Below are 288,358 nucleotides of genomic sequence, written 5' to 3'. Positions count from 1 at the left end.
TCACAATATATATTAACGATTTGGAAGAAGGAACTGAAGGCACTGTTGCTAAGTTTGCAGATGATCCAAAGATATGTAGAGGGACAGGTAGTATTGAGGAAGCAGGGGGGCTGCAGAAGGACTTGGACAGGTTAGGAGAGTGAGCAAAGAAGTGGCAGATGGAAAAGTGTGAGGTTATGCACTTTGGAAGGAGGAATGGGGGCATAGGCTATTTTCTAAATGGGGTCATGCTTAGGAAATCAGAAACACAAAGGGACTTGGGAGTCCTTGTTCAAGTCTCTTAAGGTTAACGTGCAGGTTTAGTCAGCAGTTAGGAAGGCAAATGCAATGTGAGCATTCATGTCAAGAGGGCTAGAATACAAGAGCAGGGATGTACTTCTGAGGCTGTATAAGGCTCTGGTCAGACCCCATTTGGAGTTCTGTGAGCAGTTTTGGGCCCCATATCTAAGGAAGGATGTTCTGGCCCTGGAAAGGGTCCAGAGGAGGTTCACAAGAATGATCCCTGGAATGAAGAGCTTGTTGTATGAGGAATGGTTGAGGACTCTGGATCTGTACTCATTGGAATTTAAAAGGATGAGGGTAGATTTTATTGAAACTTACAGGATACTGCGAGGCCTGAATAGAGTGGACATGGAGAGGATGTTTCCACTAGTAGGAAAAACTAGAACCAGAGGGCACAACCTCAGGCTAAAGGGACGATCCTTTAAAACAGAGATGAGGAGGAATTACTTCAGCCAGAGAATGGTGAATCTGTGGAACTCTGCCACAGAAGGCTGTGGAGGCCAGGGCATTGAGTGTCTTTAAGACAGAGATAGATAGGTTCTTGATTAATAAGGGGATCAGGGGAAAAGGCAGGGGAATGGGGATGAGAAAAATATCAGCCATGATTGAATGGTGGAGCAGACTGGATGGGCCGAGTGGCCTAATTCTGCTCCTATGTCTTATGGTCTTATGCACTTCAAAAGGTAATGTTCCAATACTATCCAGTCACTTGCATTCATTCTAAGCATTGTTATGTGGCATTGAGCTAAGTATTGAATTCAGTCAAATAATATCTCGACCTGTAAGAATGTGTGTGCTGGTTTTGCTTTTCTAGGAACGCCGGAATTTTCTTCGGGATCCTCCTGCTGGTGTACAATTTAATTTTGATTTTGACGCTATAGCACCTGTCGCCATAGTGATGCTTCGGGAAGATGGACTGTTGAGCAAAATGCGTTTTGAACTCGTGCCAAAACTGTAAGTGACCACAAATATCAGTATTTTCTTTCTATTTATGAAGCAACACCTTTCCCAGTGAATATTTGTACAGATGGATCACTTTACGTCGTAAATTATCTTTGTATGAGATTGTATGCTTCAGCCATCAAATTTCAAAGTGACATAAATAAATATTTCTTAATTTAAATAAATAATTTAATGCTGCTTTTTTAAACTTGGAGCCAGGAGTTTACTTTTCCCAGCTGCAAGGATTGTAAATTGTACTCATTTACATCCCGGACATTCTCTCTTCCACCTTCTTCCATCGAGGAAAAAGATACTAAAGTCTGAGGTCACGTACCAACAGATTCAAGAACACCTTCTTCCCTACTGCCATCAGACTTTTGAATGGACCTACCTCATATTAAGCTGACCTTTCTCTTCACCCTATCTGTAACTGCAGCACTATATCCTGTAGCCTGCCCTTTCCTTCTTCCCTATGCACTCTATGAACGGTATGCTTTGTCTGTATAGTGCGCAAGAAACAATACTTTTCACTGTTCCCCAATACATGTGACAATGATAAATCAATTAAATTTTGTAGCCTTGAACATAGCAAATGTTAGCAATACAATTAAACCTTGTTTTAATATAAGCAAAATACCTGTGGATACTGGAATCTGAAACAATAACAGAGGATGCTGGAAAACCTCAACACGTCTGGCAGCATCTAATAGAGAAAGCAGAGTTAACGTTTCGAATCCTTAGACTCTTCGTCAGAACTGGATGGTGGGAGAATGTTGGAGCTGAGAGATTGCAACTAAAAGTAGCAACTTTAAGAACAAAAGACCGATGGCTGGGTGTGTGAATAGGAGGGTGGGGTTTGCGTTGAGGCAATACATGTATGGGATATTTAAAAAGCAGGGTTTAAGATGGAGGAGAAAGGTCACAATCTAAAGTTGCCGAACTCGATCTTGAATCCAATAATACATTGTTTTATACTGTGTTGCATACAAAGTGTCTCCTGATTTACCATGTACCATGGGAATTAGTTCGGATATAAATGTGGAAAAGACTATAAAAGAATGATTTGCATATATGTAGCACCTTTTTATAACTTCAGGACACTTTCCAAAGTGTTTTACAGCCAATTAAGTCTTTGAAGGAAGTGGAGAGGGACTGTAATTCCTGAATTTAGAGCCTGGGTAGCTGCTGCACCTTCAGCTGTCCAGGCATCAGTCTCTGAAATTCCTCCCTAAACCTCTCAGTCTCTTTACCTTTCTCTCTTACATTTAAGATGTTCTGTAAAGCCTACTTTTGTACTAAACGTTTGGTGATCTGTTCAAACATCTTTCAATGTGGCTTGATGTCAAATTCTCTTGATAATGCTCCTATACATTAAGACATTTTATGATGTAAAAGATGCTATATAAATACAATTGGTTGTTGTACATGTAAACATGTGCTTTTATGCTACTGTATATACAAAATCATTGCAGACTGTGACCGACTAATCTATCTTATCAGGGCAACAGGGTGAAGTAATTTGCTAGTTTAAGTAAATAAAATCTGCATCAGCAATTACTTTTATTAAGTATATAGTTTTAGCATAAATAAAAGATTAATGAATCATCAACCTCATCTTACACTATTTAATTTAATCTTTGACCTCTGCCCTTGCTGTCGATTCTATCCCTGCACACCGCCTCCCCCCAGCCAATGTCTCGTGGCCTTCCCCATCCCTAACTCTGTAACCTCATCAACTCTACAATTCCCTTCTCCACCACCCCCCCCCCCCCCAACTCTCTGTTCTTCTGAGTCTGGCCTCTTGTGAAAACTTACCCTCAGTCTCCTTCAGTGTTAGCAGCTGTGCCTTCAGCCTCTCATGCAGCGTGCTGTGATGTTTCCTCCTTAAGCACTTCCCTCTCTTCCTTTTAGACCGTCCTGAAAACGCTTACAACAAAAGAAAATAAGTATTCCAATTCGGGCTGTTACTGAGTTCCGTATTTACTGTCCAAATTTATTAATCTCTATCATATTGTTGAGATTGGCTGTTGACATTTCCACTGAGTTGTAGTAGAAGTAGGGGCAGCGCGCTGGCACAGTTATTAGTACTGCTGCCTCACAGCGCCAGGGACCTAGGTTCAATTCCAGCCTCGGGTGACTGTCTGTGTGGAGTTTGCACGTTCTCTCCGTGTCTGCATGGGTTTCCTCCAGGTGCTCCGGTTTCCTTCTACAGTCCGCAGATGTATGGGTTAGGTTGATTGGCCATGCTAAATTGCTCCTTAGTGTCTTAGTGGAGATTAGCAGGGTAAATACGTGGAGTTACAGGTTAGGGCTTGGGTGGGATTGTTGTCAGTACAGGCTCGATGGGCTGACTGGCCTCTTTCTGCACTGTAGGGATTCTATGATTCTGTTTTTGCACAGTAGCAGATAATCGCACAGCAAACATGACTGCATACATTTACTGATGTCAATGAAGTTAAAAAGTTAATGTTTATTTATTAGTCACAAGTAAGGCTTGCACTAACACTGCAGTGAAGTTACTGTGAAATTCCCCTAGTCGCCACAGTCCGGCACCTGTTCGGGTTAATGCACCGAACCTAATAATGTTTTTGCATTGATTCATGAGTTATCCATTGCAGTGCAGATGATTATATCACATACTGAATGTTTACTAAGTTATACTATGCAAAATGTCATTTGACATGCTTTTGTATCTGCATGTCGATCAAAGTCCAGCCCAGCAACAATAACTACTTGCATTTATATAGCATCTTTAATGCCGTAAAATGTACCATAATGAGTGCAGGTCAGGTCGCATTTTGCAGGCTGTATTACATAATCTTGTGTGGCAGAGATGAATTGAGTCCCTTGCTTTGAAAAGAATAAGAAGTGTAATTGGTAAAAAGGGTGGCAACCATTGAACGATGCAATGTATTAAAATCCATTATGTCATCAATCCTAAACCACTATCTATCACAAGGGAAATGTTTGATAACTGCCGCGCTTCACAGAATTGTAACAGCGCAGGAGGAGGCCATTTGGCCCATTGTTTCTGCATGATCACCCCAAACAAGCATCATGGCTTAGTGCCAATCCCCTGCCTTTCCCCGCACCCCTGCACACTGGTTTTCCCCATACCTGTTCATCCACCAGTGTAAACCAAATCTTCTTGAATTTTGGCAAAAAATTCATATTCCAAATTCCCATAGCCTTGTCCATCATGTTGAAATCCATACGGCAGCAACATTCAGGGTGCTTTGGGTTAGTGATTGCACTGGCCAAATGGACCAGGGTAATTTTATGTTAGCTGTTAACAGTGTTAGCTGTTCTTAGCTGGCACGTGTGCGGGGGGCGATTTTACCATTTCGTTGTTTAAGTGCCGGCGGACTTGAAACTGGGAGAGTTTTAGATCCATCTTTTGGGTGTATTTACAGCCCCCCCAACCCCCATACGCAGTCTGCTTGCAAAATTATGAGCGAGCCTTTGACTCACTCAGAAGCCTATGGACAGGGCTTAACGTGCCTGAAAGCCGGCAGAGGGAGGTAGTGCGCGTGTGCAGGCCTCTAATGCTGCACATGCGCATTAGCAGTAGCAGAGGTCTGACAAATAAGAGAGAGCCTCAAGCAGCACCCCCGCAATTGCGGAGGCCCACGGCCCGAGATGCAACCCCTGCTGACCTCCCCCTCCCCCCGCCGCTCAGACCAATCGCGGACACCGCCCTCCCGCCACCGATAACTGCAGAGTGGCCCTCTCCTTCCCCCACTCCCCAGTGGGTGTCGTCCAGGTACCCAGTGGGCATTGCTCAGGTGCCAGAGTGGCACTGTCAGTCTGGCACTGCCCAAGGGGCACCCCCCCCCCCGCCCTCAGCCTCCCCGGGGGGCCTCAATGGCCTCCGGTTCCATCGGCAAGGCCAAGTCAACTGCTCCCCGTTCATGGGGAGTATGTCTATTCCTCGCCGGCGAGAACCTTTCCCGGCGAGGTCATAAAGGGGGCCGAAGCCAGACGATTGAATGCTGGGCTCGGTAAGCAGATGTTAAACAGCATTTAAATACATTAACCTGCCTCTCGCCCATTTCCAGCGAGAGGCTGACCACGCCGGAAATCCGGCGCTCATAAAATGGTTGCGAAAACCAGTGCCAATCGTGCTAATCACTTTACACCCCCCTTTACCACTGCATCATGGCCAAAACCGGGCACAACGCGATGTTAAAATCGCCCCGGTGGTCTCCATTATTTTTGACCACATTGCTTGGCTAGGAAGAGCGGGGTGGGCGAAGTCAGCCCATGTTGCTATTGATAATGGATCAAGTTTTTGGGTCAGAATAAAGCCTTTCCATTCACATAATACCTATGCTGCAGAAACAGGACATTCGGCCCATCCAGTCCATGTTTATGCTTCACTTGAGCCTCCTCCCATTCCTGGTTGACATATTAAAAAAATCAGAATGTTGTACGTTTTGTGTTACACATTTTTACAGCAGTTGTGGAGCTTGGTATCGTTTTGTGATGTACACTTGAAGCTTCTGAAATTTCAGAAAAGTAATACCCATATCTGTCTGGAAGTGTGTTTTGTACAACCTTTTGTGTCTGTCTTTGCAGCGTAAAAGAAGATCAGTTCTGGAGAAACTATTTCTATCGAGTATCTCTCATTAAACAATCCGCGCAACTCTTGTCACTAGCTGGTCAGCAGGCTGAAAACCCCAAAGAGGAGTTGGAGCATCATCTGAAAAAAAGCATCACAGTTACTGGTAATCATTTTTATTCTGTTCTTCAGTCAGAATAACAAAAGCTGCCACTCTGTATGCTCTGTTTTAACATTGCTTGTGCATTTTCTATCTCCACACTCAGACCAATTGCACTACAGAAAGAAAATTGACAAATTCCAACTTTAAAAATATTTTCTGCTCCCTGAGTGGATACAGTTTTAAAAATATATCTGCTTGCTTTATAATAGATTCAACTCGGTCAAAGACACCCCCAGTCCTGATGAAAAACCAAAATGAATCTGCAGAAGTAAGTTCTATTGCATATTTTAGTGTTTATTTTACATAAATTGAAGGTATGGGGCATTCATTGAAATGTGAAACATAGCAAACCTGTGATTACTGAGTATCATAGAAACCCTACAGTGCAGAAAGAGGCCCATCGAGTCTGCACCGACCACAATCCCACCCAGGCCCTACCCCCATATTCATCCGCTAATCCCTCTAACCGACACATCTCAGGACACTAAGGGCAATTTTAGCATGGCCAATCAACTTAACCCGCACATCTTTGGACTGTCAACGCATCATTTCTAGGACACTGACCTGTAGATTTGCTGTTGAGTTTATGCTGGGTTGGCAAAGCTTCGCTGCAACATTAGTGACAATGTTATAGTCAGCTTCACAGTATTTGCTTTCTTCACTGGTTATATGGATCCCAGCTACAATCAAAATTAGGCCCAGTTATGATGGTCAACTTAGTCCACCTGGGGCCTCACACCAGAATTTCAGTATTTCACCTCTCGTGAGTGCATAGTACCGCCAACTGTAGAAGCGTTACGTTGCATTTTGAGAGGGAGAAATCCAGAGGAAAATATATCGATTAAAGTAAAATTTACTGCAGTGACGCCTTGTTTTGTCTGGATTCCTCAATCCACATTAAATTCGTAAATGAAAATAAAATCGAAACAGGGTGCAAAATTAATGGGAACAAATTGCTGCCGAGGTTACAATATAAATAATCACTAAACTCAAATTCTGTTTTGCATTAGGCAGTGCTGGTAATTTATCCTGACAAGTCTGATAATTGAGAACATTTCCCGTTTCACCGTGCTATGAATACAGAATGGAATCAATTATCTTTGCATTCGCTTGATTAAAAGAATGCTGTTGAAGTGTCTGAGTACCAAAACATTTTTCTATACATACTCCTCCAAAAACTGTTTTCTGCTGCTCAGATCCATGGGATTGTCTTTATATGATTCTACTGCTTTTCATTCAACCAATCAGAGCATCTGTGGCAGTGCAAGCATAGCTCACCTTCGCCCTCAGTCCTTTCACCAGTGAATCTCTTGTCCAATGATCACTTTACACTTGACTTAACCCCCACTCTATTGCCCTTTCCATCCTCCTCTCCATAAAGTCCAACTTGTCCAAAACAGTGTGTATCCTGTGCCACACTTAATCCTGTACACTCATCATCCCCATCCTCATTGGCCTGAAATGCATAAATGGTTAAATCCCTCCCTGACCTCTTGGCCTCTCCACCTGTCTTTCTTGACAATTTCATAACCCATTCCTTCCACCTAGCTTTTGGTCACCCTTCCTAATCTTTCCTTCCCGAGCTTCCCTAGTTTCCCGGAAACATTGGGTGGGATTTTACAGCCTTGCTCGTCCTGAAATCGTAAAATCCCACCTGAGGTCAACGAACCTTTCCATGGTCCACCCCTCGCGCGCTCCAATTCCCGTGGCAAGGCGGCACGGTAAAATTACGGACCTTAACTCTTATTTTTCTGTCCACAGATCGTACCTGGGTGGTACGATGGCAGAGTGGTTAGCACTGCTGCCTCACAGCGCCTGGGACCCGCGTTTGACTCCTGGCTTGGGTGACTGTGCGGAGTCTGCACGTTCTCCCCGTGCCTGCTTGGGTTTCCTCCGGGTGCTCCGATTTCTTCCCACAGTCTGAAAGACATGCTGGTTAGGTGGATTGGCCATGCTAAATTCTCCCTCAGTGTACCCGAACAGACGCCAGAGTGTGGTGACTAGGGGATTTTTAATCGCAGTGTTCATGTAAACCTACTTGTGACACTAATAAATGAAATTTAAACTTAACCGGACTTATTGAATTTAAAAAATAAATTATTTCCCGGGATGTGGGCATTACTGGCCTCGCTAGCGTTTATTGTCCATTTATGATTACCCTTGAGAAGGTGGTGGTGAGCTGCCGCCTTGACCCACTGGAGTCCATGTGATGTAGGTACATCCACATTGCTGTTAGGGAGGGGATTCTAGGACCTAGCAACAGTGAAAGAATGGCACTGTTGTTTCTAGTCAGGATGGTGTGGCTTTACAGCATTTGCTATTTTAATTCATGCTTACTCTGACTATCCAATGAGCCTTAGCTCAATGATGCTATGTATTGATGTCAAGTGAGTTTAGGGTCTGGCATCATTGTGATGGTTCCCAGCCTTCAATGTTCCCTAGTTTTGATTTGATTTGATTTATTATTGTCACATAAATTAGCAAACAGTGAAAAATATTGTTTCTTGTGCGCTATACAAAGCATACCGTTCATAAAGAAGGAAATGAGACAATGAAGAATGTACTGTTACAGTCATAGCTAGGGTGTAGAGAAAGATCAACTTAATGCAAGGTAAGTCCATTCAAAAGTCTGACAGCAGCAGGGAAGAAGCTGTTCTTGAGTCAGTTGGTATGTGAACTCGGACTTTTGTATCATTTTCCTGAAGGAAGAAGGTGGAAGAGAGAATGTCCGGGGTGTGTGGGGTCCTTAATTATGCTGGCTGCTTTGCCGAGGCAGCAGGAAGTGTAGACAGAGTCAATGGATGGGAGGCTGGTTTGTGTGACGGATTGGGCTACATTCATGACCTTTTGTAGTTCCTTGCGGTCTTGGGCAGTTGAAGAAAGACAGTTTTGTATCTGATATTGTTCAGCGTATTGGCAAAACAGGGTAGATGGGCAAGCATTGTTTTTGTATACATTCCAACTATTTATTATAAAAACAAAATGTCTTTCCTTTATAGGTTCATCCTTTAGAAGAGATTTCAACAAGTCCGGTCGCTAATGAGTTTGTGAGCGATGCATATGATACATCAACCCTAAACCAGGAAGACTTCTTGAGGGGCATGAAACAATTAGGCATGAGTGGTGATCAGACAGCATCTGTTAAAGATGGTAGGTGCAACGGAAAAATATCAAGCTAAAACATGTTTTATTTAGTCCTTAGATGGAGCAGAAATGGTTACATATTCAGATAAAACACAAAACTACATTATTTATGGATATGATTGCCCAGGAGATGGACATTGTCTGTTAGAAATAATCAATTATCACACATTCTGTGCAAAACTTCATTTTAAAAACATATCTGTCGGGTAAATCATAGAATCTCTACAGTACAGAAGGCGGCCATTAAGCCCATCAAGCCTGCAACGACAACAATCCCACCTAGGCCCTATCCCCGTAACCCCATGTATGGCACGGTGGCACAGTGGTTAGCACTGCTGCCTCACAGCGCCAGGGATCAATTCCAGCCTCAGGTGACTCTGTATGGCGTTTGCACATTCTTCCCATGTCTGCGTGGGGGTGCTCCGGTTTCCTCCCACAGTCCAAAGATGTGCAGGTTAGGTGGATTGGCCATGCTAAATTGGGGGATTATTGGAGTAAAGATATGGGGTTATGGAGAGAGGGCCGGGATAGGATCGTTGTTGGTGCACACATGATGGGCCGAATGGCTGCCTTCTGCGCTGAAGGGATTCTATTCTAGCTACCCTGCTAATCCCCTGACACCAAGGGGCAATTTTAGCATGGCCAATCAACCTAACCCACACATCTTTCGGACTGTGGGAGGAAACCCACGCAGACACGGGGCGAATGTGTGAACTGCACAGACAGTCACCCAAGGCCAGAATTGAACCCGGGTCTCTGGCGCTGTGGGGCAGCAGTGCTAACTACTTTGCTGCCCATTAGAGACTGCACTATTCTTTAACTGGGTACCATAATTTATGCAAGTTACAAGGCAGCCTCCAAATTGCCCAATGACTGACTGCGGTCATCATCAATTTGCATCTGATTTTTGAAACTCTTTTTGCTTTAATTTTGAGAATACAATTTATTTAAGTGTTTACTTTTGCAGTTTATTGACCAAAATACAATTATATAAGTGAAAATAAAGTGTAGCCCTTTTGTCAAGTGCTGCTATTGGAAGGAAACTATATTTTAAACACTTGTACGTGAAGCAGTTAGGTTCCACTAATGCTACGGGACCACCATAATTATTTCTCTATTTTGGATGAGTGAGTGAACTTGTTATCATATTTTGATTTGATTTATTATTGTCACATGTATTAGCATACAGTGAAAAGTTGCGCATTATACAAAGCATACCGTTCATAAAGAAGGAAATGAGACAATGAAGAATGTAGTGTTACAGTCATAGCTAGGGTGTAGAGAAAGATCAACTTAATGCAATGTAGGTCCATTCAAAAGTCTTAAGGCAGCTGGGAAGAAACTGTCCTTGAGTCGGTTGGTACGTGACCTCAGACTTTTGTATCTTTTTCCTGACAGAAGAAGGTGGAAGAGAGAATGTCCAGAGTGCATGGGGTCCTTAATTATGCTGGCTGCTTTGCTGAGGCAGCAGGAAGTGTAGACAGAGTCAATGGGTGAAAGGCTGGTTTGCGTGATGGATTGGGCTACATTCAGGACCTTTTGTAGTTTCTTGCGGTCTTGGGCAGAGCAGGAGCCATACCAAGCTGTGATACAACCAGAAAGAATACTTTCTATGGTGCATCTGTAAAAGTTGATAGAGTTGTAGCTGACCTGCCAAATTTCCTTAGTCTTTTGCGAAAGTCGAGGCGTTGGTGGGCTTTCTTAACTATAGTGTTGGCATGGGGGGACCAAGACAGGTTGTTGGTGACCTGGACACCTAAAAACCTGAAGCTCTCGACCCTTTCCACTTCATCCCCGTTGAAGTAGACAGGGGCATGTTCTGTTCTACGCTTCCTGAAGTCGATGACAATCTCCTACATTTTGTTGACATTGCACCAATTTAGCAGATTCTCTATCTCATTTCTGTACTCTGTATCCTAGGTACAATACTGTTACAACTTGCAATCTTCTGTAATGAAAAGCACCAATAAATAATTGAACAAGTTGATTAACCTCCCTTAGCCTTCTGACATGCATAGTGTTGCAGGAATTCTGTTTGGTTGCCTTTAGTACGGTTCAAAAGCTTCATTAGATTTTAAAATATATAAGAACACTCAATGGAGGGTTCTCCTGTAATCCTTCTGATCTTAGCATTTATTATAAGGACTCTTGGAACAACATTCCATCGTAATTTTCTGCCGAATAATTGATTTTTCAAATGCAGTCTCAGTATTTTTATGCAACTATTTCCTAAATTCAGACTGGCAATAGAATCTAAGTAATGATAGTTCGTTAGTCAATTATATTGGCCACTGAAAAATCACAGCCCACTTTCATTCAACTGTCACACCTAAATCTTTTCTCTGCTCCACGCTTGTTAGTAATACTGTTCACTATGAAATCATGGCCGTGATTCTCCCATCGCGACCCACAACTTTTCTGTCGGGTCGCGGTGGGAGATGCGCGTCGCTGGCCTTGAACAGGGATTTGCGCATGCGCCAGGAACACATGGAATCTCCCAGAGCCGGCGAACAGTCGCCGGTCAGACCACACTGGAAACCAGCGGGAAGGCAGGTAAGTAATTTAAATCTTTTTTTAATATGTTTTAAATATACTTAGCAGTTCATTATCGGGAACTTTCAGGTCCCGATTGAATCTCCCAACCTGCCAGGAATACTTAATTCCGGCTGGGTTTAGACGAGCTCCCCACGTTCAGGGAACTAGCAGGAGACCCCGCCAGAATGAAGGGGAGAGAATCGGGGGGCCCCCAGGTGGTCGGGCGGGTGGGGGGGGGGGTGGGGGGTGGGGGTGGTGTGATGCCCCCTGGGCATGGGCACCCTGGCAATGTCAGCCTGTGCCCCTGGCACTACCCAAGGGGCACCTTGGTACTGCCCATTGGGCATCGGGCAGTGACAATGGGGCAGGGCCTAGGGGCAATTGGTGGGGGTGGGAGGTCCCGTTGTCACCCTGCAGACAGGATCGGCCTGAGCCTGGGAATTGTTGTGGGGGCCGGGGGGGGGAGCTGGAGGGGCAGCACTGCGGGGGTCCCGGACTGGCCAGTGATCGGGCTGGCCAACAAACGGGGAGTCTGACAGATCGGGGCCACTGCACATGCGCAGAGTTCCGGAACTATCAGACTCCGGCACGAATAAGCCCCATCCCTCTGGATTTTTTATGATATTCACGATTGGGACCTCTGCAGTACACAGAGTGCAGAGATTCAGGTGAGAAGCTGAACTGAGAAAACAGTCAGGATTTAGAACAGTTTTCCCACCAATTCAACACTTTTGGGAGAATCACCCCCCCCCCCATGTTTCTCATATGCAGTGTCGTATGCTACTTTATTAACATTGCTCCTTTACATTTCCTAAGTACTTGTTTTCATTTATCGAGTTGTTTTCTACAAATGTTGCTCCTCTCCTGAAAACATTGATGGCCCTTAATAAAGTTAGGTCTTTCTGCCCCTTTCCTCCTAAAAAAGTTGCTCTGTAGAACACTATCATGTAACATCAACATGCTGTAGCTTGAAAAGCAAGGCTCCACCTACTCTCTGTTCAAATTGAAGAGAATATTAGAGTCTCCTCTAAATCACAATCTGTATCCTTAAGTTAAACAGGAGAGCTTGGCATAAGACTAATATTTTGCACTCCATTATGATATATTGCACTTTAGACCAAGTGGAATGCTCACCACATTTTCCTGTCTATTCCATAAAGTTGTTAGACCATTACAATCCAGACTAATAGTAGTAATTGATGCATGCTATCACACACGAGCAGTGAGGCACAACATGATACAGTTCTAACAATGCAAATATTTGGAAACCAGGAAATAAAATATCTCCACATGGGACTTCAGTATTGTTTTTGTATTTGATAAGCTTCTGGTCTTTTGGATGAAATGTTTTTTGAAAGCTCTTCAGTGGAATATGAGATATTGCACGGAGCCTGGCTGTCAGTGGACTAACCTAAACATTACAGGAAGAAGCCACATCTTCTGAATAATTTTGAGTCCAACTTTAAGACCATGAACTGAGACTAAATACACTACACAAAGGGCCATTGCAAGGCTCAATACTGAGCAACTTGACACTGCATTTTCTAGGCCCTAAGCAATATGCATCTTGAAATTCCTCCCAGAACTCCATGTCTTCCTCAGGTACCATGTCCTAAGAAGGCATTGGCGACCATGGACTTCCACTGGATTGGTCCATGATTGTTCTGGACAAAGTACTGCAGTGGTTTGCAATTGCTTTCTGTAACCTGGCTGACCAGCAAACCCTCCTGATCTAACCAGGCATTTACAGGCTGATAATCAACCTCTTTCACCATGTTATGGACAAGCCTTCTGTGGCCATCAAGCCTCAGCATGGGGCTTGAACCTGGAGCTTCTGATTCAGAGGTGGGAACACTACCACTGCACCACAAGACCTCATCCTCCTGGAACAAGGCCCCTTTTATTTGCTTAATAACCAAGTTGATCCCATTTAGCAAACTGACTCTCGCTTACATTTAAAGGATTTTTAAAATTCATTCATAGAATGTGGGTATTGCTGGCAAGACCAGCATTTATTGCTCAACCCTACTTGTCGTTGAGAGGGTAGAGCTGAGCTGCCATCTTGAATACAGCCCATATTGCCTACTTGAACCCTTGTGCTCAGTTGTAAGGTACGAGTAAGTAAGTAAAACAAGTATTTGTGGGATGAAAAATTAAGATTGGCTACTAATGTGAGGATAGCATAAGAACCAGGAGCAGGAGTAGGCAATTCAGCCCCTCGAGCCCATTCTGCCATTTAACACTATCATGGCTGATCTCACCTCAGCCTCGACTCCGCTTGCCTGCCCGCTCACCATAGCCCTTCAAACCCTTACCAATTAAAGATCTGTCCACCTCTTCCTTAAATTTACTCAAAGTCCTGGCATCCACCACACTGTAGGATAGTGAATTCCACCGACTCACAACCCTTTGGGAGAAGTAATTTCTCATCATCTCTGTTTTACTATATCTCTGTTTTATATTTATAAGTATGTAAAAATATATAGATAAAATATTATAAGCCAGAACAGTAAGTCCCAGTGACTTGCACAATCGTTTTGGAACATCACCACTTGGCTTGACCCTGTCCTTGTCTGTGACACAAGAGGAATTTTGTTTTAAAATAAGAAATTGCAGAATATTGATCTAGAGTAGGAAACCTGACATGAAGTTTTTTTAAATTGATTGTCTCCTAACCCAGAGGTACTAAGCCTGGTTACAGTCATGTTAGCAATTGCACGTAACCTTTATATGTTAATAGTTGTAAATGTTCACTGGTTAATCCTCCTTGCTATCTATCCCAAGCAGATGACATTCCAGAGTGGGAAAAGGAGCTACAAAGAGAACTTCAGGAGTTTGAAATTGTTGATGTGAAGGCAAATGTCAGCGATGCCTGGGAGAAGGAAATTGAGGAGATGCTTCAAGAAGATGATTAAAATAGTGGAAAACATGATCCTGTAATATGAGTTCCACTTTTTGGAGACTGCTTTCTGTTAGACTCGTTATCTCAAAACGTTTCTGAAGAAATACAGAATGTTATGAATAAATCTTTTGTTTCTTTGTGGTGGGATTTAAGCTTTAACTATATCTCAACACAAGCTTTATTATTACTGTATTTTGTACTTTTTGAGCCATGATGAGAAAAACAGATTACTTCCTGTACATTTCTAATGATGAAAAACATTTTAGAAAGGTAAGAAGCCGTAAGTATTGTAGCCAAAGTGTTGAAGGTCATGTATTTCGTTAACATTATTTCATTTCTCTCTCTATAAGCTGTGACATTTTTTAAACATACATGCCTTATTGAATCTTCTCTGTGTGCCTACCCCAGCCAATACATACAGTTGGCCAGAGGTCCAATGGCAAAGCACATTGATATTATAGTGTGTTGTACTGTCCAAGGAAGAATCAGGATTCCCAGCTCTTTGCATGGTGGGTTCTGAAATTCAGGATGTGCCATCAAAGGCTACTGGGGTAAAGTAATGATTGTGAGAGCAAGGAAAATACAATGAACCCTAAAGATAGTACATATTTGGTACAAGTTGGTAGCCTTGCTGTGGGCCATTTAAGTAAGCACGCAGTGAGCAATGCATAAGAAGAGAGCTACTTTGAAGACCCCACCTCCTGTTCAGAACTTCGATCAGTGACCTGGGCAAAGGTGGTTTTGTCTTTTGTTTTCAGGAGGAGCTTTAGAAACTCCTTCAGATGTTGGGTTTGACTTCCAAATAACACTGGAAGATCTCAAATTTGATTTGTGATGTGCTCTGTTTGACTAATTTTAGATGGGATGATCCTAAAAAATGTTGACAGATTAAGTTATTTGTTCCCTGTGGAATTATTCTGTCTATGAATACTAGACTGTAGTAATATTGTGAAACTGAAAGGTGTATAGGGATGAGCAGTTTATTGGATTCAAAGGCCTTCCTTGCATCTTCAAATATATAATATGATGTAAGGGTGATCATAGAAAACCTACAGTGCAGAAGGAGGCCATTTGGCCCATCGAGTCTGCACCGACAAGAATCCCACCCAGGCCCTATCCCTGTAAACCCACGTATCTACCCTGCTAATCCCCCTGACACTAAGGGGCAATTTAGCACGGCCAATCCACCTAACCTGCACATCTTTGGTGTATGGGAGGAAACCAGAGCACCTGGAGGAAACCCACACAGACACGGGGAGAACATGCAAACTGCACACAGTCAGCCACCTGAGGCTGGAATTGAACCCGGGTCCCTGGCGCTGAAAGGCAGCAGTGGTAGCTACTGCGCCACCATGATGTAAAAATATCTACCAGATCTACATTGATTTTCTTTGTTGAACTCTAAATGCCTCATGTATATGTCTATGGCTTTGTCTAGAATTATTTTATCTTGCTTTTTTTACAAACACCATTATATAAATTTCACCCAAAGATTGCTATTAGGAACATATAGAAGTGGAAATATGATTCACCCAAGGCCTTATTTTTATGCTGTTTAAAATCTGGTTCCAGCTGGGTTGGCAAGACTTTGGAATCAGAGCAGCTGCGTACTTTCTGAATCAGGAACTGGATTCTGGAGTGGAAGCGCTGTTAAACATTTTGCAAAAAAAGTGTAAAGTGAAAATAAATGCTGTGCAAATTGGAAATCTTTCAGCAGTTTTTAGATTACCTAAAGTATCTTTGAATCATTGTCACTGACGGGTGGGGGAATGCTCAGTTTGTATATGTGATTTATGAAGTCCCTAACCGACAAGATCTCTGCTCAGACGATTAGTCATTAAACAATAGAGCGACATAATGATGTGGGTTGGAGAGCCATAATCTTGTGAATTTCTGTATCTGATTTAGTAAAGAGTTGCAATGCTTTGCGCAGCACGTTACAAGTTGTTAAAATAGAGGCCCTTGATTTAATTCTGGAGAATTGTGTGGAACTTGATTTCTGACATGGCCTTTTCTGAATATCCTAGCAGCATTTTAACAAAAGCACTGGAAAATTTAAGAGATTAACTCCTGAAAGGTAACTTTCACTATTTGTCACATCTTAAATTTTCTTCTAAATTTATAAAGTAAAAGTTAAAAAGAATACATGAAGAAAATATAAAAATCATGGAGTAAAAATTCTTTCTGTGCTCATCAAATCACAATTTTCACTGGGATTAAAGTGAGTGAAAACTGCGTGGGCCGGAAAACACAGATGTGGAATTTCTGCTCCCATAGGTCATGAGCAGAATGGCCAAGTTCTTTCACAGAAACATGCATTTTCAACAAGCGCATGGTTTAACTTGTGTGGGCAGAGATGTTTTGGATCCCATAAGTATGCCAAAAATGTATGTTTCTGTCAAGTGTTTTGTAATTAACTGTATTTTTCACTCAACAAACACAAATGGCCAAAATTCAGTTTGCAAAATTATCTTCAACAAAAATTTCTCCTTCATTTATGCCCTAAGTATGCAGAAACATGTTTTTTTAAAATGCAGTATTTTTAAATTTGTTAAATGCTGTTTCCAAGAGTTTTTTGGGGTATTATGGAACTTAACAAACACTATGAAATTCTTGCTCAACATTACACAGCAATGATGTCAGTAAGAAGTCTCACAACGCCAGATTAAAGTCCAACAGGTTTTTTGGAATCACGAGCTTTTTGGGTGAGCTCACCTGATGAAGGAGCAGCACTCCAGAAGCTCGTGATTCCAAATAAACCTGTTGGACTTTAACCTGGTGTTGTGAGACATCTTAATGTGCCCACCCCAGTCCAAGGCCGGCATCTCCACATCATAGCAATGATGACTTCATAGATGACTTAATCGGCTGTGAAATGCAATGGGTCATTCTGTGGTCGTGAAAGGTGTCATTGTCTGTAATGATCTGGCAGAAAGAAGGACCTACATTCATATAGCGCCTTTTGTGACCTCAGGAAATCTCGTAGCACTTTATAGCCAAGTGCTTTTGAAGTGGAAGTTGCAATGTACAGATACAGAAAACCTTCTCTATTTTTTAATGTAAATTTCAAAATGACTCAAACATTACTGCAGAAATGTTTTTAAACAAAGTGGGTTAATTGGTGATCCATACATACATGCAATGTCCCATGTTGGGATTAGTTACTTGACCTTATTTTAGACAGCAGTGGGAGTAGTGAAGTACAATTCTTTGCCCACAACTATGGATGTTTTTTAAAAAAACAACCAAGGTTCATGTCTCCAGCTGTTATTGACCCTGCCAGAGAGGGTATGTGTATAAACATTGGATATGGTTAGAATCCGGTTCAGCTGTTCTTCTCAATCCCCTGTAACCAATTAGCTTCCCATCTTTCACTGTTTTGGTACACACCTGCAGAATGTGAAATTCTTCACTTGGGAAATGTATCAGTGGGTAGCCCGTGCCCACGGAACCGTGTCCCCACCAGGAGCAACTAGCTTCAGGAAGGGAAAGGTTGAGAGGGAGCGAGTAAGAATTGAATATTTTTGTCTCTGGTTAAAAGGCTCCATGGCCACAAGTTTTAATGCATTCCTTACGTAGTTGGGAAATCTGCAGGTTTCACAATTTGCTGGGTGCAGCTTCAGACAGCTTGTAAACATAAGGGCATCACGGAAACCATTTAAAGAGCAAATCCTGTGAAGAGACTTTAAAGGATCAAGCTCATGGTCCGAACACAAGCCTCGCTGTGTTTTCTTCAGTACGAATGTAGCATTGTATTTAATATGTTGCACATCTTTCAATTAACTGGTTCTGTGTGTAATCTGAAACTATTTACTGTTACATTCTGTGTATAAGAGATTGTTACACAAATTATATTGCCACTGTGATTTAATTAAACATATATATGCATCAATGTGCCTGGAGTACTGACATTGCCGAATTATGTTTTAATTTAAATTTTGCCAGACATTTTAAGTTTAGAATGCTTCAATGCTGGGTGGATGGAATAAATGGTGGTACAATGGTAATGTCACTGGACTAGTGACGCAGAGGCTCAGTTTAATGCACTGCGGACAGGAATTGAAATCCCACCATGGCAGCTTGTGGAATTCAGTGAATGAATCTGGAATTGAAAGCTAGGATCAGTCATGATGATCATAGGCAACCATCGGTGGCACGGTGGTTAGCACTGCTGTCTCACACCGCCAGGGACCTGGATTCTATTCCCGCCTCGGGTGACGGTGTGGAGTCTGCATATTCTCCCCGTGTCTGAGTGGGTTTCCTCCCACAGTCCAAAGATGTGTGAGTTAGGTGGATTGGCCATGCTAAATTGACCCTAGTGTCAGGTGGAATAGCAGGGTAAATGTGTGGAGTTACGGGAATAGGGCCTGGGTGGGATTGTCGTCAGTGCAGACTTGATGGGCCGAATGGCCTCCTTCTGCACTGTAGGGATTCTATGTTTGTTGTAAAAGCCTTTGTGATTCACTTATGCTATTAGGGATGGAAATCTGTCAAATTTAACTAGTCTGGCCTACATGTGACCTCAGACCCATCGCGTTGTGGTTAACTGACTCTTAACTGCCCCCTAAAACAGCCGAGCAAGTCACTCAGGACAGTTAGGGATGGGCAACAAATATTGGCCTTGCCAACACCACGCACATGCCATCAAAGAATAAAGTGCTGCCTTTTCCTTGGCAAATATATTTGACCAGTTCATCTGCCCAATTTTATATTATGCTTTAAAATTATCTATCTAATTCCTCGCACCTACATATATATCTGTTCTATTCCTCAAGCAAACACTTGCTAAATATTTTTAGATTGCTGAATAATGTAAAACGTAAGGAAAAATGAGTAGTTTATATTGGCAATTGAACCTGCTTCACCATTCGGTAAAAATATGGGGCAGCATGGTGGCACAGTGGTTAGCACTGCTGCCTCAGTACAGCTTGAGTCACTGTGTGTGGAGTTTGCACATTCCGTGTCTGCGTGGGTTTTCTCCGGGTGCTCCAGTTTCCTCCCACACTCCAAAGATGTGCGGGTAAGGGGATTGGCTATGCTAAATTGCCCCTTAGTGTCAGGGGGATTAGCTAGGGTAAATGCATGGGGTTATGGGGATAGGGCCTGAGTGTGATTGTGATCAGTGCAGACTCGATAGGCCGAATGGCCTCCTTCTGCACTGTAGGATTCCATGGCTGAGCTTGGACCTCACTTCACTGCCACTTTCCCACATCCCTTGATTCCCCAAAAATCTATGTATCTCGGTCTTGACTATGCTTGACAATTGAGCTTCAAAGAAGATTCATATTGGAATTGAAACATGAACTCTGTTTCTCTCTCCACGGAAACTGCCAGATCTGCGGAGTTTTTCCAGCACTTTCTGTTTTTATTTCATATCTCCAGCATCCGCAGTATTTTGCTTTTACAAGATAGATCTTTCTTGGTATCCCACTCTGTTGCACATTTGTACACTGTTTACAAAGGGCCTTTGGAAATTAGCTTCTATCTGGGTTACTAGTGGCTAGTTTGTGCCCAGAAGCATTTACGTTATGTCCACTTTTATTTGCTTTGTTTGTTCATTGGAACAAGAGTTTCACAATATGCCTCACTGCACTAACCCCCTCCCCCTGCACACACACAGACATAAAAATAGAATCCTTAAATAAACAAGTTTTTATATACTTTTCAGTTTGAGGTACAAATGTCAATGCAAGAGTTTAATGATTTGCCATCAAATAAACTGGAGTGTATGCCAGTACAATGGCATCATACATTGCTGAACTAAATCTGTTTCTGATATCTTGCTGATAACATCTCATGAATTGTATCAAATCTCACAAATGATTCAAGGAAAACCAACTTTTATCCCATAACCTAAGAAGGTCTGACTTTTGAAAGCCTTGCAGTTCCGCAATATTCTTTGCAGTGACGATTTGTTTTGCCAGTTTGTAATACTACAGCATCCAATAATTTTTTTAAAAAGCCCAATTTTGTGAACATTGGGTCATTCTGTGCATTTATGCTTTCATTTTTCTTAATAGAATCTATCATTTGTTCTTCTTTGTTCAACCAGAAATTGGTGTAACTGAAAACTGTTCAAGATATATTGGAACATAGAAACAGAAAAGATAGGAGCAGGAGGAGGCCATTTAAGAACATAAGAAATAGGAGCAGGAGTAGGCCATCTGGCCCTTCGAGCCTGCCCCGCCATTCAACAAGATCATGGCTGATCTGAAGCGGATCAGTTCCACTTACCCGCCTGCTCCCCATAACCCCTAATTCCCTTATCGATCAGAAAACTATCTACCCGTGATTTAAACATATTCAACGAGGAAGCCTCCACCACTTCAATGGGCAGAGAATTCCAGAGATTCACTACCCTCTGAGAGAAGAAGTTCCCCCTCAACTCTGTTCTGAACCGGTCCCCCCTTATTTTGAGGCTGTGCCCTCTAGTTCTGGTTTCCCTTCTAAGTGGAAAGAATCTCTCCACCTCTACCCTATCCAGCCCCTTCATTATCTTATATGTCTCTATAAGATCACCCCTCATCCTTCTAAACTCCAACGAGTACAGACCCAATCTGTTTAATCTCTCCTCATAAGCTACACCCCTCATCTCCGGTATCAACCTGGTGAACCTTCTCTGCACTCCCTCCAAGGCCAATATATCCTTTCGCAAATAAGGGGATCAAAACTGCACACAGTACTCCAGTTGCGGCCTCACCAGTGCCTTGTACAGTTGCAGCAAGACCTCCCTGCTTTTATATTCTATCCCCCTCGCGATAAAGGCCAACATTCCATTCGCCTTCTTGATCACCTGCTGCACCTGCAGACTGAGTTTTTGCAATTCGTGCACAAGGACCCCCAGGTCCCTCTGCACAGTCGCCGATGTAATTTTTCTCCATTTAAATAATATTCCAATTTACTATTATTTCTTCCAAAGTGGATAACCTCACATTTGCTAACGTTATATTCCATCTGCCAGATCCTCGCCCACTCGCTCAGCCTATCCAAATCTCTCTGCAGACTTTCCGCGTCCTCCACGCAATTCACTTTCCCACTCACCTTTGTGTCATCAGCAAACTTGAATACCCTACATTCAGTCCCCTCCTCCAGATCATCTATGTAAATGGTAAACAATTGAGGCCCCAGCACCGATCCCTGCGGCACGCCACTGGTCACCAACTGCCAACCAGAAAAGCACCCATTTATCCCAACTCTCTGCTTCCTGTTAGATAGCCAATCCCCAATCCATGCCAATACCTTACCCCTAACTGCGTGTACCCCAATCTTCTGCAGCAACCTTTTGTGAGGCACCTTATCGAACGCCTTCTGGAAATCTAAAAACACCACATCCACCGGTTCCCCTCTGTCAACCGCACTAGTGACATCTTCATAAAAGTCCAGTAGATTCGTCAAACACAACTTTCCCTTCATGAATTTGACTCACCTGATGAAGGAACAACGCTCCGAAAGCTCGTGATTCCAAATAAACCTGTTGGACTTTAACCTGGTGTTGTGAGACTTCTTACTGTGTCTACCCTATCTAGTCCTGTTAGAATTTTATAAGTCTCTATGAGATGCCACCTCATTCATCTGAACTCCAGCGAAAACAATCCTAACTGAGGCAATCTCTCCTCATACATCAGTCCCACCATCCCCAGAATCAGCCTGGTAAACCTTTGCTTCACTCCCTCGAGAGCAAGAACATCCTTCCTCAGAAAAGGAACATCAACAATTCATTTATCCAGTGCTTCTAACGAAGTAAAACATCCCAAGGAGCTAACAAAACGCATCTTTTGTTTTCAACAAATGCCCAGGTAATTCTGTTTAAAAAAAAACACCATTACGCTGATTCACTTGTTATTTTGATAGTGATTTTTCTGACCAATTTACTTTATTTAAGTTTTACTTTTAAACTGTTTATCTGGATACTCTGACGGTCTATTTAGTGCAAAGATGTTGTGAAGCTTTTTAATTCTGGTCTTGAAATAACAGCATAGGTAGAGCTGTATGTGACTTATCCATTGCCAATATCAATATCTAAATGTCATTTAAAACCCTTTTCCACCCTGGGTTTGTGCTTTTCTCTTCAGTTGATTGTATGGAGCCACCCCATTTTCATTTTTGACCAGCAGAATCATTCCCTTTGCCCTGCTTCGTCTACATCCGTCAAATCGTCAATCAGCTCCTTCAGTAAGTTTTCATGCCTTGGTGTGTGGCCAATCCAACCTTGGTGATATTCACCAACAACCTTTTCTCCTCCATCCTCCTGTGAACTTCTTCATTGCTTTTACATTCCGTTCTACTGACTTGCTCCATCCTTTCCAAAAAAACCACACATCACAACTTTCTATTCTTCAGAGGTCCACTTTTCTTATGGTCCCCATTTCGGGCCCCACACAACAATGATGATTAATCAGAAATTTCAGCACAAGAAGGTGGCCATTTTGGACTTTGTCCAGTGCAAGGGCAACTCAGGATGGGCAATGAATGTTGTCCTAGCCAACGATGCCCACTTCCTGTAAATGATTTTTTTTAAAAAAGCTTCAGGGCAAAGGCGAATGTCCTAATTCTATTACCCTGTTACTTTTCTTTAAGTAAGAAGTCTCACAACACCAGGTTAAAGTCCAACAGGTTTATTTGGAATCACAAGCCTTTGGGGTGCTGCTCCTTCATCAGGTGAGTGGAGGTAGGTTCACAAACATGACATATATAGACAAAGACACAATTGCAAGAGAATTAGAGTGATCTCACTCTGTGGTTGGGGAATCACTGAGAAATGATCAGGTGCAGCCTGGAAAACTGGTGTCCATTGTGCTCCCAGCCAGAACAGTTCATTTAACACTCGCATGGATTAAATGTGGGATTGTCAAGCTGTTCCTTAATACTACCCGATGGGGCAATTGCCACTGAACCATACAATGCCTCTCCCCCAAGCTTCCCCACTCCCAGCTTTGATCACATGTCGATTAAAACAGATTCCCGCTTTTAAGTCTTTTCAAGGAATCATCTTGGCCAGAATCAGTATGAAAACCCAATCCATTCCATTAAGTTGTCATTTCATGTGGCATGTCAGCTACGACTCTCACCAACCTTTACAGATGCACCATAGAAAGCATTCTTTCTGGTTGCATCACAGCTTGGTATGGCTCCTGCTCTGTCCAAGACCACAAGAAACTACAAAAGGTCATGAATGAAGCCCAATCCATCACACAAACCAGCCTTCCATCCATTGACTCTGTCTACACTTCCTGCTGCCTTGGAAAAGCAGCCAGCATAATTAAGGACCCCATGCATCCTGGACATTCTCTCTTCCACCTTCTTCCATCGGGAAAAAGATACAAAAGTCTGAGGTCATGAACCAACCGACTCAAGAACAACTTCTTCCCTGCTGCCATCAGACTTTTGAATGGACCTACCTCACATTAATTTGATCTTCCTCTACACCCGAGCTATGACTGTAACATTTTCTGCACATTCTTGTTACCTTCTCTATGAACGGTATGCTTTGTATAGCGTGCAAGAAACAATACTTTTCACTGTATACTAATACATGTGACAATAATAAATCAAATCATTTCTTTTCCAGTAAAAAAAAAGGCTCTTTTTCAAGGAACCAATTAAAACCAAAGTGCACTGTAGGAACATACTAACAGTCTCCAGGTGTGTTTGGAGGTATAATGTACTACACTTTGTTCCTGTTTTAATTTAGACTATCAGATTACTGATTAAAAGTACCATTTAACACATGTCAAATGTTTTTCAACAGATCTTTTGAATAAAAAAATCACTGGTAAACAAGCAACCTTTTGTACGATAAATGCCCTCACGTGTTTTATAATTAATTCACACACAATCACATTGTAAGAATATAGATTTGTTATTCTGATACAGAGCAATAACAATTCATTTCAAATGGCTTGCTCACAATTTTATTTTCACTGTTAGAGTTGACTCTTTGGTTATGTATTCCCTGTTCTGATGCTTTGGGTAAAAATAATCTAGTGGCCCTTTAATACTTCTAATAGTGATGTTAAATTTATGCTCCCTTATTGCTAATTTAGTGGTGAGTAAAAATAAGTTCAGACTATTTACCCTGTTAAATCATTTTCTCATCATTTCTAAAGTTTGTATAACATTCTTTCTTATTCCGCCCTGATCAGGTAAAAATGTCCTCGTTTTTCATAACTATCTCCATTCATCCTTTATGGTCTGTATATTTTCTATAGCCCCAATGTCTTTCCTATGTGGCACAGTGGTTAGCACTGTTGCCTCACAGCGCCAGGGACTCGGGTTTGGTTCCCGGCTCGGGGGTCACTGTCTGTGCGGAGTCTGCACATTCTGCCTGTGTCTGCGTGGGTTTCCTCCGGGTGCTCCAGTTTCCTCCCACAGTCTGAAAGACGTGCTGGTTAGGTGGATTGGCCATGCTAAATTCTCCCTCAGTGTACCCGAACAGGCGCAGGAGTGTGGCAACTAGGGGATTTTCACAGCAACTTCATTGCAGTGTTAATTTAAACCTACTTGTGACACTAATAAATAAACTTTAAACAAGTAAAAATGTCCTAGTTTTTCATAGCTATATCCACTCATCCTTCATGGTTTCTATATTTTCTATAGTCCAAATTTTCCTATAATAGTGCTTCAGATATGACCTAACTAATGCTTTGAACAGTCGTGTTTGTGAACCTACCTCTCCACTCAACTGATGAAGGAGCAGCGCTCCGAAAGCTCATGATTCCAAATAAACCTGTTGGACTTTAATCTGGTATTGTGAGACTTCTTGCTAAGAATATCATGTTATTTGAATACAGAGTAAGGATAGAATAGCAGAGTTTGTTTTAAATCGTTCACTCACCGATGCTGTCTTTCCACCTCAATGACACTGATAATGTTAGAGGATGGTACAAGATCAAGGGTTCATGTTTAAGGTTTTTGGCAAGTGATGCTGAAGGAATATAAGGAAGAACTTTTTGCACTGCATTGTAATGACCTGGAACTCCCTGCCCTGAGGTTGTTGGAAGTAGAGACAGTTAATGATTTCAAGTTCAGTTGCGACACTGGCATCTACCCAGCAATGTGGAAAATTACCCAGGTACGTTCTGTCCACAAAACACAAGACAAATTCAACCCAGACAATTACCACCCCATCTGTCTATTCTCATTCATTAGCAAAGTGACAGAAGGGGTCATTGACAGTGCTATCAAGGGGCACTTAGTCAACAATAATCTACTCACTGGCATTCAGTTTGGATTGCCCCGAGGGTCACTCAGGTCCTGACCAAGCATGGACAAAAGAGCTGAACTCAAGAGGTGAGGTGAGATTGCCCTTTACATCAAGGCAGCATTTGACCAAATGGCATCAAGGAGCCCCACGTGAAACTGGAGTCAACGGGAAGCAGAGAAAACACTCCATTGGTTGGAAACTTACCCAGCACAAAGGAAGATATTTGGTGGTTGTTGGATGTCAATCATCTCAGTTCCAGGACATATCTGCAGCAACTCATAGGCCCAAAAATGTTCAGCTACTTCATCAATTACCTTCCTTCCATCATAGATTCAGACATGGGGATGTTCACTGATGATTGCACAATGTTCAGCACCATTCGCAACTCCTCAGATACTGAAGCAGTCCATGCCCAAATGCAGCAAGACCTGGTCAATATCAAGGTTTGGGTTGACAAAGTGGCAAGTAACATTCATGTCACATAAGTGCCAGGCAATGACCATCTCCAGCCAGAGAGAATCTAACCATCACCCCTTGACATTCAATGGCATTAACTCAGCCTTTGACTCCCCAAAGCCTGTCCCCCATCTACAAGGCACAATTCAGGAGTGTGATGGAATAATCTTCCCTTGCCTGGATGAGTGCAGCTTCAAAAAACACTCAAGAAGCTCAACACCATTCAGAACAAAGCAGCCCACTTGACTGGCACCCCAACCATCACCTTCAGCATCCACTCTCTCCAGCACACATGCTCAGTGGCAGCATCCTGACTTGAAACTATATCGTTGCTTCACTGTCGCTGGATCAAAATCCTGGAACTCCCTCCCAAACAGCACTGTGGGTGTACCTTTGTGACGTGGACTGCTGCGGTTCAGGAAAGCAGCTCACCACCACCTTTCCGAGAGGAATTCGGGACAGGTAATAAAAATGCTGGCCGAGCCAGCGGTGCATCAAATAATTTTTAATAATGAAATTAATGCTCTTGAAAGAAACAAACCTGCAGAGTTACAGGGATAGAGGAAGGGATTGGCATTGACTGGGTTCCTCCAGGGAGAGCTCACATAAACTCGATTGATCAAATGGCCTCCTTCAGTGCCATAAATAACTACTACTCTACAAGATTTTGTAATGTAAGGATGGGACATAATGATCATTGAATAAATAAGTTAGTTGGATAATATGGAACTCAAGAGTTGTTAGGTTAAATCATGTAGTCTTCTCAAACAGAGATATTTAATCATCGTAGAGGAATGCAAGAAGAAAAGGTTATGTTGATTGTAGAGCACAACATCAAATGTTTGTACAATAAATCTCTGTCTCAGGAAAAGCAATAATAGGAAATAACAGACAAATTAAGTTATGTTTATTTATTAGTCACAAATAGGCTTACATTAACACTGCAATGAAGCTACTATGAAAATCCCCTAATCGCCACACTCCGGCGCCTGTTCGGGTACACTGAGGGAGAATTCAGCATGGCCAATGCACCCTAACCAGCACATCTTTCAGATTGTGGGAGGAAATGCACACAGACACGGGGAGAATTTGCAGACTCCACACAGACAGTGACCCAAGCTGGGAATCGAACGCAGGGTCCCTGGTGCTGTGAGACAGCAGTGCTAACCACTGTGCCACCATGCAGCCCCTTGACTCCTCCAACTGCACCCTCCTTCTTCTCCCACCCCCCCTACCCTCTCCCACCCCCCCTCCCCTCTCCCATCCCCCTCCCCTCTCCCACCCCCCTCCCCTCTCCCACCCCCCTCCCCTCTCCCACCCCCCGCTCCCCTCCCCTCTCCTCCCATCTGCCCTCCCCCACGCCCCCTCCCCTCCCCCCCTCCCCTCCTCTCCTCTCTCCCACCCCCCTCCCCTCACCCACCCCCTCCCCTCTCCCCCTCCCCTCTCCCACCCCCCTTCCCCACACCTCCCCTCTCCCAGCCCCCCTTCCCCCCCACTCCCCTCCCTCTCCCCCCACTCCCCTCCCTCTCCCACCCCCCCTTCCCCTCCCCCCACTCCCCTCTCCCAACCCCCCTCCCTCCCCTCCCCTCTCCCAACCCCCCCCCTCTCCCAACCCCCTTCCCCTCTCCCACCCCCCCTCCCCTCTCCCACCCCCCTCCCCTCTCCCACCCCCCTCCCCTCCCCTCTCCCACCCCCCTCCCCTCCGCTCTCCCCTCCTCCCCCTCTCCTCCCCCTCTCCTCCCCCCCTCCCCTCCCCCCTGCCCTCCCCCACCCCTCCCACCCCCCCTTCCCCTCTCCCACCCCCCCTCCCCCTCTCCCACCCTCCAACCCCCCCTCCCCTCCCCCTCCCCTGCCCTCACCCCCCCTCCCCCCCGTCCCCCCCTCCTCCCTCCCCTCCCCCCTCCCCTCTCCCCCTCCCCCCTCCCACTCCCCCTCCTCCCCCTCTCCTCCCACCCCACCTCCCCCCGTCCCACCCTCGTCCGCCCTCCCCCGTCCCCCCCGTCCCCCCCTCCCCGTCCCCCCCCTCCCCGTCGCCACGTCCCCCCTCCCTCCCCCTCCCTCCCCCTCCCCGTTCCCCCTCCCCGTTCCCCCTCCCCGTTCCCCTCCCCCCGTCCCCCCTCCCCCCGTCCCCTCTCCCCGTCCCCCCCTCCCCGTCCCCCCCCTCCCCGTCCCCCCCTCCCCGTCCCCCCCCTCCCCGTCCCCCCCCTCCCCGTCCCCCCCTCCCCGTCCCCCTCCCCGTCCCCCCCTCCCCGTCCCCCCCTCCCCGTCCCCCCCTCCCCGTCTCCCCGTCCCCCCCCCTCCCCCCCTCCCCCCCCTCCCCGTCTCCCCCCCCTCCCCGTCTACCCCCCTCCCCCTCCCCGTCCTCCCCCCTTCCCGTCCCCCCCCCTCCCCGTCGTCCCCCCCCCTCCCCGTCGTCCCCCCTCCCCGTCGTCCCCCCCCTCCCCGTCGTCCCCCCCCTCCCCGTCGTCCCCCCCCTCCCCGTCGTCCCCCCCCTCCCCGTCGTCCCCCCCCTCCCCGTCGTCCCCCCCCTCCCCGTCGTCCCCCCCCTCCCAGTCGTCCCCCCCCTCCCCGTCGTCCCCCCCCCTCCCCGTCGTCCCCCCCTCCCCGTCGTCCCCCCCCCTCCCCGTCGCCCCCCCCCCTCCCCGTCGTCCCCCCCCCTCCCCGTCGTCCCCCCCCTCCCCGTCGTCCCCCCCCTCCCCGTCGTTCCCCCCTCCTCCCCGTCCCCCCTCCCCGTCGTCCCCCCCTCCTCCCCGTCGTCCCCCCCTCCTCCCCGTCCCCCCCTCCTCCCCGTCCCCCCCTCCTCCCCGTCCCCCCCTCCTCCCCGTCCCCCCCTCCTCCCCGTCCCCCCCTCCTCCCCGTCCCCCCTCCTCCCCGTCCCCCCTCCCCGTCCCCCCCTTCCCACCCTCGTCCCCCCCTCCCCGCCCTCTCCCCCCCCCGTCCCCCCTCCCCGCCCTCTTCCCCCCCCCGTCCCCCCCATCCCCCCTCCCCCCCATCCCCCCTCCCCCCCATCCCCCTTCCCCCCCATCACCCCCATCCCCCGTCCCCCCCCTCCCTCCCCCGTCCCCCCCTCCCTCCCCCGTCCCCCCCCCTCCCTCCCCCGTCCCCCCCCTCCCTCCCCCGTCCCCCCCTCCCTCCCCCGTCCCCCCCCTCCCTCCCCCGTCCCCCCCCCTCCCTCCCCCGTCCCCCCCCTCCCTCCCCCGTCCCCCCCCCTCCCTCCCCCGTCCCCCCCCCCTCCCTCCCCCGTCCCCCCCCCTCCCTCCCCCGTCCCCCCCCCTCCCTCCCCCGTCCCCCCCCCTCCCTCCCCCGTCCCCCCCCCTCCCTCCCCCGTCCCCCCCCCCCTCCCTCCCCCGTCCCCCCCCCCTCCCTCCCCCGTCCCCCCCCCTCCCTCCCCCGTCCCCCCCCCCTCCCTCCCCCGTCCCCCCCCCCTCCCTCCCCCGTCCCCCCCCCTCCCTCCCCCGTCCCCCCCCCTCCCTCCCCCGTCCCCCCCCCTCCCTCCCCCGTCCCCCCCCTCCCTCCCCCGTCCCCCCCCCTCCCTCCCCCGTCCCCCCCCCTCCCTCCCCCGTCCCCCCCCCTCCCTCCCCCGTCCCCCCCCCTCCCTCCCCCGCCCCCCCCTCCCTCCCCGTCCCCCCCCCTCCCCTCCCCCCCTCCCCCCCCCCCCCCCTCCCTCCCCCGTCCCCCCCCCCTCCCTCCCCCGTCCCCCCCCTCCCGCCCCCGTCCCCCCCCTCTCCCGCCCCCGTCCCCCCCTCTCCCCCCCCTCTCCCGCCCCCGTCCCCCCCTCTCCCGCCCCCGTCCCCCCCTCTCCCGCCCCCGTCCCCCCCTCTCCCTCCCGCCCCCGTCCCCCCCCTCTCCCGCCCCCGTCCCCCCCTCTCCCGCCCCCGTCCCCCCCTCTCCCGCCCCCGTCCCCCCCCTCTCCCGCCCCCGTCCCCCCCCTCTCCCGCCCCCGTCCCCCCCCTCTCCCGCCCCCGTCCCCCCCCTCTCCCGCCCCCGTCCCCCCCTCTCCCGCCCCCGTCCCCCCCCTCTCCCGCCCCCGTCCCCCCCCTCTCCCGCCCCCGTCCCCCCCTCTCCCGCCCCCGTCCCCCCCTCTCCCTCCCCCGTCCCCCCCTCCCCCAGAGAGATTTCTATCTGTGACACTGCACATGTGAAGATCTGAGCAAACTAGAATGAGCTCCAATGTTGTTCTCAGCTTTGTTCTTTGACAAGGTTCCAACATGAATATAAGTTGCCCAATATTGGAGGGGGGGGGGGGGGGGGGGGAGAGCGCCTGGGTGAATCTGCAAAGTCTCAGCAATGAGGATAAGGGGGAAGCTGCCCAATCCAATGGCTGGGATTTTCTGGGAAGCATCACATGATGCCAGTAAAACTTTTGAACCAATGCGAGCAGCAAGATAAGGATATCCACTTCCGTCAATGGGGAGACAGGGTAACTGTGTCTGGAACAACAACTTGACTCAGAGGGTGGAGGGAGAGTGCAGCACACACACTGCTCTGGAACATGCTATGGATGCTATCTGGCAGTACCAGTTTCGGATTATCCTCCTGGGGGACTCCACAGTGGGGAAATCCTCTCTGCTGAAGCGTTTCACTGATGGCTCGTTCAGTGAGGTGCAGGATCCCACAGTGGGAGTGGATTTCTACGCTCGCGTGTTGGAAGTCGAGCCGGGCTGCCGGATCAAACTCCAGCTGTGGGACACCGCTGGCCAGGAGCGCTTCAGGTCAGTTTGTGTCACAGACAGACACAGACATCCCTCCCGTCACCAGTTACGAAACATTCGTGGTCTGTGGGATGATTTCCTGAAACGCTCTGGGACAAGTTAGTGAGTAATGAATGGTTAGTGGCAACTTGAAGCTTTGGAACAACTGTTGACACTTTTCCTTCGCTGCAAGTTAGTCTCCAGTGTTTCTGTTCTGTCTGTACCCAGAGAGTGTGGGGAAACTCCCTGACCCAGGGAATGGTCCAGGCGAATGGGCTCGAAGCATTTAAGGGGACACTGGAGAAACAGTTTAAATTCAGATAATTAGCTCTGCCCCACCTCGACCCCTTTGTTTTCATTCTATTGTATTTAAATTTTTACGGTTCTCTATCTTCTTGTCTGTCTTCATTTTTCTTCTCCCCCCCACCCCCCCCCCTTATCCCCCTTCCCATACCTTTTCTCCCTCTTTTTCTAAATCTTACCTCTGTCCCACCCCGGCAACATCATTTTAGTTTCTCTGCCGTTTGGCCATCCACACCCTTTATTCTCTCTGTGGACAGGGCGGCACGGTAGCACAGTGGTTAGCACTGCTGCTTCACAGCTCCAGGGACCTGGGTTCGATTCCCGGCTTGGGTCACTGTCTGTGTGGAGTTTGCACATTCTCCTCATGTTAGCGTGGGTTTCCTCTGGGTTTCCTCCCACAGTCCAAAGATGTGTGGGTTAGGTTGATTGGCCATGCTAAAATTGCCCCTTCGTGTCCTGAGAGGTGTAGGTTAGAGGGATTAGTGGGTAAATATGTAGGGATATGGGGGTAGGGCCTGGGTGGGATTGTGGTCGGTGCAGACTTGATGGGCCAAATGGCCTCTTTCTGCACTGTAGGGTTTCTGTGATTAGCAGTCTTTTCCCCTGGTTTCTGTGGTTATGACTCATCATTCATTCCCTCACCCTGCAGTATAAATATCTCCCACTTTCTGTGCCTTTTAGCTTTGACAAAGGGTCATCTGGACTCAAAACGCCAGCTGTTTTCTCTCCTTACAGATGCTGCCAGACCTGCTGAGATTTTCCAGCATTTTCTTCTTTGCTTTTAGATTCCAGCATCTGCAGTAATTTGCTTTTAAGCAGTTTAAAGTTTATTTATTAGTCACAAGTAAGCTTACATTAATACTGCAATGAAGTTACTGTGAAAATCCCCTAATTGCCACACTCCGGCGCCTGTTCGGGTACATAAAGGGAGAATTTAGCATGGCTAATACACCTAACCAGCACGTCTTTTGGACTGTGGGGGCGGGCGGGCGGGGGGGGGGGGGGGGGGGGGGGGGAACTGGAGCACCCAGAGGAAACCCACATAGACACGGGGAGAACGTGCAAACTCCGCACAGTGACCCAAGCTGGGAATTGAAAGTGGGTCCCTGGCACTGTAAGGCAGCAGTGCCAACCAGTGCCACTGAGCCACAGATGAGAAAGAAGGGTTTATATTGTTCGAGTTACTTGAGGACAGACAGGAGGAGGCTTGATTGGACTATAACATTAGCATGGACTAGTTGAGTGAATGGCCTGGGTTGTGCTGTAAATCTTAATACAAACTCCTTTCCTCTTTCCTGAAATATTTCTGTAAATTGAATACATGCTTTTAAAAAAACTTTATCAGCATTGGATGAATACAGCATTGCATTAACACAATATCCTGAAAGTAACAATTCTCCATGCTTGTACTGCGTTCAGTGTTGGTGTGTTGAATGTAAGGCGGGGCATTGTAACAGGAGGTAATAGTTGCAGGTTAACACCACACGTGGTTAGAACAGGAAATCGATTCATATGTTTTCAATATTCAGTCATACTTATCGATAACACTCATACCTGCAAAGGTCCATGCATTTGTAAAAGGAGGGATGAATGAATAGCTGCAATAAGCAATGTGTTCTAAAAAAGTTCAAATAATACATTGTCTTATTGATAAATTGTTTAAGATGTTTATTAAATAGTCATGATGTGGACAGAATTCCCACTCACCTGAAGAAGGGTCTTAAGGCTCCGAAAGCTAGTGGCTTTTGCTACCAAATAAACCTGTTGGACTTTAACCTGGTGTTGTTAAACTTCTTATTGTATTAAATACAGGACAGAGACAAACTGAAAATTCAAAATTCTGATTGATTTTATACATTCTCTGGGTGCTCCGGTTTCCTCCCACAGTCCAAAGATGTGTAGGTCAGGTGGATTGACCATAGTAAATTGCCCCTTAGTGTCCCAAGATGTGTAGTTTAGATGGATTAGCCATGGGAAATGCGTGGGATTACGGGGATAGGGTGTGAGAGAGGGCCTGGGTAAAATATTCAGTGCAGTCTCAATGGGCCAAATGGCTTCTTCTGCACTGTAGAGATTCTGGGAATCTTGAGGGATTATATCAAGTATGAAATATAAGTTGATTTTATTATGAATTTCTCCTATAATTGTACATACCTGCGAGGGTTTCCTTTGGGTGCTCCAGTTTCCTCCCACAGTCTGAAAGACGTGCTGGTTAGGTGCATTGGTCATGCTAAATTTTCCCTCAGTGTATCCAAATAGGTGTCAAGAGTGTGGCGACTAGAGGATTTTCACAGTAACTTCATTGCAGTGTTAATGTAAGCCTATTTGTGACACTAATAAATAAACTTTAAGGAACTAGACTGGTGTGTGCTTTGATCGCTAGAATTTTATCCTTTCTGTATTCATGAAGCCATTGTTTATTCTGTTTCCTGGTGTGAATGCCAGAGAGAGAGAGAGTGTGCATTTACCAGAATCGTGGTGCTTAGTGGAAACAAACCATTTTACTATAAGTTTCAAACTAAATAATTGATTTTATAATCTTGGAGAAGAAGGAAACTGGAAAGAGAATTGTGGAAGTTTTTTTAAAATAAATTCTGAAGAACCGAGAAAATATGGATGTAACCAGGCTGCTTAATTTATGTAGCACTGTTCACACCTCCAGCCCTTTCAAGGCACTTCACAGTGAGGCATAGTTACTGCTTTGATGTCGGAGACATCGCAGTCAGTGTATCCCTCAAACTGTAACGAGATAATGGACATGAGGGGAACTTCTTTGCTCTTTGAATAGTGAGGGAAGGCAGGCCTTAGTGTGATCCAAAATACTGGTTAGGTGCATTGACCCGAACAGGCACCGTACTGTGGCGACTAGGGGAATTTCACAGTAACTTCATTGCAGTGTTAATGTAAACCTTACTTGTGACTAATACATTTTTTACTTTACTTTTTACATCATCCCCCAACAGTGCAGCATTCCCCCCAGCACTGCACTGACATGTTAAAGATTCTTGTGGTCAATTCCATGGAGGGAAAGTTTGAATCTAAGTCTGAGTTCAGCCACTGAGCCAAGTCTGACTCCTTAGCCTCGCACTGGAGTAATTAAGTCCAAAACCGGAATGCCTAAAGTCAGACCAGAGGTTGGTCTGCTGGTTGTTTACAGATTTGCATCAGTCGTTTGGCTGCAAATCTCAAATTACTGCCTCGTTTTGAGAAAAGGTGGATCAAATGTCAATTTCTGTTAAGGGTGTGGAATTTTTTATCTGGTTTCCTGTATATGGGCTCACAAAGTGGGACACGCAAAGACTTGCCTTTTATGATGATATGTCTCTGCACGCCCCAAAGTGATTCACAATGAATTGTTGACTGCGCTGGCTTTCTGCAAGAGATTAGCCTACCAAATTAAAGTGTTGAGAAATCTTGTCAGAATCTCTTGCTTGAAATCTACCACTGAATTTGTATAGCACCTTTTTTTAGTGTAATAAAACATCCCAAGGGACTTCAAAGGAGTATCTTAAAAATGAAATATGAACTTGAGTCACCTCCGGAAGTATTCTGTCAGATAAGAGATGGGTTTTAAGGAGTGTCTCAAAGACTGAATTGAGGGCGGGGAGGCGGGATTTCCAGAGTTTAGGGCCCAGGCAGTTGAAGACAGCTGCCAATGGTGGAGTTATCAAAATGAGGGTTACTCCAAGAGGCCAGAATTAGATGAGTTCAGATAAGGGGCGGCACGGTAGCACAGTGGTTAGCACTGCTGCTTCACAGCTCCAGGGTCCCGGGTTCGATTCCCGGCTCGGGTCACTGTCTGTGTGGAGTTTGCACATTCTCCTCGTGTCTGCGTGGGTTTCCTCCGGGTGCTCCGGTTTCCTCCCACAGTCCAAAGATGTGCGGGTTAGGTTGATTGGCCAGGTTAAAAATTGCCCCTTAGAATCCTGGGATGCGTAGGTTAGAGGGATTAGCGGGTAAAATATGTGGGGATAGGGCCTGGGTGGGATTGTGGTCGGTGCAGACTCGATGGGCCGAATGGCCTCCTTCTGCACTGTAGGGTTTCTATGATTCTATGATATCTCGAAGGGTGGTGGGGCTGAAGGAGATGACGAGGGAGGGGGGGGGGGAGAGGAGGAGGGGGGTGGTGGCTGGTGAGGCCATAGAAAAAGTTGAAAACCAGGTTGGGAGTTATAAAACTGACATGTTGTTTGATCAGGAGCCAATGTAAGTCAGAGAACACGGGGCTGATAGGGTAATGGGACTGCGTGTTATTAAGACATGGATAGCAGAATTTTGGATTACCTCAAGAGTGACTCATCACTTCTCCAGCAGAAAACAATTTATGTTCCTCATGATATGTATCAATTTCTTGTATTAATGCAAAATATAAATTATTGCAGCAGATCTCATTTAAGTGCAGTAAGTATCAGTACCTTCCAGCTATAATGATTTATTATTGTCATTTGTATTAGCATACAGTGAAAAGTATTGTTTCTTGCATGTTATGAAACTTAGAAAAGAAACTTAGAAACCCTACAGCTCAGAAAGAGGCCATTTGGTCCATCGAGTCTGCACCGGCCACAATCCCACCCACAATCCCACCCAGGCCCTACCCCCAAATCCCTACATATTTACCCACTAATCCCTCTAACCTACACATCCCAGGACACTAAGGGCAATTTAGCATGGCCAATCAACCTAACCCACACATCTTTGGACTGTGGGAGGAAACCGGAGCACCCGGAGGAAACCCACGCAGACACGAGGAGAATGTGCAAACTCCACACAGATGGTGACCCAAGTTGGGAATTGAACCTGGGTGACTGGTGCTGTGAGGCAGCAGTGCTAACCACTGACATAGGGGAGAAGGAAAGGAGAGAGTGCAGAATATAGTATTACAGTCATAGCTAGGGTGTATGGAAAGATCAACTTAATATAAGATAGGTCCATTTGAAAGTCTGATGGCAGCAGGGAAGAAGCTGTTCTTGAGTCGGTTAGTACCGTAACCTCAGACTTTTGTATCTTTTTCCTGACGGAAGAAGGTGGAAGAGAGAATGTCCGGGGTACATGGGGTCCTTGATTATGCTGGCTGCTTTTCCAAAGTAGTGGGAAGTGTAGACAGAGTCAGTAGATGGGAGGGTGGTTTGCGTGATGGACTGGGCTACGTTCACAATCCTTTTTTAGTTTCTTGCGGTCTTGGTCAGAGCAGGAGCCATACCAAGGCGTGATACATCCGGAAAGGATGCTTTTTATGGTGCATTTGTAAAAATTGAGAGTCGTAGCGGACATGCTGAATTTCCTTAGCTTCCTGAGAAATTCAAGGCGTTGGTGGGCTTTCTCAACTATAGCGTCAGTGTGGAGGGTTCAGGCCAAGTTTGTTGGTGAGTTGGACATCTAGAAACTTGAAGCTCTCGACCATTTCCACTTTATTACCGTTGATGTAGACGGACATGTCCTCCACTACACTTCCTGAAGTCAATGACTAGCTCCTTCGTTTTACTGACATAGATTATTGTCATCACACCCATTTCACCAGATTCTCCATCTCTTTCCTGTACTCTGTCTCATCATTGTTTGGCTTGCCAGTTTCATATTTGGATCTCAATGTTCAAATGTCACTTAGTGGAGTATCTCTTGACCTGCGGAGAGAGCTTTAAACCGACCATCAACTGCCTATTCTCTGGGGTTAGGATGGAGTTTACAGGGAATGGAATAAAATTTAGTCACCGTTATTTCAAAAATGACAGTTATTTTAGCAGGATATGTGCAGATCAGTCATTGTCAAGATCTGAACAGATTCCACGACAGGTGGCACACAAGGTTTTTAGGGCTACCAATGATACTGACTTATTTGTAAAGAGCTTGAAGGTCATTACAACTGGCTGGAGTCCCATAGACTAGTGAGAGCCAATAATAATGACCAGACTTCCAACTCTGACTATCTACCAGTTCCTGAGTGGAATTGGCTGAGCTGCAGAGTTCTGGGTAAGTGGGAGCCGTGATTGTCCCTCACTAAAGAGTGGTCAACCAAGGTCAGATCGCTGTCCGATTCTCTCTCGCACACCATAGCTGTTTGGTCGCATCACCAGCAATATGTGAACGCAGTGTCTATAATACAGAAGAAATTGCGAAGTGTTTTACAGAGGGCCAATCAAAATGGATGCTGAGCCAAGAAAGTGGATATTGGATGGCCAGGGAGGGGGAAGGAAAATATTGATCGGTGATAGGTTTTAAGGAGGTCTTATAAGAGGAAAAGAAGATGGAGAAACACTAGGTTTGGGGAAGAGAATTTAGACTGTGGGAACTCGGTCAGCATTTTCTGAAGAGGAAGAATAAAGGGGGATGGGTTGTTTAGAGGGCGGGGTTCTTTGGTATCACTCTTCCTTCTCATTAGGATCAGAAATAGGTGTCTCTGTTTCTTCCAGATAGATATATATTTCCAAGACATTAAATTAATGTTGAAAGATCCTTGATCCTTTTGCCTCTAATCTCAACACTGGATTGTGTTTTTTTTAAAAAATATATATTTTGTGAAGCTATTGATCCTTTGTTGTCATGTCAGTTATTTTCTGACTTCTCAATACAGTGATTGATATTCACTTACGAGGCCAGAAAGTGAATATTTTTTGGCTATTTGATTGTAGCGACTATTTGAGTCCACGATTGCTTGCTGACACATCTTTAAGAAGGGCTCAAGGGCAGCTAATGTAAATACTGAAATATCGTTTGCCTGAACCAGCGGTTAGACAATTAGAGAGCTCCAAATGCCATCAGGCCTGTCATTAGTTTACTCAGAACATTGCAGGATCTTTTTAAGTGCTGTGTTTTTTAAACAACTCGCTGGCTAAAAGGTCGATCCATTTTAAAAGCTTTCTGTGAAACTCAAACTTTGACTGAAAAGAAGTAACTTTGAAATATCCTGAGAGGGAAACATTCCATTACTGGGTGCAGCAGCCTCACAACTTGTTACTGCTTCCCAGTTCCATGCCTCTCGCTGAACAGCCTTTGAGTTGTTTGGTAGCCAATGTGGAAAAGGTTACTGATAGGTCATTCTATCTTTTTTGGTGCAGACCTTAACTTTGTCTAGTTGGATTATTGAACATTCAAAGATTAAAATCAACTTCCATTGTAATGACTGATGGGTGGCACAGCGGTTAGCACTGCTGTCCCACAGCACCAGGGACCCGGGTTCAATTCCAGCTTCGGGTCATTGATTGTGTGGAGTTTGCACGTTCTCCCCATATCTGCATGGGTTTCTTCCGGGTGCTCCGGTTTTCCCCCACGGTCCAAAGATGTGCAGGTTAGGTTGATTGGCCATGCTAAATTGACCCTAGTGTTAGGCCTTTTAGCAGGGTAACTGTGTGGGGTTATGGGAATAGAGCCTGGGTGGAATTCTGGTCGGTGCAGACACGATGGGCTGAAAGGCCTCCTGTACTGTAGGGATTCTATATAAAGGTCTGATGGATCTGTGATAAACTCTGTGTAATATGACACTGAATCATACAGTCTGAAGGCTGATCTCACCAGAGGTGGTTTGGAGCACATGGTTTAGTGAGTAAACAAAAATAATGATGATCCACTCTTCCCAATCCTCATTATTTAGTGTTATGATGATAAAGACTCTTGGCAAATGTGAATCAAAAACAGAAAATGCTGGAAATTCTCAGCAGGTCTGACGGCATCTGTGGAGCGAGAACAGAGATAACGTTTCAAGTGTGGATGATCCTACATCAGTGTCTCTTCTTAGAATCATAGAATCCCTACAGTGCAGAGGGAGGCCATTCAGCCCATCGAGCCTGCACCGACCACAATCCCACCCAGCCCCTATCCCTGTAACACCAAATATTTACCCTGCTAATCCCCCTGACAATTTAGCATGGCCAATGCACCCAACCAGCTCATCTTTCGGACTGGGGAGGAAACCGGAGTACCCGGAGGAAACCCACGCAGATACTGGGAGAACGGACAAACTCCACACAGATGCTGACCTGAGGCCAGAATTGAACCTGGGTCTCTGGTGCTGTGAGGCAGCAGTGCTAATCACTGTGCCACCGTGCCAGCCTATCCAGACTTGAAACCTTGGCTCTGTTCTCTCTCTCAAATTTGCTGAGATGTTCCAGCATTTTCTGTTTTTGTTTCTGATTCCAGCATCTTCCGCAGTACTTTGCTTTTATATTTGGTAAATGTGAGTTGTTGTCACTCCCTGCTGGATGTTCATGCATGTGCACCGGGGGAAAGAACATGTATATTATCACCGAGTACTTTACAGCCAATGAAAAAGGGGAGTCATTGTTGCAATGTTGGAAAATCGGCAGCCAATATGTGCACAGCAAGCTCCCACAAATAGGAATGTGATAACAAGAGCAGATCATTTTGGTTTAAGTTTAAACCTGGGTCTCTGAATCACGGCACCTCCAGCAGTATCGCACTCCCTCAGTCCTGGAGTGTCAGCAATTGTTTTTGTGCTCCAGTCCAGGAATGAGATTTAATCCCACAATCTTCAGAGTGCTATTAAGTGAGCCACAGTTGATACTTAAGTGACTGCACTGTAGCCAAATTTGGAGATGACACAAAAATAGGTGGAAAGGCAAGGTGCGAGAGGGATACAAACAGATTACAAAGAGAAATTGATAGGTTAAGTAAGTTGGCAAATAAAGTTTATTTATTAGTCACAAGTAAGGCTTACATTAACACCACACCCCGGCGCCTGTTTGGGCCAATATACCTAATCAGAATGTGGGAGGAAACCGGAGCACCCGGAGGAAACCCACGCAGACATGGGGAGAACGTGCAAACTCCACACAGACAGTGACCCAAGCTGGGAATTGAACCCAGGTCCCTGGTGCTGTGAGGCAGCAGTGCTAACCACTGTGCAGCCTGGCAGCAATGGAGTATAATGGGGGAAAATGTGAAGTTGTTTATTTTGGAAGAGAGAACAAAAGAACAGAATATTATTTAAATGGAGAAAAGCTGCAACACAGGGACTTGTGGGGAACTTGTGCACGAAACACAAAGCTAGCACACAGATGCAGCAGGTAATCAGGAAGGCTAATGGAATGTTGGCCCTTATTTCAAGGGGGTTGGAGTATAAGTGTAGGGAAGTCTTGCTGCAGCTGTACAAGGTACAGGTGAGACCACATCTGGAGTAATGTGAGCAGTTTTGGTCCCCTTATTGAAGGAAAGATATTATTTAATTGGAGGCAGTTCAGAGAAGGTTCACTGGGATGATCCCCAGTGTGGAGGGATTGTCTTATGAGGAAAGATTAAACAAGTTGGGTCTCTGCTCAAGGAATTTAGAAGAATGAGAGGTGATCTCATTGAAACATACAGGATTCTTAAGGGGCTTGACAGGGTAAATGCTGAGAGGATGTTTCCCTCATGGGAGAGTTTAGGGCCAGAGGGCATAGCCTCAGAATAAAAGGGCATCAATTTAAGACTGAGATGAGGAGGGATTTCTTCTGAGGGTTGAGAGTCTTACCACAGAGCTGTGGAGGCAGAGTCCTTGTGTATGTTTAAGGCTGAGAGAGATTTTTGATCAGTAAGGGAATCGAGGGTTACGGGGAAAGGGTAGGAAAGTGAATGTGGGAAATGTTGGATCAGCCGTGATCCGAGTGGATGGTGGAGCAGGTTCGAGGGGCTGAATGGCCTTCTCCTGTTATTTCTTATGGTCTTAAGTGGGAATTAAGCTTCCATGGTTGAATAACCTACCAATTGAGTGACCACAGCACATCTTTTTAAAAACTAGATGAATCAAATATTGCATGATGACTGTCTACAAACTACCTAATTACCTTCAGGTGATATAGGACAAGGAGGAAGTGTATGGATTGCATTCAACATTGACTATCCTTCAATAAATCTCTTTCTTTATGGCCTGTCCTGCACTTTTTTACTTTTTCCTCTAATTTTCTTCCCTCAGTTACTGAAGATACTGATTGACTCTGGGACATATTTCTAATGATGCCGGCGTTGGACTGGGGTAAACACAGTAAGAAGTTTAACAACACCAGGTTAAAGTCCAACGGGTTTATTTGGTAGCAAATGCCACTAGCTTTTGGAGCGCTGCCCCTTCGTCAGGTGGAGTGGAGAAATGCTCACAAACAGGGCATACAGAGACACAAACTCAATTTACAGAATGATTGGAATGCAGTCTTTACATATTGTCTGTATCTTTAAGACTTGATTATGTGAATGGAGGGAGCATTAAGCACAGGTTAAAGAGATGTGTATTGTCTCCAGACAGGACAGCCAGTGAGATTCTGCAAGTCCAGACAAGCTGTGGGGGTTACAGATAGTGTGACATGAACCCAAGATCCCGGTTGGGGCCGACCTCATGTGTGCGGAACTTGGCTATCAGTTTCTGCTCAGTGACTCTGCGCTGAGTGCACAGGCATTCAGCCTCTGATCTTCAGGTAAGCGTTCTCCAAGGCAGCCTTCACGACACACGACAGCGCAGAGTCGCTGAGCAGAGACTGATAGCCAAGTTCCCCACACATGAGGTCGGCCCCAACCGGGATCTTGGGTTCATGTCACACTATCTGTAACCCCCACAGCTTGTCTGGACTTGCAGAATCTCACTGGCTGTCCTGTCTGGAGACAATGCACATCTCTTTAACCTGTGCTTAACGCTCTCTCCACTCACATTGTTTGTACCTTTTAAGACTTGATTATCTGTAAAGACTGCATTCCAATCATTCTGTAAATTGAGTTTGTGTCTCTGTATACCCTGTTTGTGAGCATTTCTCCACTCCACCTGACGAAGGGGCAGCGCTCCGAAAGCTAGTGGTATTTGCTACCAAATAAACCTGTTGCACTTTAGCCTGGTGTTAAACTTCTTACATATTTCTAAGGCAACATCAGCATTTGCTGCATCTAAGTGGTCTTTCTATATGAAGCCATCCAGAGAGACAGCAAAGCTTGATCTTGTTCTCTTCGCAAGTGTTCACCTTGAGCGATCCTAACCTAGTGATCAGGGGCTAGAAAAGCTGCCTGAATTTTCCCTTTTCCTAGCCTGGGAATATTGAGGGTAGTTGCTGGACTCTCCCACTGCAGTCGGGGACTTGTTCACGTATTGGGACGGCACAGTGGTTAGCACTGCTGCCTCACAGCGCCAAGGACCCGGGTTAAATTCCAGCCTCAGGTAACTGTCTATGCAGAGTCTGCACGTTCTCCCTGCGTGGGTTTCCTCCGGGTGCTCCAGTTTCCTTCCACAGTCCAAAGATGTGCGGGTTAGGTTGATTGGCCATGCTAAAGTGCCCTTCAGTGTCAGAGGGACTAGCTAGGGTAAAGGTTACAGGGATAAGGCCTGGGTTGGATTGTTGTCAGTGCAGGCTCAGTGGACCGAATGGCCTCCTTCTGCACTGTAGGGATTCTATAATTTTTTTTTTCTAGCCTGTGTTCCCTATCGTGCTCTGCCCAAATTTCAATTTTGCATTGATTCTGGTGGTGGAACCACAGAAAGCAGTCCTGGCTGCAATATAAATAAGGTGGTTCTCATGCCTCTGGCAGCAATGGAAACCCACATAAAATGATGTGAAAGCTTATTTATTAGTCACAAGAAAGGCTTACATTAACACTGCAATGAAGTTACTGTGAAATTCCCCTAGTCACCACACTCTGGCACCTGTTTGGGTCAATGCACCTAACCAGCACGTCTTTCAGACTGTGGGAAGAAACCGGAGCACCCGGAGGAAACCCACACAGGCACGGGGAGAATGTGCAAACTCCACACAGACAGTGACCCAAATCGGGAATTGAACCCGGGGTCCCTGGCGCTGTGAGGCAGCAGTGCTAACCACTGTGCCGCCCAGGGTCAGTATTTATTGATCTGTATAGTTTGGCCTTGAACCAGTTGTGATGCCCCGAGCAATGACCTGAGTTAGTTGAGTTAATTGAGCAGGAATCAGTATTTTAAATTAGTGTCTTTCTGATCTGGATGACGGGATAGCTCAGACAGTGCGCTGCCCATTGGCTGTTGGTGGAGTGGGAGTTATGATGCATTTGATCCTTTTGTTCATAAAATAATTTGTAGTCAGGCATTGTTCAAATTTTAACTTCAGCCGAGCAAACTAAATGAGAGTGCATTTTTTTGTCAGAGGCTCGATGTTTGTGTTGTAGAACTGAGTCATAGTTTGGGAAGGCCCAAAGTTTAATCCCCGGTTGCCGTGAGTCTAGCACATGAACTCGAGGGGGGGAAATTAGCCCGTGTTACACCAGTGATTGTTTTCCAATGACCCTTGTTAAGTGTGGAGTTTGTGCACAGCAAGACTCCATGTGATCAAAGCCAAATCTTGGGTTTTTTTTGTTTACTTTCAGTGATTTTTGTTGAGGGTTGAATATTGGCCAAGGCACCGTCGGGAACTCCCTGCCGCTTCATCAACGTAGGATATTTTCCTTCCACGAAGGGTGGGCAGGGTTTCGACTTATCCAAAAAATTGCATTTCCAAAATTGGGTCACTTCATCAATACTGCGCGGAGGCGACTATCTAGGCTTCGTGCTCAAATCCCCAGAGTGGGACTTGAACCCTTCTGGCTTGAAGGTGAGATTGATGGTGAGCCATGATTCACACCTATTTATTTGTATAATGATTCAGGGTAGAAATCTGAGCTTTCTGTAATTGTCCAGCAGGTTGGTATTCCATCAACTCCTTCATTTTGTTTCCTGGTGTTTGTGGGAATCCTGTAAACCTCACCATCATTCTACTTTGCAGACTGGTGTTACATTAATTTTGAAGATAATTGTCTTGATTATTTATTGAATTGGAAAGATGTTCTATCAGGAAAGGTTCAATGATTTGAGCAGTGTGAAAACTGCTATCATGAGACCAGTGCAACTCACATTTCTTCTTTAGTTGGAAGGTTTTTAATCCTAGCCTTTCTGTTCAGTTGTTCAGTTGGTTCGCTGGTCAATAAGTGACAGGCAAGGTGCAAAGTCTTGGCTCTTAACAGTGTTAGAAATTGGGCTCCAGGTGTTTTACAAAAACAAATGAGTGATGCTGTCAAGGGCTGTTCCAGATATCTTTACCATTTCCAACCAAACAATAGGGCTACCTATAACCAGTAAACAGTTATATCAGGCTGATTGGTTAGGGACACAAAAAAAAGGATTGTCACTTTGACCAGGGCCACATTTCATTGGATTATTTGGGCAAATGGAGGCTTAAAAATGCCTGCAAACTCAGATCTGCTGCTGATTAATGAAAAACATGTATAGTTAAGAATCAGCAGTTTAAAATTATTTATTTATTTATTATTGCCACAAGTATTAATGCTGCAATAAATTTACTGTGAAAATCCCCATGTCACCATACTCTGGCGCCTGTTCGGGGACACCGAGGGAGCATTTAACATGGCCAATGCACCTAACCAGCACATCTTTCAGACTGTAGGAGGAAATCCACAGGGAGAACGTGCAGACTCCGCACAGACAGTGACCCAAGCCAGGAATCGAACCCTGGCACTGTGAGGCAGCAGTGCTAACCACTGTGCTGCTGTTTTGCCATGAGTGGACCAAATTGATCTAATCCTGGGGGGAAAAAAAGCAGACCTTTGCTATTTACTAATCTTTTATTGTTGTGTGATGCAGTGGATGGCGTCCCGGTCCTTGAACCAGAAGCTCTGGGTTTTAATCTCATCCTAGGACTTGATGACTGAGGAAGTTGTGCTCATAACGTGGCCAAACAAGTTGAGTATCTGCCTGTAAATCCTCCTAGCACACGCCAATGGCAGGAGTGAGAGGCATTCCTGGTCAGCTGTGTGATGGAAAGAATGTTGGAACCTCCACCATCAGTCCATAGCCCCAGACTGTAACATGCCTGCAAAAGCACATGTTGCCACAGCAACTTGTACTCCAAGTGAAGTTTGACACACTGTCATACCTCTTTGTGACAGATCTGGCATAATGCAAATTGCTATCAATGTAGCTGCTCAAATTGTCTGCAAAATATTAATGATCTCACTTCACTTTTCTCTGGTCTCATTTTGGGCAGTCATGTCATTTGTATGCCTAACGTCAGATTCCCGAAGCAACTGTTCTACTCGAAACTTGTTCGCACCAGGAAACTCCCAGGAGGACAGAGGAAATGCTTTGAGTTCCCTCAATGCTTCCCTGAAGAGGTCAGACATTGCCACCAATTTATGGGAGACGCTGGCTTGTGACAGAAAAGGATCATGGGGGAAGGCACCGAACATGTCAGGAGTCTTTGTGAATGTGCAGAGGTGAAGTCGAGGAATCAGGCGTTCAAAACTCATCCCACTGACCCTGCAAGTGGCAGAGACTGCAAATCACACATTGGATTTATCAACCATTGGAGAACCCATCTAACTGGAGTGGGAGCAAATTATCCTTGATTGTGAGGAGATCATGTTGAGTCCTGACTCTGCATTCAGGCTGCAACGTTAGCATTGGTACAGAATGAGGCCCCCTTCATACTAACACTTTAGTTCTAGAATGTGAAACCTGTTCTAGTACGTGGTACCTCTTACCGGCATTACAGTTCTAGAATGTAAAGCCTCTTCAAATTGGCGCTACAGTTCTAGAACACAACTTGGGAATTTCTAAACTGCTTTGTTCAACGCTAGACTCTCTCAGCCAAATGCAGATGGTGTCAACCCTGAAGAAGGCAACAGTGTACGTGAAATGTTTCCTACCAGTCCGTACTCGTGGAGTGTTTTTGTTAATGTGAAGCATTAACAAAGCTTAAACCTTGAGATTGTAGAGCTTTTAAATACTGAGCTCACAAAGAGAAAATATGAAGGAACAAGAACAGAGTCAATGTTTTGGGTCATCGGACTTGAAACGTTGGCTCTATTCTCTCTCCACAGATGCTGTCAGACCTGCTGAGATTCAGTTTGTTTCAAATTCTAGCATCCACAGTATTTTGCTTTTACGAAAATGTAAAGGAGTCTTTCTTACTCAAAGGCGTTTAATTAGTATCATGTGAATTTAACATGTTTTCTCCTTTTTAAGAGGCAGAGGATTGAATCAGTAATGTAAATAAAGTTTTATAGTTTAGGAAGTGTTATTCCTAATTCTTGAATACAAGTCTACAATTGAGGAATATTTGCTCTTTGAATTAATCATGATGTGCACTGCACCAAATAATTAAGTGTAGTCTGGCTGGCTGTCTTTGGGGGTTTTAATATATTCCCTGTGATTTACTTGTGCTGGTTCACTCCTCCATAAATGGTAAATTCAAAGGCCAGAATTTTAATATTTTCTGTAGGCCGGATGTTACCTGGATTTTGTTCAAATTTGTCATTTTTAGTTTTATCAGGGGAGGGGTGGGGGGGGGGGGGAGAAATGGCCAGCCAAAGAGTTAAGAGATTTGGACTTCAAACGCGTTAACAAAGGATCACTGAACGAGATTCTTTTGCCTACTATTTAGCATAAGAAGCTCACCCGTTTATTTGAATGGCTCTCTTATTAACACGACACTGCAGGGTTTCGAATCAACAGTTAAAACTGCAATCAGTTTATTAGAGAAATGGTGCAAGGTGTTGGGAGTATTAATCTCCAGCCTCGCGACTCTGAAGTGTCCGCGCTCATCTAATTTTGACCTCTGAATCATCGCTGATTTTAATTCCTCTACCATTGGTGGTCATGCGTTCCTTAGCTAGTCCCTAAGCTCTGGAATTCTCTCACTGAACCCCTCCGCTTCTCTACCACCTCCTCCTCCTCCAAGGTACCCAGTAGAACCGCTGACCAGGTTTTGGCCATCTTGTTCTGATATGGTTCAGTGTCAAATTTTGCTTGATGATATTCTCATAAAACACCTTTGGAAATTTCATTACATGAAGGCAACATACAAATGTAAGGCATTTCCCATAGAATCTTATAAGAATTGCTACAATGCAGAAGGAGGCCATTCGGCACATCCAACCTGCATTGACTGTCTTACCCGTGAAGAAGGGATTATAGAGTCATTGAGTTATAGATTAGAGATTGATTGTGATGACACTGAATTTCTGACTGTTTAAGTGGACACGCTATTGGATCAAACGTTCTGAAAGCAGGGATTAATTGGTCTCTCAGCTTCAGAAATCCTATTACTCAATTTACACATCCAAATTGATTGTTTATTTTAGTTGTTTCAATGGTACAAGTGCGAAACACTTGAAACTTTATTGAATACAGGAGTTGAGATGTCTTGTTGAAATTGGACAAGGCATTGGTAAGGCCACACTTGGAATACTGTGTACAGTTCTGGTCATCCTATTATAGAAAGTGTGCAGAAAATATTTACTAGGATGCTACCGAGACTTGATGGATTGAGTTATAAGGAGAGGCTGAATAGTTTGGGACTTTTTTTCCCTGGAGCGTAGGAGGCTTATGGGTGATCTAATAGAGGTCTATAAAATAATGAGGGGCATAGATTAGGTAAATAGTCAACATCTTTTTCCAAAGGCAGTGGAGTCTAAAACTACAGGGCATAGGTTTAAGGTGAGAGGGGAGAGATACAAAAGTGTCCAGAGGGGCAATTTTTTCACACAGGGTGCTGAGTGTCTGGAATGAGCTGCCAGAGGTGGTAGTAGAGGCGGGTACAATTTTGTCTTTTAAAAAGCGTTTAGACAGTTACATGGGTAAAATGGGTATAGTGATATAGGCCAAATGCGGGCAATTGGGACTAACTTGGTGGTTAAAAACTGGGCAGCGTTGACAAGTTGGGCCGAAGGGCCTGTTTCCATGCTGTAAACCTCTGATTCTTTGACTTGTAAAATGCAAGTATTTGAATTTTTAAAAAAAACACACCCACCCCCAGTGTTCCCTGTAGAAACTGAAGAGTTTCCTGAATAGTCATTATCCCAAAAGTGCTTCTTGCAATTTTTTTATACATTCCAAGACATGAGCCTGATTTCAACCCTCGCCCACTTGTACAAAGTTTCAAATCAAGCGCATGATTTGATTTATTATTGTCACATGTATTAGTATACAGTGAGAAGTATTGTTTCTTGTGCACTGTGCAGACAAAGCATACCGTTCATAGAGAAGGAAAGGAGAGAGTGCAGAATGTAGAGTTATAGTCATAGCTAAGGTGTAGAGAAAAATCAACTTAATATAAGGTAGGTTCATTCAAAAGTCTGATGGCAACAGGGAAGAAGCTGTTCTTGAATTGGTTGGTATGTGACCTCAGACTTTTTTGTATTCTTTTCCTGATGGAAGAAGGTGGAAGAGAGAACATCTGGGGTGTGTGGGGTCCTTGATTATGCTGGCTGCTTTTCTGATGTTATGATCTCATAACTGTTACTATAGTGTACATTTAACAATGATTACAGGTAAATGCAGTGAATTATACCATTCTGTGCAATAGGGTGAGGGATACTTGATGGGAACAATTGCTTGCCTTGGTCAGGGTGTTGGAAAGGGGGGTGTAGTTGAGACGAGGTGAATGAGTTGTTTCAAAGAGAAATGGGTTCTGATATGTTCTTTTAAAAAAAAAAGATCTCAGCAGGAAGAACTGACCTGGCTTTAGGAGTCCAATTTGGGGTGAGTGGCCTGCAGGAGTAGGGTCAGACCACATGCTGTGCCTCCAGCCCCTTGTCCAGCCTGTTATTTTCTGCCTGTGGTTAGGCCAGTTGTTGGAATGTATCACAGAAGCAGGTCTAAAACAACAACGCTATTTCTAACAGGTTCCAATAGTCCTGGGTTTAAAACATCCAGAACTCCTGCTCCTGAGTTCCACCTTGCTGGGAATTGTGTGGCTGTGCATCCAAACACTGGTTAAGGACAAGATTGAGCTTGACTGATACCAACCATTGCCAAAGTCCTGTTGCCACATTGCTGTCTAGACTTTTGCATTTGGGAAAGAATACTAGAGGGGGAATAATAGAATAGAATCTCTACAGGGCAGGCGGAGGCCACTTGGTCCATCGAGTCTGCACTGACCACAATCTCACCCAGGCCCTATCCCATGCATTTACTCTAGCTAGTCCCCCTAACTAAAGGGTAATTTAGCATGGCCAATCCACCTAACCCGCACATCTTTGGAATGTGGGAGGAATCCAGAGCACCCGGAGGAAACCCACACAGACATGGGGAGAACGTGCTAACTCCAAACAGTCAACCAAGGTCAGAATTGAACCTGGGTCCCTGGCGCTGTGAGGCAGCAGTGATAACCACTGTGCCACCGCGCCGCCCTTGGATTTGAACATTGTTTCCATAAAGGAAAGTTCTGTCCTACAACTTTAAACGTGCTCTGACAAAAATTAAACTGCAATAACAACATTTTGGCACATGCACTGTGCAGATTTGTTTGGCCAAAGTTATAAACTGCCGACGTTACATTTAGCACGGAATGCAAGGTGATGCAATTGGCAAAAATAAATTCAGAACAGTGACTGGGAAGCTCTTGAACAATCTGCAACGTTTGTTTATGAACTATGAATGCCAGCATAAACCCCCTTGCTGAAAAGGGTTTTGTGTAAAGAAAAAGCTTAAGGTTTATATTGAATGCCACATTTAAAGATATTACTCATGGAGTAAGGAGCTGGTTTCTGCATTGTCAGTCGCTGTGGATACAATAATTAGTGTCATCTTTTCCAGTGAAACAGGGACACATCCAACCTCACTGGTAGTGCTGACCACACAACAAAACATCACGAGCGCTGTGCTGAGTCTCACATGCACATGATGGAATGGTCAGACATTAGCCCGAGAAATATTCTGAAGGAAGGGTGTTGAAAGTGATTGTAAATAAGATCAGTCTTCTGCCCGATGGGTAAACACGCTGTTTGTGTCACTGAATCCTAGTTATAGTTTAAGTTATAAAGAGAGGTTGGATAGGCTTGGGTTGTTTTCTCTGGAGCAGAGAAGACTGAGGGGCATGGACAGGCTGGATAGGGAGCAGCTGTTCCCTTGGTTGAAGGGTCATTTACAAGGGGACACAAGTTAAAAGTGAGGGGTGGGAGGTTTTGGCGGGGGGGATATTTGAGGAAAACCTTTTATACCCAGAGGGTGGTGGTGATCTGGAATGCACTGCCTGGGAGGCTGGTGGAGACAGGATGCCTTGCATCCTTGAAAAAATATCTGGATGAGTATTTGGCACACCAAAACATTCAAGGCTATGGGCCAAGTGCTAGCAAGTGGGATTAGGTGGGCAGGTCAGGGTTTTTCATGCATCAGTGCAGACTCAATGGGCTGAAGCTCCTCTTCTGTACTATGGTATTCTGTGATTTTGCTGACCTGAAAAATCACAAACGTTCAAAGTGATTCTCTGCTGAGTTGACGCCTCTTAGGGAAGCAGGTGGTGGGGCTAATGTTGGCCTCTGGATCCCAAGGTGGGACAGGTGTTGGGGGCAATGGGGCTGCAATTGAGGGCTGCCACTCCTCATGATACAAGGTGCATGTTTGACTGGCCGGCGATGACTGGATCAGGCCTGACTGTGATACTCTTGGGGCCAAAGTAACTGGCCCCAAGTAACTGTTCGGCCATGCTGCAGCACAGACTGTAGGGGGCAGGAGCAAATGCAATTATATTCGATGACTCCTAAGCCCTCTTGGGAGAGGGGGAGAGAAATGACTCCCTTGGTATTGTGCCTGATTATTAGTGCCACTTAAGGGTGACTGAACACAGGTTGAAAAGTCCAGTTGGCACTGGGTAACATTGCCAAAAAGTGATTCCTGCAACAACTTCACTCCAAGTTTAATGTAATCCTTTATACCAATTGTAAGAATCCTGATTCTTGAGGCTTGGCGGTCAGGTAGTGTGATTTAATGTTTTTTTAAAATAGGCTTACGTTCATGTAGGGCCTTTCATGGCCAGCAAACACCTCTGAGCACTTGACAGTAATGCAGTACTTTTGAAGTGTAATCACTATTGTAATATAGAAAACATAGCAGCCATTTTACACTCCGCAAACACTGACGAGTTGCAGGTTAGGTTGGTTGGCTGTGATAAATTGCCCCTTAGTGTCAGGGGGACTGGCAGGTTAGATACATGGGGTTACGGGGATAGGGCCTGGGTGGGATTAATGTCAATGCTGGCTTGATGGGCTGAATGGCCTCCTTCTGCATTGTAGGCTTCTATGAAACTCCCACAAACAGCAATGTGACGATGACTGGATCAGTTTTTATGATGTATATTGAGGAATAAATATTGGCCAAGATACTGGGGATAACTTCCCTCCTTCAAAATAGTACAAAGAATCCTTTTACGTTCACCTCCGAGGGAAGATGGGACCAAATGTTGACACCTCCAAGAGTGCAGCCCTCCCTCTGTACTGCACTGGAGGTTGTTTTGACCTTGTTTGTGTAACTCCAGGTTCCTTGGAATCCGTCTTTGACCTATGACACCTGTAATGGGGTTTGAAAAGCTCTCAGTAACTGTTATAAGCTGTAGACCCTGTGTTGTCAGACTGAGGTAAGTTTAATATTTGGTGCTGCTGTTTTGCCAAGCGCTCAATTATTGATCTCAACGAGACTTTCCAGGAAGTCACTGAGCAGCCAGGAGGACGAGTCCCAGGAAGCCAGTGTGTTGCCAAGGAAAAGTCAAAGCTCAAACATTTGCTTTGTTGCTCTTGCTGTAGATGATACCTGACCACCTGAGAATTCCAAACCTCTTCAATCACACTCCCTGTAACCTAGCTTCTGAACTTGGCGGCGGTGATGGGGTAAGAAGCAAAACCAGGAAGGGAAAATAATCGTACCGTGACAGCTGAGTTGGCCAACTTCAGTTTTCTAGATGTGGGTAATGAGGAACAATGAAAGTCATTGAGTCCACCAGCTGAATATTGTAGATGAGTCTCCAGTCACTGCTCACAATGAGTTGTTGATTTGTTTCTAAACATTTAGTCAGTTGGTTAGCACTGCCATGGTGGCACAGTGGTTAGCACTGCTGCCTCACAGCGCCAGGGACCCTGGTTCGATTCCCGGCTTGGGTCACTGTGCAGTCTGTATGTTCACCTCGTGTCTGGGTGGGTTGCCTCCGGGTGCTCTGGTTTCCTCCCACAGTCTGATAGACGTACTGGTTAGGTGCATTGACCATGCTAAATTCTCCCTCAGTGTACCCGAACAGGTGCCGGAGTGTGGTGACTAGGGGATTTTCACAGTAACTTCATTGCAGTGTTAATGTAAGCCTACTTGTGACGCTAGTAAATAAACAATGTTGTTGTATTTTTTCAGATCAATTACTCGATCCTACTACAGGAACTCTGTCGGGGGTCTGCTCATGTTCGATGTGACCAACCGGAAGTCATTTGAGAGCATCAGGGAGTGGCTGACGGAGGTTAATAACCATGTCTATCCAAACAAGACAATTTTCGTGCTGGTTGGGCATAAAAGTGACTTAACCGACGACCGTAATGTCTCCCGCGAAGAAGCAGAGAAGTTGGCAGAGGCGCTGGATCTGAATTACGTCGAGACCTCAGCCAAAAACAACAGCAATGTTGACCTGGCCTTTATGAAACTAACAGAATGTATTTACGGTTCGATGAAAGTGGGAGAGATTGCACTGGAGGATGGTTGGGATGGAGTCAAACGAGGATTTAATCCACGAGTATTAGAACGGCCAAAGGAGGAAAAACAGAGTGATTGTAATTGTTAGCCTGGCCTTGGGTGTAAGTCATGAGTCACTATGCTAAAAGGAGGCAAACCACTTGCAACATGTATTTGCATCATGCGATTGTATATCATATTAATTCCCCCACCCAGTTATTTAATGTGGAACTAATGCTACAAGAGTTAGAAAACCAGCAATCATTAACCACAAAACTTGCTCATAATAATGGGTGGAGTCTGGAGGTGCAAATTCCTGGAGCAGGAGTAATTCTCTGAGGGAATTTGCTTGTACACTCATGTAAGTTTTTACACCCAATAGTGCTTGAATGAAATTGGATACCATAGTTTTGGGTCATTGTGGGATCTTCTCATTAACCAGCAACAAGTTTAATGGGAGCAGATAGTTTTCTACTCTGAGATATTTGGGCAGTGAAGAGCAGCTTAACATTGGATTTTTTAAAAAAAATCCAATTTCTTTGGCTCGGCAGCCTAATGGTGGAATATGGGAAGCGGACCCCGTATCCTGGCAGCTCAGGACTGGATGTGTGGGAGCTTTTATTAATTTTGGGGTCCTAGGCCTAGCGTGGACTTACAATACATCAAATAAAGTTTAATAAATAAAAGGGTTTTGTTGCTACCTGGGGCACCAACTTTAAATGTCGCCGGTCTTTGGGTCCATTCAGATTTTGGGACAGCAGATATGGGATTCAGAACCAGTATTTCGATGTCAATCTGTTGTATAGTTGTCACGGGTTTCATGTATGTGAGATTCACACAGCCTCATTATTACTTCTGCCCATTGAGTTTCTGTTATCTGTACATTTCTGGACTTTGGTAACTGATCTCGTAAGCAGTTTTTTGTGACGGCAGAGATTGCACCTCAGTAAATAGAAGGGAAACAATAGCACAATACAACAATTGATTGAATCTGTGCAATGAGGTAATACCTGTTGATTTGAAGTGAATAGAAAAGTATTTTCAAGACCTATCATTCAATAACATTAAAGAGATATTGGCATCTCCTTCATGGTCAAGTGCTTCTGTACAAGGGAAGAGTAAATTCCAGGATTGCCCCTGATGGTTGACTGCTTGCTGAAATGCCCTTGGGGGAGGTGGGCATATTGGGCAAGAAGAGGTGTGCTTTCACTGTGATGCCCTCTATTGTCAAACAGCCTAGAATGAAGAACTTTAAGAATGTCTCCATGGGCAAGTCATAGTGATTTAAGGCACAGAAGGAGGCCATTCAACCCATTGACTTCATGCCGGCTCTCTGCAAATCAATCCAGCCAATCCCTCAATCCAGCCAATCCCACCACCCAGCCCAATCCCTGGGACCCTGCAGTTACTACTGAAGGACTTTCAGCACGCACCTTGCCCATCAGCCGGGGTGGGGAGCAGATTGGCACCTTTCCTTCTTTAACCATTGGAAAATGGTTGGAATATTCCATTCATCCTTTGATTTTTCTGATATGTTTTCTTTCTTGGGTCTTCCATAGATCAAAACTCTGATTAATATTGCTGCAGTAAATTTCTAATTTACTTCTAGTTTTAGCAATACAGCAACTCCTGGAACTGACCATGAAAATTTGAGGTAGACCGAGGATGAAGGTCAAGATAGATAACCATTGGATTTGTCAAAAATGTTTTTTTACAAATAGTTAATGTAACCCATTGTTAAACTTGGCATAGAGTAATTGTATAGTGCACATAATTCACAAATAATTCCTGTAAAGATGAATAAACATGGTAATTGGATGTCTTTATCTATCAATTGTTTTCCGTTTAGCCATGTTTTTTTTAAGGTGCAGGAATATAATTTAAAAGTAACAATCTTTGATGAAAGACATAATGGTATTTTAGTGTCAGATTCTATTCTGCTGTGACCAGTACTGTTCCCTGGAAAAGAGAAGACAGATTTTCTCCCCCCACGTTTTTTGATCTTGTTTTGAAATGAAGAATTACACACAAGAAGTTGATTTGCGTTAACACTGGAGGGACACTGATAGAAAGGTCACTATTAGAACATTCTGCCATGCTGTAACATTTGTACAAAGGTTAAGTCCAGCAGAAATGTACATGTTAAAGCTTCATTAAAGGGAAATTAACAGAATTATGCATTCTGGAATAATAACAAGGAAACTATTAATATCCACACAGATTTGCAGTGCGAGTCAGCTTTCCGAGGTCAATGTCAATTGCCACTCTTGTCTAACTGTGCACAGTGGTTAGCACTGCTGCCTCACAGCACCAGGGATCCAGGTTCGATTCCTGGCTTAGGTCTGTGTGGAGTCTGCACGTTCTCCCCGTGTCTGCGTGGGTTTCCTCCGGGTTTTCCAGTTTCTTCCCACAGTCTGAAAGACATACGGGTTAGGTTCATTGGCCATGCTAAATTCTCCCTCGGTGTACCCGAACAGGCGCCGGCGTGTTGTGACTAGGGCATTTTCACAGTAGCTTCATTGCAGTGTTAATGTAAGCCTACCTGTGACACTAATAAATAAACTTCAACGATTTTAGCATCCGCAGTGTTTTGCCTTTATCCTGATTCTGGGAAGTGTCAATGGCATAAAGTTTATTTATTGGTGTCACAAGTCGGCTTACATTAACACTGCAATGAAGTGAAAACAAAAACAGAACATGCTGGAAAATCTGTGGAGAGAGAGAATAGAGCCAATGCTTCGAGTCTGGGTGACCTTTCGTTAGAGCTCGATCAGCATCCAGAATCCTGTTTTTGAACAACTGACCCATGACTTCCTGCATGATGAAGAAAAACAGGTTGTCAGTAATATTAACAGTGAATTAATTTTCTCCAGTTGCTGTGCTTGAACGTTATGCATTTTTCTTCAGAACCTGATTTCTTCTGGTTGTCAATCTAGTTAGCACAGCACCCATCTGGTTCACTAATGTCCTTTTAGGGAAGGAAATCTGCTGTCATTACCTGGTCTGGTCTACATGTGACTCCCGAGCCACACCAATGTGGTTGACTCTCAACTGCCATTGGGTAGCTAGAAATGGACAAGAAATGCTGCCCATGTCCCATGAATGAATTTTTAAAAATGAATTTTTTAAAAACACTCACAGCAGTGAGGCCAGCATTGGCCATTGGTGGGTTGAGAATACACACTGCATTCTATCCTGATGGACCTGGGATCTCTGCTCCAGGTATCGACTCCAAATGTATTCCCAAACAATGACAGGACAAAATAACAGCCCAGAATTGGTACTGATACACGGTCGCTGCTCCACTGCTGTTCCGTCAATGCCATCATTGTAGAGCATTTCTTTACGACTCAATCCTCAGTGTCAACACAGCACAGCAGATATCTATACACTTTCTTTTTTTCTTGCTTGTAACTATTATCCAACTGTGTTGAGGTCTGATACAAAAGTAAAGCAGTATAGGTGTTAGAAATCTGCAATAAAAACAGATGATGCTGGGAAACCTCAGCCGATCAGGCAGTGTAGAGAGAGAAACAGAGTTAACTTCCGTTTGAGGTTGACCTACTGGTGCTGACACACTGCTGGATAGATTCTGCCACATAAATGTGAATCTCTGCAACGCTTACTGAACTATCACTCTTGTGATCTTAGTTTAAATGCAAACAATTTGTTCATGCTATCCGCGGCTTTCAAATATTGAACACCCATCGAATGATATTACAATGTATATTACAGTATATCGATTCATTAACCAGTAAAATAAGCTATCCCAAAATGTATCTACTCCCAGGACTTGATGGTTTGAGTTATAAGGAGAGGCTGGATAGACTGGGACTTTTTTCTCTGGAGTGTAGGAGGCTGAGGGGTGAACTTATAGAGGTCTATAAAATAATGAGGGGCACAGATCAGCTAGGTAGTCGATATGTTTTCCCAAAGGTAGGGGAGTCTAAAACTAGAGGGCATAGATTTAAGGGGAGAGATACAAAAGGGTCCAGAGGGGCAATTTTTTCACACACAAGGTGGTGAGTGTCTGGGACAAGTTGCCAGAGGTAGTAGTAGAGGCGGGTACAATTTTGTCTTTTAAAAAGCGCTTAGACAGTTACATGGGTAAGATGACTATAGAGGGATATGGGCCAAATGCGGGGGAGGAACCCACGCAGACATGGGGAGAACATGCAAACTGCACACAGACAGTCACCCAAGGTTGGAATTGAACCCGGGTCCCTGGCACAATGAGACAGCAATGCTAACCACTATGCCACCATGCTGCCGACACTAAGATATTGGGACTAGCTTAGGGGTTAAAAAAGGGCTGGCATAGACAAGTTGGGCCGAAGGGCATTTTTCCATTCTGTAAACCTCTATGACTTCCCTTCTATCTGATCTGAGGTTAAATCGTTGAACCAGTAACCAACGTTTCTGTAGCATACTTACGATGGGATGATGTATCGAGACATTTCTCGGCAGAATTTTCAGACAAATCTTGATATTGAGTCACATGAGATATTAGTGTCTAGGATCATAGAATCCCTACAGTGCAGAAGGAGGCCATTCAGCCTACTGAGCCTGTACCGACTCTCCAACAGGGATCTTACCCAGGACCACCCCTTACCCTATCCCTGTAACTCCTCTCTGGGAGGAACCCACGCAGACATGGGGAGAACATGCAAACTCCACATAGACAGTCACCCAAGGTTGGAATTGAACCCGGGTCCCTGGCACAATGAGACAGCAATGCTAACCACTATGCCACCATGCTGCCGATACTAAGATAGCTGAGGAAAAGTTTGGTTAAAGAGAGGTTTTAGCAAGTGTCATCTTCAGGGTAGAAAGCGAGGTGGAGAGAACTCCAAAGCTTAGGACCCAAGTAGTTAAAGACATAGCAACCAAAGGTGGAGCAGTGAAATTCTGGGATGCACAGAAGAACCAAATTGGAGGAGAGTACAGATCTCAGAGGGGGTGATGGCACGGATGAATCTGAAGATAAGGATGAGAATTTAAAAACTGAGGCACCCAAAGTCAGTGTAGGTCAGAGAGCACGGGGGGGGGGGGGGGGGGTAATGAGTGAACTGGACTTGATGCAAGTTAGGATTTTGGCAGAAGAGTTTTGGTTGTGTTCACATTTATGGAGGCTGAAAGATGGGAGTTCAGAGGGGAGAGCATTAAAACTGTGATTGAGTCGTCACCCAATATCCAGATGTGTTCAGTTGGTAGCAGAAATCCTGAGATTACAGTCAGGAATGGAACTCTCTGCCCACCACCCACCCTCACATTGAAATACGTATTCAAAACTTTAACAGGGTTGTCTCTCTGCTGCAGGACGTTCAATCTGGGGCTGAAATGGTCCCTTCAGTTGACATTAAAGATCTGTTCAAGGGAACAGCTGTGGCCTTCTACAGGGAGGGGCACATAGACCAATCTCAGAAATGCAGTTACACCTTAGTGGTGTAAACAAATCTTTCCATGGTTTCTCTGGTTTCTCCCAAGGATCTATCCGTAACCCTCTCCCATTTCTCCTCGGTAAAATCATCTGAAAACAGCGTTAGTTTTGGTCTGAAATTCAACAACCAAGTCTATCATCTTGGAGTCAATGGACCTCATTAGATTGAGCATGCTCAGTAACCATGTTGAACTGTAAATAGAGACAATGCCCCGGGGGGAACACCCCTAACAAAGTGCATTATAACAAAAATGTGCTATTAGAACACAGTTTAAATGGGGGATACCTATACAACATAGGCACACAATGCATCCCATTGAACAGTAGTTCTGATAATTGAGGACCAGAGTTTCAGATGCATTGATTTATATTTTATCTGATAGGTGAGGAAGGGTATATTGAACTTGGAGTGCATGAATATCTGGACTATTGGAGTTAAACTATAAGGAGAGATTAAATAAACCTATGTTCCCAAACCAAGATTTTATTCCCAAGATTCAGGAGGTTGAGGGGTGATTAGATTAACATTTTCGAAACACTTAAGGAAGGGAACAGATAGGGTAGATAGAGAGAAACGATTTCAAAATAAAAGCAAATTATTGCGGATGCTGGAATCGGAAAACCCCCCAGAAAATGCTGGAAAATCTCAGCAGGTCTGACAGCATCTGTGGGGAGAGAAACAGAGCCAACATTTCGAGACAGGATGACCTTTTGTCAGAATTATTTCCACTGGTTGGGGAATCTGGGACCAGGAACAACGAGAGCAGAGAATTTGGCGCTCAGCCAAATTTCCATTCACAGCAGCGGGACTGGAGAATCCCAACACCGGGTGAAGTCAGAGAAGCCGGTCCTTTGTCTCAATGCAAAATGCTCACCCCCTCCACCTTTGTTGCATGATGCACAAAGGGTGTTAGAGAGGAACATCCTTGGATCTAAAGAAATCAGATTGAAAGACTAAAGCAAAAATTGTTGACCTCTGAACACTAATCCAGGTCGCTATTCACCTAAGCACAGGTTTGGTAAGATCCAAGTTAGCTTCTCTTGCTTGTGTGTAGACTGGGAAAAGATACCTGTCAAAGTCTGTTCGAGGAACACAATGTGGAAATGCCGGCGTTGGACTGGGGTAAACACAGTAAGGAGTTTAACAACACCAGGTTAAAGTCCAACAGGTTTATTTGGTAACAAACGCCACTAGCTTTCGGAGCGCTGCTCCTTCGCCAGATGGAGTGGATACCTGCTCTCAAACAGGGCACAGAGACACCCTGAGAGCAGATTTCCACTCCATCTGATGAAGGAGCAGCGCTCCGAAAGCTAGTGGCGTTTGCTACCAAATTAACCTGTTAGACTTTAACCTGGTGTTGTTAGACTCCTTATTGAGGAACACAAGCCAGGTAGAGCAGGCAAGGGTGACATTTTCATTGCCACGTTACTGTGGCAATGGCTCACTTGACGCTGTTTGTTTGCTCTAGCGACACTGGATGGTAGCAGAGGGGAGGGGGTTTATTTAAGTACTGACCGAAGTGGCCATTCTATCCGCAGCTCATCCTGTTTATCTGTTTACGTTGCTATCAGGTTGCTGAACACTGGGTGACAAAAACATCTGGGAAGTTACTTCCAAGCCATTAACCTCCTCAGTATTGCAGGAAGGGAATGCCAGGACAATCGTCATGCAGAAACATAGGAACTGTGGGATTTCAGTCCGAACGTCAACAACTTGCGCTTATTTACAAGAAACAAAAGAATTCTGTGATTGAAGTGTGGTATTTAGAATTTAGAATTGCTACAGTGCAGAAGGAGGCAATTTGGCCCATTGAGTCTGCTCCGACTCTCCGACAGAGTATCTTACCCAGGCCCTTCATGCATTTAGAATCCCTGTCAGCTGCGGCTGGGCTGCTAAGCTGCCTCACCTCTCAGTCACAGGATTCTGGGTCCAGAAACTTGAGCACCAATATCGAGGCTGATGTTCCAGTGCAGAGTGCTGCACTCTCAGAGGTGCCACCTTGAGATGAGATGTTAAACTGCCTGCATACTGGGGTTGATGTAAAGGATTTCCTGAGCACTACACCGATGGGCAGCACAGTGGCACAATGGTTAGCACTGAGAGACCCGGGTTCAATTCCGGCCTTGGGTGGCTGTGTGGAGTTTGCATGTTCTCTTCGTGTCCTCAGGGTGCTCTGGTTTTCTCCCACAATCCAAGGATGTGCAGGTTAGGTGGATTGGTCATGCTAAATTGCCCTTTAGAGTCCCAAGATGTGTAGGTGTGGTGAACCATAGATGGTTACCACTATGGGTACTGAACCATAGATGGTCAGCACTATGGGTACTTGTAGATATGTTACTGTTGTCACTGTTGGGGTTAGGGTTGGGGTGTTCTACCTGTTGATATTGTTCTGTGGTACACTCCGGTTGGCTCCGCCTACCTGGAGGAGTATAAAGGTCACTGCACTGCCTGGTGACCCTTTAGTCTGGGATTGTATTGTTATATAGTGTGCTCCATTCTTGTTACAAATAAAAGCCTTTATTTCCCGCGTACGATCTACCCTCCCGAGTGATTTAATCGCGCATCAATTTTATGAGTAACAAATTTTGGTAAAAAAAAAACCATGGAGCAAATGTTGAAACCCGATCGGCTTACCTTAGATCCACGTGCAACGGGAGCGTCGAACACTTTCGACCATTGGTTGAAGTGTTTTCAAGACTATATCGATGCCTCAACAGCCATTCAAAACGACGCCGATAGACTGCGGGTCCTCCACGCAAGGGTAAGCGACACTGTATACTCATCAATCCGCGATGCCCAAGACTACAAAGGGGCCATCGAACTACTTAAGAAACTGTACAACAAACCGCCAAACGAGATTCATGCTCGACACCTTCTAGCCACTCGACGGCGGCAGCCCGGCGAAACGACGGGACAGTACCTGCGCAAACTTCAGCAGCTAGCCAGAGCCTGCAACTGCAAGCCAGTGTCGACGGCCCAGTATACTAACGACTTGATCCGAGATGCGTTCGTGGCAGGAATCGGCTCATCTTATATTCGCCTGCCGCTGCTAGAGCAAGGTAACCTAGACCTAGCTAAGACGGTGGAATTGGCTGACACGATGGAAACGGCCTCCAGAAGTCCAGAAACTTACCCCACCGATCACGTGGGAACATCGTGGCAAGTACAGCCACCGACTCAACTCTACCCAGCGGCTCCGAAAAACTGCGCGATTGTACTTTCAACCTCGGACCTGACGACGGCGGCAGCTCCAGGAGGCCCGCGGTGCTATTTCTGTGGATTGGCGAAACACCCTCGGCAGCGATGTCCAGCCAGAACGGTATTTTGCTCCGCGTGTGGGAAGAAAGGGCACTATGCCAAAGTATGCAGGGCTAAACCACCCTCGAAGCTTAGCAGCGCGGCGTGTGATTCTCCAGAGCCTGTCTCCTTGTCTCCAGCTTCTTCGAGGTCTTCCACCACGTGCGATTCCCGAGCGCCGCCATTCCTGATGACGAAAACGCAAGACACGTGCGACCTGCAGGGGCCGCCACTTTTAGCGCCACCGACCACGTGCGATCCATGGGCGCAGCCATTTTGGTCGGCACCGACCGCAGACGACCAGCAGGGGTCATCATCATCAACCACCTCAGCTGCCTGCAGTTGCACTCAAGACCCAACGGTGGCGTCAATCATCCTGGACCAGGCCAAGCCTCACAGACTCGACAAGTCCATGATGGGCATAGAGGTAAATGGACGCCTAATTCATTGTTTGTTTGACAGCGGGAGCACGGAGAGTTTCATTCACCCTGACACCGTGAAACGGTGCGGTCTCCGAGTATGGACTGTCAGACAGACAATTTCGATGGCGTCGAGGTCCTGATCTGTTACCGTGCTTGGGAGCTGCGTGGTCAACCTAACGGTGCGGGGCACAGTTTATGAGAACTTCAGGCTCCTCGTGTTACCGCACCTTTGTGCTCCGATACTCCTGGGACTAGACTTTATGGTCCACCTGAGGAGCGTAACCCTGCAGTACGATGGGCCACTCCCTCCACTTTCAGTGGGAGAACAGCAGCCTCCAAATTGCCCAGCACGCTCCACAGTGATAGGGGCTCGTCATTTATGAGTGACGGCTTGAGGCAATACCTGCTCTCAAAGGGGATTGCCTCAAGTAGAACTACGAGTTACAACCCCAGGGGTACGGGCAGGTCGAAAGAGAAAATGCTACAGTCTGGAAGGCTGTCTTACTGGCGTTGAGGTCTAAGGGTCTTCCAGTCTCCCGTTGGCAAGAGGTACTTTCTGATGCGCTCCATTCAATCCGGTCCCTCCTGTGTACGGCAACCAACGCTACCCCACATGAGCGGATGTTTACCTTCCCTAGGAAGTCTTCCTCTGGGACCTCACTGCCGTCTTGGTTGACGTACTCAGGACCTGTCCTCCTGCAGCGGCATATTAGGACCCGCAAGTCCGACCCTTTGGTTGAACAGGTCCATCTCCTCCACGCCAACCCTCAATATGCCTATGTAGCATATCCTGACGGGCGAGAGGACACGGTCTCTATTCGAGATCTGGCGCCTGCAGGGGACTTGGAAACCCCTGTCGCTCCCGCACCCCTGGTTAGGGACCCCTTGCCCTTTATCTCCCCTCCTGACACGGCGCGGGCAGTATCGGGACCACCACTTAATCCTCTTACTCCCATGTACAGCTTGCCTGAGTCCAGGAGATTGTCGCCACCTCGGGGCGTTCCTGAGTCCAGGAGATTGTCGCCACCTCGTGGTCCACCCGTCCATGAGGAACTGGAGGAGTCACTGGACACCGCCTTGGAGAGAGGGTCATCATGGTCACCAGAACCGGCGCTACCGCCAGTGTTGAGGAGGTCGCAGAGACGGTGCGGCCCTCCAATATGATTGAACTTGTGAATATATGGACAGTTCGTACTGTTTTTTTTGCCCCACTGGCCTTTGTTTTTAAAGGAGGGGTGAATGTGGTGAACCATAGATGGTTACCACTATGGGTACTGAACCATAGATGGTTAGCACTATGGGTACTTGTAGATATGTTACTGTTGTCACTGTTGGGGTTAGGGTTGGGGTGTTCTACCTGTTGGTATTGTTCTGTGGTACACTCCGGTTGGCTCCGCCTACCTGTAGGAGTATAAAGGTCACTGCACTGCCTGGTGACCCTTTAGTCTGGGATTGTATTGTTAAGCAGTATGCTCCATTCTTGTTACGAATAAAAGCCTTTATTTCCCGGGTACGATCCAGCCTCCCGAGTGATTTAATCGCGCATCAATAATACAACCCTATCAAAGTGATTTTCCACTTCTTATTTCTCAGTTCTACCCATATAGACTCAGTGGCTGAACCCTCGGATATATCACCTCTCAGTACGGCCGTCATGTTTTCCCTAATCAAAAGTGCAACTCCCCCTCCTCTCTTACCTCTTCTTCTATCTTTCCTACAGCATCTGTACCCTGGAACATTGAGCTGCCAGTCCTATCCCTCCCTTAGCCATGTTTCAGTAATTGCTATAATATCCCAGTCCCATGCACCCATCCATGCCCTGAGTTCATCTGCCTTGCCCGTCAGGCCTCTTGCATTGAAATAAATGCAGTTTAATCTGGACTTCCCTTGCTCCCAGTCTTGCTTTTCCCTGATCTGTCTGGTACTAGGATTACTGACACTGCCTTCACTACTTAATGTGCTCTCTTTCACTTCTGTGCTGTCTTCAACCTCCTCTTCTGTCTCCCTTCTGCTTTGGGTCCCACACCCCTGTGAATAATTGCTTCTGTGAAGTCAGTGAATCAGAGTTCACATGTCCCTCAAATGACAATAGCTGATGACAATCATCAAACTAATTATATCTTCTTAGCGGTCTATTATTAGCTCCTTGGCAAAATTTGGAATGGTAACACAGATTTGACTTTTTAAGAGGTTATCGCCCACATCAAAACCTGTGCTTTAACAAACAATCTCTGCTTGTAGCTCCCAAAATTCACTACACATTCCTTTTGTAGCCAATCACCTTCTCTGTTTTGATGCAAAGTGGTCAGCCCCTTCTGTGCAATGATTGGGGGTTAAGGCTGCGGCTGCTGCAAGTCATTGGCTAATTGCATCAACAGCCAATCTGTTGAACCAATAAAGGGAAGGGACTGACGGGGGAAGGGTATTGATTCAGTGAACATTCTTGGAACTGGTTTTACTGATTTCAGCATTCCTGAACCAGCACAAGCCTGAGTTAACCTGGTGTTGTTAAACTTCTTACTGTGTTAACAGCCATGGGTCAGAGATGGTCAATTCAACCTGGAGTATCAAACCATCAAGTCAGGCGGAGGAGTCTGAGAAATTTCTTTTGGCAATTTCGTGTTATTTTAGTGGGTGATTCGACTGTGGGCAAAACATCCATTGTGCTGCGGTTAACTGAAGGAACATTTCAAGAAGACCTCCACAAAACCATTGGCGTGGATTATTACATTCACATCCTGGAAACCACACCAACAGTAAGGGTGAAACTCCAAGTCTGGGATACAGCAGGGGAAAAAGAACATAGGTTTGTACCGCAGGTGTAATTTTTAAAAATTAGTTTATTTATTAGTTACAAGTAAGGTTTACATTAACACTGCAATGAAGTTACTGTGAAATTCCCCTAGTCGCCACACTCCGGCGCCTGTTCAGGTCACTGCGCCTAACCAGCACGTCTTTCAGACTGTGGGAGGAAACCGGAAACCCCACACAGACACGGGGAGAACGTGCAAACTCCACACAGCCCATGACCCAAGCTAGGAAACGAACCCGGGTCCCTGGCGCTGTGAGGCAGCAGTGCTAACCACTGTGCCACCATGTCGCCCTAAAATTAGCCTTAAATGTTTTTGGGGGTGATACTTGTATCTTCCAATCTTATTCACCTTGTTGTTAAAATGATAAAATCAGGAATTTAAGTCGGTTGAACCAGTTTTATTGCATGCTAATCTAATATCCCTGAATATCTTAACGTAACTTAATTATGTCACTGCAGTTGAAATCTACATGTTAAGCAAAATCTGAATGAAGACTTTTGTTTCCCAAACTGCTAACTTGACATTGATCAATCGAGCAATGCTCGACCTGTTAGAAAACTGACGCTTCATAATGCTGGCCCTGCACCAGACTCCCTTCACTGCTGTTTATATTACAGTAAGAAGTCTCACAACACCAGGTTAAAGTCCAACAGGTTTATTTGGTAGCACAAGCCACAAGCTTTCGGAGCACTGCCCCTTCATTCATAAACAGGACTTTAACCTGTTGGCCTTTAACCTGGTATTGTGAGACTTCTTACTGTGCTTACCCAAGTCCAACGCCGGCATCTCCACATCATAATCATAGAAATCATAGAAACCCTACAGTGCAGAAGGAGGCCATTTGGCCCATCGAGTCTGCACCGACCACAATCCCCCCCACATACCCACCCTACCCCCACATATTTTACCCGCTAATCCCTCCAACCTCCGCATCTCAGGACTCTAAGGGGCAATTTTTTTAAACCTGGCCAATCAACCTAACCCACACATCTTTGGACTGTGGGAGGAAACCGGAGCACCCAGAGGAAACCCACGCAGACACGAGGAGAATGTGCAAACTCCACAAAGACAGTGACCCAAGCCGGGAATCGAACCCAGGTCCCTGGAGCTGTGAAGCAGCAGTGCTAACCACTGTGCTACCGTGCCTTTATATTACACGCATTAGTTCTGCCTGAAGCTTTTCTGAGTGTTTTCCTTCAATCACCCTCTTCCCACGGGTCAACAGAGAAAGTGTCAGATACCTGATGCCACAATTTTAAAATTTGAAATGATACAAGACTCCACAGGATGGATTTTAACCCTCTGTAAGTGGATGGGTTTTAAGTGAGTTAAGGGGCCGGTTTGAAATGGTGGCAAAGCTGCCTCACAACACCAGGGACTCTGGTTCGATTCCCGGCTTGGGTCACTGTCTGTGCGGAGTCTGCACATTCTCCCCATGTCTCCGTGGGTTTCCTCTGGGTGCTCCAGTTTCCAGTGGGTTAGGTGGATTGGCCATGCTAAAATTGCCCTTTCGTATCAGGGGGATTAGCTAGGGTAAATGCATGGGGTTATAGGGATAGGGCCTGGGTGGGATTATGGTCAGTGCAGACTCAATGGGCCGAATGGCCTCCTTCTGCACTGTAGGATTCTATGATTCTCCGATATCGCCCGTGGCTGGGATTGTCCAGTCCCGCTGCTGTGAACAGGGATTTGGCTGAGTGCCACGTGTGAGACTGGAGAATTCCAGCCAAGATCGCGCGCTATGTTTTTTTGTGAAACAGATTTTTCTAAAGCCAAGTCCTCCAAACCTTTGCAATCTGTTCAGCAATTGTTTGGACCGACCTTTTTCCATTGTTGGAGAATCTCGAGTCTTTAACTCAGGGACACTGTTAATCAGCTTTGCATTTCCGGTTCATTTAATTACCACCAAGGGGGAAGAGATAAGGATATCAGTAGATTGTCTGACTAAAGAAACTTACTGGTATCCGTTTGTTGTGTTTGGAACTGGGTGTGGGTCTTCCCTTGGGGGCAGCAATGGGGCGGGGGTGGGTGGCGGTGGTCTGGGTAAGATGAGCATTTTGTTTACTTTGGTCTAAGACGGGACAAAAAGAATTTGAGATTTAACTTGCTCCCATCATTCAGTTGTTTGCAAGATTTTCACTCGGGAGGAACACCCCCTGCTAATCCTGGGATTCCCTGACCTAACTTTCGAAACACGACGTTAATTATCTGAAGAAAAACAGTCTTTTCCATTGTAAGATGTGGTTTTCTTTGTAGCTACAGGAATAACATATTAGTCGGACAAAAACCCAATCACTGACAAACAGACATTTAGCAATCTCAAAGGCTCTTTGGGATTTATTCCTGGAATTTGAAATGGATTTAAGATCTAGGATGAGACCACTTACCCGCTGCATCACTAAGACCGACTCCAGCTCCGTAACATAAATGTAAAATACTGCGGATGTTGGAATCTGAAATAAAAACAGGAAATGTTGGAAAATCTCAGCAGGTCTGACAGCATCTGTGGAAGGAGAATAGAGCCAATGTTTCGAATCTAGATGAGCCTTCCCTGACTCGAAACGTTGGCTCTATTCTCTCTCCACAGATGCTGTCAGACCTGCTGAGATTTTCCGACATTTTCTGTTTTTGTCCCATCTCGGTAACATTGTCTGTCTCCGCTTCTCTGTTACTGAAACTTATCCATGCCTTTGTTACCTATAAACTCCAACTGCGTAGCCTTCCATGTTCTGCCCTCTATAGAAAAACTCTGCGGCCTGTGTTCTTTCCCCATTGCATCCTGTTTACCCATTGCTTTTGTGTTTGCTCACCTACGTTTAAGGGGTTAAATGACACCTCAATTTTATAATTCTCAACCTTTTTGCAAATTCCTCTGTGGCTTCAACCCAGCCTATGACTGTAACTCTGTCCAGCCCCACAACCCTCGAGATCTGCAATTCTGGTCACAGTTTTAAACACTGCACCATTAGCATCTGTGTCTTCAGTTGCCATGACCCCAAGTCAAGACCCCAAGACTCCTCAATGTCAACAAAACAAAGGAGATTGTCATTGACTTCAAGAAGCGTAAACGAGAACCTGCCCCTATCTACATCAATGGGAACGAAGTAGAAAGAGTCGAGAGCTTCACGTTTTTAGGTGTCCAGATCATCAACAACCTGTCCTGGTACCCCCATGCCAACACTATAGTTAAGAAAGCCCACCAACACCTCTACTTTCTCAGAAGATGAAGGAAATTTGGCGTGTCAACTACGACTCTTACCAACTTTTAAAGATGCACCATAGAAGGCATTCTTTCTGGTTGTATCACAGCTTGGTATGGCTCCTGCTCTGCCCAAGACCGCAAGGAACTACAAAATGTTATGAATGTAGCCCAATCCATCACGCAAGCCAGCCTCCCATCCATTGATTCTGTCTATACTTCCTGCTGCCTCGGCAAAGCAGCCAGCATAATTCTCTCTTCCACCTTCTTCCTTCAGGAAAAAGGTACAAAAGTCTGAGGTAATGTACCGACCGACTAAAGAACAGCTCGTTCCCTGCTGCTGTCAGACTTTTGAATGGACTTACCTTGCATTAAGTTGATCTTTCTCTACACCCTAGCTATGACTGTAACACTACATTCTGCACTCTCTCGTTTCCTTCTCTATGAACGGTATGCTTTGTCTGTATAGCGCGCAAGAAACGATACTTTTCACTGTATGTTAATACATGTGACAATAATAAATCAAATCAAATCAAGAATCAAGTATCCTTCCCTAAACCTCTCTACCTCTTTTTGCTCTTTAAGACTCTTCTTCAAGCCTACCGCTTTGACCAAGTTCGTGGCCATCTGCTTTGATATCACTTTGGCCGGAATTCCCCAACAATTCGCACCCCGTTGGTACTTAGCCAAATCTCCATTCACTGCAGCAGGACCAGGGAATCCTGCTGGCGTGAATGGCCAAAGAATTCTGGCCTTTATGTGGCTCAATGTCTAATTTTGTTTAAACATTCTGTGATGCACCTTGGAATCTCTTACTGTATTAAAAGTGCTGTTGCATGTGTTGGGATGGATTATACTTCTGTTCTTTTCTCTGTGACCGGCATCTCCACACTCCGAAAGCTTGTGCTGCCAAATAGACCTGTTGGACTTTAACCTGGTGTTGTGAGACTTCTTGCCTCTCTTTGTGAAGCAGAAGGAAATGGGATGGGTTACGTTTACAATCAAAAACATGAGACTGAATGCATTTAAATGCATATATATATTTAAATTATCCTGTTTTTGCAAATATCTAGTTCATAATTTGTATATTTCAGGAGATAACTTATCGTTTTAGGAATAAAATTTTAACTGTAGAAAATGACTCAAACAAAATAATCCAAAAGTAAATGCAATTCAAACAAGTTTAGAGTCTATTACACTTGGGGCTATATTGATGTAAAAGGTTAACATGTTGAAAGGCAAGTTCATAATGAGCAGATGTGTGTACTAAGCCAAATAATTAATTGGGGTCATGGTATCAGCAGTTATTCATGTGGTCTCCCAGATGGGTGGCATTGTGGCACAGTGGTTAGCACTGCTGCCTCACAGTGCCAGGGACCCGGGTTCGATTCCCAGCTTGGGTCACTGTCTGTGCGGAGTCTGCACGTTCTCCCCGTGTCTGCATGGGTTTCCTCTGGGTGCTCCGGTTTCCTCCCACAGTCCAAAGATGTGCAGGTTAGGTGGATTTGCCGTGTTAAATTGCCCCTTAGTGTCAGGGGGATTAGCTAGGGTAAATGCATGGGGTTATGGGATAGGGCCTGGGTGGGATTGTGGTCGGTGCAGACTTGATGGGCTGAATGGCCTCCTTCTGCACTGTAGGATTCTATGAATTAAGGAAAAGCTTTGGAATTAAAAGATAGTTAGTTTGTTATTCTACCTGGGAATAGACTGTGTGTCTCACATTGCCACGGAGATGGGTAGATCTTCATGAGATTATTTCCATAGAATCCTGCAGTGCAGAAGGCCATTCGGCTCATCGAGTCTACACCAACTCTCCGAAAGAGCATCTTATCCAGGCCCGCCCCTTTGCTCTATCCCTGTACCTTGCATGTTTACCATTGCTAATCCTCCTAACTTACACATCTTTGGACACTAAGGGAAATTTTGCATGACCAATCTACTTAACATATACAACTTTGGACACTAACAGGCAATTTAGCATGGCCAATCCACCTAACCTGCACATCTTTGGACACTAAGGGCAATTTTGCCTGACCAATCCACCTAACCTGCACATCTTTGGACACTGAGGGAAATTTTGCATGGCCAATCTATCTAACCTGCATATCTTTGGCGACAAAACAGAAAATGCTGGAAAATCTCAGCAGGTCTGACAGCATCTGTGGAGAGAGAACAGAGCCAACGTTTCGAAACAAAAGGAATCATCCTCCACAATTTCTCTCAATGCTGCACAGGGAAATTGTGTAGGATGTAATGCTTTTTTTGTTTCTTCTATTTACTAAACCTCAAGGTACGACATTGATGCAGGAGTATTTTTGACACATTCCGTCTCCACTGTGGGTGTGAAATGTAAGTGTGTGAGCTTCTCCAGAAATGCAAGTCCTGCAAAACCAGTGCACTCTTGAGTGTGACTGATAAAGATTTGCTGAAATCCAGACAGTTAGTTTGGAAGTGATTGGAGATTGGCCCAGTAAGAATGGGTGAGTGGAGTTGAAATGTCCTTTCTGTCTGGTGAATATAGTAATCAGTGGAAAAGAAATTCACGTTACCTTAGCAAGTAAAGCCTTTTGACTTTTTAAATTGTTTATCTGCTTCTGTTTTGTTCCTTGCTCTGGGTTTGGAAGTGCTGTCCTATAGCTGAGGCGACAGTTCTATAATATGCTATGCTCCTTAAAAATATTGCTGGCAAGGCCAGCATTTATTGCATATTCGTAACTGCACCTTTAGAAGGTGGTGGTGAAATGTTGCCGTCGATGTGATGTAGGTAATTAGACATCTTGCTGTTTGATACAACTTGAGCAATTTGCGCAGCCTTACCAGAGGGAAGTTCAGTGTCAAACACGTTGCTGTGGCTCTAGGATTGCATAGAGGCCAGATTGGGGCAGATTTCCTTCCTGAAGGACATTAGTAGATCAGTTGGGTTTTGTGTATTCTACTTGAGTCTGTGCTGTTGTAATGAGTAAAAAATGAGTACTTCAAATCTTAAAATACGAGGTTTTCACTTTCTCCAAAATAATGTGGCTTCTTCACATGATGTCAGGGCGGCACAGTGGTTAGAACTGCAGTCTCACAGCGCCAGGGACCTGGATTCGATTCCGGCCTTGGGTCACTGTCTGTGTGGAGTTTGCACGTTCTCCCCGTACCTGTGTGGGTTTTCTCCGGGTACTCCGGTTTCCTCCCACAGTCCAACGATGTGCAGGTTAGGTGGATTGGCCATGCTAAATTGTTCCTCCATGTCCCAGGATGTGTAAGTTGGGGCAATTAGCATAGTAAATATGTGGAGTTACAGGAATAGGGTAAGGGGCTGGGCCTGGGTAAAGATGCTCGGTTAGAGTCGTTGCAGACTTGATGGACTGAATGTCCTCCTTCTGCACTGTGGGGATTCTATGGTAACTAGATGTTTGTCTAAAAGATATTAAAATCCTAAAAAGAAATGGAATAGATGTTCCTGCTTCTGCATGTATTGGATCATTTGTTGGTAGGCTTGGTGGAAGAGAGGAGTATATGTATTTCATTCTATTTGCTGCATGCATGATCTATTAGCTTGTGTGTAGCACCAGGAGTATCTACACTGTACATCTTGGCCACGTGACTGGAAGACTTAATTTTTATGATGGTATTTGTGATTCCCTTTCAGGACTATCACACAGTCCCATCTCCAAACTCTACTTGGTGGATTGCTGGTTTTTGATTTAACAAATCGCCAATCTCTTGACTACCTCAGAAAGTGGCTGGATGAAACTGGTCCTGTTCTTGACCAAGGCGCGTGTATCTTCATTCTTGTTGGCCACAAGAGTGACCTGTCAGTGGAAAGGCAAGTCTCGCAAGAGGAGGCTGAACAGGTTGCCGCAGATTTGGGGCTGAGATACATCGAGACGTCCGCCAAAGATGGCACTAACATACACAAGGTTTTCCTCACCCTGGCTTCGGCGATCGCCGAATCGGTGAAAACTGAGGTCACAGAAGTGAAAGGAGTGATTCACGGTGTAACTGAAATTAACGGCCCTGTTTTATTGAAACAATGACCATTTAACTGATAATGCCAATTGGGTTGGATGTACTCTATGATTGACAAATTGGCTCCAGTGTAAATTGGTTTGAAAGGTACTTCTGTGACGGGGAAATAATATCCTTGGCCTACACAAGGCAACTCATTCTAGCAGCCTGTGACATAAGCACGTGCTAGGGATAGTTTGACATTGTCTCTTTGTAAGCATTGAATAACCGATGAGTAATGACTATGTTCCTATGAACTAATTGTGTCATTGCTGCTTTGGTAGGTATATATTTGGTAGGTATATATTTTTGGTAGGTATATATTTTTCATGTCCGTGTATATAAAAATGTACTTTTCAACAAGGAACCATGGTACCAAGGTATTACTGATACTCTGTTCAGCAAATGTTGGACTAATAATGGGAGAATTGTGATAAGGCAGTTATAGCTGGCTACCATCATGTCTCTCAGTCCCAGCACAGAGAACATACATTTCCAGAAGTTCCAGACTTGCACAGGAAGATGGATGAGGAAAAACTAGTTTTTAAATCTAAAGTTTTTATGCATGTTCAGTTGTAACACTGATAGTCAAGATTCTTTAAAATGTGAAAATTAGCGGAGTTTCCAAGCAGTTACAAACCTCATATTTAAGAATTCTTATTAACTAATAAATGTGAATATTTGTATGAAATCTAAAACAAAAATTTTTAATGGTGATTGTAAACATGAAAACTAGATGGTGTTTAAAGCATTGGGACTGAAATCAAATTGTATTTAATTACTTTAATAACGCCTGCTAAAATTAATTAAAAATAAAATTTTAGGTTAATTATTATGGGTTCAGTTTGAGAATCTGTTCGGATTTCTGAGTGAGTCTCGGGCTGTCTAGTCCAAAGCAATTTGTTGCTGTAATTGGGTAAAGTCACCCCAGATGACAATAGGCTGCTCTCCCCTTAAAGGTAGTGACAGCCCTGAGGGTCATCACACTTCAGGCGAGAGGCAAGATTGAGAAGGCAGGGCCTTCGTCAATAATCTCAGCTGGTACGGGAATTGAACCCAGACTGTTGGCGTCGCTCTGCATCACGAAAACCAGTCGTCCAGCCAACTGAGCCAACCAACCTCCTTTTGTTGTAAGCGACTAAGGGATATTAAGTGAGAGATCTGGATGGAACTCATAAAATTCTATCCTATTGTTGCCCTCTCAAGGAATATTGCAGCACTGAATGAGGCCATTCAACCCATCTTGCCTATGCCACTCTCTGAAAGAGCTACCGAGTCTATCACCCCTCTCCCCGTTGCCCTGCAAAGATTTCCTTTTTAAGTATTTATCCAATTCCCCAGTGAAAGTTACGACTGAATTTGATTTCACTACCTTTCTGAACAGTGTATTCCAGATTAACTTGTTGCATATTAAAAACAAACCCTCTCCTCTTTTTTTTGTCCATTATCATAAATCTGTGTCATTTTTTACTGACCCAAGTAGAAAGTTTCTACTGATTCATTCTATGAAAACCCCCATTGAGTACAGTAAGAATTACGGGGGCAATTCTCCCAAAAGTGCTGAATTGGCGAGAAAACTGGTGTAAATCACGACTGATTTTTCAGTTTAACTTCAGACCAGAATCTCCACGCTCTGTGCGATGCAGAGGTCACAGTCGCGAATCTCATTAAATGCTCGGGAGGTGGGGCCTATTCACACCGGAGTCTGACAGTTCCGGAACTCTGCGCATGTGCAGTGGCTCCGATCTGTCAGAGTCCCGTTTGCTGACCAACTCAAATGCTGGCCAGCCCGGGACCCCCGCAGTGCTGCCCCTCCAGCATCCCCCCCACCCACGGCACAATTGCAGACCCCACAAGTATTCCTGGGCTAGCCCCAACCGCCCCCTCCACCCCCAAACACCGGCAAGCCTGCCCCGTTCGCTGGCCTCCCACCAGCCCCGACCGATCCCACTGCAGAGTGGCAGCGGGGCCCCCTACCCCCACCAATCGCTCCCTAGGCCTCAACCCTAGGCCCTTGCCCCATTGGCCCCACTCCCTTGGCACTGCCCAATGGGCAATGCCAAGGTGCCCCCTGGGCATGGGCACTCTGCCCCTTGGGCAGTGCTGGGGGCACAGGCTGGCATTGCCAGGGTGCTCATGCCCAGGGGCCACCACCCCCTGCCACCTGACACCTGGGGGGGGGCCCGATTTGCTCCCCTTCACTCCAATGGGGCCTCCCACTAGTTCCCCAAGCGTGGGGAGCTACTCTAAACTCCACCAGAATGAAATACTTCTGGCGGGGTGGGAGACGATAATCACATTTAAAATACATCAAAAAGAGATTTAAATTACTTGCCTCTCTTCCCGCCGGTTTCCAGCGCGGTCCCGACTGTGACTGTTCTCCAGCTCTGGGAGACACACATGCGTCAGCAACGTATGTGCAAATCCCGCGAAATGGCCGACACGCGATTCTCCCATCCCGATGAGCCAAACAAACGTGCGTGTTGGGATGGGAGAATCGCCCCCTACATTTGCCAGTGGGAGCTCTGCCACTGAGACCTTGTGGCCAGCAGCTCCTTGGAGATAAGAGTGAATGAATGTCAGCCAATGTGGCACTGGGTCTATCCCTATGCTGCAATTATGGGCCCCATTCCCCTACCCACCCACCATCTCCCACCGCCTCATGTTAGGCAACAGTGAAGCATCCGGATTAAATCAGCTGCTCTTTATCTGAGGGATGCTGAGACTAAGTTTTGAACTCCAATCTGACCCTGTTACATTTCTCCCATCGACATCGTTCTCAAATTCTCGCATACCCAAATCGGTTTCATGCCAACGTGAATTTACAGTGGGATCTTCTGCTGATGCCCGCTATTGTGGGTTGGAAAATTCACGAGGGGGCAGCGGAATTTTCCGGCCTTTCATGCCAGTGGGATTCTCTGGTCCTGCTACGGTGAACGGAGAATTTGGCGTGGGGTGCGAACGGTGGAAAATTCCGACCTTGGTCTCCATCCCTAAGGATATACTTAGCTTCCAAATGGTACATCATTGGTTCACTTGATTGATAAGGGATAAAGTGGCTGTCCTATTCGGAGAGATTGAGTAGAATGAGTCTATTCTTTCTGGTGTGTAGAATAAGAAATTATCCCAATGAAAGCTGTAAGATTCTGAGAGGGTTTGAGTACATAGATGTGCTGAGACTGTTTTCCTTAGCTGGAATTAAGAACTGGGGAACAGTGGAAGGATAAAAAGTAGGCCATTTAGGACTGGGACGAAGAGAATTTTCTTCACTCAGAAGGTTGTAAATGTTCAGTTGTTGAGTACATTCAAGACCTTTGGACAATAGGATTCAAGGGATATGAAGATCTAGAAGGAAAGAGGTTGAAGATTAGCCATGACCCTAGCGAATGGCCTCAGGCCCAAGGGACTGTATGGCCTTGTCCTCCTATTTATGTTCTTATGTAGTTACATACCAGCTTGTGGGTCAAAATGCTTCATGTCCTAAATCTATTTTGAAAATGACTGCTATAGCCAAAGGTTGGATCACATTGTATGGGTCACAAGGAGATAATTGATTCTTTGCATTTGAAAAGTTATAGTATTCTATTCGAGTGGTTTTTGGCTGTACTTGTTCACTATTGTTTCAAGTGGGTTCTACAACCAACATGACAAATTATGCAGATATATTCTCCTTTCTACGACCAGGATGCCTACACCAATAAGCTTTCAAGTGTAAAGGATCACTCAAGAAAGCACATGGGAGAAAATCCAGCCTGGCAATTTGTCTTTCACGATTCTCATATTTAAAGAGCAAAGAAAAGTCCAGCACAGGAATAGGCCCTTCGGCCCTCCAAGCCTGTGCTGATCATGATGCTCTAACTAAACTCAAAAAAACTTCTGCTCCTTCTCAGTCCGTATCCCTCTATTCCCTCCCTATTCATGAACCCATCCAGATGTTTTTTAAATGCTGCTAATGTGCCTGCTTCCACTGCCTCCTCTGGCAGCGCGTTCCAGGCACCCACCGCTCTCTGCATGTAAAACTTCCCCTGCACATTTTCCTTAAACCTTTCCCCCTCTCACTTTGATCCTGCGTCCCCTTGTAATTGACACTTCCACCCTGGGAAAAAACCTCTGACTATCCACCCTGTAGACCGTTATCATGTCTCCCCTCAGCCTCCATCTTTCTAGTGAAAACAATCCTAGTTTATTCAACCTCTCCTCATAGCCAATACCCTCGAGACCAGGCAGCATCCTGGTGAACCTTCTCTGCACTCTCTCCAAAGCTTCCACATCCTTCTGGTAGTGTGGTGACCAGAACTGCATGCAGTACTCCAAATGCGGCCCAACCAAGGTTTTATATAGCTGCAACATGATTTCCCAACTCTTGTACTCAGTGCCCCGGCTGATGAAGGCAAGTATGCCATATGCCTTCTTAATCACCTTGGCCACCTGTGTTGCCACTTTTAGGGAATTGTGGACCTGCACGCCCAGATCCTCTGTCTGCTAATGTTCCTAAGGGTTCTGCCATTTATAGTATAATTTACACTTAAAATTGATCCTCCAAAATGCATCATCTTGCATTTGTCTGGATTAAACTCTGCCACTTCTGTGCCCAAGTCTCCAATCTATCCATATCCTGTTGTATCCTCTGACAATCCCCGGCACTATCAGCAATTCCACCAGTCTTCATGTCATCCACAAACTTACTAATCCGATCACCCACATTTTCCTCCAGATCATTTTTATATACTACAAACACCAGAGGCCCCAGCACTGATCCCTGTGGGACACCATGAGCAACAGATCTCCATTCTGAAAAACACCCTTCTACCGCTACTGTCTGTCTTCTATAACCAAGATGTGGAGATGCCGGCATTGGACTGGGGTGAACACGGTAAGAAGTCTCACAACACCAGGTTAAAGTCCAACAGGTTTATTTGGTAGCAAATACCATAAGCTTTCGGAGCACTGCTCCTTCATCAGATGGAGTGGAAATGTGCTCTCAAACAGTGCAAACAGATATGCTAAACAGGTTAAAGAAGCCATCCCCTATGGACAAGCCCTCCGAATACACAGGATCTGCACAGATGAGGAGGATCGCAACAGACACCTCCAGACGCTGAAAGATGCCCTCATAAGAACAGGATATGGCGCTCGACTCATCGATCAACAGTTCCACCGCCTCCTCTGGCAGCACGTTCCACCGACCTCCTCAGAAGACAAACACGGGACACGGTGGACAGAGTACCCTTCGTCGTCCAGTACTTCCCCGGAGCGGAGAAGCTACGGCATCTCCTCCGGAGCCTTCAACATGTCATTGATGAAGACGAACATCTCGCCAAGGCCATCCCCACACCCCCACTTCTTGCCTTCAAACAACCATGCAACCTCAAACAGACCATTGTCCGCAGCAAACTACCCAGCCTTCAGGAGAACAGTGACCACGACACCACACAACCCTGCCACAGCAACCTCTGCAAGACGTGCCGGATCATCGACACAGATGCCATCATCTCACGTGAGAACACCATCTACCAGGTACACGGTACCTACTCTTGCAACTCGGCCAACGTTGTCTACCTGATACGCTGCAAGAAAGGATGTCCCGAGGCATGGTACATTGGGGAAACCATGCAGACACTACAACAACGGATGAATGAACACCGCTCGACAATCACCAGGCAAGACTGTTCTCTTCCTGTGGGGGAGCACTTCAGCAGTCACGGGCATTCAGCCTTGGATCTTCAGGTAAGCGTTCTCCAAGGCGGCCTTCACGACACACGACAGCGCAGAGTCACTGAGCAGAAACTGAGAGCCAAGTTCTGCACACATGAGGACGGCCTAAACCGGGATGTCACATTATCAGTAACCCCCACAGCTTGCCTCCTGGGCTTGTGGAATCTCACTAGCTGTTCTGTCTGGAGACAATACACATTTCTTTAACCTGTGTTTAATGTTCCCTCCACCCACATTGTCTGTACCTTTAAGACCTGGCTGGCTGTAGGATTCGCATTCTAATCAGTATTCTGCAACTTGATTTTGTGTCTCTGTGCACTGTTTGAGAGCACATTTCCACTCCATCTGACGAAGGGGCAGTGCTCTGAAAGCTTATGGTATTTGCTACCAAATAAACCTGTTGGACTTTAACCTGGTGATGTGAGACTTCTTACCGTGTTCTATGACCAAGCCAGTTCTGTATCCATCTAGCTCGCCCATCCCAAATCCCATGTGATTTCTACTATCTTTCTTCCTGGTTGAGACTAGCAAATGCACACAATGGGGACTGGATTGTCTATCATACAAATGAGAGATGAAATGATGATCTTAATTTTGAATACAAAAGTTTCTTTTTACAGATTCTGTGAAGCTACTTTCATAAGCATGCTGCATAGATTCCTACAGTGCAAAAGGAGACCATTCAGCCCATCAAATCTGCACTGACCACAATCCCACCCAGGCCCTTTCCCCACAACCTCATGAATTTACCCTAGCTAGTCCCCCCCGACACTAAGGGGTAATTTAGTATGACCAATCCACCTAACCTGCACATCATTGGTCCTGTGGGAGGAAACCCACACAGACACCGGGAGAGTGTGCAAACTCCACACAGGCAGTGACCCAAGCTGGGAATAGAACCTGAGTCCTTGGCGCTGTGAGCCAGCGGTGCTAACCACTGTGCCACCGTGCTGCCCTATTGTCTTCTGTACCTTATTCCTGCAGCACAATTTTGTATCAATGTGAAAGGATCACCAGCAATAGTTTAGGATTTACAGAAGTAGATATTTCAGTGCTGGAGCATAATCCCTCATCACAAAACTGGGTGCAAGATGCTTCATTATTTTCTGTTAATTAACATCGTCACGAATGCTGAACTTTAAAAGATGATGATGTTTTAGGTAAGAGCTTGTGGCAGAGTGGGTAATGCCTGCCTCTGAGTTAGAAGCACTGGGTTCAAGTCCTGCTCCAGGACTTGCTGGCCAAGGAAGTATGTTTATAGCTTGGCTAAATATGTTAAATTTGTCACAAAAACAGAAAATGCTGAAAAATCTCATCTCTGACAAGGGTCATCCAGACTCGAGAAGTTGGCTCTATTCTCTCCTCCACAGATGCTGTCAGACCTGCTGAGATTTTCCAGCATTTTCTGTTTTTGTTTCAAATTCCACATCGGCAGTATTTTGCTTTTATCTTGTCGATTGGCTAGACGGTTAGTATGGATCTGATTGGTGTCTCAGCAGGGAGTTCAATCCCCATTCCGGCTGGAGTGGATTCAGGACCTGCCTAGAAATCATAGAAACCCTACAGTACAGAAAGAGGCCATTCGGCCTATCGAGTCTGCACTGACCACAATCCCACCCAGGCCCTACCCCCATATCCCTACATACTTTACCCACTAATCCCTCTAACCTACACATCTCAGGACACTAAGGGACAATTTTAGCATGGCCAATCAACCTAACCTGCACATCTTTGGACTGTGGGAGGAAACCGGAGCACCCGGAGGAAACCCACGCAGACACGAGGAGAATGTGCAAACTCCACACAGACAGTGACCCAAGCCGGGAATAGAACCCAGGTCCCTGGAGCTGTGAAGCACCAGTGCTAACCACTGTGCTACCGTGCCTCCTTGCTCTGTTGTGGCCGAGGTTGTGGCAGAGGTTGTGGCAGTGTGCGGGTCAGACCTGCCTTTGGACAGAGAAGAGTTTGAGGTAAACGGAACATTCTGAAAAGATTCTCCCAGCCCGCTGCGCTGCTTATGCCAATGCCATGTGGCAGACTTCCAGCTGGGCACCACAGCCTCCAGCCGCCGGATTTCCGGCATTGTCAGCTCCGCCCCAGAAATCGGCGTGGAGCTTAATAAATTATGAGGATTTACAGCTGATTAGTTAATGCTGAGTCAAATGTGGTTCTTCAGAACTTGAGTTACAGAAGAATTATTGAAACTCTCCCAGGAACTGGTCTGAACTGTTCTGTGGGAAATGGTAGGGAGATGCATGTTCTGTATGGGGAAAACAGTTTTACAGAGGTAACTAAATGGTTTAATGTGGTTGGGTACAGGAATCTCAAGTTCGGAATTGTTGGGACAAAGGTGACCGGAGAGTGAGGGGGATTTTATCAAAGTAGACCTTGCTAGTAATAAGAAGTTTCCAGCAAAAAGTTTAATGTTAAAAAGTTTGAGTTTTTATTTATTAGTCACAAGGCTTACATTAACACTGCAATGAAGTTACTGTGAAGTTCCCCTAGTTGCCACACTCCGACCCCTGTTCGATGTCAATGCACCCTAACCAGCACGTCTTTCAGACTGAGGGAGGACACCGGAGCACCTGGAGGAAACAGATGCAGACACGGGGAGAACGTGCAGACGCCACACAGATAGTGACCCGAGCTGGGAATCGAACCCGGGTCCCTGGTGCTGAGAGGCAGCAGTGCTAACCACTATGCCACCATGCCGAAAACTCAGGCAGAGTGGAATGATTGCCAAAGGACGCTAGAAGTTTTGACCTGACTTTTACTGAGAGTGACTTTGCGACTGTTCCTTTAACAATAAATAGCTGCAAGGAATGTGGTGCAAAGCAAAAGCGTTTCGTAAAACATTTCAGCTGTGAGGCCTAGTACAAAAATGACCTTTCTCTTTAGTCTGAAGTGTCAGTTGGCAATTAAAGATCTATGTTGATTCTAGTTTGTTACACTGAAAGTCTTGAAGCGAAATCTTGTCCATTGGTTTATTTCTGTTGGTAGTTTGGAGAAATTTAAAGAATGTTATCAGCCTCTACACGGGTCATAGCAAAATTAATAAATGGGAAATTGAGATTGTTTGAGCCTGATCTAACATTCAAAGCTTCAAACACAATTTTCTTGTATCTTGTGTTTAGGAGGATTTATTTTGCTGATGTGTTCATCAATTCCCGTCAATATAGCCGTGTATGGACAATGCTCATTTTCTGGAGATTTGGAATTGTGCTGTGGGAATAAGGTATTGGAATCACACACCATACTATCTACGTCCACTGACAATCTTGGATTGTAAAAAAAAATGGATGAGAAAATCTTGAACTGAAAGTCAATCAATAGGCTAGAAAGTTAGTTTAAGGATTATAAGTTTAGTTGCTGTCATTATGGGAACTGGTCTTTGCAGCACTACAGTAATGAAGATATACATACAGTTCACGGGGAGGAGAAATTTGCAGGGTAAGGGGGGGTTAAAAGGACTGGGAGTATTTGGATAGCTCCAGAAAGAGCCAACACAGACAATGGGCCAACTCGTCACCTCCTGTGCAGTATTGAGTACATAACTGTTGATGCCTAGGCTATGCGATCCTGGAGAAAATACCTTAATGAATGTATCTCTCAATCTCTTTGCACACTGTTTAGGTTAATTTAGCATTGTGAAAAATCCATAAAACTTTACTGTTGTAAAATAATAATTGGTGTACAATAGTAAAACATTACAGGCTCCCTAGGCCTTGGTGAAGGAGTTGCCAATAAAAACACTTCACACCAAGACTAGATTTTAAATCTACAGCTCAAATCATTTCCATTATTTCCAAACACAAGTTTGAATTTCTCTTAGGTTAATAAAGGTGTGTATGTCACGTCAATAGTCGTCCGTCTTGCCCCAATGTCAACTTGTGATGGGGAATGATTTCACAAGTGCAAGTGCCCTCTTATTAGTACACCACACAACTCATTAGCAAGCATTTAATAATGGAGGAAATCAGGCAAGACTGATTGTCACTTAACCTACACAGTTATCTGTGGGTCAGTGACACTGTCCATAGCGCTGCATGATTAACTAGGCCGGGAATTAAGCCTTGTATCATCCAACTCTACGTGGATGGTACAGATAGTCAATACAGAGATATATTTTTAAATTTACAAAGAAAGAAATGGGAGAAGTTCACTATAGTAGATGAACTTAATGTTAAGCAACAAAGGAAAGATTCAGGGGACTACTCTGGCTGCATGCATTTAGAATTCAACTCCAATGGCATAACTACAAATAATGCACACTTGCATTTAAGTTGAGTAATATTTTATTGGCAAAAATGGTCAACATTACCTCTATACAAAGATATGAAAACCAACTACTTAACACTCCATATATCACACTAACCATTAATCAACAAAGAAACGTCACCGTTCCATACACACACCATCCACTTTTGTACAAGTCCTTGCATTTTGTATTCAGGAAGGAGCATCAAGTACCTTTTTGCTACAGTATGTTGGTACCAATACAAAGCTATATCCGTTCATTTTCACAAAAAAAACCAAACACACTGTGTCACCCCTCGCAGGTTCCTCAACAGAAATGGAGGAGAAGCCTGAGAATGTTTTGCAATGTTCAGAACTTTGTCGTAGAAATGATCTGTTCATCAATGCTTTACTTTTTGGTTGTTTTACGTATCAGTGCCATTCTCTGCAAGAAAGAAGCCACAAGGTTATGCAACGATTTGCAATTTCATTTTCAATTCTTATTTGAAAATGTTATAGTCTAAAGCAAGAGTTGACCTGGAAGCACAATCTATACAACGCAAATGGATGAAATAAGAGTGCATGAGTCAAACAAGAAACCAATTACCGTTAAGGTAATCTTCAGTGAAATAAAAAACCTAATTAATGTACTTAAAAGAAAATGCCAATTGTTGAAGTTTATGGAAAAATATAGTTCAAATAAAACACTCGAAGAACACAAAGGATAAGGAAGAACAGCAGCATAATTAATCACTTGAACCAATCATTTAATGAAATGTATTATTTTCCCACCTCAAAAAAGGCAAGTGTCAAACAAACTGCTTTATCAAAGAGAACATGACTTCAATTACAGATGTGTTTTTCTCCGCATCTTAAATCATTTATAAAACAAGAGAAAGTAACAGAATACCAACAAGTTGGTCCATAATAAATACCCACACAGTATTGTCCTGATTCCAAATTCCATTGATAAGTAGCTGGAAACAATGACAATGTGACAAGCACAGCATGAAGTTTTTAACAATCTGTACCTGCGTTCTGCCATTCTCGCATTCTGATCACTTAATGGATGCTCTTAGCACATTTTCAGCCTTCTGTATCCTCATTTACATTCCCTTCTCCAATTCCACACCCCCTTGCCCTCCATACCCCAATAGTGAGAATCTGCTGATTCTCTTTCTCAGCTCTAATGAAGGGTCATCTAGACTCAAAGCGTTGGCTTTAATCTCTCCCCACAGATGCTGTCAGACCTGCTGAGATTTTCCAGCATTTTCTGTTTTTGTTTCAGATTCCAGCACCCACAGTATTTTGCTTTTAACTGCATGAAGTCTCCTTTCTTCTCACACACTATTCATGTTATTCACTTCAGATGAACAAAACTCTTATTAGGATTCAACCCGAGCATTCTGGCCTTGAACCAACTGGGCTACCCAACATTTCAATAAATTGGGCAGGATAAGTCACGTCAAGACCTATAACATGGAATGCAGCCAGATGCCAGCTGAGTTTGAACGATTTGGATAACTTGCCTTTGCATTTTCTGTTCTCCCTCCTTCAGGGATAATGTATACAACTCCCACTTTAAAAATCTATTCACCTTAAATTAGTACTAAAAGTACACTGATTCCCAATCTGACAGGATACTTGAAAATACACAAAAAAGCTTACAGCTTTGCTGCAGCAAATATAACTGCTGGAATTAACCTTGAGCTCAAATTATTTTTTCAGAAACTTTGCCAAAAGTATCTTTGGACAGGTTAAAGGAGCTAGGATTAAATTCTGTTCATGTTCTTTAAAAGATCAAATTGCTTGACTGATGTGTTGATGCCAGAGTAGGGCACAGGGTCTACCAACAAGAAGAGGTCAGCTCTACTCACACAGATGTAAAAGGCCAAAGCAGTGAAGAAATTCATGGTACGCATGACAAAGAAAGAAACCTAATTTTTCATAACTGAAACAAAGTGGCGTGCTGTACCTGCTTAAGAAGTGGCCCAAGTGTCAGAATAGTGCAGGCTAACAGTGGTTAATTGCATAAAAGTAATATTTTCGCATTGTATTAAAACATACTTTTAAATGAGCCATATTGCTCACCTGTTTATGAGCTTCTGTTGTGCAGGCCTTCTTATACGGCCTAATTTCATCTGAACCAAATCCGGGTATCCACATATTCCACTGGCGTTCTTATAAAAGAAAACGCAGACATAGTCAATTCCCAATAATTCAGTGTTTCAGAGAATAAGATACTTTACAATAAGCACACATCAAGTCATAAACCACCATAAAATTCTGAATAAATATAGAGCAATATCTTAAGGACTTAGAATCATAGAATCCCTACAGTGCAGAAAGAGGCCATTCGGCCCATCGTGTCTGCACCGACCACAATCCCACTCAGGCCCTAGCCCCGTAACTCCACACATTTACCCAACTAATCCCTCTAACCTACACATTCTGGGACACTAAAGGGCAATTTAGCATGGCTAATGCAGCTAGCCTGCACATCTTTGGACTGTGGGAGGAAACCGGAGCACCCGGAGGAAACTCACACAGACACGGGGAGAACGTGCAAACTCTACACAGACAGTGACCCAGGCCGGGAATCGAACCCAGGTCTCTGGAGCTGTGAGGCAGCAGTGCTAATCACTGTGCCATCATGCTGCCCAACTTCTTTACATGAGCATTTTTTTTACTATACTTTAAAATATGGATGTGGAGAACAATGTACAATATTAATGAGATGAATTATTACATTTCAGACAGACACCAATGCTTACCAATAAGTAAGGTGTTGCTATTAATGATGATGCTTTGGACAGCAGTAATTGTACATTCTCTTGCAACAAAATTGCTACAGTACTTCCTCAACTGCACTGTTTAAATGTCAACGATTACAGCAAGTCTACACAATGTTAATGCATCATGCCATGTACCGAACCCATTAGTTATTTTGATGGATCACATCTGTGACACCTCAAACCACCATTCTCCACTAGGTGCTGATCTATCTGCCATGTATCTGCCTTTGTTTTCCTCCTCAACCACTAACGGTCAACAGAAGGGGATCAGACGTAAAACACTCATTTTACTAAAAAGAAACTGGATGCCTCAAATCACTTTTTCATTTTTCAATAAACGGTTAAAAAGTGATCAAGATAATATTATAACTTGGTGCATTCTCAAATGCAATGCCTCACTGGTTAAAAAAAAAGCTTTATGCCTCTAAATGTTACTGTCCTTGATTAGGAAACAATGCTGAAAGTTACTATAATATGCAAATATAACCATTGGTGTCCACAACCAGCACAAACTGAAGGTAGATTATCTGGTCCTTCATTCATTGCTGTTTGTGGGATCTTACTGTGTGTAAATTGCATCATGTGTTTCCTGCATTACACAGTGACTACGCTTCAAAAAAAATGCTTAATTGGCTATGAAGTGCTTTCAGCCATCCTGAGGCAATGAGAGGGCACAATGTGAATAAAAGTCTTTATTTTCCTTTATTTGCAAATTCATAATCAGTTGTAATTAAAGTTTACTTTCAGGGCAGCAGAAAAAAAACAGCAAATAAAAAACACCAAAAGTATTACTTCAAAACATACCAAGATGCAGTTGAACATCCTTGACTTCCAGTGTGTTTGACTTGCGATGACGTGCTAGTTGACACGCGGCACTCACTACACTTTCAATAAAATCATCGGCAATCTGCAAAAGCATCTGCGTGTAGGGAGCACAAAAATTGCTTTTGATGCAAATTTTCCATGGGGTAGAAACAGAAGCACATGTTCCTTACCTATAGACATCAGGTTTCATCACAAGCATTATGATTTCAGGCTTTATTTAAGATATTTCTCGTCTCCAAACCAAACATTACTTTAGAGAACTATTGCTCCCATCATCACAGTATGATTTTATATGCACAATATTTCTGTTGTCGCTTTGCCCAGGGGTCAAATACTCTGGTTATGATGACTGGTTAATTCACTTGACATAGAGTTAACCCAGGTGATTGAGCCTGTAAATTACAAATCAGGTATAAAAGTAATGGCTTAACAGTCGGAACATACACATTTATACAGAGCCATTCCCATAGGGAGAACATCCCATTGCATTTCGGAGAAATGTAATGGAACAAGAACTAGCACCAAGCCAAAGGAAGAACTATCAGGACAAGTGATTAAAATGCTTGGCCAAAGAGATAAAATTTTAAGGACACTCTTAAACAAGGAACAGAGATTTGGTGAGGGAATTCCAGAATTAAGACCTAGAAGGAAGGAGGCATGGCCACCATGATGGGGTGAAGGGAGTGAGGGATGAACAAGAATCCAAAATTGGAGGAATGCAGAGTCCTTGAATGGTGTACAAGTATGCAGGTTGTTGATGGGTTTATGGCTGGAATGGGTCAAAGAGAGAGGGAGGAGCTAAGCCTTAGAGAGATAAAATTGAGAATTTTAAAAACTTGAGGTGTTGGTTGATCAGGAATCAAGGTAGGTCAGTAAACACAGGGGCAACATGGTGGCACAGTGGTTAACACTGCTGCCTTACAGTGCCCGAGACCCAGGTTCAATTCCCAGCTTGGGTTACTGTCTGTGTGGAGTGCGCACGTTCTCCCCGTATCTGCATGTGTTATCTCCGGGTGCTCCGGTTTCCTCCCACAATTCAAAGATGTGTAGGTTTGATGAATTGGCCATGTGAAATTCTCCCTCAGTGTACCCGATCAGGCGCCGGAGAGTAGCGACGAGGGGATTTTCACAGTAACTTCATTATATTGTGAATGTAAGCCTTACTTGTGACTAATAAATAAACAAACTAATGGATTAGACAGACTTGGTGCTGGTTAGAATACAGGCAGATCATAGAATCCACATCATAGAATACAGGCAACAGAGCTTTGGATGAGTTCAGTTTTTGGAAAGTGAGAGCTCGAAGGCTGCCAGGAAACCATTGAAATTGTTGTGTCTGGGAGGTAGCAAAAACATGCATAATGCTTTCAGGAGCCAATGAACTTAGTTTTTAAGTTTAAAGTTTATTTATTAGTGTCACAAGTAGGCTTACATTAACATTGTAATGAAGTTACTGTGAAAATCCCCTAGTTGTCACACACCGACACCTGTTTGGGTACACTGAGGGAGAATTTAGCTTGGCCAATGCACCGAATCAGCACTTCTTTTGAACTGTGGGAGGAAACTGGAGCATCCAGAGGAAACTCACACAGACTCTGGGAGAATGTGCAAATTCCACACAGATAGTGACCCAAGCCAGGGATCGAACCTCAGTCACTGGGCGCTGAGAGGCAGCAGTGCTAACCTAACCACTGTGCCACCACGCTGCCCACTTGTAGTTGGGGTGGAGATAGGCAACATTATTCAGGTGAGATTGTGTGGTCTCTGTGATAGAATAAGCAAATTTAACTTAAACAAAAGTTGCATCTCTTCGGATATGCAAAATATAAGAGGACACTCCACCTAATACTTAGTAAAACTAAACCTGGACCTGTATCTGTAACATAAAATCTAGAGATGACATCTTCTCTATTTGCCAGAATCTTAAAAGTATTCATGTCTATTTCAATAAGCTTGGAAGTACTAGTGAACTTGCTTAACAGTTCTCTGGACTGGCTTAGCAGATCTCTTGGCCAGGGTAAACACACTGTAAAATCCATCCCCACCCCCGAGACATTCTGTGGAACATCCTCTAGCTATATAGAGCAAGTTTAATTGAGTTCAAATTTCACTGTTTGTTGTCAAAGAAAAGGTAATGGCTTTACAATGAGGGCATAATGGATTCACAACAGAAGTGCATTCTCACCTCATTCCAATTTATCTCAAACGACCAATTTCAGAACAAAACACCAAACTTGTCTTCATGGAATTTGCAGCACTTCCCAAAAAAAAATTCCATTGCTTTAAATATTAAAACTAGATTCCAGATAGAACTAAACTGGATTTTGTTTGCAGTAAATATATCGAAGGAAAAAGCGTATTTTTTCATGCCTTTTATATATATATATATATGTCAATAATCAGGTGGAAATGGTGCAGTCACCCTCCTCAGGATAAGCAACTGTGTCTCTTTAACCAAATCAGTCTGAAGCATTTCCCATTGAAGCCACCCCATGCCGCTGGGAAAGCCAGAGAATCCCGCTGGCATGAATGGCCGGAGAATTCCAGCCAATATATCCCACTGGACTACTTTGAAGAGCAGAGCAGAGCAGGGAGGTACTCCAGTGTCCGGGCTAATATTTATCCCTCAGTCAACATCACAAAAACGGATTATACAGCAACTAACACATTGCTGTTTGTGGATGCTTTGTGCTCAAGTTAACTGCCAAACGTCCTACATGATAGAATCATAGAATCCTACTGGGCAGGAAGCCGCCATTCGGCCCATAGAGTCTGCACCACCCACAATCCCACCGAGGCCCTATCCCCGTAACCCCATGCATTTACCCTAGCTAGTCTCCCTGACACTAAGGGGCATTTATCATGGCCAATCCACCTAACTCGCACATCTTTGTACTGTGGGAGGAAACCCACGCAGACATGGGGAGAATGTGCAAACTCCACACAGGCAGTGACCCAAGCCGGGAATCGAATCCGGGTCCCTGGCACTGTGAGGCAGCAGTGCTAACCGCTGTGCTAAAAGTGATAACTGTACTGACAGATTATACAGCGACTAACACAGATCCTCCCTCTGTGACTGGATCCTGAACTTCCTAACTCACAGATCACACTCAGTAAGGATAGGCAACAACACCTCCTCCACGATCATCCTCAACACCGGTGCCCCACAAGGCTGTGTTCTCCGCCCCTTACTATACTCCTTATACACCTATGACTGTGCGGCCAAATTCCCCATCAGTTCGATTTTCAAGTTTGCTGACGACACCACCGTAGTGGGTCAGATCTCAAACAATGACGAGACAGAGTACAGGAATGAGATAGAGAATCTGGTGAACTGGCGCGGAAACAATAATCTCTCCCTCAATGTCAACAAAACAAAGGAGATTGTCATCGACTTCAGGAAGCGTAAAGAAGAACATGCCCCTGTCTACATCAACAGGGGTGAAGTGGAAAGGGTCGAGAGCTTCAAGTTTTTAGGTGTCCAGATCACCAACAACCTGTCCTGGAGCCCCATGCCGACACTATAGTTAAGAAATCCCACCAACGCCTCTACTTTCTCAGAAGACTAAGGAAATTTGGCATGAAAGCTACGACTCTCACCAACTTTTACAGATGCACCATAGAAAGCATTCTTTCTGATTGTATCACAGCTTGGTCTGGCTCATGCCCTGCCCAAGACCACAAGGAACTACAAAAGGTTGTGAATGTAGCCCAACCCATCACGCAAACCAGCCTCCCACCCATTGACTCTGTCTACACTTCCCGCTGCTTCGGCAAAGCAGCCAGCATAATTAAGAACCCCACGCACCCCGGACATTCTCTCTTCCACCTTCGGCAAAAAGATACAAAAGTCTGAGGTCATGCACCAACCGACTCAATAGCAGCTTCTTCCCTGCTGCTGTTAGACTTTTGAATGGACCTACCTTGCATTAAGTTGATCGTTCTCTGCACTCTAGCTATGACTGTAACACTACATTCTGCACTGTCTCGTTTCCTTCTCTATGAACGATATGTTTTGTCTGTATAGCGCGCAAGAAACAATACTTTTCACTGTATGTTAATATAGGTGACAATAATATATCAAAATTAACAGTGACTACACTTTAAAATATATTTCATTAGCTGTAAATTGCTTTTAGATGTCCTGTGGTCATGAAAAGTGGTATCTAAATGCAAGTCTTTCTTTCATTTAGAGATACATAATGAATTTTCCCTTGAGGGTTAACACTGTAAAAAAATCATCTCTTGCAGACATGAATTAGGGCTGGGATTTTGTTGATGGCAGGCCTCCTGTAACAGAGCCAAATGATCTCTCTGCATTTGTAAACAAAGACAACAAATGTTGGCACAATTTAATTCTGTAGAGACATCACAGCTGAGCTTGATTCTGTTCTCAGCTGATGTCCACACATGTACTTTACAACTGGGGTCACTGGGCAGAAGAAAGAAGTGATTTTTCCTAAATTAAAGGTACCAAGACCAATTATAGTTCCCCGATTGTTATTCTAGTTAGTCAGATAATGCAGCCCCAGATTGATTTATGGAGGTTAAATTGACACTGATTTTGTCAACTGGCCTCTCAGCAAAACCTTCATAAAACAGAATCACTGCTCACATTATCACTGCATTAGAGTTTCCAAAAATAGGACTGTGTTCCTTGGAATTGAGAAGGTTAAGGGACGACTTGATTGAACTTTTCAAAATATAAAAGAGGAACAGACTGGATAGAGAGAGAAATTATTTCTGAAGCAAAACGCTACAGATGCTGCAAATCTGATGTAAAAACAGAAAATGCTGGAAATACTCAGCAAGTTTGGCAATATCTCTGGAGAGAGAGAGAAAAACAGAGTTAACGTTTCAGGTCCATTGATCTTGCATCAGAAATTATTTCTGATGATTGGGGAATCTAGGACTCGTGACAGGGTATAAAAATTAGAACCAGCCCTTTCAGGAGTGAAAGGCATGGTAGATGTTTCAGACTGGTGAGAATTTAGTTAGCCAAAGATATTAATGGACATGGAGCAAAGGTGGGCATATGGAACTAGGTCACAGATCTGCCATCAATTAACCGAATGAGGGAACAGGCTCGAAAGGGTCAAATGGCCTACTCCTGTTCCTATGTTCTTAAAAGAAACTGCATTTTGTGTCTCGCTCCCTCGATTGGAAAACAAAATCTTAATAATATTCTCATCTTACAATATACATCAATATAATTCCACTATAATACTTGCAGTTAGAATGCATTTGTATATAATACTGGTACTAGTACAGCTCCCTCTAGTGAGGAACAAATTAAGCTTTCAAAAGGTCAACTTTTTCTGACTTAAAGTGAAGATGGACACTGTGCGCTCTGACAAAGGGGTAATCTAGACTCAAAACGTTGGCTCTATTCTTTCCCAGCAGATGCTGTCAGACCTGCTGAGATTTTCCAGCATTTTCTGTTTTTGTTTCAGATTCCAGCATGCGCAGTATTTTGCTTTTAATCGTCATGTTGGGGTAATTTCATGGATGTTGGTTGTGCTCCGATACCTCAGTTGGCTGATCCTCAACACTAACTGTTTGACCATGCCAGACTATACAGCTGAGCGGATCACTGTCTCATCCAGTGTTCATATCATAGAACCATAGAATCCCTACAGTACAGAAGGAGGCCATTTGGCCCATTGAGTCTGCACTGACAACAATCCCACCCAGGCCTTATCCCCAAAACCCCACATATTTACCCTGCTAATCCCTCTAAATACACATCCTGGGACACTAAGGTGCAATTTAGTGTGGCCAATCAACTTAACCTGCACATCTTTGGACTGTGGGAGGAAACTGAAGCATATACTCTGGATAGCCCAGAAATACAGAGGCTAATGTACTGTTCTGGTTGTATTGGTTAAGAATACAGAGTATTAGAACTTGAACCTTCTCGGTCTCTGTGGCTCGGTACCACGAAGTGCATTAAAACAACAAGAACCTTGCTGCGTCCAATAGCTTATATACAGTATACATTTTCTATCTGCCTCCACAATGTACCATTTGATGAAAGGTTTGATCAGATATGACTAAGAATCAAGTAAAATGACTGAAGATAAACGTCAGTTTTTAAAATGATGAAATGAGGAACCTTGATGAAGTCTAAGATTCACAATACAAGGGTATCATTAAGGTTGAAGGAGTAAGAGGGAAGGTTTCTTTAATTTCTCAGGGCGTGGGACTCGCTGACAAAGCCACCATTTATTGTTCATCTCTGATTTCCTTCGACAAGGGTGACACGGTGGCATAGTGGTTAGCACTGCTGCCTCACAGCACCAGGGACCAGGGTTCAAATCCGGCCTCGGGTGACTGTGTGGAGTATGCACATTCTCCCCGTGTCTGGGTGGGTTTCCTCTGGGCACTCGGGTTTCCTCCCACAGTCCAAAGATGTGTGGGTTAGGTTTATTGGCTATGCTAAATTGCCCCTTGGTGTCAGGGAGATTTGCAGGGCAGATACTTGAGGTTACAGGGACAGGGCCTGGGTGGGATTGCTGGCAGTGTAGGCTCAATGGGCCAAATGGCCTCCATCTGCACTCTATTCTATTCTAAAGTGATGGTGAGTCACCTTTTGTACAAATTGAGGGCCCCCCTTTCAGGAGGATAGTTGTTGAGGGTCTGGAATCACATACAGACCAGACAGGGTAACAGCATGATTTCATGAGTAAAGCAGATGGGCTTTTATGACAATCACGATTATGGGTGTTAGTTTTATAGAATTAAATTTAAATTTGCCAGCTGCTGTACATATGAACAGAATATCAGAATTCTGAGCAATAGACTACTTGGCCCTGCTCTACCATTTGACAAGATAATCTGATTGTGGCCCCAACTCTTTCCTATCCACTCCCGATGCCCTTGGACTTCTTTGTCAATCAAAAATCTAACTCAACCTTAAGAACACTTAATGACCCTGTCTAGACTGTTCTCTGAGGAAGAGAATTACACATACTAACAACTCTTGCAGAAAAAAATTCTCGAGAACCCTTATTTTTAAACTGTTCCCCTGAGTTCTGGTCTCTCCCATAAGGGGAAACATCCTCTCAGCAGCCAGTCAATTCCCCTCAGGATCTTGTATGTTTCAGTAAGATCGCTTCTCAATCTTCTAAACTCCACTGGATACAGCGTCAACATTTCCTCATAACCCCCCCGCCATTCCCTCATCATCCCAGTCATCAGTCAAGTGAACCTTCTCTGAAATGCTTCTAATACATTTATATCCTTTCTCAAGTAAGGGGGCCAAAACTGTAGTTCTCCAGATGTGGTCTCACCAATGCTTTATTCAATTGCAGCAAAACTCCCATACTTCTACATTCCATTCCCCTTGCAATAAACGACAACATTGCATTTGCCTTCTTAAGCATAGAATCCTACAGTACAGAAGGAGGCCATTCGGCCCATTGAGTCTGCACCGACCACAATCCCATCCAGGCCCTATCCCCATAACCCCATGCATTTACCCGAGCTAGCCCCCCCCTGAACACTAAAGGGGAATTTAGCATGGTCAATCCATCTAACTTGCACATCTTTGGACTGTGGGAGGAAACCGGAGCAGCCAGAGGAAACCCACGCAGACACGGGGAGAATGTGCAAACTCCACTCAGACAGTGACCCAAGCCGGGATTCAAACCCGGGACCCCAGCACTGTGAGTCAACAGTTCTAACCACTGTGCTGCCCTAGTTACTGTACTTACTATACTGCATATTAACGTTTTATGATTTATGTACCAGGACATTCCAAATTCCTCTGTACCTTCTTTTCTTAATTATGCTTTCTTGAGATGTGGGCATCACTGGCAAGGTCAGCATGTGTTGCTCACCCCTAACTGCCCTTGCTGTGGATCTGGAGTCACATGTAGGCCAGACCAGGTAAGGACAACATATTTCCTTCCCTAAAGGACATTAGCGAACCAGATGGATTTTTGTGATAAAATTATGATAGTTCTCATGGTTACCATTACTGAGACTAGCTTTCAATTCCAGATTTGATTAATTGAATTTAAATTCCACCAGCTATTATGGTGGAATTTGAACCCATGTCCACGGGCATTAGCCTAGGCCTCGGGGTTACTAGCCCAGTGACATTACCACCATGCCACCATCTCCTCCACCGAGTTTTGCAACCTTTCACCATTTAAATAACGTAAAGCTTTTCTATTCTTCTTGCCAAAGTGGATGAGTTCACAATTTCCCATAATTCTCAAATATTTGCCCAGTTACTTAACATATCAAAACACTGTAAACTCAATGTCCTCCTCATAATTTTCTTAACTATCTTTGTACCAGCTGAAACTTTAACAACTATACATCTGGTCCCTTCATCCAAGTCATTTTTATAGATTATAAATAGTTGAGGCCTCAACAAAAATCCTTTGTGCTACTCCATTGGTTACATCCTGTTAACCTGAAAGTGACCCATTTATCCCTACTCTCTGTTTCCTGTTAGCCAACCAATCCTCGATCCATGCTAATATGTTACCTCATACATTGCACCTTATCAAATGCCTTTTGGAAATCCAAATACACCACATCTACAGGTTCTCCTTTAATCGTGTTACTTGTTACTGACTCAAAGAACTCTAATAAATCAGTCAAACATGACTTCCCTTTCGCAAGACCATGCTGATGCCGCCTAATTGTATGAAAATCTCCAACGTGCTCTGCTAAAACCTCCTTAATAATAGATTCTAACATTTCCCCTATGAGAGAGCCCTCCTTTCTTGAATAGAAGAGTCACACATTCATTATTTTCCAATCTGATGGGACCTTTCCAAAATCGAGGCAATTTTGGAAAATTAAAACCAATACAACTACCATCTCCACAGCCACTTCTTTCATTGCACTGGGATGAAGTCCATTAGGTCCTGCTGACCTGTGGTAGAATTTGGATTATTAGTCCAATATTTCTAGTACAGTAACAATCGCTATGCTACTGCACCTGATAAGATAAGGAAGTCAAAAAGTAGTGATTGAGTGAAACCACATTTGAGTTTTAAAGTTTGTAAAGAAGAGATTAAGGGAGGAAGGGGTGCGAAGAGTAATTTGAGTAGGAGATGGTGTGACAGAATAACATTTGTACCTAAAAGAACTGCCAAGTAACAAAATGATTCTAAAGGAGATTTAAAAAATAACTGTTCCCATCTTCCCATAAGTAATGCCGCAGAGTGAAGTAGTACTTTACATTTTTAATGCTATTAATTGGTACATAAAACTTACTTCTTCGACATCTTCATCAAGTTGCTCATTTGGATCAATTTCACGCACCAGGTCCTGTAGCTTCTTCTTGCTTAAAACCTGAACATACAATTAGAATAAAGATGCAGAAAGTTCATGTTACGTCCTTTGAGTTGACAAATGGTAAACTAATATGGGCCTAATTAAGAGACAAATACCTTTGGTTCAGCATATATTACAAATGAGCAAAAGTTAACAAATAAGTAGGAGTCAAGCACACTCTGCATCCAAAAATGTGATTTTTTGGTTTAGTCATTCATGCTATGCAAATGTTGGTGACGAGTCCAACATTTATTGTCCATCCTTATCTGCCCATGAGAAGGTGGTGGCAAGTTGCATTTTGGAACCAATGCAATTCATCCAGTGTATGTATACTCTCAGTGCTGCTAGGGAGGGAGTTCCAGGATTTTGATCCAGAGACAATGAAAGAACGACAATATAGTTCCAAGTCAGGATGGTGAGTGGCTTGACGGGAACCTGCAGATGGTTCTCGTACTTGCTGCCCTTGAACATCTAGGTAGCAGGTCATGGGTTTGGAATGTGCTACAGGAGGAGGCTTGGTGAGTTGCTGCAGTGCATCTTGTAGATGGTACACGCTGCTGCCACTGTGCATCGGTGGAGGGAAGTAAATGTTTAAAGTGGTGGATGGGGTGCTAATCAAGTGGGCTTTGTCCTAGATGGTGTTGAGCTTGAGTGTTTTGGGAGCTGCACTCATCACACTCCTGACTTGAATCTTGTAGACAGTGGACAAGCTTTGGGGAGGCACTAAATGAGTTAATCACAGCAGAATTCCCATCCTCTGACCTGCTTATAGCCACAATATTTACATAGCTGGTGCAGTTAAGTTTCAGGCCAATGGCAACATTGAGGATGTTGGTGGAGGGTTCAGCAATGGTAATGCTATTAGAATATCAAGTCGAGATGGTTGAATTTTCTCTAATTGGAAAATGGCCATGTTGTCCAGCTCTCGCCGCATGCAGGTACAAACTTCTTCATTATTTAACAAGTCCCGAATTGTACAACCATCAGCAAACATCTCCACTTCTGACCTTATAAGAACATAAGAAATAGGAGCAGGAGTAGGCCATCTAGCCCCTCGAGCCTGCCCCGCCATTCAATAAGATCATGGCTGATCTGACGTGGATCAGTACCACTTACCCGCCTGATCCCCATAACCCTTAATTCCCTTACCGATCAGGAATCCATCCATCCGCGCTTTAAACATATTCAGCGAGGTAGCCTCCACCACCTCAGTGGGCAGAGAATTCCAGAGATTCACCACCCTCTGGGAGAAGAAGTTCCTCCTCAACTCTGTCTTAAACCGACCCCCCTTTATTTTGAGGCTGTGTCCTCTAGTTTTAACTTCCTTACTAAGTGGAAAGAATCTCTCCGCCTCCACCCTATCCTTATGATGGAGAAGATCATTGATGAAGCAGCTGAAGATGGTTGGGCCCAGGACACTATCCTGAGGAACACCTGTAGCAAAAAAACTGGCCTCCAATAATCACAGCCATCTTTCTTTATGCTCGGCATGACTCCAACTAACAGTGAGCTTTCGCCAGACTCTTATTGGCATCGTTTTTTTTCGGGTTCTTTGATGCAACACCGAGTCAAATGCGACCTTTGAATGATGTCAAAGGCATTCATTCTCACCTCACCCCAGAATTCAGCTCTTTTGTCCATGTTTGGACCAAAGCTGTACTGAGGTTGCCAGGTGGCCCCCAAACTGAGAGAGCAGATTCACACTGCTTGTTAAGACTGTTGATGGGGTAGTGGCTGGCCCAATTGGATTTGTCCTGGTTTTTGTGGATGGGGCATACCAGGAAAATTTTCCACATTGCCAATTAGATGCCAGTGTTGTAGCTGTACTGGAACAGCTTGACTATGGGTGCGGCAAGTTCTGGAACAGAAGTCTTCAGTACTATTCTCGGAATATTGTCAGAGTCCTTAGCCTCTGCAGTGCTGTATTTTAATATAACGTGGAGTAAATCAAATTGGCTGAAGGCTGACATCTGTGATGATAGGGACCTCAGACGGAGGCTTAGACTGATCATCAACTCAACACTTCTGGCTGAAGATAGTAGCAAATGCTTCAAACTTGTCTTTTGTATGGATATGCTGGGCTCTCCCATCATTGATAGGGAAGTTCTTGGAGCCTGTTCCTCTAGTTAGTAGCTTAATTTTCCACCACCATTCATGGCTGGATGTGACAGGGCTGCAGAGCTTTGATCTGACCTGTTGGTTGTGGATTGCTAAGCTCTATCTGCAGCATACTCCTTCTGTTCTTCAGCATGCTGGTAGTCCAGTTTTACTAGATTAGCATCACAGAGTTGTTGTTACTCAAGCCTGTTTGCAAAAGTGGGTTAAGTTTCCCAAGTTATTTGCCAAATGCAGTGTTGAAAACACATCACTCTCTCTCATAAAACCACAGCCCATCAGCCAGCTGTATCGTCATTAAGAAAGCTACCACTATCCTTTCACCCTTGTATTTGAAGGGGAAGGTAAAATTCTACAAAAGGAGGAAATACTGCAAAGATTGAAAATAAAATAGGCAGCAAAAGGTAAGACAGGTAAATCTTAAAACTACAATACCTGATTGCCTTCTGGACTCATACGTCCCCCTGAGCCTGGTGTTCCAGGTATCTTTACCACAGCAGTGCTATTAGCCATTGTATTTGGAGGTGGTGTGCTGGATGGATCAGGTTTTATTGAGGGAAAATTTGTCAAATTTATTAGAGCTGCAGGTCCAAACTGGTTCATAATCTGTTGGGCTTTGGTCTTTAAATCATTAAGTTTCTCCAAATCCTGTTTCTGCTTGGGACTGTGGGGGCCGGGACCAATCAGCTGTTCAAAACATAAAAAGGTAAACATAATTTTTCAAATGCCATCTTTTATAAACATTTAAGAGTAGCAAATTCCTGATTCTTACTTTAGTTTGTTAAGCATGTTCAGATCGTAAAAAACTGAAGTGCATTACACTATTTTGGCAATCCCCCTCTTCTCAAAATCATGGGGCTGTAAATATAAACCAACATTAATACAAGTGTATAATATTCAGAGGCTTTGCTCTCCAAGAGAGTTGTTTTCAGGGTGAATTTTACAGCAATCCTAAGCTCTGTTTACAAGCCACTCACTATTACAGTCATTCGATTAAAGTAAATCAGCCACTACCCTAAAGACAAAGCATGCAAAAAATGTTAAACATTATATGTACAAAGTTATGAGCAAGCATAAAGTAACACTGTAAAAAGTTTATGAAAAACTGGGAAAGAATGCCAGAGGCATTTCTTTTGGGTTAATTTATAACATATTTCTTCAAACATTCATTAAGATCAGAGATCTGTTTCATTGCCAATATCTCTCTCTGTAATGTAGAGAAGCCAAGAAAACCACCCTTGCATGGTTTTTCACCCTCAGCATTCAACCCCAATTTCAGATAAAGAATTACTGCATAACAGCAAATCACTGCGGAGGCTGGAATCTGAAACCAAAAGAGAAAATGCTGGAAAATCTCAGCAGGTCTGGCAGCATCTGTAAGGAGAGAAAAGAGAGAAAAGCTTTGACAAAGGATCATCTGGACTTGAAACGTCAGCTCTTTTCTCTCCTTACAGATGCTGCCAGACCTGCTGAGATTTTCCAGCATTTTCTCTTTTGGTTAAAGAAGCAGTGCATCTGTGCAATCAGTATGGACACCCATGGAATTGCGTGGAAATTGACTTAAAGATAATAAAATATTTAAATATTGCTGTGACATGAAATGAGGCTGTAAAGTATGTCCACTTAAGAAGATGAGCAAGGATTCCAAGACTGGCATCAGTAACACGATATAACACTTGAGAAATCCAGCAGTTTTTGACCCTATGTTTCATTGCAACAATAGCAATTCCTACAAGGGTCTCATGAAATTTTAGACTACTTGGCATTACAAGGATGACATTTCACGTGAAAAAGTATGTCAAAGACAATATTACTGAAGTTTTATCTGGTTGAGCAAACTTTGAAAATGAACTAATTGAAATCCTGCAGAAAGAATCGGAAATCCAAGCATAGACAGTGTATGAAAAGACGTTTTCCAACATTTATTTCAAATATTACCCTTCGAACAAGGTGAACCATTTTTATTTTACACTCAACCTAGAATATATTTTGATCAGTTAACTTCCCACCCCGTTAAAACAAACTCCTCAGCCCTTGTCTTGGAAAAGTATCTCACAACATCAAGTAGATTCACAACTCTTGGTGTTCACCAGATTATCATTTAGGGAACTAACAATTTTCAACCCATTTTCAATAGATCAGTTTTATTAGTAACCTCACACAACAAATACTACTTGGAGCAGGAAACGCTGACCCAAAGTGTGCTCGATCTCAGCGACGGAAATATATTGAACCCTTTACGTTCAGGCAGGTTTGAAAACTAATCAAATTCTTTCTGGGAGTACTTTTTTTTAAAGCATGGCACGGCCCAATTCAGCACTATAATGGAAATTATCAGCACACACAGACCTTTAGAATTACTTTACTGATTTCTAGACTTTAGTTCCTAACTGTGAAGAACATTAAAACCGTGAAGAGTTCCTTTGGTTACCCTGCTCTGTACCTCACCCTCTAACTCAGGAGGCAGATCACTGGCATCGTGCAGTAGGCACAGGCTTCAGAGTCACATTATACTAATGGTGAAATAATTACATTAAATCACTGTATTGTAAATCATCAAAGTACTGGTAGTCTTTTCACTTTCTGAATAAATAAACCTACTTTGCCCAAATAAAGTGACTCAACACTGATCACAACTTTCTGAAGTATGATTGTATGTATTCCAGCTTTTGTTTCTTGGCACCCAGGAGTGTTTTCACTCGGGTCCCCAAATAGTTTGGTGAGTTTCTTCAGTGTAGCCTGAAGCTACTAATTTCTGCTCGAGTGGGACTAAAAGCATAACAATCAACCTCAGCACCCCTGGGCCCAGGATGAGGAGAGGGGCAAAGGGGAAAAGCAAAAACGTCTATCCAAAACCCCTCTTTGCTATCTCGCAAGTATGCTGTGGATGAATGTATGGTGGGGACAGAACTGGGTCCAGATAGGATAGTGCCAAAAAGACTACCAGTATTCCTCAGCAAAACCTACACAGGAATAGTGTCCACCTGGGCAAGGATATGGAGTGCATGGGTATACACTGATCTGCACTCCAATAAGGAGTCAATAACTTTAGGCGAGGAAAGCAATTGACAAGGAAACCAGAGTGTATTTTCGTGATCACTGCCTGGTGTGCGCAATACAAGGCAGCTTAAAGAAATGTTACAAGCATGCTAGTCAGTATTCAAGGTGCCAATGGGAAAACTACAAAACATTTACTTCAATAATGGCTTGTTTAGTTTTCACATGCAGGAGCAGAAACGTAATTACGGGGTGCACGAGTAAACAGCTGACATCAAATTTCTAGAAAAGCAGTATTTATGCCCCAATTGTGCAACCTGGATTGATTTGGCATAATCAAATTAACATTGTTTAAAATGCTGAAGTAACAATGTCTCATGTTAAACATAGTGATAGTTTGGCACCTTGTAGTATCGGGCGATCCCTAGCTCCAGCTTACTTCACTTGCTTTATCCTGTAAACAGATCCCTCAAGCTCAACATGCTTTAGCTTAGGCATAATATAAATGCATTAAATAAAACACCCCTATCACTCAGCACCTAAATCACGTATTGTGTAAAATACCGAATCATTGACATTTTCTTCCATGTCCAGATTGGAGTGGTTTCTAACTTCCCCCCCCCGCTTCTTCACTTCAATTTATTGCGTTACTGCACTTCATTTATAAACCAAATGATTGCAACTACCTTAACGGAATTCAAGAATTTGTTTCTTTAAGCAACAAACACATTGAGGGGGTCATTTGTTGTACAGGAAGCACAAATCAACGTGGCAAAAAATTCTCATGTTCAAAAATAAAATCACTCGGCCATCCTTAAACACAAGCATTTACTTTTTTTTCCCCAGCAGGTAAAAGCAAATAGGTACTAAACACTTCAATTTTATTGGAAACCGTACAATTTATTGAAATAATGAATGTCTATTGAAACCAGACACTGGGGACAATTAACAATGATTTTACCAAGACCAGATATTGGAACAATGTTCTACGTATTGAGCAGAAACGGTTTGATGCCATCAGCTGGTTAATGATACGGCTACTTCTAATGATGGGCAAACCCCAAAGGCAGAATTGAAACCCTTCAATATGTGCGTTACTGTCAATTTATAGCAACATTAGAGCTGGTATTTCCACATCAGGACTTTAGAGCAGATCAAATCAATCCTCCATTTGGGCGACATGTTGGCACAGTGGTTAGCACTGCTGCCTCACAGCTCCAGGGACCCATATTCAATTCCCTGCTTGGGTCACTGTCTGAGCGGAGTCTGCACGTTCTCCCCGTGTCTGCATGGGTTTCCTCCGGGTGCTCCGGTTTCCTCCACAGTCTGAAAGACATGCTGGTTAGGGTGCATTGGCCATGCTAAATTCTCCCTCAGTGTACCCAAACAGGAGCCAGAGTGTGGTGACTAGGGGATTTTCAGTATAAATGTAAGCCTACTTGTGACACATAATAAAAATTTAAAAAAAATATTTAGGTTATGAATGAGAAAGTTATTTTCCCGAATTGTGCCATTTATTGAAATTTCCTAAAGTCAGACATTGTTGCACTTAAATCTTTTAAATCATTTCTTTATAACTGTTTTAAAACTTTGTTAGACAAGGGCACAGTGGTTAGCACTGCTGCTTCACAGCACCAGGGACCCGGGTTCAATTCCGGCCTCGGGTGGCTGTCTGTGTGGAGTTTGCACATTCTTTCATTCTCTCCATGTTTGCATGGTCTTCCTCCCACACTCCAAAGATGTGCAAGTTTGGTTGATTAGCCACTCTAGATTGCCCTTTGTCAGGGGATTTGCAGGGTAGATAAGTGAGGTTGCAGGGATAGGGCCTGGGTGGGATTGTGGTCGGTGCAGACTCGATGGGCCGAATGGCCTCCTTCTGCACTGTAGGATTCTAATATGTACGTGCAAAGAACTGATCAAGGTTCATCAGAGAAAGGTATATATCATACATCACAAGTTATATGATATATATTAGGGTCCCATTGTGGTAAAAGGAATGACTAATGATGCATGATACTACCGAATTAACTCAAGAAGCAGTTCTGAAATACTGACTTACATATTGCAGAGTAGAAAATCCACTTTGTGTGCAGTTATTTTTTTAAAGGAGTGGTTTATAAGTGTTCCTAGCTGTCATGCTCTTTGATTAACTGAAGCTGTGTGTGTACACAGCAGCAAAAGATGAGCACACTTCTGTATGGCTGAGTTGTTGGCAGAGATTTCTGACATGTTAATTTTGGGAAGCACCTTTGCTTTGAAACATCAGCAAAAAAAAAACTTCCTCTAATTGGGGCCTAGATTCAGAGTCAGCAGCAAACCTTGCACAATACTGGCAAAGTCAAGCAGTTGTCAGCAGCTGTTGTACCGAAAATATAGTTTTGCACAAAGTTTAGGGATACTTTTATTGAACCTAGACTGATATGAATGATCATCTTGTCATTGGGTGTACGCCATACATTTTAGAATTCAGAAATCTTCATGTTTGAGCAAGGATTTCCCCCTCTCCAAAGCATGTTACACCAGCTATACTTTTATATAGCAATGGCATGTATTTTAATGGTTTATTTGCATTATGTCTAATTTTCTTATTGCTTTGAGTTGAAGGGAATCGGTCAGTTATTTAAGGCAGTGATTAGCTGATTACACAGACCCGAGTTTGATTCTCTGACACTGTTGGAAAATTCAATCTGGGTGGCGGGGGAGTGCTAGGGAGGGATAATTTAGTCAGATTCCAAGCACGAAGCATCCATCTGCACTGGAAATATATACATGGGAACTTCAGAAGTACAGGATCTGCTGACACTCACGGTCTAGCCTCAGGTGAATCACTCCTACCATTGTGGAAAAATAGCTTCAGAAGGGGAGAAAAAAATAATTGCAAAAATATACATAAAACGTATTGATTATTTTATAGCTAACCCTGTTACAGCCTCAAAAATTGTGATTTTCTACTGTATTCACATCAAACATTTGCACAAAAGCTATTTAATCCCCAATGTCTAAATCAGAAAGCAAAATCTAATGCAGAATCCCTGTCCATATTCTGTTGCTGCATTCTCTCATGCCACTCAAAGCCAACTCAGGCACTACTTACTGCTATCTGAGAGTCTAGATCTTTAATCACATCAGCTACTGCTGTAGGCCCAGATAATGAAGAGTTCATTGTGACATGCTGCCTGGAAACAAACAGCAAGGATTAGGCCACATTAGGATTAACTGGATTTCTGTACCGTGAACGCTTTTGAAAGAGTGCCTTAATACAACAAACTAAATATCCTAAAAATTACTGCCATAGAGTAACACTAAATGTAGGATTAATTCACCAAACAATAAGCTTGATGACAATTCCTGGACGATAAACTATCGGTTGAGAATGATTCTATGGACGAATTGGCATAGGGATGAGAAAATTAGGGAACTAAACATGTGGCTAAAGGAGTGGTGCGGGAAAGAGGGGTTTCATTTTATGGGGCATTGGCATCAATATTGGACCAGGAGGGATCTCTACCATTGGGGCAGTTTTCACCTGAACCGATCTGGGACCAGTGTTCTAGCGGAAAGGATAAATAGGGTGGTCACAAGGACTTTAAACTAGCCAATTTGTTGGGGGGGTGGGGGGGGGGGGGGGGGGGGGGGGAAGAGGGGAATGTAAGAGTAAAACTACAGGAAGTATAATGGTTAACAGGGAGCAAAGTAGCAAGTTAGCATGTGGGGAGAAGGTTTCAACTACATGGAAAATTATGAAAAAGTTAAAAAGGGCAGACAGAAAGGTAAGGGAGGTGGTGTAACTCTGATATTTAAGGATATCAGGACAGTAGTGAGAGATGATATAGGTTCTATGAAGAAAAAGTTGAATCCATTTGGGTGGAAATTAGAAATAGCAAGGAGAAAAAGTCACTGACAGGCATCTATAGACCGCCAAATAATAATATAACTGTGGGGCGAGCAATAAACAAAGAAATAACTGATGTAAAAATGGTACGGCAATTATCATGGAGCATTTTAATCTACATGTCAATTGGTCAAACTAGGTCGGTCAAGGCAGCCTTGAGGAGGAGTTCATAGACTGTATCTGCGATAGTTTCCTTGAACAGTATGTAATGGAACCTACGAGGGAGCAAGCCATCCTAGATCTGGTCCTGTGTAATGAGACAGGAACAATTAACAATCGCAGTTAGGGATCCTCTCGGAAAGAGCGATCACAGTGTGGTTGCATTTAAAACACAGATGGAGCGTGAGAAGGTAAAATCCAATACCAGTGTCTTGTACTTAAACCAAGGAGACTACAATGAGATGAGGGCTAAGATAGACTGAGAGCAAAAACTTTATGGTGACACAATTGAGGAACAGTGGAGGACTTTCAAAGCAATTTTTCACAGTGCTCAGCAAAAGTATATACCAGTGATAAGGAAGGATTGCAGAAGAAGGGATGATCAGCCATGGATATCTAAGGAAATAAAGGAGGGTATCAAATTGAAAGAAAATGCATACAAAGTGGCATGGATTAGTGGGAAATTAGAGGATTGGGAAACGTTTAAATGGTCAACAGAAAACCCGAAAAAGCTATAAAGAAAAGTAAGATAGATGAGAGTAAATTAGCTCAGAATATAAAAACATAGCAAAAGTTACCACAAATATATAAAACGAAACAGAGAGGCTAAGGTAAACATTGGTCCTTTAGGAGGACGAGAAGGGGGATTTAATAACGGGAAATGACCGAGGCATTGAACAAGATATTTTGTGTCGGTCTTCACAGTGGAAGACACAAATAACATGCCAAAAATTGATGACAAAAAGGCTATGGCAGGTGAGGACCTAGAAATGGTCATTATCATTATAGTGCTGAGCAAGCTAATGGGGTTAAAGGTAGACAAGTCTCCTGGCCCTGATGGAATGCATCCCAGGGCACTAAAAGAGACGGCAGGGGAAATAGCAAATGCACTCGTGATAATTTACCAAAATTCGCTGGACTCTGGGGTGGTTCCCGCAGATTGGAAAACAGAAAATGGAAAACAACAAATATGAGACCACTGTTTAAAAAAAAAGGGGGGGTAAACAAAAGGTGGGTAACTATAGGCCAGTTAGCTTATCTTCTGCAGTGGAGAAATAGCGAGGCATCAGGATAGAAACTGTCCCATGGGAAGACGCAGCATGGGTTCATAAAAGGCAGGTCATGTTTAACTAATTTACTGGAATTCTTTAACGACATTACAAGTGCGGTGGACAACTAGGAACTGGTGGATGTGGTATATCTGGGTTTCCAGAAGGCATTCGACAAGGTGCCGCCCAAAAGGCTGCTGCATAAGATAAAGGTGCACGGTGTTACGGCTAATATATTAGCATGGATAGTGGATTGGTTAACTAACAGAAAGCAAAGAGTGGGGGTAAATAAGTGTTTTTTTCTGGTTAGCGCTCATTGACTAGTGGTGTGCCTCAGGGATCAGTGTTGGGACTGCAATTGTTTCCAATTTACATAGATGATTTGGAGTTGGGGACCAAGTGTAGTATGTCAAAGTTCACAGATGACATTAAGATGAGTGGTAGAGCAAAGTGTGCAGAGGACGCAGAAAGTCTGCAAAGGGATATAGATATTTGAGCGGGCAAGGGTCTGGCAAATGGAATACAATGTTGGTAAATGTGAGGTCGTCCATTCTGGCAGGAACAACATCAAAATGGACTATTATTTAAATGTTAAAATATTGCAGCATGCTGTTGTGCAGAGGGACCTGGGTGTCCTTGTGCATGAATCACAAAAAGTTGGTTTTGCAGGTGCAGCAGGAAACTAAGACAACAAATGGAATTTTGTCCTTCATTGCTAGAGAGATGGAGTTTAAAAACAGCGAGGTTATGTTGCAGCTATACAAGGTGCTGGTGAGGCCACACCTGGAGTACTGTGTACAGTTTTGGTCTCCTTACTTGAGAAAGGATATACTGGCACTGGAGGGGGTGCAGAGGAGATTCACTAGGTTGATTTTAGAGTTGAGAGAGTTGGCTTATAAGGAGAGACTGAGTAGACTGGAACTATACTCATTGGAATTCAGAAGAATGAGGGGGGGATCTTATAGAAACACTGTAAGAGGGAATTTAGTATAACTTGGGATTAAAAAACTAACAGATCAGGGTAGATTAGATCAGTGATCGAAAAATACTGTTTGCATAGAGGCACCGATAACCACTGCTAGAGAATTTAGACATGTATTTTTGAAAACATATTCTGTATTAAAAGCATATACCTTGGTTAATAACCCAATGCTCGTAAGGCATGATGGGACATAGTTAAGTAAAAACAACCACATTCCTTGGAACAATGCAGCTACTGAGCAAAGGGAAGAGCAACTCATATCAAATGCCAGACAGTTCTAATGAGTGGATATACATTGAACCAAGGACACATCAGGGGTCTCAGATAGTCCTAATGAATGGGATACACATTGCACCAGATAAGGAGGTCTGGAAAGTATCAGGAGACGGTGAGAAAGACTGTCAAGGCCCACAAACTGATCACATAGTCCCATGCGGTCAGAGGGTAAATATTATTAGCCAAGGTAAATAATCTATACTAATAATGATTGGCTCGTACCCAGCTGGGGTGAGCAAGGCGTGGGCAAATGGCTTTAGAAAATTGTATAATTGTAGTACTGAGAGTGAGTAGATTTGGAACTGCCCCAAATCTCTCTCCCTCGGACACTGACCAAGCTTGGAAAATAAAGAAATGCCTTTTACCAGAGTACTTGACTCCATGGGTCTATGTGTTAGCGGAGCTGTAATTAAGAAGGGAAATCCCTCACATGAAAGACAGCTTAATCCAGTCTCTGAAAACACTCCTACACATATAACATTTTGAAGGGAATAGATAAGATAGAAGCAGGGAGGTTGTTCCCACTGGCAGGTGAAACTAGAACTATGGGGCATAGTCTCAAAATAAGGGGGAGCAGATTTAGGACTGAGTTGAGGAGGAACTTCTTCATCCAAAGGGTTGTGAATCTGTGGGATTCCCTGCCCAGTGAAGCAGTTGAGGCTAGTTTGTTGAATGTTTTTAAGGCAAAGATGGATAAATTTTTGAACAGTAAAGGAATTAAGCGTTATGGTGAGCGGGCGAGTTAGTGGAGCTGAGTCCATGAAAAGATCAACTATGACCTTATTGAATGGCGGAGCAGGCTTGAGGGGCCAGATGGCCTACTCCTAGCTCTTATGAAGATGGAGTCAATTTTCTTCTAAAAAAGGATTAAAATATCTTTGGAGAGATAACCAAGCCCTATTTCTGGTTTCTTTTTCCTCTCCTATGTTGTATAGAGGCTAAACTAGTGTTTGGCCACAATAAAAATATTTTTCAAATGAAAAACCGTGGCAGGTGTTGAATTTATTAAATGGAAGTCCTATTGTTTGGGTTAATAATTCCCTTTAAAGCTGGCAGGTGAAAAGCAGAAAAGCTTAAAAATCTAAGTCTTAGGTTCAATTCTAGCCCATGTTGACTTGGCCAATGTTAGTTGGGGTAGATGCATTCTAATTGACCTCAGCATCCACAGGATTCGGGATTGATGGCAAATTAACTGGGGCTTCCCTTTCCATCTGATCACCATCGCATGACTGGAGGAGAATGAGTGAAGACAGCGTCAGGCTCACCTGTGTAACATTCAAGGTCAAATAGCTTGCTGATACCTATGTGAAGAACTTGCTGCCTTGGTGAGGCAACCGAAGACCATTGCTGCCCAAGGTACCAAACCCCAGCAAGATTCTTTCCTCTACAGGAGTACGGAGAGAGGGAAAAGTGGATTTCTGAGAAAATACAAACACAAGAACTAAAATAAGCGAGCAGGCTTTCAGGGCAGAATGGTTAACTTCTGCTCCTATTTCCTACCTTCTGTTTTGGACCTTCAAAAGTATTTTTTATTCAAAGAATGCGGGCTTCCCTAATTGCCCTCGAGAAGGTGGGGTGAGTCACCTTCTTGAACCGCTGCAGTCTGTGTATGCCCCACAGTGCTGTTAGGGAGGGAGTTCCAGGATTTTGACCCAGAGACAATGAAGAAATGGTGATATATTTTCAAGTCGGGGTGGTGAGTGATTTGGAGGGGAACCTTCAGTTGGTAGTGTTCCCATGTATCTGCTGCCCTTGTCCTTCTAGATGGTAGTGGTTCTGGGTTTGGAAGGTGCTGTGTAAGGAGCCTCGGTGAGTTCCTGCAGTGTAACTTGTAGGTGGTACAAACAGCTGCCATTATGCAGTAGTGGCTGAGAGAGTGAATGCTTGTGGATGTGGTGCCAATCAGGCAGGCTGTTTTGCCCTGGATGGTGTCAAGCTTCTCAAGTGTTGTTGGAGCTGCACCCTTCCAGGCAATGGGAGAGTATTCCATCACACTCCTGACTTGTGTCATTTAGATGGTGGACAGGCTTTGGGAGGTCAGGAGGTGAGTTACTCACAGCAGGATTCTTAGCATTTGACCTGCTCTTGTAGCCACAGTATTTATATGGCTGGTCCAGTTTAGCTTCTGGTCAATGGTAACCCACAGGATGTTGATAGCAGGGGATTTAATGATGGTAATGCCACTGAATGTCAAGGGTGATGGCTAGATTCTCTTGTTGGAGATGGTCATTGCCTGACACTTTCAAATTTTATTTACCACCTGGCAGCCCTGGATATTGTGCGAGGTATGACGTCAACCAGTGGAAAGTTTTCCCATCGCCTCCAGTTTTACTCGGGTTCTTTGATGCCTCAGTCAAATTTTGCCTTGATTTCAAGGGCAGTCACTCTCGCCTCATCTCTCGAGTTCAGCTTTTTTGTCCATGCTTGAACCAAGGTTGCACAGATATCAGAAGCTGAGTGGTCAGTGCGGAGCCCAAACTGAGAGTCAGTGAGCAGATTATTGCTGAGTAAGTGCCGCTTGATAGCACCGTTGGTGACCCCTTCCATCACTTTCATGATGGTCGAGTGGTTTGGGAATTGGCTGGGATGGAAGTGTCCTGCTTTTTGTGAACAGGACATACCTGGGCAATTTTCCACATTAATAGGTTGATGCCAGTGTTGTCACTGTATTCGAACCCCACCTGGCTTTGGACGCAGCAAGTTCTGGAGCACAAGTCTTCAGTACCAATGCCTGAATACTGTCAGGACCCATAGCCTTTGCAGTCTCCAGTGCCTTCAGCTGTTTCTTGATATTATGTGGAGTGAATCGAATTGGCTGAAGACGGGCATACGTGATGCTGGGGACCTCAGGTGGAGGCCAAGATGGATCAATCACTCAGCACTTCTGGCTGAAGATTATATGGAGGGCATCCTCAATTGGAAAACAGGGCTCACAAGATGGAGCCAGAACCCCAACTGATACTGTAAATAAACCTGTCCATGGCAGTAAGAAGTCTCACAACACCAGGTTAAAGTCCAATAGGTTTATTTGGTAGCAAAAGTCACTAGCTTTCGGAGCGCTCACTGCTCCTTCGTCAGGTGAGTGCACTCACCTGACGAAGGAGCAGCGAGCGCTCCGAAAGCTAGTGGCTTTTGCTATCAAATAAACCTGTTGGACTTTAACCTGGTGTTGTGAGACTTCTTACTGTGCTTATCCCAGTCCAACGCCGGCATCTCCACATCAGGTTTATTTGGGGCAGGCAGGTGGTGAGGCTGAGGTCAAGTATGTTTTTCCTTCTTGTTGGTTCCATCACCTGCTGCAAACCCAGTCGAGCAGCTATGTCCTGTAGGACTTGCCCAACTTGGTCAGTAGGAGTGACAGATATTGGAGGCCCCCCCCGCCCCAGAGAACATTCTGTGCCTTTGCCGCCATCAGCACTACCTCCAAGCGGAGTTACACACGGAGGTGTACTGATTCATCAGCTGATCCGGGGCAGTACTTGGTAATCAGCAGAAGATTTCCTTGCCCATATTTGACCTGATGCAATGAGAAACTTCACTGTGACGGGGCTGAATTTGCTGTTGTCATTTCTGGTGCTTAGATCACTGCTGATAGGTCTGCCGATTTCATTCTATTTAAACGTTTTAGCGGTTTGATACAACCGCTTGCTCGGCCATTTAAGAGTCAACCACATTGGTGTGTGTCTGGAGTCGCATGTAAGCCAGACCAAGGGCGGCAGATTTCCTTCACTAAAGGACATTAGTGAACCAGATAGGTTTTTACAATAATTGACAATGTTTTATGGTCATCAGTAGACTTTGTTTCTAGTTTTTTATTGAATCCAAATTCCATCACCCTTCGTGGTGGGATTCGAACCCCGGCTCCCCAGAGCATTACCCCGGGTAAGAGTAATTTGGTTTCTGTTTCTACTAAACATTTGCCAGTTCTTAAGCAAAGCTCAAACATTTAAAAGAAAGACTTGTACTTATATAGTGTCTTTCATGACTGCAGAATATCCCAAAGCACATCATGACCAATGTCATACTTTAAGTACCAGGGCAGCATTGCTGCCTCACAGAACCAGGGACCCAGGTTCAATTTCGGCCCGGAGTGACTATCTGTGTGGAATTTGTACGTTCTCCCCATGTCTGCGTGGGTTTCCACCAGGTGGGATATGGGGATAAGGCGGAGGGATTCTATGGTTCTAAGTGTAGTCACTCTTGTGATGTAGAAAACACAGCAGTCAATTTGTGCACAGCAAGACCCCACAAACAGCAATGTGTTAACAACCAGATAATTTGGTTTTGATATGTATATTGGCCAGGATATCTCCTGTGCTCTTCTGAGAAACAGTGCCAAGGGATTTCTCAGAAAATAGACATGACCTTGGTTAACGCCTCATCCACGAGGCACCTCCAACGATGCCGCATTAAAATGTCAATCCAAGTTTGAGAGCTTGAATCTCTGGAGTGGGATGTGAACTCAATCCGGTGACTCAGATAGGTGCGATAGCCACTGAGCCATATCTTTACAAAATGGGAATGTCACACAAGTCACACCAACTCCCACCAGTCCAAGGTTCAACGAAAGGGAGTGTTATGGATGTTTAGTAATGATTCAGGCCGTGTAAACATATTGAGGTCACAACTCAGTATTTCACTTTGTAATATAGAACTTGAATATTGCTAAAGTTGGCACTCATCTGGATAAATACAAGAATGCCAAATTTCAAACAATCACAATAATTTCTAGTACAGGAGAAAAAGGCGCTGATTGGTTCGCCAAGTTGTTGCCATGGAGAAAGCAATGGGGAACTATCAGTTTCCCAAGCTCCCAGATAATTTTAAAAAAGGCACAAGGCTTGAATGTATTCATTTTGTTTGCAGAGAATCAGTCCCTGTGTGTATGTATATTGCTTCTAGTAAGTGTGAATGAGCCATGCTACAAGCTCAACTCATTATCTTAAATTGGTTCTTAATGGAGCCTTCAGAACACTCAGGATTCTTCAGTAAGTGTTGTCCATTCACAGAATCACATTAAATAGATGTTTTGTTTTCTGTTTGGGACATAAACCGTGGAAAGTGGGTCAAGTATCAGTTAATTATACACGCGAGTATACTGTGGGTGTGGGTCTCAAACAGGATATTAGTTTTATAACAAGCTGGTGCAGAAGAAACATCACTGTTAAGCAGAGTTCAGTGGAATTTGCACGTCTGTTGGCTAAAAGAACTTGAAGCTCTTACTAACTGAAGGACTCCTAGCAGTGGGTTGGATGTCCAGGGATAGCCAAGCTCAGAGGGAGGAGAGGAGATAAAAGTAGTGAGCGGGAAAGAGAGTGCACGCGAGAGGGCAGGAGTGGGCAAGTGGGGCGGGGCAGCGAGCAGGGGTGTGAGCTAGCAGGCAGCCAGGAACAAGCAGGGAAGGTGCAGAAATGAGAAAGAGAGAGAGAATGAAAGAGAGAGAGAGAGAGAGAGAAAGAAATAGAAAAATGCAAGACACCAGAGTTAAAGAACATTAGAACCACAAGAGTTCTCACATGATGCGGCTACATGTAAAATGTTAGCAATGTCTGCATTGAATTTCTAGAACAGTGGGACAGTTGAAGAAGCTTTGAAGGGATAATCTTGCTAAATATATGCAGAAGGCACAAATCGCAGTCTTGAACAATCTCTGAAATAGTACAGACTACGTTTTTGATAGTTATCTGACTTAAGCTATTGGGGATATAAGCCAAATGGGTGTAAAGGAAATTTGAGTTAAGAAGTTCTGCTTAAGATACAATTAGCTTTCTTCATTGTGCTTGTATTATTGTAAATGTAACTAACTATTTAAGATAGTGTGTGTTTATTAGTATTCATGTTCTTTGATTATGGTCCAGTATAATTATTTTGTTTTAAATCATGATCCCTGTGACTTCTAAAACAACCTATCAAGATCATAAAGGACGAATATGATGAACAAACGAAAGACATGCAGTTATTTAGCATCCGTCAAGACTGCCAGACGAGTCAAAGTGCTTTACAGCAAATTAAGTACCCTTTTTAGAAGAAGTGTAGTCACTGTCTTCGAAAGGTATGAAAGGAAAGAAGAGATAATTACAAAATTAGTCCCTCCCTACTTGACAAAATTTCCCAAGGTCACAGGAAACATATTTTGCAGAAACTTTCACTTTTACACATCCAAATCTCAAAATCTTATCACAAAGACTGTCACAGATTGAAGAAATGTTTTGATCAAAAAATGCTCAACATAAAGAACATCTCAAAATATGCAACACAAATTTGAAGGCAATTATATAAAACCGCAATTCATATTATTTGTCAATGTTTTCCCAATAGCCATAACTTAAACTCCCTCCCTCCCATCTCGCTCCCTCCACCCGGCCGCCTGTCTCCCTCTCACACTCTTAGTTCTGACGCAAGGTCATTCAGACTCAAAATATTGGCTCTATTCTCTCTCCACAGATGCTGTCAAACCTGCTGAGATTTTCCGACATTTTCTCTTTCAGATTCCAACATCCACAGTATTTTGCTTTTATCTTTCTATTTGTCTTTCAGCTTCTCTCCCCATCTCCCTCTCGTTCTATTTCCCTCCCCTCTGTCTCTCGCCTGTCCCCCACTCTCGTGATTTCCCTCCCTCCCCTGTCCTTCTATTTCCCTCCCTCCCTCTGGTCCCTCTATTTCCCACCCTCTCCCCTGTCCCTCTATTTCCCTCCTCCCTCTCCCGTCCCTCTACTTCCCTCCCTCCCTCTCCTCTGTCCCTCTATTTCCCTCCCCCTCCCCACTATTTATCTCCCTCCCTCTCCCCGTCCGTCTATTTCCCTCCCTCTATTCCCCCCCCTCCCTCGTCCCTCTATTCCCCCCCCCTCCCCGTCCCTCTATTCCCCCCCCCTCCCCGTCCCTCTATTCCCCCCCCTCCCCGTCCCTCTATTCCCCCCTCCCCCGTCCCTCTATTCCCCCCTCCCCGTCCCTCTATTCCCCCCCTCCCCGTCCCTCTATTCCCCCCTCCCCGTCCCTCTATTCCCCCCCTCCCCCATCCCTCTATTCCCCCCCTCCCCCGTCCCTCTATTCCTCCCCTCCCCGTCCCTCTATTCCTCCCCTCCCCGTCCCTCTATTTATCTCCCTCCCTCCCTCTCCCCGTCCGTCTATTTCCCTCCCTCCATTCCCCCCTCCCCCTCCGTCTATTTCCCTCCCTCCCTCTATTCCCCCCTCCCCCTCTATTCCCCCCTCTCCCCGTCTCTCTATTTCGCCCCCCTCTCCCCCGTCCCTCTATTCCCCTCCCCGTCCCTCTATTTCCCTCCCCGTCCCTCTATTTCCCTCCCTCTCCCCTGTCCCTCTATTTCCCCCCTCCCTCTCCCGTCCCCTTTTTTCCCTCCCTCTCCCTCTATTTCCCTCCCTCTCCCCGTCCGTCTATTTCCCTCCCTCCATTCCCCCCCACTCTCCCGTCCCTCTATTCCCCCCCACTCTCCCGTCCCTCTATTCCCCCCCACTCTCCCGTCCCTCTATTCCCCCCTCCCCTGTCCCTTTATTCCCCCCCTCCCCTGTCCCTTTATTCCCCCTCTCCCCTGTCCCTCTATTTCCCTCCCTCTCCCCGTCCGTCTATTTCCCTCCCTCTATTCCCCCCCACTCTCCCGTCCCTCTATTCCCCCCCACTCTCCCGTCCCTCTATTCCCCCCCACTCTCCCGTCCCTCTATTCCCCCCCACTCTCCCGTCCCTCTATTCCCCCCCACGCCCCTGTCCCTCTATTTACCTCCCTCCCCTGTCCCTCTATTTCCCTCCCTCTATTTCCCTCCCCCTCCCATTCCTCTATTTCCCTCCCTACCTCCGTCCCTCTATTTATCTCCCTCCCTCTCCCCATCCGTCTATTTCCCTCCCTCTATTCCCCCCTCCCTCTATTTATCTCCCTCTCCCCGTCCGTCTATTTCCCTCCCACCCTCTATTCCCCCCTCTCCCCTGTCCCTCTATTTCCCTCCCTCCCCCGTCCCTCTATTTCCCTCCCTCCCCCCCGTCCCTCTATTTCCTATTTCCCTCCCTCCCCCCCCGTCCCTCTGTTTCCCTGCCTCCCCCCCCCCGTCCCTCTGTTTCCCTGCCTCCCCCCCCGTCCCTCTATTTCCCTCCCCCCCCCCCGTCCCTGTATTTCCCTCCCTCCCCGTCCCTGTATTTCCCTCCCGCCCGTCCCTCTAATTCCCTCCCCCCCCCGTCCCTCTATTTCCCTCCCCCCCCGTCCCTGTATTTCCCTCCGCCCCCCCCGTCCCTGCATTTCCCTCCCTCCCCGTCCCTGTATTTCCCTCCCTCCCCGTCCCTGTATTTCCCTCCCCCCCCCCGTACCTCTATTTCCCTCCTCCCCCCGTCCCTCTATTTCCCTCCCTCCCCCCGTCCCTCTATTTCCCTCCCTCCCTCCGTCCCTCTATTTCCCTCCCTCCCCCCCCGTCCCTCTATTTCCCTCCCTCCCCCCCCGTCCCTCTATTTCCCTCCCCCCCCGTCCCTGTATTTCCCTCCGCCCCCCCGTCCCTGTATTTCCCTCCCTCCCCGTCCCTGTATTTCCCTCCCTCCCCGTCCCTGTATTTCCCTCCCTCCCCGTCCCTGTATTTCCCTCCCCCCCCCGTCCCTCTATTTCCCTCCCTCCCCCGTCCCTCTATTTCCCTCCCTCCCCCCGTCCCTCTATTTCCCTCCCTCCCCCCGTCCCTCTATTTCCCTCCCTCCCTCTATTTCCCTCCCTCCCCCCCGTCCCTCTATTTCCCTCCTCCCCCCCCGTCCCTCTATTTCCCTCCTCCCCCCCCGTCCCTCTATTTCCCTCCCTCCCCCGTCCCTCTATTTCCCTCCCTCCCCCCGTCCCTCTATTTCCCTCCCTCCCCCGTCCCTCTATTTCCCTCCCTCCCCCCGTCCCTCTATTTCCCTCCCTCCCCCCGTCCCTCTATTTCCCTCCCTCCCCCCGTCCCTCTATTTCCCTCCTCCCCCCCGTCCCTCTATTTCCCTCCTCCCCCCCCCCGTCCCTCTATTTCCCTCCCCCCGTCCCTCTATTTCCCTCCCCCCCCGTCCCTCTATTTCCCTCCCCCCCCGTCCCTCTATTTCCCTCCCCCCCCGTCCCTCTATTTCCCCCCCCCCGTCCCTCTATTTCCCCCTCCCCCCTCCTCTGCCCCTCTATTTCCCCCTCCCCCCTCCCCTGCCCCTCTATTTCCCCCTCCCCCCTCCCCTGCCCCTCTATTTCCCCCTCCCCCCTCCCCTGCCCCTCTATTTCCCCCTCCCCTGCCTCTCTATTTCCCCCTCCCCCCTCCCCCGCCCCTCTATTTCCCCCTCCCCCGCCCCTCTATTTCCCCCTCCCCCGCCCCTCTATTTCCCCCTCCCCCGCCCCTCTATTTCCCCCTCCCCCGCCCCTCTATTTCCCCCTCCCCCGCCCCTCTATTTCCCCCTCCCCCGCCCCTATTTCCCCCTCCCCCGCCCCTCTATTTCCCCCTCCCCCGCCCCTCTATTTCCCCCTCCCCCGCCCCTCTATTTCCCCCTCCCCCGCCCCTCTATTTCCCCCTCCCCCGCCCCTCTATTTCCCCCTCCCCCGCCCCTCTATTTCCCCCTCCCCCGCCCCTCTATTTCCCCCTCCCCCGCCCCTCTATTTCCCCCTCCCCCGCCCCTCTATTTCCCCCTCCCCCGCCCCTCTATTTCCCCCTCCCCCGCCCCTCTATTTCCCCTCCCCCGCCCCTCTATTTCCCCCTCCCCCGCCCCTCTATTTCCCCCTCCCCCGCCCCTCTATTTCCCCCTCCCCGCCCCTCTATTTCCCCTCCCCCGCCCCTCTATTTCCCCCTCCCCCGCCCCTCTATTTCCCCCTCCCCGCCCCTCTATTTCCCCCTCCCCCGCCCCTCTATTTCCCCCTCCCCCGCCCCTCTATTTCCCCCTCCCCCGCCCCTCTATTTCCCCCTCCCCCGCCCCTCTATTTCCCCCTCCCCCGCCCCTCTATTTCCCCCTCCCCCGCCCCTCTATTTCCCCCTCCCCCGCCCCTCTATTTCCCCCTCCCCGCCCCTCTATTTCCCCCTCCCCCGCCCCTCTATTTCCCCTCCCCCGCCCCTCTATTTCCCCCCCCGCCCCTCTATTTCCCCCTCCCCCGCCCCTCTATTTCCCCCTCCCCCGCCCCTCTATTTCCCCCTCCCCCGCCCCTCTATTTCCCCCTCCCCCGCCCCTCTATTTCCCCCCTCCTCTGCCCCTCTATTTCCCCCTCCCCCCTCCTCTGCCCCTCTATTTCCCCCTCCCCCCTCCTCTGCCCTCTATTTCCCCCTCCCCCCTCCTCTGCCCCTCTATTTCCCCCTCCCCCCTCCTCTGCCCCTCTATTTCCCCCTCCCCCCTCCTCTGCCCCTCTATTTCCCCCTCCCCCCTCCTCTGCCCCTCTATTTCCCCCTCCCCCCTCCTCTGCCCCTCTATTTCCCCCTCCCCCCTCCTCTGCCCCTCTATTTCCCCCTCCCCCCTTCTCTGCCCCTCTATTTCCCCCTCCCCCCTCCTCTGCCCCTCTATTTCCCCCTCCCCCTCCTCTGCCCCTCTATTTCCCCCTCCCCCCTCCTCTGCCCCTCTATTTCCCCCTCCCCCCTCCTCTGCCCCTCTATTTCCCCCTCCCCCCTCCTCTGCCCCTCTATTTCCCCTCCCCCCTCCTCTGCCCCTCTATTTCCCCCTCCCCCCTCCTCTGCCCCTCTATTTCCTTCCCTCCCCCTCCTCTGCCCCTCTATTTCTGTCTCTCTCTCTATTTCCCCCCCTCTCTCTCTCTCCAGTTTCCCCTCCCCTGTCTCTCTGTATTTCGCCCTCTCCCCGGTGACAGGAAGCTGTGAACATTCCGGGTTGAAAAGCCGGCGGGGCCCTGATCCGCGGGATCTGTGTGTGTGTCTCTCACTCACCCAGCCAGCCGCCAGCGGAGCCTCAGCAGCCGCGGCCCATGCTCACGATGCGGAGCTGCTCCCGGATCAGAGCCGCCGCTCGGGGCCTGCCATCCTGACCCGGAAACACAGGCCTGACCCCTGACCCCTCACCCCGCCCGGTCGCAGCGCGGGGGGCGGGGGGACGTGGGGCGGCAGCGCTGATTTTAATAAACAATCCGCCGCGGGGTTTAGTGACTCCCTCCCGGAGGCGGCGGCGGCCACCGGAGCGGTTTTTATTTCGTGTTTTTGTTCTGTGGGAAACGCGCATGCGCGGTGCAACCCGGAGCTGGCGCGCAGGCGGTTGGCGGTTGCTAGGGGCCCGTTGCTGCGGTGGTTACTAGGGGCGGTTGCTGCGGTGGTTGCTGAGGGCAGACCCCAGGGTCAGATGGACTGGTGACTCTGTTCCTCTCCACAGAAGCTGCTGAGTGTTTTCAGAATGTTCTGTTTTAATTTCAGATTTCCAACATCTGCAGCATTTTGATTTGATTTATTATTGTCACATGTATTAACATACAGTGAAAAGTATTGTTTCTTGCGCGCTATACAGACAGAGCATACTGCTCATAGAGAAGGAAAGGAGAGAGTGCAGAATGTGGTGTTACAGTCACAGCTAGGGTGGAGAGAAAGATCAACCTAATACAAGATAAGTCCATTCAAAAGTCTGGCAGCAGCAGGGAAGAAGCTGTTCTTGAGTCGGTTGGTACGTGACCTCAGACTTTTGTATCTTTTTTCCGACAGAAGAAGGGGGAAGAGAGAATGTCCAGGCTGTGTGGGGTCCTTGATTATGCTGGCTGCTTTGCCGAGGCAGCGGGAAGTGTAGACAGAGTCAATGGATGGGAGGCTGGTTTGCGCGATGGATTGGGCTACATTCACGACCTTTTGTAGTTTCTTGCGGTCTTGGGCAGAGCAGGAGCCATACCAAGCTGTGATAGAACCAGAAAAAATGCTTTCTAAGGTGCATCTGTAAAAGTTGGTGAGAGTCGTAGCTGACATGCCAAATTTCCTTAGTCTTCTGAGAAAGTAGAGGCGTTGGTGGGCTTTCTTAATTATAGCGTCAGCATGGGGGGACCAGGACAGGTTGATCTGGACACCTAGAAATTTGAAGCTCTCGACCAGTTCCTCTTCGTCCCTTTTGATGTAGACAGGGGCATGTCCTCCACTATGCTTCCTGAAATCAAGACTATCTCCTTCATTTTGTTTTCGCTGAGGCTGAGAGGACACTTGGCCACGGTCACGTCATGAGGGGTCGCGGCAGAGTCGATAGAAGCTGATCCCCTTCCCACACGGCAGGAGGGCCGAGAACTGGAGGACGCAGACTTAAAGTCATTGACCAAGGCCCCAGATGGAAAAGCCTCTTCACGCAGCGACTGGTTAGGATCTGGAATCCACTGCCTGAGGGTGTGATCGAGGCAGGTTCAATCCTGACTTTCAAAAAGAATCTGATAAGTTCCTGACGGGAAAACACATTGCCTGGCTATGGAGAGAGGGTAACAGATTGGAAGCAACTAAGATGGTCTTGCAGAGAGCCAGCACAAATTTGGTGGACTGAATGGCCTCTTGTTGTGCTTTAATCATTCTGTGATTCTCTGGTGGATCAACCACTTTTGGTGAAGGGATTCAGCTGTTGGCTTCGACTTCAGGCAATGAGCTTTTGATATTTGAATGTGTTTATTTATATATGTATATACATGCATACACACACATGTATTGTCACACTCAATCTCTGTGTAATGACTTTCAGCAGCTGTTCCTCAGACCTTCCTTATCACCATCTGAAAAATGGTTGACGGTGGCATAGTGGGAACATTACTGGATTAATAATTCAGAGGCCCAGGCTCCTGGTATGGATACGGGTTCAAATCCCACCAAGGCAACTGGTGGAGCTCTGACGAAGGATCGTCCAGACTCAAAATGCTAGCTCCATTCTCTCCACAGATTTTCCAGCATTTTTTGTTTTTGTTATGGTGGTGGGGTGGGTGGTAATCTGGGTGGTGGTGAGGAGAAGGGTGGGGGAGGTGTAACTTGTAAGTTTTAAAGCTAAAGTAAAGTTTATTTAAGCCTTACATTAACACTGCAGTGAAGTTACTGTGAAATTCCCCTAGTCGCCACACTCCAGCACCTGTTCAGGTCAATGCACCTAACCAGCACGTCTTTCAGACTGTGGGAGGAAACCGGAGGAAACCCACATAGACCCAAGCAAACTCCACAGACAGTGACCCAAGCCAGGAATTGAACCCAGGTCCCTGACGCTGTGAGGCAGCAGTGCTAACCATTGTGCCTCCCATAGTGTTAAAATATTAAATACTGTATACTATAATGAGCAGTCTAATTTTCCATTGTGCCTAAGACAGACACCATTCTGATGTCATGCTGTGTTCATGTACCAGATGCTTGAGAATCTTGGGCATTGTCAAAATAAACGTAAGAAACTAAAAACAGGAGGGTGCAAAACATGGTGTTGATTCATTGTCACCTGTTTTGTTACTCTTGCAAAGCCTGGGAATTAAATCCCTATTTGTCACATTTGACAATGTCTTGTCACTAAGAGACTGTTTAAAGAATGGTTTTACAAATCTTTACCCCATCTTAGGTGTACCCTAACTTGCACCCTCCTGTTTAAAATCTAGCAGTATGGTAGGAGAGGATTTCCAATCATTCATTGTAACTTTAACAAAAAAAAATTGAACTATCAGAGAAACAGCATAAAAAAGGGATTTTACAATTAAATACCTTTATAGAAACCTGATAAAGAATTTCACCACTATGCAGCAAAATGCATTCTTCACACTCTCAATAGACCAGACAAAGCTTTCGGAGTTTTAAATCAGCCTTTATTCGCACTATAGCGAGGAAGTCTGCTTTACACCAGGTGGCTGAGTGATATATGGCATGCACACTTATATCTTTGCTTATCTTTAAGTGATTTGCATATGCCAATCACAGGTGTACATTTGTTCTGAATTCATTGACATCCAATTACAACAAATAGTTCTGATTACTTCATTTATGTCAGGTGAACACATTTAACCAGTTATAACCATTATATGTGTGTCTGATTATAATGATTAATTACTAAGGGGGTGTGCTTGCATGGTCCCACTATCCAACCATCCACATGTTTATAGCTTGTGGTTATCAGAGTTCCCGCCCTCTGTCCCTTGGTCAGCTTGTTTGTGCTGCCCATCTGCAAGTATGGGTAATGCACAGAAACATCTTCACAGCAGCTTCCCACTGAATTGTGCTGTATTTAATTCATAGCGGCACGGTAGCACAGTGGTTAGCACTGCTGCTTCACAGCTCCAGGGTCCCGGGTTCGATTCCCGGCTCGGGTCACTGTCTGTGTGGAGTTTGCACATTCTCCTCATGTCTGCGTGGGTTTCCTCCGGGTGCTCCGGTTTCCTCCCACAGTCCAAAGATGTGTGGGTTAGGTTGATTGGCCAGGTTTAAAAAAATGCCCCTTAGAGTCTTGGGATGCGTAGGTTAGAGGAATTAGTGGGTAAAATATGTGGGGGTAGGGCCTGGGTGGGATTGTGGTCGGTGTAGACTCGATGGGCCGAATGGCCTCCTTCTGCACTGTCGGGTTTCTATGATTCTATGATTAAGTGCTTCTAGAAGTGATTTATCTCAGGATATTGCTGTCACACTCTTTTTATGCTGTTGGAGTTTCTTGTTTATTAATCACATTTTTCCATTTAAGGCTGTAAACTTACAGTTTACAACACAACTTGTATGACAGCTTCAGGGGCAAGGGGAAACAATCCAGTTCTTGAGTTCAGGCCACTCTGAATTTTTGTACCATGGATCATTCTTTGAAAGATTCAGATCGACAATTCAATCTACAGTTTTCCGAATTGCTGGCACATGCCTGATTGACAGATCCTGGGATTAGTATCATTAGCATACAAGGGGCAGATGACATTAATAGTATATTAATTAGTATCATTAGCATACAAGGGGCAGATGACATTAATAGTATATTCGGATTGGTGTCAGAGAAGTCAGAAGGTACAGGGTAAATGGTAGGACTCTGAAGAGTGCAGTTGAACAGAGGGACCTGGGAATACAGGTACAGAATTCCCCAAAAGTGACGTCACAGGTGGATAGGGTCGTAAAGAGTGCCTTTGGTACACTGGCCTTTATAAATCGGAGTATCGAGTATAAAAGTTGGAGTGTTATGGTAAGGTTATATAAGGCATTGGTGAGGCCGAATTTGGAGTATTGTGTACAGTTTTGGTCATCTAGTTACAGGAAGGATGTAAATAAGGTTGAAAGAGTGCAGAGAAGGTTCACAAAGATGTTGCCGGGACTTGAGAAGCTGAGTTACAGAGAGAGGTTGAATAGGTTGGGACTTTATTCCCTGGAACGTAGAAGATTGAGGGGAGATTTGATAGAGGTGTATAAGATTTTGATGGGTATAGATAGAGTGAATGCAAGCAGGCTTTTTCCGCTGAGGCTAGGGGAGAAAAAAACCAGAGGGCATGGGTTAAGGGTGAAAGGTGAAAAGTTTAAAGGGAATATTAGGAGGGGCTTCTTCACGCAGAGAGTGGTGGGAGTGTGGAATGAGCTGCCGGATAAAGTGGTAAATGCGGGGTCACTTTTAACATTTAAGAAAAACTTGGACGGGTTCATGGATGAGAGGGGTGTGGAGGGATATGGTCCAAGTGCAGGTCAGTGGGACTAGGCAAAAAATGGTTCGGCACAGACAAGAAGGGCCAAAAGGCCTGTTTCTGAGCTGTAATTTTCTATGGTTCTAAGGTAAAGTTGAATTAGCTACAGAGTCGAATTGTTTTGTTAATGTAGTGATTTCTGTGCAGCCACTTTCCTAACATCAGTTGATTGCTCTGCGATTAATTATCCTTAGAGACTCAGCGTTGGCCCACCAATTTCACCATTGCTCCAGTCACTCTGCCTACTGTGTGCTGGTGTAATGAAAGAGAAACAAAACCTAAATTCAGAGAGCACCTTTCATGATTTCCGAAATTACTTTACAGAAAATTAAGTACTTTTGAGTTGTAACCATGTGTATAACGGCAACACAGCAGATAGCACTACTACCTCACAGTGCCAGGGACCCGGGTTCGATTCCCAGCTTGGCTCACGGTCTGTGCAGAGTCTGCACCTTCTCCCCGTGTCTACGTGGGTGCTCCGGTTTCCTCCCTCAGTCCACAGGAGCGCTGGTTAGGTGCAATGACCATGCTAAATTGTCCCTCGGTGTACCTGAACAGGCGCAGGAATGTGACGACTAGGGGATTTTCACAGTAACTTCATTGCAGTGTTGATGTAAGCTTATTTGTGATACTAATAAATAAAATGTGATCAAATGGTGGAGCAGGTTTAAGGGCTGAATGGCCTACTCCTGCTCCGCATACGTATGTATGTCACTCTGGGATGGAAGAGATGAGCTGGGTTTGATGGCCTTTGTCATCCACAATTCTCTTGCAAAGAAATGGTAAAATCATGGCTGGAGCTCTGTCTATTTTATCGCTAATGGAAGTTTACTGTGAGCAGGATTTGTGGGGTGAAATTGCCACAGAAGCTGCGTAATGATGGGCTCATAGTTTATCAGTAATCTGTTTTACACTACGTCTGATTCTCTAGAGTTCAATCTTGTCCTTTTCTCTCCTTATCTATTATCCCACTCTATCTTAGTGCTTTCATGGTTTGTTTTTATAAATTGAAGTATCATGATAAAGTTGTGTTGCATAGTAAATATTGAAAATAATTGGTGAGAAGCTGCAATCAGCAGAGTCTTCAGACTTGCTAATCAAGAAAACACATAATGTTGTGATCCATTTCATAGAAATCATAGAAACCCTACAGTGCAGAAGGAGGCCATTCGGCCCATCGAGTCTGCACCGACCACAATCCCACCCAGGCCCTACCCGCTAATCCCTTTTATTTTACCCGCTAATTTACCCGCTAATCCCTCTAACCTACGCATCCCAGGACTCTAAGGGGCAATTTTTAACCTGGCCAATCAACCTAACCCGCACATCTTTGGACTGTGGGAGGAAACCGGAGCACCCGGAAGAAACCCACGCAGACACGAGGAGAATGTGCAAACTCCACACAGACAGTGACCCGAGCCGGGAATCGAACCCGGGACCCTGGAGCTGTGAAGCAGCAGTGCTAACCACTGTGCTACCGTGCCGCCCTCTCCACACAGACAGTGACCCGAGCCGGGAATCGAACCCGGGACCCTGGAGCTGTGAAGCAGCAGTGCTAACCACTGTGCTACCGTGCCGCCCTAGTCTTTGTCTTTGTCCTCTGGCCGCTTAAAAGTCACATTGTACAGAGACACATGAGGGCTCCAATGGTCGTGAGCTTCAGGTTTTTAGGTGTCCAGATCACCAACAACCTGTCCTGGTCCCTCCATGCCAACACTATAGTTAAGAAAGCCCACCAACACCTCTACTTTCACAGAAGACTAAGGAAATTTGGCATGTCAGCTGTGACTCTCACCAACTTTTACAGATGCACCATAGAAAGCATTCTTTCTGGTTGTATCACAGCTTGGTATGACTCTTGCTCTGCCCGAGACCGCAAGGAACTACAAAAGATTATGAATGTGGCCCAATCCATCATGCAAACCAGCTTCCCATCCATTGACTCTGTCTACACTTCCCACTGCCTCAGAAAAGCAGCCAGCATAATTAAGGACCCCATGCATGCTGACGTTCTCTGTTCCACCTTCACCCGTCGGGAAAAAGATACAAAAATCTGAGGTCACGTACCAACCGACTCAAGAACAGCTTCTTCCTTGCTGCCATCAGACTTTTGAATGGACCTACCTTGCATTAAGTTGATCTTTCTCTACACCCGAGCTATGACCGTAACACTACATTCTGCATACACTCGTTTCCTTCTTTATGAGCATGCTTTGTATAGCGCGCAAGAAACAATACTTTTCACTATATACTAATACGTGTGACAATAATCAAATCAAATAAAATCAAACGAATGCCTTTCACTGACAGTGAAGATCTATGTTGTTCAATCATTCCACTTTGTTGTGCAGCAGTCAGTTGATATTTCCACCCTGTGAGATTACTAATGAATAGAACTCAATTACACCCCATCTATGAAATAATTATATTAAATAATGTTACGCACCCAGGTGGGAAAAAGTCTTCTTCTACTTTCACAGAATGGAAAAGATCTTGTGCAGCTTATCTGAGTTGCAAGTGTTGAATCTTATTAATATATTAATAACCCTTGCTGCATATATATTGGACGATACTTGTCATCAGATGCCAACAATGGGCATTAGCATTTCACTATGATTTTTCTGTGATTGGTGAAATTTGAAAGGGGGGAAATATCATGTATGATTGAGGGGGTGGGTTATAATTTGATTTGATTTATTATTGTCACATGTATTAACATACAGTGAATAGTATTGTTTCTTGTGTGCTATACAGACAAAGCATACCGTTTATAGAGAAGGAAACGAGAGAGTGCAGAATGTAGTGTTGCAGTCACAGCTAGGGTGTAGAGAAAAATCAACTTAATGCAAAGTAAGTCCATTCAAAAGTCTGACAGCAGCAGGAAAGAAGCTGTTCTTGAGTCGGTTGGTTTGTGACCTCAGACTCTTGTGTCTTTTTCCCGAAGGAAGAAGGTGGAAGAGAGAATGTCCGGGGTGCATGGGGTCCTTAATTATGCTATGTAGGGTGGTTGTGATGGGGGTGTGGAAGAAAGGGGCCTGGAAAGAGGAAAAACACCAGGGATCATGATTCTCTCCCAGGCCCTGATGTTAGGGGAGGTCAGAGACCTCTTGGGGATATCAGGTAGATGGCACCTGAACACGGAGGCTTCTCAGTCAGGCAACCGGCTCCAGGAGTTAGGTGAAGACACTCACCTCTTGAATCCACGAAGTTCACACCTCAGTGAAGCCAAGGGACAGCTTTCAATGACTGGAATGTCTACAAGGCCTGCAGTCTGATTATAATAAGTTCCAACTTGCCCCCATGGAGTGAACTGGCTGACGTCAGATAAAGCCAGAATTGGATGCTTGGAGGTGGGTTTGTCCAGGAAACAGATTTTTCAGATTTTAAACCCACACTCCACCTCCGCCCCCCCACATCCCAACCTGATTCAAACTGTCAATTTTTTAGGTTAGGATTCAATTCTTTAGGAGGGGTTTTAAAGGTTTATTCAAAGTCTAGAGTGCATGCAATGACTTGAGATTGAAAAGACAGATCAGAATCTGTAAGACTTACGTAGCTGTCAAAGGCTGCTTTGGGGAGATGGTGACACAGTGGTAATGTTACTGCACCAGTCATCTAGAGGCTCAGGCTAATATTCTGGGGACAAGGGTTCAAATCCCACCAACGCAGCTGGTGGAATTTAAATTCAGTTAACGATCTGGAATTGAAAATCTATAGGGGGAGATTTTACGGCCTCCCTCGTCCCGTAACAGTAAAATCCCACCCGAGGTCAACGAACCTTTCCGTGGTCCCACAGCTCACCTGCTCCCATTCCTGTTGCAGGTGGGGCGGTAAAATTCTGGTCATTGTCTCAGTAAATGGTGATCTTGAAACCAATGTCATTAAAACTATCTGGTTAACCAAGGGAAGGACATCTGCTGTCCTTACCTGGTCTGACCTACATGTGACTGCAGACCCACAGCAATGTTTTTTAAAGTTTAATAGTTTAATAGTTTATTTATTAGTATCACAATTAGGGTTATGTTCACACTGCAATGAAGTTACTGTGAAAATCCCCTAGTCGCCACACTCCGGCGCCTGTTCGGGTACACTGAGGGAGAATTTAGCATGGCCAATGCACCTAACCCGCACATCTTTCGGATATCTTCAAATTCTTTTACTCTCGTTCTATGCTTCTCAAGCTTCATTCTAACCCTTTTAAACTCTTTAACAATGCTTTAATTACACCCCAGCTATGACTGTAATGCTACATTCTGCACTCCTTTCCTTCCCTATGAATGGTATGCTTTGTAAAGCACGCAAGAAACAATACTTTTCACTGTCTGCTAATACATGTGACAATAATAAATCAAATCAAATATTTATTGGCTAATTAATGAGCGGGCATCGCAAGCAAGCCAAAGCTGTCCTTATCCAACAATTACTTCCCACCAGGACTGACTAGGTAATAGATAACGGTTAAGAAAATAGACAGTGTCGAATCTTTCCCTCCAAACTCAAGAAGTGGCGAGACTAATTTTAGTGCTTTTACTGCCACTAAAGCAGACATCGCTAACTTAGCACTGACTGGGAACTGAGGCTGAGACCAAGGCATGCTGCATATATCCAGTTAAATTTAGGAGCACTATAGCCCACAAAGGTCTTCTGAAAAACCTTGTTAACCTGTTGGATATTGTGATAGCTGTGGGTCATATCCAGTGTGTAATTGTTGTGGTTATATTTACCATACCCTGCAGGCTGTAAATTCATCAGTAAATGTGAATTGTAAAGTAGGAACATTTATAGATAGTAAAACTTCAACTGGTGTCCTTGGGCTGCCTGCTCTTCTGATGACACGATACAAATGTTAAGTTGTTACGTCGTGTTAAGCTACTGAAGCCAATAAAATTCTAATTTGTAAACAGAAAATAATAAAGTATTCCTGAGATATTGTTATGGACAAATGGCTAAATGCAAAACTTGCTTCTTTAGCTGAGAGGAAAAATGGAACAACTGCTAGAAAGCAGAGGTATCAGCAATTCATTTTCTTTGCTTATCCTGCTTCTCTCTGTTCCCAGAATGTTGTTTTCAGTCTGGAGGAGAGAGTGATCTTGCCCAGAGCAGCATATGCTTCTGTTTTATTTGTTGAGAACAGGTTTTCTCTGTGGGACAGGAATCATACTGCCAGATTCTGTCTGCACCCTGGGAGCTCAAGATTCTGCTGTAGAGAAAGATGCTTAGATTTAACTCGTGCTTTTATATAAAATAGAATGATGATCAAATGTTATTAAGGCGTGACTGTGAAATATTCTTTGCATACATTTCTGAGCTGTACTATTTATTTGATGCCTAACAGCTTGCATTTTATAGGTTGCAAGTTATTTCTATGGATGGTAATTAATGGTCATCACATTAATATAGTCCACTTAATTACCCAGTACTTTCCAATATCGTTACTGCATAATCCACACTCCAGGTTTTTTCGTTGAATAATACCTGGACTTTCAAATGTGCATACATACATTTTCAGTCACTTCTGTTTGATAACCTTAGCAAGTTAATTATATGCACCAAGAACAATATAGGACGTGGACTCTAAAAGGTACACTGTTATTGATAATCCATGCATCTTCTGCCCTTGCCCTTCCAGGTGGCAGAAGTCACAGGTTTGAAAGGTGATGTTGAAGGAGCCTTGGCAAGTTGCTGCAGTGCATCTTGTCCACACTGTATGCTGGTGGTGGAGGGAGTGAATATATAAGGTGACCGAGGACCACCACTGTGGTGCCAAATGGAATGGGCAGTGAATGCAGCATTGCCAATGCGGCTGATATCCTGAGGAAATTAAAAAAGGACTTGCGTTTATGTAGTGCCTTTCACTACGATCAAATATTTCAAAGTGCTTTAGAACCAATTACATAATTCTGAAGTATAGTCAGTATTATAGTGTAAGAAATGTGGTAGCAAATTTGCACATAGCAAGCTCCTCCAAATAGCAATGTGATAATGATCAGATAATCTGTTTCTGTAATATTGATTGAAGGAAAAACATTGGCCAGTACACCGGGAAGAACTCTCATGGTCTTGAATATCGCTGAAGAGAGAGACATGTTGCTGAAGCTTTTCGTCTTGCACTCATCAGGACAAAAGCAAGAATGCCAAATTTCAAACAATCACAACAATTTATAGGACAGGAGAGAAGGGTGTTTGTTAGCTGGGCAAGTCAACTCTGATTTGTTTGAGGTGTTGCCATCGAGAAAGCAAAGGGAATTATAGGTACCCCAAGTGTCCGGGCAATTCAAAGAAATGCAAGGTTTGAACCTTTAGTTTGTGCAGGGTTCTTTTGTATGAATGTATGTCACTTCCAGCAGACATAAATGAGGCATGTTATGAGATTGATGTTCGTGATCTTAGAATGGAATCCCTACAGTACAGAAGGAGGCCATTCGGCTCATCGAGTCTGTACCGGCCACAATCCCACCCAGGCCCTATTCCCGTAACCCCACACATTTACCATGCCATTCCCCCTGACATTAAGGGGCAATTTAGCATGGCCAATCAACCTAACCCGCATATCTTTGGACTGTGGGAGGAAACCGGCGTATCCGGTGGAAACTCATGCAGAGACGGGGAGAAAGTACAAACTCCACACAGTGACCCAAGGCTGAAATCGAACATGGGTCCCTGGCGCTGTGAGGCAGCAGTGCTAACCACTGTGCCACCGTGCCGCCCCGTGCTATTGTCACCTTGGGCCAGTTTCAGGATAATTCCACGGATTATTTCTATTAACGGAATTCCCGGTGCAGAGGCTTGGAAACTCCAAACAACTGCTTTATGTGTATTAAACTATTTCACATATACTTGTGTGTAATATAGTGCAGCTAGCAGCTTATTTAAGATGCAATATGAGCTGATATATTTGAGGTACCTTTCATGGAATAATTCCTGCCATGGGTTTCATCGGGTATACAAATTTATACAGGCAGATTAAAGAAAAAGGAAGACATGTTTAAATAGCATCTTTCACAATCTCTGGATATTCCAAAGTGTTCTACAGCCAATGATGTACCTTTTGAAGTGATGTCACTATTGTAGTGTAGCAAACGTGGCAGCCAATTTGTGCACAGCAAGCTCCCACAAACATCAATGTGATATTGATCAGATAATTATTCTTCAAGAGATGTTGCGTGTGATCTTACTTGTCGTTTACGCCTCGGTCCCACTGCAGGGAAGTTAGAAAATTTGGTGGCCAGCCAAACCTCTTGTTCACAGCAGCGGAATTGGAAAATCCCGCCGGCATGAATGATGATAACATTCTGGGCGGCATAACAGCAGTGGTTAGCACTGCTGCCTCAAAGTGCCAGGGACCCGGGTTCAAATCCAGCCTTGGGTCACTATCTGTGTGGAGTTTGCATGTTCTCCCCGTGTCTGCATGGGTTTCCTCCGGGTGCCCTGGTTTCCTCCCACAGTCCAAAGATGTGCGGGTTAGGTTGATTGGCCACGTTAAATTGACCCTTAGTGTCAGGGGGACCAGCAGGGCTACTCTAAGGTTACTCATGCTGAGTAACTTTACAAAACTGTTAAGTTGTGAAATTAATTCGTAGTTTGGGAAAGATCAATTTCAGAGAATAGCCTGCAGATGTGCCGTGATTCGGAATTGCAAATCCCATCATTTTGAATGCAGTAAGAGTCAATACAGAAACTTTGTCACATTTTATTAATACAAATCTGATTAAATCAGCATTTTCTGTAGTAAAAAATATTCTGTAACAAAATGAACAATGAATGCATGCTTCCATCCAATTCTATTTTATGAAGTGCTTTTATCTATTCAGTACTTAAAAAAATACATTAAATAACTTGACTATCAAAATATTGCCTGTTGGAAACAGCATCACGGATCTAAGTTTTCACTTGGTCTTTGTAGTCCTCTTGCCCTGGAACCGCTATCAGTGACTCCCCCCCCTCCCCATTCCTATCATTTGAACCAGTTGACATAAATAGTACTGTACTGTCAACTTCCTTTTTTAATTAAGGAATTTAGTGCTTTTAAAACTTGCACAAGTGCTTACTCTTCACAATTCATATGATACGCCAGCAATACAAAGTCACTCGGCAGGGAGGAGCTTTCTTTGGTGTAATTTGCTTTCCGTTGTACCTTTCTGGTTACTGCTTTTGACTGCACTCTTGTTTCTTGGCAACTTCTGCAAACGTTCAGTACGTGACACAAACCTGTCCACAGTTTGGTGAGGTGAATCATACCGAGGCAGCACATCTGGCGTGACTGCGGCTTTTAAAGTGCTTCTTGCATCGCCGGAACGACTTTTACGATACAGACATTTTTCTTTGAGGATTGTTCTGTCTCTGTACTTTGCTCAACAAAAGGAGTAGCATACTCCGGTTCTGGGTTAGACAACGGTTCAGCATATTCATGGTCCTTCCCTGAAAATGGGACGTCATAGTGACTCACAACCAGTGGTATAGTGTAGCCATCGTCCAGTGGGGGTTTGAAAGTTGATGGGGCTTTTTGGGCTGTTATCCCCACTTGAATAATGTCAGGCTCTGCATACTCTAATGGAAGAAAAGTAGAAAAACAGCTTCAGGTTAAACAAACAAATACAGTGTTTGGTACATTAAGCTGCAACAATGAGCCGGTTAAGCCATTTTGAAAAGGGACGGTGAAATTGTGTCTCTGTGCTGTTAAAGCAATAATTCAAAACCAATAAAAGAGATTTGGGGTGGTGGTGGTGGGGGGGGGGGGACATCTTACCATAAAAATTCCAAGTGCCGAACGTGTGTGAAAACGGGAGGGAATTGCGTCCATTATTTGGATGAGCTCCCAGACGCAATTGTACAGCATGAGAAAAAAATGAGCCCAAGTGTGATTCTCACCAGCAGGGGGAGTGGGTGGAGCCGGGAAGCCAGCTGCTGAACTCTAGGGGTGCCATTGTGCAGGCGCCCCGATCTTCCAATGCACTGTGTACAAGATCTTCCAATGCACTGTGTACAAGTGTGTATACAGTGCACTGGGAGATCTGTCACTCCCTGCGCCCCCCCACCCCCTGAACATCGCCCCCCACCATGTTTGAGCAGTGTGACGAGCAAGTAAGATCACCTCCATTGTGTTATTTTTTGTTTAGTCAGAAAGGCTCTGTGCTTGTTGCATCTCTATCACCTCCTCCAACCCTACAATTTTCCGAGATCCCTGTGCTCCTCCAATTCTGGCCTCTTCTGCATTCTCGATTTTAAATTTCTTCCCCACAGGCCAGCTGTGCCATCAGCTATCAACCAACCAACAATTTTTCTTTGAGGAATGTCCTGTCTCTGTACTTTGCTCAATAAAAGGAGTAGCATACTCTGGCTCTGGGTTAGACAATGGTTCGGCATATTCATGGTCCTTCCCTGAAAATGGGACGTCATAGAGACTCACAGCAAGTGATATAGTGCAGCCATTGTCCATTGGGGGTTTGAAAGTTGATGAGGCACTGGGAATCCCTCTCTAAACCTCTCTACCTCTTCTTCCTCCTTTGATCTGTTCCTTAAAACCTGCCGTTTTGGACCAAACCTTTGGTCATCTGTCCTAATATTGCCAAATGTTGTTTGATAACACTCCTATGAAGCGTCTTGGGACATTTTGCAACATTTAATGTGCTATATAAATGCAAGTTGTTGTTGTTATTGTGTTTTTGAGACAAACAAATGTCACTTGCTGATTGGCTCTGAGGGACCAACTCACTCATGAATGAATGTTAACTCCCAAATACAAATAAGCTTCAACTTTAACTTTGGTTAAATAAGCTTTGGTACTTTAACCACACTCCGCCACCTTGTTTACATAGGAAAGTGAAAGAAAGGCAGCAAATAGTAGGAAAATTGTCACAACTCTATGTAAAGGACTAATAGTAGAGTTCTAAAAGATAATTGCCTGGATCTTCTGGTCTCCAAATGGTGATATCGCAGATCAAGTTTATTTGGAGGTTCAGGTTCATGTATACATCTATATAAAATGTAGCACCACGAGTGGGTAAGGCCAGAAAAACACTAGTGGGATACTTGATTTCTTGGAAAAATGTATTAAGTATAAAGGTTGACATGTAATGGTGAGTCTTAAGAAGGCCACAGCTGGAATAAGGTTCTTTAAAGTTTATTTATTAGTGGCACAAATAGGCTTATTTTTTGGGTGAGCTCCCAGACGCAATTGTACAGCACTTAGAAAAAACAAATGAGCCCAAGTGTGATTCTTGCCAGCAGGGAGAGTGGGTGGAGCCGGGAAGCCGGCTGCTGAGCTCTAAGGGTGCCATTGTGCAGGTGCCCCGCTCTCCCAGTGCACTGTGTACAAGTGTGTATACAGAGCACTAGGAGATCTGTCACTCCCTGCACATCCCCAACCCCTCGACCCCGAACACCCCCCCCCCCCCCCCCCGCACCTCCCATGATCGAGCAGAGTGACAAGTCTTTGTGACGAACAGTATGATGAACATTTGGCACAAGTAGACACTGCAATGAGGTTACTGTGAAAATCCCCTAGTTGCCACACTATGGTGCCTGTTCGGGTTACACTGAGGGAGAATTTACCATGGCCAATGCACCTAACCAACACATCTTTCGGGCTTCACATTATAGATAGGAAGGATGTTGCAGCAATAGAGAGGGCACGTGCCAGATTCACCATGCTGCTGCTTGTTCTGAAGAAATATAAATGAAAACAATTCTGCTAAAGCTGTGTTGCTGTTAGGATTAAGGGGCAATTTGACTGAAGTGTTTATAATTATGAAGACTTGAGACAGATTAGAATGAAATAGACAATTTTCAGTGATTAATTAACACAGATGGAAGGTTAATTTTGCATTCAAGACAGAGCAGCAGAAACATAAAGAATGACATTTGCATTTATATAGCACCTTTCGCAATCTCAGGACATGAAGAACTGAAAAGCAATGAAATATTTCTGAAGCTATAATTTAAGAAACACAGCAGCCAGTTTGCAGTCAGCAACGTTCCACAACTGCAATGTTCAAATGACCAGATGATTAATTTTAGCAATGTTGGGTGAGGGATAAATGTTGACCAGGACACTGGGTGAGCTCCCCTGCTCCTAGAAATAGCATCATGGGATCCTTTATGTCCACCTGAGAGAGCAGGCAGGCCACTCAAAAGACATTTAGTACAGTCATCGACTTCAGGAAGCGTAGTGGAAGACATGCCCCTGTCTACATCAACAGTGGTGAAGTGGAAATGGTCGAGAACTTCAAATTTCCAGGTGTTCAAATCACCAACAACCTGTCCTGGTCCCACCACACTGACGCTATAGCTAAGAAAGCCCACCAACGTCTCTACTTTCTCAGGAAGCTAAGGAAAGTTTGCATGTCCGCTACGATTCCCACCAATATTTACAGATGCATCTTTTCCAGATGTATCACAGCTTGGTATGGCTCCTGCTCTGATCAAGACCACAAGAAACTATAAAGGGTTGTGAACGTAACCCTGTCCATTACGCAAACCAGCCACCCTCCTATCCACTGAGTCCATTTACACTTCCTGCTGCATTGAAAAAGCAGCCAGCATAATCAAGGACCCCACGCACCCCGGACATTCTGTCTTCCACCTTCTTCCGTCGGGAAAAAGGTACAAAAGTCTGAGGTCATGTACCAACCGACTCAAGAACAGACTTTTGAATGGATCGACCAAATATTAAGCTGATCTTTCTCCACACCCTAGCTATGACTGGAACACTATATTCTGCACCCTCTCCTTTCCTTCCCCTCATGTACTCTATGAACGGTATGTTTTGGCTGTATAGCGCACAAGAAACAATACTTTTCGCTGTATCCCAGTACATGTGGCAATAATAAATCAAATCAAATCAAACCCTGCACTGCAGTGTTATTCTGCACTGCACTGGAGAAGCATTTGAGTGGGACTTGAACTTACAACCTTCTGATAAAAGCAAATGACTGCGGATGCTGGAATCTGAAACCAAAAGAGAAAATGCTGGAAAATCTCAGCAGGTCTGGCAGCATCTGTGGGGAGTGAAAAGAGCTGACGTTTCGAGTCCAGACGACCCTTTGTCAAAACAATCTTCTGACTCTGGGCGACAGGACACCAATGAGCCACGACTGGTAGTGAGGGTCTGATGTGCACTACTAGAGTTTGTGGGTACAGCACAAATCTTGTCAACATTTAGAAGTACACTAGATCATTAAAGGGCAGACACATGGGGATTAGGATACCTGCTCGCATGGATTTTAGGCTGAATGGCTCATTTTTGTGGTGTATCCTCTATGTCATTCTATAAAGATACACAAGCTATATGTCTACAGGGCTCAATTATTACATTACAGATTGGAAGGCACTTATAAGGTTCTTTAAAGACCATTAGGCCAGACGGGAACAGTATGAAGCAAATGTACATTTATGTTTTGGCAGGCGATTGTAAATTTCCAGCTCCATTATGCATTAACTGCCTTGATTTCTGTGTTTTTAATATATCGTTTTGACACTTTAAAAATGTTTTATTTGAAACATGACGTACATTTGCCAAACTATTATATAGATATAATGTCATTAGACCAGTCTATGAAATAGTGTAGAAGCTGGAAAACAGAATACTATTTTCATAGAACAAAGCCATTAATCTAAATTGTTAGTCTACCAAAATCTGAACTTTATTAGATTCCATTTCCGATTTATTTCTCTTGGAACATATGTTCCCCTGCCCTGCTTTTGTTTACATTTAGGCTGCTTGTGTTTTTTGTAGATCCCTCCCCACTTTTTTACTAGCTTTTGAAAGCCTTTGCCTCCTCCCTATTTACCCTTTCCGTGAGGACACAGGTCCCATCCTGCTTCTGGAGAAGCCCAACCCATTGGTACAGTTCTTTCCTGTCCCGGAACCTGTGCAAGCGTCCATTGAAAAGGAATCCATCCTTCTGACGTCTGTCCCTTTAGCAACCTCTTAATTCTCCTGAGCTGGCTGCCCCCTCTGTCAATTTGCATGTGACTCAGGCAATAAACAATCCACAGATTATTACCCACTGGAGAGGGTTCAGAGAAGATTACAAGGATAGGAGTAGAAATGCGTGGGCATACACATCAAGAAAGGAGTGGCAGGTCTGACTCTTTTCTCTTGCAAAGAGAGGACTGAGGGGTGATTATAAAAGGTTTAGATGAGTTGGATACAGAGAGAATGTTTTCTCTTGTGGGAAGAGCATAACTAGAGGCCATCGACATAATATAATCACCAAGAAATCCAACATGGAATTGAGGAGAAATTCCTTTACCCAAAGAGTGGTGGGAACGTAGCACTCATTATTACAAGGGCTGGTTGGAGATAATAGTATAGATGTACATAAGAGGAAGCTGGATAAATACATGGAGGAGAAGGGAATAGGGAGTCACAGTGGTGGATTAAATTAGGAAAGATGGGAGGAGGCTTAAATGGAGCATAACCACCAGCATGGACTGGATGGGCCGAATGGCCTGTTTCTGTTCTGTAAATCCTATGTAATTGTCTGATGGCTTTTGGCCCATCATCATACTCCTGCCTTTAGTTTCTCCTACTCCTGCTTCCAGTTTTGATGTTTCTATTTGAATTCAATGATCAGCCATGACTATAATGAATGGCGGAGCAGGCACTAAGGGTCGAATGGCCTACTCCCGCTTCTAGTGTCTATGCAAGTGTTGGCCCTGAAGAAGCTATCCATTCTTCTGCCGTTTCCCCATTGCCTGCCAATTCTCCCCTTTCAAGCATCTATCCAATTCCCTTTTTGAAAGCAATTGTGGAATCTGCTTTTACCATCCCCTTAAAGGCAGTGCATTCAAGATCAATACTCGCTTTGTAATACCTCTTCATTTCCCCTTTGGTTCTTTTATCAGCTAGTTGGGATTGTTAACGAGTATGCTGAATTTGATCAGAGTTCTTTGGGTATTTGCTCATATTTCAAACTGTGTTGCAATTTGTGTTATTGACAGTGCCCCTGAAGTTTAAGCAAACCTTTAATAAATGTAAAACATCAAGAAATATCTTAAGGTCAATTAAAATGTACGCAAATCCCTGTACTTGCTTCGTTGAAATACCAGATGGCGCTGTGTCTTTATTTTGAAGGAAAAACATTCTTAACTGCATTAAATACCCATAAAAAGATTTGAAATTCCATTGTCTAGTTATTACAGAATAAGGTGAACATAATTAAAATTAAGCCCTACGTCATTTAGATTCAGAAATTCAAAGCAAAGTGGTCAAATTTGTAAACTATATCAAGCGACATCAATCGGGCGGCACGGTGACATAGTGGTTAGCACTGCTGCCTCACAGCTCCAGGGACCCGGGTTCGATTCCCGACTTGTCTGTGTGGAGTTTGCACGTTCTCCCCGTTTCTGCGTGGGTTTCCTCCGGGTGCTCCGGTTTCCTCCCACAGTCCAAAAAATGTGCTGGTTAGGTGAATTGGCCATGCTAAATTCTCCCTCAGTGTACCCGAACAGGCGCCAGAGTGTGGCGACTAGGGGATTTTCACGGTAACTTCATTACAGTGTTAATGTAAGCCTACTTGTGACTAATAAATAAACTTAACTTAAAACCTTAACTAAAAAGGACAGTGAAATTACAGAATTTGCTGGATGACTTGTGAAAGTTGGGCTGACCTAATATTCCCATATCCCACGGACAATCCTGTATCCCTTGAAGAGTCTTCAGATCAGGAATCTCCTCCCTGAATTGGTCTGCCAAAACCTTTGTCAAACTCAAAATATTCCAGGCCACACCTGGAATATTTTGTGCAGTTTTGGTCTCCTTTTCTGAGGAAGGATGTTCTTGCTCTCGAGGGAGTGCAGCGAAGGTTTACCAGGCTGATTCCGGGGATGGCATGACTGATGTATGAGGAGAGATTGACTAGGTTAGGGTTGTTTAGGCTGGAGTTCAGACAAATGAAGAGGGATCTCATAGAAACATATAAAATTCTAACAGGACTAGGCAGGGTAGATGCAAGGAGGATGTTCCCGATGGTGGGGGACTCCAGAACCAGGGGTCACAGCCTGAGGATTCAGGGTAGACCATTTAGGACAGAGGTGAGGAGACATTTCTTCAGCCAAAGAGTGGTGAGCCTGTGGAATTCATTAGCACAGGAACTCGTTGACGCCAAAACATTGAATGTATTCAAGAGGCGGTTGGATATGGCACTTGGGGCAAATAGGATTAGAGGCTATGGGGAAAAAGCAGGATTAGGCTATTGAGTTGGATGTTTAGCCATGATCGTAATGAATAGCGGAGCAGGCTCGAAGGGTCAAATGGCCTCCTCCTGCTCCTATCTTCTATGTTTCTATGTGTAGCATTAATTTGTCTGACTTGGTTACTGCTGGTGGTGTAAGTGGGAGGCGTGAAGTAGGGTTCATCCTATTTGGGAGGCAGCTGTTTCCATCAAGAGTGAGTGGCAGGAGGGCAGGTTCTTAAAGATGAGCGGGAAAGTCAATCAGAGGAGAAACTGAAGACAAAGTGAGCTGGTGGGTGAGTGGGTTCACTGTGTCTCAGAGATCAGAATGTTGCAAAGATTGGATCAAATTGTGCCTTTTCATAAAAAGATGAAGAAATTTCTGAAACCCGAGAGAGGGCGTTTCACACCTTCAACAGGAAATTTGACTCAGTTTGGAATAGATTTAAAATGAAGAAATTAGATGTTACTGTAGTCAGGGGCACATTTAAATGGTGCGCCTCTGTTGCAGTTGTCAAATCCATGCACTGATATGGAGAAACAAATTTTCTGAACAGGCCTTCTAGACAGTGGGTACAAAAAACTAATGACCTCGAACAATGGTGGATGAATGTGCTTCAAAACTGAGGTAACATCCATGGCAATATGCGTTGTTATTGTGTATCTCTGCAACTGTTAAAATATAAGGTTGCCTCCCTCAGCTGCATAACCAACATTTTTCGTCCTGGTTACTTTGCTGTGCTCCCACTCTGTTGCGTCCCCATAATTGGTTTACAAAATTACCCTGTTATACATGGACAGAAAAGCAGATGAAATTTAATGTGGACAAGTGTAAAATACTGCAATTACAAAGTAAAAAACTGAGGAGTGCGCTTGCTCCATGAATAGTACTGAAAGAGCACAGGGGTAATCTGAGAGCCGGGTAGATTTGACACTTCGGCCCAGAGCCTCTCTCTGTCGTGGCAAAAATAGAAGAAACGCCTGAATATCCTAAGTCTTGTTCTCAAACACGGCACTCCCCATTCTCTTGGGGGCAAGGCGTGTTTTGCGCATGTGCAGTTTACAGCAGTAGCGACACCTCCACTGAAGTGGGATTTCGGCAGGTCAGGTGTGTGAAACTCAATGACTGGAATTTTACTATCCCACCTGCCCCGGGAATCGGAGCGGGCAAGGGCTGGAGCATGGAAAGGTCTGTTGACCTCGCGTGGGATTTTACGGTTTCGGGACGAGTGAGGCCATAAAATCCCGCCCAATGTGTGCAGATTAGACCAGGTAAAAGCAGCATGGGTTTGTTCGAGTCACCAGGACATCCCTTAGGAGAGAAAAGCAAATTACTGCGGATGCTGGAATCTGAAACAAAAACAGAAAATGTTGGAAAATCTCTTCAGGTCTGACGCCATCTGTGAAGAGAGAACAGAGCCAACGTTTTAAGTCTGGTTGACCCTTCGTCAACCAGACTTCGTTTTAGAGAGGTAAAGTTTCCCTTTGGATCTGGTCCTAGGACACTATTGGTGGAGGTCAGGTATCTTTTGGGGTAGGTCATGTGCCCTTTGGAATTGTTAAAAGTAGACATAAATGTGCATAAACACATTATTATCAAGCTCATTGGAACTGTCAACAGAACTATCAAAGGGACCTGTTAAACTTGTCAGAAGCACCTTGTCAAAGGGACCTGTCAAGTTGTCAATTAAAAAGTCCTGCACTTCAAAAAAATCTGGTTTGTTTAAAAAAAATATGGCTTGCTTTTTCACTCTATCTGATGATGTAAGACTGAGGGTTATTATTACTGTATTAGTGCTGCATGACTGATTTCACAACCATCCATTATCACAGTAGGGTGCCTGTCATTCCAGTTTGATTGACAGTAACAACTGGTTACAGACTCTTTGATATGCAACTATGAGTTCCAATGCTTGTTGTAATAAGGCAGCATTTCCCAAACATCTGTGTGAACCTGTTGTAAACTGCGTGGTCATAATGTCATGCCGGCATGGTATCAATGTACATCGGGTGTCAATATCTGGCAAGGGTGTGGGTTAATAATATCTAAATACATTCAAATCAATGCAAAGCAGGTTCATGCCCATTATAGGTGTGAACCTGAGTATGTCACTGGAAAGGGACAGATCTTAACCCCCCCCACATGTGTCATCCGCACAGACAACTGGCTCAAGATCGCCCCCGTTGCTTTTTTATTCTTCTAACCAAAATGAATAACTCCACACTTCCCTACATTATACTTCATCTGCCATCTTGTTGCCCATTCACCTCGCCGGTCTATATCTCTTTACATCCTCTTTGTGTCCTTCCCACAGCTTACCTTTCCACCTAGTTTGCTATCATTAGCAAACGTAGGTACAGTGATAGGGAGGGGGAACGAATGGTGCATGCTGGCTGTGCACCATGTGTGGATGGGCACAGGTTTGATGAACTCATTAATCCTACCCTTGATGCTATTGAGGAATCTTTGGTTGGAAAGTGCATGTACAGACTAAAGTTCAACTCTGATGGGTTATCCTGTAGGATCAAATAGAGAGCTGACAGTCGTGCAAGGGTGGCCACTTGAGTGAAACGTTAGCAGGTCACAGTTGCATGTTTGACTGCAATCTGTTATTAATCCCTGTGTTCAGGGGAGAAAAGCAGGGCAAAAATTACAATGAAGGAAAAATGTGACATTGACTGATGGTAAAAATATCCAGTACCTGACAAGTTGTTCTCAGTGAAGTTCCTGCTCAATCCCTCCTCGCTGGTATAAGTAATAATCTCTGACTCAGTGGGCTGTAGTTGACCCCTCTGACAGTTCTGCATTTTCGCTGATTTGTCACAGACTGAAAATAAAGAGGGACATGGAAAATAAACAGCTTTTCTCGCTGGTCACCTTCAAGCAATCCAGACAAATGAATGACTCTTCAGAATTACTGAATGAGTTATGACAGTGATAAGAATCTGAAAGGCACTATTTGAAACTCAATGGAAGGTCAAGGAACTGCACCTCATCTTACAACTTTCCGTGTTGAAGGTTCAGCAACTTCAGATCGCAACCACTGTTCCCATGTTTTCAGGTAAGGCTTTCTGGTAATGATTCTGTGATTCCATTTACGCCTCCTCTAGACCCATTATATGTTTTTTGCCCCAGTACCATCTTCTTTTTGCCAGTCACTATCACTCGTTTAGTCATTTAACCTCTCTTACCTATCACCCTTTCACAGACATAGAATCATAGAAATCCTACAGTGCCACCTGGCCTATCGAGTCCGCCCAGGCCCCTTCCGTGCAACCCCACATATTTACCCCGCTAATCCCTCTAAACTATGCATCCCAGGGCAATTTCGCCTGGCCAATGCACCCAACCCGCACATCTTTGGACAATGAGAGGAAACCGGAGCACCTGGTGGAAACCCATGCAGATTCGGGGAGAATGTGCAAACTCCACACAGACTGGGAATCGAACCCACGTCCTTGGAGCTGTGAGGCAGCAATGCTAACCAGTGTGCCACCGTGCCGCCCTGGGCACTGGCGACCGTTTCCTTTCATTCTTTCTTCACCCATCTCTCCCAATACTTGTGCTCACAATAGGGACTGCACGGTGGCACAGTGGTTAGCACTGCTGTCTCACAGCGCCAGGGACCTGGGTTCGATTCCCGGCTTGGGTCACTGTGCAGAGTTTGCACATTGTCTGCGTGGGTTTCCTCTGGGTGCTCCAGTTTCCTCCCACAGTCTAAAGATGTGCAGGTTACGTTGATTGGCCAAGATAAATTGACTCTAGTATGTCAGGGGATTAGAGAGGTAAATATGTGAGGTTATGGGGATAGGGCCTGGGTGGGATTGTGGTCGGTGCAGACTCGATGGGACGAATGGCCTCCTTCTGCATGGTAGAAACTCTAAATCCTAGATACTTGTAGAACCAAAAAAGACCTTTTCAGGAACAAAATAAAACATTGAGATTTTCTCTAAACCACCAGGTGATATTGAAACGGTGATATCCAATCCAAATTGCTTACACTCCACAGACAACATTGCAGTGCCCCAACAAAGACATAAGGCTCAAAGTTCCTTAGCCCTTCAATGCACCCCCACTATAACTCTATCATTAGTATGCTGGAAGGGTCAGGAACCAGGCCAGGATCTGGATATACTAGGCACTGACCTTTGTGGTCAAGTTCCCTCGAACAGAGAAGACCAAGAGGACATTTGATAAAAGTCTTTGATACCCTGAAGGATTTAGATAAGATTTTCTCTTGGAAAAAGAGAGACTGAAAAGTCGTTAGCCGAGGACACAGAGTTACGACGATTTTTAAAAGAATCAAAGGCAACAAAAGCCAGAACGTTTTTATGCAACAAGTGGCTAGGATTTGGAATGCGCTGTCTTACATGGTGCTGGGTACAAATTCAATGGTATCCTTCAAAAGAGCTTTGGATAAATACTTGAAGGAGAAAAACTGCAGGGATCTGGGACTAATTGGCCTGCTCTTCAAAGGATTTGGCACAGACTCATTGGGCTGAATGGACTCTTCTGTGATGTACAACTCTGTGACTTCCACTCAGCCTCTTAAGAGGCAGAGCTCTTTACAAGGTCAAGAACAAAGTGAGTGGACACTCAAACTCATCTGTCACTTTCTGTTTGTATATACTCATTGACATTTGGGTAAGGATGGAATCAAGCTCCGCTGTGATGCTGTCCATTCTCAAATAGTTAGCTAGCCAGTCTGACAATGCTCACCATCTTGACTCACACATAGCCGCCCAGGTAAGATACTGGAGGGTCACTGGTGCCCATGGACCCTTTGCGCAGCAAGGTTCAGTAACCTGACAAAGTTTAGGTGTTACAAAATCAAATATTCGCTGGCAACTTGACTCAGCCTGAAAATTAACAAAATAATTTACCTTCTAGGAAAGAACAGTCCATTCTTGGTCCAGTCTTCCTACACACAATAAAATAGCAATTATAGATTTCAGTACAAGCACACAATCTCACATTTTACTCAAGCAACAATTAGATTCAACAGATAAAAATATAATTCAGCTTAATAAAATTCTTCTAAATTAGCAATTTATACATTTAAAAAAGACATTGGTCATAAGTGGTTAGCACTTCTGCCTCACAGCGCCAGGGGCCAAGCTTAGATTCCCGGCTTGGGTTCTACACGTTCTCCCTGAGTCTGCGAGGGTTTCTTCCGGGTGCTCCGGTTTCCTCCCACACTCCAAGACTTGCTGGTTAGGTGTATTGGCCATGCTAAATTCTCCCTCAGTGTACCCGAACAGGTGCCTGAGTGGGGATTTTCACAGTAACTTCATTACAGTGTTAATGTATGAAGTCTCACAACACCAGGTTAAAGCCCAATAGGTTTATTTGGTGATACCAAAACTTTAACCTGATGTTGCGAGACTTCTGACTCTGCCCAATGCCGGCATCTCCACATCAGTGTTGATGTGAACCTACTTGTGATGATAATAAATAAACTATAAACAGGCGCCGGAGTGTGGTAAGTAGGGGATTTTCACAGTAACTTCATTACAGTGTTAATGTAAACCTACTTGTGACAATAATAAATAAACTTTAAATTTAAACAAAATGCAAATAATCTGTAAAAGTTTTGTCAACGTTCAGTTTTTCTCATTCACGTCAGTATTTTGTGGTTACATTTTGTTCATTGCTGCGCACAAATTCTACTCAAATAACAGCACATTTGCATAATGCATCCTAATTGCACACAATACAGGGATTAGAAAAAGATTATTGCGCATTATCATTGAAAGTACCATTCTTTAACCTCAATTCAAAGGACTCGCAAGTAAGCTGCAGCTCGTTGCGAACATTAACAACTCACATGACTTTTGTGTTTTAAAAGCAATCAATTCATGCAAAAGCCAGCAGGCTTTTTTTTTCAAGGATTTAGTGTCCTATCCTGGGGTCTTAAACTGCTATCTTTGACTCGGCCCTATCCACACCTGATACTCTTTCACCCACCAGCTCTGGGTACTTTAAGAAATTCATGTCTCTATACGAAGAAGTACAACTTTGTGATAATGGGACAAACCGATTCTCAATCAACTAAAAAAAAAATCACTTAATTCTAAAGGATTAGAAGCAAAGGAGTCTTCTGGACTTTCTCTACTGTTTGCTGAACACTGGATCTTTAACGGTATGTCAGATAACTCACCTTCTCTTACAACATAGGCACAGCAACAGGGCAGCTGTGGAAATGATTATCACAGAACCAACGACCACAAGTATCACCATTAAATTAAAACCTGCAACAAAAGAAGAGTAATATAAATTACAGCAAAAATTCGATTATAATTAAAAGGATAAAAACAAAATGCTGCATTTGCTGGAATCTGAAACAAAAACAGAAAACGCTGGAAAATCTCAGCAGGTCTGACAGCGTCTGTGGAGAGAGAATAGAGTAAGAGTTTTAACAACACCAGGTTAAAGTCCAACAGGTTTATTTGGTGGCAAATACCATAAGCATTCGGAGCGCTGCTCCTTCGTCAGATGGAGTGGAAAATCTGACGAAGGAGCAGCGCTCCGAAAGCTTATGGTATTTGCTACCAAATAAACCTGTTGGACTTTAACCTGGTGTTGTTAAAACTCTTACTGTGTTCACCCCAGTCCAACGCTGGCATCTCCACATCAGAGAGAATAGAGCCAACGTTTTGAGTCAGGATGCCCCTTTGTCACAGCAGATTAAAAGAACCCTAATCTAAACCGACAAGACTTAGAGTATCTTCATGAAGGCCATCTTCCATTATTGCCTTTCTGTTCGTGGAGGCTACAGGCAGTGCCGGATTTAGACTTGGTGAGGCCCTAAGCTATATAAAGCTTGGAGGCCCCTTGTTAAAAAGTTACACCAAAAGGTCTCACAAAGGTGCGTACCAAAACAGGACCTTGGGTCGCCACAAAAAAATTGAAAACATAATTATGCCTTTTAATTATTCAATAGCAAGGTATTTAAAGTGAAAAATACAAATTATTTTCAAATGAATGCATTTACTGATTACATATTTATCATTTGGCTGGCTTGATCTCTCTCATAGATTTTGGTAATTTTGGTAATTTTTTGAGTTGCTCTTCAAGCTGGTGCTTTTTCTTTTCTGGTATCCGCTCTTAAATGTTCTCTTCATTGTAAACCTTCTGAAATTTTGTGAGGCCCCTGCGAATTGTGAGGCCCTAAGCTGTAGCTTGTTTAGCTTATGCCTAAATCCGGCAGTGGCTACAGGCTATCCTCGTTGGATGTGGATGTTGGGGTTGAATATCTATAAAACGAGGGCTTAGCAAATGGCATATTATAAATAAAAAATGGTGCTTTTCAATATTGGTCATGAAGCCTCAGGTAAATTAAGTTTGCAAATAACTTTAAATTTCTATTGTTTCGGAAGTTTGTATCCATTTCAGATTAAATTCCCCTGCGCCTTAAAAAGATGGCAGCTTCTTTTGTGGGTTACACCGGAAATGGCAATCCGCTACAGCGGGATTCTTCATGTGGTACCCTGGGAATTGGACGTATTCTACTGATGTGATGTGCCTACATGTGGGAGGAGCCCTTGTTAAATCTTTCTCCCTCCCTGGGCTCTTGTGGTTTCATGTCGTATGCCCATTTCCCTCCCCAGCAGTGATTATTACCCACAGCAGGGATTGAATCTGAGGTCATCCCGGCTTGACAGGCCTGTCCCAGGAAAAACCTAGCCACAGAAGCAGACATAAGCATGTGCTTTGTCTGTCTCGTGTGCCACTAGTTCTAAGTCTAAGATTGTAGCATCTACCCAGCGGGGAGAAAGGCTTTCTTGACTTTATACCATTCTTACTTAGTGTTTCTCATTTTTCATTCCAGCTGCTCACTTGAACCATGTACTTCCCATTTCTCGAATAGGAGAGCGAGCAGTAACAAATCCACAGTCCTGCATTGCTAACTCGATTACAAAACGACATAAGGTGGGATTTTGTGCCTGTGTTTGCTGTCAATGTGAATGGTAACGCGGGTGCAAAATCTCACAAGAATCGGGAAACGGGATTCTCGCCGGCGAGATCTTTTTTCCCGATTTTCTACACCCTTCGCCAATGATGTAACAAGGTTCCTACCCACAAGACATACGAGACAGGGTACAGGAATGAGATAGAGAATCTGGTGAACTGGTGTGGCAACAATAATCTCTCCCTCAATGTCAACAAAATGAAGGAGATTGTCCTCAACTTCAGGAAGCGTAAAGGAGAGCATGCCCCTGTCTACATCAACAGGGACGAAGTAGAAAGGGGCGAGAGCTTCAAGTTTTTAGGTGTCCAGATCACCAACAACCTGTCCTGGTCCCCCCATGCCGACACTATAGTTAAGAAAGCCCACCAACACCTCTACTTTCTCAGAAGATAAAGGAAATTTGGCATGTCAGCTATGACTCTCACCAACTTTTACAGATGAACCATAGAAAGCATTCTTCTGGTTGTATCATAGCTTGGTATGTCTCCTGCTCTGCCCAAGACCGCAAGGAACTTCAAAAGGTCGTGAATGTAGCCCAATCCATCACGCAAACCAGCCTCCCATCCATTGACTCTGTCTACACTTCCCGCTGCCTCAGCAAAGCAGCCAGCATAATTAAGGCCCCCACGCACCTTGGACATTCTCTCTTCTACCTTCTTCCTTCGGGAAAATGATACAAACCTCTGAGGTCACGTACCAACCGAGTCAGCTTCTTCCCTGCTGCTGTCAGATTTTTGAATGGACTTACCTTGCATTAAATTGATCTTTCTCTACACCCTAGCTATGACTGTAACATTACATTCTGCACTCTCTCATTTCCTTCTCTATGAACGGTGTGTTTTGTCTGTATAGCGCGCAAGAAACAATACTTTTCACTGTATGTTAATACATGTGACAATAATAAATCAAATCAAACCAAAATCAAATCAAATCAAAGGGCGAGAATCTCATTGTTGGGTGGTATGGTGGCACAGTGATTAGCACTACTGCCTCACAGCGCCAGGGACCTGGGTTTGATTCCCGGCTTTCATCACTGTCTGTGTGGAGTTTGCACGTTCTCCCCGTGTCTGCATGGGTTTCCTCCGGGTGCTCCAGTTTCCTCTCACAGTCTGAAAGACGTGCTGGTTACGTTAACTGACACGAACAGGTGTCAGACTGTGGTGATTAGGGGAATTTCACAGTGACTTCATTGCAGTGTTAATGTAAGCCTTACTTGTGACTAGTAAATAAACTTTACTTTTACTTGTAATATATTTTAAATAAATTATAATGTAATTAGTGAGCCCCCCACACCTCATTATCCCCTCACTGAATACTCATACTCTGCCGGTGGGATGTCATGATGGAGAGGTTTACATCATAGAATCTACAGTGCAGAAGGAGACCATTTGGCCCATCGAGCCTGCACCAACAACAATCCTATCCAGGTCCGAGACCTGTAACCCCACATATTTACCCTAAGGGGTGACACTAACACTAAGAGATAATTTATCATGTCCAATCAACCTAACCTGCACATCTTTGGACTGTGGGAGAAAACCGGAATACCCGGAGAAAACCGGAATATCCAGAGAAAAGCCATGCAGACACGGGGAGAATGTGCAAACTCCAGGCAGACAGTGACCCAAGGCCGGAATTGAACCCGGGGTCCCTGGCGCTGTGATGCAGCAGTGCTAACCACTGTGCCATTGTGCCACCCAGATTTATAAAGTCCTGAATCAGTCGAGGGGCTCCACCCCCTCTTCCCTGGGGGTAAGTATAGACCCCGTAGGGAGTGGGACAAGCTTGGGCACTGCCCTCGCACTGCCTCCAGCATGGCTTGGTACTGTTAACCTGATAGTGCCAACATGACCAGTGTCAACCTGTGCCAGGGGGCAGCCCCTCTGAGGAGCCCCATTTGTGAGGGGGAAAGATTCTGTTATGTTTGTTGAGAGAATCATAGAACCTACAGTGCAGAAGGAGGCCATTCGGCCCATCGAGCCTGCATCGACAGTAATCCCACCCAGCCCCTATCACCGTAACCTCACATATTTACCCTGCTAATCCCGCTGACACTAAAGGCAATTTAGTATGGCCAATCAACCTAACCAGCACATCTTTGGACTGTGGGAGGAAACCGGAGCACCCAGAGGAAACCCACGCAGACACGGGGAGAACGTGCAAACTCCATACAGATGGTTACCCGAGTCCAGAATTGAACCCGGGTCCCTGGCGCTGTGAGGCAGCAGTGCTAACCCACTGCGCCACCATGCTGCCCAGAGGAGGAGCGCTGTTGCTTCTGCTGTGTTGTTTGAGATGGGGCCAGCCCCTGATGCTTTTGAAGAGGATTCTCTATGTCCATGGGAGGGGCTGGGGGATTTACCTCCTGTGCTGATCCAAGTGCCCTTTAAAGATGGCACCCTGATCTCTGCGGAGCCAGCCTGTGTGGAGTTTGCACTTTCTCCCCGTGTTTGCGTGGATTTCCTCAGATGCTCTGGTTTCCTCCCACAGTCCAGTGATTAGTGAATTGGCCATGCTGAATTGCCCCTTAGTGTCCCAATATGTGTAGTTAGGGGGATTCGTGGGTTGGATACTTGGGGTTGCGAGGATAGGACCTTCTTTGTTGGACAGTTGGTGCAGACATGATGGGCTGAATGACCTCCATCTGCACTGTAGGGGGTTCTATGATTCTTAATATATCCACTGGTAAACAGTTCAACTGGACAACCAAACTCTGAAAAAGAACATTTCCTCACATCCGAGTTGACTTTTTGCCAGTGCATTTTCTAACCTTGTTTTTTGCTTTTAGTTTCAAGGGTCTTATTCAAATCGACTTTCGGAATTTTAATAAACTTCAATTTTGCCCCCTTGAGCCTACATTTCTCCAAAATTAATGACCCTAACTTTCTAAGCTTATCCTCTTGAATAAAAGATCTAAGTTTAGATATCATTGTTGCTGCTTCCTCTGCACTCTCTCCAGGGCCTCTGTATCTAACCATCACCAGATGTGGGGGCCAAAATGGGATACAATTAAAGTGCAAAGATACAAAACTCTTAGATAACAAAAGAATAATGCATTTGTTTTATGAGATCGCAATAGTTCCTCGAACTTTTATTGCTTCCCTGCAGCTACTGCACATTATTTATGAATCTTTAGTGACCCGTCAATGATTTCCCATTCCAGCTCTCTTACTTTTAATGGGCACTCATGCATGAGATATCCTGAGGTTCCTGGCACATGTATATAACACAGCAATACTCCACACTGAATAAAGTCTGCCACTGATGAATCCAGTCACAATTCATCTAAAGCAGGAGGTGATGCTCTAATGGTATTATCGCTAGACTATTAATCCTGAAACTCAGCTATTGTTTTGGGGACCCCGGTTCGAATCTCACCATGGCAGGTGGTGGAATTTGAATTCAATTAAACAAAAAATCTGGAATTAAGAATCTACAGATGACCATGAAACCACTGTTGGAAAAACCCATCTGGTTCACTAAGGAAATCTGCCGTCCTTACCTGGTCTGGCCTACATGCAACTCCAGAGCCACAGCAATGTGGTTGACTTTCAACTGCCCTTGGGCAACTAGGGATGGGCAATAAATGCTGGCCAGCCAGCGACGCTCATGTCTCACGAATGAATAAAAAAACAGACGCTTTGCCTTATTATCAACCTGCACGTGCATTTTTGTTTTGCCAGTTGGTTTCACTATTTGTGCTTTTTCCAATTTTCATTTTATTCATTCGTGGGACATGGGTGTCCCTGGCTGGGCCAGCATTTATTGCCCAACCCTAGTTGCCCTTGAGAAGGTGGTGGTGAGCTGCCTTCTGTAGTCTCTGTAGTCCATGTTCTGTGGGTTGACCCACAATGCTGTTCGGGAGGGAATTCTAGGATTTTGACCCCGCGACTGTAAAGGAACGGCGATATATTTCCAAGTCAGGATGGTGAGTGGCTTGGAGGGGAACTTGCAGCTGGTGGTGTTCCCATGTATCTGCTGCCCTTGTCCTAGATGGAAGTGGTCATGGTTTTGAAAGGTGCTGTCTAAGGATCTTGTACTGTCTAAGAATCCATTCTAAAAATGTGACATAGCATAGTCATCAAAGCCAAAGCTGTGAATCCTTCCAATTGATTTTTCTCCAGAGAGTCTGTCGTGTTTAAGAGTCTCCACACCAAGAGACTGAGAAATGGGTCAGGTTTCTGCCTATTATCTGGAGATATATCTGGAGATATATCTGGTAATTATAGACCGGTTAGTCTGACTTCGGTGGTTGGTAAATTGATGGAAAAGGTCCTTAGGGATGGGATTTACGACCATTTAGAAAGATGCGGATTAATCCGGGATAGTCAGCACGGATTTGTGAAGGGCAAATCGTGCCTCACAAATTTGATAGAATTTTTTGAGGAGGTAACTAGGTGTGTTGATGAAGGTAGGGCGGTTGATGTCATATACATGGATTTTAGTAAGGCGTTTGATAAGGTCCCCCATGGTCGGCTTATGATGAAAGTAAGGAGGTGTGGGATAGAGGGAAAGTTGGCCGATTGGATCGGTAACTGGCTATCTGATCGAAGACAGAGGGTGGTGGTGGATGGAAAATTTTCGGACTGGAGGCAGGTTGCTAGCGGAGTGCCGCAGGGATCGGTGCTTGGTCCTCTGCTCTTTGTGATTTTTATTAATGACTTAGAGGAGGGGGCTGAAGGGTGGATCAGTAAATTTGCTGATGACACCAAGATTGGTGGAGTAGTGGATGAGGTGGAGGGCTGTTGTAGGCTGCAAAGAGACATAGATAGGATGCAAAGCTGGGCTGAAAAATGGCAAATGGAGTTTAACCCTGATAAATGTGAGGTGATTCATTTTGGTCGGACTAATTTAAATGTGGATTACAGGGTCAAAGGTAGGGTTCTGAAGACTGTGGAGGAACAGAGAGATCTTGGGGTCCATATCCACAGATCTCTAAAGGTTGCCACTCAAGTGGATAGAGCTGTGAAGAAGGCATATAGTGTGTTAGCTTTTATTAACAGGGGGTTGGAGTTTAAGAGCCGTGGGGTTATGCTGCAACTGTACAGGACCTTGGTGAGACCGCATTTGGAATATTGCGTGCAGTTCTGGTCACCTCACTATAAGAAGGATGTGGAAGCGCTGGAGAGAGTGCAGAGGAGATTTACCAGGATGCTGCCTGGTTTGGAGTGTCGGTCTTATGAGGAAAGGTTGAGGGAGCTGGGGCTGTTCTCTCTGGAGCGGAGGAGATTGAGGGGAGACTTAATAGAGGTTTATAAAATGATGAAGGGGATAGATCGAGTGAACGTTCAAAGACTATTTCCTCGGGTGGATGGAGCTATTACAAGGGGGCATAACTATAGGGTTCATGGTGGGAGATATAGGAAGGATATCAGAGGTAGGTTCTTCACGCAGAGAGTGGTTGGGGTGTGGAATGGACTGCCTGCAGTGATAGTGGAGTCAGACACTTTAGGAACATTTAAGCGGTTATTGGATAGGCACATGGAGCACACCAGGATGGTAGGGAGTGGGATAGCTTGATCTTGGTTTCAGATGAAGGTCGGCACAACATCGTGGGCCGAAGGGCCTGTTCTGTGCTGTACTGTTCTATGTTCTATGTTCTATGATATGGAGAGATCTTCCAACAGGACACACTCAATTTATCCAAATGCGGATTGATGAGGTGTAGGTTGGCGACATTAATGTTTTAGGAATCCATGTGGAGGGGCAGATTGGAGTTTAACAAATTCAAGTTATCCAGCATACTCAGGTAGAACATTGACCCTGTTCTATGTCCTGGGAGAAAAATCTTCGATAGGATCATTAATCCCCACAGTTTTCTGGAGTTGAGACCCGGTGACAGGTGGTTTCACAGCCGGGGAATTTTATGGAGCTTTTATCGTAGTTATCAGATGACCTAGCCTGTCACTTTGACTGAAGGTGTGTCATCTTGAAGCCACCTGGATCCCCGCAGAGATCGAGCTAACCTGGTCATTAGATAGCTGAAGGGTGAGTGCACAGTAAGCTATTCTGGCAGAGACAGGAGGGGAGTAAAAAAAAATCAGATCTTCGCCACTAAGAAGAGTGTTGTGTTGGGTCCCTTCTGGCCCGCTATGTTGACCAGGTAAGACATTCACTGCAGCTTCTCTCTCAGGTTAAAGTTGCACCCAGGCTATATCAGCTTTGAGCGTTTGACTTTGCCAGCAACTTATCAAATCAGGAATAATTAGATAAACATCAGGAATCATCCGCTCCCGCCAGCTCCGAGGCAGGAAAGTAACTTGGGTGATTTTAAGAGCCCAGTTGCCTGGTTTGTAGATGTATGTGTAGGATCTTGACTTTATTTATTTAAACGACAATAATCTTGATGAGATCTGGGAAGTGCCCAGATTTAATGGAAGAATTAATCATGACTCATTGTGTAAAATAACATATTAACCAGCAGGGACTTACAGGCACATTATTAAACACCAGGTAAAGCAGTCCAGGGAGTATCAGATAATTATATGTGAGCATAAAAGATATGATAAGGCAGTTATTATACTCTATAATCAGATAACATTTTCTTTAATTAGATGTAGTTATTGCTGGCAAGGCCAGCATTCATTCCCCATCCCAAATTGCCCCATTAACTGAGTAGCTTGCTAGGCTATTAAGAGTCAACCACATTGCTGTGGGTCTGGAGTCACATGTAGGCCAGACCATGTAAAGGTGGCAGATTTCCTTCCTTGAAGGACATTCGTGAACCAGATGGGTTTTTACAGCAATCAATGTTAATTTCATGACCAACATTACTGAGACTAGCTTTCAATTCCTATTTTGTTAGAACCATAGGATCCCTACAGTGCAGAAGGAGGTCTTTCCATCCATCGAGTCTGCACAACTCTCCAGAGGAGCATCTTATTCAGGCTCTATTCCCATAACCCTGTGCATTTGCCATGGCCAATCCACCTAACCTGCATATCATTGAATAAACTACCCCCAGAGCACTGATCTGGTCCACTGGATTACTAGTCCAATGATCATAGAATCCCTACAGTGCAGAAGGAGGACATTCAGCCCATCAGGTCTGCATTGACCACAATCCCACCCAAGCCCTGTAACCCCACATATTTACCCTGCTAATCCCCCTGACAATAGGATTGATTTAGCATGGCCAATCAACCTAACCCGCACATCTTTGGACTGTGGGAGGAAACCCACGCAAACACAGGGAGAGTGTGCAAACTCCACACAGACAGAGACCCAAGGCTGGAATTGAACCCAGGTCCCTGGTGCTGTGAGGCAGCAGTGCTAACCACTGTGCCATCATGCTGCCCTTACATTATAATTCTGCCACCATCTCCCCCAATAGACCTGTATTAATCATTTAGTTCGACAATGTACTCTATTAAAGATAAAGTTAACACTTTAATACCCTACTAATATGCTTGAAAATATCTGATGCCCAATTATCAAAAGAATTAACATTTTCTTAATTACAGGATGGAAAATGATATTGTTGGGAATATCATATCTTTCAAAATTAGAATCTTCTTTTAAAAATGGAAAGATGTCACATTATCTGAATACTCAGATGCTGACCTGGGGTTTTTAAAAGAAGGGTCACAAGTTCACCTTTGAACTGGGAAAAACACATCAACCTTTTTCCAAGAAATCACCTGACCAGCATTGAGGGGGGACTGAGCTGTTTGTTCGTTTTGAACTCCAATAATTTTAACTAACGGGGAAACAACTAGCAAAGGCTAGTGATTTACTGGAATTCACATGACAGAGACATGCTTTAAGTTTTGGACCTGTAGTGTTTGGAATCAATGTGTTTTGGGGAATAAGCTGAGAAGGAAGGTTGACCTAACTCATTCTTTCCCAGCCTTGCCTGAAATTCTACATCAACCTCCTGCCAGTGTAATCCTCATCTGAGTATAACTTGTCGGCGTTTAGAAAGCTGAAAAGCTGAGAGGAGAAGAATTGATCCAGCTTTAAGTTCTCCTCCATGCTGTAGCAACATCTACTGGATCTTCACACGAGGGAGTGCCAGATCAACAGCATCAAAACCCTACAAACTTTATCCTTTATGTTATAAAGCCTAACCTCCAAAGCCCTTCTCAGCAGAGACCTATCTGTTTGTCCCTTGTTTGTTTGTGTGTGCTTGTGGTGGGTAATTTTTAAAAAGGGACAGACAGTTATACTCCGAGGGTACATTGTGTGTGCAGCAGTTCTTACAACTTGTTTCAGAAAGTATGTTTTGTTTTATGATAAATAAATCTTTGAGCTTATTGAAATAAATCTGGTTAAATTTTCCTTTAATGTACGTCTGACAACAGGTAAATAATCGGCTGTTTAGTGAGTGAATCAAACTTTTAAACCAACAGTATGACGTGCATAGTAGTGGGGCCATAGAAATTGCAAATGTCTCCCACCCCAGTAGTAACAATACTCATGTCTGATCTGCAGTCTACATCAGATCTTAAACCTGCCTTCTTTGTTACAGACACTGACATGGTAATTGGTGCATTTTTTGCATTTTCTATTTTAGTTTCAGATTTCAAACATCCGGAGTTTCTTTTTTCCCCCCACAGCTTTGACATTACCTGGTGAGTGTTTCTCTACCACTATTGTATCGGGCAGAGTGCTGCTTTCTGAGGGAGGACTGGTTGGTTTGGGCAAAGGTTTTGAACTACGAGGATGACCTGGAAAAAAACAAGGGCAGAGTGAACATCCAAACACAATCCAGAGAGAGAGACATCTTAAAACAGCATCATCCTTTGAAGGCAGTTTGAAGAGCTTCAGTCGCACCAGCAGCAATGAGAGGGTTTTCTATACAATCCCCAGCAGAATTAGCAGCCTCTTCCTCATCCGATAAGTTATGCCCTGCTCCTAGTTTTCCTTCTGTTAACCTCCTCCTCCCTTAACATCTCCTCTGCGCGCAACACATCACTCTCAGCAGTGCGATTAGCCATGCACCTTTCTCTCAAGGATCTGTGAATACAGCCCTTAAAGCAGACACACCGGTGGGAAATTTACCACCTCGCCCGCCCCAGAATCAGGACAGGCGAGGCTCGCAGAACAGTATTCTCCATTGGCCTTGGGCGGGATCTTACGAGCCTCGGGTGGGCGAGGCGGTAAAATTCCGGCAACCAGCAGCAAATTTGGGATATAGGGATCTTGAATTTATTTTGCCTTCTTCAATTAAATGACAATAATCTTAATGATATCTGGGAAATGCTCAGATTTAATGGATTAATGTGTAAAATAGAGTATTAAACAGCAGTGACTATTTGGCCGAAATTCTCCAATGTCCTTCATCCCACCGCCACTGCCAGCGAGAATGGAGAATTTGGCGCTCATCCAGAATGCCATTCACTGCAGCAGGACTGGAGAATCCCAGCCACGGATGAGGTTGGAGAATTCTTACCACTGTCTGAAATTTGGCATTCTTGTGTTTGTCCTGATGAGTGCAAGATGAAAAACTTCAGCAACATGTCTCTCTTTTCAGCAATATACAGACACAGTACTTAACACGAGGTACATCTGTTGGGTCTCCAGTTGTGGCCTCACCAGTGTCTAGTTTCATCATTGTATCCCTACTTTTGTATTCTATACCTCTGTCAATGAAGGAGAGCATTCCATATGTCTTCTTTACAACCTTATCTACCTGTACTGCTACTGTTAGGGACCAGATTTCTCACTTCATTTACCCACCTCAGTATATTCCCAGTTACTGTGTATTCGCTTTTACTTCCCTAAATGCATTATTTCCCACTTGCCAGAGTTGAACTCCATCTGCCATTTTCTTGCCCACTCCACCAAACATTTTGGAGCTTACAGCTATCCTCTACACTATTCACAACACAGCCAATTGTTATGTTTGCAGATTTCCCAATCGTGCCCCCCATGTTCAAGTGTAAATAGTTAATAAATAAAACAGAGAGCAGGGGTCCCAACACCCAGCCCTGCAGAACACCACCTGAAACAGCTTTCCATTCACAAGGACAGTCATCGACCATTACCCTTTGTTTCCTGTTACCAAGCCAACTTGGTACAATTTGCCACATTACCCTGCATCCCATGGGCTTTTACCTTTTTGACCAGCCTGTCATGTGGGACATTGTCAAATGCCTTACTAAAATCCATGTAGACCAATATCCACTGCACTACCCTCATCAATCCTGTTTGTCACTTCATCAAAGAATTCAATCAAATTTGTAAGGCCTGACCTTCCCTTCACAAAGTCATGGTTTTCCCATCACCGAAGTAGGACTAACTGACCCTATGATTGTTTGGCAATTTCTTCGTATTCTTTTTAAACAACAGAGCCACATTTGCGGCACCCCACCTGTGTCGCATGAGGATTGGAAAATAATCCTCAGAGCACCTACTATCTCCTCCCTGACCTCCTTCAACATCCTGGGGAACAATCCATCTGGCCCTGGTGACTTTTCCACTTTCAAGGATTCCAACTCCTCTAACACTTCCTCTCTCGTTATGATTATTTTATCCAATATTTCACACTGCGCCTCTGGGATTACTATATCCACATCATCCCTTTTCTCCACCCTCACAATATTCATTGAAAACTCTTCCCACATCCTTTGCATCTTTAGACAAGTTCCCTTCTTCATCTCTTAAAGTTCCCACTTTGTCCATAGCTATCCTTTTGCTCTTTATATACTGGTAAACATCTATAAGTGTTCCTTAATCTTGCTTGCTAATATTTTTTTCAAGCTCTCTCTTTGATTTCCTTATTTCTTTTTTTTTTGATCCCTGTACTTCCTATACTCCTCGAGGCTATCTGCAATGTTGAGTTTTTGTGACTATCAGAAGCTTTCTTTTTCTGTTCAATCTTCCCCTGTATTTTTCTAGATTTTTCTGGAGGTCTAGATTTGGCAGTACCATTCTTATTTTTGGAGGGGGCATGTCTGCATTGTACCTTAAGGATCTCACTTTTTACAATCATAGAATCATAGAATCCCTACAGTGCAGAAGGAGGCCATTCGGTTTACCACTAATTTAACCTTTAGCAGTCTTGTTCAGCCCATCTGAACCAAATCTCTTCTCAGTTTTGTAAAACCTGTCTTCCCCCAGTTTAAAACTTTTACTCCTGACTTATCTTTGCCCTTTTCCATAATAATACTAAGTCTAACCGATTTGTAGTCACTATCCCTGAAATAGGCACCCACTGTCACTTCACACAATCGCCCATCTTAATTTCCCAAGACTAAACCCAGAATTGCATTTCCTCTTGTTTGTCATGTATTGTTCAAAAACATATCCTGGACACAGTACATTAATTTTTCACCCTCAATGCCCCTTGCATTGTTTGAAACCCAGTTGATATTGGGATAGATAAAGTTTTCTACTATTGTTGTCCTCTTATTCCTACAGGCAGAAATTTGTCCAGATATATGTTCTTCTGTCTCCCTCTCACTTTTTGGGTGCCTGTAATATACTCCCAGTAGTGTGAGTGCCCCTTTTTTATTCCTAAGCTCAACCCATAAAGCATCATTTGTTAACCTGTTTAGTATGTCATCCCTTTTCACAACTGCAATTGATTCTTTAGCCAATAATGCTCTCAACCCCCTACTTTGTTGTAGTCCACTCTATCCTGCCTGAAAGCTCTATATCAGGGATATTGAGCTGCCAACTTTGCCCCTCCTTTAGCCAAGGTTCCGTTAAAGCAACATGTGTCTGCCATCTGTCTTTCTGTGCCCTTAATCCATCTGCCTTGTTTGTAATACTCATGGCATTGAAGCAGAAACAGCTCAACCCCATCAATTCTCTTTGCTGGACACTTTTAAATCCTAATTTCCATTGTCTTTCTGAGTTGCTGACTACATCATTAATTCATGTTCTACCTCCCATCTCCTGATCTGAATCTGGCTCCTCTAAGTCTACCCTTTGGTTTCCGTCCCCCTGCCACACTAGTTTGAAACCTTCCCTTCAACCGTCAATTGTGGTTGAATTATGAGCAGGTATGTGGTGTGTGAAAATTCTCAGCAACTGGGATTAAGACTACCTGAACTCATTTTACGTTGGATCCCACAGGCATCAGATTTTCGTACCACTAATCTGGGCTCGATTCAAACCCCACAACCAAACCAGAACCTCACCCTCCAAAGATGTATGGGTTAGGTTGATTGGCCATGCAAAATTGCCCCTTAGTATCAGTGGGATTAGCAGGGTAAATACATGGGGTTACGGGGATAGGGCCTGGGTGGGATTGTTGTCAGTGCAAACTCGATGGGCCGAATGGCCTCCTTCTGCATTGTATGAATTCTATGATTCAAAGGCCTGCATCTAACTCACCATACCACTCAATCCACCAGTTCCATGTGTAATTTTATGGAAATCATAAGAAATGGAGCGATCCAATGTAGTGATGCATTAATCAGCACAGGAAGGATGTGGATGTGTTAAGTGATCTCTGAGACAATGATGTCATGTTAAAAGCCACATCCTTCTTTGATTTTCACATTACTGTTTATTTGGGTTTCAAATACAGCAATTAAAGCCACACACAATTTATATTACATTATCTCATTTGAAAAATGGCTTGAAAAATGATGGTCTACTTCTTTCTATGAACGAATGATGCTGTTCTGATTCCAGTCTTCAAACGTTCAGTACATTGCGCCTTTCCAACCACATACTTATTACCTCACCTCAACCGAAGGTTTTCTTCTCGGTTAGCTCTTTCAGTCTTGCTTTTGCTCCCTCTATTGGATTACGTTCTTCCACCCTAAAGACTTTCTCTGGCTCAGTGATTTCCCTCTCAGTTGTCCCCTCCCAAAAATGGAGCAAATGGTTACTTATGATACAGTAAGAAGTCTCGCAACACCAGGTTAAAGTCCAACAGCTTTATTTGGTATCACAAACTTTCCTAGCTATGACTGTGACTCACCTGATGAAGGAGCAGCGCTCCGAAAGCTCGTGATATCAAATAAACCTGTTGAACTTTAAGCTGGTGTTGTGAGACTTCTTACTGTGCCCACCCCAGTCCAACGCCGGCTTCTCCACATCACTTATAAGATATGCTATTGAAATTATGATGGACAACACGTTGGGTGGGATTTTCCAGCTCGCCCCAAAACTGGAAAACCCCACCCGAGGTCAACAGACCTTTGCATAATCCGCCCCTCCCCTGCCTGCTACTATTCCCATGGCATGTGGGATGGGAAAATTCCCCCCATTGTGTAAATAAGATAATACAATGGCTAAAACATAGTTTATCAGTGAAATGTCTTCAGCCAGAGAATGGTGAATCTGTGGAACTCTTTGCCCCATAAGGCTGTGGAGGCCAGGTCATTTGAGTGTCTTTAAGGCAGAGATAGATAGGTTCTTGATTAATAAGGGGATCAGGGGTTATGGGGAAAAGGCAGGAGAATGGAGATGAGAAAAAAAAATCAGCCATGATTGAATGGCAGAGCAAACTTGATGGGCTGAGTGGCCTAATTCTGCTCCTATGTCTTATGGTCTAAGACAAGGGTTGAGGTAGAATCTATGAGCCACCCACGTTGCAGGTCTGGACTGAAAGGTGAGGGATCAGATTCTGGATGGTGATATGGAATCATATTCCCTGAAGGGGAGCAGAGAAGATTGAGAAAGTGATAGAGGGAGAAAGGCAATACCTAAATTTCTGAGTAGCTATTTTCAAAGTGTGTGTTATATTTGACAATGAAATTTGGGTGAGTTCATTCAGTCATTTATTCAATTGGAAATATTATTTCATAATATATCCATTTACCTGTTATTTGTTTTGATTTATTGTTGTCACATGCACTGGGATACAGTGAAAAGTATTGTTTCTTGTGTGCTACACAGACAAAACATACCGTTCATAGAGTTCAGTACAGTGCAGTGCTGAAGAAAAAGGATAGGGTGAATTCAGTTTTGGAAGCACAGAACAGATGAAACGAGAGGGTATGAAATCATAGAAATCATAGAAACCCTACAGTGCAGAAAGAGGCCATTCGGCCCATCAAGTCTGCACTGACCACAGTCCCACCCAGGCCCTACCCCCACATCTCTACATATTTTACCCATTAATTCCTTCAACCTACGCATCTCAGGACACCAAGGGGCAATTTTAGCATGAACTATCAACCTAACTCGCACATCTCTGGACTGTGGGAGGAAACCGGAGCACCCGGAGGAAACCCACGCAAACATGAGGAGAATGTGCAAACTCCACACAGACAGTGACCCAAGCCGGGAATTGAACCCAGGTCTCTGGAGCTGTGAAGCAGCAGTGCTAACCACTGTGCTACCGTGCCGCCCCATGCTGGGGACAAGATCTAGAAAACAGATGGGAAGGCAAACCTGAATCTCCGGATGTGATTGATATGGAGGTAATGTCCATTGTTCTTCAGCTGAAAGTCAATTAGCCCATTATTGGAATGGGAACACAACAAAGACACTGGGGGGAATTTTCCCGTCCTGCCCGCCATGGGAATTGTAGTGAGTGAGGGGGGGCGGACCATGCAAAGATCCAATGACCTTGAGTGGGATTTTCCGGTTTTGGGGCTAGCCCGGCCAGAAAATCCCGCCCAGTATGTGTTGGGTCAAGTGTTGGTCAGGCCGTATGGGCATAAGATGATCCCCCTCTTGAAGAACATTAAGACTCAAGAACAGCTTCTTCCCTGCTGCCCATCAGACCTTTGAATGGACCTACCTTGCATTAAGCTGATCTTTCTCTACACCCTAGCTATGACTGTAACACTACATTCTGCACTCTCTCCTTTCCATCTCTATGAATGGTATGCTTTGTCAATATTTTTCACTGTATCCCAATACACGTGACAATAATAAATCAAATCAAATTATTAAAATGAACAGGGTTGGTTCTATGACAAATATTATGCACTTTTTTCTCCCCAGTACTATTAAAAGAATGTTTTATAGCATTGAGAGATTTGAACTCACAACCTCTGGGCTGCTAGTTGAGTACTAAAGCTTTTACATTGCCTCACTCAGCCACCTTGAATAATTAACATTGGCATCTCCTCCTGCCCCCTCCCCTGGAGCAAAAGCAAAAGAAAAGAATTGGGTGTTTACCTGCTTGTCGGATCTTTTGCAAGACCTTGCAGCCAATCAGCTCCACCTTCATAGCTATTCTTTGGTACCATGTCAGTGGTCTAATTCGGATGTACCGCCCCACAAAAGATGGGATAAAATTGTTGCGAACCAGTTGCTGGTCATTTATGTTCCCTTCAAAAATCTTTTTTGAAAAAAAAGGAAAGGTAAAAAGTAAACAGAAAGGTAGGTGAACCCACTGTTTCAACGGTTTTATATATAGATATATGCATATAGTTATATAATATATATAACATATAGCACATATAATAGATACATATACACATAAATATACGTACGCATACTTTTATATATATATATACATATATTTTTACAGACACCTATATACACACATACAGATGTATATACACACACATATATATTTTTACAGATACAATTATACATATATCGCACATACACATATATACACAGATATATACATACATGCATATATATTCACACACATGTATACTTCCCCTTTCTTGGTGGCAGTTTAAATCTGACAAGTCAACGTGATTTCCTGGTGTATAGCAAAAGTGATGTCAGCAATTGTGCAAGTTGCCAATCACGTTGAAGTATCCTCACAGACAGGAAATATAAAATATATAACCGGTGGAATTCACCCGAGCCCCTGTCGGCAGGTTCAATCGCTGGCGCGGAAAGAAAACCTGCCAGAGACCGGCGTGAAACTCATTTGCATCCCGTTAATTGGATGCAAATGAAGGCCTGACCACCCATCCCAGATTCTCTGTGGTGCCAGCGGGAAAGCATGTCGACAAGTTTAAATATCCTGGACAATTCCTGTGCAGTCCTTGTCTGTGCACTCCTGAGGCAATGCGGGGGGTGGGGGGGTACGGTGAGGGGTGGGTGGGGTGCCGGGAAGGATGGGGTCTCCCAGTGCAACTTCTGAGTTATGAGCCCAGGGGGAACGAAAGTATATATATAGGTGCCAATATACAGTTTGGAGACGGTAGCACAGTGGTTAGCACTGCTGCTTCACAGCTCCAGGGTCCCGGGTTCGATTCCCGGCTCGGGTCACTGTCTGTGTAGAGTTTGCACATTCTTCTCGTGTCTGCGTGGGTTTCCTCCGGGTGCTCCGGTTTCCTCCCACAGTCCAAAGATGTGCGGGTTAGGTTGATTGGCCAGGTTAAAAATTGCCCCTTAGATTCCTGGGATGCGTAGGTTAGAGGGATTAGCGGGTAAATATGTGGGGGTAGAGCCTGGGTGGGATTGTGGTCGGTGCAGACTCGATGGGCCGAATGGCCTCCTTCCGCACTGTAGGCTTTCTATGATTTCTATGATTATATAACTCAACATTAAATTGTTAAGTATGAATTACATTTAAAATTAGATAGGAATTACCTTGCCTGCCTTGCCATTCTTACTCTTATAGACTCTCCAGGCTTTTCCGTCTTTGCTGTGGGAAATCTGGTATGTCTTTACGTAGAAGTTGTAGCCATTGTTGGTGCTGCCTTTGGTCACAATCCCTGGAAGTACAGGTAATGCAGAATACACACTCAGTTACACAGTTAGAACATAATATGCTGGCAAGTTATATTTAATCACACTTTTTGAGAAATTTGTAGTTGAGACACAATTTATATTTTTGCACGATATCCTTAGTTATAAAAAGAAAGTTTTAAAAAATTAATTTATGAGTGTGGCTTTCTAGGCCAGCATTAATTGCCCATCCATAGTAGCCCTTGGGAAGGTGGTGATGAGCTCTTTCTCGAACCGCTGCAGTCCGTGGAGTGTAGGTACACTCACAGTGCTGCTAGGGAGGGAGTTCCAGGATTTTGACCCAGCGACAGTGAAGGAATGGCAATGTATTTCCAAGTCAGGATGGTGAGTGACTTGGAGGGGAACCTCCAGGTGATGGTGTTTCCACGTATCTGCTGCTCTTTTAGATGGCAGTGGTCGTGGGTTTGAAAGGTGCAGCCAAAGGAGTCTTGGAGAGTTCCTACAGTGCACCTTGTAGATGGTACACACTGCTACCACTACGTTGGTGGTGGAGGGATTGAATGTTTGTGGAAACGGTAGCAATCAAATGGGCTGCCTTGTCCTTTATTGCATTTATATAGCACCTTTCACAACCAGGGCCATCACAACCTGGGAATGAAGTATATGCAGTCACCATTTTAATGTAGAAAACACAGCACCGAATTGAAGCAGGTGTGAGGCGGACAATGGAAATGTCCGCTGACCTCAGGCAGGATTTTACAGTCTCAGGTCGAGTGAGGCCGTAATATCCCGCCCATAGGCCAGAATTCTCTGCCATTCACGCCAGCGGGATTCTCTGGTCCCGCTGCAGTGAATGGAGATTTGGCTAAGCGCCAAATTCTCTGTTCTCGCTTGCAGTGGCGGCAGGGTGGGATCAGCCGGAGAATTCCGGCCATAATGTGGTAAAGATTAGTGGTAAGCCAGAGAATTGGGAAAGTTTCAAAAACCAACAAAAATTGACAAAAAGTAAAGAGGGAGAAGATAAACTATGAGAATAAACTAGCAAGTAATATAAAAATGTTCAGTAAGAGCTTCTTTAAATACATCAAAAGGAAGAGAGAGGCCAAAGTGAACATAGGCCCCTTAGTGGAAGAAACTGGAGAAATAATGATGGGGAACTGGGAAATGGCAGATGAGTTAAATAAATACTTCGCGTCAGTCTTCACGGTAGAAAACACTGATAGCATTCCAAAATTACTAAAGAAGAATGATCCCTGGAATGAAGAGCTTGTCGTATGAGGAACAGTTGAGGACTCTGGGTCTGTACTTGTTGGAGTTTAGAAGGATGAGGGAAGATCTTGTTGAAACTTACAGGATACTGCGAGGCCTGGATAGAGTGGATGTGGAGAGGATGTTTCCATTAGTAAGAAAATCTAGAACCAGAGGGCACAACCTCAGGCTAAAGGGACAATACTTTAAAACAGAGATGAGGAGGAATTTCTTCAGCCAGAGAGTGGTGAATCTGTGGAACTCTTTGCCGCAGAAGGCTGTGGAGGCCAGGTCATTGAGAGTCTTTAAGATAGAGATAGATAGGTTCTTGATTAATAAGGGGATCAGGGGTTATGGGGAAAAGGCAGGAGAAATGGGATGAGAAAAATATCAGCCATGATTGAATGGCGAAGCAGACTCGATGGGCCGAGTGGCCTAATTCTGCTCCTATGTCTTGTAGTCTTATGGTCTAAATAATCAACGAGCAAGAAGGGGGAGGGGGGGGGGGAGTGGGTGATGTGGGGGGAGGAAATAAATCCAATAACTATCATTGAAAAAAGGTAGCAGGAAAACCAGTGGGCTAAAGGCTGGTAAGTCCCTTGGACCTGATGGGTTGCATCCTAGGTTAGTAATGGAAGTAGCTACAGAGATAGCGGATGCATACTGGTAGTAATCTTTCAAGAATCCTTAGGTTCTGGAAAATTTCCAGGGGATTGGAAAACTGCCAATGTAACACCCTTGTACAAAAAGGGAGGGAGACATAAAACAGGTAACAATAGACCAGTTAACTTAACATCAGTTATTGGGAAAATGTTAGAATCCATTATAAAGGATGTAATAGCAGGCATTTAGAAATACATCATATAATTAAGCAGAGTCAGCATAACTTTATGAAGCGGAAATCAAACCTGGCAAATTTATTAGAATTCCTTGAGGTGGTAATGAACAGGATAGATAAGGGGACCAATAGATAAACCTGGATTTCCAAAACATACTCAGTAAGGTATCACCCAAAAGGCTACTTAATAACAGCCCATGGTGTTGGGGGTAGTATATTAGCACGGATAGAGGGTTGGCTAAATAATAAAAGACAGAGAATTAGGATGAGAGGGGCATTTTCAGGATGGCAACCTGTAACTAGTAGAGTACCACAGGGATCAGTGCTGGGGCCACAATTATTTACAATATGTATTAATGACTTGGACGAGGGAAGTGAATGTTCTATTGCTAAATTTGTGCATAACACAAAAATAGGTGGGAAGGCAAATGGTGAGGATGGCACAAAGGGTATAGACAAGTTAGATAAGTGAGCAAAACTTGGCAGATGGAATATGATTGAGGACAATGTGAAGTTATACAGTTTAGTAGGAAGAATAAAGGAGCTGAATATTATTTAAATGGAGAAAGACTGCAGAAAGCTGCAGCACAGAGGGACTGGGGGATCCTCGTGCATAAATCACAAAAAGTTAGCATACAAATTCAGCAGGTAATAGAGAAGGCAGATGGAATGTTGGTCTTTACTTCAAAGGGTGTGGAGTACAAAATAGGAATGCCTTGTTAAAACTACACAGTTTTGATCCCCTTTTCTAAGGAAAGATATACCGACATTGGAGGCTGTCCAGAGAAGGTTCACTAGGTTGATCCTGGATATGGAGGGATTTTCTTACGAGGAGAGGTTGAGTTGGTTGGGCCTGTACTCATTGGAGTTTAGAAGAATGAAAGGCAGCCTTATTGAGACATACAGGATTCTAAGGGGGTTTGACAAGATAGATGCTGATCGTTTCGCTTTGAAGGAGAGTCTAGGACCAGAGGACATAAACTCAGAGTAAAGGGATCGCCCATTTAACATAGAGATGAGGAGGAATTTCTTCTCTTAGAGAGTAGTGAATCTGTGGAATTCTTTACCGCAGAGGGCTGTAGAGACTGGATCGTTAAGTATGTTCAAGGCTGAGATGGACATGTTTTTAATCATTAAAGGAACCAAAGGTTTTGGGGAAAAAGCGGGAAAGGGGAGCTGAGGATTACATTAGATCAGTCATGATATCATTGGCGACATGATGGCACAGTAGTTAGCACTGCTGCCTCACAGCGCCAGGGACCCGGGTTCGATTCCCGCCTTGGGTCACTGTCTGTGTGGAGTTTGAACGTTCTCCCTGTGTCTGCATGGGTGCTCTGGCTTCCTTCCACAGTCCAAAGATGCGCGGGTTAGGTAGATTGGCCATGCTAACTTGTCTCTTAGTGTCAGGGGGACTAGCTAGGGCTAATGAATGGGGTTGTGGGGATAGGGCCTGGGTGGGATTGCAATCGGTGCAGATCCGATGAGCTGAATCTGCACTATAGGATTCTATGAATGGTGGAGCAGACTCAATGGGCCGAATGGCCTACTTCTGTTCCTATGTCTTCTGGTCTAACATGATAAGCCGAGTGGAGGGACAGTTTTAGTCTGCACTGGTTTGCACTGCATAGCCTGTGAAAGCACCACTTAAACTCAGAAATGTAGATTATAATTTGGTTAAAAAAAACTTGAATATATAATATTTTACTGACCTGTGATGTTCTTCCGTTCTCCCAAGTCTATTTGCAGCCATTCCCCCTCACTGCGTATGTCTGCAGCCCAAGCCCTTGGATGTCCTTTGCTGCTGACATTAGCCCTGTCAGGAGACCAGATAATCAACTCTCCAATTTCATTCTTCTCTGTCCAAGATGATGAGGCAGTAAAGTGCCTGCTCTTAAGAACATCATCACAATCTAAGGAGAGTTAAAGAGATATCAAATAGGTTACCCGGAACAGGTAGGTTTATTTCTGTTTGAGTTCTCCCCACCTGTGTTGTTTTGAGTTTCCTTCAGAGCGAGGATTTTAAACTGCATAGAGTCATAGTTTATTTATTAGTGTCACAAGTAGGCTTACATTAACACTGCAATGAAGTTACTGTGAAAATCCCCTAGTCGCCACACTCCTGCGCCTGCTCGGGTACACGGAGGGGGAATTTAACATGGTCAATGCACCTAACCAACACGTCTTTAGGACTGTGGGAGGAAACCCACGCAGACACGGGGAGAACGTGCAAACTCCACACATACAGTGAATGACCCAAGCCGGGAATCGAACCCGGGTCCCTAGCGCTGTGAGGCAACAGTGCTAACCACTGTGCCACCGTGCTGTATATCTCTATATATTAGAAACAAGCCCTTTGGCCCAACTCGTCCATGCCGACCAGGTTTCCTAAGCTGAATTAGTTCTACCTGCCTGTATTTGGCCCATATCTCTCTGAACTTTCCTATCCATGTACCTGTCCAAATGTCTTTTAAATGTTGGAATTGTGCCCGCCTCTACCCCTCCTCTGGCAGCTCATTCCATACACGCATCATCCTCTGTGTGAAAAAGTTGCCCCTCAGGTCCCTTTTAACTCTTTCCCCTAATCAGCCTTTTCCTTTCCAAATGCTTGTAGATTCTGTCTCTCAGGATCCTCTCCAACAACTTACCCACCACTGACGTTAGGATCACCGGTCTGTAGTTCACTAGTTTTTCCCTGCCGCCTTTCTTAAATAACGGCACAACATTGGCTTCCCACCAGTCTTCTGGCCCCTCACCTGTGGCTGTCAATGATACAAATATCTCTGCTAGGGGCCCCGCAATTTCTTCCCTAGCTTCCCACGATGTCCTGGGATACACTTGATCACGGGGATTTATCTACCTTTATGCGTTTTAATACCTCCAACACCTCCTCTTCTGTAATGTGGACACTTTTCAAGACATCACTCTTTACTTCCCCGAGTTTCCTAGCTTCCATGTCTTTCTCCACAGTAAATACTGACGAGAAATATTAATTTAGAATCTCACCCATTTCCTATGGCTCCACATATAGACAACCTTGTTGATCTTTAGGGGCCCTATTCTCTCCTTAGTTACTCCTTTGCCCTTAATATACTTGAGGAATCTCTTTCTATTGGATTCTACAGATTGTACAGATCGGGACAGAGGTTATTTTCAACCCAGACAATGGTAGTGCCGCAATTGTTGGTCACATTTCATTAAAAAAAAAATGGCTCGTTGTCAGAGAGTGAGCAGTACCACAGGGACAAGATCAGCAAGGAGTCAACAAGGGGCGAAATTCAGCTCATGATCACCCATTTTACACCTGTGTAATGAGCCCTTTGAAAGTCCAAGACTGAACAGATGCAATAATCAGGTGGGTATATAAATGGACAAGACATCCTTCTCACCTGGAACAGACACAAGGCTGGTTCAACTATGGCTACTTGGGGCTCTGTGTCAGTAATATAAACCCAACTGCTAAATTCATGTGCAAATAGGCAGAGCCTGGCCACGCACATTCCATATATTTGTACAAGATCTTGAGCTGCTTCTGAAGGGATTTCTCAAGGTTAACTCAAAGGAAGGGCCTTTATTTATTAACCCTTACTTTTCTGGACCCAGGATAATTTGAGTGGCTCCACTCAGCTTCACAGAGATATCCTGACCCGCTGCCCGCGCTTCAAGCCATATAAATGCTGTGGCTACAACAGCAAGTCAGAGGTTGGGAATTCTGCAGTGAGTAACTCACCTCCTGACTTCCCAAAGCCTGTCCACCATCTACAAGGCACAAGTCAGGAGTGTGATGGAATACTCCCCACTTGCCTGGATGGGTGCAGCTCCAACAAGACTCAAGAAGCTCGACACCATCCAGGGCAAAGCAGCCCGCTTGATTGGCACCCCATCCACCATCATAAACATCCACTTCCTCTACCACCGACGCACAGTGGCAGCAGTGTGTACCATCTGCAAGTTGCACTGCTGCAACTCACCGAGGCTCCTTCGACAGCACCTTCCAAAGCCCACAGCCTTGTCAGGGATGTTTACGTTCCATGAAGGAAGTTAAAAAAAAACTTCCCTCCCACCATCCCTAGCGCATGAAACCCAACTGATTCCAGGGCCGGAATTTTCCGGCTGTTCATGCCGGCAGGATTTTCCCATCCCGGTGCAGCGGACGGAGATTTGGCTTGTCGCCAAATTCTCCAATCTCGCTGCCGTGGGAGTGTGGCGTGAACGGGCGGTAAGATCGCGTTCCAAGTCTCTTCTGGTCAGTTAACCAGTTACTCGTATTCGCAGTGGCACTTAAATGAGGTGCAAAAGCAAATCTGTCTAAGACTCCACCTCAGCACAGCTCAGTGCTGGAGTGGCTGCAAAGTGAATTTCTTTCCTGGCTCCTCCACCTCATCTCCGCTCTGATATCTTGAGGAAAGGAGGGAAATTCCGTGAATCAAAAAACAAGGGAAATAAAGACAGCTGATCCTCAAGTTTTACGCAGTGAATGGCTGGATGGTCATCCGTATAATGAACTAATTTAAGACTGAAAGCTGTTCCTAGCTTAATTGGGCGAACCTGAATTTTATACGCAGAGCCATTGAAATCTTTTCACGTCCATCCTTATATGACATGCCGAAGTAGCAAAAGGTAATCAATCAATTCATGTTGGTTTTCACTAACCCAGAATTCACAACACCTTTAATTGATCTCAGTATATACACGTTTACATTGGGCGGCACAGTGGCACACTGGTTGGCACTGTTGCCCCACAGCACCAGGGACCCGGGTTCCATTCCCGGCTTGGGTCACTGTCTGTGCGGACTCTGCATGTTCTCCCCATGTCTGCGTGGGTTTCCTCCAGATGATCCGGTTTCCTCCCACAGTCCAAAAGACGTGCTGGTTAGGTGCATTGGCCATGGTAAATTCTCCCTCAGTGTACCCAAACAGGTGCTGGAGTGTGGTAACTAGGGGATTTTCATAGCAACTTCATTGCAACGTAAAAGTAAACCTACTTGTAACACTAATAAATAAACTTTACACTTTAAAACATTCTCAGAAGGTACAGATTGCAACGTGGCTGAACTGTAGAATCATAGGACCATACAGTGCACAAGAAGCCCTTCGGCCCATCGAGTCTGCACCGGCATGTGAGAAACACCTGACCTCGCACCTAATCCCATTTACCAGCATTTGGCCCATAGCCCTGATTGTTATGATGTGCCAGATGCACATCCTGGTACTTTTTAAAGGATGTGAGGCAACCCGCCTCTACCACCCTCCCAGGCAGCGCATTCCAGATCATCACCACCCTCTGGATCAAGAAGTTTTTCCTCACAACCCCCTGAACGTCCTGGCCCTCACCTTGAACCTATGTCCCCTCATGACTGACCCTTCAACTAAGGGGAACAGCTGCTCCTTATCCATTCTGTCCATGCCCCTCATAATCTTCTACACCTCGATCAGGTCGCCCCTCAGTCTTCTCTGCTCCAGAGTAAACCACCCAAGCCTAACCAACCTCTCTTCATAACTTAAATGTTCCATCCCAGGCAGCATCCTGTAGCAATAGAATAACAACCCTGTATTTGCTACCAAATAAACCTGTTGGACTTTAACCTGGTGTTGTTAAACTTCTTACTGTGTTTGCCAGTTGCTGTCAGAATAGAGGCAATCACTTGTGAGCAATGTCATGAGATATCTACCAGTTTAATCAAAGTGCCTTCAGCATTTAATTATCAAAAAAATAACAGCCACCGTCAGCAAACCCTCCTCCACAAGATTTGGGCGGCACAGTGGTTAGCACTGCTGCCTCACAGCGCCAGGGACCCAGCTTTGATTCCTGGCTTGGGTCACTGTCTGTGCAGAGTTTGCACATTCTCCTCGTATCTGCGTGGGTTTCCTCCGGGTGCTTCGGTTTCCTCCCATATTCTGAAAGACGTGCTGGTTAGGGTGCATTGACCTGAACAGGCGCCGGACTGTGGCGACTCGGGGAATTTCACAGTAACTTCATTGCAGTGTTAATGTAAGCCTTACTTGTGACTAATAAATAAACTTCACTACTCTCAACAGCAGAGCTCAAATAAATGTCTAAGTGCTATAACTTGACTAATAAATTAAAATCTGGCTTTTAATAAACATTTTAATTTCCAGCAGCCTGATATTCATCTTATCGAAGCATCTCGTCTCATCAGCCTTGGTATACGTCTCAGTGCCTTGGTGAGAATTACCTGCTATGGCTGGTGCTTGTAGCGTACTCTTTATCAATTGATTAGAAAAGCTATTCACTCTATTTATAGCCAACTGTGTTTTAAGATCATTAAAAGAGTTAACAATATATAAATATATCTGCCCATTCCCATCATTGCATTCAGTAAGCCTTACAGACAGCACTCAGTAATGACAACTTGAACGCCAAGACTCCATAGATATGACATTCAAGCAAACTCATTAAGGAAACTGTAACCCTACAGTGGGAATTTTAATGTGATTTAAAATGTTTGTGTTCAATCTAATTGATCTAAACGTAGCAATCTCCGACAATTACTAAACAAATATAACCTGCATTTATTGCTCGGACTCATTAGATATCATATCAGTACTTCTAGGCAGCGGGCACTGTGGATTCTGCAACAGGAAATTATAGTCTATTACTCAGTAAGACAGGATCCTGCTGTGTAAGATGGTTGTCATGCTTGCCTACAGAACACTAGTTGCTGCTGTTCAAAATAGTTAATTGCGTGCGTTGGTACATTCCTTAGATACATGATAAGACCCAGAATAAATGCAAGTCAATTTTCCTTTCGAATTGAGAGCCCCGTACAGCTCTCCTCTCCATATCCTAAGGGCTACAGCGTTGTGCATATCAATTACGCGGCAGGTCTAGTCATCCATTTTCAGATCTGACCTATTAAAGTCAAGTATTAACCACACTTCCCCCTCCATTGTCAAATCCTGTTTTATTGTCGTCAGACCATCCTGGAGGATGTGGTCTCTGTCTCTCTGCAAGAAACTGCGATATCAACCCTCTTCTCAGATGCTCCTTCAACTCTAACATGGAGTGTGGGGGCCTTATGGATGTCCTGGTCTCGAGAACTGAAACCATTGACACAAATACATCAAGTGCCACTTCCTTTGTGAAGTACAGTGAGAGTTTTTGTACTTTAAAAGGGGCATTATAAAATGAAATGGGCCTGAATTTTCTGGCTACTCACACTCGGCCACCGTTGTGAGTGAGGACGGAGCATTTGGTGCTCAGTCAAATCTCCGCTCACTGCAGCGGGACTGGAGAATCCCGCCGGCATTCACAGCTGTTGTCTTTGCTTTTCAAGGTGGCACAGTGGTTAGCACTGCTGCCTCACAGTGCCAGGGACCCGGGTTCGATTCCCGGCTATCTGTGTGGAGTCTGCACATTCTCCCCGTGTCTGCGAGGGTTTCTTCCGGGTGCTCTGGTTTCCTCCCACAGTCCAAAGATGTTAGGTGGATTGGCCGTGCTAAATAGCCCTTTAGTGTCAGGAGGACTAGCTCGGGTAAATGCATCGGGTTATGGGGATAGGGCCTGGGTGGGACTGTGGTCGGTGCAGACTCGATAGGCCGAATGGCCTCCTTCTGCACTGTAGGATTCTATGATACTATCCCAGACTTTAATTATCTTCAATGTACTCTGTGACAATTGTGGCTTTGTGTGGAATTTGGGTGGATCATCATCAGCACTTCAACTAATCGCCAGTCTGTGACCGTGTATCACAGGTTTCACATTGTAGAACCTCTTTCCCTGGCAGGATAGTACTAACTGCTCACCAATGCTTCCACTTGACTGTAATAGTGCGTGTGACAGTCTACCAGTTCCACTTGTAGAGCTTATGTAACCATCCCCATGAAAAATTTGGCACAATTAAAAGTTTGTTCTTTTACCTTTTCTGATCTCCATCCGTTTCTCAGATAATGAACCTCTGGAAGATATGGAGACATCAAAACTTAATAATGGTAGTGAAATCAGATTCTTCAGGCAAAATATACAACATTACACCATGAAAGTGGATCAGAGGCCATTTTCATTCTTTCAATTTAAATGTGCTACACAAGGGCGCCTGGTCATTGCCGCTGTATTACTTCAATAAGTGAAAACTGTTACACTGTATACTGCAAGCAAGATAATTCAAGTTAGAGCTTATATCAATCCAGACAATGCAATGTGTTCCTGTTTCTATTCTTTGCCCTTTCACTGGCACTTAGCAAATAAAGAGAAAATATAACTTAAGTTTCATGGACCACAAAATGAGTCAAGTTGCTTGCATTTAATAAAGAAAATGCACAGTGTGACCACAGAAGTCACAAAATCCTCTGAGTGCAGTTACTGCGGGCAGGGTTTTCCTCTTGAGATTGGAATCCCAATGTCCGGATCATGTCCCCACCTCAACCCCGTACCATGTTGGTATTAATCACCCGATGCAATTTTCCAAGGAATGACCAAATAATGGCTACAGGGTGCTCTTGCCATCCAGTTACAGAGGGTAGGCAGCTTCTGGAGGCTAAAGGATAAAAGAGAGAAGGAGAGGGGGTGCCCCCCAAGATTGAGGCACCCACTCAGCACTTGAAATATTTCATTTCATGTGGCAAATTAGAATTGCCACAACTGTGGCCAACTTCCTGCACTGGCTACAAGGGTGGCGGTGGGAGTAATAATTCTATTCAGCGCACTGGCCTCCCCTCCCCCCATGGGAGGTCATTTCCTTTCACTGTGTTTTGGCCACCACGTGGGGTTTGCCTGACAAATGGCAACTTCCTATCGGCGCGGGAAAGGGACATAAATAGGCTCCCTGAGTTGGCTCTGCAGGCTACCCATCCACCGACTTGGGGTGGGGTCACTGCTCTGGCTTCCTCAGAAATGATGTGGAGATGCCGGCGTTTCCACTCCATCTGACGAAGGAGCAGCGCTCCGAAAGCTAATGGCGTTTGCTACCAAATAAACCTGTTGGACTTTAACCTGGTGTTGTTAAAACTCTTACTGTGTTCCTCAGAAATGGCCAGGAGTTGGGACTGTGCCGGATCCTGGCATATTGGCCAGAGATGGGAAATTCCAGGCCTGCCCCACTGCTGTTCCTGCCCCCATCTCACAAGCAAGATCCTGCCCTGTGTCTCTTCCGATGAAACTAACGCAAAGGAAAGGATCTGCTGGGATCTCGGTTTTGAGAAAAGACAGATCTTGCCATCAAGACGTTAGTAGTTGGAATTTCTTCTGCTGCGCCCCGATCACAGCAGTCCAGAAAAAAAGATCACAGAAACTTTACCCTGTTTTTTAAACTTACGTTTTAGTTAAAATTCCATTCGCAGAAGCTGATTCGTACAGAGTGATACCTTTCTTCAGATTCACCGAGATCGAGCCGCCCAGATCATCCGCTATTGCACCAGCGTGGATCGCTGCTTTACACAAAACAGATGTCTGTAGAATAGAAAATAATTCATTACCTTTGTCATGTGAGTGTACCTTTCAGAAAACATCATGCAGCTTACAGCTTCAGTGATGTCATTGGGGGTGGAGCTAAGCTCTGGCAGTCAGGTGATAGGGGTTTTTTTCCTTTGGGCTTTCAGTTTGGTTTTGGGGAGCGTGTTGGAAGCTGTTTAGCAGCAAGCTAAGAAGCAGTCTCTCTCTACCTCTCCCTGCTCTTCTCTTTGTTTGGTTCTGAAACTATTATCAGTTAACTGAAGGAGGGGCTTACTGCTATCTTGCCTTAAAGAAGCTGTGTTTTGGGAAACAGATTCGACTACAACCTCCTCTGAGTTTCTTCACAAGGGGTTTTCAGCATTCAACCCAGGAGGTGGGATTCCTGTAACACATGGGCATTATCCTATGCTGTATTGTATATATTTGGAGGGTTTTGTGTGTTGGATGTTGGCTTTGGTTGGAACACATTGGAGATATTTCCTTGAGAGTTATACATCATCGTGGTTGTTGTGTTTCTTGTTTGTAATTGTTCAAAGTTTTTGCTAATTGTCTTACTATACATGTCAACAATATTCTTAATGAAACTTTGTTTTTGATAAAAGCTCCTCGTGGGTCAGTTGAATCACACCTGGAGTGAAACCTCTCACGCTCATCCCAGCCAAATTCAACATAAAACGTTACAGGTCAGGCGAACACCTTGAAGTATCCGACTTGTAACACCTTCAACTGAGTTAGTGAAAATTGTCAGAACATGTTAGGTCTGGTTGGGGTACAGAGTGTGATCTTCATCATCCACACTTTAGCCGTCTGCCATCTTTACATTTCTGCCGTAGTGTTCACGGTGCTGGAGGTGTTCCCAGTGGCTGGAATTCTCCAGCCTCCCATTAGCGGCTTTCTTGGCATTATCTGCTGGCGGCAGGATTTTCCAGTCCCGCTGCTGTCAATGGGATTTCCCATTGTAGCCACGCCACGCTGCCGGGAAACCTGCAGCAGGGGTGGGCTGCCGGCGGGGAGGAGAATCCACCACGAGCAAACAGCTGGAGAATTCCGGTCAGTATTTCACTTCACAACTTATATTTATATAGCACCTTCAGTACAATAAAACATCCCAAGGCAGCACTTCATGGTGATCTTATTGAAACATATAAGATTGTGAGGGGCTTTAACAGAGTACATGCTGAGAGGGTGTTTCCCCTCACAGGGGAATATCAAAGTAGAAGGCGTACTTTCCAAATAAGGGGTCTCCCATTTAAGATGGAGATGAGGAGGAATTTCCTCTCTCAAAGGGTGGTGTTAGGAATTCTCTCTCACAGGGAGCTGCAGAGACTGGGTCACTGAATATATTCAATGTTGAGTTAGACAGATTTTTGATTGATGAGAGAATCAAGGGTTATGAGGAAAATGGAGTGAATGCCACAAACAGATCAGCCATGATGGGGCGGCACGGTGGCACAGTGGTTAGCCCTCCCGCCTCACAGCTCCATGGACATGGGTTCGATTCCCGGCTTGGGTCACTATCTGCGTGGAGTTTGCACATTCTCGCGCGTTTGCGGGGTTTCCTCCGGGTGCTCCGGTTTCCAAAGATGTGCGGGTTAGGTGGATTGGCCTTGCTAAATTGCCCCTTAGTGTCCCGAGATGCGTCGGTTAGAGGGATTCACAGAGTAAATATGTGAGGTTGCGGGGAGAGAGCCCAGGTGGGATTGTTGTTGTTGCAGACTCGATGGGCCGAATGGCCTCCTTCTGCACTGTAAGGATTCTATGATTCTATGATCTTATTGACTGACAGTGCAGGCTAGAGGGGCTGAATGGCCTACTCTTGCTCCTATTTCTTACGTTCTTATTTTTAAGTGAGCATTGTAAAAACAAAATGTGACGTGAAGCCGCATGCGGAGATATTGGCCGGAATTCTGCCATCCCACCCGTCACTGGAATCTTAGCGGGTGGGTTGTGGAGAATGAGAAACGCCATTGACGACTGGGCAAGAATTTCCGGCTTTTAGACCAGCACGGCGGAGAATTCTGCCCATTATGTGGGATGGTCAAAAGTCTGGTTAAAGAGGTAGGTTTTATGGAATGTCTTAAAGGAGGAAAGCGAGGCAGAGAAATAGTGAGGCGCCGGGCGGGAATTCCTGAGCTTTGGGCCTTGGCAGCTTAAAGTGCAGCTTCTAATAGAGTAGCGATTAATGTTAGGATGCTCTAGAAGCCAGAATTAGAGAAGCACAGGGGGAGGGTCGTGGGCCTGGAGGAGATTACAGAGATAGGGAAGGGTGAGGCCAAGGAAGGATTTGAAAACAAGATTGAGAATGTTTAAATCAAGACATTGCTTAACCGGGAGTCAATGTAGATTGACAACAATTTAATTCTGGCATCTTGCACATTCCTGATTTAAATCATTCTATCATTGGCAACTGTGCCTTCAGTTGCTTGGGGCCTAAGCTTTGGAAATCCCTCTACAAACCTCTCCACCTCTTTCTTCCTTGAAATGGTCCTTAAAACATACCTTTTCGACCAAGCCTTTGGCCACTGGCCCTAATATTGCCTTATGTGGCTCAGTGTCTAACTTTATTTTACAACATTCCTGTGTTTATTACATTAAAGATGCTGCATAAGTTAAAGTTGTAGTTGGTTAGCAAAGAAAAGCATAATAATTTGAACTTTCAGAATGAAAACAGCCCTATGTAAATATGTCATGTTGTAATTACGACCCCCAACAATGGTGGCATCTGATAAATTTACAGTTAAAATGTTGATGGAAATGTTCACAGATGGAAGGTTTTGTAACACTGTACATCAATGAGTTCATTGCTAATATTACATAATGTGATTCCAACTCAATTATATCCGATTCAGAATTCAGTGGGGTGAACTCCGAGTGGGCAAGGGGGCAATGTGAGGGCGGCACAGTGGTTAGCACTGCTGCCTCACAGCCCCAGGGACCTGGGTTCGATTCCTAACTTGGGTCACTGTCTGTGCGGAGTCTGCACATTCTCCCCGTGACTGCACAAGTTTCTTCCGGGTGCTCCGGTTTCCTCCCACATTCTGAAAGACGTGCTGGTTACGTGCATTGGCCGTGCTAAATTCTCCATCAGTGTAGCCAAACAGGCGCCGGGAGTGTGGTGACTAGGGGATTTTCATAGTAACCTCATTGTAATGTTAATATATATACTTGTGACTTTAATAAATAAACTTTAAACTTATCTTGAGTGCGGATAAACACTAAACTCATCCAGCTGGACTTATCTTAAGTTCATGAGCATAAAATTCAGCAACATTGAGAATAACCCAGAGGGCTTTGAGCTGGCTCCAATGATTTGATCCTACACCAATCAAACAGGCTCAATGTTTCTGCATTGACTCTGAACTTGCACAGAATTACACGACAAAGAGACGCCAATTGAGCTGAACAGCCTAAGAAATCTGAATTCTTGCAGGATACCTTTTCCCTACGCTACAATAAAAGTTGTCAAAGAAGACATAGGAAAAAAGAATGAATATACAATATTTGGAAATGTTGTCCATTTTCTGCACCAGATTCGTACAACCTAGGCAAACTAGAGGAGAAATTGAACTCTGCGCTGACTCACTGAGGTGAAGTTATTAATACTTTATCACTGAAAAATCCGATAGTTCCAGTCTCTAAATTGCATATGTATTTTGATGAAGTATTGAGTTATATCTTGGGATGACAGGGGGTGTCCCATAACAAGAGAATCATAGAATCCCTACAGTGCAGAAGGAGGCCATTCGGCCCATCGAGTCTGCACCGACCACAATCCCACCCAGGCCCTATCCCCATAACCCCATGCATTTACCCTAGCTAGTCCCCCTGACACTAAAGGGCAATTTAGCACGGCCAATCCACCTAACCTGCACATCTTTGGAGTGTGGGAGGAAACCGGAGCACCCGGAGGAAACTCACGCAGACACGGAGAGAACGTGCAAACTCCACACAGACAGTGACCCGAGGCTGGAATTGAACCCGGATCCCTGGCGCCGTGAAGCAGCAGTGCTAACCACTGTGCCACCGTGCCGCCTTTATTCAGCCACTATCTTACTGAATGACAGAGCAGGCTTGAGGGACCACAAGGCCTACTCTTGTCCCTATTTCTTACATTCTTGTCGAAACTATTTGTGGCAGGCATTACGGGAAACAGAATGCAACGATATTTAATTCTGTTAAATTCAGCAAAAGCACACTGAATTACAAGCAACTTAATGACAGGAGAACAAGTAAAAATGGAAATGGTATTAATAATTACACATCTTAAAAATTCAACTGGCTACTTGTTTAATGAGTTGATTCGTACTCACATCGCGATAACCCTGCCGAAGATTTCCCCAAACATCACCAGTGACATTTTTACAACCTGCTGGACAATATTTACTGTAATGGAAGCAAAAGGAACAGTTAGCGCAAAAACACTGAAAACGATGAACATCTCGGTAAATCGATACTTACATTAAGTGTATCTTGTGTCAGCTGTATTCTAAAAGTGGTTTTACATTGCTGTTCAGGCAGAGCACTGTGCAAGCCAAATGCAGGACTTCCAAGGGACGGCACGGTGCACAGTGGCTAGCACTGCTGCTTCACAGCGCCAAGAGCCCCCCCGGGTTCAATTCCCGGCTTGGGTCACTAACTGCATGGAATTTGCACATTCTCCCCATGTCTGCGTGGGTTTCCTCCATGTGCACCGGTTTCCTTCCATGGTCCAAAGATGTGCGGGTTATGTTTGATTGGCCATGCTAAATTGACCCTTGGTGTCAGGGGGATTAGCAGGGGAAATATGTGGGGTGATGGGAATAGGGCCTGGGTTGGATTCTGGTCGATGCAGACTCGATGGACCGAATAGCCTCCTTCTGCACTGTGGGGATTCTCTGGATAAGTGCCACTTTCCTTTATCAGTATGTCACTGGATCTTTTTAAATTCACTGGAGGGCCAATAAGAAAGAGTCACATGTTTTCTGTTGCCACCCTTAACTAATTTCAGTTGCGTCTCAGACACCATTTGAGGCACTGAGTTGACTTCCTTTATAATGGCCTGGATTTTGTCATAGAATTCCGACTGTGCAGAAGGAGGCCATTCAGCCCATCGAGTCTGCACCGACTCTCCGAAAGAGCACTCTACCTTGGCCCACTTCTCCATCCTATTACTGTAACCCCGCACATTTACTATGGCTAATCCATCTAACCTACATATCTTTGAACATGATGTGGAGATGTCGGCGTTGGACTGGGGTGGGCACAGTAAGAAGTCTCACAACACCAGGTTAAAGTCCAACAGGTTTATTTGGTAGCATGAGCTTTTGGAGCGCTGTTCCTTCATCAGGAGGCACTCACCTGATGCCTGAGCGGTGCTCCGAAAGCTTGTGCTACCAAATAAACCCCTGTTGGACTTTAGCCTGGTGTTGTGAGACTTCTTACTGCATCTTTGAACACTAAGGGGCAATTTAGTATGGCCAGTCCACTTAACCTGCACATCTTTGGACACTAAGGGACAATTTAGCATGGCCAATCCACCTAACCTGCACTTCTTTAAGTTTATTTATTAGCAACACAAGTAGGCATTAACACATTAATACTGCAATTAAGTTACTGTGAGAATCCTCAAGTTGCCACACTCCAGCACCTGTTCGGGTACGCTGTGGGAGAATTTAGCATGGCCAATACACCTAACCAGCACGATTTTCAGACTGTGGGAGGAAACCGGAGCGCCCGGAAGAAACCCACGGAGACATGGGGAGAACGTGCAGACTCCGCACAGACAGTGACCCAAGTTGGCAATCAAACCCGGGTCCCTGGCGCTGTGAGGCAGCAGTGCTAACCACTGCACCATCGTGCCTTCTTTGGACACTAAGTGGCAATTTAACATGGCCAGTACACCTAACCTGCACATCTTTGGACTGTAGAAGGAAACCTAAGCACCCAGAGGAAATCCACGCAGACATGGGGAGAATGTGCAAACTCCACACAGACAGTCACCCAAGACTGGAGTCAAACCCAGGTCCCTGGCGCTGTGAGGCAGCAGTACTAACCCACTGTGCCCCCCTAACTGGAATAATGAAAAGCTGACAGCACTCACTGTTATTCTGGAATAAATCGGACAGCAACGTCTGGCCTCTACACATGCACAGTTAAACGTGGAAATCAGGAAGTTGTTATCTGAGTTATCCACCACAAGCCTTACTGAACCAATACCTCAGCAAGAGACTCGCCATTCAAACACATGAAAGACATGAATTTGTAATCCACTGACAGCAAATAAACACACCAGAAAAGTTTAGGGCCTGTCCATTCAAGTGTAAGAAAGTAGTAACTGTTAGTTTCAGCAAAACAACCTCTTTGGCCTGGAAAATTAATTTTCATAAGTTTGAAATCTTACTCCTTTAGATTTTTATTGTTAAAATAAACTAAAGCTTTTAACCTTTCCTTTGTCAGCTTTATCTGTTTCTTACTCTCACCATTCTTTCCTTCTCCTTAGTTTGTTTTTCGTACAGGATGTTTTAATCTGAATTAAATATTCTAATTGACACTTCCTGGTGTAGATTCTTCAAGTGCCTCTTGACACGTTATTGCTTGTCCATTTCCCTTGTGGTTGATGGGCACGTTTTAGGTACTTGATGACTACGGGCCTCAATGGATCTCTTTACAAGTGTATGGGTCAAAATTGGGCCTCTTTGATTAGATTTGACTTGATTTATTATTGTCACATGTATTAACATACAGTGAAAAATATTGTTTCTTGCACGCTATACAGACAAAGCATACTGCTCATAGAGAAGGAAACGAGAGAGTGCAGAATGTAGTGTTACAGTCATAGCTAGGGTGTAGAGAAAGATCAACTGAATGCAAAGTAGGTCCATTCAAAAGTCTGATGGCAGCAGGGAAGAAGCTGTTCTTGAGTCGGTTGGTACGTGACCTCAGATTTTTGTATCTTTTTCCCAACGGAAGAAGGTGGAAGAGAGAATGTCCGGGGTGCGTGGGGTCCTTAATTATGCTGGCTGCTTTTCCCCGAGGCAGCGGGAAGTGTAGACAGAGTCAATGGATGGGAGGCTGGTCTGTGTGATGGATTGGGCTACATTCACGACCTTTTGTAGTTTCTTGCAGTCTTGGGCTGAGCAGAAGCCATACCAAGCTGTGATGCAACCAGAAAGAATGCTTTCTGTGGTGCATTTGTAAAAGTTGGTGAGAGTTGGAGCTGATATGCCAAATTTCCTTTCTCAAAAGCCCACAGAAAGTCTGTGGGCAACTGTACAGGTGATGAACAGTGAACAATTTTTGTTTGCCATTGACAGTAAAATCCGTGCAGTTATAGCCTTACCGATAGTGTGTCACTGCCAGTCCTGGGTGTAACCAATACCTGGTGTTATTAAACTTCTTACTGTGTAACCAATACAACATGTATTGTAGACAGCCAACTGGCTGGAGAATCTGCAACACTTGTGTAAGAGTAGGATTTAATAACATGAAGAATTCTGATTAAGAGCATGAAGGAATAACTCTCCCAGAATAATTTCCTTTTGGTGGGAGTTCCAATCAAGGTTGAGGGGAAGAAAGCATATTTCTATCGGAGAAACAATGGGAGAAGCAGGCACGCTAGTCACGGGCTCAAATCCTGTAATGGACGCTAAATCCCACAAGAGGCACAAAACGGGATTATGGCTGGCGAGATTTCAGTTTGTGACCTTCCTCTGACTCCCCGCACCAGCCCCCCCATCCAGTAAGGACATGAGCCTGATTAGCATATTTTATAATAAATTTGAATGTAAATTTATGGCATTTAACATAGAAACATAGAAGATAGGAGCAGGAGGAGGCCATTTGGCCCTTCGAGCCTGCTTTGCCATTCATTACGATCATGGCTGATCATCCAACTCAACAGCCTAATCCTGCTTTTTCCCCATTACCTTTGATCCCATTCGCCCCAAGTGCTATATCCAGCCGCCTCTTCAATACATTCAATGTTTTGGCATCAACTACTTCCTGTGGTAATGAATTCCACAGGCTCACCACTCTTTGGGTGAAGAAATGTCTCCTCGCCTCTGTCCTAAATGGTCTATCCTGAATCCTCAGACTGTGACCCCTGGTTCTGGACTCCCCCACCATCAGGAATATCCTCCCTGCATCTACCCTGTCTAGTCCTGTTAGAATTTTATAAGTCTCTCTGAGAACCCCCCTCATTCATCTGAACTCCAGCGAAAATAAACCTAACCTAGTTAATCTCTCCTCATTCATTGGTCCCGCCATCCCTGGAACCAGCCTGGTAAACATTTGTTGCATTTCCTCGAGAGCAAGAACATCCTTCCTCAGAGAAGGAGACCAAAATTGCACACAATATTCTAGGTGTGGCCTCACCAAGGACCTATATAAATGGGACCCTGGAACCCTGGCACTGCCAGCCTGGCATCACCCACCTGGCACCCTGGCACTGCCCACTGAGCACTGGGCATTGCCAAGGGGCTGGGCCTAAGGGGAGGCAGTGCATAAAGAACTGTGTACTCTGCAATCAGGGATCGCTGTGGCTGCGATCAATGTAGGGGTGAACAAGAGCGCTGAGCTGCCAGAGGAGGGGTGAACAGGGGCAGCGATCGGATGGTGGGGGAATTGTGGGGGGGGCGGTGAGGGCGTTGTATGGGAGGTGCAATCGGGAGGCAATTGGGGGGGGTGGGGGAAGTGATGCCCAGGGGAGAAGAGGAGTGACAATCTCCCATACATAGTACGTAGTGCATTGAGAGATCAGATGCACGCGCAATAGCGCTCGCTAGCAGTCAGCAGCTGGTTTCCTGTCTGAATAGACTCCGTTCACTCACACGGTTGGTGAGAATCACATATTGCCTCATTTTCTTTTGAAGTGTGATAAGATTTGAATTTCGCAGAGAAAATGGGTCTGAAACGCTCTTGTATTCACGCTTGTTTGATACCTCGAATGTTTTGGTAAGCTCGCCGCTCTTCTCTGGGGAAGTGAATAGCTGGACTTCCATTGGTCAGCAGTGCAGCCTATATAACTCTCTCCACCCTGAAGATGTGTTCAGATGACAAGCCTTCAGATGTGTAGATCTCTCTCCATTAGCCACACACCCTGGTGTGAATAAACCCAAGAATTGACACTGTCATAGACTTGTTAAAACCTGAATCTACTCTTCTCCTATCAGGATAAAGGCCGTTAGCTTCGTCTCAGAGGAAATGGTCCCGTGTGTTTCCTCTCTGTGGTCTGTGTATGTGTCTAGCATATGTGTGGAGGCAGACTCTCTCATGCAACTGTCATGAGGGGGCATAGTGTATGGATGTCAAGCCCCCGTGACAGGATAGAAGGAGACCTGCACGTCTGGAATTGGTGTATGAGATAAACAGAAGTCATGCGTGGGCTGAACTTTCCCGGCGAGGTGGGAAATAGGAGTCAGGTCTTACAGCGCAGGAGACAAAGAGGCTGTGTACGAGAAGTGGCTCCTTTAAGATGCATTCATGTGCAGCCACAGAGCAATCATAAAGGGACCACACCATGCAAGAAGCAGGCCATACGCAGCAATCAGAGGGAACAGTGCGTGAGGTTTGTGCTCCGTGTGATGTACAACGCAAAGCAATAGCACAACAATTTATGTAGAGAGAAACCATTGCTCATCTCATGCACCTTTGTATGATGAATGAGTATGCTACTTGCAAAAATGTAAATGTTGCAACCCTGTGATGCACTCACACATTTCTACCTGGAATGTGGGTGGTTACACACATCAACTGATCTGATACTTTCTGATGGTCTGCTGGCTGTGGGCATCATTTGTGTCTCTGAGCTCCATCCACAGTGCAGGAAGCGTTCTACATCCTCAGAATATCCCCACCAGTCTCCAACCGTTATGGTGTTGCAAAGTTTGCGAGGAACTTGATTGTTTCAGTTATCTCAGGCTCCCATCACACTTCCTCCAGTTTATTCAGCCTTTATTCGTGTCAGTCTATGACAGACACACACATGCACTGACGGAATGAGTCAGAGGCCTCAGCAAAAACAAACAAAACATGAAGGCAGCCCATAATTGAGGAGGTCGGACACACTATGCTTTGGTAACTAAGTGTAGTCGCAGAAACATTTTCACACTCTATATTCAGAGTGAGAGATTATACAGCTCAGAGTTGCTATTTATAAATGTTTTGGGCATCTGTTAGCTTCCAAGTCTTTCTGGCAGCCAGATATCCTTTATCTGTCCTCTGCAGTATGTACACAGCTAAAAGGTACAGTCACAGTAGAAACTTTGTGCATACCGCACCAAATATTAATCTGTCGAAAAGATAACCAAACCTATCCTGCATCAGGTTAAATAACCACATTGCAATGTTGATCACTGCGCACAATGAACATTTAAAAGCAATACATTTTCTTTCAAGTTTGAGTTCCTTGTGTACATAGATGTGGAGATGCCGGTTATGGACTGGGGTGGACAAGATACGAGGTCACACGACACCAGTAAGAGTCCAACAGGTTTATTTGAAATTAATGATTCACATAAACCCGCTGGACTATAACCTGGTGTCGCATGATCTTTCATCCTGTTTATATAGAAACATAGAAACTAGAAGCATGAGTAGGCCATTCAGCCCTTCGAGCCTGTTCCGCCATTCATTTTGATCATAGCTGTTCATCGAATTCAATATCCTGATTCCCCCCCCCCCCCACCATATCGCTTGATCCCTTTAGCCCCAAAAGCTAATTTCTTCTTGAAATCAGACGACGTTTTGGCCTCAACTACATTCTGTGGTATGTTTATCATTCTAATTGAAATTCTAGTTAAATTCTTGTTAAAATTCTCGTTAAAAGAGTTCTAGTTAAAAGGAGATTGTCATTGACTTCAGGAAGCGTAGAGGAAACATGCCCCTGTCTACATCAACGGGGATGAAGTAGAAAGAGTCAAGAGCTTCAAGTTTTTAGGTGTCCAAATCACCAACAATCTGTCCTGGTCCCCCCATGCTGACACCATAGTTAAGAAAGCCCACCAACGCCTCTACTTTCTCAGAAGACTAAGGAAATTTGGCATGCCGGTTACGACTCTCACCAACTTTCACAGATGCACCATAGAAAGCATTCTTTCTGGTTGTATCACAGCTTGGTAAGGAACTACAAAAGGTCATGAATGTAACACAATCCATCACGCAAACCAGCCTCCCATCCATTGACTCTGTCTACACTTCCCGCTGCCTCATCAAAGCAGCCAGCATAATTAAGGACCCCACGCACCCCGGACATTCTCTCTTCCACCTTCTTCCATCAGGAAAAAGATACAAAAGTCTGAGGTCACATACCAACTGACTCAAAAACAGCTTCTTCCCTGCTCCCGTCAGACTTTTGAATGCACCTACCTTGCATTAAGTTGATCCTTCTCTACACCCTAGCTACATTCTGCATTCTCTCATTTCCTTCTCTATGAACACTATAATTTGTCTGTATAGTGCGCAACAATACTTTTCACTGTATGCCAATACATGTGACAATAATGAATCAAACCAAATCAAATTCTAATTTGTATTTCTAATTAATGTAGAATTAAACACAAAAAGGAGGCCAATTGGCCCATTGTGTGTGAGCTTGCCCTTTGAAAGAGCGATCCAATCCTCGTCCCCTGCTTTTTCCTCACAGTCCTGCAGTTGAAAAAATTGCTAATGACAGATTAGATATCACAGTTGGAAAGCACTTGCAATTTATTTGTTGACTCAAGTGGGAACATGAGGAAGAAAACATAATATTGGCAGAGCAAACATTCCCAAAAGAGGATTTTTGGCTTGCCCTATTTCCTGTCACTTGAAGTCGTCCTATAAACTCCCCTAACAGAGGCGTGTTCATTGCGTGATAGCTGCCATTTATCTGTGGGACAATTGCCTCGCTGCCTCCAAGTCCATTTCCACATCAATACGCCAACATTCCCGGAATTCTGTTTTCTAAACAATGCAAAACTTTACACATCAAGGCTTGGTTTAATATGTGCAGCTCACAAGACAAGGTTCATGTGGATTTCAACTTACCTAAAATGTTGCTGCGAATAATGAATCCCTTTCTCCAGACAGGAAATCAAATCTGCACAAAACACAGGACTGATACATTAGTAAACGGAGTATGTATTCTCTGATACAATGGTTTTCCACCCCCCACATCACCCCCACCTCCTGAAAAAAGTTGCAGTCTTCACTGCAGCCTTCTCAATCATAGAAACCATAGAATAACCACAGTGCAGAAGGAGGCCATTCGGCCCATCGAGTCTGCACCGACAATCCCACCCCAGGCCTTATCCCCAACAACCCCACGCATTTACCCGCTAGTCCCTCTAACCTACACATCCCAGGACACTATGGGCAATTTAGCATGACCAATCAACGTAACTCGCACATCTTTGGACTGTGGGAGGAAACCGGAGCACCCAGAGGAAATCCATGCAGACACAGGGAGAACGTGCAAATTCCACATAAACAGTCACCCAGGCCAGGAATTGAACCCGGGTCCCTGGAGCTGTGAGGCAGCAGTGCTAACCACTGTGTCACTGTGCCGCAACTCAGGTGCCACCCTGGAATATAACAGAGGGAAGTGTGAGGTGACTCATTTCGCAGAAGGGTTAGGGAGCGGCAATATCGACCCTATGGGTGGAATTTTTCAGACAACCCGCTGTGTGTTTCATGGCGACAGAGTTGGCTCGCCACTGGTTGGTGGTGGGATCTTCTGGTCCCGCTGTTCTCAATGGGGTTTCTTGGTGAATGCCTCCCTCGCCGCCAGGAAACCCACAGCGGGGGTGCGCCATTGCTGGGGCTGGAAGATCCCGCTGGCATGCAGGCTGGAAAGTTCTGGCCAATGACACAGTTATAAGGAGTGCACAGAGACAGAGGGATGTTAGGTTGAGGCTGGGGATGTAGGGGATGTGAGGAAGAACCTGGAACTTGCTGCCTATGAAGGTGGTGGAAGTGGAGATAGAACATAGAACATAGAAAAAATACAGCACAAACAGGCCCTTCGGCCCACAAGTTGCGCCGGTCATGTCCCTACCTACCTAGGCTTATATATAGGCTTACCTATAACCCTCAATCTTATTAAGTCCCATGTACTCATCCAGAAGTCTCTTAAAAGACCCTCTAGAGATGATTAATCATTTCAAAGGCAATTGGATGGACACTCGAGGGAAATAAACTTGCAGGGTTATGCGGATAGAGCGGGAGAATGGGACTGGCTGGATTGCTCTACAGAGAGCCAGTATGGATTTGAGGGGCTGAATGGCCTGTTTTTGTGCCATTATAGCTCTATGACTATACTTGGAGAGTGCAGTCCTGTCATTCACACCACCTTAGTCATGGCACCTGGCAAAGACAAAGCTAATGAAATGCCAAGTGAGACAGCCCATTTCAACCCTTATACCTCTTCACTCCACCACATACCTCCATGCCAATCCATGCAACACCCCTCCCTGCCCTCCATCCCGGGCATGGCCCCTCATACCTACCATGTCAACCTATGCCCTTCCACCTAACCTTCATGCCCCCTTACGCCCTCCAGGCTAACCTATGACCCTCTCACTACCCCCACGGCCATTTAAAACCCTGATGCCAACTCTCGGGAACCATGAACACACCTTCCATGCCACCTCATGCAGTATCCACCATGGGCAGGCCTCAGACTCATGCAGAGATAAAATAAAGTTCTCGATGTCAACTGCAGACTAAACAAAACACACTCATTGGTAAGAAAAACCACTCACCACCTTTATATTCCGTTAGCTACATAATTCCTGACAAAAGCAAAGATTTCATTCAAGTCTTTAATCTCTTATGAAACAAAGATTGGAATTCATAGTCCTACTTCAAAGAATCTATAACCACTTGCAGTTGTCAATAAAATTGAGAAATGGCAGACACCCCACTGAAATAGTGGAAGGTTGTGAAATCAGTCATGCAGCTCTAATTCGTAATAATAACCCTCAAGCTTATGTCAATAATCACTATGAAACAGCATGCAATAACTTCATTTTAAAGACTCCATACAATTCCCCTCCCCCAAAAATTTAAAAAACAGGAGTTTTAAATGGCTTGACAGGTTGAGGGTTGCTTTTGACACATTTGACAGTTGCTTTTGACTTTTCTCTGGATGGTTCCATTGGAGTCTCATAAGAACAGGATATGGCGCTCAACTCATCGATCAACAGTTCTGACATGCCACAGTAACAAACCGCACCAACCTCCTCAGAAGATAAACACAGGACACGGCGGACAGAGTACCCTTCGTCGTCCAGTCCTTCGTCGGAGAGGAGAAGCTATGACATCTTCTCTGGAGCCTTCAACATGTCATTGATGAAGACGAACATCTCACCAAGGCCATCCCCACACCCCCACTTCTGGCCTTCAAACAACTGCACAACCTCAAACAGACCACTGTACGCAGCAAACTACCCAGCCTTCAGGAGAACAGTGACCACGACACCACACAACCCTGCCACAGCAACCTCTGCAAGACGTGCCAGATTATTGACATGGATGCCATCATCTCACGTGAGAACACCATCCACCAGGTACACGGTACATACTCTTGTGACTCGGCCAACGTTGTCTACCTGATACGCTGCAGGAAAGGATGTCCCGAGGCATGGTACATTGGCGAGAACATGCAAACGCTATGACAACGGATGAATGAACACCGCTCGACAATCACCAGGCAAGAGTGTTCTCTTCCTGTTGGGGGACACTTCAGCAGTCAAGGGCATTCAGCCTCTGATCTTCAGGTAAGCATTCTCCAAAGCGGCCTTCACGACACACGACAACGCAGAATCGTTGAGAAGAAACTGATAGCCAAGTTACGCACATATGGGGACGGCCTCAACCGGGATTTTGTGTTCATGTCGTACTATCTGTAACCCCCACAACTTGCCTGGGCTTGCAAAATCTCATTAACTGTCCTGGCTGGAGACAATTCACATCTCTTTAACCTGTGCTTAACCCTCTCTCCACTCACATTGCCTGTACCTTTAAGACTTGATTACCTGTTAAGACTCGCATTTCAACCATTATCTTGTAATTGAGTTGTGTCTATATATGCCCTATTGTGAAACAAATCCTGCACTCACCTGATGAAGGAGCGGCGCTCTGAAAGCTCGTGCTACCAAATAAACCTGTTGGACTTTAACCTGGTGTTGTGAGACTACTTACTGTGCCTACCCCAGTCTAATGCCGGGAACTCCACATCAGAGATAAGACCATAAGACACAGGAGCAGAATTAGGCCACTCGACCCATTGAGTCTGCGCCGCCATTCAATCATGGCTGATATTTTTCTCATCCCCATTCTCCTGTCTTTTCCCCATAATCACTGATTCCCTTATTAATCAAGAACCTATCTATATCTGTCTTAAAGACACTCAATGACCTGGCCTCCACAGTCTTCTGCGGCAGAGTTCCACAGCTTCACCACTCTCTGGCTGAAGAAATTCCTCCTCATCTCTGTTTTAAAGTATTGTCCCTTTAGCCTGAGGTTGTGCCCTCTGGTTCTAGTTTTTTCTACTAGTGGAAACATCCTCTCCACATTCACTCTATCCAGGCCTCGCAGTATCCTGTAAGTTTCAATAAGATCCCCCCTCATCCTTCTAAACTCCAACGAGTACTGACCCAGAGTCCTCAACCGTTCCTCATACGACAAGCTCTTCATTCCAGGGATCATTCTTGTGAACCTCCTCTGGACCCTTTCCAAGACCAGCACATCCTTCCTTAGATATGGGGTCCAAAACTGCTCACAATACTCCAAATGGGGCCTGACCAAAGTCTTATACAGCCTCAGAAGTACATCCCTGCTCTTGTATTCTAGAGATGCTCCTTTCTGGATGAGATGATAAGCTGAGACCCTCTCAGGTGGATGTAAAAGATGCAATGACAGTATGTTCAAGAAGAACAGGAGAACTATCCCATGTCTCCTGGCCAATATTTATCCCTCAATCAATATCTGAAAGGCTGTGTTTGCATTCATGGGAGGTGCGCATCACGGTTTAAGCCACCATTTATTGCCCATCCCTAACTGCCCTTGAGAAGGTGGTGTTGAGCTGCCTTCTTGAACCATTGCAGTTCATGAGATGTAGGTATACTCACAGTGCAATTAGGTTGATTGGCCATGCTAAATTGCCCCTTAGTTTTCCAGGATGTGCAAGTTAGAGGAATTCACGCGGTAAATGTGTGGGATTGTGGGGGTGGGGCCTGGGGTGGGATTGTTGTTGGTGAGTCTTGATGGGCCGAATGGCCTCCTTTTGCACCATAATGATTCTATGATTCTATGATGGACTCTATGACTCCAGGATTTTGCGACACTGAAGAAACGGCGATATATTTCCAAGTCAGGATGGTGAGTGACTTGAAGGGGAAGTTTCAGTAGTGGTGTTCCCTTATTTTTGCTGACTCTATCCTTCTAGATGGTGACGGTTTTGGGTTTGGAAGATGCTGCCTCAGGAACCTTGGCGAGTTGTTGCAGTGCATCCTGTAGATGGCACACACAACTGCCACTGCTCATTGGTGGTCAAGTGATTGAATGTTTGTGGATGGGGTGCCAATCAGCAGGCTGCTTGTCCTGGATGGTGTTGAGCTTCTGGCGTGTTGTTGGAGCTGCACCCATCCAGGCAAGTGGAGAGTATTCCATCACACTCCTGACTTGTGCCTTGTAGATGGCAGACAGGCTTTGGGAGGTCAGGAGATGAGTTACTCACGGCAGGATCCTAAGCCTCTGACCTGCTCTTGTAGCCACAGTATTTATGTGGCTGGTCCATTTCAGTTACTGGGCAATGGTAACCCCAGGAGATTGACAATGGGGGATTCAGCAATGGTAATGCCCTTGAATGTCAACAGGTTAGATTTCCTCTTGTTGGAGATGGCCATTGCCTGGCTCTTGTTGGGTGTTGATGTTACTTGCCAGGTGTCAGCCCAAGCTCGGATATTGTCAACGTCTTGCTGCATTTGGAGATGTACTGCTAGAGCAATGTAAAGATATTCAACCAAGTGCAGATAAAATGTGTTTATTTTACCATGGGGCGGCACGGTGGCACAGTGGTTAGCACTGTTGCCTCACAGCACCAGGGACACGGGTTCGATTCCCGGCTTGGGTCACTGTCTGTGTGGAGTTTGCACGTTCTCACCGTGTCTGCGTGGGTTTCCTCCGGGTGCTCCGGTTTCCTCTTACAGTCCAAAGATGTGCAGGTCAGGTTGATTGGCCATGATAAATTGCCACTTAGTGTCAGGAGGACTAGCAGGGTATATACGTGGGGCTACAGAGATAGGAGCTGGGTGGGATTGTGGTCGGTGCAGACTTGATGAGCCGAAAGGCCTCCTTCTGCATTGTAAGATTCTGTGGGATTGTATGGTTAGTGATTGCAGTTTTCACTGAATCTTGACCCAAGCACCAGTTAAAATTGCTGGGCTTTGATGAGGATTTTCTCACTGCCCTGCTCATAATCTCACTGACTGTCCCACCCTCAACCCCTCACATCGTCCCTCTCGGTCTCTGCCCTGTACCCTCACTGTCTACAGGGTTGGGAGCAGGTGGGTGGGGCAGGTGAAGTGGCCGGGGGGTGGCACAGTGAGCAAGTTGATAGTGAGTGCACAATGGGCGCACAACAGTGACATCAGCAACACCACGCAGGTGTCTATTGGTAGAGTGGGTACCAACCCCTGTTCCAGTATGGTGGCAGAAATTCTCTGGCCGTTCACGCCCTCTGCCGCTGCGTGTGAGGACGGTGAATTTGGTAATCAGCCAAATCTCTGTTCACCGCACTGGAACCAGAGAATCCCGCTGGCGTGAACGGCTGGAGAGCTTTGCCCAATGTATCTTAAAAACAGATCACTTGGCCATTATCACATCGCTGTTTGTGGAAGATTACAGAGTCCAAATTTCTGCATCACAGGAGTGATGAACATAAAACTTTCTTTCTTCAATTATAATGAGAAAGAAATACTTAAACTAAGAATTTCACTTCAATAACATTGGGACAAAGGGAGCACAGTTAATAAAAAGCTTTGTCAGAAAGAAGATAAGGGAGGAATGTTAATAACTCTTACATAGAGAAAATGCTGACCTGTACACATTTTCCAACTATTTTAATTTTTTTTCCCTGTCTGTTGGGTGCCGCGCCATCGCAGTACCGCCTACACTCTCCCCCCACATTCCCTCTCCCCCCACCCCCCACATTCCCTCTCCCCCCAACCCCTCCCCTCCCCAATCCTCAGCAAACTCAGTGAAGGAAAGCATTAACCCACACACCATGCTGTTTGGAACGCAGTAGAAATCATGTCGACAGAGCCACAGGGTAGGACAGTCACCACAGCAGAACTATGTAGCTGGAATAACTCAAGTTTATCAAAGGGATGGGGCAGGGGCACGAACCAGCAATCTTTCTTCACCTCCGAGTGTCAACCAGGAAATTTAACAGGAAGTCGAAAGAGACTAGAGTTTACCTTGACATGACCTCGGAGGTAGTGAGAGATAATAAAACGATTCAAAGAAAAATAAAAGCTGAAAGAAAAACGGTGTACAATTTTTTTTTGTTGCCTTGAAATTCTGTTCCCTGTTTCACTCCCACTTGTCAGCAGAGTAAAAGTATTGCTAGTACTCCGACAGTGCAGTAGCTTCATTGCTACTTCTAAAACAATCGTCCTATTCCTGAACCTTTGAGCTGTATTAAACAACCGCTCAGGGTAGGAGGTTTAAAAGTTAAAGTTTATTTATTAGTCACAAGTAAGGCTTACATTGACACTGCAATGAAGTTACTGTGAAATTCCTCTAGTCGCCACACTCCGGCGCCTGTTTGGGTCAATGCACCTAACCAGCACATCTTTCAGACCGTGGGAGGAAACCAGAGCACCCGGAGGAAACCCACACAGACATGGGGAGAACGTGCAGACTCCGCACAGACAGTGACCCAAACCGGGAATCGAACCCGAGTCCCTGGCGCTGTGAGGCAGCAGTGCTGTGAGGCAGCAGTGCTGTGAGGCAGGGTTGGTGCCTAGAGGAGGATATAAAATCCTCTTAGACTGAATGGGACAAATGTATAGACACGCTACATAACAACAGCAGCGCCAGAAGAAGTGAATATCTATTAAACAGGCACACTTCATCAAGGCACTGCGGCATTTGCCGGCCTCCCAGCCGCGTCTTCCTGCCGGCGGGAGGTGGCGCGTTGTTTGCTAGCAGCCGGATTCTCTGGTCCCGCCGCTGTCAATGGGAATTCCCATTGATGTCACCCCACACCGGAGGGTGGGCATTGCGCTTCCGGCGGCACCGGAGAATCCCACTGGTGTGAACGGTCGGAGAATTCCGGCCTATATTCTTCCAGTTTTTGTCAAAACCCAAGCATTTAGCGGTGTGGGGCTTGCTTTCCCAGAGCATTTACAAATCGAGTGTGTGAGATTCAGAGTGTTGTGGTGTGCTGTCTTGTCCTGATGCTGAAGCTTGTGACTCCATCTCTTCCAACTCCTTGATCCTCGTGTAGATAATGTTAACCACGGTTACTTCATCCAGGAGAATCACAAGCTGTCTTTTGGTTATACATCTGTTTTCTTGTATTGGGTTTAACCTTGTCATGGAAGTGGAGACGTGGTCACAGAGTGATGCAAGTTAAAGCAGGGCGCAGGTACACTGAGATGCCACCTGACTGGGTTATGTTGGTGATCAGATGCGGACCATGGTGCCAGATGCCCGGTTATCTTTGCTGTGCCGTTCCCAGTTGGCACTCTCACCGTTTTATGGCACAGTGCTGAAGGGTGCAAAAAATAGAGGGCATGCCATATGATGCTCCACTCCAGCAAGACCTGGTCCATAAGTGAACAAAGAACAAAGAACAGTATAGCACAGGAACAGGCCCTTTGGCCTCCAAGCCTGCGCCGATCATGATGTCTGCCTAAACTAAAACCTTATGCACTTACAGAGTCCGTATCCTTCCATTCCCATCCTATTCATGTATTCGTCTAGATGCCCCTTAAATGCCGCTATCGTACCTGCTCCCAGGGCGGCGCGTTCCAGGCATTCACCACCTTCTGTGTAAAAAACTTGCCTCGCACATCTCCTCTAAGCTTTTCCCCACACACCTTCAATCGCTGTCCCCAAGTACTTGACTTTTCTACCCTAGGAAAGAGCATCTGGCTATCCACTCTGTCAATGCCACACATAATCTTGTAAAGTTTTATCAGGTCGTCGTTCCAGTGAGAACAAACTGAGTTTATCCAACCCCCACCCCCTCATAGCTAATACCCTCCTGGCCAGGCAACATCCTGGTGAACATCTTCTGTATTAAATGTATTCACAATCGGACAAAGTGACAGACTTGCTGTACTCCAGCCTCAATGTTTCCAGCTAACCTTCACTGCAAAGATTTCTCAGTCATTCTGTTTGGGTGGCTGAAAAGTAAAATTCCTTCTGCAACAATAGGGGAAGAAGTGGGAGACGGCGCCGGGGAGAGTCAGACGCAGAAGGTATGTGGTGTGTGAGGAAATAACATGTTCTTCTGCAAAAGAGATAGGCAGTGGTAAACCTTCACAATCAGGAGGGTTTTGGTCAGTCTTGTGGAATAATATAGGCTTTTAGATTTGTAACTACAGTATTGTCATGCTTTAGTGCTGCATTCCTCAACAGTAAAGTGGTTCAAATGAATTTACACATTAAATATGAAGAAGATGTTTCATGGAATCTGCACCAGTGAGGCGGGAAAGTTATGTCAAGCATTCTTTCATCATTGCTTTTAAGGGAGACAAACTTAAACATAAACACTGACAACATTCCCACCCAGGCCCTATCCTCATCACCTCACATGTTTATCCTGCTAATCCCCCTGACACAAACGGAGAATTTAGCACGGCTGATCCACCTAACCTGCTCGTCTCTCGGACTGTGGGAGGAAACCGGAGCACCCGGAGGAAACCCACGCAGACACGGGGAGAATGTGCAAACTCCACATAGACAGTGACCCAAGGCTGGAAAGTCAGAAGCTTTGTCCTAGGTGGAAGAGTCAATTACTAGAGGGCATAGGTTTAAGGTGCGAGGGTAAGGTTTAAAGGAGAAGTACGAGGCAGATTTTTTACACAGAGAGTAGTGGGTGCCTGGAACTCGTTGCCGGGGGAGGTAGTGGGAGCGGATACGGTTGTGACTTTCAAGGGGCGTCTTGACAAGTACATGAATAGGATGGGAATAGAGGGATATGGTCCCCGGAAGGGTAGGGGGTTTTAGTTAAGTCGGGCAGCATGGTCGGTGCAGGCTTGGAGGGCCGAAGGGCCTGTTCCTGTGCTGTAATTTTCTTTGTTCTTCCCTTCCAGAACTCATATTGTGTGCATGGATACAATTATTGGACAGATTTTTCCTCAAGGTAGAAGCATTCTCTCGCTCTCTCTCTACCTTACCTGTAATGTCAGGCTGAAGCTCCTTCCATACTGGACAGCTAATGTCCCAGCATCTTCAAGAGCCTGCCTGCCACCCTTAATTAAACATTGAGCATGTCTAATGGCCACTAAGTGAAGCAAAATTGAATTTGGATGACGTGGCACGATGGCACAGTGGTTAGCAATGCTGCCTCACGGCGCCAGGGACCCGGGTTCGATTCCAGCCTTGGGCCACTGTCTATGTGGCGTTTGCACATTCTCCCCGTGTCTGCGTGGGTTTCCTCCGGGTGCTCCGGTTTCCTCCCACAGTCTGAGAGACGAGCAGGTTAGGTGGATCAGCCATGCTAAATTCTCTGTTTGTGTCAGGGGGATTAGCAGGATAAATATGCGAGGTGATGAGGATAGGGCCTAAGTGGGAATGTTGTCAGTGCAGACTCGACGGGCCGAACGGCCTCCTGCTGCCCTGTAGGGATTCTATGAGAGTATGGGATCAGAATGCTTATATGACCCTGACTTTGGGGTCCGACGCCAAAATGCAAAATCTTGCATTTCTCTCAAATGTGAAAGGTTGTTCCAATGTGCAGTCGACGGCCCAAGTGGCTGTTCCGTGAAACATATAAGGAACAACTTCCCTTGACCCAGGGAAGCTGAGAATTTTCTGGGCTGAGTGATCTGCTGCTGCCGGAATCACCAGTTCCACCTCTTTAGAATCATAGAAACCCTACAGCGCAGAAGGAGGCCATTCGGCCCATCGAGTCTGCACCGACCACAATCCCACCTAGGCCCTACCCCCACATATTTACCCGCTAATCCCTCTAACCTATGCATCCCAGGACTCTAAGGGGCAATTTTTTTTTAAACCTGGCCAATCAACCTAACCCGCACATCTTTTGGACTGTGGGAGGAAACCAGAGCACCCGGAGGAAACCCACGCAGACACGAGGAGAATGTGCAAACTCCACACAGACAGTGACCCGAGCCGGGAATCGAACCCAGGACCCTGGAGCTGTGAAGCAGCAGTGCTAACCACTGTGCTACCCTGCCGCCCACGGTCCTGAATTTGGTTGGGAACAACACCAAACCGTAGGGAGAGCGAATGTGGGAGAAAGCAGCATAAGGCTGTTGCTGTTCCAAAACTCTCTGATTAATACCAGTGTCTTGCAGCACAGTATTCCAAAGAACCAAATAGATTTCACATGGGCTGCTACATGTTGTTGGGGTGGGGGGTGGGGGGTTAGGGAAAGCTGAGGATTTATCTAAAGAGAGTACTAGAAGAGGCCCCTGTGTGGGCGTCGGGCTCAGTAACCATTATAGACAATGGTAACATTGGTGGGCGGCATATAATCTTCTGTTCAAAGTGTGAAGGAGATGGCCACATGGGATTGTTATACATACTTGGCTAACAAAAAGGCAGATGTTGTTTTAAATTACGAACAGATGTGAACAAGAGGAATTATTACAAGGAGTGACCTGATTTAAAAAAATTGAATGAATTCTATCTTTAAAATGTGATAGCGCAGGAAGTCCCCAACACTGGACTGGCACAATGGTTTGCAACACTGATGTGAAGAAAAAAAGCTCGAGTGATGGGATTCAGAGTTCTTTCCATTGCATTGCCAATCCTTTGGAATTTTCCTACCATGGGAGTGAAAATATGATCTTGAGTTTGCCCAAGGAAGCTCCTACACAGCCACGGGTTGTTGGTCGGGACCTTGGGAACAGGCCACCAGCCCACACTTTTTACCACAGCTGGTTGTGAGCCCAGGAAATCGCATCAGCTCTTTTTCTAACGTATGGAAAGGGATCCCTGCAGGCACTCGTTCAGCATCAAGAACAGCTGTGCCAGTGACGAGTTCTGACCACTATCAGTGGAAACGGCCAATTCTGAACTCTTGCCTTTCATTTGCCACGTTCGACAATCTGGGCCCTTTATCTTCAAATCAAATGGTCTCAAATGTGCACCGATGCCAGTACGTTGTGGCACGTTGTGGTGTGGTGGCACAGCGGTTAGCACTGCTGCCTCACAGTGCCAGGGACCCGGGTTCAATTCCAGCCTTGGGTGACTCTATGTGTAGAGTCTGCACATTCTCCCCGTGTCTGTCTGGGTTTCCTCCGGCTGTTCCGATTTCCTCCCACAGTCTGAAAGACATGCTGGTTAGGTGCATTGGCCATGCTAAATTCTCCCTCAGTGTACCCGAACAGGCACCAGAGTGTGCGGTGACTAGGGGATTTTCACAGTAACTTCATTGCAGTGTTAAAGTAAGCTGACTTGTGACACTAATAAATAAACTTTAATAAGTTGGTTTGTTATCGATATGGAGGCTTTCAAATACTCAGAATTCAGCATTGTTCAAAGGCATGTCTGTAACATTTCCACTCCAATTATTAGCAATCTGATACCACGGTCGGAATTATCCGATCTTGGACACCCTGCCGCTGCTGCCAGCGAGAATGGAGAATTTGGCACTCAGCCAAAACTTCATTCACTGCAGCGGGACTGGAGAATCCTAGCCGCGGACGAGGCCAGAGAATTCCGGCCAATAACTCCTTCATCAAAAGAGGCATCAATATGAAATTTTAGACTTTACAGGAATTATTTAAATCTGGAAATAGAAGCACAGAGAGGCCACTCGGCCACTGCAGACTGTTCAGACATTTCATTCGATAATGGCTGATCTGCATCTCAGCTCCATTTACCCACCTTTGCTCCATATCTTTCGGTATCTTTATCGAAGAAAAATCTAGCTGATACAAAAACCAAAAAGTGAAACCAAATGATGACAATAAAGGAGAGAAACTATTAAATTCATCATTGTAACACCCTGACAAGTGGGATCTGGAAAATAACAGAAAAAAGCCATCGCACAGGTAATTAATTAGCAGCAGAGATCACAACCACAATCTAAATCTTTCAGCCTGCTTCTCAAACAATCTTCAATCTTTTTACCTCCACTCCAAATAGAACAAAGAACAGTACAGTATAGGAACAGGCCCTTCGGCCCTCCAAGCCTGTGCTGATCACCTCCTATCTAGACCAACCGCTTAACCCCGTCTGTTCATGTGTCTATCCAGATAAGTCTTAAATGTGGCTAACGTATCTGCCTCAACCATCTCATTTGGCAGTGCATTCCAGGCCCCCACCACCCTCTGTGTAAAAAACTTACCCCGCACATCTCCACTGAACCTTTCCCCCCTTACCTTGAACTTGTGCCCCCTTGTAATTTTGTTTCTGCCCTGGGAAAAAACTTCCAACTGTTCACCCTATCTATGCCCCTCATAATTTTCTAAACTTCCGTCACGTTGCCCCTCAGCCTCCGTCTTTCCGGGGAGAACAATCCCAGTTTATTCAATCTCCCCTCATAATTAGGAACATAGGAAAAGGAGAAAAATTAGGCTATTTGGCCCTTTGAGCCTGTGGTTGATCTTCTATCTCAATGCCACTTTCCCCACACTATCCCCATCTTAATTTTTATTCATTCGTGGGACATGGGTGTCACTGGCTGGCCAGCATTTATTGCCCATCCCTAGATGCCAGAAGGCAGTTGAGAGTCAACCACATTGCTGTGGCTCTGCAGTCACTTGTAGGCCAGAACAGGCAAGGATGGCAGACTCCCTTCCCCAAAGGACATTAGTGAACGATATTAATATCGTTAATATCCAGAAATCCATTGATCTGTCTTGAGCATGCTCAATGACTGAGCTTCCACAACCCTCTGGGACAGAGAATTCCGAAGATTCTGAATTTCTCCTCATTTCTGTCCTAAATGGCCTGCTCCTTATTCTGAGCCTGTGTCTCTTGGTTCGGATCACACCCCCCACCCCAACCAGGGGAAACATCCTTCCTGCATCTACTCTGTCGAGCTGTGTGAGAAATCTGTAAACTTCAATGAGGTCATCTTTCATTCTTCTGAACTCTAGAGAATACAGGCCCAGCCTCCTCAATCGCTCCTTGTGGGACAATCCCACCACCCAGCGATCAGTCTGCTGAATCTTTGTTCCAATAACTTACAGCAACTATATCTTTCCTTAAGTAAGTAGACCAAAATTGTACAAAATAATCCAGGTACGGTCTCACCATGGCGCTATATAATTGCAGCAAGACTTCTGTGCTCCTGTATTGCTTATCCTTCGCAATAAAGGCCAACATACCATTTGCCTACCTAATTTCTTGCTATACCTGCATGTTAGTTTTCAGTGATTTATGAACGAGGACATCTAGGTTTGTTTGGACAGCAACACTTCCCAACCTCTCAGCATTTCTGTTTTTCCTACCAAAGTGGATAACTTCATATTTTCCTCCAGTATGCTCTATCTGCCATGCTCTTGCCCTCTCAGTCAGCCTGTCCAAATCACCTTGAAGCCTCTTTGCATCCTCAACTCACAACTCACACTCCTACCTAATTTTGTGTCATCAGCAAACTTGGAACTATTACCTTTGGTCCCCAAGTCATTGATTATAGATTGTGAATAGGGGGTCCGAGCACTGACCCTTATGGATACCCCACAAGTCACAGCCTGCCAACCCAAGAATGACCTGTTTATCCCTACTCTCTGTTTCCTGCCTATTGACCAGTTCTCAATCCATGCAAGTATATTCCCTCCAATCCCATGTGCTGTATTTTATTTTATTAATCTCCTGTGTGGGACCTTCTCAAAAGCCCTTTGACAATCCAAATACCCCACAACCACCAGTTTCCCCTTTTTCTATTCTGCTAGTTACATCCATGTTTGTCAAACATGATTCAATTTTCATAAATCCATATTGACTCTGTCCAATCCTGCCATTATTTTCGAAGTGCCCAGTTATCACAACCTTCATAATAGATTCTCGCTTTTTCCCTACTGCTGATGTCAGGTTAACGGATCTGTAGATCCCTGTTTACCCTCTCTTCCTCCTTCCTTAAATAGTGGAGTTATATTTGCTATTTTCCAATATGCAGGAACCATTCCAGAATCTACTGAATGTTGAAAGATAACCACCAATGCATCCACAAACTCTACAGCCACCTCTTTCAACACTCTGGGATGTAGATCATCAGATCCAGGCGATTTATAAATTTTAAGTCCCATTAATTTCTCCACTATTACTTTTTCACTAATACTGGGGCGGCACAGTAGCGTAGTGGTTAGCACTGCTGCCTCACAGTGCCAGGGACCCGGGTTCAATTCCCGGCTTGGGTCGGTGCGGAGTTTGCACGTTCCCCCCGTGTCTGCGTGGGTTTCCACCGGGTGCTTCGATTTCCTCCCACAATCCAAAGATGTGCAGGTTAGATTGATTGGCCATGCTAAATTGACCTAATGTCAGGGGGATTAGCAGGGAAATGTGCGGGGTTATGGGAATGGGGCCTGGGTGGGATTGCAGTCGGTACAGACTCGATGGGCTGAATGGCCTCCTTCTGTACTGTAGGGATTCTATGATTCTACTCATTTCTTCCAGTTCCATATTCGCATTGGTCCCTGGTTCTCTGGTATTTCTGGGGGGTTTTGACAATTTGGATGACACGGTGGCACAGTGGTTAGCGCTATGTCTCACAGCTCCTGGGTTTGATTCCCAGCTCGGGTCACTGTCTGTCTGGGGTTTGCACGTTCTCTCCGTGTCTGCGTGGGTTTCATCTGGGTGCTCCAGTTTCCTCCCACACTCCAAAGATGCAGTAAGTAGTCTCACGATACCAGGTTGAAGTCCAACAGGTTTATTTGGTAGCACAAGCTTTCGGAGCGCCTTCATCAGGTGACTCACCTACCCCAGTCCAACGTTAGCAACTCCACACCATGACTTCAAAGATGTGCGGGTTAGGTTGATTGGCCATGCTAAATTGCCCCTTAGTGTCCCAGGATGCATTGGTTAGAGGGATTGGCAGGGTAAATATGTGGGGTGACGGGGATAGGGCCTGGGTGGGATTGTTGTCGGTGCAGCCTCGAGGGGCCAAATAGCCTCTTTCTGCACTGTAGGGTTTCTATGAATCTATGATCTTTCTCTGTGGAGACAGACATAAAGGGCAGAATTTTCCATTCTGGAGACTAAGTGCGGTGGTCTGTATGAAAGTCAACATGATTCTTGCTGAGGGTGGGAAAGGTTCTCACGCCTGTTATCCGGTTTTCTTGCCGGAAACAACACTCATGGTGGGATTTCACTCACTGCTTCCTTATTTTCCTCCTCAATTATCCTAATTTTGCCTTGTACCTCCTTGTTTTGAATTTCCCCAGCAGTGGGAGTAAGTTCCTTTCTTCTACCCTAACCTTATCATTCTAAACCCCTTGATTAGGCTAACTATCAACCTTCTAAACTCAGGGGAATCCAAGCCAGGCTGATGCCCACCCAATTTAACCTTTCAGGTTGCTACAGAAGTAGTGAAGCTTGTCTATAAGACATTAAGATATAGGAGCAGAATTAGGCCATTCGGCCCATCAGGTCTGCCCCACCATTCAATCATGGCTGATATGATTCTCATCCCCATTCTCCTGCCTTCTCCCTGTAACTCTTGATCCCTTATTGATCAAGAACCTAGCTATCTCTGTCTTAAAGACACTCAATGACCTGGCCTCCACAGCAATCTGTGGCAATGAGTTCCAGATTCACCACCCTCTGACTGGAGAAATTCCTCCTCATCTCAGTTTTAAAGGAGCGTCCCTTCACTCTGAGGATATGTCCTCGAGTTTTAGTCTCTCCTACTAGTGGAAACATCTTCTCCACGTCCACTCTATACAGGCCTCTCAGTATTCTGTAAGTTTCAATTAGATCCCCCCTCATCCTTCTAAACTCCATTGAGTAGAGGCCCAGACTCCTCAACCACTCCTCACATGACAAACCATTCATTCCTGGGATCATTCTTGTGAACCTCCTCTGGACCCCTTCCAAGGCCAGCACATCCTTCCTTAAGTATGGGGCCCAAAACTGCTCACAATATTCCAAATATTTTACAGCCTTATACAGCCTCAGCAGTAGATCCCAGCTCTTGTATTCTGGTCCTCTAGAAATGAACGCTAACATTGCATTTGCCTTCTTAACTGCCAACTGGAACCAGGACTCCCAAGTCCCTTTATGCCTCAGATTTCCAAAGCCTTTCCCCATTTAGAAAATAGTCTACGCCTCTCTGCTTCCTACTAAAGTGCATAACCTCACACTTTGCCACATTATATTCCATCTGGCATTTCTTTGCCCACTCTCCGAGCCTGTCAAAGTCTATGGCACATGGCCTTTAAAATGTGTGAGATTTTTGTTTCATCTTAAATTGGAACTGGAACAATAATGACCACATTTCGTGACAAGATCAGAAAGCTGCTTGCTACCGCTGTTTTAATGCTGTGTTTTCTCAGCCTCTGTGGACAGGATATTGATTTAGACAGCCCATTTCAGAGTTCATTAGGAACATGAAAATGGAGGGGGGGGGGGGGGGGGGGGAAGGAGGGGAAGGGGGCGCTGCAAGGTCAAAGGTTTTGAAAAGAAGTTCAAAATTAGATCAGAACAACCGAACAGAATTACTGCTTAAATCATTTTATCTTGAATCCTTTAATGTGACCGGAACAACATTTTGAAAGGTTATGGTGGCTGATTCTCTCATCGCAAAGCTGGGTTTAACATGGCTGGTGGAGGATTCGATACTCGTCACACGCAAGCTAAATAATGCAGCTCTTTCTCCTGTGGTTTCCTGCGCGCTGACCCTTTTTTGTTTTTAAAAGATGTTTTGACTTGCATTTTGCATTTTAACTCGTAGTTTTACGTTTCTTGTTCAGGCTTGGGATGCGGACCTCAGTGTCCAAGCCAGCAATTAATGCCCATCCACTTTTCTGTTTTCATTAAAGCCGCCCAAACAACTCTCCCCAGCTGAGAGGTCGGGCTCTGTGCTTCCGAGCGGCTGCCAGCAGTTCTGTAATGAGCTGCAGGATGCTGCTTGAATGTAGCCAGCGTGACTCACCTCTAATCCCCTTACCTGACCCCATTCCATCAATGCCGGAGAACCTAACATCAGTCCGCAGGGTGACGAACCAAAATAGTGACCACCTGTAGGGAACATTCCAGCTCGGTGAATCATTTCATATCGAATCCTTTTTCAGCAACCCTGAAAAGTGATATTGTGATGATTGCCGAATTCCTTGTGACACTACTGTGAAAAACAGAGGAGTTCTCCCCCATCACCCACCCTTTGGGTAAACAAGTTTTTCCTCACATTCCCCCTAAACCTCCTGCCCCTCACCTTGAACTTGTATCCCCTTGTGACTGACCCTACAACTAAGGGGAACAGCTGCTCCTTATCCACTCTGTCCATATCCCTCATAATCTTGTACACCTCGATCAGGTCGCCCCTCAGACTTCTCAACTCTAACAAAAACAACCTCAGTCTATCCAATTTCTCTTCATACTTAAATGTTCCATTCCAGGCAACATCTTGGTGAATTCCCTCTGCACTCCCTCCAGTGCAATCACATCCTTCCTATAGTGTGGTAACCATAACTGCACACAATCCAAAGATGTGTGGGTTAGATGGATTGGCGATGCTAAATTGCCCTTAAATGTATGGGGTTATGGGGATAGGGCCTGTGTGGGATTGTTGTTGGTGCAGACTCGATGGGCTGAATGGCCTCCTTCTGCACTGTAGGATTCTATGTTTCTACTCTAGCTGTGGCCTCACCAAAGTTCTATCCAACTCCAACATGACTTCCCTCCTTTTGAAATCTATGGCACTTGGCTCGCCATAACATTCATGGGCCAAGTGCGGGTAACTGGGATTAGGTGGGAGGTCAGGGGTTTCACAGGTGTCGGTGCAGACTCGATGGGCCGAAGGGCCTCTTCTACACTGTATGGTTCTATGAGTGTCCCTCAACCGACATTACTTTGAAAGGAACAGATTATCCAGCGATGATCACATTGCTCTTTGTGGGAGCTTGCTGTGTGCAAATTGGCTGTCCGCATTGCCAACTTCACGACAGTGGCTACTCTTCAAAAGGACTCCATTCATTGCAAAGAGGTTTTGGGGACTGAGGTCATGAAAGTTGCGACATAAATTCAGGTCTTTTGATGTTGGCCAGAGTTGCATGGTGACGATATTACAGGGATATTTCCCATGTCTGTTCTTTCATCAGGGGCCCTGTGCACATTCTGATTGAGTCTTTAGTGATTCATTGAATTGTCCACGATATGGGAATCGCCTGATGGTAAAAATGATTTGATTGGCTAATTGTCCATAGTTAAGTAAATTATGAAGATTGGAATGTTTGTTCATGCCTGACTCACAAGATAATTCAGACAAACAGCGCCAGTTTTCAGTTTACTATACAGAGGGATTAGAAAGTTTAATCTCAAGTGTCTACCATGCTATTTACTTTATGTGTCTATATTTGAACCATGCAGGATATGCTAACAAAATCATACAGATCTGCCAGTGATTTAAATTTGCTCAATAATATGCCTTTTCTACTTGGGGATTAAGTGGAGAGGTTTTAGTTGAGAGGACAATTTAATATTCCAATTTTCCAATTTCTGTTTTCGCTACACAAGGGCTTTTGGCTCAATAAGGATCTGCCAGATTCGCTCCACATTGACACAGACAGAGAAGCTATTGGCATCAGCCTGTCCTGCTTAAAGAAAAAAAATTGCAGTTTATGCTTGAGTCTCTCGAAAATAATTGCAAAATTAATCAGATTGCAGTTCTAGCCTGTGTGCTGGCCCACTTCAGCGGCCCTGAGTTGACTCTGAATTGTATACATATACAGTATACTATGGGGGCGATTTTCCACTCGCAATCGCCACCAGCACAAAATCCCGCAAGAATTGGGAAACACGATTCTCGCAGGCAAGACTACATTTCCTGATTTTCCACGCCCCTTGCCTATGACGTACTGAGGTTCCTGTTTATTTGTTAGTCACAAGTAAGGCTTACATTAACACTGCAATGAAGTTACTGTGAAATTCCCCTAGTCGCCACACTCCGGCGCCTGTTCGGGTCAATGCACCTAACCAGCACGCCTTTCAGAATGTGGGAGGAAACCGGAGCACCTGGAGGAAACCCACGCAGACATGGGGAGAACATGCAAACTCCACACAGACAGTGACCCAAGCCGGGAATTGAACCTGGATTCCTGGCGCTGTGAGGCAGCAGTGCTAACCACTGTGCTACCGTGCTGCCCCCTGCCAACAAAGGGTGGGAGCCTCATTGTAATACATTACAATTTTAAAAATATAATTAATGAGCCACCTCCCACCACCCTCGCCACATGATCCTCTCGCTTAATGTTCATGTCTCGCCAACATGACATCATGTCAGAATCACAGAATCCTACAGTGCAGAAGAGGCCCTTCGGCCCATTGAGTCTGCACCGACGCATGAAAGGCCCTGACCTGCCCACCTAATCCCACTTGCCAGCACATAGCCCTGAATGTCATGATGTGCCAAGTGTTCTTCCAGATACTTTTTAAAGGATGTGAGGCAATCTGCCTCCACCACCCTCCCAGGCAGCGCATTCCAGACCGTCACCACCCTCTGGGTAAAAAAGCTTTTCCTCAATTCCCCCTTAAACCCCGCACCCCTCATTTTTAACTTGTGTCCCCTTGTAACTGACCCTTCAACTAAGGGGAACAGCTGCTCCCAATGTCGGCAAGGTTTACAACAGGTGTATGAAGGTGTGAATCAGTCGAGGGGATTCCCCCTGGGGTGCAATGGTAAGTATAGCCCCTGGGGTGGGGGAGGGCAGGGGGGTGGGGATGGAGAGGAACATGCTTGGGCAGGGCATAGGGGTGGTGGGGGAGGAAGTAGGGTGGGGGAACCCCTGATGATTTTGCCATGGGGGAGGGTGGGGTGAGGGCGCCCAATCATTTGGCCATGTGGAGGGTTGGTGGGGGGGGGGGGGGGGGGGGGGGGGCGGAGAGCCCCCGATGGTTTGACTGTGGCATGGGGTGTGGCGGGGAGCCCCCGATAGCTTCAAAGAACAAAGAACAAAGCTTCATGGTGGGGTTGGGATGGGGTGGGGTTGGGATGGGGTGGGGTTGGGATGGGGTGGGGTGAGGGGGTTGCTGAGGGAAGTTTTAACTCTCTGCTGATCAAGGCACCCTTTAATGATGGTGCCTTGATCTTCATAGAGTCAGTCAGTCAGCTCCATCAGGCCCCGTCCCACCCAGACTGACCCCGACGTCAACCACGTCCACCGATTTTTTTTTGTCAGAAGATGTGGTTTGAAAACTCGGCAATGCATCTGGAGAGATAGACGCTGGTTTTCAGTCAGTGACTGATTCTCTAACAAATCATGGGAAATTCCACCCTATATATTAACACATTCGATAAAACCACTTTTGCTGGGGCAAGTTTGTAGCTTAGCTACTTTGTCTTCTCAAGTAGAGAGAATGGAGCCTCCTTTAGGTTCACAGGGAGCTCTGCTGAAAGGACACCTTCAGAATCTTTGTAATGAGTTTCAACACTTTGGAATCATAAAATAATTCATCACAGCAGGAGGCCATTCAGCCCATTGATTCTGTGCTAGCTCTTAAAGTTAAAGTTAAAGGTTAAAGTTAAATTTAAACTTTATTTATTGATCACAAGTAAGGCTTACATTAACACTGCAATGAAATTCCCCTTTTAAAGAGTAATCCACTTAGTCCCACGCCCCTGCTCTCCTCACACACCCCAACATTATTTTTCCTTCAAGCTTCTATCACTTTCTTGAAGAAAGTAGGATTGAATCTATCTGCTCCTCAACCATTGCGTTCCAAATCCTAACCAATCGCTGAATAATGCTCGAATGCAGTGGGTTAAAAATAAAATACTCAACAAAGCTGAAAATTTGAACTAACAACAGAACTGACTCGAATTACATTGCAACAAACGTAAAATAACAGTTATGAAAAGTTCAGGTGGTTTCATTGGTCCAGGGTTTGGAGGTTAGAAATCAGCGAGTGCTTCTATTCCTGATTCCCAACTGGTGATTTACGCTGGAAAGTGTAAGGATGTCAAGAAAACGGGATTGATTTTGCGATGAAGCCCCCCAAGGTTGAGTAGCCTTTGACACTCAATGTCCCGGCTTTTATGTGAAATATGGCCTTGGCATGAAATTACAAAAACTGCAGGTGCCTGTGAATCTGTGCTGCCACAAAAGACACTGGCCGGAATTCTCCGGCCGTTCCCGCCAGCAGGATTCTCCGCTCCCGCCGGCAGCGTACCCCTGCCCGCGGGTTTCCCGCCAGCGTCGGGTGACGTCAATGGAAATTCCCATTGACAGCGGCGGAACCAGAGAATCCTACTGCTAGCAAACAACGCGCCACCTCCCACCGGCAGGAAAACACACGGCTGGGAGCATGGAGAATCTCGCCCCAGAACCCACTCAAGATATTAACTCTTCCAAATCCGTTTTTTTTGAAGTGATGGAGTTGGGGACGGTTGGCGGGGGGGGGGGGGGGGGGGGGGCGGTTGAGGGGGGTGGTGGGGGGGGGGGAGGGTGCAGGGGGTAACATTGATCCGGTGGCAGTGTAAAAGTTGAAGCTTGCCCCTAGGGAAGGAGTGACGACTTGTAGAGAGGAGAGTCTGAAAAACATTATTTATATATCCCAACAACCAGAGTATCACTGATGGGGAGTGAGGGATCTTTTCAGGAACTAAATGGTGGTGGGGGAGGGGAGGAACAATAAATGGAAAATAAGGTGAAAAACCAGAAAGGGCATCTGGCCTCCATGTGGATGAGCTATTGTCTAGGATTTACACTTTCTTCAGGAACCATGCGTAGAGTCATAATGGTCAGTGTTGAGTCAGCTCAGCTTTTGTGCCACATCCAAAAATAATAAGATAAAAGTTTCCGTTTACTCTTTGCTAATTCGAAAGAGCTCCATGGTGCCGAGCCACATGGATTAAATGGCGTACTTAAATGGTGTAACCTAAGAATCGTAGAATCCCTACAGTGCAGAAGGAGGCCAATCGGCCCATCGAGAATGATCCCCCCCCCAGCCCTATCCGCATAACCCCATGCATTTACCCTGCTAATCCCCCAACACTGAGGGGGCAATTTAGCACGGCCAATCCACCTAACCCGCATATCTTTGTAGTGTGGAAGGAAATTGGAGCTCCCGGAGGAACAAAGTTAGGGCCAAAATTAAATCCAATATTTAGAATTTTTGCTGAAATAGAAAAAAGAACTTGCATTTATAAAGTGCCTACAAGCTCAGAGTGTCATAGGGGGCTTACAACCAATTGGAGTGTAATTGTTGTTAAAATATATAAGATTTGACATACAATCAGTCATGTGTCAAAAACCTATTTTAGTGATGTTAGTTAATAGAACATAGAACATAGAACATTACAGCGCAGAACAGGCCCTTCGGCCCACGATGTTGCACCGACCAGTTAAAAAAAAAACTGTGACCCTCCAACCTAAACCAATTTCTTTTCGTCCATGAACCTATCTACGGATCTCTTAAACGCCCCCAAACTAGGCGCATTTACTACTGATGCTGGCAGGGCATTCCAATCCCTCACCACCCTCTGGGTAAAGAACCTACCCCTGACATCGGTTCTATAACTACCCCCCCTCAATTTAAAGCCATGCCCCCTCGTGCTGGATTTCTCCATCAGAGGAAAAAGGCTATCACTATCCACCCTATCTAAACCTCTAATCATCTTATATGTTTCAATAAGATCCCCTCTTAGCCGCCGCCTTTCCAGCGAAAACAATCCCAAATCCCTCAGCCTCTCCTCATAGGATCTCCCCTCCATACCAGGCAACATCCTGGTAAACCTCCTCTGCACCCTCTCCAAAGCCTCCACATCCTTCCTGTAATGTGGGGACCAGAACTGCACACAGTACTCCAAGTGCGGCCGCACCAGAGTTGTGTACAGTTGCAACATAACGCTACGACTCCTAAATTCAATCCCCCTACCAATAAACGCCAAGACACCATATGCCTTCTTAACAACCTTATCTACTTGATTCCCAACTTTCAGGGATCTATGCACACATATACCTAGATCCCTCTGCTCCTCCACACTATTCAAAGTCCTCCCGTTAGCCCTATACTCAACACATCTGTTATTCCTACCAAAGTGAATTACCTCACACTTCTCCGCATTAAACTCCATCCGCCACCTCTCGGCCCAACTTTGCAACCTGTCTAAGTCTTCCTGCAAACTACGACACCCTTCCTTATTGGGCAGGACACTCCATAGAACCATAGAATCATAGAAAATTACAGCTCAGAAACAGGCCTTTTGGCCCTTCTTGTCTGTGCCGAACCATTTTTTGCCTAGTCCCACTGACCTGCACTTGGACCATATCCCTCCACACCCCTCTCATCCATGAACCCGTCCAAGTTTTTCTTAAATGTTAAAAGTGACCCCGCATTTACCACTTTATCCGGCAGCTCATTCCACACTCCCACCACTCTCTGCGTGAAGAAGCCCCCCCCTAATATTCCCTTTAAACTTTTCTCCTTTCACCCTTAACCCATGCCCTCTGGTTTTTTTCTCCCCTAGCCTCAGTGGAAAAAGCCTGCTTGCATTCACTCTATCTATACCCATCAAAATCTTATACACCTCTATCAAATCTCCCCTCAATCTTCTACGCTCCAGGGAATAAAGTCCCAACCTATTCAATCTCTCTCTGTAACTCAGCTTCTCAAGTCCCGGCAACATCCTTGTGAACCTTCTCTGCACTCTTTCAACCTTATTTACATCCTTCCTGTAACTAGGTGACCAAAACTGTACACAATACTCCAAATTCGGCCTCACCAATGCCTTATATAACCTTACCATAACACTCCAACTTTTATACTCGATACTCCGATTTATAAAGGCCAATGTACCAAAGGCACTCTTTACAACCCTATCCACCTGTGACGTCACTTTTAGGGAATTCTGTACCTGTATTCCCAGATCCCTCTGTTCAACTGCACTCTTCAGAGTCCTACCATTTACCCTGTACGTTCTACTTTGGTTTGTCCTTCCAAAGTGCAATAGCTCACACTTGTCTGCGTTAAATTCCATTTGCAATTTTTCAGCCCATTTTTCTAGTTGGTCCAAATCCCTCTGCAAGCTTTGAAAACCTTCCTCACTGTCCACTACACCTCCAATCTTTGTATCATCAGCAAACTTGCTGATCCAATTTACCACATTATCATCCAGATCATTGATATCGATGACAAACAACAATGGACCCAACACCGATCCCTGCGGCACACCACTAGTCACAGGCCTCCACTCAGAGAAGCAATCCTCCACAACCACTCTCTGGCTTCTTCCATTGAGCCAGTGTCTAATCCAATTTACTACCTCCCCATGTATACCTAGCGACTGAACCTTCCTAACTAACCTCCCATGAGGGACCTTGTCAAAGGCCTTGCTGAAGTCCAGGTAGACAACATCCACCGCCTTCCCTTCATCCACTTTCCTGGTAGAACTTCCCTGCTCTTGTTTGAACAGTGTTCCGTGGTCTTATGGCCACCTACAAGGGCAGTTAGTTCAATGTCATGACTGACAGGCAGCAGGCTCGATTTCCATCTTTGAGATGGGTAGCAGGAGTCGGGACATTTCCCGGCTCAGCCACCTCGGGAGAAAGTGCCAGCAAAGGTGGAATTTCTGTCCTGGAGGGGCAGGTGTGTGCAAGAGTCTGGCCAGCCCTCCCCAGAAAGAGTTCGGAGGCAGGCCACAGGGGGCTGTCGGGTGAAGAGGTGGGTTCTTTAAAAGGCCCACTTCAGACTTTGTCCCAGTTAAAATAAAAACAGTAAGGCCTTTTAGCCCTCACTCCACACACCCCTTCACCCCACACACTCCCCATGCCTCATCCATGCCTCTTCATGCACCCAACCTACCCTCCATGTCAAGCTATGCCTCACTATCCACCTCCCATGGCCTCTTGGGTAAAACCTTCTGAACCTACCACTCAAAAGATTCCCTCATTTCTACTGTGGGTAGACACCCTGCGGTGCTGTGAGCCACGAGTCCCATCCCGGCTATGGAACCTGCCTGGTGGGGTCTGCCGGGTGCAGACTCACAACCCGCAACAATCCGGACCCTTAACCTGCATTAGTGGAAATTGGAAACCCTAGGAATGAGGTCAGGAATCTCGGAATTGGGTCCCGGATGTAATTTACACATCTCCATGGAGTTATGGGCTGCCGGGTGAGCTGGGCTGGACCTGGGGGGTGGAGAGGGTTGGCTCCATGGCGACTTTGCATTTGGGGCAAAGGGGGGGAGGGGAGAAGAAGGGTGGGGGGGGGAGTAGAGGGGTGGGGGAGAGGATCAGAGGGGTGGGGAGTGAGGAGCAGAGAGGTGGGGGGTGACGAGCAGAGTTGTGGGGGGTGAGGAGCAGAGGGGTGGGGGGTGATGAGCAGAGTGGTGGGGAGGTGGTGGTGATTCATCACCCCCCTCTCCAGATTATTCAGCCCAATGGATAATGGAAATCCACTTGTTGCTTCCCAAAAACCTGTGGGTATTCAATCTCTCAATATTTTCTGGATATGAGATCGATAGATTCTTTGTCAAGTGAGGTTATGGATGGACCTGGAGCAGAGGCAGGTAAATGGCATTTCACAGTTATATCCTGTTCACAGAAAGCAGGGAAATCCGATGCAGCCAGTTAATGCCTCATCAGCCTTCTCTACTGCAAGCTGATGGAAGTTGTTATCAACAGCACTAAGAAACGGCATTTTCGATTGGGGTTAAAGGGATCAAGGGAAATGGAGGGGAAGGGGGGGATCAGGATATTGAGTTTGATGATCAGCCATGATCAAAATGAATGGCGGAGCAGGCTCGAGGGGCCAATTGGCCTACTCCTGCTTCTAGTTTCGATGTTACTCAGCAATAACCTGCTCATCAATGCTCAGTCTGTGTTTGGCCAGAACCACGTGACTCAAAACTTCATTTCAGCCTTGGGTGAAACATGGACAAAGGCACTGAGGAGGCGAGGGAAAAGTGGTGCCCTTGACATTAAGGCAGCATTTGACCAAATGTGGCACTGAGGAGCCTTAACAAAACTGGCACCAATGGGATTTGGGGAAAACCGGAATAAACCCTGGTGCAAAAGAGGATGTTGGAGTCAATCACCTCGATGTGTGACATTGTTGCAGGAGTTCCTCAGGGTAGTACACCAGGCCCAATGTTCTTCAGCTGCTTCATCAATGAATTTTCCTTTATCGTAAGTTTAGAACTTACCTCCTAACTCCCAAAAAACCATCCACAGTCTACAAGACACCAGTGTGATGGAACACTCTCCACTTGCCTGGATGGATGCAGCTCCAGCAACACTCAAGAAGCTCAACATCATCCAGGACAAAGCTTGATCGGCACCCTATTTGCCACCTTCAACATCCAAGCCCTCCATCACTGATGCACATTGGCTGCAGTGTGTACCATAGACAAGATGCACTACAGCAACTCACCAAGGCTCCTTCGACAGCACCTTCCAAACCCATGATCTCCACCACCACCACCTAGAAGAATAAGGGTAGCAGGTGCACGGAAACATCACCAGTTCCCAAGTTTCCCTCCAAGTCAAACTGCATCCTAACCTGGAAACACACTGCCCATTATTCATTGGCACTGGGTCAAAAATCTTGGTACATCCTCCTTCCCAGCACTGTGGATGTACCTACAGCTGTTCAGGTAGTTGATTCACCAGCCCCTACGCATGAGCAATCAGGGATGGGTAATAAATGCTGGTCTTGTCAGTGATGCAAATATCTCTAGAATTCAATAGAAAAAGCAGTCAGGTGTGAGGATACTGTGCCTTTAAGAAATGATGTGGAGATGCCGGCGTTGGACTGGGGTAAACACAGTAAGTTTGTGTCTCTGTATGCCTTATTTGTGAGCAGATATCCACTCCATCTGACGAAGGAGCAGTGCTTCGAAAGCTAATGGCATTTGCTACCAAATAAACCTGTTGGACTTTAACCTGGTGTTGTTAAAACTCTTACTGCCTTTAAGAAATGTCATGTTTCTGTGCTAAATGTGTTTACTAGTCTCTTCCATTTTATCGGAGCTCTTTTGTCTGGATCCAGTCACACTGTATTGTTTCTGCAGCAGTATAATTGATCTTAATTGCTACCCTGTTTGTTTTAATCTGGACTAATGCTGCTCTGTTGTTATTTTATGTTTTCCCCTGGAATAATGCAGAATGGGGCTTGATTAGGTTGACTGACAATTAGAGCCATGTGACTGGGTACAGCTTTCACAGAACTCAAATTAGTCTGCCTTTTGGGCTCTTTAGATAGAGGTTGCTTTCTCTGTGTCTCTTGCTCTTTTTGAAGTGGAAACTGAAATCTGCCAAGAAATAAGCCTTTTCCTCTGAGATTCTACTGTTTGGGGGTGTAGCTGCATGAGAATTAGAAGACCGTCTGTCTGGATCACTCTCCAGAAGTGTCAAAAGACTAGAAATCTGTTACCTACATAAGCATCTTTGGTTTCTGTGCTAACTAGTTCTAAAGAAGGGATTCATGTCTGTGGGGACACTGCTAAATTGGAACAATAGAGATAGCTAGCTGTTAAGAATTATACTTTGTCATGTTTACGTATTTTAAGTGGTAAAAGTTATGCTAATTCTTTTTGTTATATTCTAACTGTATTGTTAAATAAAACTTGTTTTGATAAAAGCTCCCTAGTGGGTCACTTGAATCATAAGGTGAAACACCTTATGCTCGCCCTAACACCAAAATCAAATGTAAAAGTTGGGGTCTAGGCTAACTTCATAAAGTACCTTGGGATTTCTGATCTGGTCCTTAATAAAGCGTGCAGAGCAGCCATGAATGACATAGGAGGCTAGATGGGCTGAATGGAATGTAGGACAAGATGAATGCGAAAGGAATACTTATCCTGGCCCTGATATTTATGTTTTTGCATTAAGCTAACCGGCTGCCTGTCGGGCAGGAAATTCAACAGCAAAATGATACAGCAAAGTGGTAGGTAGCCAGAGATGGGGGAGCAGGATGACGAGTGGGCTAGGGCTTCTGCGAAACCTGTTGGGTTTGCAGGAAACATTCCTGCTTCTCTTTGCCCACAAGCAGTGCTATAAAGATCCTATGCATCCAACCCTTGTCAACTCCCTTTACCTAGAACAAGGAACAAAGAACAAGAAAAGTGAAGAGTATTGATAGGCAAAGGGATCTGGATGTACAGGTACACAGGTCACTGAAAGTGGCAATGCAGGTGGAGAAGGTAGTCAAGAAGGCATATGGCATGGTTGCCTTCATCGGTCGGGGTATTGAGTTTAAAAATTGGCAAGTCATGTTGCAGCTTTATAAAACCTTAGTTAGGCCGCACTGGAATATAGTGTTCAATTCTGGATGCCACACTACCAGAAGGATGTGGAGGCTTTGGAGTACAGAAAAGATTTACCAGGATGTTTCCTGGTATGGAGGGCATTAGCTATGAGGAGAGGTTGGAGAAACTTGTTCTCACTGGAGTGATGGAGGTTGAGGGGCGACCTGATAGAAGTCTACAAGATTATGAGAGGCATAGAGTGGATAATCAGAAACTTTTTCCCAGGGTGGAAGAGTCAATTACTAGGGGGCATAGGTTTAAGGTGCGAGGGGCAAGGTTTAAAGGAGATGTACGAGGCAGATTTTTTACACAGAGAGTAGTGGGCGCCTGGAACTCGTTGCCGGGGGAGGTAGTGGAAGCGGATACGGTAGTGACTTTTAAGGGGTCGTACATGAATAGGATGGGAATAGAGGATATGGTCCCCGGAAGGGTAGGGGGTTTTAGTTCAGTCGGGCAGCATGGTCGATGCAGGCTTGGAGGGCCGAAGGGCCTGTTCCTATGCTGTAATTTTCTTTGTTCTTTACAACACAGGAACAGGCCCTTCAGCCCTCCAAGCCTCTGCTAATCATGATGCCCTAACTAAACTAAAAAAAAACTTCTGCCCTTGTTCAGTCCGTATCCCTCTATTCCCCCCATTCATGTATCCATCCAGATGCCTCTTAAATGTCGCCAATGTGCCTGCTTCCACTACCTCCTCTGGCAGCACGTTCCAGGCACTCACCACTCCCTGCGTGTAAAACTTCCCCTGCACATCTCCCTTTAACTTTCCCCCTCTCACCTTGAACCTGTACCCCCTTGTAATTGACATTTCAACCCTGGGAAAAAGCTGCTGATTATCCAGCCTGTCTATGCCTCTTTTTGTAGACCTCTATTAGGTCTCCCCTCAGCCTCAGTGAAAACCAGTGAAAACAATCCTAGTTTATTCAACCTCTTCTCATAGCCAACACCCTCGAGACCAGGCAACATCCTGGTGAACCTTCTTTGCACTCTCTGTAAAGCTTCTGGTGTGGTGACCAGAGCTGCACGCAATACTCCAAATGTGGCCTAACCAAGGTTTTATAAAGCTGCAACATGATATAACATGTCAGGTATCCCGAGGCCATGCCAGAATTGGTTTAAAATATAATCATTTAGTGAAGGCAGACAGTTTCCTTAAACTAGGACAGTTTCCTTAAACTGTCTCGATGACTGACCCACCTCCTGAGGGTGGACTACTTGCCTGAGTCACATCAGTTACAAGGTGGTGAGCACATTCGAAGGCAGTTGGTTGGGTTCCTATTTCAAACTTTGGACTTTTTATCTTTCCACCCAACCAAAATCCACCTGATTTTGGGGCTGACAATTACTCTTCTCATTTTCCAAACAGAACAAAATGAGTCCCGATTAATGCAATATTCCCGGCTGTTTGAGAAGCAGTTGTGGAAACACGGACCCTTTAGTCTGACAGGAAGGTTTCTGTGTAATTTTCCAATGTAGAAAATTCCCTCGGGAGCGAGGCTGCCCTGTATACCATAAAACCACATCTGCAGCTTCCTGTAAGCCCACCCACTCATCTCATTCATCAAAGGACACAATCAACAACTGAATCAGAGGGAGATGTTTTAACTACTCTGCTTCCGATAAATTGGAACGACAGATTTTGACCCGACAAACATTGTATCGGAGCAGTGGTCAGTGCGAGATGACTGATTTTCTTTCCAAACCACATTAATTTTCACATTCTTCTGAAGTGATGTGACCAGCCTGAAGTCCTGAATGTATTTATTAATCCCCATAGCTCCAGCGCATTGTGTGTTCCTCAATCATTATAAAACCATTGCAACAATAGGCTTTTACAATAGATTGCTACACATTGGTGAAAATTAAGTTGATTCCCATTAGCTGTTTAAATGGGCGGATTAAACTTTTACATAATTACGTAAGCCACAAGTCCTGTTTATAAATAAGTTGTTACTTGTGACTAATAAATAAACTTTACTTTAAAGAAAGTTATGTATCTGACAGTTCAAATGTAAGACACCAGGATTCAACGACCCAGATCTTCTTTTCACTTCCAGCACAGTTAAAGCAGTGATCAAGCTCTTTTGCTCATGAAATAAATCTATCTTTTATTTATTATTATTTATTAGTGTCACAAGTTGGCTCACATTAACACTGCAACGAAGTTACTGTGAACATCCCCTAGTCACCTGTTTATAATTTATTTATTAGTGTCATAAGTAGGCTTACATTAACACTGCAATGAAGCTACTGTGAAAATCCTCCAGTTGCCACGCTCTGGCACCTGTTCGGGTACACTGAGGAGGAATTTAGCATGGCCAATGCACCCTAACTAGCATGTCTTTCAGGCTATGGGAGGAAATCCGAGCACCCGGAGGAAACCCACTCAGACACGGGGAGAACGTGCAAACTCCACTCAGACAGTCGCCCAAACCGGGAAACAAACCCGGGTCTCTGGCGCTGTGAGGCAGCCATACTAACTTTGTGGCCTGATAGAAACATAACTCTCTGTTGGGATTGGTTGCTTTTTTTTCCCCATGGTGAATTAATAATTTCTAAAGAAACCTACAAAGCGAAAGCATTTGGATATATTCCTTCATTACTCATGCAGAAATGGCTGGCACGGTAGCACAATGGTTAGTGCTGCCTCACAGCGCCAGGGACCCGGGTTCAACTTGGGTGACTGTTTGTGTGGAGTTTGTCAATTCCTTCCATGTCTGCGTGGGTTTCCTTCAGGTGTTCCTGTTTCCTCCCACACTCCAAAGATGTGCAGGTTAGGTGGATTGGCCATGCTAAATTGCCCCTTGGTGTCCAAAGATGAGTAGGTTAGGGGAATTAGCCATGGCAAACACACAGGGTTACAGACTTAGGGTGGAGGGGAGCGCTAGGGTGGGATGCTCTTTCTGAAAGTCAGTACAGTTTCGATGGGCCAGATGACCTCTTTCTGCACTGTAGGGATTCTATGGTTCTATGGTACAGTATTCTGGAAAATAATAATGTCAAAATTGTGTAAGCTCTATCATGGCTCAGGGATAAAGATACCAAACCAGAATTAGATCATCCCCAAAAACTAAACGTACACAGGTGAGTTATGTACTGCATGTGTCAGTGCTGTTCCAGACAATGTGTTATAGATGAGCTACCTGCTCACTATCATGCAATTCCCACAACCCACGCTATTCATTGGCTGCTTGCAATTTAAGAAAATTGACTCTCTGCTCATATCCGCAGCCTCATTCCTACACTCCTTCACTCCGACAGTTCACCACGCATCACTCCACCTTCTCCTTTACACTCACACTTTCACTACTATTTCAACCCTTACTTCCCCACACTTCATATCTGACATCTTTCATAACAAATATTCCACCATGTTTGGCAAGTTCTCCAAATACATCAGGACCTTGGGATGGCACGGTGCCACAATGATTAGCATTGTTGCCTCACAGCGCCAGGGACTTGGGTTCGATTCCCAGTTTGGGTCGCTGTCTGTGTGGAATCTGCACGTTCTCGCCGTGTCTGTGTGGGTTTCCTCCGGGTGCTCCGGTTTCCTCCCACAGTCCGAAAAACTGGTTAGGTGGATTGGCCATGCTAAATTCTCTCTCAGTGTATCTGAACAGGCATCGGAGTGTGGCGACTAGGGGATTTTCACAGTAACTTCACTGCAATGTTAATGTAAACCTACCTGTGACACTAATAAATAAAAACTTAAGAAAGGACTATCAGTAACACATTCCTATCGATGTTGCAGGGGAAAGGTCATCCACAAGTCCCGCCCCAACTGGCTGTCAGTGGAATCCAGCTCCAAGAAGGTGCTTTGATCGTCATGGGGAGGAGCAGAGCCATGGGCTGGCCAATTAGCACTGTTGGAGGAGACATTGTGCAGAGCCGCTGCACACTCTCTCCTCTTTCTTATTTCTATCTCCTGCCTGCATTCCCTGCATATCAAACTGCAGATGCTTAATTGGCTGCTTCTCTCTCTTACACCAAAAGTCAAGCTTTGCCCCTCTCTGCTCTGCAGGAAGAATCACATCTCACTGCCATAAACACCGGCTCTGATACTGTCAATGTGTTCACTTTGGCAGGCTAAAGGAGGGATCTTCAAGGAGTGAACCACCTGATGCAAGTGCACCGGAGCTAGGGCGGGGGTGGGGGGTGGGGGGGGGGGGGGGGGGGGTGATATCACGTCAGTGGCCACACTGTGCACTCAGACACTGGAAAACCTTTTCACTGGTAAAGTTACCAGAGAGAGGGGCAGAATGTGGGTGGAATCTATGGCCCATGCCCCTGGGAAGGAGCTTACCATGGGAGTAAAACATGGTGCACTCTTGTCCCATGTCACTCTTTACATTGGGAATGGGATGTAGACATTTATTGCAGTGTAGGGGAGTCTTGGTGTCTCTCAGACTCGGCACGGACTATGAACCGTGATATCTTACTGCTGTCACCTGTCGCAGCCTCATGGCATGAGAGCTAAGGGTCACGGTGACCTGGGGAGCTGCGGGCTGGGCAAGGCTCATGTTGCGGATGCAGCAGGTGACACAGTTTGGTGAGAGCTTACATGGCGAAGCAAAGGCCCTCTCACACACTGCTCCTCAGTGGAGTAAATGTCGAAATGTCCCCTGAATAGCCAGGGGGTGTGTGACATCCTGGATTGTGCCCTCCTCCATCTTTCTCAGCTAAACTCCGCCAAATTAATTGATTTGATGGACAACCATGCTGAATCTTAGAATCATAGAATCTACAGTGCAGAAGGAGGCCATTTGGTCCATCGACAACAATCCCCCCCAGGTCCTATCCCCATAACCTCACATATTTACCTTCCTAGTCCCCCTGACACTAAGGGGCATTATCATGGCCAAAACATCTAACCAGCATATCTTTGGACTGTGGGAGGAAACTGGAGCTCCCAGAGGAAACCCATGCAGATACGTGCAAACTCCACATAGACAGTGACCCGAGGCTGGAATCGAACCTGGATCCCTGGCACTGTGAGGCAGCAGTGCTAACCACCGTGCCACTGGCTTCAAAAAATAAATGATCAGTTGCACTAATTGTAACTCAGAGATTGGCTAAAGCTAAGCTAATCGCAGCAAAATAGAACTGGGATGAGTCAGGATTCTGGTGAAGATGGATAACGTACTCCAGACTGTTTCTGTAGCTCCTGTAAACATTGACTCCTGCCAACCCGCGATCTGTCATTTGCCCAGTGTAGAACTTCCCATCTCAAACAAAACCACAACTCGCTCACACTGAATTTCTGCCTTTACTTGCTCCTTGATGTAATCACCACCAGAAGCACAGGATAATTTATTAGTCCCGACAGCTCCAGCTCACTGTGTGTCCCTCAATCATTATAAAGCCATTGTGCTCAGAGACCTTTAAAACAAATTGCTCCAGATTGGTGAAAATAACATTGATTCCCATTGGCAGTTTAAATGGGTGGATTAAATATTTACATCGTTACGTATGCCAAAAAAACCCAGTTTGAATGAAAAACACAAACAGCGGGGCTTTACGGCCTCGTTCGTCCCAGAACCCTGTGAAATCCTGCCCGAGACAACGGACCTTCCCATGTTCCGCTCCCCGCCCGCTCCGATTCCCGTGGCGGGTGGGGCGGTAAAATTCCGGCCAAAGGGTCAAAGGCCCAGGTTTTCACCCCCGGATCGGGTGATTTCCTGGCTCTGTGAACTCGACCTTCAAACATGTCTGCTTACAGGTTGGGTTTTTGGTTGGGGTGGAGGAGGTGGGGAGAGTTGAAATAGGAATTGGGGTGGGTAACCTTGGAACGAGTGCAGAGGCTGTCCGGTGTAGAGGTGGGCTAAGTGGAAAGTCTGCTTCTGTGCATGGGCACAGCGCTGAAAAAAAGAAAAGATTAAAACTAGAAACAGCCCTGCAGCCCCACATCTTTCACCCTCCCTCACCTTCCTCATATGTCCTATATCCCAACTGTGCCAACCTATGCCAACCAATGCTCCCACACACTCTCCATGATGTCTCAAACTCCTATGTCAACCCATGTCAATCCCCCTACCCCTCTTGACTTTCCTTCCTCCATGCCAACTCACCTAATATCCTTGGACAATTGTTGACAACTTTGACATTTCCTTGTCAGTTCCTTGACAGATGGACAATTCCATGATAGCTGGACAGTTCAAGGGCAGTTCCCGCATCTCAATGAAGGATAAATTTGAAAAAAAACCTAATGATCTATCCTCAATAATCTTAAGCCGGTGGTGGTAAAAGACCATCTTGGCAACTGAGTGTCTTGCTAGGCTACTTCAGAGGGAAGTTAAAAGTCAATCAGATTATTGTAGGTCTGGGGTCACATGTAAGCCAAACCAGATCAGGCCAACACATTTCATTTCGGAGAGACATTCGTGGACTAGATGGGTTCTTAAAAATTCCAACAGTTTCATGGTCACTGTTACTAGTTCTAACTTTTTGTTTATTAATCCCAGATTTATTCAATTAATTGGATTCAAATTTCATGGCTACCATGGCAGGGTGTTTCTAGATCATTAATCTGGATTGCTCGTCCAGTAACAAAGAACAACGAAGAACAAAGAAAATTACAGCAGAGGAATAGGCCCTTCAGCCCTCCAAGCCTGCACCGACCATACTGCCCGACTTAACTAAAACCCCAAACATAACTGCTATGCTAACATTAAGCTCTACAGGTCTACCTATGGCTTGGCTCCAGTGTTGCCAGATAGAATTTAACACAATAGATTTGGTAAAACACGAACCAAGTCATAAATATTTCATTGGGTACACCCTCACACATTTTCAACCTATGCAAATTTTCAATCTTATGCTAAACAATATGTAGAGGTGACTTCTTGTGATAGGTTCACAGATTGGCAGGCATGTTTGGAAGGAATTATAAATGAGCAAGGGTGAGATGTTTGTGGGTAAGTACCAAGTAAATGATACAAATCTTTTACTTGCAAGTAAAGTTACACTCAAAATCAACTATGTCTTGTTGTCAATGCTGAACACTTCTGAAACTCAGGTCCCTGAGTTTGATTAAAATCTCCCATTTTCTTATTCAGTTTATAAAACAATTCATAGAGCACACCAAAACTGACGCCCATCGTCGATACCTTTCCTCCGGTGGAATAAATTGTGGCGATAGTTTGAAATTTGGTATTCTTGCATTTGTCTTGATGAGTGCAAGATAAAAAACTTCAGCAACAAGTCTCTCTTTTCAGAAATATTGAAGTGCTGTACTGCCAAATGACTATAGTCAATGTATCATAGAATCCCTACAGTGCAGAAGGAGGCCATTTGGCCCATCGAGCCTGCACCGACAACAATCTCACCCAGGCTCTATCGCCGTAACCCCGCGAGGGTTATTTACTCTGCTAATCCCCTGACACTAAGAGGCAATTTAGCATGGCCAATCTACCTAATCCACACATTTTTGGAGTGTGGGAGGAAACCGGAGCACCCGGAGGAAACCCACGCAAACACAGGGAGAACATGCAAACTCCACGCAGTCACCCAAGGCTGGAATTGAATCCAGGTCCCTGGCGCTGTGAGGCAGCAGAGCTAACCACTGTATCACCGTGCCGAACTTCGGTGCACTGCCTCTGTTTATAAGTGCAACATAGCTCACATTAATGCAATCCAAAGTGATTTTGAAATTTCTTATCACATATCTAGAAGGCTGCCGAGAAATAGTTACGCCCAACCGTTTGATGCAGATATCTCTGGATCACAGAACATTGTAACACCCTGACGCAGGTCTGGGACAATGGGGCTTTGGTAGATAACATTGACTATTAACATTACCAATTGGCATTGGAGCAAAAGGATCCTTACCTGAATGGTCAGTGGTGGCATACGAGAGAAGAAATCCTCTCCCTGATATATGAGCGCTGCTTCTGAACTCCACGGTCCCCACATTGGACGTTAATTGTATGGTTGAAGGGACTCCATTCATATTTCCACAATAAGGACCTGCCAAGAGTATTTGTACAAACTCAAACATTGTGTGGAACAGCAACAAACATCACTGCAGCTCAAACAAGACTGGATGGCAAATAAAAGCAGAATACCAAAGTAGTCCCATTGTTTAGCACTGAAGACTTTACTCATTATATAGTTCCTTCCACCATTCCATCTTATCCCCTCCTCTACTGAACCCAGTGTGACTTTTGTTGGAGTACAATTGCACAGAATTGCTTCCCTCTGCACTATCTTGCCTCTGCACTACAGTGATAAAGTTATTAGCACTGCTGCCTCACAGTGCCAGGGACCCGGGTTCGATTCCCAGCCTGGGTCGCTCTCTGTGCAGAGTTTGCACATTCTCCCCGTGTCCGCGTGTGTTTCCCCTGGGTGCTCCGGTTTCCTCCCACAGTCCAAAGATGTGCGGGTTAGGTGGATTGGCCATGCTAAATCGCCCCTTAGTGTCAGAGGAACGAGCTAGGGTAAATGGATGGAGTTACGTGGATAGGGCCTGAGCGGGATTGTGGTTGGTGCAGACTCGATGGACCGAATGGCCTCCTTCTGCACTGTAGGATTCTATGATTGGTCAGATGAATATTCTTAATATGTGAAGCTAAGCAATCCGCTGCCATTGTTGCACATCTTTACAAACAGGGGGTGGGATTTTCCGGCCACATTCGCCCCAAAGCTGGAAAATCCCGCCTGAGCTCAACGGATCTTTGCATCGTCCGTGTCTCGCCCGCTACGATTCCCGTAGCGGGTGGGACAGGAAAACTCTAGAATCTCATTGGGTTGGCTTTCACCTTTATTGTTTCGGAGATTAAGCATCATCTGGGTGGAATACAGGGGAAAATGTGACGAAGAGGGGTTGACACTGGCTGCAGAACACGCCCAATATTCTCTCAGGGGAATGGGAGAGAATTCAGGTGAAAACTACAACAGGTGTGCAACTCGGTTGAGCTGATTTTTGTTTCCTGAGTTCCACCAGGTATTGCCCCCTGCCCCTCACAAAAGACTTGTATTTATATCGCAGTTTTCACAATTACCGAATGTCTCAAAGTGTTTTACAGCCATTGAAGTACTTTTGAAGCGCAGTCGTTGTTGTAATGTAGGAAATGTGGCAGCCAATTAGCACACAGCAAGCTCCCACAAACAGCACCATGATAACGACCTGATAATCTGTTCCTGTGATGATTACTGAGGGATAAATATTGGTCTGAAGGCACTGGGGAGAACTCCCCTGCTCTTCCAAATAAAAATATATCCCTAAGCCTCCTGAATGAAGGCCACTCAAACTCTAAGCTTCAGCTAAGGTGACTATTCCAACATGATGACAATTTTGATGAAGAGTTAATGCATTCATAGAATCACAGATTCCCTACAGTGCAGAAGGAGACCATTTGGCCCATTGTGCCTGCACCAACAACAATCCCATCCAGGCTCTATCCCGTAACCCCACGTATTTTCCTGCCAGTCCCCCTGACACTAAGGAGCAATTTAGCATGGCCAATCAACCTAACCTACACATCTTTGGGCTGTGGGAGGGAACCGGAGCTCCCAGAGGAAACCCAAGCGGAGAACGTGCAGACTCCACACAGACAGTCACCCAAGGCTGGAATTGAACCGGGTCTCTGGCACTGTGAGGCATCAGTGCTAACCACTGTTCATTCATTAGTTCTGTGTTTGAAAACAATGATGCTTCTCATTGCTTTCTCATTCTAGGTCCTTAGTGAACTGATTGAAGATGGTAGCTCATAAGAATTTCCTCAAGGCAGGGGTAACCTGACTAAGGGAAGACAGATTGGACAAGTAGCACTGTTGTAACTCAACACTCAAACATTCCCCTTCTCATAAGAAACAAAGGACATAAACATCCCCTTCTTCCGACTGAACAAAAGATAAATTTCCATGTCTGAAACATCTCAAAATCAATTTAATACACATGTGGACCATACCTGACTGCAATTTCAATCATTTCATTTCGAAAATGTAACTGAGATAGCCAAGTTCCCCACTTCTGTTTGTTGTGAAAAGGGGGGATATTTACATGTACTACATGCCTTATCCGGCTTGCCGTAGTCAGGTGACGTCTGCCACGAGTCAATCTCTGGGCCCAGTTAAACTCTTGAGCTGCCATCTTCGATCGATTCCATAAAGGCCCCCCATGAGAAAGTGCTGAAAAGCTCTGGTGTCTTATGCACAAAACAAGGTCAATGTCTTCACGTTTAAATATAGCGTTTGAAATGTCAATGTGACGAATGTGAAGTTGCGAAACTAACTGGGGCAGGAGGTGGGGGGAGCTTCTTGGGGAAGTGTAACTCCACCACAACGTGAGTCAGTGCTGTTGGGAGGTGAAGGGACGGGGTGGGGCAAGTGGAGGGGGGGGGGGAGAAGAATGAGAAAACAGAAGAGCAAAATTATTACAATTGAGCTGCATGTAGAATCATATCAACTGCACAGATTCACATTGTGCATCTCAAATTTTAACACTGATCCCAGCAAAATGGAAAGAAATGATTCCATGGACTCGATCTGTGCTGAGATCTGGTTACTAGAACAAATCTTGAGAAAATGTTAATTAATTAGTATCTGACTGATTTTACAGATTGCACACGTGGGGGTTGGTGGGGGGGAGGTGGGAATTGAAATGTCTCCATTTGTACAGTATGCGAAAAACTGCAATTTATAAACTTTGGTATGCAGGATTACTTTTTTTTTTAGAAACTATTCCCCCTTTCAGTCACTTCAGGTGAAGTGAAGTATGAGAAACCAGGAATTTATATTACCCATGTAAACACAGCATTTGGAAAAGCCCAAATAATACTGGTGAAGATGATTAATTACATTTTATTCTCCTATATGAAGCAACCTCTGCTGTCGGTGAATCATGCACTTATGATGAATCCCACACGGTTCTTTATTCCACTCTTACACATATCTGCATGATCCAATTTTGAGGTTCTTTTGAAACTTTCAATGAAAGCAAACATTTAAATTAGAAAGGATTTATTAGCTCTCAACAATGCAAAAATCGCTCAGTATGATGAGCAATTTGCCATATAAAGCCAACATTACAGCATGGCTTTGCAGCTGCTGTGTGGGTAGATCTAGCCTGTGTGATCTTTCCAAACTGTTCGTTATACAGCGTGGAGAAGATGGAAGTGAGTACTCAACACATATTTGCTGGTAAAATGAATATATGGATTACCAAGTCCTATGTTAGACGAAGAACTGAAAACAATCTTGCATTTATATCACACCTTTCACGACCTCAGGGTGTCCCAAGACTCTCTCATGCCCATGAAGTACTATTGAAGTGCAGTCACTGTTATAATGTAGGAATCTACTCCTTCATTACCGCATTAGCATAGTTGCAGCCGAGTGGTTAAGGTGATGGACTAGAATTCCATTGAGAACTTCCCAAACAGGTTTGAATCTTGCTGGCCATATTTCACGGTGGCATCGTGGTGAGCACTGCTGCCTCACAGCGCCAGGGACCGGGGTTCAATTCCAGCCTTGGGTGACTTTGTGGAGTTGGCACGTTCTCCCCGGGTCTGCGTGGGTTTCCTCCGGGTGCACCAGTTTCCTCCCACAGTCCAAAGATGTGCGGCTTAGGTGGATTGGCCATGCTAAATTGCCTCTTAGTGTCAAGGGGACTAGCAGGGTAAATACGTGGGGTTACAGGGATAGGGTCTGGGTGGGATTGTCATCGATGCAGACTCGATGGGCCAAATGGCCTCCTTCTGCACTGTAGGGATTCTATGATTCTGTGATAAACAAGACTGGTAGACAAAATAAATAAGTTGTATTTATTCACCTTCAGGTCTGGGTGCTGAGAGATTGTGATTTTATTTTTTAGTGGGGTGGTGCCACAGTGGTTAGCACTGCTGCCGCACAGCGCCAGGGAGCCGAGTTCAATTCCCGCTCGGGTGACTGTCTGTGTGGAGTCTGCACATTCTCCCCGTGTCTGCGTGTGTTTCCTCCAGATGCTCTGGTTTCCTCCCACAATCCAAAAGACGTGCTGGTTAGGTGGATTGGCCATGCTAAATTCTCCCTCAGTGTACCCGAACAGGCGCCGGAGTGTGGCAACTAGGGGATTCTCAGAGTAACTTCATTGCAGTGTTAATGCAAGCCTACTTGCAGATCTCAAAAATCAGCTTGCCTGCTGCTTTTGAGTGTGAAGACCAGATTTACCATCGATTCTCACTTTGTAATAATGAAAATGTCACAATTTCAGACAGATTTGTAATTTTTTTGCACTGACAAACAAAACCAATAAAATGTTAAAAAACAAGCTGCAGGAGAGCTGCCATCACTATTCATCAAATATACCATGGAATGGTTCAACTCATAACTCAGGATTCATTCTTAATTCGCCCCTTGTAACTTTTAATTTAAAGATGATATTATGAAAGCCTTGCGTTCCCACCACAACCGACACTCCTATTCCACACCCATAACCCTCTCCTGTTACATTCTTCTCTTTGACATGAAGGTACAAATCACATAAAATGGATTAATAAAATAATAGTGTGGGTTCTTTATTTGAAGGTAAGACTACATACAAATGGAGCTAACTGGGTGACACTCCCACTCCAGCTGCTTCTAGACTGGCGGCACATCATGAGACTAATCCATCACAGTGTGGGGGTGGTAGTGGTTGACAGCAGTTTAAGATATGCACCCTTAAATGTAAACGTACCTCATTTCATAATGTAGCCCACTCCCTTGTCTCTGGTGCCAGATGACTGCATGCCTGGCCTCTGATGACCCTCAGCTTTTGGAAAGTTGCATGGACTCCTTCGGGTGATACAATTGTACAAAGTCTGTGTAAAAATCCCTCAACAATCTTATCTATCACTGCAATGGACTGATATACTAGTCCTCCTTGCGCACTGAAGAATTCTGGCTGCTGACCAAGATTACAATGCCACTGAATTCATAAAGAGTATTGTGTTAGTTACATCAGCTCTTATAAGCAAGTCATAGAGGTTTACAGCATGGAAAAAGACCCTTCAGCCCAACTTGTCCATGTTGCTTTTCTTTTAAAACCCCTAAGCTAGTCCCAATTGCCCGCGTTTGGCCCATATCCCTCTATACCCATCTTACCCATGTAGCTGTCTACATGCTTTTTAAAAGACAAAATTGTATCCGCCTCCACTACTACCTCTGGCAGCTTGTTCCAGACACTCACCAAGGAGTGTAATAGGAACAAAGTGTAAAGGAACAAAATGAGCCACATGCAATAGAACTGTATAATCATCGGGCTTCATAGCACATGTGGAGGCCATTCAGCCCATCCTGCTGGAACTGACTCTCTGAAAGCACTGTACATTTAGTTCCACACCTCTGCACTATCTGTTCAACTTCTTCACATTTTCCTGATCAATTATTTATTGAATTCCCTCTTAAAATTCATTGGGCTGGAAATTTGTCATCGCTCGGTTTTCAACGCAAAGGGGGCATCCGCATGTTCCCAAACTATTGAACTTGTGTTCTCTCATGACTGACCCTGGAACAGCTGCTCCCTATCCACCCTGTCCATGCCCCTCATAATCTTATTCACCTTTATCAAGTCACCCCTCAGTCTTCCCTGCTCCAATAAAAACAACACAAGCCTATCCAACCTCTCTTTATAACTTAATTGTTCCATCCCAGGCAACCCCCTGGTATATCTCCTCTGCACCCCCTCCAGTGCAATCACATCCTTCCTACAGTGGTGACCAGAACTGCAGACAGTACTCTAGCTGTGGCCTCACCAAAGTTCTATACAACTCCATCATGACCTCCCTGCTTTTGTAATCTATTCCTCGATTGATAAAGGCAAGTGTCCCATATGCCTTTATAACCACCCTACTAACATGCCCTTTTACCTTCAGAGATCTATAGACAAACACGCCAAGGTCCCTTCGTTCCTCAGAACTTCCTAGTGTCATGCCGTTCATTGAATACTTCCTTGTCAAATTACTCCTTCCAAAGTGTGTTGCCTCACACTTTTCAGTGTTAAATTCCATCTGCCACTTATCTGCCTATTAGACCATCCCGTCTGTATCTTCCTGTGGCCTCATTGTTAACCATCCTGTCAATCTTTGTGTCATCTGCAAACATACTAATCCTGCCCCCCACATAGTCATCAATGTCGTTTATATAAATGACAAATAATAGGGGGCTCAGCACAGAGTGGTATCCCTGTGGTACGCCACTGGACACTGGTTTCCAGTCACGAAAGCAGTCTTCTGTCATCACCCTCTGTCTCTGACAACTAGCCAATTTTGAATCAATTTTAGCAAATTACCCTGTATCCCATGTGCATTTGCCTTCTTTATAAGTCTCCCACGTGTAACCTTGTCGAAGGCTTTGCTGAAATCCATGTAAACTACATCGATTGCACTACCCCTATCTACACACCTGGTCATCTCCTCAAAAAATTAAATCAAATTTGTTAGGCATGACCTCCCTCTGATCAAGCCATGCTAACTATCCCTGATCAAGCTTTGCCTCTCCAAGTGGAGATAGATGCTCTCCTTCAGAATTTTCTCTAATAGTTTCTCTACCACTGATGTGAAACTCACTGGTCTGCAGTTCTCTGGTTTATCTCTACAACCCTTCTTAAATAATGGAACCACATTAGCTGTTCTCCAGTCCTCTGGCACATTCCTCGTGGTCAGAGAGGAATTAAAAATTTGGGTTAGAGCCCTTGTAGTCTCCCCCCCTTGTCTCCCACAGCAGCCTGGGACACAATTCATCTGGACCTGGAGATTTGTCCACTTTTAAGCTTGCCAACACCTCCAATACCTTGTCATTCCCTATGTCAATTTGCTCAAGAACCTCACAGTCTCTCTCTCTGAGTTCCATACTTTCATACTTGGGATGAATGTGATCAAAGGTTATGGGGAAAAAGCAGGACTAAGCTATTGAGTTGGATGATCAGCCATGATCGTAATGAATGGCGGAGCAGGCTCGAAGGGCCAAATGGCCTCCTCCTGCTCCTATCTTCTACGTTTCTATGTTTTTGTCCTCATTCTGTTGTGTGAAGACGAATGTGAAGTATTCATTCAACACTCTACCGATGTCGATATCTACCCCTGTGGCGTCAGAATGTTTTGTAGATAAATCTCCTGAAGTGACTTGGGTTGTTTTGAGATGTTAAAGGCGCTATATCACAAGTTGTCATTGCAGAACCTAAAACAAACCCGAGGCCTCTCAGTCCATTTGTAAGGGATTCAACACCTGTTTTAGGAAGTGGCCAAGAATACCTCAAAACTGTGATGGTTCAATTTTGGACCAGAGGGTAATTGATTCTGAAATTGGGTCTTATTGCATCCATTTTATGTTGTTAATACGAGCGTTATGAGCTTCGATCTTCCCCCCATTTATATAGCTACTTCCACCATCATTCCTGGTGCAGCAATGCAGATCCTAGCAATTTTCCACATCAAATGAAAAATCTCCTAAATTCTTCTGTTCTCTCTCATGAGTGGAAAACACTGAAAACAAGGAGATAGCCTAAGGGTACAAATTGTTGGCATTTCATCCTCGACTTTAAATCAATTCTCGAAGATTACATGCCGTTGAGAAGCTTGTGTTAATTTGCAAGTGTGGGTGGATTATCAGATTTTGATTTTGCACATTTGTAGAATTATCCATCCTGTATTAAATATATATATATAAATTGTGCCTTTTCTGAATATGTACATTTATTTATTTCATTTAGTACGAAACACGAAAACTAGTTTCATTTTTCTGAGATTTACATGGCATGCCACTCTAAGCCTTGATCTAGTGACCTGGTTAATAATATTCTCCAGCAAACATATTGAAACTATAAACAAAACCTGCAGATTCAGCTGTAACGTTATACCATCATAGGTTGTTCAGCTAAATTTCTGATTTCTGAGAGCGCTATCCCCTCTGAGGAAAGATTAAATCGGCTGTGACTATTTTCCTTGGAGTTCAGAAGAATGAGAGGTGATCTCATTGAAAGTTGTAAAATTAAGAACATTGGCAATAGGAGCAGGAGGATGCCATTCAGCCCTTTGAGCCTGCTCCCCCATTCAATGAGATTGAGGCTGGTCTTCGACTTCAACACTATTTTCCTGCACTATCCCCAAAGATGTTTTTGATATGTCGAAATCTATTGATCTCAGTCTAAAACATTATTAATGCCTGATCCTCAGCAGCTCTCTGGCACAGAGGATTCCAGAGATTCACTACCATTTGGGTGAAGAAATTCCTCCTCATCTCTGCCCTAAATGGTCTAGCCCTTATCCTGATAATGTGAGTGAGGGGATCTTAAGGGTTGACACCCTCAAGATCCCTTCAGTCTCCAAATTCTTGGCTTCACATGCTGTGCAGACCTAATTCTGAGAGGGCTTGACAGGGTAGATGCTGGGAACTTGCTTCACTTGGTTGGAAAATCCAGAACGAGGGATTACAGTCACTGGTTAATGGGTTATCCATTTAGGACTGAAATAAGGAACAGTTTCTTCTCTCAGAGAGTTGCCCATCTTTGGAATTGCCAACCTCAGAGAGCCATTGGTGCTCATTTGTTGAGCATAGTCAAGCCTGAGATTGATAGATTATTGGATACTAGGGCAAATATGAGTTACGGAGATAGGGCAAGAGAGTAGAGTTGATTTGGAAGATCCGCCATGATCTGAATAAATGGTGGAGAAGCTCACATGAGGCTTGGCTGAGGGTCTAGGCAGCTATTAGAATACTAGAACACCTGCTCTCCAAAGGAAACATTGTTTGCATATCAGTTCAGGCTCTCAGATTTCTCTGTCACAATGTTTGTTTACAAAAGTTAAGTGATTTTGAGGATTTGTGGCTTTTGAGATTTCAAAGGGCCTGGTTGATTGATACTTTTATTAGCTTGTAGTACAGACTTTCTTTTCGAACATTGGAAAATGTATCACTGAAATATTTTCTTCAAAGTATTTTTGTACACATCCCACTATGCAGTGTAGTGTACGTCAATGGACATGGAAGTTTCATAGCTTGGCTTCGGGGGCATGAAGAAGACCTTTTCAACTTACCTTGTAAAAGGTCCACTCATGCAGACTAGGATTCACAACTCTGCTGAGGGTTTGTGAACCATGACTCTTTAAAAACCTGGCCCAATTCCATGAAAACTGTGGAAGAGGTGATGATATTCAATCTCTGCAATGGAGCCAGTCAGGTTGGGAGTGCTGGATGTGATCCCACCTGCCATCTTTCATAGAAGTATTATAGAATCCCTACAGCGCAGAATGAAGCCATTCGGCACATCGAGTCTGTACTAACCACAATCCCACCCAGGCCCTATTTTCGCAACCCTACACATTTACCTTGCTAATCCCCCTGTCACTAAGGGTCAATTTAGCATGGCCAATCAACCTAACCTGCACATCTTTGGACTGTGGGAGGAAACCGGAGCACCCGGAGGAAACCCACGCAAACACGGGGAGAATGTGCAAACTCCACACAGACAGTGACCCGAGGCCAGAATTGAGCCTGGGACCCTGGCGCTGTGAGGCAGCAGTACTAACCACTGTGCCACCATGCCGTCCTTTAAAGGACTCCTGAGTCAACCTGCCTCGGTGAGAACCTAGGCCATGGTCTCAGGCTGCGGAAATTTAAACTACTGTTTTCTTGATCTCAGGGAACAGATTAAACAGCAAATGTTTTCTTGTGAACCTGAGATCATAAATGGAGGGTTCCAAGAGGTTAACTACTTCAAAAATATTTAAATGCACATTTACATATTTCCTGTATCACCCAGATAGCAGTTTTCTTAATAAAAAACAAAGCAACCAAATACTTTCACAGACGATTCACAACGTGACAGTTAGACACTTAAAATGTCACAACTTTCAATAGATTATCCGAGCACTACATAATCAGCGATGACTGCTGGTGTGCTGAGTACTTGACTTAGGATCCATTAGGTAAATAGATAGTTAAATCTAAGCAGTGTCACATGCTAGACAAACCGCCACCACAAAACTCTTTAGTCTGTGCAGTATTGCATCCAGATGCTAACATACAACTTGCACACACACCAGATGCAATGGTTCAGTCAGCCTGGATTACTTTGCACAATATGTGATACACACTAAGCATAACGGCATCTTTCAGTGTACAGACGCGATTCACACCAAACGCCTCAAGGTTGGAAAACAAACAAACATTTTTGAAGTATGCTTGTTAAAAAACTCCTTTATCGAAAAAGGAAATATGTTGGGCCTTCTTGTGAAAGGCAATGACTGAAGAGAAGCTGAACTAATTTAGTGTGTAGATTTTAAAACTGGATATTGGCTTTAAAAAAATGTTACTTTGGTAAATGGTGTAAGAAGGTGAGAAATAGGAGCAGGAGTAAACCATCGGAGGTTAACGGCCCCTCAAGCTTACTCTAAAATTCAGGAAGATCAACACCAACCTGGAACCTCCCACCCACACTTTTCTCTCCAACCTCTCTTACAGTCCAAACTGTTGCCATCTCAGCCTTCAACATACTCATCAACTGAGCATCCACAGCCCTCTGCGGGAGAGAATTCCAAAGATTCACAACTCTCTGAGTGAAGAAATCTGAGTCTGAAATGGCTGACCTATTATCCTAAGACAATGGGTGGATTGCTACCTGGTCCTGGGTAACATGACTAGAGCTCCGGGGGGGCGTGGGGGGGCATCAGGAATGGTCTCTGACATGGTCTCACTTGTGGGGATGTTTCCCATTACAAAGAACAAAGAACAGTACAGCTCAGCTGCCAACCCAACCGAGGGCAGCCAACTTGAATAGTTAAAGACCCAATGAGGGTGGTTCTCCCAAATTGCCAGAATTTTGCCAATGGGGAAGCAACATGGAATCCTCTGAGCAGCTTCACGGGGAGGGGGAGTTGGGTGGTGGGCATCATCAGAGCTAGAGTCACTTTGGCACAGGGCTGATGGCGGGGGTTTCCCCTCTGTTCTCTGGGGCCTCTCTGCTTGGCCCATGTGAAAATATCTACATAATGCCCTCTCTCTATTTTGAGGTGTTCTCATGTTCTCCTTGATGTCTCAGCAGACACCATCACGGTGAATAGTGCAGCTGAGGATGTGGAACGGCCTGCCAGCATGGAAGGTTCACTCACCGTCCTCAGTTTGCCATGTTCCCAACCTGCTGACTTTTAATTGCCTCCTCCTGCCAACATTGTAGATGAAGTCCTGCCTCTCTCCTGAGCAGAAACTACCCAGCAACAAGACCACTATTACTTTGCAGAGTCCAGGACTAGACTCATTGGGCAAGATTTTACCAAATGCCTCACAATACCTACCCTGTCAAACCCCAAGTGCTTTTATATGTTTCATTATATATGCAGCACTGCAGCTGTAGTCTCATCAAAGCTACACAACTGCAACAAGATGACCATATTCCTATACTTGAAATCCCTTGTTATACAAGTTACCTTCCTAATTTCTTGAAGTCCTCAAAGTTAGAGGACGGGATTTTCTGGCCATGCTCACCCCAAGACTGGAAAATCCCACCTGAGGTCAAAGGACCTTTGCATGGTCTGCTCCCCGCCCGCTCTGATTTCCGTGGTGCACGGGACGGGAAAATTCCACCCAGAGAGTCTGCAAGCACTACGTCTTGACGAGTGCTTATCTCGTCAAGGGCTATGAACATAGTTACAAAGGCAAACTGAAAAGTAGCCAGTATTTTATGCAACAGTAACAAAGTGAAAACTTTGCAAAGTTTGCATTATTGACACTTTATCCATTGACTACCAGGCATCAGCTTAGCTCAGTTGGTAATATTCTGAATCAGAAGGTCGCAGTGGGTTCAAATCCCACTTAGGGAACGCTGCATTATCAATAATGCATTTTTGGACAAGCTGCGAGTCTGGAGTTCTGTCAGCCTCTTGAGAAGAAAAGGTCTTACAGAGAACACCAAGGGCAGCACGGTGGCACACTGGGTAGCCTCACAGAGCCAGGGACCGGTGTTCAATTCCAGTCCTGGGTGACTGTGTGGAGTTTGCACGTTATCCCCATGTCCTGATGCTCTGGTTTCCTCCCACACTACAAAGATGTGTGGGTTAGGTTGATTGGCCATGCTAAATTGCCCCTTAGCATCAGGGGGGGGATTAGCAGGGTAAATACATGGGGTTCCAGGGATAGGGCCTGGGTGGGTTTGTTGTTGGTGCAGGCTTGATGGGCCAAATGGCCTCCTTGTGCACTGTGGGGAGTCAATGATTCTGGAATCATGAATAACGCTCTTTCCCAGATCAACAAAAACAGATTAACAGACCATTCATCTCAGTAACGACATTTCAAAATGTTGTGAAGTGCTTTGCGACACAATAGGGCACTATATCTATGCAAACTTAGTTCCTTTCTTATTTAAGCAAATTGCTGGAAAAAACCCCACAGCACCATGTCCCAGGAGAGAGGAATCCAAGTATGCATATCTAATATAATTGAAAACAGGCGTTCTGAATCTTTACACTGGTGTTCTTGCAGCACAAACAATCATATACTCGCATCTGGTGGTTCCATTTTTGCCAAAATAGAAGCTTAAATAGAAGGGTATAAACAGATGATAAAGGTTATGTTATGTCAGCTTTTCTATAAGGAAAGAATGTCCTAAAGATCTTTCTCAATGACTTTTTTAAAATGCCTCCCACTTGTAAGAAATTGCCTCTTGTCCTGTGAACCAAAGCTGCAATAATTCCTGGACAGGCATCACTCTTGAATCTTTAATGCCTGTCTGTTTTTCCTGGCTGCAGTAACTTTGTTTACTAAAACTCTAGCAGTACATCCTGGGAAAGTATATCCTGAAAAATCCTAACTTTGAGACTTTGGGGCGGCACAGTGGCACAGGGGTTAGCACTGCTGTCTCACAGCTCCAGGGACCCGGGTTCAATTCCCGGCTCAGGTCACTGTATGTGTGGAGTTTGCATGTTCTCCCCGTGTCTGCGTGGGTTTCCTCCGGGCGCTCCGGTTTCCTCCCACAGTCCAAAGATGTGCAGGTCAGGTGGATTGGCCATGCCAAATTGCCCCTTAGTGTCAGGGAACTAGGGTCTAGGGTAACTGCATGAGGTTATGGGGATAGGGCCTCAGTGGAATTGTGGTTGGTGCAGACTCGATGGGCCGAATGGCCTTCTTCTGCACTGTAGGATTCTATAATTCTATAAGACAAAGAAGGAAAGTTGCAAATACCAAGTGTGGTTTTAACCAATTCACAGTATATATATCTGAAAAGTTGTAGATTATTATTGACGCTACTTTGGATCAAACTGAGGGAAGGTCCACGGAACAAACTCTGATAATAGGTCTGTTTGCAGAAGTTTAAAGTTTATTTATTAGGCTTACATTAACATTGCAATGAAGTTACTGTGAAAATCCCCCAGTTGCCACACCCCGGCCCTGTTCGGATACACTGAGGGAGAATTTAGCATGGCCAATGCACCTAACCAGCACGTCTTTCGGACTGTGGGAGGAAACCAGAGCACTCAAAGGAAACACATGCTGACACGGGGAGAACATGCAAACTCTGCACAGACAGTGATTCAAGCCAGCAATCGAACCTGGGTCCCTGGCACTGTGAGGCACCAGTTTTAATCACTGTGCCACTGTGTTCCTATTAAAATCAGCACTTTTTCTCCCTTCCCCTCCCCTCCTTGTTAGGATTTAATCTCAGGGCAAGATATTCAACTGTGGAAAGTCAGCTGAGTCCCAGTACTGGGTTAATGTAAACCTACTTGTGACAATAGTAAATAAACTAAAAAAAAACACACTAATTGGAACTTAGAAACACCCTTATCTACCCTTTCCAAAACAAGCACACTTATTGCAGACATTAAGGGAAAGGAATTTTTATCTCTCTCCCCCTGCCTGTGACAGTGTATTTAGTAGATTTCAGAGCCAAATGATTTGTATATAAATGGAATTTGAATCTATATTTCATGCAGCTCAAAGAGCTTATGGCAATGCCCTTAATGCAAATTAGAAACAATTTTCAATTCCATTGTATTAAACAACTGCAACTGCTACCCTTATCTTGCACAGAGTTGCATACAAAATGGAACAAAAAATATAAGCATGACTTGAATAGTGGAACGTGTACATAATTAAACTCCATTTATCACAGCTTGTCTTGTGGCATAGTGGTGTACCCCAACCTCTGAGATAAAACCTCCAGGTCGTCGGCCTTTTGGCTAAGATCAAGTGTAGTGTGGATCGCCTGCACTTGGTTGAGGTCATTGGGTTGCGCTGGGGCTTCATATGTTTCATATGAAGCAATATTTAAAAGCGGCATCTCGGCCTTTTGGCTAAGATGCAAATGAGCTCAAGTCTTGGAGGAGGATCCTCCCCCTTCTCCAATCAGCTTGACTCATGTAGATCAGGCCCAGGACAGGGTGGTTTTGGTCTCCCGCCCTGTCTTGTCAGCCTGGATCGGAAATGTCTCAACTTGTTGAGACTCTGAATTGGATTTGATTTGATTGAATTGGAAAAGTATAAAAAAAAACCTCCAGGTCGCTTCACGGCCTTTTGGCTAAGATCAAGTGTAGTATCTGTTCTTATCAGTGTAGTTATGCGGATGCTGCGCTTGGTTGAGGTCATTAGGTTACATTGAAGCTTCATATGTTTCATATGAAGCAATTTTTAAAAGCGGCATCTAGGCCTTTTGGCTAAGATGCAAATGAGCTCAAGTCTTGGAGGAGGAATTGCTTTCCCTCCTCCAATCAGCTTGGCTCATGTAGATCAGGCCCAGGACAGGGTAAATGGTCGCTTGCCCTGTCTTGTCAGCCTGGATCAGAAATGTCTCAACTTGTTGAGACTCTGAATTGGATTTGATTTGATTGAATTGGAAAAGTACAAAAAAAAACCTCCAGGTGGCCTTTTGGCTAAGATCAAGTGTAGTATGGATAGGATGCTGCACTTGGTTGAGGTCATTAGGTTACATTTAAGTTTCATATTCATATGAAGCAATTTTTTAAAGCGGCATCTCGGCCTTTTGGCTAAGATGCAAATGAGATCCAGCCTTGGAGGAGGAACCCTGCCCCTCCTCCAATCAGCTGGGCTCATGTAGATCAGGCCCAAGACAGGTGTGAAGGCCCTGTCTTGTCAGCCTGGATCGGAAATGTCTCAACTTGTTGAGACTCTGAATTGGATTTGATTTGACTGAATTGGAAAAGTATTAAAAAAAACTCCAGGTCCCACCATGGGACTTGGTGGTCACGGAAGACGCATCCTTAATATGGCCGAACATGTTGACTATCGACCTGAAAATTCTTCCAGTCCACCTGTGGCAGATGTTAAGAGCGGGAGAGTCTCTTGGTCAGACAGTATCCGTGTGACAACTGCAGTACAACAGGCTGCTCATGTTAAAAGACTCCATGTAGAGTCATAGAGGTTTACAGCATGGAAACAGGCCCTTCGGCTCAACTTGTCCATGCTGCCCTTTTCTTTTAAACCCTTAAGCTAATCCCAATTGCCTGCATTTGGCCCATATCCCTCTATACCGATCTTACCCATGCAACTGTTTAAATGTTTTTTAAAACACAAAATTGTACCCGCCTCTACTACTACCTCTGGCAGCTTGTTCCAGACACTCACCACCCTCTGTGTGAAAAAATTGCCCCTCTGGACACTTTTGTATCTCTCCCCTCTCACCTTAAACCTATGCCCTCTAGTTTTAGACTCCCCTACCTTTGGGAAAAGATGTTGGCTATCTAGCTGATCTATGCCCCTCATTATTTTATAGACCTCTATAAGATCATCCCACAGCCTTCTACGCTCCAGAGAAAAAAGTCCCAGTCTATCCAGCCGCTCCTTATAACTCAAACCAGGTGCAGGTTCTTGTCATGGGATGGACTAAAGAAAGAACAATGAACAAAGAACAATACAGACCAGGCACAGGCCCTTCAATCCACCAACCTGCACCGACAAAAATGCCTTCCTAAACTAAAGACCTTTTGCCTCTACGCAGTCCATATCCCTCTATTCCCTGCCTCTTCATGTATCTGTCAAGGTGTCTGTCTCTTAAACATTGCTATTGTATCTATTTCTACCACCTCCTCTGGCAGCGCACTCGAGCCACTTACCACCCTGTGGCGAGTGCCCTCCATGCTTTGAGGGTCAATTAGAAAGGTACAACTGAGCTTTTCTGTAATAGGGATCAAAAATTTAACCACAATTGTATTGAATTAAGCTACCTTTAAATGCTCCGTAATGGTAGAGTTTCTGGATAATCGCTGTTTAGTCTTCATTTACTGTTGAAACATTGTTTAGAGCAACTACTGGGTAAATACCAGCAATTCTGCATGGTGAAGTTTCCCCATTATTTAGAGATGAGACTAACTCCTATATACTTCCATTAGTGTTCGCATTCATTGAAGTTCCTTTTCATGGTCAGCACCTTGTTTGGAACATAACTGAAAATATGTCCCTAATATTTATCGAGGCAAGCACTTGGAGAGGGGGAGTTACAGTGGAAAGGCCAGAAGTATTGTGTGCAGTTTTGATCTATTGTGTGCAGTTTTGGTCTCCTAGTCTGAGGAAGGACATTCTTACCCTTGAGGGAATCCAGCAAATGTTCACCGGACTGATTCCCAGAATGGCAGGACTGACATATGAAAAGAGACTGGATTGACTGGGCTTGTACTCACTGGAATTTAGATTATTAGAGAGGAGATCTCATAGAAACATATAAAATCCTGATGGGACTGGACAGGCTAGATGTGGGAAAAATGTTCCCAATGTTGGGGAAGTCCAGGACTAGGGGTCGCAGTCTAAGAATAAGGGGTAAGCCATTCAGGACTGAGATGAGGAAGGACTTCTTCACTCAGAGAGTTGTGAACCTGTGGAATTCTCTACCACAGAAAGCTGTTGGGGCCAGTTCGTTAGATATGTTCAAGAGGGAGCTGGGTGTGGTCCTTGCGGCTAAAGGGATCAAGGGGGCTGGAGAGAAAGTGGGAGTGGGGATACTGGAAGTGCATGATCAGCCGTGATCATATTGAATGATGGTGCAGGCTCAAAGGGCCGAATGGCCTCCTCCTGCATCTATTTTCAATGTTCCTATGTTTCCCCAAATACCTGTCAGTTTTAATTGCAGCCCATGTTTCTTTCTCCGGGTTTGCCACCTGAGCATGTAGGTGCCTGGGGGAATGTTGGTGGATTTGGAGCATGTAGGTGCAGTGTTATGGGATGGGGGTGACTGAGGTCGATAGGGGCGAGCAGATAGATTGCAAGGTGAAAGCTTGTGGTGGACGGGAGAGGGGAGGAGTTGGTGACTGCAGAGCTGGTGGGCTCTGCCAGAATATATGGTCATTTAAAGATAGCTTTGTTGGAGGAAACTCTCCTGCTTCACCTGGCCCACAAGCAGTGCCATAAAGGCACTTACCTGATGAATGCTGTCCTTCTCATCCCTCTCTACCTATCACTTCCTCAGAGGTCAGAGAAACCTGGCTAGCATTAGTTAAAAATGGAAAGTTGGGGGGAACTCAAGGTGAATTGGTTTAAGGTTTGAGAATTTTCGTCTTTTAACTTCACACCCGATCCAAACCCACCCATTTTTTGCCAGTTAGAATGACTCACAATGGGTCAACACAATCTATAGGGTACTTGGTACTAATCTATTCTGAGACTGCGCTGAAAGAGTTACTTAAAAAAACTTCAGCACAGGCACTAAAGCTCACATTTACAGTGTTCAAACAAGCAAATGCCCTTTGGCCCTTCAAGTCTGTACCTTCCACTTTCCAAGCGTATTTTACACTGACATGTATTCTGTCCCACCAATGTAATTGCCTGGGGGAAAATGGAATATTAATATTCTCTGACATAAAGGTAAGATAACAAAATTCTGGAATATTTATCCATTTCAAAGCCTTCATCTAAGACTTTCACAAGTAATGCTTTATGCAGCAGTGGGATGGTGTATTATACATTTAAAAGGGTTGCAGGCTGCTTTAAGAGCTGATCACATGATTTGATGGTAGTGTCATTAGGGTGTTGGCAGATGCTGTTGTTTGACTTTCAGTTTCGTACTCTGTGCGGTGCAGAGAACATCTCTTTCAATAAAACCTGTGGTGTGTTAGCTTGAATCTATGTGTGCAAGCCACGTCTTTTCTTTCTGCGTTAAACCCACAACCCCTAACATAGTTAGAATACTACATGGTGTCATGGTGTTAGAGAAAATCTCCATTACAAGGGAGGAAGTGTTAGGTTTTTTAGGGAACATTAAAACTGACAAAGCCCCAGGGCCTGATGGCATCTATCCTAGACTGCTCAGGGAGACGAGAGATGAAATTGCTGGGCCTCTGACGGAAATCTTTGTCACTTCTTTGGACACAGGTGAGGTCCCTGATGATTGGAGGATAGCGAATGTGGTCCCATTGTTTAAGAAGGGTAGCAGGGATAACCTGGGAAATTATAGGTCCGTGAGCTTGACGTCCGTGGTAGGGAAGTTGTTGGAGAGGATTCTTAGAGACAGGATGTATGTGCATTTAGAACGAAACAATCTCATTAGTGACAGACAGCATGGTTTTGTAAGTGGGAGGTCGTGCCTTACAAATTTGGTGGAGTGTTTTGAGGAAGTGACAAAAACGGTTGACGAAGGAAGGGCCGTGGATGTCGTCTATATGGATTTCAGTAAGGCATTTGACAAAGTCCCACATGGCAGGTTGGTTAAGAAGGTTAAGGCTTATGGGATACAAGGAGAAGTGGCTAGATGGGTGGAGAACTGGCTTGGCCATAGGAGACAGAGGGTAGCGGTCGAAGGGTCTTTTTCCGGCTGGAGGTCTGTGACCAGTGGTGTTCCGCAGGGCTCTGTACGGGGACCTCTGCTATTTGTGATATATATAAATGATTTGGAAGAAGGTGTAACTGATGTTATCAGCAAGTTTGCGGATGACACGAAGATGGCTGGACTTGCGGATAGCGAAGAGCATTGTCGGGCAATACAGCAGGATATAGATAGGCTGGAAAATTGAACGGCGAGGTGGCAGATGGAATTTAATCCAGATAAATGCGAAGAGATGCATTTTGGAAGAAATAATGTAGGGAGGAGTTATACAATAAATGGCAGAGCCATCATGAGTATAGAAACACAGAGGGACCTAGGTGTGCAAGTCCACAAATCCTTGAAGGTGGCAACACAGGTGGAGAAGGTGGTGAAGAAGGCATATGGTATGCTTGCCTTTATAGGACGGGGTATAGAGTATAAAAGCTGGAGTCTGATGATGCAGCTGTATAGAACGCTGGTTAGGCCACATTTGGAGTACTGCGTTCAGTTCTGGTTGCTGCACTACCAGAAGGACGTGGAGACGTTAGAGAGAGAGCAGTGAAGGTTTACCAAGATGTTGCCTGGTATGGAGGGTCTTAGCTATGAGGAGAGATTGGGTAAACTGGGGTTGTTCTCCCTGGAAAGACGGAGAATGAGGGGAGATCTAATAGAGGTGTACAAGATTATGAAGGAGATAGATAGGGTGAACGGTGGGAAGCTTTTTCCCAGATCAGAAGTGACGATCACGAGGGGTCACGGGCTCAAGGTGAGAGGGGCGAAGTATAACTCAGCTATCAGAGGGACGTTTTTTACACAGAGAGTGGTGGGGGCCTGGAATGCGCTGCCAAGTAGGGTGGTGGAGGCAGACATGCTGACATCATTTAAGACTTACCTGGATAGTCACATGAGAAGCCTGGGAATGGAGGGATACAAACGAATGTTCTAGTTGGACCAAGGAGCGGCACAGACTTGGAGGGCCGAAGGGCCTGTTTCCTGTGCTGTACTGTTCTTTGTTCTTCTTTGTTCTTTGTTCATGGGCTATGGGAATAAGGGGCTGGATGGGATTATGGTCGGTGCAGACTCGACGGGCCAAATGGCCTCCTTCTGCACTGTAGGGATTCTATGATTTGGACGATCCCAATATTTCAGAGTCTTCAAATTCACCATGCATCAACTCTACAATTATACTGGAGTAGCCAGAACCCACGCTCAGTGTCTGAGATAGTGATGCAGGTCAGGGGTGGGGGAGGTGCTCGTGGTAGAGATAGTAAGTTAAACTGATGCTTCACATCAGACATCAAGATGACACAGACACTATGCCATTTCTTAGTTTTGTGTATCTTCACACTCTTTTCCCCTTTGGAGTGTTGGAAGGATTTTTTGCAGGTTGATTAACAAGCTGCTCTGGGCCAGGCCGCTGCCCCTTCCATCGCCAACAAGACCTGGAATGTGGCTTAAACCCGGAGTCTTCTGGCTGAGAGGCTCCCAACTGAACACTCAGGCTCCCGGTATTGTACTGAGGAGTCAAAGCTGCAGCTCTCGAAATTAGTCACTTCATTGTCACTATCTTTGGGGAGTTATTAGAACCAACAATGGTGTTGCAGATTTGAGTAGCAGCTAAAATAACATTATTCTTTAAAATACATGAAGGGTAATGAATCTGTTCATTATTTGTTCTTGGAATGCTCCCATTCACACGTACACAGTAATAGACGCCAATAATCATCGGTACAGGAAGTGCTGTATTTTATTTTAAATAAGCTTGATTGGGATATGCCATCATTGAAATCATAGAACAAAAATGTTCTGGCAACCTGGTAACCCTAAATAAAGCACATTGTGAAAATATTTGTGAGTCATCAAATGTGCTACAGTGTTGTAAAGGCAGGCCAGAATTTTCTGGCTGTTTACACCAGCGGCATCTTCTGGTCCCACCGATGGTGCAACCCCGGTGGAGTCAATGGGCAATCCCATCGGCAGCAGCGAGACCCAGAAGATCCCACCACTGACAAACGGTGCACCCCCCCACCCCCGCGGAACTCCCTCCCTAACAGCACTGTGGGCGTTCAGCAAGGCAGCTCACCACCACCTTCTCAAGGGAAATTAGGGATGGGCAATAAATACTGGCCTAGCCAGCGACACCCACATCCCATAAACAAATTTTTAAAATTATTTCTGTGCGGTCTTCTGGCAATTTTCATTACGCAAAAAAATTAAATGATTGTTTAGTAACTACAAACCGTAAGGATGAAACGAAAGTGGCTTTGAATAGTTCTGTACCCTTCAGATTAACCAACGGTCTGGAAAATGTTCTGATTTATCTGCGATCTCAAAGTATTTACTGATGAATTTTATATTAGATCTGTCTTTTGTAGCCATCAGTGCAAGTACTGACAGCCAGCGATTCTGCGCCTTGATGAAAAGGCTGAATGAACTCTGATTACAGCACGATTATTAAAAAGCACAATTCCTGCCCTAAGGGCAATTCTTTATTTCTTCCTGCCGAGTCTCAGCTCCACAAACAACCTTGTCTCCCTTTAGAATCTTGCTGAGGTCGCTGTGCTTCATAGAATCCCTACAGTGCAGAAGGAGGCCATTTGGCCCATCAGGTCTGTACTGACCGCAATCCCACCCAGGCCCTATTCTGGCAACCCCATGCATGTTCCCTGCTAATCCCCCTGACACTAGGGTCAATTTAGCATGGCCGATCCACCTAACCCACAAACCTTTGGACTGTGGGAGGAAACCGGAGCACCCGGAGGAAACCCATGCACACACGGGGAGAACGTGCAAACTCCACACAAACAGTGACCCAAGGGTGGAATTGAATCTGGGACTCTGGCGCTGTGAGGCAGCCGCGCTAACCACTGTGCCACCGTGCTTCTTACAACGTGGTAGTGTGGAACATGAATATTACTGAAAAGAGAGACATAGGCTGGGATTTTACCATCCTGCCCGCCTCGGGAATCGTAGCGGGCGAGGGGCGGACCACCGAAAGGCCCGTTGATCTCGGGTGGCATTTTATGGTTTCGGGACAAAGGGGGCTGTAAAATCCCGCCCATATTGCCAAAACTTTTCATCTTGCACTCATTGGGACAAATGCATGAATACCAAATTTCAAACACTCATGACAGTTTATACTACAGGAGACAAGATAATTGGTTAGCCCATCGTTTGAAATTTGACATTCTTGCATTTGTCCTGATGAATGCAAGATGAAAAGCTTCGACAACATCTTTAAAGGTGAGAAGACGCCGGCGTTGGACTGGGGTAAACACAGTAAGAAGTCTCACAACACCAGGTTAAAGTCCAACAGGTTTATTTGGTAGCAAATGCCACTAGCTTTCAGAGCGCTGCCCCTTCGTCAGGTAAGTGGGAGATCTGTTCACAAACAGGGCATATAAAGACACAAACTCAATTTACAGAATAATGATTGGAATGCGAGTCTTTACAGCTAATCAAGTCTTAAAGGTACAGACAATGTGAGTGGAGAGAGCATTAAACACAGGTTAAAGAGGTGAGTATTGTCTCCAGACAGGACAGTTAGTGAGATTCTGCAAGTCCAGGCAAGTCGTGGGGGTTACAGATAGTGTGACATGAACCCAAGATCCCTGTTGAGGACGTCCTCATGTGTGCGGAATTTGGCTATCAGTCTCTGTTCAGCGACTCTGCGTTGTCATGTGTCGTGAAGGCTGCCTTGGAGAACGCTTACCCGAAGATCAGAGGCCAAATGCCCGTGATCGCTGAAGTGTTCCCCAACAGGAAGAGAACAGTCTTGCCTGGTGATTGTCGAGCGGTGTTCATTCATCCATTGTTGTAGCGTCTGCATGGTTTCCCCAATGGACCATGCCTCGGGACATCCTTTCCTGCAGCGTACCAGGTAGACAACGTTGGCCGAGTTGCAAGAGTATGTACCGTGTACCTGGTGGATGGTGTTTTCAGTGAGATGATGGCATCCACGTCGATGATCCGGCAAGTCTTGCAGAGGTTGCTGTGGCAGGGTTGTGTGGTGACATGGTCACTGTTCTCCTGAAGGCTGGGTAAGTTTTCTGTGGACAATGGTCTGTTTGAGGTTGTGCGGTTGATTGAAGGCAAGAAGTGGGGGTGTGGGGATAGCCTTGGCGAGATGTTCGTCTTCATCAATGACATGTTGAAGGCTCCGGAGAAGATGCCGTAGCTTCTCCGCTCCGGGGATGTACTGGACGACAAAGGGTACTCTGTCCACCGTGTCCCGTGTTTGTCTTCTGAGGAGGTTGGTGCGGTTTTTCGCTGTGGCGCGTCGGAACTGTCGATCGATGAGTCGAGCGCCATATCCTGTTCTTATGAGGGCATCTTTCAGCATCTGGAGGTGTCTGTTGCGATCCTCCTCATCCGAGCAGATCCTGTGTATACGGAGGGCTTGTCCGTAGGGGATGGCTTCTTTAACGTGTTTAGGGTGGAAGCTGGAGAAGTGGAGCATCGTGAGGTTATCCGTGGGCTTGCGGTACAGTGAGTTGCTGAGGTGACCGTCCTTAATGGAGATTCGTGTGTCCAATAATGCAACCGAGCAACAATCGGGCAATGGGACCCTGTGCGAGAACCTCTCCGGCTATATTGAGGGCATCCTGAAACCCATTGTACAAAGAACCCCCAGCTTTTGTCGCGACACTACGGACTTCCTACAGAAACTCAGTGCACATGGAGCAGTTGAACCAGGAGCACTCCTCGTCACAATGGATGTCTCGGCACTCTACACCAGCATCCCCCACGATGATGGCATTGCTGCAACTGCCTCAGTATTCAACGCCGACAACTGCCAGTTTCCAGATGCAATTTTACAACTCATTCGCTTCATCCTGGACCACAATGTCTTCACCTTCAACAACCAGTTCTTCATCCAGACACACGGAACAGCCATGGGGACCAAATTTGCACTTCAATATGCCAACATCTTCATGCACAGGTTCGAACGAGACTTCTTCACCGCACAGGACCTTCAACCGATGCTATACACTAGATACATCGATGACATTTTCTTCCTTTGGACTCATGGTGAGCAATCACTGAAACAACTATATGATGACATCAACAAGTTCCATCCCACCATCAGACTCACCGTGGACTACTCTCCGGAATCGGTTGTATTCTTGGACACACGCATCTCCATTAAGGACGGTCACCTCAGCGTCTCACTGTATCGCAAGCCCACGGATAACCTCATGATGCTCCACTTCTCCAGCTTCCACCCTAAACACGTTCAAGAAGCCATCCCCTATGGACAAGCCCTCCGAATACACAGGATCTGCTCAGATGTGGAGGATCGCAACAGACACCTCCAGACGCTGAAAGATGCCCTCATAAGAACAGGATATGGCGCTCAACTTATCGATCGACATTGTCATTGATGAAGATGAACATCTTGCCAAGGCCATCCCCACACTCCCACTTCTTGCCTTCAATCAACCGCACAACCTCAAACAGACCATTGTCCGCAGCAAACTACCCAGCCTTCAGGAGAACAGTGACCACGACACCACACAACCCTGCCACAGCAACCTCTGCAAGACTTGCCGGATCATCGACGTGGATGCCATCATCTCACGTGAGGACACCATCCACCAGGCACACGGTACATACTCTTGCAACTCGGCCAATGTTGTCTACCTGATACGCTGCAAGAAAGGATGTCCCGAGGCATGGTACATTGGGGAAACCATGCAGACGCTACGACAACGGATGAATGAACACCGCTCGACAGTCATCAGGCAAGACTGTTCTCTTCCTGTTGGGGAACACTTCAGCGGTCACGGGCATTCAGCCTCTGATCTTCGGGTAAGCGTTCTCCAAGGCGGCCTTCACGACACACGACAACGCAGAGTCGCTGAGCAGAGACTGATAGCCAAGTTCCGCACACATGAGGACGGCCTCAACAGGGATCTTGGGTTCATGTCACACTATCTGTAACTCCCACGACTTGCCTGGACTTGCAGAATCTCACTAACTGTCCTGTCTGGAGACAATACACATCTCTTTAACCTGTGCTTAACGCTCTCTCCACTCACATTGTCTGTACCTTTAAGACTTGATTAGCTGTAAAGACTCGCATTCCAATCATTATTCTGTAAATTGAGTTTGTGTCTTTATATGCCCTGTTTGTGAACAGATCTCCCACTCACCTGACGAAGGAGCAGCGCTCTGAAAGCTAGTGGCTTTTGCTGCCAAATAAACCTGTTGCACTTTAACCTGGTGTTGTGAGACTTCTTACTCTTTTGAAAGGAACAGTCTTCTTCTATCTGAATGGTGAGTGTCAACAAGGAATTTCATCATTGGATAGCAAAGGTGATTGAGTTTGATTCTGTCTCACTCCATGTCCATGCATGCAGACATTCAATAGGGACTAATGGTAGCAATCACGAGAAGGAAAGTTAAGAAATAGGAGAAGGATAGTTAAGAAAGCCACCAACACCTCTACCTTCTCAGAAGACTAAGGAAATTTGGCATGTCAGCTACGACTCTCACCAGCTTTTACAGATGCACCATAGAAAGCATTCTTTCTGGTTGTATCACAGCTTGGTATGGGCTCCTGCTCTGCCCAAGACTGCAAGAAACTGCAAAAGGTCATGAATGTAGCCCAATCCATCACGCAAACCAGCCTCCCATCCATTGACTCTGTCTACACTTCCCGCTGCCTTGGCAAAGCAGCCAGCATAATTAAGGACCCCACGCACCCCGGACATTCTCTCTTCCACCTTCTTCCTTCGGGAAAAAGATTAAAAAGTCTGAGGTCACGTACCAACCGACTCAAGAACAGCTTCTTCCCTGCTGCTATCAGGCTTTTGAATGGACCTACGTTGCATTAAGTTGATCTTTCTCTCCACCCTAGCTATGTCTGTCACCCTACATTCTGCACTCTCTCATTTCCTTCTCTATGAACGGTATGCTTTGTCTGTGTAGCACGCAAGAAACAACACTTTTCACTGTATGTTAATACATGTGACAATAATAAATCAAATCAAATCAAGGAGCACTGGATAACCTTTCCCCTTGTCGGCAAGATGTTGGAAAAAATTATAAGGGATAGGATTTATAGTTATTTGGAGAGTAATGAATTGATAGGTGATAGTCAGCATGGTTTTGTGGCAGGTAGGTCGTGCCTTACTAACCTTATTGAGTTTTTTGAGAAAGTGACCAAGGAGGTGGATGGGGGCAAGGCAGTGGACGTGGTATATATGGATTTTAGTAAGGCGTTTGATAAGGTTCACCATGGTAGGCTTCTGCAGAAAATGCAGATGTATGGGATTGGGGGTGATCTAGGAAATTGGATCAGGAATTGGCTAGCGGATAGGAAACAGAGGGTGGTGGTTGATAGTAAATATTCATCATGGAGTGCGGTTACAAGTGGTGTACCTCAGGGATCTGTTTTGGGGCCACTGCTGTTTGTAATATTTATTAATGATCTGGATGAGGGTATAGTTGGGTGGATTAGCAAATTTGCTGATGACACCAAAGTCGGTGGTGTGGTAGACAGTGAGGAAGGGTGTCGTAGTTTGCAGGAAGACTTAGACAGGTTGCAAAGTTGGGCCGAGAGGTGGCGGATGGAGTTTAATGCGGAGAAGTGTGAGGTAATTCACTTTGGTAGGAATAACAGATGTGTTGAGTATAGGGCTAACGGGAGGACTTTGAATAGTGTGGAGGAGCAGAGGGATCTAGGTGTATGTGTGCATAGATCCCTGAAAGTTGGGAATCAAGTAGATAAGGTTGTTAAGAAGGCATATGGTGTCTTGGCGTTTATTGGTAGGGGGATTGAATTTAGGAGTCGTAGCGTTATGTTGCAACTGTACACAACTCTGGTGCGGCCGCACTTGGAGTACTGTGTGCAGTTCTGGTCCCCACATTACAGGAAGGATGTGGAGGCTTTGGAGAGGGTGCAGAGGAGGTTTACCAGGATGTTGCCTGGTATGGAGGGGAGATCCTATGAGGAGAGGCTGAGGGATTTGGGATTGTTTTCGCTGGAAAGGCGGCGGCTAAGAGGGGATCTTATTGAAACATATAAGATGATTAGAGGTTTAGATAGGATGGATAGTGATAGCCTTTTTCCTCTGATGGAGAAATCCAGCACGAGGGGGCATGGCTTTAAATTGAGGGGGGGTAGTTATAGAACCGATGTCAGGGGTAGGTTCTTTACCCAGAGGGTGGTGAGGGATTGGAATGCCCTGCCAGCATCAGTTGTAAATGCGCCTAGTTTGGGGGCGTTTAAGAGATCCGTAGATAGGTTCATGGACGAAAAGAAATTGGTTTAGGTTGGAGGGTCACAGTTTTTTTTTAACTGGTCGGTGCAACATCGTGGGCCGAAGGGCCTGTTCTGCGCTGTAATGTTCTATGTTCTATGTTCCCTAGCCTGAGGATGCAGACAAAGGGCAGTATTTAACTCAGGTGATGGGTTTTGCACAATAGCTGCAGTGCCAGAGAGAAACTCGCGTTGCCCTCTTTGGGGAAGGCCCACCATATCAGGTGCTAATCAGGCATTTAAGTGGCCAGTGGTGGACCTTCCCTGGGAACAGCAGTGAAGGAACAGCTATCACTGTGGTGTAATTTTTCAGTGCATTGTTAAGCTTTATGAAACATCAATTATGTCCTTGCATTGATTTCACTTCCACCTTTGGCATTAGCAAGTGACCAGTCTTCTTAATTGAAATTAGCAAAAGAGATAACAACCACAAGCTTCATTAAATTAAAAAAAAGTTACTCAATATTGTACTAACTTTCGCGGGGCAGCACGGTGGCACAGTGGTTAGCTCATAGTACCAGGGAGCTGGGTTTGATTCCTGGCTTGGGTCACTGTCTGTGCGGAGTCTGCACGTTCTCCCCGTGTCTGCGTGGGTTTCCTCCGGGTGCACCGGTTTCCTCCCACAGTCCGAAAGACGTGCTGGTTAGTCATGTCCACGCTAAATTCTCCCTCAGTGTACCCGAACAGGCACCGGAGTGTGGTGACGAGGGGATTTTCACAGTAACCTCATTGTGGTGTGAATGTAAGCCTACTTGTGACATTAATAAATAAACTTTAAACTTGTTGAACGCTTTAGCCCACAGGAATCAGCAGAATCTGACCTTTAGATAAGGCAACGTTCACTGGTGCTTATTTCTGCGCTCCTACCTAGCGACTATCTGGCAGCACATTTGAGAAATTCTGTTCACTGAACAAATCAAGAAGTGAAAATCATCTTCTCGGAAGGATGTGAATTCCAATTGGTTAGAAGCTGAGCTGGGAATGGTAACAGCTAGTATACAGTGTTGTACAATTGCATATTTGTAATGCCTGTTGTATTCTAAATCATAACTAATTCTCACATCTCCCTGCGGAACCTTTCCATGACACGTTCACACCTGATAAAACTGCTCAGTACTGGGCCCCCCCACCACCATGAAATGGTATAACCATGATTTATCTGACATATGTGCTTGTAATTCAAGATTGAACTACACTCTGAAGAATCATTGTTCAACATTCTCTTAAGGTTAACGTGCAGGTTCAGTCGGCAGTTAGGAAGGCAAATGCAATGTTAGCATTCATGTCGAGAGGGCTAGAATACAAGAGCAGGGATGTACTTCTGAGGCTGTATAAAGCTCTGGTCAGACGCCATTTGGAGTAATGTGAGCAGTTTTGGGGCCCATATCTAAGGAAAGATGAGCTGGCCTTGGAAAGGGTCCATAGGAGGTTCACAAGAATGATCCCTGGAATGAAGAGCTTGTCATTTGAGGAACGGTTGAGGATTCTAGGTCTGCACTCGTTGGAGTTTAGCAAGATGAGGGGGGATCTTATTGAAACTTTCAGGATACTGCAAGGCCTGGATAGAATGGACATGGAGAGGATGTTTCCATTAGTAGGAAAAACTAGAACCAGAGGGCACAACCTCAGGCTAAAGGGACAATCCTTTAAAACAGAGATGAGGAGGAATTTCTTCAGCCAGAGAGTGGTGAATCTGTGGAACTCTTTGCCGCAGAGGGCGATGGAGGCCAGGTCATTGAGTGTCTTTTAGGCAGAGATAGATAGGTTCTTGATTAATAAGGGGATCAGGGGTTATGGAGAAAAGACAGGAGAATGGGGATGAGAAGAATATCAGCCATGATTGAATGGCGGAGCAGACTCGATGGGCCGAGTGACCTAATTCTGCTCCTATGTCTTATAGTGGGAGTCAGTTTAACCCAATTGGCTGGATGGCTGGTTAGTGATACAGAGCAATACCCACAGGGCGGATTCAATTCCCGTACCGGCTGAGGTCATTCATGAAGGCCCCGCCTTCTCAACCTTGCCCCTCGCCTGAGGTGTGGTGATCCTCAGGTTAAATCACCACCAGTCAGCTCTCTCCCTCAAAGGGAGAACAGTCTCCCTTTGTTATCTTTACTTTGCTTTGCTTAGGAACAATCTTCACTTTGATAAAGACAGAAATTCACCAAAATAACTGTGAGAAGTAAATATCGAAAAGACCATTTCAGGACAAATAGGGTTAATAATTGTTCTGCTGTTGGGATTGTAAGTGTGCATCACTATGTTGCAATCCATCTGACAAGGGATTAATGAATACTTTACAGCTGTATATAAAGAAATGACCTCACATGTCATCAGTGGAGTTAGAAATTGATGTTTACAGGAACAAAGTTGTTCAAGGCATCTAAACATCGAAGCAGCATCTACCAGCCCCCCTTCAAAGGCATCTTGCTGAGGCCCCTCGTCCATAGAAACGCTCATTAAACGTCACTGAATGGAACTAGTCTGCCCCTGCCCTTCCAATGCGATTCAACAGAAACGCAAATCAATAAATAACCCCTGCATCTGGTTTCAGCTTTATTATTGTCAAAAGTAGGCTTATATTAACACTGCAATGAAGTTACTATGAAAATCCCCTACACTCCGGCACCTGTTCGGGTACACTGAGGGAGAATTTAGCATGGCCAATGCACCTAACCAGCACGTCTTTCGGCCTGTGGGAGGAAACCGGAGCACCCGGAGGAAACCCACGCAGACACGGGTAGAACGTGCAGACTCCATACAGACAGTCACCCCAAGGCCAGAATTGAACTCGGGTCCCTGATGCTGTGAGGCAGCAGTGCTAACCACTGTGCCACCGTGCCACCCAACAGGATGCCCTTAATAGACTGCTTTCACAGTCGATCACTTTTACTTCAGTGAAACATTCACCCTCACTAAAATATAACTCATATCATCAATGGGACTGCTCTATGTATCATCAAAAATAGTATCCCAACCAAAATCTCACATTGCCACAGCAAACCCATCGCTTTCATACTGTCCAGAACGGCTGCATGGCAATGCACTTCTTACTCCATTTTCTTAACATACTTGGTTCTATTTATAAACTTGTGTTGGAGGATAAAATCCATTGACAAATGTAATCAGTCCATTAGCTCCTTACCATAGCTGTCATTAGCAGATGACGGAGTATAGATTTTCAATGAACTGGATGAACAGTCCTCTGCGTACTCAATATCCAAGTCACCCAACCTCAGGATTATGCTCTTCCCTGATGCAACACGCAGCTCCCATTGACAGAATGTGTGATTCGGGTAGGTGCCAGGGTAGTTCCTGGAAGTCAGAGTACCACTTTCGGGGCCAATGACTGTATGCCCACATCCATCACCTGAATGAAGAGTGAAAAAAATCACAATAAATCTCCAGGTACAAGTCACGAATGGTCGGGATAACATTTCTATTTTAGCTATTTCATTTTATACAGAGTGGACAACCTTGTTACAATAGCAAACAAAGTCTTTCCCCAAACATGTTCAGAATTTATTTTCGAGGCAAAAAAGAAAGGCACTGAAGGTGTCACAAATTTGAAGCAAAAACAGAAAATGTTGGAAATACTCGGCAGATTCTTCTGTGTTTATTGATGCAAGTCACCAGGCAACGATTTCAAGAAGTGTAATTTGTCCTCTCCACAGTTTATGTTAGCCGACTTGTTTCATTCCAGCGGAGTTGAAACACGCTTCATGTATGCATTAATGTGCAATCTTCTTTGTTATCTTAACAGAGTCCATCGTCAAAGTTCCAGCTGAAGTCAAGTCATATTCATGCAAAAATATACAAATTCTTCATTAATGTTTCTTTGGGTTTGTTAAGAACCATCTAGAGATGAATGCACAAATTCAACCATGTTCACATGGCACTGTTGACTCCCCCAGTAAAGATGTCGTTAAGGCAGCTTGGAGTTGGCAGATGCTTTTGGCATGGAGTCAAGCAGGACACTTTGTAAAGGGTGACTCCAGTCACACTTTCAGCCCACACAATGGTTTGGATTCATCAGTATGTCTCTACTGGAGGAGGAGAGTAAATAGCTGGGGGCCAAGGAAGTTCAGGCTGATAGGAGAAGGACTGCCAGTATCTTGTATACTCCAGACAGCTGACGAATACTGGTATCACAGCTTCCCTGACCTCACCGAGGAGAAATATGTGAAGACAGTAAGAAAGCCAGAGAAAACATGCCCTGGCTCCTGGAACAAATTCTGCAAATTTTTCACCCATGGAATGTGGTCACCATTGACTGGGTTGCCCATCCCTAATTGCCCTGGGTGCTGCTGGGATGTCTTCTTAAACTGAGCCAGTGGGCTGACGAATGGCAGATGGAGTTTAATTTAGACAAATGCAAGGTGATGCATTTTGGTAGATTGAACCATTGCAGGACTTACTCAGTTAATGGTAGGGGGTTGGAGAGAGTTACAGAACAAAGAGATCTAGGGGTACATGTTCATAGCTCCTTGACAGTGGAGTCACAGGTGGACAGAGTGGTGAAGAAGGCATTCGGCATGCTTGGTTTCATCGGTCAGAACATTGAATACAGGTGTTGGGACGTCTTGTTGAAGTTGTACAAGACATTGGTAAGGCCACACTTGGAATACTGTGTGCAATTCTGGTCACCCTATTATAGAAAGGATATTATTTAACTAGAAAGAGTTCAGAAAAGATTTACTAGGATGCTACCGGGACTTGATGGATTGAGTTATAAGGAGAGGCTGAATAGACTGGGACTTTTTTCTCTGGAGCGTAGGAGGCTGAGGGGTGATCTTATAGAGGTCTACAAAATAATAAGGGGCATAGACAAGGTAGATAGTCAATATCTTTTCCCAAAGGTAGGGGAGTCTAAAACTAGAGGGCATAGGTTTAAGGTGAGAGGGGAGAGATACAAAAATGTCCAGTGGGGCAATTTTTTCACACAGAGGGTGGTGAGTGTCTGGAACAAGCTGCCAGATGTAGTAGTAGAGGCGGGTACAATTTTATCTTTTAAAAAGCATTTAGATAGTTACATGGGTACGATGGGTATAGAGGGATATGGGCCAAATGCGGGCAATTGGGATTAGCTTAGGGGTTTTTAAAAAAAAGGGTGGCATGGACAAGTTGGGCCGAAGGGCCTGTTTCCACAGTGGATCAGCATGAAATGGTGGGAAATGGTTTCAATTCGGACAATTCCCCTCTGAGGCCTTGCCCACCCCAGCATAAAACAGCTGTGTGGTTGGGCCAGGCAGGAACCTGGAGAGAATCCCGTCCTTTGAATTTCACACTGTCCCTCTCTCCTGCCTAAAAATGCGCTGGTGAGGGAGTGTACAATTCTGACCAATAATTTTAAGTCCAACTCATGCACTGCTCACCAAGTGCAACCTCCTGCCGGGGATGGCAGTATTGTCCCGTTTTGACGTAATTTTTTAAAAAATCATAACTTTTCTCTAGACATACGGGGTGGCATTTTTCTCAAAAAAAATTCCAAGTGTCGAATGGGAGATAAGCAATGGGAATTTACGGCACTCTGTGCGAAACAGAAGCCGTCATGCGATTCTTGCCAGTGGGGGGAGGGGGGGGGGGGGTTGGGCGGGTGGAGACTCAGCTCAGCTGTGAAGCCAGCCACTGAGTTCCAGGGGCGCCATTGCGCAGGTACCCGATCTTCCAGTATATCGTGTACACACAGTGTACATTGGGAGATCTCCTGTCACTCCCGCCCACCCACCCCCACAGTCAATGCCCTCCCCCCTCTTCTTTCTGGGCGTAAGGCTGATTTCACTGGCAAAACAGTGCCAGCAAGATCGCGAGAAGCGAGAAGTCAGGCAGAACCTGAATTTTCACCCTATCTTACCAGCTCACCACGCCGACCGACCAGCTCGGTGAGCCAGCATGGTTGTGCCCATTGCAATGAGACAAATGTCACAAGGGAGGTGTGAGACTGCAAAAATTGTGACTTTACTTAAAGCACAATGGCGCAAAACCAACTATTATGTTAATTGACTGTTGCGCATGTCTCCCTGAAGATGTCCATAAGAAACCTGTGTCTGGAAATCAAATTGTGAATACAAATTAGAATTTTTTATTGAAGAACACAAACCTTGAGGGGAGACTGTGGAAATGTCACAGAGCTTGTGATCCAGGGGGTCAGGCTATTACTCTGGAGACATGGGTACAAATCCCCACCACAGCAGCTGGTGGAATTGACAACTAGTCTCAGTAATGGTGACCATGAAACTATCATTGATTAATGTAAAAACCCATCTGGTTCACTGATGTCCCTTTAGGGAAGGAAATCTGCCGTCTTTATCTGGTCTGGCCTACATGTGACTCTAGACCCCAACCAATGTGGTTGACTCTTGACCACCCGCTGAAATGGCCGAGCAAGCCGCTCGGTTCGAGGGTAGATCGGGATGGGAAACAAATCCTGACTCTGCCAACGATGTCCACAACCTGTGACAGAATCAATTGAATTAAACATTATGCAGCGGGATTGAATGGCTGCCAAACTGCTATGTATTTTTAGAAGGTTTGCATTGAGGCCATCATAACATTGATCCGGTTTGGTTTTTAAATCGGTGATTGGTTCTGTAAAAGCAAAACATGGTCCCGTTGTTGACATGTCTACCCGCCGTTTAAATGACAATCTGCAGGCTGGTTACAAGCCAACTGGAGCCGATGTTACTTTTCAGTTTTGGCAGAGTAATTCTTTCGTTGACTCTGGTCCAGGAAACACTGGAAAAACTTGGTCTTGCACCACATGCATTTTGCACATGATCCTTGTGACGAGGATGCCAGCCATTCCATCGGAGACTGGCTATATCGGTGCCGTGTCAGGCTCTCGTCTGAATCTGGAAAAACTTACCAACTTTGCTTCTAATTTCCACCCCCCTTTCACCTTCACATGGTCCATCTCTGACACTTCCCTTCCTTTCCCTGACTTTTCTGGCGATAGACTATGGACCAATATTTATTACAAGCCTACCGACTCCCGCAGCTATCTTGACTACGGCTTCCTGTAAGGACTCCGTCCCTTTTGCCCGGTTTCTCTGCCTCCGTTGCATCTGTTTTGATGATGCCCACCTTTCAAAACCGCATTTCTGACATGTCTGTCCTTTTCCTGTGCCGAGGCTACCCTCCCCCCACCCCCCGCGCCCCCCCTGCACCTCCTCTCCCCCCCACTGTGGTTGACTGGGTATTCAATCATATCTGACCAATTTCCCATACCTCTGTCCTGACGGGGCAGCACGGTGGCAGAGTGGTTAGCACTGCTGCTTCACAGTGCCAGGGACCCGGGTTCGATTCCCAGCTTGGGTCACTGTCTATGTGGAGTCTGCACGTTCTCCCCATGTCCATGTGGGTTTCCTCCGGGTGCTCTGGTTTCCTCCCACAGTCTGGAAGACGTGCTGGTTGGGTGCATTGACCCGAACAGGCGCCAAGATGTGGCGACTAGGGGAATTTCACACTAACTTCATTGCTTGTGACTAATAAATAAACTTTAAACTTTGACCCCTTCCTCTCCTTCCCAGAACCATGATAGGGTCCCTGATCCATTCATCCGTCATTCCCAGCATCTCATTCCCCTTCCCACAGAACCTTCCCACGCAATCACAAGGGATGTAACACCTGCCCCTCTTCTCTCCTCACTGCCCAAGGCCCCCAACAGGGTTAAGCGGGTTTCACTTGCACTTCTTCCAATTTGCTGTTCCCGACGCGGTCTCGTCTACATCGGGGAGACTAAACACAGGCTGGGTCAATGTTTTGCGGAATACTTCCCTCTGTCTGCCAGCTTGACCCCCGACCTTCCTGTTGCTTGCTATCCCAACTCACCGTCTTGCCCTCATGCCCACATTTCTATCCTCGGTCTGCCACAATGTCCCAGTGAAGCCGAACGCAAACAAGAGGAATAGCATCTCATCTTCAGATGAGGCACTTTACAGCTCTCTGCATTCCAGGGAACGATCGTCCAGACCAACCGCATTGTACAGGAATACTCATTTGTTCCAGACACGATACAGAGCCTGGTCACACAGTATCTATTTTGTCACATCTGTTCAAACTGGTGGCTTCTTACACTTTTCTTACGTTGCTTGGTCTGACAAGCAACTTGAATGTTGCTGAAAACACAGCCCTGTTGCTGAACTTTTCATCTCACATTCATCAGGACAAACGCAAGAATGTCAAATTTCAATCAATCAACAATAATTTGTGCTGCAACGGGTGCTAATTGGTTAGTAAGTCAATTCTGATTGTTCTCTCAATAACAACACTTCAGCCAATGGGAAACTACAGGCTCCCCAAGCTCCTGCATAATTCAAAAAGGCGCAAGGCTTGAATCTTTTCCTTGTGTTTGTAGAGAGTGAATCCCTCTGTATGAATTTATATCGCTTCTATCAAGCGTTTTATTTGGAAATCTTGTGTTTGTCTGATGAGTGTAAAACAAAAAACTTTGACAACATGTCCCACTTTTCAGCAACTTTTTAATGTGTTTTGTGAGGGTTGTTCACAAGTGTGTTTCTTTGCACTGGAAAAATTATTACACCCCAAGCTGAATCAGGCACAGAGTTTTAGTTGGACTGATGTGTTTTATCCTCACTTAGATTACAGGTGGCACAGTGGTTAGCAAAGCTACCTCACAGTGCCAGGGACCCAGGTTCAGTTCCCAGCTTGGGTCACTGTCTGTGTGGAGTTTGCACGTTCTCCCTGTGTCTGCGTGGGTTTCCTTCGGGCGCTCTGGTTTCCTCCCATAGTCCAAAGGTGTGCTGGTTAGGTGCATTGGTCATGCTAAACTACCCCTCAATGTACCCGAACAGGCGCACTAGAACCATAGAACGATAGAATCCTACAGTGCAGAAGGAGGCATTTGGCCCATCAAGTCTGCACCGATCACAATCTCACTCAGACCCTATCCCCATAACCCCATGTATTTACCCTAGCTAGTTCCCCTGACACTAAGGAGCAATTTAGCCTGGCCAATCAACCTAACTCGCACATCTTTGGACTGTGGGAGAAAACTGGAGCACCCGGAGGAAACCCACGCAGACACGGGGAGAACTTGCAAACTCCACACAGACAGTGACCCAAGTCCGGAACTGAACCCGGGTCCCTGGTGCTGTGAGGCAGCAGTGCTAACCACTGTGCCACTATGACTAGGGGAGTTTCACAGTAACTTCATTGCAGTGTTAATGTAAGCCTACTTGTGACACGAATAAATAATCAGAGACGGTTCCTTAATGTAAACCAGTTCCCAGCATTTTAAATTCACTCAGCTTTTACTGCAGGATGGATTCAGCAACATCCAAAGATTGATGTGCTCTCCCCCGTCTTCCCTTACACCCCCTGGTCATAGTCTTTGCAAACTAGATGGGGAGGAAGTCTGTACAGGCGGGCACTGCCATTGTCACAGTGACTTTGACTTGTACAGGCAGCAAGACTTTGGTTACAACCCTTTCTTTACCAATGCCATTGGCAGCACTTCATCACTGAGGGATGTGGAGACCACATCAGCTTATATTGTGAAATATTGAGCAGTAAAAAAGCATTGAATAAACAGCAATCTTGACAGTAATTTAAAGGTCATTAATGGTCAACCTTTGATGCTGCGCCTGAAATTCAGGTTAAGCAACTTGTGCACAAGCCAGGCTTTACAGGTAAGAGCAATCCAACATTTACATTATTAATTGGTTTTCAACGAGTGAGCAATATGACGATTTGCTTTATAGTTGTCAAATGGACAAGTTGCAACAAGCGACAGCAACACTCAACATACGATCACTTTATTGCCTCATGAAATGCACAAGAAGTGTAATCTGAGTGGCAATATGATTTTATCCCAGTCATTTCCAAACTAGATTTAATGGAAATCCCAGGGAGTGGCAGAAGACATTGTCAAGAGGCTATATCAGTGCAAAAGTGCCAATTCTGGCCTTAGGTCACTGTCTGTGTGATGTTTGCACATTCCCCCTGTGTCTGCGTGGGTTTCCTCCGGGTGCTCCGGTTTCCTTCCAAAGATGTGCGGGTTAGATTGATTGGTCATGCTAAATTGCCTCTTAGTGTCAGAAGGAGTAGCAGGGTAAATGTGTGGGGTTGCGGGAATAGGGCCCGGGTGGGATTATGGTTGATACAGAGTCGATGGGCTGAATGGCCTGCTTCTGTGAGGTAGGGATTCTATTCCATGGATCACTATTTACCCTTGAGAAGATGGTGGTGATCTGCCTTCTTGAACCGTTGCACTCCCTGTAGTGTAGGCACACCCACAATGCGAGTTCCAGGATTTTGATCCAATGACAGTGAAGGAACAGTGACATATTTCCTTGTCAGGATGGTATGAGGGTTGGAGGGGAACTTGCAGGTAATGGTGTTCCCATGTATCTGCTGTTCCTGTCCTTCTAGAGGTCTCTCAACACCAGATTAAAGTCCAACAGGTTTATTTGGTAGCACGAACGTTCGGAGCGCTGCTCCTTCAACAGGTGAGTGGAGAGTTGGGTTCACAAACAGGGCATATATAGACACAAACTCAATTGCAAGATAATGGTTGGAATGCGAGTCTTTACAGGTAATCAAGTCTTTACAGGTACAGACAATGCATGTGGAGAGAGGTTTAATCACAGGTTAAAGAGGTGTGAATTGCCTCAAGCCAGGACAGTTAGTAGGATTTTGCAAGCCCAGGCCAAATAGTGGGGGTTACACATAGTGTGACATGAACCCAAGATCCCGGTTGATGCCATCCTCATGTGTGCGGAACTTGGCTATCAGTTTCTGCTCAGCGACTCTGCGTTGTCGTGTGTCGTGAAGGCTATCTTGGAGAATGCTTAGCCGAAGATCGGAGGCTGAATGCCCGTGACTGCTGAAGTGTTCCCCGACAGGAAGAGAACACTCCTGCCTGGTGATTGTCGAGCGGTGTCCATTCATCCATTGTCGTAGCATCTGCATGGTTTCCCCAATGTACCATGCCTCGGGACATCCTTTCCTGCAGCGTATCAGGTAGACAACGTTGGCCGAGTCGCATGAGTATGTACTGTGGATGGTGTTCTCACGTGTGATAATGGCATCCGTGTCGATGATCCAGCACGTCTTGCAGAGGTTGCTGTGGCAGGGTTGTGTGGTGTCGTGATCACTGTTCTCCTGAAGGCTGGGTAGTTTGCTGCGGACAATGGTCTGTTTGAGGTTGCGCAGTTGTTTGAAGGCAAGTAGTAGGGGTGTGGGGATGACCTTGGCGAGATGTTCGTCTTCATCGATGACATGTTGAAGGCTCTGAAGAAGATGTCATAGCTTCTCCGCTCTGGGGAAGTACTGGACGACGAAGGGTACTCTGTCCGCTGTGTCCCGTGTTTATCTTCTGAGGAGGTCGGTGCAGTTTTTCGCTGTGGCGCGTCGGAACTGTCGATTGATGAGTCAAACGCCATATCCTGTTCCTATGAGGGCATCTTTCAGTGTCTGTAGGTGTCTGTTGCATTCCTCCTCATCTGAGCAGATCCTGTGTATGCGGAGAGCTTATCTGTAGAGGATGGCATCTTTAACATGTTTAGGGTGAAATTCCATCTATAGACATTGAAAGAGGCCTCATAGGAATAGGATATGGCGCTCGACTCATCGATCGACAGTTCTGACGCTACGACCATTGTAACCTCCACCATTTGGCTTGGGCGTGCAAAATCCTGTCCAGGCTTGAGACAATCCACATCTCTTTAACCTGTCATTCTCCCTCTTTCCACTCGCACTGTCTGTACCTGTAAAGACTTGATTACCTGTAAAGACTCGCTTTCCAACCATTATCTTGCAATTAAGTCTGTGTCTATATATGCCCTGTTTGTGAACCCAACTCTCCAGTCATCTGATGAAGGAGCAGCGCTCCGAAAGCTCGTGCTACCAAATAACCTGTTGGACTTTAACCTGGTGTTGAGAGACTTCTTACTGTGCCCACCCCAGTCCAACACTGGCATGTCCACATCTTGTCCTTCTAGTGGTTGAGGTCTTGGATTTGGAAGGTGCTGTCAACCTTGGTGAGTTCCTGTAGTGCATCTAGTAGATGGCACACACTGCTGCTACTGTGCGTCAGTGATGGGAGGAGTGAATGTTGAAGGTGGTGGATGGGGTGCCAATCAAATGGGGCTGCTCTGTCCTGGACAGTGTCAAGCTTCTTCAGTGTTGTTGGAGTTGCTCCCAAGCAGGCAAGTGGACAGTATTCCATCACACTCCTGACCTGTGCCTTCCAGATGGTGGGCAGGCTTTGGGGAGTCAGATACACACCACAGAATTCCCAGCCCTCTGACCTGCTCTTTTAGCTACAGTATTGATATGGCTCGTCCAGTTCCATTCCTGATCAAAGGTAAACCCAAGGATGTTAATGGGAGATAGGACTTGACTCCTTGAGGCCACACTCAGTCAAATGCTGCCTTAATGCCAAGGGCAGTCACTTTGACCTCATTTCTTGAGTTCAGCTCTTTTGTCCATGTTTGGACCGAGGCTGCAGTCTCCTATCATTGAGAATGGGGATATTTGTGGAGCCTCCACCTCCAGTTAGTTGTTGAATTGTCCACCACCATTCACGACTGCATGTGGCAGGACTGCAGAGCTTAGATCTGATCTGATCATGGGTGGCACGGTGGCACAGTGGTTAGCACTGCTGCCTCACAGCGCCAGGGTCCCAGGTTCAATTCCAGCCTCAGATCACTGTCTGTGTGGAGTTTGCACGTTCTCCCCGTCTCTGCATGGGTTTCCTCTGGATGGTCCGGATTCCTCCCACACTCCAAAGATGTGTGGGTTAGGTTGATTGGCCAAGCTAAATTGACCCTAGTGTCAGTGGGATTAACAGGGTAAATGAGTGGGGTTGCGGGAATAGGGCCTGGGTGGGATTATGGTCGGTACAGACTTGATGGGTCTCCTTTTGTAGTGTAATGTACGATTAGTAGTGGTTTCTATGATCCATTGGTTGTGGGACCTCTTAGCTCTGTCTATTGCGTGCTGCTTTCGCTGTTTAGCAACAAGTAGTCCTGCATTGTTGGGTCACCAGCATGACACCTCATTTTTAGCTGTGTCTGGTGTAGATCCTGGAATGCCCTCCTGCACTCTTCATTGAACCAGGGTTGATTCCAGACTTGGTCGTAATGGTGGAGTGGGGCCAGGAGGTTCCAGGCGACCGTAGTTGAGAATAATTCTGCTGCTGCTGGCCCATAGTGCCTCATGGACACCCAGTTATAGTTTTCTAGATCTGTTCCAAATCCATCCACATTCCGCACTGTGGAAAGGCAAGCATTTATTGCCCATCCCCAATTGCCTTGGAGAAGGTGGTGGTGAGCCGTCTTCTTGAACCATATAGTCTGCGCAGTGTAGGTATACACACAGTGCTGATCGGGAGGGAATTCCTGGAATTTGACCCAGCGACAGAGAAGGAATGGCGACATATTTCCAGATCAGGTTGATTTGTGACTTGGAGGAGTAGTTGGGGGTTGTGGTGTTTCCAAGCATCTCCAGGTGGGCCAGCCATTCAGTCACACAGCATTGGCTTCTTTGTTCAGTAAATGGATTGTGAAGCACAAAATGTGACAGGGATAGGCAGTGTTGTGCAAGCCTGAGTTTGAGGTTTGAGTTGTGGCTGCAGCTAGGTGGCATAGGTTGATTGTGTTGCCATTGTTTTAACCAGGCCTCCAAGTACAGGTTGGCGATGGGGTGACAAGAGTGATGCCCTCTGGGGAACGTTCATGCCTCCCACCAGGACGCCCCACCTAGCTGTAGAGCAGGCTGCCAATCAGAGCCATGTGGCCCTGTGGAACATTATCCAGCAAACTATCGGAGTGCCAAACCCTTCCGTATCCTGGTCATTCCAGGGGAACTTTACAGTAAACCCAGAGCTGGTAACAAGGGTTTGTGGTTGTCTGTTGCGCACCCCAGCCTCTATCGCCATTATGGTGGCACGGTGATTAGCACTGCTATCTTGCCAGTGCCAGGGACCCGGGTTCGATTCCCGGCTTGGGTCACTGTCTGTGTAGAGTCTGCGTGCGTTTCCTCCAGGTGCTCCGGTTTCCTCCCACAGTCTGAAAGATGTGCAGGTTAGGTGCATTGACCTGAACAAGTGCCAGAGTGTGGTGACTAGGGGATTTTCACAGTAACTTCATTGCAGTGTTTAATATAAGCCTACTTGTTGACACTAATAAACAAACTTAAAAACAGAACAGGAGCAGGAGCTATCAGCAGAGCTCCCTGAGTGCTCACAGGCACTGCACAGTGAGGTTTGCTTCATTTTAATTAGCCCTCCCATTCTGCATTCAGTTACAGGGCCACAATCCTGAGAAGCACCATCTGGTCAGCTTCGTTCACTCACTCCAGATTTATGCCTCTCTCTCTCATTTCACTACAAAGGATAAACACTAAAACCAAACCAAGAACCAGAACCACATTTTTCTGACAAATATTCTCAAATCAAGCCCACACTGGAAAAAATAAACCATTAATCACCCTTGTGCAAGCTCAGTGTCTGTCTCATCTGCTCATAGTTCAATCCTCCTGCTCATATGAAAAGAAAGCTTTGCATTTATAAAGCGCCTGTCACAATCTCTGGACATCCTAAAAGCACTTAGGGGAGGTGGTGGCGTAGTGGTATTGTCACTGGACTAGCAATCCAGAGACCCGGGGCAAGGCCTGGTTTGAATCCTACCACAGCAGATGGTGAAATTTGAATTCAATAAAAATCTGGAATTAAAAGTCTAATGATGACCATGAAACCATTGTCAATTGCTACAAAAACCCATCTGGTTCACTAGTATCCTTTAGGGAAGGAAATTTGCTTTCCTTACCTGATCTAGCCTACATGTGGCTTCAGACCCATGGCAATGGTTGACTCTTAAATGCCCTCTGAAATGGAGGGCAATTAGCGATGGGCAATAAATGCCCACATCCACAAATGAATAAAAAAAACCTTTATAACAATTAAATACTTTTGAAATGTAATGCAAGGAACATGGCAGCCAACTTGCATGCAGCACAGTGGTTAGCACTGTTGCTTCACAGTGCCAGGGACCTGGGTTCGATTCCTGGCTAGGGTCACTGTCTGTGTGGAGTTTGCATGTTCTCCCTGTGACTGTGTGGGTTTCCTCCGGGTGCTCCAGTTTCCTCCCACAGTCCAAAGATGTGCAGGTTAGGTGGATTTGGTCATGTTAAATTGCCACTTAGTATCAGGGGGACTAGCTTGGGTAAATGCATGGGGTTATGGGGATAGGGCCTGGATGGGATTGTGGTCGGTGCAGACTCGATGGGCCGAATGGCCTCCTTCAGCACTGTAGGATTCTATGATCTTTTCTATCTATGACAAGGTCCCACAAACAGATCGTGTAATCTGTTTTTTTAGTGTTGCTGACAGTGGGATAGATATTGGCCAAGGCAGAGAACTTCCCTGTGCTTGCTTTGAAATAATGCCTTGGGATTTTTTCAGTCCCCCTTTGGATAGCAGATGGAACTTCAGTTTAACATCTCATCTGAAAGGTGGAAGTGGCTTGTGAGACGGAAGGCTAAAAAGTTAAAGTTTATTTATTAGTCACAAGTAAAGCTTACATTAACACTGAATTAAGTTACTGTGAAATTCCCCAAGTCACCACAGTCCGGCGCCTGTTTGGGTCAGTGCACCTAACCAGCACGTCTTTCAGAATGTGGGAGGAAACCGGAGCACCCGGAGGAAACCCATGCAGACATGGGGAGAACGTGCAAACTCCACACAGACAGTGGCCCAAGCCAGGAATCAAACCCGGGTCCCTGGCACTATGAAGCAGCAGTACTAACCACTGTGCGAGGAGCTTACAACGAGGGCATCAGATTGCCTTAAAGAATATTGGCCAGCAGCTCTGGGTCTAAAGGGCCCAGCTGTAGACTGCGGTGTCTGAACCTGGGCTGCAGCCATCAGGGCAGACTGGCACCATCACTGGAGGAGAGTGCCCATCAGAGGCACAGATAGGCTGCCACCCACAGAGAGCTCAGGAGGTTCCGCGCTCCTGGAGCAAATGTCACTCTTGTGTGGCCGCTGCTCAGCTCTGCTCAAGAACAGAGCAGGAGATTGACGCAAGCCACTGGAAACCGCTTTCAATAGAGGTTCCCAAAGCCAAGCTGCTCAGCTAATGTTCTGGGGACCAGGGTTCGAATCCCGCCATGGCAGAGGGTGGAATTTGAATTCAATTTTAAAAATCTGGAATCAGGAACCGAATGATGACCATGGAGCCATTGTCGGAAAAACCCATCTGCTTCACTAATGTCCTTTAGGGAAGGAAATCTGCCGTCCTTACCTGATCTGGCCTACATGTAACTCCAGAGCCACAGCAATGTGGTTGACTCTCAACTGCCCGTGAAATGGCCCAGCAAGCCACTAGGTAAGGGCAACTAGGGATGGGCAATAAATGCTGGCCAGCCAGTGACGCCCATGTCTCATGAATGAATTTTTTAAAAAGTAATCGGAGCTTCCATGTCAGCGGTTTGTGGTTGCAGATCACTCTCTCCTTCGCCTGAAGGCACTGAGGTCACTTTCAGCTACCCAAGTGAACTTGCGCAAGCCGAGAAGTAGAGCTGGAGCCTCGGATCTCTCAGCTTTGCCTGCTGTAGTTATTCACAAAGCTACTGGGTTCACCCAGAATTCAAATCCTTCGCTATCACGATCTGCTCATGTTTGTTTAAACAGGGATTATGTTGATTTCATCGCAAGCAGCATCTGACCCAGAATTGGACTAACTGGATTTGAATTTTAATTCATTTACCCTTTTTTGTTACCAGTGGAAGGGTTTGAGTTACTGTAAATGCAGGGGGGACATTTGGGTTAAGATGTTTCCGAGCACCATACAATTCTTCCATTTACATTTTGTCTGAGGACCCTTGTTGAAAGAATAATACACACTGTGATATTGGCTTGCCAAACATAAAGGAACACTGGGATCCTTGTTGAATTGGGGAAACGTAACGAATTACTAATCAATGTAAATACAGCGTTACTTACACTGTGTTTAATCAATAGGCAGATAGCATGGCTTTACTATGCTCAATAAATCTTTGCAATTGGCAGGACAAGGTTGTTATAAAAGCTAATGAGATCCCGGGCTTTATTAATAGAGACACGAGTACAAAGGCAAGGATGCGATGCTAAGTATTTATAAATTACTGGTTAGGCCTTGGCTGAAGTACTGTGCTCAATTCTGGGCATCGCAATTTAGAAAGGATGTCAGGAACTCTGAGAGAGTTCCGAGGAGGTTTATTAGATTGACACTAGAGCACTTTTTGTGGAGAAATTGGAAAAGCTGTGATTATTTTCCCAAAGCAGGGAAAGTTAGCATGAAATTTAATAAGCAGTGTTCAAAATTATGAAGAAATGGGTTGGCGGAGTAAATAGAAATCTGGTTTCCATTTGCAGGGAGAGGGATAATCCTTGACAACAGACTAAAGACAATAGGCAAAAAAAAGAGGAAAGATGAGGAAAAAAGTGATTCATGTCATAGAGTCATTGAGGTTTACAGCATGGAAACAGGCCCTTCAGCCCAACTTGTCAATGCTGCCCTTTTTTTAACCACCATGCTAGTCCCAATTGCCCGCATTTGGCCCATATCTCTCTATACCCACCTTACCCATGTAGCTGTCCAAATGCTTTTTAAAAGACAAAATTGTACCCGCCTCTACTACTACCTCTGGCAGCTTGTTCCAGACACTCACCACCCTCTGTGTGAAAATTTTGCCCCCCCCTCTGAACCCTTCTTTGTCCCTCCCTGATCACCTTAAACCTATGCCCTCTAGTTTTAGACTCCCCTACCTTTGGGAAAAGATATTGACTATCCAGCTGATCTGTGCCCCTCATTATTTTACAGACCTCTATAAAATCACTCCTAAGCCTCCTACGCTCCAGGGAAAAAAGTCCCAGTCTATCCAGCCTCTCCTTATAACTCAATCCATCAAGTCCCGGTAGCATCCTCGTAAATATTTTCTGCACTCTTTCTAGTTTAAAAAACAATGGCACCCCAGTGTGGGGCTCAAACTCAAAACCCTGAGATTAAGAGTCTCATGCTCCACTGACTGAACTACCCAGGCTAGCCATGTAGTGAGTTGTTATGCTGTGGAATGTCCTGCTGAAAAACTGGTGGAAACAAATTAACTTTCAAGAACCAATTTAATATATCCTTGCAAAGTAGAAAGTTGCAATGTTTTGGGGAAAGAGCAAATATGATCATGGCTGATCATCCAATTCAATAGCCTTCCCCCCTATCGTTTGATCCCTTTCATCTCAAGAGCTATATCTAATTTCTTCTCGAAAACATACAGGCTGGAAGAGCAATTAATTGTATCGCTCTTTCAAAGAGGCACCATGGGCCAAATAGGCACCTTCTATGCAACATGGATGATCAGGTCATATTTCATTATTACACATCCTGAAAATCCTGTTTTCAAATGTTCCTGACTTGCAAAGGATTCTCACTACGCTTGTGCTTGTTAAGATGAAACATAATTGACCTTTCACTTATGGAACTGACTAGGAGCATTAGTCACCCGCAGGTTAGCATGAACACTGCTATCTCCCCTTATTCAAAAAAGGTCACAGATAACAGATAGGTGCACTACCCGGTCATACACCAATTCTCCAACTTGCATTGTGGCCTGTAACACCTTCTCTTCCTCAAAAACATGGCCCCTCTCCTTGGTGAACACTGAAGAAAAGTATTCATTCATCACCTCGCCTTTCTCTACTGACTCCATACACAAGTTCCCACTACTGTCCTTGACCGGCCCTAACCTCACCCTGGTCATTCTTTTATTCCTCACATAAGAGTAAAAAGCCTTGGGGTTTTCCTTGATCCGACCCGCCAAGGACTTCTCATGTGACAATAATAAATCAAATCAAATCAAAAATCATCTCAGCTCCAAGACATCTCTGTAGGAGTGTTCTATGCCCAACCATCTTAAGCAGCTTCACCAATGACCTCCTTTTCACCATAAGGTCAGAAGCGGGGATGTTTGCTGATTGTTCAGCATCATTCACAACTCCTCAGATACTGAAGCAGTCCGTGTTAAAGTGCAGTAAGACTTGGACAATATCCAGGCTTGGGCTCATAAGTAGCCAGTAACATTGGCGCCACACAGTGCCAGGCAATGGCTATCTCCATCAAGAGAGGATCTAACCATCGCCCTATGAATTCAATGGCACTGCCATCACTGAATCCTCCACCATCGGTATGCTGGGGGTTACCATCAACCACATACTGAACTTCACTGGCTATATAAATACTGTGGCTACAAGAGACTAGGAATCCTGCGGTGAGTAACTCACTTCCTGACTCCCCAAAGCCTGCCCACAGTCTACAAAATACAAGTCAGGAGTGTGATGGAATACTCCCCACTTGCCTGGATGATGCAGCTCCAACAACACTCAAGAAACTTGATACCATCCAGGACAAAGCAGACTCCTTGATTGGCACCCCTTCCATATATTTTCACTCCTTCCATCACCAATACACAATAGCAGCAACGTGTACCTTCTACAAGATGCACTGCAGGAACTCACCAAGGTTTCTGACACAGCACCTTCCAAACCCATGACCACTACCATCTAGAAGGACAAGAGCAGCAGATACCTGGGAATGCCGAGCCAGCGAAGCCCACATCCTTTGAATGAATAAAAAAAATCAGTAATTTTTATCCTTCAGATTTTATTCGGACTATTTAATACTGATTGCTGCTGAGGTTTGAACATGCATTTTGCACAAATGTCAAAATCCAATACGGAAAAAGAATATAAAATTGTTGCCCAGATATCTGTGGTAATTGGAGTAGTTTTGGTCTTTACGGTTCTGACAAGCATGCTTGAAATGTGGGAAGAGAAATTTCCATGGAACTCCAGCAGCGCTCCTGTGCCATTACTAACCATGAGTCAGGAAAAGTGTGACAAGGAAAGCATGAGAGGGAAACCCACAACAGGAAGCAAGTGAGTAGCATGTGTGTGATTTCAACATGTTAGAGATAAAGTATCAGTGCAATAGATTGCGATAGAACGCTATGACACACTGCTGGGGAGCTGAACAACCACAATAACTATCTGCATTTATGTAGCAGCTTTAGAAAGATGAGGGGGGATCTTATTGAAACTTACAGGATACTGCGAGGCCTGGATAGTGGAGGTGGAGGGGATGTTTCCACTAGTAGGAAAAACTAGAACCAGAGGGCACAACCTCAGGCTAAAGGGACGATCCTTTGAAACAGAGATGAGGAGGAATTTCTTCAGCCAGAGAGTGGTGAATCTGTGGAACTTTTTGCCGCAGAAAGCTGTAGAGGCCAGGTCATTGAGTGTCTTTAACACAGAGATAGATAGGTTGTTGATTAATAAGGGGAGCGGGGGTTATGGGGAAAAGGCAGGAGAATGGGGATGAGAAAAAAAATCAGCCATGACTGAATGGCGGAGCAGACTCGATGGGCCGAGTGGCCTAATTCTGCTCCTGTGTCTTATGGTTTTTTACACAATAAAACATCCCAAGGAGTTTCACTGGATCATTCCCAAAACTTGGCACTGGACCACTTAAAGAGAAATTAGGACAGGTCAAATTTGATCATGGAGACAGATTTTAAGAAGCATGTGAAAGGAGGAAGGATCGGTAAAGACAGACAGGGAGTTTTAGAGAGGGAATTCTCGAGCTCAGGATCTCACCAGCTGAAGGCACAACAGCCTATGGTGGGGTAATTAAAATTGTGGATGCTCAGGAGGCTAGATCTGGAGGAGAGCAGAGATCTTGAAGGGTTGTAGGACGGGAGAGGGTGACAGAGATAGATAAAGGTGAGACCAAGGAAGGGATTGAAAACACAGACAATAATTTTAAAATTGAAACGCTGCTTAAGCAGAAGCCAACGTAGGTGCGCGAGCACAGGGGTGATGGGCGAACAATCGTAGTGCAAGTAGATCAATGGCTGAAGTTTAGCTCATCTCAGATGAAGGAGCAGTTGAAAGGTACGGCTGGTCACAGTAGGCCTGATGTTATGGAGGAGAAAAATAACAAAGGTTCCTGTGCCAGTTTGCTTTCTATTAATCTGTGCCAGAATGTACATATATGGTGACTATAAGTGACAACAGGATTGACCTTGCTCCTACTACCCAAGGTTGAATAGCTTGTCAACACTCACTGTCTTGGCTCACAGAGTGGCCACTTGGCAACTCCCAAGGAACCAATCGAAGGCAGTGCTTTCAGGCGAAGAAGGCAGACAAATGAGGAAGAAATTTTAGCTTCTGAAAGGTTAAAGAAATTCATAGTTATGAAATGTAATCTTGATTTTCTCTTTACTGGCCTGCTATTCGCACAGTGGGTTAGCACTGCTGCCTCACAGCGCCAGGGACCGGGTTCAATTCCAGCCTCGGGTCACTGTCTGTGTGGAGTTTGCATGTTCTTCCCGTGTCTGCGTGGGTTTCCTCCGGGTTCTCCGGTTTCCTCCTACACTACAAAGATGTGTGGGTTAGGTGGATTGGCCATGCAAAGTTGACCCTTAATGTCCCAAGATGTGTAGGTTAGATGGATTAGCCATGATAAATGTGTGAGGTTACGGGATAGGGCCTGGGTAAGATACTCTCAGAGAGTTTGTGCAAACTGCCAAATGGCATCTTTCTGCACTGTAGGGATTCTAATTGATTCTAATGATCCAAAGCTCAGCTGCAAATTTCCAGTTCCCGCTATGATACATTTACCATCATTCCTTATACAATCCCTACCTGCCCCTCCGCATACCAAACATTGTTACCCTCATCTTCTTAAATCCATCAATGGCCTCAGCTCATCAACTCTACAACCTTCCCAGACCATGTTTGCCTGCCTGTGCCTTTCAGTTACGTGTACCCCTTGTCCAGGCACGAAACAGAAGGAACAGAAATCAGGCACTAAGAGGAAGTGACCCATCGGTGACTTGGGTCACTGTCTGTGATTTGGGTCACCAAGTTGGGAATCGGAACCCAGGGACCCGAGTTCAATTCCTGACTTGGGTCACTGTTTCTGCACCTTCTCACCGTGTCTGCGTGGGGTTTCCTCCGGTTTCCTTCTACAGTCTGAAAGACGTGCTGGTTAGGTGCGTTGGCCATGCTAAATTCTCCCTCAGTGTACCCGAACAGGCGCCGGAGTGTAGGCGACTAGGGGATTTTCACAGTAACTTCACTGCAGTGTTAATGTAAGCCTACTTGTGACACTAATAAAATAAACTTTAAAGCTTTAAAAAGAAAGGTTATTAATGAAAACTCACTGAAACAAATGAAGTAACCAAGGTTTGCATTCCAAAACTTGAAAGCAATGAAACCATGTAACTTGCGAGCTGCAAAGTTGTCCACACACACTGACTAACAATGATTCCAATCAATACCGCACAATAACAAATAAGGATAATCTTTCCAATGGGCTGCTTTACAATAAGCACACTATGTGTAGTTAACAGATTTTCTGCTTGTGTCCCTGAAATAATTGCTAAGCAGTTGCTAAGTAGTTCCCAAACACACATATTCTGGAATGAATATGCTGGTAACAAAATACAACGCATTCTCTAACATTTTTATTTGCACCTTAAAGGTAATGATACCTAATTCATTCTAATTAAATAAAGTTCCTTCTCCTTTCATTAGGAGAATTGTAAGCTCTGGCTTAACTCAGTATGGGAACAGCACACCGGTACGCAAATAGCAGCACTTTTAGCTCAGGTGTCGCTAGGTTTTATTACAATTCAACACCAGGCTTCATTTCACATCTTCCATTCTCCAGAACACTCAGTCCCTACTTGCAAAGACGCAAAAAATTTAAATGAATTGTTGCTACAATTATTTTCCATCACATCCCGGAACGATGCCCTGAGTTTGAAAGCCCGGTTAGTCGGTGACATGGTGACAATGCAGTATCCGGGATCAATGGTGGAACCCGGAATGTTGCACCACCGCATTTAGACCGAGCCCCAGGCCTGGGCTTGGTACTTAGGCTTTAGCAGAGGAGCATGAGATTGCTGCTTTTACTGGCGTTACCCTGCTGCAAATGCACCAGCAGCAGATTGTAAAAAGATGAATGTCTGTGTGGAGTATATTTGTAAAAAGCGCATGTTTTAAACACATTCCCATTTTAAAAATTCCATCCTGGTTTTCAAATCCCTCCATGTCCTCACCCCCTCCCTATGTCTGTGTCCTGTTCCAGTTCTACAACCTTTCAAGATCCTGGCACTGCTAGTGGGAATCCCCCGATTCTAATCACTCTACCACTGGCAGCCATGCCTTCAGCTGCCTGGTCTTCGGTATTCCCTCTCCAGACCTCGCTGCCTTGTTTTTCCCCTTTTAGGATGGGGCTTAAAACCTACCTCCTTGACCTCCTTGAGAGATTGACTAGGTTAGGATTGTTTTCGCTGGAGTTCAGACGAATGAGGGGGGGGAAATCTCATAGACACATATAAAATTCTAACAGGACTAGACAGGGTGGATGCAGGGAGGATGTTCCCGATGGTGGGGGAGTCCAGAGCCAGGGGTCACAGTCTGAGGATTTGGGGTAGACCATTTAGGACAGAGGTGAGGAGACATTTCTTCATCCAAAGAGTGGTGAGCCTGTGGAATTCATTACCACAGGAAGTAATTGATGTCAAAACATTGAATGTATTCAAGAGGCGGCTGGATATAGCACTTGGGGCGAATGGGATCAAAGGTAATGGGGAAAAAGTGGGATTAGGCTATTGAGTTGGACGATCAGCCGTGATCGTGACAGGTGGCAGAGTGGGCTCGAGGGGCTGGATGGCCTTCTCCTGCTCTTCCATGTTTCTATATTTCTATGATCTAGTTTTTGGTCATATGTCCAATATCACCTTTTGTGGCTCAGTGTCAGAATTTGTTTGATGACTCTCCTATGGACTGCTTTAGGGTGGTTTAGTATGTTAAAGGCACTATATAAATGCAAGTTGTTGCTGCACATATGAGTTCAGGTTGTCCAAGTACATTGAGACAGCTACCACAGTAGAATTAGTGCAAACAATATTGTCTTGCTAGCAACAGGTTTTCATGATGGATGTCATCCTATCAAACCCCCTCCAAATTCTGTTTCAATGAGATCACCATCTAAACTCCAGAGAATATAAACCCAACTTACTCAGCCTCTCATCAGAGGACAATCCCCTCATCCCAGGGACCAATCTAATGAACCTACGCTGTACTGCCTCCAATGCAAGCACATCCTTAAATGTCGAAGGTGGCACAGCGGTTAACACTGCTGCCTCACAGCGCCAGGGATCCGGGTTCGATTGCCGGCTTGGGTCACTGTCTGTGCGGAGTCTGCACGTTCTCCCCGTGTCTGCGTGGGTTTCCGCCGGGAGCTCCAGTTTCCTCCCACAATCTGAAAGACGTGCTGGTTAGGTGCATTGACCGTGCTAAATTCTCCCTCAGTGTGCCCGAACAGGAGCCGGAGTGTGGCGACTAGGGGATTTTCACAGTAACTTCATTGCAGTGTTAATGTAAGCCTACTTGTGACACCAATAAATAAACTTTAAACTTTAAAACTGCACAAGTATTCCTGATGTGTTCTCACCAAAACCCTGTACATTTGTAGCCAGACTTCTATATTCCTGTACTCCAATCCCCTTGCAATAAATGCCAACATGCCACTTGCCTTCCTAATTGCTTGCTGAACCTAACTTTCTGTGTTCCTTGTGCAAGCATACCCAAGTCTCTTTGAACATCAACACTTACAAGTTCACACCTTTTGATACATATTCTGCGTTTCTATTCTTACAGCCAAAGTGAATAATTTCACACTTCCCCACATTATACTCCATCTGCCACCTTGTTGCCCACTCACATAACCTGTCGATATCTCTTTACATTCACTCTGTGTCCTCCCCACAGCTTACCTTCCCACTTAGCTTAGTATCGTCAGCAAACATCAGAGGCGGGATTTACAGTCTCGCTTGAGCAAGACCGGAAATTCCCACCCGAGGTCAGCGGACATTTCCGTTGTCTGCCCCTCACCCGCTCCGACTCTGTGACGGGCGAGGCAGTAGAACTGTGGCGCATGTCACAACTAGGCTGCTTTGCAGTTGTTCTCATTGGTGGATTCAGAATCGGAAGAATCTGTGGTCACCCCATTGATTAATCTAAGCAGTCACTTAATAACTTTACGGTGATTATATGTCACAATTATTAATCATGCTGTGTGCATTCACTGTCTGCTTAGCCATGTCTGGTAGGAACACCCACACCCGAAACTGACTAAACACCACTGACGGCGGATTCAAGAAGTGATTTCAAGCCAAGCCTGTGATTTCAACTTGAGTTTCTGAAGATACCTGAATTGCACCACGCTGAGGTAACTGCCTTTTCAAGTAACCAACGATACAGAATCATCCATTAAAGTAACACAATATCAAATAGAATGGTTCCCTTCCCGGAGCATTCATTCTTAGAATCTTAGAAATCCTACAGCACAGAAAGAGGCCATTCGGCCCATTGAGTCTGCACCGACCACAATCCCACCCAGGCCCTACCCCCATATCCCTACATATTTACCCACTAATCCCTCTAACCTACGCATGCCAGGACACTAAGGGGCAATTTTTTTTTTTAGCATGGCCAATCAACCTAACCTGCACATCTTTGGACTGTGGGAGGAAACCGGAGCACCCAGAGGAAACCCACGCAGACACGAGGAGAATGTGCAAACTCCACACAGTCAGTGACCCCGAGCCGGGAATCGAACCCAGGTCCCTGGAGCTGTGAAGCAGCAGTGCTAACCACTGTGCTACCGTGCCGCCCACATTAGAAACACATTCCCTCATTCTCCACATCTGCCAGAGTTGTCCAATGTAACAGATTCCCACTGGACAGTGACAAGTCCATTAAGTCCAACATCGCACTTGTCATTTGAACTGACCAGGATCCTACAGGTAAGGTGAAGCAATTCTTCACAAAAAAAATGATAAAGTCTAGAATCCAGTTGGATGAGAGACCAGTTATTATATCTTAATGCAAGTTAGGTATTCATTCCATGCACTGTCACCTGCTAGGTGCTCCAGAAATATACATAGGAACGAGTTCTACAGCGTATTTTGGTGCTAGCAACATTTTCTGAATAATGTGTGATGACAAATTTAATGTCAACCCTGAATTATCCTCAATACATCAGTAATTGTAGAACTAGTAATGTTAATCAGGCTGATTGCAACAAATACATTGCTTCACCTCCTTGGGTGTCACAGAAATTTGTGTTTACCTCAAATGATACACCTACATGCCTCAACTCCTCAAGCCATTTGCTGTGCCAAGCCAAACACTTCTGTTCTTAACAACTCAATTCTTAATTAACTCAAATCCATCCATGACTTGAAAACTGTTCCAAACTCAGGAAATCTTGGAGAGAGGACAGGAAGTAGCTTTGACAAAGGGTCATCTAGCGTCAGCTCTCTTCTCTCCTTACAGATGCTGCCAGACCTGTTGCGATTTTCCAGCATTTTCTCTTGTAGCCCATTGTTTGATAGGCCAGCCCACTCTGACCCTTTGCTCCATTTCACTGATACCATTAGCTTTTCTCTCCTGTTCTTTCCCAGCTCCAAATGTACCTTCCTACACAATCTTCTTCATCCACAATAACACAGTACAATTTTTTTTTAAAATCCAAGATGGTGCTGGAGCGAGGCGACTTTTTGCAAGCTGTGCCCAGCATACTTTCTAATTCTTTTACTCTCGTTCAATGCTTATCTTTCTCTACACCCTAGCTATGACTATGACACTACATTCTGCACTTTCTCACTTCCTTTTCTATGAACGGTATGCGTTGTCTGTATAGCGTGCAAGAACCAATACTTTTCACTGAATGTTAATACATGTGACAATAATAAATCAAATCAAACCTTCCAACATTGGCAGTATCGTTTCATTATGGACTTTGATTTCTAAGTATTGACAACAATGATAACATTTTGCGTGGTGACTTTTTAAAATGAAAAACCAAGATGTATGGCCAAATGATGGACATCACCTTGAGAAGTTTGGGTTATAAGTGTCTGCATTAAGAGTTACTGAAATCAGTGAAGTCTTGAAGAGACAGTAGAATACAATACAATGCCAATGTCAACCTCGAGCAAAAAAGAAACTACATTGAAACAGCTGACTGAAAGGTGACACAATAAGACTTTCTTGTTAATCTCACTTAAAATCCCATAAAGACAAAATGTCCCTTAAGTGACCACGATTGGAATTAAAGCTTAACACTATTTTGAAAAGACTCAGCAAAAGAAACATCCCCAGTTTGCTCGCCATCTCAATTACAAAGTAAATTTTGTGATCCCGTTCTTAACTCCTGCAAATCAAAGAGCAGTATTAACATGGTGAACAGTGCAGTTCACTCCCAGCACTGGACCCAGGCAAGAACTGCACTCACCCTCACGTGGGTGAACATTATTAAACGCAGCAGATTTGAATTACAAGCACTCACTCACTCAAACACACACACACACAGAGCCAAAGAAGGTACATCTCGGTGCTCACCGCCTGCCCCCACACACACACACACTAATGCAAGGGCAGAGGAATAACTATCAGAAGGAAACAGTCTCTTAAGATTTTTTCTTCTATACTTTTTACTCCATCCTTAAAGTCACAAAGCCAATGCTCAAGGTGGATCGGCCAAACCCAAATCCATTCCCCGCTTACTCCAAAAACCAAATTCAAATTCCAATTGAACCCAATTCACGTTCCCCCCACAAGCTGATAAGATAAGGCATCGCACCCCACCCTGGGCTTGACCTGACACTTGATCTGAGCCAAAAGGAGATTGTCAAAGGGAATTAATTGCACCATTTCTCACAATGTAAACCCGAAATTGGCACAGCCATCAAATGCCATTAATGAGTAAACACTCATCTTGGCACAGTTATGGAATGGAACACACATCTTAATAGATGACAGCAAGAGAAAATAACAGCAGGCGTGTAAGGAATTGGAACAACTGGCAGAACACGATGCACTAAAGCCAACCAAGAAGACTGTTCTGGAGAGAATATTGGCTGAATTTCCTGAACTCAGCCACAGATGAAGTCCATCCAGCCTTTACTGTAAGTGGTGCTTCCCTTTAAGGCAGATCAGTAACGAACCAGTCCTTAATTCTGTCTATTCTCCCGGCTTTCGACTGCTGCCAAACACACATTTCCCGACACCTATACTATAAGATACAGTTAATGATTAATTTCCTGCACGTTGTTTATGCGCCCTTTGCACAGTGCAAAATAAAAAGGGGGAAATCACATCAGCCTGCAGGCAGCACTCTGAAATGACTAGTTCTCCTTCGCAATGTGTGGAGGAATAAACTTTTTTTCCTCTCTCTCTTTGCACGCAACTTCTAGTGAGTGCTAGCAAGGGAATCAGCTGAGACTTACCCTGCTGTCCTTGCACAAGGTTCCTCCTGACAGCCAGGAGGCTGTACACAGCCAGCAGTGCGGGCAGGAGATGCGGCTCTGGTGTCAGGTGAAATGACAGAGACATGTCGCCCGGGCACAGCTGGACCATCCGGCTGGGTTTCGCCTGTCAGAGCGATTTAATGGGACTTCAACAACCCGCCCCGTCCCAGCAAAGCCCGCCCCTCTACCAAACCCCCTCACCCCATTGGCCCCCAAAGTTTAGACCCACTCTGCTACCGACTACTCCCTCCTGTCAATCATTTGGAACAATTTATTTCAGGCTCCAAATAAGGGTAAAAGTGACAAATCTGCAAACATTGACCCAGCAGTGACACCAGGGAGAGAGGGTTATAATTAATACCAGTGGACTAGCCTCAATATCTGTTTAACATACAAAACAAACCTTGATTAGACTTTTGAAGAATTTTATAATTAATATTAAAGTTTGGATTCAAAGCTAATGCAGCATCTTGTCATGGTTAGTGTAGTTTCCCATATTAAAACTGTGACTACACTTAGAACCATTAGAATCTCCACGGTGCAGAAAGAGGTCATTCGGCCCATCGAGTTGGCACCGTCCCTCCCACAGAGAATCATACAAGGCTCTATCCTTATAACCCTACATACTTACTCTGCTAATCGGCACATTTTAGGACACTAAGGGGCAATGTAGCATGGCCAATCCAGCTAATTTGCATATCTTTGGAGTGTGGGAGGAAAGCGGAGTACCCGGAGGAAACCCACACAGACACGGGGAGAACGTACAAACTCCACACAGACAGTGACCCAAGCTGGAAATCGAACCCAGGTTCCTATGAGGCAGCAGTGCTAACCACTGTGCCATTGTGCCTCTCATGTGCATTTTTGTTAATTCATTCGTGGGACATGGGTGTTGCTGGCTGACCAGCATTTATTGCCCATTCCTACTTGCCCTTGAGAAGGTGGTGGTGAGCTGCCTTCTTGACTCGCTGCAGTCCACGTGCTGTGGGTTGACCCACAATGCCGTTAGGGAGGGAATTCCAGGATTTTGACCTAGCGACGGAGAAGGAACGGCGATATATTTCCAAGTCAGGATGATGAGTGGCTTGGAGGGGAACCTGCAGGTTGTGGTGTTGCCATGTATCTGCTGCCTTTGTCATGTGCATGTCCCTTATCATATGCATTTCATTCTTTCGGAACCTTTTTGAGATGTCTGATGGTTGTGAAAGGCACTATATAAATGCAATAAGGGGAGGCGATTGCCTGGTGGTATTATCGCTAGACTATTAATCCAGAAACTCAGCTAATGTTCTGGGGACCCGGGTTCGAATCCCGCCACAGCAAGTGGTGGAATTTGAATTCAATATAAAAAAAATCTGGAATTAAGAATTTACTGATGACCATGAAAGCATTGTTGATTGTCGGAAAAATGCATCTGGTTCACTAATGCCCTTTAGAGAAGGAAATCTGCCGTCTTTACCCGGTCTGGCCTACGCGTGACTCCAGAGCCACAGCAATGTGGTTGATTCTCAACTGCCCTGAGAAATCCCCAGCAAGCCACTCAGTTGTATCAATCGCACAAGAAGACAACTAGGGATGGGCAATAAATGCTGGCCAGCCAGCGATGCCCATGTCCCACGAATGAATAAAAAAAAGAGGAATGCAGAGGTATTTGCGAAGCATCTCTCACCTCCTCAGCCAACGGAGTGATGTTAAGAATGTTGATGAGAAACAGACAGACAACTGCACACACCTGGATGCTGCAGACATCAATGAGTTAAATGACCAGACAGTCTGTTTTTAATCATAGAGTCACAGAGGTTTACATCATGGAAACAGGCCCTTCGGCCCAACTTGTCCATGCCACCATTTATTTTTCACCACTAAGCTAGCCCCAATTGCCCATATCCCTCTATACCCATCTTACTCAATGTAACTGTTTAAATGCTTTTTAAAAGACAAAATTGTACCCGCCTCTACTACTACCTCTGGCACTCGTTCCAGACACTCACCACCCTCTGAGTGAAAAGAAATGCCCCTCTGGATCCTTTTGTATCTCTCCGTGATCACCTTAAACCTATGCCCTCTAGTTGTAGACTCCCCTACCTTTGGGAAAAGATGTTGACCATCTCACTGATCTATGCCCCTCATTATTTTATAGACCTCGATAAGATCACCCCTAACTCTCCTACACTCCAGAGAAAAAAGTCCCAGTCTATCCAGCCTCTCCTTATAACTCAAACCATCAAGTCCTGGTAGCATCCTATTAGATCTTTCCTGCAATCTTTCTAGTTTGATAATATCCTTTCTATAATAGGGTGGCCAGAACTGTACACAGTCATGTCATGGTATGTCAGCTAAGACTCTCACCAACTTTTACAGATGCACCATAGAAAGCATTATTTCTGGTTGTATCACAGCTTGGTATGGCTCCTGCTCTGCCCAAGACCGCAAAGAACTACTAAAGATCGTGAATGTAGCCCAATCCATCATGCAAATCAGCCTCCCATCCATTGATCCTGTCTACATTTCCCGCTGCCTCGGCAAAGCAGCCACCATAATTAAGGACCCCATGCACCCCAGACATTCTCTCTTCCACCTTCTTCCTTCGGGAAAAAGATACAAAAGTCTGAGGTCACATACGCACCGACTCAAGAACAGCTTCTTCCCTGCTGCTGTCAGACTTTTGAATGGACTTACCTTGCATTAAGTTGATCTTTCTCTACACCCGAGCTATGACTGTAAAAGTACATTCTGCACTCTCTCGTTTCCTTCTCTATGAATGGTATGTTTTTTCTGTACAGCATGCAAGAAACAATACTTTTCACTGTATGTTAATACATAGAAAATAGAACATCGAACAGTACAGCACAGTACAGGCCCTTCAGCCCTCGATGTTGCGCCAAGCTTTGTCCAAAACCAAGATCAAGCTATCCCACTCCCTATCATTCTGGTGTGTTCTATGTGCCTATCCAATAACCGCTTGAAAGTTCCTAAAGTGTCCGACTCCACTATCACAGCAGGCAGTCCATTCCACACCCCAACCATTCTCTGAGTAAACAACCTGCCTCGGACATCCCTCCTATATCTCTCATCATGAACCTTACAGTTATGCCCCCTCATTACAGCTACATCTACCCGAGGAAATAGTCTCTGAACGTCCATTCTATCTATCCCCCTCATCATCTTATAAACCTCTATTAAGTCGCCTCTCATCCTCCTCTGCTCTAAAGAGAAAAGCCCTAGCTCCCTCAACCTTTCCTCATAAGACCTACCCTCCAAACCAGGCAGCATCCTGGTAAATCTCCTTTGAACTCTTTCCAATGCTTCCACGTCCTTCTTCTCGTGAGGTGACCAGAACTGCACACAATATTCCAAATGTGGTCTCACCAAGGTCCTGTACAGTTGCAGAATAACCCCATGGCTCTTAAACTCAAATCCCCTGTTAATAAACGTTAACACACTATAGGCCTTCTTCACGGCTCTATCCACTTGAGTGGCAACCTTCAGAGATCTGTGGATATGAACCCCAAGGTCTCTCTGTTCCTCCACATTCCTCAGAACCCTGCCGTTGACCCTGTAATTCGCATTCAAATTTGTCCTACCAAAATGAATCACCTCGCACTTATCAGGGTTAAACTCCATCTGCCATTTTTTGGCCCAGCTCTGCATCCTATCAATGTCTCTTTGCAGCCTACAACAGCCCTCCACCTCATCCACTACTCCACCAATTTTGGTGTCACCAGCAAACTTATTGACCCACCCTTCAGCTCCCTCCTCCAAGTCATTGATAAACATCACAAATAGCAGAGGACCCAGCACTGATCCCTGTGGTACACCGCTGGTAACTGGTCTCTCGTCTGAAAATTTTCCATCCACCACCACCCTCTGTCTTCTATGAGATAGCCAATTACTTATCCAATTGACCAAATTTCTCTCTATCCCACACCTCCTTACTTTCTTCATGAGCCAACCATGGGGAACCTTATCAAACGCCTTACTAAAATCCATGTATACGACATCAACTGCTCTATCCTCATCTACACACTTAGTTACCTCCTCAAAGAATTCAATCAAATTTGTGAGGCAAGACTTACCCTTCACGAATCCGTGTTGACTATCCCGGATTAAGCTGCATCTTTCCAAATGGTCATAAATCCTATCCCTCAGGACCTTTTCCATTAACTTACCGACCACCGAAGTAAGACTAACCGGCCTATAATTAGCAGGTTCATTCCTATTTCCTTTCTTGAACAGAGGAACAACATTCGCCACTCTCCAATCCTCTGGCACTATCCCCGTGGACAGTGAGGACCCAAAGATCAAAGCCAAAGGCTCTGCAATCTCATCCCTTGCCTCCCAAAGAATCCTAGGATATATCCCATCTGGCCCAGGAGACTTATCGACCCTCAGGTTTTTCAAAATTGCTAATACATCTTCCCTCATAACATCTACCTTTTCCAGCCTATCAGCCTGTATCTCACACTCATCCTCAAAAACATGGCCCCTCTCCTTGGTGAACACTGAAGAAAAGTATTCATTCATCGCCTGTCCTATCTCTTCTGACTCCATGCATACGTTCCCACTACTGTCCTTGACCGGCCCTAACCTCACCCTGGTCATTCTTTTATTTCTCACATAAGAGTAAAAAGCCTTGGGGTTTTCATTGATCCGACCCGCCAAGGACTTCTCATGCCCCTTCCTAGCTCTCCAAAGCCCTTTTTTTTAGCTCATTCCTTGCTACCTTGTACCCCTCAATCGACCCAACTGAATCTTGTTTTGTCATCCTTACATACGCTTCCTTTTTCCCCTTGACAAAACATTCAACCTCTTTCGTGAACCATGGTTCCCTCACTCGGCCATTTCCTCCCTGCCTGACAGGGACATACCTACCAAGGACACGCAGTATTTGTTCCTTGAACAAGCTCCACTTTTCATTTGTGCCTTTTCCTGACAGTTTCTCTTCCCATCTTATGCTCCCTAATTCCTGCCTAATCACGTCATAATTACCCCTCCCCCAATTATAAACCTTGCCCTGCCGTATGGCCCTATCCCTCTCCATTGCAATAATGAAAGACACCGAATTGTGGTCACTATCTCCAAAGTGCTCTCCCACAAACAAATCTAACACTTGGCCCGGTTCATTACCCAATACCAAGTCCAATGTGGCCCCACCTCTTGTTGGCCTATCCACATATTGTGTCAGGAAACCCTCCTGCACACACTGTACAAAAACTGCCCCATCCGAACTATTCGACCTATAAAGGTTCCAATCAATATTTGGAAAGTTAAAGTCACCCATGACAACTACCCTGTGACCTTCACACCTGTCCATAATCTGCTTAGCAATTTCTTCCTCCACATCTCTATTACTATTTGGGGGCCTATAGAAAACTCCTAACAATGTGACCGCTCCTTTCCTATTTCTATCTTCAGCCTATATTACCTCAGTAGGCAGATTCCCCTCGAACTGCCTTTCTGCAGCCGTTAAACTATCCTTGATTAACAATGCTATTCCTCCACCTCTTTTACCACCTTCCCTACTCTTACTGAAACATCTATACCCCGGAACTTCCAACAACCATTCCTGTCCCTGTTCTAACCATGTATCCGTAATGGCCACAGCATCGTAGTCCCAAGTACCAATCCACGCTCCAAGTTCACCTACCTTATTCCGCATGGTCCTTGCATTGAAGTAGACACACTTCAACCCACCTTCCTGTCTGCCGGTGCACTCCTGCGACCTTGATACCCCCCTCAGCACCTCACTACACTCAACACTGGTTTCTGGACTACAGCTCGTTTTCCCATCCCACAGAAAAATTAGTTTAAACACCCCCAAAGAGCCGTAGCAAATTTCCCTCCCACGATATTGGTGCCCCTCTGGTTCAGGTGCAAACCGAGACGTCACGGACCCTGGCACCCGGGAGGCAACATACCATCCGTGAGTCTCTTTCGCTGCCACAGAACCTCCTATCTGTCCCTCTAACTATCGAGTCCCCAATAACTATTGCTCTCCTGCTCTCCCCCCTTCCCTTCTGAGCCACAGGGATGGACTCAGTGCTGGTAGGCCGTCCCCCTCAAAAGTATCCAAAGCAGTATACTTGCTGCCGAGGGGAACGACCACAGGGGATCCCTGTACTGACTGCTTCCTCCCAGCCCCTCTCACCGTCACCCATCTATCTTCATTCTTCAGAGTAACTACATCCCTGAAGCTTCTATCTTTGGCCACCTCTGCCTCCTGCATGATCCGAAGTTCATCCAGCTCCAGCTCCAATTCCCTAACGCGGTTTTTGAGGAGCTGTAGATGGGTGCACTTCCCACAGGTGAAATCAGCAGGGACACTGACGGTGTCCCTCACCTCAAACATTCTGCAGGAGGACCATTGCACTGCCTTCCCTGCCATCCCCTCTAGATAACTTGCGGAGAAAACAAGAAAAAGAAAGAGCTTACCTGATATTCACTCATCCCCTTTAGGTTAGAGAAAAAAAAGCAGCTTACCTGCTCTCACTCCGAGTCTTTTTTTTTTAGATTAGAGGAGGGGGGAGGGTGGGAGACACAACAAGTGTAGTGTCTCAGGTTTCCTCCCCGTTCAAATTTATTGGGCAAAAACCTTCCCAGGCCTCTCCGCGGCCTACTTCCGGTTTCCTGTTTCCTGCTGCACTGGAGAACAAAACTCCGAGAAAAAGTAAGGTAAAAAATCAAACTCTCTTACCCTCAGCTCTCCTCACACGAATCGCTCCCTCTCTGCTTGCTCCGGTCGAACAATGAGGTCGATACCTCGAAGTTAAGTACCTTTTAAAGGAAAAAATATATATGTGGCAATAATAAATCAAATCAAATCAAATCAGTATTCCAAGTGTGGCCTTGTACAATGTCCTGTACAACTTCAACAAGATGTCCCAACTCCATATTCAATGTTGATTGGAGGTTAAATGTTGGCTTTGGACAGTGGGATAAATTCTTTGAACTCCTATCGGCAACTGCCATTGAATCTTTTACACCTGCTGAGGGAGCTTCACTTTCATATCTTCCCTGCAATTTATCCTGGACATTGAAGCACTCAGTCACTGCTCGGGAAGTTAAGGTCACAGGGTAACAGGCTTACTGAGGCATTATAAAGATGAACGCAGATACAAGAAGTGGATGCAGGAGTGACTTTTTCAATTGATTAAAAAATATATTATAGCTGCAGATGTTTATCACGCAAAACAACTCCATGATCCACAGTAAATGTCAAAGTAGGAAACTCACTTTCCCCAGAGTTACAGAGGAGATGGTGGAGATGTCACTGGGTTAGTGATCCAGAAGCCCTGGTGCATAAATTCAAACCTTGGCACGGCAGTTAGACTAAAGAACAAAGAACACTCTAGCACAGGAACAGGCCCTTCGGCCCATCAAGCCTGCGCCAATCATTTTGTCCTACCGAGACCAACCACTTGCATCCCTCTATTCCTCATTTGTTCATATGCGTATCCAGATAAGTCTTAATGTCGCTAATGTTTGGACTAGTTTGGACCAGGGAGCGGCGCGGGCTAATTGTTCCTTGTTTCTCGTTTCAAGGCTTCATTCTATGATCATCTTGCTGGTGCCAGTACAGAGCGAGACTGCGGATAGTTGGGAACCTGTCTCGGGGGCAGGGAATTCATATGGTGTTCATGGAAGTGGAAATGACTAGGGTTGGGAAGCATTTTCCGATCAGGGCCATTGTGATCTCCTGGACTCGTTTCGATCGCCTCAGGGGGTCGGAGAGGAATTTCCCAGATTTTTTTTTCCCCATATTGGCCCTGGGGTTTTTCACTCTGGGTTTTCGCCTCTCCCTGGGGATCACATGGTCTGGAATAGGGGGGTGGGGGTGAGTTAATAGGTTGTAATGAACAAAGCATCGTAGCTGTGAGGGACAGCTCGGTGGATAGGATATTGGTATGTAGATAGGCTGGAAAATTGGGCGGGGATCCTGGATTCAGGATTCAATCCTGGACCGGGGAGCGGCGCGGGCTTGGAGGGCCGAAGGGCCTGTTCCTGTGCTGTATTGTTCTTTGTTCTTTGTTCTATGTATCTGCCTCAACCACCTCACTTGCCAGTGCATTCCAGGCCACTACCAGCCTCTGTGTAAAAAACTCCCCCTGCACATGTCCACTGAACATTTCCCCCCTTATCTTGAACTTGTGCCACGTTGTCATTGTCACTTCCGCCCTGGGACAAGGCTTCCAACTGTTCACCCTATCTATACCTCTCATCATTTTATAAACATCTATCAGGTCGCCCCTCAGCCTCCGTCTTTCCAGGGAGAACAATCCCAGTTTATTCAATCTCTCCTCATGGCTGATACCCTCCATACCAGGCAACATCCTGGTAAACCTTTTCTGCACTCTCTCCAAAGCCTCCAGTTAGTGGAATTTAAATTCAATAAGTAAATCTAGAATCACAAAACAAGTCTCAGTAATGGTGACCATGACAGCCATTATTGATTGTTGTAATGAACCTTTATCTGGTTCACAAATATCTTTAAGGAAGGAAATCTTACTCCAGGTTCACGCCAATATCATTGACTCTTAACTGCCTTCACAAAAAGCTCAGCAAGTCACAAAGTTCAAGGGTAGTTGGGGATGGGCAACAAATGCTGGAGTTGCCAGCGATGCCCACATCACATGAAAGAATAAAGGAAAAAAAATACTGTCAAGAAAATCTTGCATTTGTATAGCACCTTGCATTTGTATAGCACCTTGCATGACCACAGGACGTCCCAAATTGCTTTACAATGAAGCAGTTTTGAAATGCAGTCACTGTTGTAATGCAGGAAGTGTGATGGCCAACTTGCGCAGAGCAAGATCCCACACACAGCAATGTAATAGTGACCTGATAATCTGCTCCGTGCTGAAAGCAAAATACCGCAGATGCTGGAAATCTGAAATAAGAACAGAAAATGGTGGAAAAGTTCAGAAGGTCTGACAGCATCTGTATTGAGAGAGACAAAGTTAACGTTTCGAGTCCATGTAGCTCTCTTCAGAACGAAAGAGAGGGAGAAATGTGATGGATTTTATACTGTTAGAGAGGGGGCGTCACAAAATAGAAGGTCAGCGATAGCGGGAGCTAGGAGAGATTGTACAAAGATGTTTAGGGCACAAGAGAAATGAAGTGTTAATGGCAGTGTCGAGATCTAAAGAAGGTGCTGATCGGGGCACAAAGGTAAGATAGCAGAATGTGTTAACAGAGGAGAACAAAGGTGAGGGCACCCTGAAAACAACATTTAAGAACAAGTGACAGATGGCCCTGTGGGGGAGGGGTTTTGCATAGGGACAAAAAAATGGGTCAAGGTGGAGGAGAAAGTTCACAGTCTGAAGTTGTTAAACTCAAAGTTGAGCCCTGAGGCTGTAACATACCTAATCGGAAGCACAGTAGCACAGTGGTTAGCACTGCTGCCTCACAACGCCAGGGATCCGGGTCCAATTCCGGCCTCAGGTGGCTGTCTGTGTGGAGCTTGCACGTTCTCCCTGTGTCTGCGTGGGCTTCCTCCGGGTGCTCCGGTTTCCTCCCACACTCCAAAGGTGTGCGGGTTAAGTTGATTGGCCATGAAAAATTGCCCCTGATCAGGAGGGTAAATATGTGGGGTTATGGGGATAGGACAGGACCTGGGTGGGATTATTGTTGGTGCAGGCTCAATGGGCCAAATGGCCTCCTTCTGCACTGTGGACTCTATGATTCTATGAAGAGTTGTTCCTCCAACTTACGTTGGGCATCACTGGAACATTTCAGCAGGTCAAGGACAGAAATGTAGAGCAAGATAGTGAGTTGAAATGTCAAATGATGGGAAGGTTAGGGTGATGCCTGCGGACTGAGTGAAGGTGTCCCGCAAAGCGGTCAGCCAGTCTGCGTTTGGTCTTCCCAGTGTAGAAGAGACTGCATTGGGAGTCTCAAATACAGTAGGCCAAATTGAAGGAGGTGTAAGTGAAATGATGCTTCACCTGAAAGGAGTGTTTGGGGCCTTGGAGAGTGAGCAGAGGGAAGGTAATGGGGAAGGTGCTGTGTGAGGTGATGGAGGTGTGGGCCAGGGTATCACGGAGGGAGCAGTTCCTGTGGAATGCTGACAGGGAGGGTGAGGGGAGGATGCGTTTAGCGATGGCGTGCTGGAGTTGGCGGCAATGGCGGAGGGTGATCCTTTGAATGCGGAGACTGGTGGGGTGAGAAATGAGGACAGGGGGGGATCCTATCCTGGTTCTGGGGAGGAGTGGGAGGGGTGAGGGCAGAAGCGTGGGAAATGTTTCAGACACAGTTGAATGCCCAGTCAATGGAGGGAAACCTCAGTGAAGGAAAAAGGCAGAGACGTGAGAAGCGTCATTTTTGAAGGTGGCATCATTGGAACAGATGTGACAGAGATGGAGAAGCTGGGAGAATGGGATGGAGCCTTTACAGGAAGCAGGGTGTGAGGAGCTGTAGTCAAGGCAGCTGTGGGAGTTTGGGATTTTTTATGAATATTGATGGACAGTCTCATCAAAAATAGAGACAGAGAGGTCAAGGAAGGGAAGAGAAGTGTCGGAGAGGGACCGTGTGAAGGTAAGAGAGGAGTGGAAATTGGAAGCAAAATTGATGATTTTCCCCAGGTCCAGATGAGAGTATGAAGCGGCAACAATACAATCATCAATGTAATGGAAAGAACTGCGGTAGCGAGTCTGAGTAAAGTTTAAAGTTTATTTAGTAGTATCAAAAGTAGGCTTACATTAACACTGCAATGAAGTTACTGTGAAAATCCCCTAGTCGCCACACTCCAACACCTGTTCGGGTACACCGAGGGCGAATTTAGCATGGCCAATGCACCCTAACCGGCACGTCTTTCGGACTGTGGGAGGAAACTGGAGCACCCGGAGGAAACCCACGTAGACAGCGTGCAGACAGTGACCCAAGTGGGAATCGAACCTGCGTCCCTGGCTAAGCACTGCGCCACTGTAAGACAAGTTAAAGAAAAATAATTTAGCATCAGTAAAAATTCAGTGAGGTGGAGGAGAGTGGGGGTGAACAGGGCTTGTTCGAGCCTCTGCTCAAGGAAGAAGAGGACCCTCAGACCTTCCTGCTGGGGGACGGAGGTGTAGAGGGATTGGACATCCACAGTGAAGAGGACTAAGGAAATTTAGCATGTTCACTACGACTCTCACCAACCTTTACAGATGCACCATAGAAAGCATTCTTTCTGGTTGTATCACATGTTGGTATGGCTCCTGCTCTGCCCAAGACCGCAAGAAATGACGAAGCGTCGTGAACGAAGCCTAATCCATCATGCAAACCAACCTCTCACCCATTGACTCTGTCTACACTTCCCACTGCCTCGGCAAAGCAGCCAGCATAATCAAGGACCCACGCACCCCAGACAAACTCTCTTCCACCTTCTTCTGTCGGGAAAAAGATACAAACGCCTGAAGACACATTCTAACTGACTCAAGAACAGCTTCTTCCCTGCTGCCATCAGACTTTTGAATGGATCTACCTAACATTAACTTGATCTTCATCTACACCCTAGCTATGACTGTAACACTACATTCTGCACTCTCTCCTTTCCTTCTCTATGAACGGTATGCTTTGTCTGTACAGCGCGCAAGAAACAATACTTTTCACTGTATGCCAATACATGTGACAATAATAAATCAAATCAAATCAAAGAGGAGGTTGTTA

General features: G+C 45.3%; 6 protein-coding genes and 1 pseudogene across 12 annotated transcripts in view; 5 read left to right on the top strand and 2 right to left on the bottom strand.

The window, feature by feature from the left end:
• Positions 1–18,421, top strand: part of LOC144509419 (synapse-associated protein 1-like) — a 40,165-nt gene extending 21,744 nt beyond the window's left edge. The window contains exons 5-9 of one of the 2 annotated variants that reach the window (XM_078238283.1): positions 1,097–1,236; positions 5,803–5,951; positions 6,158–6,216; positions 8,948–9,098; positions 14,415–18,421. In XM_078238283.1, coding sequence (XP_078094409.1) covers positions 1,097–1,236; positions 5,803–5,951; positions 6,158–6,216; positions 8,948–9,098; positions 14,415–14,542 — 627 coding nt within the window. In that variant the 3' untranslated portion in view covers positions 14,543–18,421. Of the gene's footprint in view, positions 1–1,096; positions 1,237–5,802; positions 5,952–6,157; positions 6,217–8,947; positions 9,099–14,411 lie in introns of both variants that reach the window. The other variant, XM_078238281.1, reaches the window with a different exon arrangement.
• A 12,101-nt stretch (positions 18,422–30,522) lies between these two features.
• On the top strand, positions 30,523–54,424 carry LOC144509420 (ras-related protein Rab-39B-like). The gene is made up of 2 exons (XM_078238284.1): positions 30,523–30,900; positions 52,283–54,424. The coding sequence occupies exons 1-2, from the start codon at positions 30,596–30,598 to the stop codon at positions 52,701–52,703; spliced, it is 726 nt and encodes a 241-aa protein (XP_078094410.1). The 5' UTR covers positions 30,523–30,595; the 3' UTR covers positions 52,704–54,424.
• A 3,245-nt stretch (positions 54,425–57,669) lies between these two features.
• Positions 57,670–62,796, top strand: LOC144509418 (uncharacterized). The gene is made up of 2 exons (XM_078238280.1): positions 57,670–61,759; positions 62,717–62,796. Exons 1-2 carry the CDS (start codon positions 60,638–60,640, stop codon positions 62,723–62,725), a joined length of 1,131 nt encoding a protein of 376 aa, XP_078094406.1. The 5' UTR covers positions 57,670–60,637; the 3' UTR covers positions 62,726–62,796.
• A 1,492-nt stretch (positions 62,797–64,288) lies between these two features.
• On the top strand, positions 64,289–73,187 carry LOC144509421 (ras-related protein Rab-39B-like). Its single transcript, XM_078238285.1, has 2 exons — positions 64,289–64,560; positions 71,404–73,187. The coding sequence occupies exons 1-2, from the start codon at positions 64,289–64,291 to the stop codon at positions 71,789–71,791; spliced, it is 660 nt and encodes a 219-aa protein (XP_078094411.1). The 3' UTR covers positions 71,792–73,187.
• An 8,567-nt stretch (positions 73,188–81,754) lies between these two features.
• On the bottom strand, positions 81,755–117,225 carry taf12 (TAF12 RNA polymerase II, TATA box binding protein (TBP)-associated factor). Of its 6 annotated transcripts, none has more exons than XM_078238272.1 (8): positions 116,952–117,225; positions 107,366–107,518; positions 102,837–102,918; positions 97,181–97,432; positions 94,571–94,648; positions 85,313–85,427; positions 83,805–83,893; positions 81,755–82,158 (listed from the first exon to the last, which is right to left on the bottom strand). In XM_078238272.1, exons 2-8 carry the CDS (start codon positions 107,374–107,376, stop codon positions 82,123–82,125), a joined length of 663 nt encoding a protein of 220 aa, XP_078094398.1. In that variant the 5' UTR covers positions 107,377–107,518; positions 116,952–117,225; the 3' UTR covers positions 81,755–82,122. The 6 variants fall into 6 exon arrangements, with proteins under 6 accessions (XP_078094398.1, XP_078094401.1, XP_078094403.1 ...); XM_078238275.1 differs by having other exon boundaries at positions 102,837–102,914; positions 116,952–117,065; XM_078238277.1 differs by lacking the exon at positions 102,837–102,918.
• A 12,088-nt stretch (positions 117,226–129,313) lies between these two features.
• On the bottom strand, positions 129,314–276,873 carry LOC144509413 (discoidin, CUB and LCCL domain-containing protein 1). Its single transcript, XM_078238258.1, has 15 exons — positions 276,695–276,873; positions 251,475–251,699; positions 221,196–221,333; positions 184,799–184,850; positions 177,106–177,178; positions 172,659–172,792; positions 171,265–171,302; positions 165,096–165,296; positions 161,202–161,326; positions 159,822–159,984; positions 153,359–153,457; positions 142,977–143,067; positions 141,700–141,737; positions 139,518–139,643; positions 129,314–130,186 (listed from the first exon to the last, which is right to left on the bottom strand). The coding sequence occupies exons 1-15, from the start codon at positions 276,822–276,824 to the stop codon at positions 129,909–129,911; spliced, it is 1,911 nt and encodes a 636-aa protein (XP_078094384.1). The 5' UTR covers positions 276,825–276,873; the 3' UTR covers positions 129,314–129,908.
• LOC144509589 (U2 spliceosomal RNA) lies at positions 235,814–236,036 on the top strand (annotated as a pseudogene).
• Positions 276,874–288,358: the final 11,485 nt, after the last annotated feature.

This window comes from Mustelus asterias, chromosome 21, assembly GCF_964213995.1.
Source record: "Mustelus asterias chromosome 21, sMusAst1.hap1.1, whole genome shotgun sequence".
Classification (NCBI taxonomy): Eukaryota; Metazoa; Chordata; class Chondrichthyes; order Carcharhiniformes; family Triakidae; genus Mustelus; species Mustelus asterias.
The sequence above is the reverse complement of the archived record's forward strand: the minus strand, read 5'-3'. Positions and strand labels throughout refer to the sequence as shown.

What these genes read in the sequence shown, in the direction of transcription:
- LOC144509413 (XM_078238258.1), bottom strand. Translation starts at nt 276,824, where the DNA reads ATGGTCCAGCTGTGCCCGGGCGACATGTCTCTGTCATTTCACCTGACA. An exon ending in TATTCGCAGCAACATTTTAG is followed by an intron (nt 177,179 to 184,798) that starts GTAAGTTGAAAT and finishes CTTCCATTACAG; the next exon opens with TAAATATTGTCCAGCAGGTT. An exon ending in GCAAAAGATCCGACAAGCAG is followed by an intron (nt 153,458 to 159,821) that starts GTAAACACCCAA and finishes GTTTTTTTCCAG; the next exon opens with GTCATCCTCGTAGTTCAAAA.
- LOC144509420 (XM_078238284.1), top strand. Translation starts at nt 30,596, where the DNA reads ATGGGGAGACAGGGTAACTGTGTCTGGAACAACAACTTGACTCAGAGG. An exon ending in GCTGGCCAGGAGCGCTTCAG is followed by an intron (nt 30,901 to 52,282) that starts GTCAGTTTGTGT and finishes GTATTTTTTCAG; the next exon opens with ATCAATTACTCGATCCTACT.
- LOC144509418 (XM_078238280.1), top strand. Translation starts at nt 60,638, where the DNA reads ATGGAGCAAATGTTGAAACCCGATCGGCTTACCTTAGATCCACGTGCA.
- taf12 (XM_078238272.1), bottom strand. An exon ending in ATCTAGACTCTCAGATAGCA is followed by an intron (nt 97,433 to 102,836) that starts GTAAGTAGTGCC and finishes TGTTTTGAACAG; the next exon opens with CTGATTGGTCCCGGCCCCCA. An exon ending in TTGATGAAGATGTCGAAGAA is followed by an intron (nt 85,428 to 94,570) that starts GTAAGTTTTATG and finishes CCCTACACGCAG; the next exon opens with ATGCTTTTGCAGATTGCCGA.
- LOC144509421 (XM_078238285.1), top strand. Translation starts at nt 64,289, where the DNA reads ATGGGTCAGAGATGGTCAATTCAACCTGGAGTATCAAACCATCAAGTC. An exon ending in GCAGGGGAAAAAGAACATAG is followed by an intron (nt 64,561 to 71,403) that starts GTTTGTACCGCA and finishes ATTCCCTTTCAG; the next exon opens with GACTATCACACAGTCCCATC.